Consider the following 288,358-nt stretch of genomic DNA (forward strand, 5'->3'; position numbering starts at 1 on the left):
CCAAACAGTACAATTTTGGTCCCCATGTGCAGTTGCAAACCGTAGTCTGGCTTTTTTATGGTGGTTTTGGAGCAGTGGCTTCTTCCTTGCTGATTGGCCTTTCAGGTTATGTTGATATAGGACGTTTTACTGTGGATATAGATACTTTTGTACCTGTTTCCTTCAGCATCTTCACAAGGTCCTTTGCTGTTGTTCTGGGATTGATTTGCACTTTTCGCACTAAAGTACATTCATCTCTAGGAGACAGAACACATCTCCTTCCTGAGTGGTATGACGGCTGCGTGGTCCCATGGTGTTCATACTTGTGTACTATTTTTTGTACAGATGAACGTGGTACCTTCAGGTGTTTGGAAATTGCTCCCAAGGATGAACCAGACTTGTGGAGGTCTACAATTTCTTGGAAATCTTGGCTGATTTCTTTTGATTTTCCCATGATGTCAAGCAAAGAGGCACTGAGTTTGAAGGTAGGTCTTGAAATACATCCACAGGTACACCTCCAATTGACTCAAATGATGTCAATTAGCCTATCAGAAGCTTCTAAAGCCATAACGTCTTTTTATGGAATTTTCCAAGCTGTTTAAAGGCACAGTCAACTTGATGTATGTAAACTTCTGACCTACTGGAATTGTGATACAGTGAATTATAAGTGAAATAATCTGTTTGTAAACAATTGTTGGAAAAATTACTTGTGTCATGCACAAAGTAGATGTTTTAACCGACTTGCCAAAACTATAGTTTGTTAACAAGACATTTGTGGAGAGGTTGAAAAATGAGTTATAATGAATCCAACCTAAGTGTATGTAAACTTCCAACTTCAACTGTAGCTAGTTGTCCAATGGTGCAATGGAAAAAATAATAACTTGCTTATAGAAGATGAGTGTAGAATGGATAGGGGGGTTTCCATTATCCCAGCCACACATCTTCCAAAAATGTAGAGGAGTCACTTAACGCTCAGTATTTTTAGCTAGGGCGAACGCATGTCAAATCTGGCCCCCATGTCTCTCTCTTTGTCTCTCTCTCTCTCTCTCTCTGAGCCCTGACTGGTGGCATCTGCCCTCTCATATCCCCCTGAGCTGCCCACACCCTAGAGAGGTGGAGCCTCCATGTCCTTTTGCATTTGACCTGGGTGAGGGACCAGTAGCACGGTGAGTCTCTTTGGCCGAGGTGTCTGCTGCCCTCCATGGCCCAATGATCCAGCAACCAAACCCTTCCTAACACCTGCTGGTCTGACAAGTATCAGGTCGAAGCTACCTAGAGGCCTGGTTACCCTTTCTGCGGTTTCTACTGACCACTAAGAAAAACAAAGATTTCTAACCTCAACCCTTTCCCTTTGGATCCGAGACGAGGCGGTTGACGACACCAACCATGGCTGATAAACTGGGTCTGGCTGTGGGGGATGACACGACGTCCATCATGGCGTTATTGGAGCGTGTGGCGGGCATCATTGACAACGTGCAGACGTGTCAGACACGTATGGAGGAGAGGCAGCTAGAATTGGAGAACAGCGTCAAGACCATCCAGGAGGACGTGGTGAAGCTGACGGTAAACCACGCTGCCACCAGCAGCACAGTGGACAAGCTGCTGGAGAAGACGCGGAAGGTCAGCTGCCACATCAAGGATGTCCGGGTACGGGTGGAGAATCAGAACATCCGTGTCAAGAAGGTGGAAATAACCCAGGAGGAACTGTTGGCCAAGAACAAGTTCCGGGTTGTTATCTACCAGGTAAGCCCATTCAGCCAATGTCATTGCTGTCAGAAGCAATGGGTACTCACCATTGTCATCTTCATCCTCTAACTGGTTATTTAAGGATCATACTCTCAAGAGTTCTAGAAGGATGTGGTAAATTGTTCAAACTCATGGACTTTAGTTGAGATTTTTCTGGCAGAAACAACATGGAGACAGGGGGCCTGAAAGCATCTGTTAAAATTGAGGGTGTTAAAAGTGAAATCAACGCATGGACTCTTTTAGATGGTTGAATGGTGCAGGCTTAATTTTACTTTGGCCTTCAAAGCTAACAGCTGCAAGCCTGCCGTTGACCTGATTATTTCAGGGCCTGAGTTGCCTTGACAGGACGTAAGATAGTGCAGTCTATTAAAAGGTTAGATGCTGCACTCAAGAATACGAATCTATGTGGCAGATTGCCAATGGCGATACAATCACGGACGGGGTGGAGTGGATCTTGGCTGCCATTTTATTTCAGACTCGAAAAGAAAGGGGGAGGTCAAATAACAAAGAACAAAATGCTTTTTCTATAAACAAACTGGATTCACTGGCAGCTGCATAATCAATGAAAAATATGCAGTTTGGCATGCAAGTGTGTGTGTGACATACAGTACTAATGTTAAATAAGAAACTACTGCTTTGAAGGCATCCAATGAGTTGATTTAATTCATACTCTCCCTTCTATGAAAATGGATGCTGTAATGAAAGATGACTCTAAAACCGGATCAATTTTCAAACTTTTTAACACCAGTTTTTACTCAAATGCATTACAGATAATGTTTTATTTTATATTAATATTACCACTGGTGTTTATCATTTTTGTATTGTGAAATTACTACAAACAGTAGTTTCTAGAAGTTACTTCAAATATTTTGGTAACAGTACGTACTTATGCTGTTTCCCTACAGTCTTGAAGTAAATACCAGGTAATAAGTGGGCTGTAAAGTGATACCAACTTAATTATACTAATTGCTCAGTACTCAATTTTGCAATACTTCAACTAACGTTTGCCTGGTCCAGAATGGGTCATACGGTTAAGACACTTCCATTCCATTTTTATGCTAAAGGGGAAGTGAAAATGAAACATGATAGGGAGGTTTAGGAATCAAACAAGAAGTGGGGACATCTGTGGCATGGTTACAGGAATGTTGGTTGATTCTCTTGGTATACTGGGATTGACTAATTCACCACACTGTCTGCCATTCTGCGGTTGTGCAATTTAGTGACCACTAGGTGCTCTTTTTATGTCATCATTTATATGAAAATTGGTAAATGCAAATTAGAATTCAAATGTAGCATTTTTTTTTTATAAACTGCACAAACCCAACATGTACATGGTTAGTGATGATTCACTTACATTTAGATCGGTATAAGGGGATTGAAAGAAAAAGATTATGGATGGAACTAATCTTCCTAAATTTCCCTTGTAGCCTAAACCTGCAGTGGCACAGATTTATCAAATCAAATCTTATTTGTCACATGCGCCGAATACAACAGGTGTAGACTTTACTGTAAAATGCTTACTTACGAGCCCTTTCCCAACAATACAGAGCTGAAAAGTATGAACGTTTGTAAAAAAAAATTTAAAAAAAAAATGAAAAGATGAAGGAAATACAGTGGTAACATAAAATAACAACAACAAGAGTACTGGTACCAAGTCAATGTGCCGAGGGTACGAGGTAGCTGAGGTGATTGAGGTAATATAATTGACAATGTTTCGTCTCAGCAAAAGAGATGGCTCTAATGTTGACAACACATTAAAGTATCTCCCAATTTCTTTAGAGAAATAAACTGTAAAACAAGTTACTTTCTTGACAGAAATCAGCTCGACGTACTGTAAGGCAGTTCATGAATATTAATAAAGAACACCCTCTTTGTTTTTCCAGCTAATGTTGGGCAAGAGAACATTAAAATGGCAAAAAAAAGACTTATTTTGAATTTAAGTCAGAATATAACACTAATAGAACAGTCTCGCTCTCTCTCTCTCTCTAATAATGAAGAGCACCTCCAGTCTTTGTAAAGGGGTCTGCTGTTATTTGCTGGGTCTAAATGACAGCTGACAACATTATTCAAAGTTATTATACAAGGTTATTCTGAGAGCCTGCTGTGCACAGGGTTCTCTTTCTGTTTTTATTCTGAGAGCCTTTTCCTGTCAAGGCCCTCACCTCCTAATAAAGTATTAGGTATGAGGCTGTGATTGTCAATAAACCTCTCTTAGAATTATATGAATGCAAGGGAATAAGTAAGACATATTATTAAGTAAGAGAAATTAGTAAGTAAGACCAATTAGTAAGTAAGTAGGTAAGTCAGTCAGACAGTATGTAAATAAGTAAGTAAATATATAACTATGTACAAAATTATATAGTTTATACAGAAAATGAGGGAGGACATTCTCAGAATGATGTCCTCGTGATAGGGCTGTTATATATTGAAATTGTATTTAATAGACTTAAAGTCATTTCTTTGGCTTCATTTCGTCGAGTTTTATTGGGCTTGGCCTATCATAAAGGTTTAGCATGTTAATCCTACGTGTGTGAGGCTGTAATTTTATGAAGTCAAAGGTTTGAACTTTTAGTGTAAGTGTTTAGATCAGGTGTTCTATAATACGTAAGAGGCATATTAATGATACAGTACATTAATAGTAGTAATATTTCATATAGCAAATGGTACATGCCTCGTTAGAGTATATTGGAACAGCACTGCAACTCTGAATTCAGCATTGGAAGAAAACGTCCTCACCCATAAATGGAACTTGAATAAGTGTAAGGCTTTGGCATGATACTTTGAAATTCAAAAGTTTTCAGACCACTTGACTTTTTCCACATTTTGTTACGTTACAGCCTTATTCTAAAATGGATTAAATTACTCTTTTCCCTCTTCAATCTACACACTATATCCCATAATGACAAAGTGAAAACAGGTTTATATACATTTTTGCTAATTTATATAAAAAAAAAGTAAGTTAATGCTTACAGCTGACCGCCCAGCCAAACTGAGCAATTGGGGGAGAAGGGCCTTGGTCAGGGAGGTGACCAAGAACCCAATGGTGACTCTGATAGAGTTCCAGAGTTCCTCTGTGGAGATGGGAGAACCTTCCAGAAGGACAACCATCTCTGCAGCACTCCACCAATCAGGCCTTTATGGTAGTGGCCAGACGGAAGCCACTCCTCTGTAAAAGGCACATGACAGCCCGCTTGGAGTTTGCCAAAAGGCACCTAAAGGACTCTCAGACCATGAGAAACAAGATTCTCTGGTCTGATGAAACTCTTTGATCGGAATGCCAAGCGTCACGTCTGGAGGAAACCTGGCACCATCCCTACGGTGAAGAATGGTGATGGCAGCATCATGCTGTGGGGATGTTTTTCAGTACCAGGGACTCGGAGGCTAGGATCGAGAGAAAGATGAACAGATCAAAGTACAGAGAGATCCTTGATGAAAACCTGCTCCATAGCGCTCAGTATCTCAGACTGGGGCGAAGGTTCACCTTCCAACAGGACAACGACCCTGAAAATAGCAGTGCAGCAACACTCCCCAACCAACCTGACAGAGCTTGAGAGGATCTGCAGAGAAGAAAGGGAGAAACTCCCCAAATACAGGTGTGCCAAGCTTGTAGCGTCATACCCAGGAAGACTCAAGGCTGTAATCGCTGTCAAAGGTGCTTCAACAAAGTAATGCGTAACGGGTCTGAATCCTTGTGTAAATGTGATATTTCCGTTTTTTATTTTTAATACACTTGCAAACATTTCTAAAAACCTGTTTTTGCTTTGTCATTATGGGGTATAGTGTGTAGATTGATGAGGGGAAAAAACTACTTAATCCAGTTTAGAATTGAGGCGGTAATGTAACAAAATGTAGAAAAAGTGAAGGGTTCTGAATACTTTCCGAATCTATGTAACTGCCATTCAAACACATGAAACAGTTGATGTATAATGTTAAGATATGTTGTTAAGACATGGTTTTTCTCTTGTGAACATTTCTTGAAAGGATGAATGAGCTGGAGGCCCATGGAAAACGTACTGAAGCATCTCCAATTCCCAAATAACTTCAAGCAGGAGAGGGAAACGAGAGACCCAAGTGAACCAGTACACATCTGATATATGCCAAAGACTATCAAACCAGTTCTCATTAAAAGCGTTATTTAATGAACACATCTAAATGAATGGTGCTAAACTCTCAGGTGACACAATGCTGTATCAAAACCTTAGTCTTTCTACCCAACTTTTGACATGTTGTGAAATACTGTAGGCCTTTATTCTATAAAGTGCATACATTTCGAATTATGTAATAAATTATTATTTTTGAAATATCATTAAAGTCTTGTGTTTTCATAGAATATTAGAGGCCAATAACTTAATTCTGAGATGCACGTAGAACATAATTAATTTACATTTTAGAATGGAGGGTGTTTTTTTTTAAATGCTGAAATCATACTGTTATTAAGTGATTGTAGGTGGGGAAAAAACAGCCAATTAGGGTCAATCTGTGAATTTTTGTTGACTTGTCTTATTAACCCTTTCAGTCCCGAGACCCCAGCAAAAATCTCCTTTTCATTGACTTTCATTTATCTGCATGTCCAGCCTTTATATTTAGCCTCACAGTTAAGTGTTTTACCATTTTCTTTTCAGGACAACCAGGGCTACAAGTACAACTCAAAACAATTTGACATAAACAGTTGCATTCATAAGTTTTATTGACAAATGTCAATAAGAAAAGGTCAGCCAAAGCAAAAACCTGATCATTTTGTATTTATTTATATGAATGCTGTAAGTACAGAAATTGTTTGCTAACTGGGAAATTAATATCCAACTAGTCAGAGACAACTGTGCAGAGTTTGGTGTTTAAGACAGCAACTATGTGAGCTTATTGCAGTATTATATACGCCATGTCCTGGGATTTCCTATGATCTTCTATGTAGAAGAACCCCTTACCTTCTAATGACTCTTGTGTAGCTTGTGAGCATCATAGAGCAGAACATGTTACATGTGCATGTTCGTGAGAGCCTTTCAATTATAGTTTTTAATAGCTTGTAGCTCAAGTCATTCAAAAGTCTGTAGCTCAAACATCACACTTGAAAGGGGTTAGAATTCCAATTCGCGCCGTCATCATGGTGGGACTCATTGGGTTAACAGATATACAGTCCCAAATAATGGTTTGAACCAAATTCACTGATTAACTGAAGCTCACAGTGTGGGCTGGATACAGTGTTGGGTTGCAGATACCAATTTAGCTGCCATCTATGGTAATTCATAAAATTATTTATGGTTCTTGGCAGTGTCTTTCTTCATGAGTGGCTTCTCTCATTTCAAACATTGACTTTAATGAGTGAAGTACTGTATGAAACCTGAACCCATTAAATAACTGAGTTATGGGGACACGCAGCATTAAGCGAGAGCAGTTGGTCTATGCTTCTCAGGATTGTCAAGAAGTCAGATTCTTCATTCAACAACTAAGGCAAAAAACGTCAATATTATGGCGGTCATTCTCCTCCCAACATCGATCAAGACTTTTAATTTCGGTCTTTATTTTCTATGTATTCAACCTCAATACTATTGCAATCCTTCTGTCAGAGCTCAGATGTCATTAAACCTGAAACAAAGTGCTACCACTTGATATTACAGATGTATACTAGCAGGCAGACAAAAAAAAGAAATGTTTTATTGTCACACACACTGGATAGGTGCAGTGAAATGTGAGGTTTTACAGGTTACAGATGTATACTAGCAAGCAGACACACAAGCGCTTTTGTGTATCCCTTTGGTTCTTTTGAGGTGGTTCTGAGACACTCAACCTGGTTTCTGATCTCATTACAGGGTGACAGTGAGGTGCCAGCTGTGGCAGCCGGAAAGGAACCCAAAGGACCCAGTCAACCCAAGGAACCCAAACCGTCGGCGGCCGAAGTGGAGCCAGACCACTTTGAGCTCCCCCCTGAGTCTGATGAGGAGTACATGGTGGTGGAGGAAGCCTCGTCCACGGCCGCCAAGATTAAGAAATCAGGCCTGAGCCGCATCGAGAGCTTCAAATCTACCTTCTCCCGCGCGAACATGACCAAGACGAAAGAGAACATGAACAGCAAGGTTGGCCAGATGGGTGAGCTCATCGTATCGACTGAGCGCCGGGAGAAGATCCGCCAGTCCGGCGAGAGGCTCAAGCAGTCCGGCTCGCGGCTCAAGGAATCTATTGCCAGCCATGTGCCAGCCAAACTGAAGAAGGAGAGGACTGTGGCGGAGGGCCGGGAGGGGGCCGAGGGGGTCACTGAGGATGCCGCACCCATCCCACCACCCAAGGGACGCAAATCCGCAAGCCCTGACCTCGCCTACACGGAGGTGACCAAGGAGGCTGAGGATGGAGAGGGTGAGGTACCGATAAATGATGTCAAGCAGCTCTCCTAAAACAGCGGTCAAGGAAACTGAAAAACAACATACATGTTATTTTTCCTTTTTTTTTTGGATTTGCCTGTGACCCATAGTCCCAGTAGTCCCGGTCCCAGAAACAGGCCAGTTAGGGTGTCAACACGATGAGTTTATATAATCCACACAATCCTGTAACATTTGGAAGTCATCTTTGTTTTGGGAATTCAAGGATTTATATAGAACAAGTATATATATATTTTTTTCTTAACTTTTTCCTGTTTACATTAGACATGGACATGGACATTCAAGTATGCAAAACAAATAAACTGAAAAGAATTATAGCAAGTTTGTGGGACTGGACATTTTCTACAGACTTTCAACATCTTCATAATCAACATACTTACAATATTAAGGGACATTCAATTGTCGTTAATTTGCATGTTGAAAGGCTGAATATGGGATGTTAAGGCTAAACCACTGAAATGATGGAAGTTGAAATTGAGTTTTGGTATGAATGGTTTAATTAAGGTTAATGTTACATATGCAAAAGAATAACTTGACAGAGAAATGTCTTGTGTGAAGGTATGTGAAGAGTGATGAGCTTTAGGACTGCATGATGTCAATTCATGCCCGCCGAACCAGAATTCAGTGAATAGATGAAATTTCTTGTGCAGTTTTTGCAGAGAAAAACTAAAATCAGCTGTTGTCTGAGGAGTAATGTTTATATAAACATATATAACAAGTATATATCATTTCATAGGAAAATGGGTTAATTTCTAAATTGGGCCTTGGTAGCTCAGTTGGTAGAGCATGGCACTTCTAACACCAGGGTTGTGGGTTCGATTCCCGGAACCAGACATACGTACAGTGTATGCACGTATGACTAAGATAAAAGCTTCTGCTAAATGGCATATATTATTATATTATATGAAAGGGTGGGTGAGGAAACTACTGTGCATTAAGTCAAATATCTATGGATATGACATTTAAAAATATATAAATAATTAGCTATACAAATGGCCAGTAGGAATAGACATTTTAAGTACATAATTTAACTCCCTATGGACATAAGCAGATTCCTGAATATTTGCATATTTTGCTCATTTAGTATTGTTTAATATATGAAGCCATTTCTAGATATTTTTTGCTGTTATAGTGTGAGTGATTTGGCATGACTATAGATATTATTTCATGAAGTTGAGAGGAATTCTCTTGAGTTTATGCCACTTAACATATATAGGATGAATTTTAAGCCTCTCTGCTGCTAAGGAGAGGTAACACATTGTGCATGTTATTATCTTATTCAATTGTCCAATACTCTTGTTAACTGTAGATTTTGTTTCTATTCAATGAACACAGTTTAAAAAGGTCTAAACTCGGTGCGGTACTACAGTAACTGTTGCTATGGTAATTATTTGTTACACGTCCAACATATGTTAAGATAGTAGACAAGATAGTAGTCGAAAGCTTTTGTAAATTCCCATAAAACGTGTCGTAACAGCTTATGGCAACCACACTCGTATTACAACACACATAACCCAGTCATAAGTTACAGAACTGTGAGAAAAAAATTACTGACTGGCATCCTTGTTTGCTATGCTATGATTTATTACATAATTATTAAAATGTTATAAAAGTGTTATTACTATAATGCTACATGATGCTATTCAAATGCTTTTTGACAGGGTAAAGTGTCAGAGGGGTTGATTTTAGTGGATAAATTGGAATAGGGGAAACAACTATCTTTTCTACAGCACTTCATCAAATAAAATACCAGGATATGATGAGTTATTCAAAAACAAGAATTTCTATACGACTTGTGCATTGTTTACATCTACTGGTATTCTTTGAAAATATGTTTAATAAAAATTCCAAATATAGTAATTTGGCTGCACAAAATACTAGCATTATTGATTAATCAATTAATTTGCACTACGTAGACAAATAGTAATTCTGAGAAATCACTTTGAATTAGATAAACACACACATTGTCGTCATTGTCATATTCAGTATGTGGTTGAGACACACACACACAGTCACTCATTCACACACTCACACATGCACCCCTACCTATCCACTGCCTCCCCCCACACAAACATGTTTTGCAAAACTAAAATGGCTACCACTTGAAATGAAATTTCCACTCATTTGCAGTCACAGAGCAGAGCCACTCCCCTCAGAGTCCAGTGGTCAGGGGACTGGAAGGTGCGCAGCAGCAGGGAGAAGATGAAGGTGAGGTCTGTGCGTCTGGGTTTCTTATACACGGGACAGGGGTACAGGCTTATCCCTTGCTGACGCTTGGCATCGGAAGCCAAAGTGCTGATAGCATAGACGTGGACCACAGGGAGGACTGTGAAAAGGACCTGGAAGTGAAAGACGGGGGTGAGACTCAATAGGCTGGTTTCTAACAACTTCAGACTCAATGGAAATTCATTACAGACCTGGGTCAAATACATTATGTCAAATACAATTAATCAAGGTGCACTTGAATTTAGAGTTTTCACTTTCGGGACTATTTCATTGGTATGATCGTATACATTTTGTTGTTGTTGACAGCACCCAGGTCTGGTTCATTCAAAGTTTTTACCATCGATCTTAGTGAAGCAAATAATAATGAGCATAAATATTCCCAGTGGAAAATGAGATAACACTACATGCTAACCTTTGGAGGTGACTCTGTGAGTTTGGCGTTTCTCTTGTCCCACCCTGCCCCGTCCAGGAAGAGTCCGTAGATGTAGACTCCCCCCATGTCGTCTGGCGGCGGCGCTGTGACGTCCTCCCTCATCATCCGAGTGACATCGTTGTGCAGGACGACAGTGTCCAGAGCCCAGCCTTTGGCCAGGTTCATCCTCGTGGTCTCCTGCCTCATGGCAGTCAGAAAGCCCTATAACAAACCACACACAGTTTATCATGGCATGACTTTGAAAACATTTTTGCTGGGTGCTTTAAAAGAACACTCTTCAAAATCATAACATTTATATCATAACGTAATATACATCATTCCCAGGTAATACATAAACAGTACAAGTTCCACACGAAGTACTGTAACCAGATATTCATTGGTGTGACTGCCATGTCTGCTCCACCTCTGAGCTTGTACATTTGCAGTACGTGACTCGTTTCAAGAAAGTAGGCATATGTCACGGGTCACTATTTCACAGGAGAGCCATTTGAACGTGAAGTCGTTTTCATTTTAAGTTAAAACGTGTACTGTTAGCTATCAAGCTAGCTAACGTTAGCTGGCTGGCTCACTAGCTAACATTACATGTATGATCTTATTATTTGTATCTCAGAGCCATTTGCTTTGCTAGTTATAGCCTAATGTTAGCTAGCTAACATTGAATCTGGTTGAATAGCTACCTGCAGATTCATGCAGGGTAGTAACATCATGAGTTGTGATTATGGTTAATTGTTTACCTAGCTAGCTAGCTAGCTAGCTACATGTCTTAACAAAAGACTCCACTATGCAAGTAACCATTTCAATAGAATGTCACAGCAACAACTGTTGATAGATGTAGCTGGTAAATTCACTCTGGCTAACTACTCCGATTTCAGAGCACTCTCGTCTGAGTATGCCAGAGCGCAGAATAACTGACAAATTTACAAACGCTCAACACCAGTTGAATATGTCTGGTGTCAGTAAACGTTGGCAAAAAAGCATAAATTGTTGCCAGCAGCACAGTTGCAGTCACCAACACTCTGGATAACATAAAAACAGCCTAACCAGCTCTGCTAGGGTGAGTAAAATAGTCAGTGAGCTGTTCTCTCATTTGTGTCTTGAAGTAGCTAGCCAACGTTCGCCAGTTAGCTTGGGTGCTTGACTGCCGTTGTTAGGACAGAACACTCAGATCAACCCTTAAAGAGTTGGGTGGGGCTAAAACTTAAGAGGGTGTGAACGATGCTGAAGGGGTGCAGACAAAGAAGAGCTCTCCAGTAGGTACCAAAACATTCAAAGGCCATTTTCTCAAAGTTTATCAACTTTCAAAGCAGAATTACTTTCCCATTGTTCCTCAAATGCAGTGTATGATATACCATTGTAGCTCTGTGTCTCTGCTTTTATCCAATGTAAAGAAACACAATTTCAAATATTGCTACATGAGACCGAATCAAGGCGGTCGGTCACGTATATCCTACCTGTGGGTTGAAGAAACCAGTGAGCCAGAACTGGTGGGGCCGTCCACTGGAGATCCAGGTATGAAACTGCTGGTTCCTCTCCAGTAGCTCCGTGAACCAGAAGCCCAGCGTCGCAGAGTCCCAGCTGATCTTCCGCCACAGCTTGGGGATGCGGGCGTCATACATGCTGTCCAGGGCATCCCTCAAATCCTCTGACATGATAATGGTCCCTAATGGTAGATAGTTTAGTTCAGGGACTTGAAACCTATAACCAGACACAAAAGTCTCACTTCGATTTTGGAGTAGAGAAAATTTTAGAGACTTACCATCAATGGCCAGTTTCAGATCAGTGAGGGTACTCCGTACACAGCCTATGATTCGCTGCATCCGGTCAAGCTCCTGCCGCAGAAAGATGTTCATGGGCTGGAAAAGGCCCATTTTCTGAAGATGAGTTCTCACCTGAAGCACAAAGTAGAGGGGACCTTATTATTGATGTAGTTGTTCAGTTGATCTGTGGTACATATGGTATCTTTACAGAGCCAAGATATAACAATTGTTGACCCCAACCCCTGAATGACACAATCAACCTTGTCCATGTCTGGTTGGTTACCTCATGTGGAACGTAGTCTGGTGGCAGCTTGTCCAGCATCTCGTTGGCCAGTTTCTGGACAGTGGCCTCTCTTGTCTCCCCTCCCCCTCCTCCACTGTCCTTGGGTTGGATATTGATGATGGTGCTTAGGATCTCATTGGCCATGTTTGTCTGGTACGTAATGTCAGCATTAGGATGAAGACCGAATACCTGTTGGTCACACAACTGTGATTAGTATATGTGTTGTATGTTTGAGTAGAGGAAAATATGTTTGTTGCTCCAGTGTGAATGTAGCCTATTCAAAAAGAACCAAAACCTGTCTAACATGAACTGTCTGCTAACTGCAAGCAGAAAATAACGATGTAGCACTAATGTCACACCAATAACATCTCTCCCCCCTCTTACCTCTGGCGAGTCGACCAGCGGCAGGGTCTCAATGTGGAGCAGGTAATCCGGCACATTCTTGGCTTTGGGTATAGTATAACCCTTGTAGAAACAGAACTTGTCGGCAAATGTGCTCTCGCTGAACCACACACGGGTGAAGGTGTTGAGAAGGTGTTTGTCCAGATCGTCTGTTACCCGGCCACCATATTGGACCTCGCCCAGCATATAGCGCAGGCAGCTCCAGTTGACGCCACGCTTCACGTCCAACTCATCCAGGTGGTTCTGGACAAACTGCATGCTGGAGGTGAAGTCTGCCTGGTTGAACTCGTACGGGATGTTCCAGCCCAGGGGGCCAAACTTACGCCTCTCCTGCATGGAGAAAAACCAACACACATGAGATTGATAGAGAGATTGATGGACATCATTGATTCATCCATTAATTCATTTATTGTCACTGGGTAAAATATCATTATAAGTAATAACTGTACAGAGGTACAGAGGCAGAGCACTAGTAAGAACAGAGAAATACTGAGGCAGAGCACTAGTAAGAACCAGAGAAATACAGAGGCAGAACACTAGTAAGAACCAGAGAAATACAGAGGCAGAGTACTAGTAAGAACAGAGAAATACAGAGGCAGACTACTAGTAAGAACAGAGAAATACAGAGGCGGAGTACTAGTAAGAAACAGAGAAATACAGAGGCAGAGCACTAGTAAGAACCAGAGAAATAAGAGGCATATCATTAGCAAGAACCAGCAAAATACAGAGGCAGAGCACTAGTAAGAACCAGAGAAATACAGAGGCAGAGCACTAGTAAGAACCAGAGAAATACAGAGGCAGAGCACTAGTAAGAACCAGAGAAATACAGAGGCAGAGCACTAGTAAGAACCAGAGAAATACAGAGGCAGAGCACTAGTAAGAACAGAGAAATACAGAGGCAGAGTACTAGTAAGAACAGAGAAATACAGAGTCAGAGTACTAGTATCTCCACCCGGCACAGCCAGAGGACTGGCCACCCCTCATAGCCTGGTTCCTCTCTAGGTTTCTTCCTAGGTTTGGGTCTTTCTAGGGAGTTTTTCCTAGCCACCGTGCTTCTACACCAGCATTACTTGCTGTTTGGGGTTTTAGGCTGGGTTTCTGTACAGCACTTTGATATATCAGCTAATGTAAGAAGGGCTATATAAATATATTTGATTTGAATTTGATTTAGTAAGAGCCAGAGAAATGCAGAGGGAGAGTACTAGTAAGAACCAGAGAAAAGGGAAGGAAAACATGGAACAGTAGATGGAAAGACTGTTATTGATGTGAACGCTGAAAATGTTAGAGAAACAACAGCCATTGGGGATATGGGTATTTAATATGATGGTATGATATGCGGATACAGATGATTATGATACGGGGTTGAATCGGGTTTGAAATGATGTTGTTTAGTCAGACCTGAACAGTAGTGTGGAGGAAGGCCACAGCGTATAACAGAGGTCTCCACTGGGGCAGGTTAGTGATATCCAGCATCTCCTGAGTCACACCGTTGTAGGTCCTTTTCAACCCTGCTTTCATACCTGGACACAACATAAGACCACAAATCTGGTATGACACAAATTAACAATACGAAGATACTGTATATGCCATGTTCATCAATCCAGATTATGAAAGTTAACACAGAAGAAGTGGTTTACATATACCTTGAGGAGGCTCATTGGTGAACTTGATGGAGGACTGCAGGAAGTTGATGGGGAACTTGGGGTGGACCTCGGTGGTCAGCCACACCCTACAACCGCTGTGGATGTTTTCGGAGTTGGTAACCGACTCCAGCAGCTCGTCCAGGAAGTCCAGGCCCAGGTGGCAGTTCTGGAGGAGGAGCCAACCTCCGTCAGCCATACTGTTGGCCAATAACCTGCGAGCGTGCACTTCCTGGCCCTGCCCCATGGAGATGGGTCTGCATGGTGCTCCCTACAGGTACACGCCGCACACAACATCAGCAAAACAGTCAAATAAATACAGTAGAAAACAGGAGTAGTCTAGGAGTAGGCTTAATCTAGGTCTGAGAAACTTGCCACTCAAGTTACCTTTGCTTTTGCAAGCCTCTCTATGTTCTCTGTGGGGTCGGACCCCATAGACAGGAAGCACACCATGGGAGTCCTCTTGTCACTCTCCGCCCACATGGACTCCATGTCCAGAATGACCCCCTCGGCGTACTTAGGCCCCAGCGACTCAGCGATGTAATGCCGTGCCTGGAACAAAAACCAAAGGGATTCACCAGCTAACGTGGCGAACACAGGCTATACCACTACAGCTGAGGATTTTCAACACGGAAATGTTTCATTAGCTTTGGATAATGCTTTAGATAAATCTATGGCTTTATTGGAGGTTTTCATTTTGTCGTTATTGAAGTGGCAACATTTGGTGGATCAAACTGGGTTCTAAGATGACAGAGAACTATGAAATAAAAACCTACATGTTTGAATCCACCTATTTTTATTTGTGAGAAGTTTATATTGCAGGGTGATAATTATATGGCCAATGGGGAAATGATTTTATTCTGATCACATAGCAATAACCTAAAGCAGAATCATTGACATGTTGCACAGAGGATCTGCAGCCTAGCAGCATAGACAGCAGTACTGTACAGTGGTTCTTCCTTTAAAAGTGAGTCGCATTCTATTAATAGAGATGATTAGAAACGCGTTGGCTGAAGAGACATAGACAGGTAGTATTCAACACCACACTGCCCAAAAGGAGAAGAAACATGTCTGGAGAACAAAACATTCGTTTTCAATTGAATGTGGAAAATGTTTGTTTACAGCACAATGTATAGTACATTGAGTGCATACATTTGTGTTCAGTGTATGTGATCCCTGCAGGACTTCAACCCACAACCTTGCCATTACTATCACCACAGCCACGGTCTTACCAACTATGTCACTCCACTTCCAGGAGCATGTAGGGTGATTCCACACCAGCGTAAGTCAAAAATATATGGTATCTGAAGAGGGCATTTTAGGTCTAAAAGGGCCTAAAATGGCCACTTTCATCATGATTTTCTCAAAAATGGTTTGTGATACAAATGTAAAAAACATGTCAAACATCCTTCCGCCCTATGAAGTTTCTATGTAAGAATTTCCAGAACAATCTGAGATACAAACAATATTTTGGGGCTACGCTGGCATGGAATCACCCTGTAGGTTTGTGGAATAGTCCTTGCCAGTTGTGGAAAAAGCACCAAATTGTCATACTTGAGTAAAAGGAAAGATATGTTAATACAAAATGACTCAAGTTAAAGTGAGTCACCCAGTAAAATACTACTTGAGTAAAAGTCTAAAAGTATTTGGTTTTAAATATACTTGTCACGATTCTCGTCGGTAGAAATGGACCAAAACGCAGCAGGCATGCGGTTGTTCATTTTGAACATTTATTCACTCCAAAATGAACACAAAAATAACAAACAGAGAACGAACGATAAACTGACAGTCCTGTAATGTTGACATACACTAACACGGAACAATCTCCCACAAATGACAAACACACCCTAATATATGGGACTCTCAATCAAAGGCAAATAGACAACACCTGCCTTCAACTGAGAGTCCCAACCCCAATTAACCAAACATAGAAACAGACACACTAGACTCAACATAGAATACCTGAAAACCAAACAGTGCCCAAAAACCCCGGAATACTTAAATCAAATGCCCCTTCAACAAACACACCACCCCGAACCACATAAAACGAATACCCTCTGCCACGTCCTGACCAAACTACAATACCAATTAACCTTATACTGGCCAGGACGTGACAATACTTAAGTATCAAAGGTAAATGTAACTGTTAAAATGTACGTAAGTAAGTATACAAATTAAAAGTATAAATCATTTCAAATTCCTTATATTAAGCAAACCAGATAGCACCATTTTCTTGTTTTCTAAATTACAGATAGCCAGGGGCACACTCCAACACTTTAGTGAGTCCACCAGATCAGAGGCAGTAGATGACTAGGAATGTTCTCTTGATAAGTGCGTGAATTGGACCATTTTCCTGTCCTGCTAAGCATTGAAATGTAAGGAGTACTTTTAGGTGTCAGGGAAAATGTATGGAGTAAATAGTACATTATTTTCTTTAGGAATGTAGTGAAGCAAAAGTTGTGAAAAAATAAAAATAGTAAAGTAAAGTACAGATCCCCCCCAAAACCTACTTAAGTAGTACTTGAAAGTATTTTTACTTTAGTACTTTACACCACTGGTCCTAGCTTAGTAGATATTTGGCAAAGGGCCTCAAACTCAGTTTCCACCTGTCATGCGTGTCAAAATGTAATCAGCTGCCTCCCCTTAGTACGTACATGTGGGTAGAATTTCTAAAATGGAGACCTCAGATCAGATTTGACATGGGAATTCAGTGCCTTAGCTCCTCCGGCTGTCCAAAAGTGGGGAGAAGTGTGACATTTCACAAAAGGTGGGAAAGTACCACAGCCTAACCCTACTTCTATGCCTATTCATTTTAATAGAGTTCCTGCATACTTTGTGCCAAATTCATTTAGAACTTGTTGAAATATTATCGAAGCCATTCAATTTCGCTGATATTAAATGATGATAAAATGTATTCACTTTGGTTTACTGATGTAAAACTAGACATTGTACCATCAACAGTTCTTTGTCTTGTTTCTTCAGACAAACATAACATTTACTCAGTGTTTGAAGGATTTGGACCCACCCTACACAGTCTGGTTTGTGTAACTTGGCAATGGTTTGGTCGAGAAGGAGAGATGGTGGATTTGGTCCGCTATGCGGACTGTCAGCTGTTCGCTCATTTCAGAGAGGCTTTTTATAGTTCCCTCCCAAGTCAGAACTGAAAGGGGAGACACTTGTCTGTAACGTACGCATTTGTAAATGATTACAGTACACCTGTGCTTTTCTCTCTCTCTCACCATCTTCCCCAGAGTTTCTACGGTTACTAAATAAATGAACTTGTGAAATTACATCACTCAGCAAGTCTTAATTTAGATTTGAAAAAAAAAGGTAATTTGCTCTTGAATGGTATGACAAGTTTGAGGCCAGCACGTTTATTTGACATTTTAGTCGTTTAGCAGATGCTCTTATCCAGAGCGACTTCAGAAGCAATTAGGATGAAGTGCCTTGCTCAAGGGAACATCGATAGATTTTTCACAGAGTCGGCTCTGGGATTTGAACCAGTGACGTTTCTGTCACTGGCTCAAAGCTCTTCACTGCTAGGTTACCTGCCACCTTTATTTCTGGAGCACTGTGCTTGCATACAAATATTAAAAGGTACCATCCAGACTCAAGGAAAGATTAATAACGTTTGGGTTGTTCTGGGTCAAAAGCTTTTGCTCTATGTGGGAAATTACATTTTATTGAAAGGGTAAATACAAACTAGTATCTTGAAAATACACGGATATGCATTTCTTCTGTTGAAACAAAAATATATTGTTGCCGATAACACAGGAAGTGTTGATTGAGCAGACACTGACCCAATTCGTACGTGAGGCCTAAATAACAACAGATAGGCACACCCACCTGTGCAATGGTCCGGTCAGGGCACCAGCTCCTGATCAACAATAACTTCCTGAATGTGTCCAGCATGCTGTCGTATCCGTCAGGCACCGGGGCCTCCTCGGGGGCAGGCTCGTCGAACCAGGCCCTCCAGGAGCGGTCGTTGTGGGTGACCTGGGTCAGCAGCTGGGTGAAGGGGTGTACGCTGGACAGCTGGACCAGGTTCAGCCACGTAATGTCCAGGATCCAGCGCCGCGGCTTGGGTTCCACAGAGTTCAGATCCAGGGCTGCACCTCCTAGGAGAGGAAGAGATATATTCCATATGTGTATAACTATACACTCATTTGAAGTTCTAAATATGTGTAAGATCTTCTGTAATGCATGGTGCACAGTTAATATCCTTACTACTCATGGTTTAATAATGATCGAATTGAATAACGGCAACAAATGTAAGAGAGAGATAGTGAGAATTATTAAGCTTCCCATATGACGACGCACTGCCGATTTGTAACAAATCTCACATCTCAATTTACACAAATCTAAGTGGGGTTGAGGGTGAAGAAGCACATTAAACTCAGAGGGTTTGCTTAGTGAATACTGGGTTCATTTTAAGATGGAAGCATGACGGATAACAATTCTCTTTACTGTAAAGGTTGAAAACTAGTCAATGTTGGAAATAAGAGGAACTGTATGCAAATACAATAAGAGCAGTACATTATACAAATACATTATAGCAGTCAAAGAAAGTCCTAATACCATTGGTGTGTGAGAGGGGGAACTCGAGGGGCTAAAATAGATCTGGATGCATGCAGTCAGCAGTGTGATGTAAGCTGAACTAGGGCTGGGGTATTCAGTTACCCCCCTTGTGGGTGGGCCAAGTCGCATGTGAGACACACTATGAGATACCCTACATGGGTGATAAGAGCAAAGTGATGGGTGTCACTCTTTTCGTTGTGAAAGACACATTGATATAGGTATGTGTGATTGGTAATGACAGATATAAATTGAAGGGTTATGTTGAAATTGTCTTTTTTAAATCGCAGATAGGTGACCAGGAAAATATAGGCTCTAGGGTACAGTTAGGACTCACAATTTATCCTGGCCAGGTCATGTGGTCAGTCTTACTATAACCCAATCATAAATCATACACGGTAGTAGTCAGGTAGGGATAAAACTAGTTTCCGTTATTGGAATGCTACTGTTTAAACTCATTGCTTCTATGACAGGTTCTGAAATCTTAATCTTACAGCAATAAAAATTGGATGCAAAAACAAAAAAAAGGTGTGCTCTATTTAGCTATCAATGTCATTTCCAAGTTGGATGTCTGGGAAGTTAAAAAAACATCAGCCACATTCATAAAAACATCAGCCACATTCATAACAAATCAGGAGGTACTGAAACAATTCAACGTTAATGTGATAAAGGTCTGAAAGTTGCAATGGAAAATATGAATGTAACTGGCTGAACCTTTGATGAAGGTTTGAAAGTCGCTGTGGGAGATGTCCCTGGCCTGCAGGTCGACCTTCAGGGCCAGCAGGAGGGTGAAGAGGAACTTGTGATCCTCATACAGGCCTCTAGCTGTATATCGAAACGCCTGGTAGGTCAGAAACTCAATGATGTTGAGGATCCTTTTAGAGGTGATCTGGGACTTGGTGGATTTCTCCATGGATGAGTCGAAGATGCCCAGGAACTGGCGGAGGGAGGTCTGGTACATGATGTTGACCAGGCTCATCTCCACTATGAGGAAGTACAGGATGCTGCCCCGTGTGGCCACCGGACGGTACTCCTCCCTGGCCAGATTGATCTTCACCTCGGTATCGGCTGCCACCTTTAGCTTCTCACTCACCTGTTGGGAACATTTTAAGCACAATGTTGGACTACTGTGTCACAAATCTGAGAACATTTAAATCAATACATATAGTGGAAATACATATAGGTATTTCTAAAAATGTATTTAAAAAAAATGATGCTCTTGCATGTATTCATTTCTTTCATACTTCATAATTGGAAAGAAATCATGCACATTTGGCCAATCCAAAACACACAGATACCTCCTCTGCTGTGGTCTTGGTGACTCTCAGGACCTCGATAAGGGACTCGTCCTCCACCAGAGAGCCCTCAGTACTGGTCAGTCTGTACAGGAGGTTATCCTCCAGCTCCTGCATCTTCCTCTTGTTGGAAGTCACTTCCTCCAAGAGCTTGACACGCTCCGACTCCAGCTCCTGAGAGAGAGAGAGCGAGAGAGACAGAAAACACACACACACACACACAGACAGAGAGAAATAAGCATGTCTTGTAAGAGCAAGGAGGTACTTGAATTTCTTTGAACTCTGAATAAACTCTGTGTGACTGACAGCTGTATTTGACTAGCTTTACTCAAACAATATGAATGGCAACCCCAGTTATGTACTCGATAAGTAGACTGCATAAATGGGATCCCTGTACCTGTTTCTCTATTTGGATGACCCGACCAAGCAGCTGGTCCTCCAGGCCTTTGAGAGTGACAGTGAAGTCCACCACAGCAGTCTTAGCACTGATCTCAGGAGTGTAGGCCGGGTTAGCCAGCTTAGTGGTGATATAGAGGGTGAACTCCTTCATCACATCCACCTCTTTGTCTCCTACCTTCACCTGGGGACAGGACAGGCAACAGAGGGCTGGAAGAGATACTCTATGAAATGGCAACAGAGAGCCGGAGGCTTGTTGTCATAGCACGGGCATCTTGGAGCCAATATGAAAAACGATTACGTTCATATCCCCATAGAGCTTAATAAAACAAAAGGGGGTCGAAACTAGAGCAAAAAATTACAGTTTTCCAGGCACTATTATAATTACCTATCAAATAGTATTTGCAAACTATCAGCTGTGCAAGCACAAACATGACTCCAAGATGTTTAACTCCAAGACAGCACAAACCCTATACATCTACATTGATGACAAAAAGCAGCATATTACTTTATACGTGGAGCCAGACTTGATGAAGTTCTTCTCCAAAATGTTGTCCAGGGCAGGGTCTAGCTCCTCTCCTACGTCCTCGATCAGTAGGGGGCGCCCCAGAGACATGCTGTCCTCCAGATGGGAGCGGAAGTACTTGTGGTTCAAAGACGTCACCTGAAACAGTCAGTAACAGACATGGTAATATAAACCTATGTTCACTTCATGGTTTATTTTTATTGTTTTATACAAAACAGGTAGGGTCAAGTTCATTTGGATTAAAGAAATGTTGTCTGTTTCTCCAGACGTTTATCTCATACAGACTGACTTTTTATGGGTGAGATAACTGTAGCTACTCAGTCCTCGTTACCTCTAGCTCCCTGTCCTTCTCACGGTTCTTGATCCAGATCTTTCCCTGGCCTTGTGGGTCGATGAGGAGGGGGTAGCGTGAGGCCTTGGTGACGATAATGCCGTTCTGGATGGACAGGTCGTCATTGGGTAGGCCCTGAAGGTTCCACTCCCCCACAGTGGCATTGTCCACCAGCATGCTGATCACATTCAGCTCCTACAGCGGTTATGGTCAATTCAAGGTCAATTCCAGTATGGTCTCAAACAGCACAACTAATCAGCTCAATGTGATCATTTTGTCCAATGATAATATCAAATGTAGTGACTATGTACTAACATCATTGTTACAAAGTTAAGACCTTGTATCTATATGGACAAATGGGACAAGAACAGTGAAGAGTGTAGCTGAGTCTTACATCACTGTAGGGGATGTGGTGGCTGCTCATCTCCTTTCTCCAGAGCTGCAGCAGTAGGTTGCGGTATTCCTGGTTAAAGGGACCAGCGTAGGACAGGAAGCCAGTAGCCAGCAACACGTCCCCAACCAGGTGTCTGATCTGAGTCTGGAACAGGGCGCTGCTCTCGGTCCAGCGGATCTGACAGACAAACACAACAAGATAGACGCATGGAGATGTCAACAACAATAAGGCATGACAGTTTGAGGAGTTGGCTAAAGCGCCTCACCTTCTCACCACCAAGCCCGTCGATTAGTGCGGTGGCGTTGGCCATCTTGCGTCGGCAGACCGTGGCGTCGTCCATTAAGGTCTGCTTCTCCCTCATGGCGGCGTCATAGAGCGCCTGCACCTCATCCAGCTCCCGCTGCTTAGCGTCTAGCTGCTCCTGGGCTCGGGACAACTCCCCCTGGGCCACACCAAGTCGGGCCTCCTGCAGGGTCAGGTTGGCCTGGGGACATATTTAAAATAATTGGTTAGGTGAGTAACCTTGTTTGAGAACTGAGGACTTGCGTTAGCTCCCTGAGCTAATGACTAGGCTGTATGTAACTCAGTGGGCTAACACAGACTTGCACAGTAGTGTGCAGAAGACCTGGGTTTGTACCCAGCCAGTCAAGGGGGGGTGAAGTGCAATGGAAGTGGTCGCGTTCAAAAGTGTGGTGTCACTTAGAAATGTCCTTGCTTTTGAAAGAAAAGCAATTTTTTTGGTCAATTTAAAATAACCACAAATTGATCAGAAATACAGTGTAGACATTGTTAATGTCGTAAATGACTATTGTTGCTGGAAACAGCTGATTTTAATGGAATATCGACATAGACGTACAGAGGCCCATTATCAGCAACCATCACTCCTGTGTTTCAATGTCACGTTGTGTTAGCTAATCCAAGTTTATAATTTTGAAAGGCTAATTGATCATTAGAAAACCATTTTGCAAAAATGTTAGCACAGATGAAAACTGTTTTTCTGATTAAAGAAGCAGTAAAACTGCTTTAGACTAGTTGAGTATCTGGAGCATCAGCATTTGTGGGTTCGATTACAGGCTCAAATTGACCAGAAACAAAGAACTTTCTTCTGAAACTCGTCTATTCTTGTTCTGAGAAATGAAGGCTATTCCATGCGAGAAATTGCCTAGAAAGTGAAGATCTCGTACAACGCTGTATACTACTCCCTTCACAGAACAGCACAAACTGTCTCTAACCAGAACAGAAAGAGGAGTGTGAGGCCCCGGTGCACAATTGAGCAAGAGGACAAGTACATTAGAGTGTCTAGTTTTAGAAACAGACCTCAACTGGGACATGTCCTCAACTGGCAGCTTCATTAAATAGTACCCGCAAAACACCAGTCTCAATGTCAACAGTGAAGAGGCCAGGGATGGGCCTTCTTGGCAGAGTTGCAAAGAAAGCCAAGTCTCAGACTGGCCAATAAAAGAAAAGATTAAGATGGGCAAAAGAACACAGACACTGACAGAGGAACTCTGCCTAGAAGGCCAGCAACCCGGAGATGCCTCTTCACTGTTGACATTGAGACTGGTGTTTTGCGGGTACTATTTAATGAAGCTGCCAGCTGCCAATACTCCTCTTGCTCAGTTGTGCATCGGGGCCTCCCACTCCTCTTTCTATTCTGGTTAGCGCCAGTTTGCGCTGTTCTGTGAAGGGAGCTGTACTCAGCGTTGTACGATATCTTCAGTTTCTTGACAATTTCTCACATGGAATAGCCTTCATTTCTCAGAACAAGAATAGACTGATGAGTTTCAGAAGAAAGTTCTTTGTTTCCTGTCCATTTTGAGCCTGTAATCGAACCCACAAATGCTGATGCTCCAGATACTCAACTAGTCTAAAGAAGGCCAGATTTACTGCTTCTTTAATCAGGACAACAGTTTTCAGCTGTGCTAACATAATTGCAAAATGGTTTTCTAATGATCAATTAGCCTTTTAAAATTATAAACTTGGATTAGCTAACACAACGTGCCATTGGAACACAGGAGTGATGGTTGCTGATAATGGGCCTCTGTACGCCTATGTAGACAGTCAATTGTTTTTAAATCTGCCGTTTACAGCTACAATAGTCATTTACAGCGTTAAAAATGTCTACACTGTATTTCTGATCAATTTGATGTTACTTTAATGGACAAAAAATCTGCTTTTCTTTCAAAAACAAGGACATTTCTAAGTGACCCCAAACTTCTGAACGGTAGTATATATAATTGTGTTAACTCCCTGAACTAATGCCTAGGCTTTGGGTCAATGGGCCAACACAGTGTTAAAGACCAGAGTAAAATCTTTCTCAACCTACTTTTGGTACATATCTATACAGTATATTCCCTTCAAAGAAGGGTCCATGGTTGTTGAGTAGTGTACCTTCAAAGGGAGGACCTCTTTGTTAATGGAAAAGAAGTCCTTCATAGCTTCAGTCCAGGAGCAGAGGCCAGCCACGTTACCACAGATCCTCTTGGCTGCCTCCAGGTTGTAGTCCTCCATGTCCAGGTATGGTGCCAACAGCTCCACTACCTCCTCAGTGATAGAATCCTGGTGACGTGAGAGTACAAGAGTAAACACATGCATTGGAAGTGATGTAGGGGCATAAGTCGTAATGGAAAGTACAGAAAACTGGAATCTGACATCCGTTATGTTGTAATTACATGTTCTATTACAGGGATATTCAACTTCAGGCAAGGAAGACAGAAAAACTGTAATTCTGATGTTCCGTCTCTTTTAAATTAGGGGCACCAGGTAAGTGGGCTATCTGGCCAATTAGTTCATTTGATAAACATCTATTAAAAGGCTCATGACAGATTGGACAGAGGAAGGTCAGTCAGTCATATCAGACGGCATGTTGTTTCACAATTCCAAAAACACCATGTTTCTCTGAGTGTTTATGGGACAAAGGGTTTGATATCAGGTTCCTTGACTTCACTGGCACCTCTGTTTCTATTTCACACTGCCACACAGTCACTATGCGGGGGCTATCCCCTGGCGTCCATATTTCACTGCCTGGACAGCTTTCCTAATCCCCTCATAAGTAAGTGATTGTGTGTGTGTGTGTGTGTGTGTGTGTGTGTGTGTGTGTGTGTGTGTGCAGACAGTTTGGGGAAAAAAAACTCTAGAGAGTGAATGAAAGTGCTGTATTGAAGCCACAAATACTGATAGACAGTGAATGACAGAGTTGTATTTATAACCTAGGCTAGTAATGATCTGAGAAGGGGCTTTACTTTGAAACCTGTTAGCTATACTGTAGGTGACACATTTTAGAAAGAGAGTCCCCATAGGGTTAACACGTCTCAGACTGACAGCTTTAATCAAGCTGCCCACTCAAGAAAAAGCTTCAAATTGTAAGCAGTGCCTGCAACCTGGTTCAGGTTATCAGCCAACCTACCAGGGTAGTTACAAACAGCACAGGAATGAAATCATCAACATGTATTGATGACATCTTTTCTAATGCTGCAGAAAGTTGCTTGAAAGCAGTATCCAGATCCATCGGATGTAGTGATCATAATATAGTAGCCATGTCTAGGAAAACCAAAGTTCCAAAGGCTGGGCCTATTATAGTGTATAAGAGGTCATACAAGAAGTTTTGTAATGATTCCTATGTTGTTGATGTAAGAATATCTGTTGGTCTGTGGTGTGTAATGACGAGCAAACAGAGACTGCACTTGACACATTTATGAAACTGCTTATTCCAGTTGCTAATAAGCATGCACCCATTAAGAAAATGACTGTAAAAACTGTTAAATCCCCATGTATAGTTTAGGAATTGAAAAATTGTATGGTTGAGAGGGATGAGGCAAAAGGAATGGCAAATAAGTCTGGCTGCACAAATGTGACTAAACTGAATAAAAAGAAGAAGAAACTACACTATGAAACCAAGATAAATGATATACAAAAATGATAGTAAAAAGCTTTGGACCACCTTAAACAGATGGCTCACTCATCACAAAACCAACTGATATTGCCAACTATTTTAATGATTTTTTGGCAAGATTAGCAAACTTAGGCATAGCATGCCAGCAACAAATGCTGACACTACACATCCAAGTATTTATGAACAAATTATGAAAGAGAAGCATTGTAATTTTAAATTCCATAAAGTTAGTGAGGAAGAGGTGAAAAAAGTATAGTTGTCTATCAACAAGACAAGCCACCGGGGTCTGACAACTTGGATGGAAAATTACTGAGGATGATAGCGGACGATATTGCCACGCCTATTTGCCACATCTTCAATTTAAGCCTACTAGAAAATATGTGCCCTCAGGATTGGAGGGAAGTAAAAGTCATTCCGCTACCTAAGAGTAGTATAGCCCCCTTTACTGGCTCAAATAGGCAACCAATCAGCCTGTTACCAACTCTTAGTAAACTTTTGGAAACAATTGTGTTTGACCAGATACAATGCTGTTTTACAATAAACAAATTGACAACAAACTTTCAGCATGCTTATAGAGAAGTACAGCACTTACGCAAATGACTGATGATTTGCTGAGAGAAATTGATAATACAAATATTGTGGAGGATGTTTTGTTAGACTTCAGTCTGGCCTTTGACATTATCAGTCATAGTCTGCTGCTGGCAAAACGTATGTGTTATGGCTTTACACCCCCTGCTATACTGTGGATAAAGAGTTACCTGTGTTACAGAACACAGAGGATGTTCTTTAATGGAAGCCTCTCCAACATAATCCAGGTAGAATCAGAAATTCCCCAAGGCATCTGTCTAGGCCCTTTACTTTTTTCAATCTTTACTAATGAATTGCCACTGGCTTTGAGGAAAGCCAGAGTGTCTATGTATGCGGATGACTCAACACTATACATGTCAGCTACTACATCAACTGAAATGACTACAACACTTAACAAAGAGATGCAGTTCGTTTCAGAGTGGGTGGCAAGGAATAGTTAGTCCTAAATGTTTTTAAAACTAAAAGCATTGTATTTGGGACAAATCATTCACTAAACCCTAAAACTCAACTAAAGCTTGTAATAAATCATGTGGAATTTAGCAAGTTGAGGTGACTAAACTGCTTGGAGTTACCCTGGATTGTAAACTGTCATGGTCAAAACATATTAATACAACAGTAGCTAAGATGAGGAGAAGTCTGTCCATAATAAAGCGCTACTCTGCCTTCTTAACAACACTATCAACAAGGCAGGTCCTACAGGCCCTAGTTTTGTCGGACCTGGACTACTGTTCAGTCGTGTGGTCAGGTGCCACAAAAAAGCACTTAGGAAAATTGCAATTAGTTCAGAACAGGGCAGCACGGCTGGCCCTTGGATGTACACAGAGAGCTAATATTAATAATATGCATGTCAGTCTCTCCTGGCTCAAAGTGGAGGAGAGATTGACTTCATCACTGCTTGTATTTATGAGAGGTATTGGGGTATGCATTGGACACCCATGCATACCCTACAAGACATGGCACAAGAGGTCTCTTCACAGTGTCCAAGTCCAGAACAGACTATGGAAGGTGCACAGTACTAAATAGAGCCATGACTAGATGGAAATCTATTCCACATTAAGTAACTCATTCAAACAGTAAAATTAGATTTGAAAAACAGATACAAAAACCCCTTATGAATCAGCAGGGACTGTGAAGCAACACAAACATAGGCACAGACACATGCATACACACACACATACACAAGATAGCTACGCACTATACACACACGTACACATGGATTTTGTACTGTATATATGTGGTAGTGGTGGAGTAGGGGCCTGAGGGCTCACAGTCTGAATGTATTGTAATGTTTTTAAAATTGTATAAACTGCCTTAGTTTTGCTGGACCCAAGAAAGAGTAGCTGCTGCCTTGGTAGCAGCTAATGGGGATTCATAATAAATACAAATACAAATGCCTAGGTCCATATTCAGATGTAGGATCTTAATTTTATTACCCTGTTGCAGTAGAACTTTCCTGCAATGCAGGAAATGTAAAACCTGTAGTGTATTTGAGGTTTAAAAAGGCTTCTGAAGTTTGTCATTTCCACTTTGACATTTCAAACTTTGTTTTCCCCTGACAAAAAATGTTTCGACCCCTACAAAAATGTCCATTAATTATAATCCAAATAATAATTCACAATTCCTGTTGCTGCAGGATTATTTTCCTGCTGTAGCAAACTGGCTCAAATTAAAATCCTCCATCTGTAGATACAGTACATATGACTCTGGCCATACTGTTCAAGGCAGACGTTAACCTGTTGGAGCTAGGGGGCAGTATTTGCACGGCCGGATAAAAAACGTACCCGATTTAAACTGGTTACTACTCTTGCGCAGAAACGAGAATATGCATATAATTAGTAGATAATTAGTGGCTCTCAGAAGGCGCCAGAAAGTGGAACGTCTCTCCTGCCTCTGGGCGAAAAACAGCAGGAGATTTTGTGAGTGGTCAGGCTGAGAACAGTGACACTGGAGACGCGCGTTCAGGAGAATTCTCCATTTTTTTCTTTCAGCCTTTGAATGAATACAACGTCGCCCGGTTGGAATATTATCGCTATTTTACGAGAAAAATAGCATAAAAATAGATTTTAAACAGCGTTTGACATGCTTCGAAGTACGGTAATGGAATATTTAGAATTTTTTTGTCACGAAATCCGCTCGCGCGTCACCCTTCGGAGGTATTTCAATATAACTATGGATTATTTGAAACTAAAACAAGATTTGTTGTTGAAGTAGAAGTCCTGGGAGTGCATTCTGACGAAGAACAGCAAAGGTAATCCAATTTTTCTTATAGTAAATCTGAGTTTTGTGAGGGCCAAACTTGGTGGGTGTCAAATTAGCTAGCCGTGATGGCTGAGCTATGTACTCAGAATATTGCAAAATGTGCTTTCACCGAAAAGCTATTTTAAAATCTGACACCACGTTTGCATAAAGGAGTTCTGTATCTATAATTCTTAAAATAATTGTTATGTATTTTGTGAACGTTAATCTTGAGTAATTTAGTAAATTCACCGGAAGTTTGCGGTGGGTATGCTAGTTCTGAACATCACATGCTAATGTAAAATGCTGTTTTTTGATATACAGTGGGGCAAAAAAGTATTTAGTCAGCCACCAATTTTGCAAGTTCTTCCACTTCAAAAGATGAGAGAGGCCTGTGATTTTCATCATAGGTACACGTCAACTATGACAGACAAAATGAGAATTTTTTTCCCCAGAAAATCACATTGTAGGATTTTTAATGAATTTATTTGCAAATTATGGTGTAAAATAAGTATTTGGTCACCTACAAACAAGCAAGATTTCTGGATCTCACAGACCTGTAACTTCTTATTTACGAGGCTCCTCTGTCCTCCACTCGTTACCTGTATTAATGGCACCTGTTTGAACTTGTTATCAGTATAAAAGACACCTGTCCACAACCTCAAACAGTCACACTCCAAACTCCACTATGGCCAAGACCAAAGAGCTGTCAAAGGACACCAGAAACAAAAATTGTAGACCTGCACCAGGCTGGGAAGACTGAATCTGCAATAGGTAAGCAGCTTGGTTTGAAGAAATCAACTGTGGGAGCAATTATTAGGAAATGGAAGACATACAAGACCACTGATAATCTCCCTCGATCTGGGGCTCCACGCAAGATCTCACACCGTGGGGTCAAAATGATCACAAGAACGGTGAGCAAAAATCCCAGAACCACACAGGGGGACCTAGTGAATGACTTGCAGAGAGCTGGGACCAAAGTAACAAAGCCTACCATCAGTAACACACTACACCGCCAGGGACTCAAATCCTGCAGTACCAGACGTGTCCCCCTGCTTAAGCCAGTACATGTCCAGGCCCGTCTGAAGTTTGCTAGAGAGCATTTGGATGATCCAGAAGAGGATTGGGAGAATGTCATATGGTCAGATGAAAACAAAATATAACTTTTTGGTAAAAACTCAACTCGTCGTGTTTGGAGGATAAAGAATGCTGAGTTGCATCCAAAGAACACCATACCTACTGTGAAGCATGGGGGTGGAAACATCATGCTTTGGGGCTGTTTTTCTGCAAAGGGACCAGGACGACTGATCCGTGTAAAGGAAAGAATGAATGGGACCATGTATCGTGAGATTTTGAGTGAAAACCTCCTTCCATCAGCAAGGGCATTGAAGATGAGACGTGGCTGGGTCTTTCAGCATGACAATGATCCCAAACACACCGCCCGGGCAACGAAGGAGTGGCTTCGTAAGAAGCATTTCAAGGTCCTGGAGTGGCCTAGCCAGTCTCCAGATCTCAACCCCATAGAAAATCTTTGGAGGGAGTTGAAAGTCCGTGTTGCCCAGCAACAGCCCCAAAACATCACTGCTCTAGAGGAGATCTGCATGGAGGAATGGGTCAAAATACCAGCAACAGTGTGTGAAAACCTTGTGAAGACTTACAGAAAACGTTTGACCTGTGTCATTGCCAACAAAGGGTATATAACAAAGTATTGAGATAAACTTTTGTTATTGACCAAATACTTATTTTCCACCATAATTTGCAAATACATTTTAAAAAAATCCTACAATGTGATTTTCTGGATTTTTTTTCTCATTTTGTCTGTCATATTTGAAGTGTACCTATGATGAAAATTACAGGCCTCTCTCATCTTTTTAAGTGGGAGAACTTGCACAGTTGGTGGCTGACTAAATACTTTTTTGCCCCACTGTAAATATGAACTTGATTGAACAAAACATGCATGTATTGTATAACATAATGTCCTAGGAGTGTCATCTGACGAAGATCAAAGGTTAGTGCTGCATTTAGCTGTGGTTTTGGTTTTTGTGACATATATGCTTGCTTTGAAAATGGCTGTGTTATTATTTTTGCCAGGGTACTCTCCTGACATAATCTAATGTTTTGCTTTCGCTGTAAAGCTTTTTTGAAATCGGACAATGTGGTTAAATTAACGAGAGTCTTATCTTTCAAATGGTGTAAAATAGTCCTATGTTTGAGAACTTTGAATTATGACATTTTGTGGTTTTAAATTTGGCGCTCTGATTTGTCACTGGCTGTTGAATAGTGTGGGACGATTTCGTCCCACGTACCCTAGAGAGGTTAAAGATTATGTCCTTGTGCCGCATGGCTGAAAATTCCCAGTTAAAGCCTTGCATGGAAAGGAAAATGGCTGGTTATATCGAGCCTATATAGTTGGTGTAAATCAATGGTTGCCAACCGGATCGATTGCGATCTACTGGTCGAGCTTCAAGGCATTCCTAGTCGATCACCAAATATTTCTGTAGAAAAGCCAACAAACAATAAAGGCTTGCGCTCCTTTTTTTAAATCGTGTTGAGCTGTAGGTGCACTTGATTCAAAAGCTCTGCGCACCGAATAAGCAAAGTGTTCCCATGAGACAAACGCCGGCTACCCAGCGGACCGGCAAATCTGTGACTGAATCGAGTGCACCAACTGCGCTGCCCAATTGGTTAGCTCACATCACCGTGGCTACAGAGCTTCCATGACCCTGGCCACAGCCAAGTTTAATAGGCTACTAGTCTACGTAAGATTTAATACCTTTTAAAACCATGACCACAGAGAGACTGTCAGTGAATTCAGCAAAGAGCTGGTGTTTTTATGAGTGAGTTCATGTTTAAGTTGATATTCAACACTGTCACAGTTTTTATTAAACACTATTACAAAACGTGCTTCTCCGTACTTCCGCTCGGGCTGCAGCTGCAATGAATGAGTAGCCAAGTATCGTTGTGTCGATTTTGATATGAAGGAATATTTAACTTTCTCTGGTCATAGGAACAACATGAATTTGTGCATGAAGCAGATTCGGTGCGACTCAAGTTTCGCCATCAGGTGGAAGACGGTGTCCCTTCTCTCTGGTCAGTCTCACCGGAGGAAAGGAAGGAGAGAGCAGGGACCATGAGAGGCGGTCATCCAACTCGGAACTCCAAGTCGGAAACTCTGGCATCTTTCTAGAGCTCCGACTTTTCGACCTGAAGATCATTGACGTTTTGATTTGACCTTGTTGACCATCAGATGCAGGTACCATCAGTCCAGTAAAATAAAAAAGCGAATTATTTCAATTCATGCTCACAGTGCCTCAACAGTGCTAAACCAACTGATCTATTTTGTTATCAAAGCTCGAATTTTTCAATATAATATGGTCTGATTAACAATATTGGCAGGCCAATCATATAGCCAATATGCTGTGATAATGTATTAGGCCTACTGCCCAAACCTCATTCCTACAAAACTGTTTGTGTGAGGTTAATGTAAAAAAAAATCAGAGCTGGAGATCTCAGCTGCTTTTTGACTGCAAAAGTGATCTTGAGGTTGGTGACCACTGGTGTAAGTCTATGTGACGTCTTAAGACTTTTATAACCACTCGAGAATGCACTTGGACAACTTGAATTTGATCATTTAAGACTGATTAAATATGCCCATACATCTTGGAACCTCTTCACCCTTTTGTATGGCTTACCTTACTAAAGTTGACCAGCATGCTGACGAAGCCAGACTGCTGCATTAGTTTGAGGGCCTCGCTCCACGAGGGCCGGGGGCAGGGTCTCTCTGGGTCCTGGGTGACAGGGTCCACCCTGCGCTGGAACAGCAGCAGCACGGCATCCATGATGCGCATGATCAGGTGTGGGGGCTTGCCCAGTTTCCTCACTGTGGCGATGTCCGCAGGCTTGATGGTCTGGGGAGAACAGGACATTGAAAAAATAATTCTGATTTCCCTTTTCAAATGGCTTTCATTTTAGTCACTTGAAACACTCAGTTAGCTTGGGGTTGGTGGCCCCATAATGGTGCGGGACCTTTACTGTACTAATGGTGCGGGATCAGTACTGTACTAATGGTGCAGGATCATTACTGTACTAATGGTGCAGGGACATTACTGTACTAATGGTGCGGGGACATTACTATACTAATGGTGCGGGATCACTACTGTACTAATGGTGCGGGATCATTACTGTACTAATGGTGCGGGATCATTACTGTACTAATGGTGCGAGATCATCACTGTACTAATGGTGCAGGGACATTACTATACTAATGGTGCGGGGACATTAGTATACTAATGGTGCGGGATCACTAATATACTAATGGTGCGGGATCACTACTGTACTAATGGTGCGGGATCATTACTGTACTAATGGTGCGGGATCATTACTGTACTAATGGTGCGGGATCATTACTGTACTAATGGTGCGGAATCACTACTGTACTAATGGTGCAGGATCACTACTGTACTAATGGTGCAGGATCACTAATGTACTAATGGTGCGGAATCATCACTGCAATAATGGTGCGGGATCATTACTGTACTAATGGTGCAGGATCACTAATGTACTAATGGTGCGGAATCATCACTGCAATAATGGTGCAGGATCACTACTGTACTAATGGTGCAGGATCACTACTGTACTAATGGTGCAGGATCACTACTGTACTAATGGTACGGAATCATCACTGCAATAATGGTGTGGGATCATTACTGTACTAATGGTGCGGGATCATTACTTTACTTCGACTGATAAGATGGACAGAAAAAGCAAACTCAACAATGTAACAAATCCTATTCTCACCTGCAATGCGGTCTCTGCGGCTGCTAATGCAGGCTTGGCTGCCTCTAGCTTCCTCTCGGCCACTTTCTTATCGGCTTCAATCTCGTCCACGATGGCCTGAGCCTTGTCCTTCACTTTCTGAACCTGCATCTTGACCTTCTCGGCCGCCTGGGCCTTGGCTGTTACTTCCTGTAAGACACCGTCAGCCTTCTTGGAGGCCACCTCCAGCTCCTGTTCCTTAACAGCCAGCTCCTTGGACAGCTGGCTCACAGACTGCTCTGCCTCCATCAGCTTGGCCAGGCCTGGGGAGAGTGAGATTATGTCAGGTGGTGAAAAAAAGCTTTAATGACGATAAACAAGGTGTTATAGCCATTCACTTATAATAAATTAATACTGTCTGTCAGTGCAAAAAGTGCAACAATGCACTTGCTACAATGTCTTCAGCTTTGCTCCAGTGGTGCCGTAGTACTATGGCTGACCCTGTAAAACAACACATTTCACTGCACCTATGTGACAATAAAACATATATTTGTTTTTGAATAGTTTTACCTTACCTGTTTTCATGCGCTCAGCAAGCATGCCCACTTGAGCGATCTTCTCTGAGTAGATGATCTTATAGCCATCGATGAAGGACAGGTAGGACCTGGGCGTGACGTAGGTCTGACGGCGGAACCGTTCAAAGTACTCTGTGCACTTCTCGGCCACCAGGTCCTGAAAGGTCCCCATGGTGTGGACTACACTCTGCTTAACTTCCTCAGAGCATTGGAACGTATACTGGGACAGAAAGTGATGTGCGACTGCCACTAGTGCGTCCCGTGGCCAACGCTGGAACCAGTCAATAGTACAGCCCGATATCAGACCTGGGAACTTGAGGGCTCTTGTTCGGAACTTCTCCCCCACCGGCGAGAAGCACAACACCACGTGCAGGTTGCTCCTCACACGCGACAGGAAGTAGTCGTAGAGGTTTTCGGCGGTAGGTGGGCGGCGAGGGTGCTCGCGTTTCATGGCTGGGATGAGGTCCTGGGTGATTTCATCGACTTCGTCACGGGCGAACAGGTTGGAGACTTCGCCCGAGGCCAGCACATTGTTCATGTACTCCAGGAAGGACTCCTCCTTGATGTCGTTGTCGGTGAAGATGAAGGTGACCCCTTTGCCCTGTTGTCCGGCGATGCGGTACAAAGACTTCAGGTCCTCCATGAGGTTGTTGGTGTTGTACGTCCTGTCGAATGAATGAGATAAACAGAATTTTCTTCACACCAACTCCAGTTAACAAGATTAAATCAAATGGTAATCCACTAATTCATCTTCTAAAATCTACTATGGTACTGTCATTAGCCTATCGAAAAAGGTACACGGTTTACCGCATGTTCCACTGATCTATTTAGATCTGTGATTATCAATTCATTTACCTGTGATTATCCATGAATTAGATCTGTGATGATCAATTATGTGATTAGTAACCCAATCTCTCTGTAACTGAATACAGAGTACAGAACACAGGATCCAGACCAGGGTTGGGAACCACTGGTTAGGATGTCTTTATGATGATGATTAGGGTTTGGGTGTCTTTATGATGATGATTAGGCTAGTATCTAGAAGGCCAACCTGGTCAGGATGATTTGAAAGCTCTGGTATCCAGCGATGAAGGAGGCCAGGCGGGTGAGGCTCTGCTTCCCTGAGCCACCCACCCCCACTAAGAGGGCGTTCCCTTGAGGGGTGCGGACGATACGACTGATCTTCATCAGGTGGATCATGGCATCCTGCAGGGCGATAAAGAGAAGGAGCATCAGCCAATAGGAATACAGAGCTACTGCAGAATACTACTACATGTTGTTGAGTGAAAACATGGTAGTGTATTTGTGTGTAATAACGTGTCAGTCAATAATGACAATGGCTGAAGCTACCGAAAGATAGGGGAGTATGCCAACTGGTAAATCCCATAATACGGGATACTTAAGCAATAAGGCGCCTCGGGGGTTTGTGGTAGATGGCCAATATACCACGGCTAAGAGCTTGTTTTATATACAACTCAAAGTGGAGTGCCTGGATACAGCCCTTAGCTGTGGTATATTGGCCACATACCACAAACCCTAGACGTGCCTTATTGCTATTATAACTGGTTACCAATGCAATTATAGCAGTAAAATAAATATTTTGTCATACCCGTGGTATACAGTCTGATATACCACGGCTGTCAGCCAATCAGCATTCAGTGCTCGAACCACCCAGTTTATAATTTAGAATAGAACGCTAAATTCACTGTTATCCTTTTCACACTGTCAAGCCAACCAGAACAGTACTGTACAGTGTCACTGACCAGGTTACTGATGGATTGCTTGGCTCGTTTCGGTAGTGTGAAAGGGTTAATACTGTAGTTTGTTTTTACCTTGAAGAAGACCAGGTCCATGGCACTGCCTCTGACTGCCTCGTTGTACTGCAGTTGGAACGTGGCGAGGCGCTCCGACAGGGCCTGCAAGGACGGGATGGGCTCATAGACCTTGGGGGCCTCCAGCTCCATGTCCTCCGGCTCCTCCCCTGTGGTCTCGGGGGCATCCTTCAGGAAGTCCACAAAGTAGGCCTCCCACTGGGGGTGCTCTATCATGGCTGTTCCATGCTCCTCCACTGTAACCTAAGGGAGACAGCTCTCTGTGGTTGGTAACCAGTTTGATAATGTGTTTAACAATGCGAGTAAGATTGATGTTTAAATATAAATATGTTTTCAGAAATATAGTGAGAAAGATGTAGTGTTATTAAAAGTAAAATATGAAATCAAAACACGTGTTATTCTATAATGAAACTAAGCCAATTTCAAAAAATATATAATTCTAAAATGTGATATTCAAATGCCTAAGTATATGTCCATCTTTTATAAAGTAACACCTGTTGAGAACAGGACACCAATTCAAACCGCATAGCAGAGGATATATGAACAGAATCCACACTCCATACCCACCTTCTCCAGCATGCTGTCAAAGCTCTGTCTGTCCTTGTGGTCAATGAAACGGTCAGCAATGACCCGGGTACACTCGTGGTGGAAGAGTGACGCCAGCACCTCTGGCCCCTGGCACACCTCGGTCCTCACCGTTAGAATACCCTGCCAGATACGACTGAGGTCCCGCAGGTTGAAGATGTAGTGGAACTTGGCTGGGGAGGGCAGCATCTGAGGATGTTACATAAATGGATGAATGAATTAATCATTCATTTTTTTGCAACACGGCCTACACCCCCGAAGCACAAGCAGCAGCACAGTGGCAAGGAAAAACTAATCTCAAGAGGAACCAGACTCCCTCCATCCTCCTCTGGCTGTGTTAGGTATGTCACAGTACTGCACCTTGGCTTTGACAGCTTGCCACACCCTCCTAGTTGTTGGCACCAGGGCGCTGGCCAGGGTGCACACCTCCTCAGGGAAGCCCCTCTCGGGGCAGAAGTAGCCCTGTGCTACAGTGCAGAAGATCTTGTCGATGGAGGAGTTGGAGGGCAGAGTGCAGTTGAAGGTGCTGAACTGCCTCTTGAGGCGCTGAGGCACGTCGTTGCGCCCGCCTCCGGGGTGGATCATGGCCGCCACCAGCTGAACATCCACCACGCTGGTGAACTCCCCTGGTCTCTCCAGGCTGTAGAAACCACCCTGCTCCATCAGCTGACGCACTATCTCATTGGTTATCTGTTGGATGGACACACAATCTCATTGGTTATCTGTTGGATGGACGCACAATCTCATTGGTTATCTGTTGGATGGATGCACAATCTCATTGGTTATCTGTTGGATGGGTGCACAATCTCATTGGTTATCTGTTGGATGGGTGCACAATCTCATTGGTTATCTGTGTGCAAGCGACAGGGAGATGAGATTACAATTTCTTAAGAGAAATAATACAATATTTTGGTAAAGTGTAAATAAAGCCAGGCTCATGTTGATAGCTACGATCAAAATTAACATCTGGATTCATGTTACAAAATGGCACTAACCTGGTCACCCCACTCGTTGATAACGGGCATGTTGATGTCATCCACAAACACAGTCATCTTCTTGCCTGCCGGCGGCCCGTAGGTGGAGCCCATCCTCTTGTCAATGTAGCTCTCTATGGTCCTCTGGAACATACTGGGCAGGGTTGCCGAGGAGAAGTTTAAGCTCTTGCTCAGCTGAGTTTCAGGATCAAACTTACTGGTATAGCCCTGCAATGGAACGACTAGGATTGAGATCCTATAAAGAGGTATTATGGTCATAGATAGTCATAAAACCCACATCTACATTCACAAATCTATATCTCAGACCTTGATCATGACGGTCTTAGCGGTCCCCTGTTCCCCGATGAGCAACACGGCTTTGCCTTGTTTCATGATGGTCTGCATCAGGAAGTCTGTCCTCACGTTGTCCACGTTGGGCACCAGGATAGATGAGTAGTCCGGGACAGAGTCTGTGGGATACTTGTACTCTGGCACCTGGAGGTGACGTCATCATGCAGGGAGAGAGTAAGGATTAGTGGAGTGATTGATTGATCAATTAACAGCAACAGCACAAGCCATACCTTCTTGGACCAGTGCTCCCACTGGCCACGTTCATTGACCATGAACTCAAAGATGGTCTGGTCTCCTTGGGTCTGGGGCAGGTCCAGAGTGGCAGGATGTGCCTCTAAGAAGGCCTCCATCTTGGATCTGTCCTCCAGCTCCAGCAGAGCCCCCACTGACCACATGACAGCAAACACAAAGAGCCGTGATACATCCCCCTGAGTCTGCTTTTCCTCCACTGCAGGAAGTAGACCCTGGAAAAAGGTTCCACATTGAGCTTTGGCTTTTAAATCAACACTTCAGCCATTGGGGTGGACATGTCTATTGAATTCAATGTTATTGTCATAATAGAGGTATTATGACTAGTTCAGTTTGATTAAAATTACATATATTTCTAAGAATAAATAGGTAAAATATTTGAATTTCAAGTGTGCCTTTTACAGGATTTCAGTGTGGCTATTCTGCTTACCTGCAGAAGGTCAATGGTCTGCTTGATGTACATACACTCCAGGATGGGCATTTTGGGAGACACAGCAGTCAAGACAAAGTTGATCAAATCCTGTACAGGGAATAAGGTAGAGAGACTCAGCAGATTCAGGAAGACCACAGAGGATTATTCTCATGGGAACAAATGTCAGCAAAGTGTGTGTATGCCTCCATACTGCATGTGTTTGTGTCTCTTTCTGGGTTTGACCTTACAGTAGGAAAAGAGAATGGAAGTACAGTATGATATTCAGACAGACCTGGAAAACACTATGGAAGCAGCCCAGGAGCACCTCTGCTTGCTGTGGTGGCACCCTCTGGAGCCAGGCCTGAAGGATAGGCTTCCAGTCCAGCACAGAGGAGCTCATGAACACCATGCCATTGCGGGACACTGTGGCCGGGGAGGCGTTGTCGATGTTGTGGGGCTCAAACACCACCTTACAGTTAGGCGCCATAGGGATGCGGTCACCATTAGCCAGGGTCAGGGTCTTGTTGTCGTCCAGGACTGAGTTGAGGTTTTCAATCCAGATGGCGTCCACAGGGCCGTCCAGCACGATCCAGATGTGCTCCCCCTTGGGGAGAGAAACAGTTAAATAGAATAAAAATGAGAACTAGTACGACAACCATCTGGCACAGATAGTCATAACTCATAACTAATTGTGAGGGGCATAATTGGAGGAGCCTAATGGGAGGGATATGTAACCTGAAAACTAGCTGTTTTTGGCAGAGGAGGGCGATCCAAAAACCCCACCCATGCAAACAAGCGGAAATTTCAAACCGCTCTTACAGTAAAATGGCATTATCATAATTTTCACAATTTCACAGTATTATTCCATACTCATAGTGTGGACATATATATAAAATACAGGAAAATCACATTTGACTGCACTGCCCCTTTAACTTCAGAGTACACCTAACTACAGTGAGCGCCAAAGGTATTCGGACAGTAACACTTTTGTGTGTCTAACTTTCTCACTCATCATTATTCACGATTCATTCAGGATTATCCATAATCATGGTACCATCCATATTTATGTAGAAGTGTTTAGAAACATATTCTATTCTTATTTACAATAAAAGTGACTCCTAAATGACACAATACATTATTTACCATTCATTTCTATTGGGCACAAAATAATCTGAAACACAACCAAAACAAAAAACAGTAAATGCATCCAACAATTTTGTAGAGTCACAAGCTTGATGTAGTCACTGTGTGCTATAAATATGGGATCAAATACTTCATTTTTTGACTAGTTTGATACACATAACTGAATTTGACCAAATACTTTTGGTCCCCTAAAATGGGGGGACTATGTACAAAAAGTTCTGTAATTTCTAAATGGTTCACCTGATATGGATGAAAATACCATCAAATTAAAGCTGACAGTGTGCACTTTAACTTCATAGTCCTCATTGTATCATTTCAAATCCAAAGTGCTGGAGTACAGAGCCAAAAACGACAAACAATGTGTCACTGTCCCAATACTTTTGGAGCACACTGTAACTAGTACAGCATACTGAAGGCACTACCTTCCATCCCAACTCTATTGACCTTGCTGACCTTCTTGGCTTTAAGCGTTTTCCTCCACAGGGTTGAGAAGACCCCATCAGTCCAGTCGTTGGTGGCTACATCCAGGGTACCAAACATCTGGGAGGCAGTAATGGCCTTGGGGTTCATCCTCATCTCTCGGTGAGGGGTGCCACAATCCAACATGGCCCTCATCAGTGTGTGGATGCACGTGGTTTTTCCAGCTCCGCTGGGGCCTAGTGTCATCATACCTACAGGCGAGAGAATGAGATCAACACAGAATGAGAGAAAGAGAAGGGGCTGTGGCCTGCAGAGGAATATCAGTGTGTAGAGCAAATGGTTCAACCTAGTTTGCACTACCTGTTACAACTGCTTATGGCACGTGTTATGACATGCATTAGTCTAATGCATGCTTTACAATAGAGGGCTGTGGTAAAGCAGGGATAGCCAGCTCCAAGACCATAAAATGCCAGGTTTTTATTATTTCCTCCTAATCAGAGACTGATTTAGACCTGGGACACCAGGTGAGTGCAATTAACTAACTGGTAGAAGAAAAAAAACAGAATGGTTTCGGCCCTCCAGGACAGGAGTTGCCAAACCCTGTAGTGAAGAGTCACTGACCATGGCAAACACCAAACTATCTCCATTACAGCTTTAAAACAGAAGGTTCCAGTGCACATTGACTGACTGACTGTGGCGAACACCAAACCATCTCCACTACAGCTGTAAAACAGGTTTCAGTGCACATTGACTGACCGTGCCCGAACACCAAACCATCTCCACTACAACTGTAAAACAGAAGGTTCCAGTGCACGTTGACTAACTGTGACGAACACCAAACCATCTCCACTACAACTGTAAAACAGAAGGTTCCAGTGCACGTTGACTGACCGTGGTGAACACCAAACCATCTCCACTACAACTGTAAAACAGAAGGTTCCAGTGCACGTTGACTAACTGTGACGAACACCAAACCATCTCCACTACAACTGTAAAACAGAAGGTTCCAGTGCACGTTGACTGACCGTGGTGAACACCAAACCATCTCCACTACAACTGTAAAACAGAAGGTTCCAGTGCACGTTGACTGACCGTGGTGAACACCAAACCATCTCCACTACAGCTTTAAAACAGGTTTCAGTGTACATTGACTAACCGTGACGAACACCAAACCATCTCCACTACAGCTTTAAAACAGAAGGTTCCAGTGCACGTTGACTGACCGTGGTGAACACCAAACCATCTCCACTACAGCTTTAAAACAGGTTTCAGTGCACATTGACTGACCGTGCCCGAACACCAAACCATTTCCACTACAGCTTTAAAACAGACGGTTCAAATGCACGTTGACTGACCGTGGCAAACACCAAACCATCTCCACTACAGCTTTAAAACAGAAGGTTCGAGTGCTCGTTGACTGACCGTGGCGAACCCGCTGGGTCTCGTAGAGCTGCACCAGTTTGAGGACCCAGGGCTGGTGAGGTATGAGGCCAGCCTGCTGAGTCTGGGTGTGGATGGCAGCCTCCAGGTCGGGGTAGCCTGCTTTGTCCAGAATGATCCCAGGGAACAGGTCGTTGATCAGACTCATGAACAGAGGCTCGTCCTCATCCACCTGGTCAGAGACACAGGGATTTTGTTCATTTTTTTACCATAACAAATGTAAATCATTCATGTGAATTCATAAAATCATTGAGGATGACACAAATTCAGATACTTCTAGTTTCAGTGTGAAGGATAAAGGTGAAGTACCACTTGGATTGTAGGGTAGAAGAAAACTTGACTGTACCAGTTTGGAGAGGTTCATGTCGCGCAGCACCCGCATCACTACCGTTTTCTCTGGCTCAGTGGGGTTGGACCTCTTCACTGAACCCAGTGTCCTCAACACTGACAAGATGTTCCTTAGCCCAAAGTCATAGTGGACCTTGAAGAGCATGTGAGAGGAGACATTTATAATCAATCTGACTGGTGACCAAAGTTTTTGATAAGGATTGATTACAAGTGTGTACTGTCTATGGTGCTACTGTGACATTTTGACCTTTTTTTATTTTATTTTATTTCACCTTTATTTGACCAGGTAGGATAGTTAAGAACAAGTTCTCAATTTACAACTGCGACCTGGCCAAGATAAAGTAAAACAACAACACAGAGTTACACATGGAATAAACAAGTCAATAATTCAATAGAAAAAGTCTATATACAGTGTGTGCAAATGAGGTAGGATAAGGGAGGTAAGGCAATAAATAGGCCATAGTGGCGAAATAATTACAATATAGCAATTAAACACTGGAGTAATAGATGTGCAGAAGATGAATGTGCAAGTAGAGATACTGGGGTGCAAAGGAACAAAATAAATAAATAAAAGTATGGGGATGGGATTGTTGGATGGGCTATTTACAGATGGGCTATGTACAGGTGAAGTGATCTGTGAGCTGCTCTGACAGCTGGTGCTTAAAGTTAATGAGGGAGATATGAGTCTCCAGCTTCAGTGATTTTTGCAGTTTGTTCCAGTCATAGGCAGCAGAGAACTGGAAGGAAAGGCGGCCAAAGTAGGAATTGGCTTTGGGGGTGACCAGTGAAATATACCTGCTGGAGTGCGTGCTATGGGTGGGTGCTGCTATGGTGACCAGTGAGCTGAGATAAGGCGGGGCTTTACCTAGCAAAGACTTATAGATGACCTGGAGCCAGTGGGTTTGGCGGCGAATATGAAGCGAGGGCCAGCCAACGAGAGCATACAGGTTGCAGTGGTAGGTAGATATGGGGCTTTGGTGACAAAACGGATGGCACTGTGATAGACTGCATCCAATTTGCTGAGTAGAGTGTTGGAGGCTATTTTGTAAATGACATCGCGAATCGGTAGGATAGTCAGTTTTACGAGGGTATGTTTGGCAGCATGAGTGAAGGATGCTTTTGTTGCGAAATAGGAAGCCGATTCTAGATTTAATTTTGGATTGGAGATGCTTAATGTGAGTCTGGAAGGAGAGTTTACAGTCTAACCAGACACCTAGGTATTTGTAGTTGTCCACATATTCTAAGTCAGAACCGTCCAGAGTAGTGAAGCTGGACGGGCGGGCTGATGCGGGCAGCGATCAGTTGAAGAGCATGCATTTAGTTTTACTAGCATTTAAGAGCAGTTGGAGGCCACGGAAGGAGAGATGTATGGCTTTGAAGCTCGTCTGGAGGTTAGTTAACACAGTGTCCAAAGAAGGGCCAGAAGTATACAGAATGGTGTCGTCTGCGTAGAGGTGGATCAGAGAATCACCAGCAGCAAGAGCGACATCATTGATGTATACAGAGAAGAGAGTCGGCCGAGAATTGAACCCTGTGGCACCCCCATAGGGACTACCAGAGGTCCGGACAACATGCCCTCCGATTTGACACGCTGAACTCTGTCTGAGAAGTAGTTGGTGAACCAGGCGAGGCAGTCATTTGAGAAACCAACCACCTTGATATTACCTGCTTGGAGAGCTGCTCTTCACACAGCTTGTACAGGGTGTAGAACTTGCGGCTGAGGACTTGGTTGTCACGGAAACCAGCGCTGGCTAGCTTCACCCTCATGATGATGGCTCTGTCTGGAACCATCATGGCCACCGTACGGAACTGGATCTTCAGGTTTTCTGGAAGCTCCTGGCGGCCAGCATATCCAGGGTTCTGCCATTTGAGAAGACCAGTAGAACAGAGATAATAGGAGACATAACATTGACAATTGACTCAAGAAGGGATTAAGTAAACCAAGGGGCCTCCCGAGTGGTGCAGCAGTCTAAGGCACTGCATTGAAGACCTGGGTTCGATCCCTGGCTGTATCACAACCGACTGTGATCGGAAGTCCCATAGGGCGCCTCACAATTGGTCCAGCGTCGCCCGGGTTAGGGGAGGGTTTGGCAGGGGGGGGCTTTACTTGGCTCATCGCGCTCTAGCAACTCCTTGTGGTGGGCCGGGGGCCTGCAGGCTGACCTCAGTCGTCAGGTGAACAGTGTTTTCTCCTACACATTGGTGCGGCTGGCTTCCGGGTTAAGCGGGCGGGTATTAGGAAGCGGGGTTTGGCGGGTCATGTTTCGGAGGATGCATGACTCAACCTTCACCTCCCGAGCACATTGGGGAGTTGCAGCGATGAGACAAGATCGAAATTGGGGTGAAAAATGTTATTTAAAAAAATAAGAGTGTACAAACCACACTAAATCATGTCTAGTAAATCTTCCTTTCACAGTTGGTATTTGAACCTTACATGCATGTAGCACAATGTTAGTGAAAATGTGAAATGTGATATTCTCTCACCATGGTTAAGAAGATGCCAAACTCTCTGTCCATTTCCACCAAGTCCCCATCCGTGAAGATAAACTGTGTCTTCTTGTTCTTTTTGCACTGCAACACTATATAGATCTGCTGGGCTGCTACTGACAGGACAGGGAGCTCGATGCGGTTGAACTCATCGAAGCAGCCCCACGCACCTGACTGAGCCAAACCTACAGATAACGTTTGCTCTCCGTTTATACCCTTTATGTACTCTGCATAATTCCATATGCTATGGTGGTTATTTTTAGGAAATGCTTCATTTAAAGGGGCCGTACAATACATATGTCTTTGTGACACATTTAGTAAAACCCTCATAACCTCTTCATGTGTGTCAGAGCAACATTCATAACAATGTTTTATGAGTATTGACAGATCATATTTAGCTTTGATTAATTGTCAAGTCAGAGACCTTTCCATGTTATCTCCCCATGGACAAGCTTTAGTACCTTTATAGATTCGTCCTAGCCCTCTATAGTCCATCTGGTCAGAGCAGTTGAAGACGACAACGTACTTCCCCAGGCAACGGCCCATGTCTTTGGTGGTCTCGGTCTTACCAGTGCCAGCCGGCCCTGCCGGGGCTCCGCCCATACTCATACCCAGGGCCTGGGACAGGGTGATGTAACACCTAGTGGAGTCCGAACATGTCAGTCATCATTGTGCTGATGGTCAAATCAAATCAAACTTCATTAGTCACATGCGCAGAATACAACAAGTGTAGACTACCGTGAAATGCTTACTTATAAGCCCTTAACCCAACAGTGCATTTCAAGAAGAGTTAAGAAAATATTTACCAAGTACACTAAAATAAAAAGTAATAATAAAAAGTAACACAATAAGAATAACAATAACGAGGCTATATACAGGGGGCACCGGTACCGAGTCAGTGTGTGAGGGCACAGGTTAGTTGAGGTAATTTGTACATGTAGGTGGGGGTGAAGTGACTATGCATAGATAATAAACAGCGAGTAGCAGCAATGTACAAAAGGGGGGGGGTCAATATAAATTGTCCGGTGGCGATTTTATTAATTGTTCAACAGTCTAATGGCTTGGGGGTAGAAGCTGTTGAGGAGCCTTTTGGTCTTAAACTTGGCACTCCAGTACCGCTTGCCGTGCGGTAGCAGAGAAAACAGTCTGGAGTCTCTGACAATTTTATGGGCTTTCCTCTGACACTGCCTATTGTATATGTCCTGGATGGCAGGAAGCTTGGCACCAGTGATGTAGTGGGCCGTACGCACTACCCTCTGTAGCGCCTTATGGTCAGATGCCGAGCTGTTGCCATACCAGGCGATGATGCAACCGGTCAGGGAGCTCTCAATGGTGCAGCTGTAGAACCTTTTGAGGATCTGGGGACCCATTCCAAATCTTTTCAGTCTCCTGAGGGGGAAAAAGTTTTGTCGTGCCCTCTTCACGACTGCTGTGGTATGTTTGGACCATGATTGATTGTTGGTGATGTGGACACCAAGGAACTTGAAACTCGACCTGCTCCACTACAGCCCGATCCAGATGTTAATGGGGGCCTGTTCGGCCCACCTTTTCCTGTAGTCCACGATCAACTCCTTTGTCTTGCTCACATTGAGGGAGAGGTTGTTGTCCTGGCACCACACTGCCAGTTCTCTGACCTCCTCCCTATAGGCTGTCTCATCGTTGTCAGTGATCAGGCCTACCACTGTTGTGTCGTCAGCAAACTTAATGACGGTGTTGGAGTCGTGTTTGGCTACGCAGTCGTGGGTGAACAGGGAATACAGGAGGGGACTAAGTACAGTGTTAAGAATCAGTGTGGCAGACGTGTTGTTACCTACTCTTACCACATGGGGGCGGCCCGTCAGGAAGTCCAGGATCCAGTTGCAGAGGAAGGTGTTTAGTCCCAGAGTCCTTAGCTTAGTGATGAGCTTCGTAGGCACTATAGTGTTGAACGCTGAGCTGTAGTCAATGAACAGCTTTCTCACATAGGTGTTCCTTTCGTCCAGGTGAGAAAGGGCAGTGTGGAGTGCAATTTAGATTGCGTCATCTGTGGATCTGTTGGGGTGGTATGCGAATTGGAGTGGGTCTAGGGTGTCCGGGAGGATGCTGTTGATGTGAGCCATGACCAGCCTTTCAAAGCACTTCATGGCTACCGACGCCTTGAAAGCGGCTGCTCTAGCCTTTAGCTCGATGCGGATGTTGCCTATAATCCATGGCTTCTGGTTGGGATATGTACGTACAGTCGCTGTAGGGACGATGTCGTCGATGCACTTATTGATGAACCCGATGACTGAGGTGGTGTCCTCCTCAATGCCATTGGATGAATCCCGGAACATATTCCAGTCTGTGCTAGCAAAACAGTCCTGTAGTGTAGCATCTGCGTCATCTTACCACTTCTGTATCAAGCGAGTCACTGGTACTTCCTGCTTTAGTTTTTGCTTGTAAGCAGGAATCAGGAGGATAGAATTATGGTCAGATTTGCCAAATGGAGGGCGAGGGAGAGCTTTGTATGCATCTCTGTGTGTGGAGTAAAGGTGGTCTAGGATTTTTTTTCTCTGGTTGCACATGTAACATACTGGTAAAAATGTGGTAAAACTGATTTAAGTTTGCTTAGTTGTTGCAACAAACCCATACTTGCAATGGGATAAGATCTTTTCAGCCGTATTGTCTGCGCCGGTATGCATTACAGTAGATATCTTAGATCTGGTTTCCCAGAGATTTCTCCTGAATCATCATTGAATATGCTTTTTTGACCAGACTCGGCTTAATCTGTGCTTTGGGAATCTGCCCATAATATGTCCCAGTAAGACAATAACACTATAATACAAGCAGGAGTTTCAGAGTAGATAGAATACCATTAGTGTAATTATTAAAGACCTGTCAGTGAGAGGGGTGATGACCAGTCTGTCGGTACAGCCCAGGTATTCATTGCAGTAGCTAAACTCCACGTCAGTGATCTGGATTATGCATCTGTCCTTGTCCTCGATGAAGTAGAAGCGGGATTGCTTCTGCCACTCAAAGTCTAATGTCGATCGGATGTTCATTCGCACCTGAGTGATATTGGGATGTGGATTTAGTCATGGATTACGTTTATATAGTATAACCAGAGGGAGACTCATGCAAAGCTTAATAAGATACCTTATGAAATGCCCAGTGAATATTCTAGAGGTTGTTCATGGAAAATGTGCCCCCTTTCTTACTGAAAAATAGGTTGTATAAATGTTGCATTGAAAAGAAAATATGGCATTCCAATATCTTACTATTGCGGGGCTTTTGCAAAAAACACTATAAGGCTTCTAAGATAATGAATACATCAACTTGTATGTGGTTGGGGATAAGTCTTATCAAAAATATGCAGGGTTCTTTGAAAAAATGGAAAAGGGACGCTCACCAGGTCGTCGAATATGTCTTTCTGATGCACATGGATGGTGATCAGAGTCTCATACTTGGTGCGTTCATTCCTGGTCAATTCTCGAGTGGTCATATCAATCAGCTCGTTCAGGATATCCCCAAACTTTTGATTGGTAGTTTGCATGATCTGTGCAATCAAGTCAAGAAGTAAGAAGAAGAGATTATTCAACAACGTATCCACACAATCAAATTTTAGAAATAAAGCTACTTCTTGTCTAGAGGTGAAGATTCTGGCTCCCGAGTGGTGCAATGGCCTAAGGCACTGCATCTCAGTGCTAGAGGCGTCACTACAGACCCTGGTTGGATTCCAGGCTGTATTACAACCGGCCTTGATTGGGAGTCCCATAGGGCGGCGCACAATTGGCCCAGCGTCGTTCGGGTTAAGGTTCGGCCAGGGTAGGCCGTCATTGTAAATAAGAATTTGTTCTTAACTGACTTGCCTAGTTAAATAAAGGTTAAAAATAATAATAATGCAATTCCCTTTCAGGTACGGTATAACCACATTCTACAATATATACTTTGCCCAGTATAATAGCACCAATGGAATGGTCCCAAAAGTGGATGCTCCAAGCTAAATCAAGCACACCTCAAATACTTGCAAGTATCTTACATGTACAGTAGTTGAATGCCCAGATTGTTACCTTTTTGTCTCCCTTGCTGAACCCCAGGGCTTCCTCTGCATCCCTGGTCCAGATCATCTGGATGCCCAGCAGACCCACTTGGGCTGGGAACACAGACTGGAACTCCACCAGCTTTAGTCCTGCGTCACTGATGGACATGTGAGCCTGACGGATAATGCCATGGATGGTCTTCCTCACTCTGTCCAGCAAGAGCCCCAGCCAGGCTTCCACATTTCCCTATCGGACACCATCAGAGGACAATGTTCAGTAATGGATCTGGGCCTCATGATTAGTCTACCAATGAACATATAAAATAGATGGATGATCAGGAATCAAAGCAGAATGGCTTTTTATTATGGGAATAAGAAACGTTCATTTTGTATTGAAACGTATCTGAACAGCAATGCCAAATGTGAGTCACGCATTGAGGAGCATTGCCTTCAACTCAGCAGTGTGTACAGTAGGTTAAGTGTACCTGAGCTAAAACAGGTTCAGACAAGTCTACTGTCTCTCCCTCCTGGGACTGGAAGCTTAGGATCTGGTCATAGTTCTTATCATGGAAAACCACACAGTTCACATTGTCGAAAAGACTCAGCAGATGAGCCTGTACCCAAAGGAGAAGACAAGTTACAGTTTGAGAGAGGTTTAATTTGTGATAATGACAAATGATAGAACTAGAACCTCACTACATTTGATTGATTTTGATTGATTTCATTTTATGCAGTCAAAAAACATCATGCAGACTGCACAGTTACACATTGAAACAATAGTTAAAACACCAAGCAATTAATACATGTGGACACCCCTTCAAATTAGTGGTTTCGGCTATAGCAGCCACACCCGTTGCTGCAGGTGCTTAAGCTTAACTTTCTGAACATTCGAGACGTGTAGTCCACTTGTCATTCCAATCTCCTTTGCAATCTCCTTTGCATTAGCGTAGCCTCTTCTGTAGCCTGTCAACTATGTGTCTGTCTATCCCTGTTCTCTCCCCTCTGCACAGGCCACACAAACGCTTCACACCGCGTGGCCGCTGCCACTCTAACCTGGTGGTCCCAGCGCGCACGACCCACGTGGAGTTCCAGGTCTCCGGCAGCCTCTGGAACTGCCGGCCTGCGGCCAACAAGGCAGAGTTCATCTCAGCCTATGCTACTCTCCAGTCCCTCGACTTCTTGGCACTGACAGAAACATGGATTACCACAGATAACACTGCTACTCCTACTGCTCTCTCCTCGTCTGCCCACGTGTTCTCGCATACCCCGAGAGCATCTAGCCAGCGGGGTGGTGGCACTGGAATCCTCATCTCTCCCAAGTGGACATTCTCTCTTTCTCCCCTGACCCATCTGTCTATCTCCTCATTTGAATTCCATGCTGTCACAGTTACCAGCCCTTTCAAGCTTAACATCCTTATCATTTATCGCCCTCCAGGTTCCCTTGGAGAGTTCATCAATGAGCTTGACGTCTTGATAAGTTCCTTTCCTGAGGATGGCTCACCTCTCACAGTTCTGGGTGACTTTAACCTCCCCACGTCTACCTTTGACTCATTCCTCTCTGCCTCCTTCTTTCCACTCCTCTCCTCTTTTGACCTCACCCTCTCACCTTCCCCCCTACTCACAAGGCAGGCAATACGCTTGACCTCATCTTTACTAGATTCTGTTCGTCCACTAATCTCATTGCAACTCCCCTCCAAGTCTCCGACCACTACCTTGTATCCTTTTCCCTCTCGCTCTCATCCAACACCTCTCACTCTGCCCCTACTCGGATGGTATTGTGCCGTCCCAACCTTCGCTCTCTCTCTCCCGCTACTCTCTCCTCTTCCATCCTATCATCTCTTCCCTCTGCTCAAACCTTCTCCAACCTATCCCCTGATTCTGCCTCCTCAACCCTCCTCTCCTCCCTTTCTGCATCCTTTGATTCTCTATGTCCCCTATCCTCCAGGCCGGCTCGGTCCTCCCCTCCTGCTCCGTGGCTCGACGACTCATTGCGAGCTCACAGAACATGTCTCCGGGCAGCCGAGCGGAAATGGAGGAAAACTCGCCTCCCTGCGGACCTGGCATCCTTTCACTCCCTCCTCTCTACATTTTCCTCTTCTGTCTCTGCTACCACTCTAAATTCCAAGCATCTGCCTCTAACCCTAGGAAGCTCTTTGCCACCTTCTCCTCCCTCCTGAATCCTCCTCCCCCTCCCCCCCCCTCCTCCCTCTCTGCTGATGACTTCGTCAACCATTTTGAAAAGAAGGTCGACGACATCCGATCCTCGTTAGCTAAGTCAAACGACACCGCTGGTCCTGCTCACACTGCCCTACCCTGTGCTTTGACCTCTTTCTCCCCTCTCTCTCCAGATGAAATCTCGCGTCTTGTGACGGCCGGCCGCCCAACAACCTGCCCGCTTGACCCTCCTCCTCCTCCTCCTCTCTTCTCCAGACCATTTCCGGAGACCTTCTCCCTTACCTCACCTCGCTCATCAACTCATCCTTGACCGCTGGCTACGTCCCTTCCGTCTTCAAGAGAGCGAGAGTTGCACCCCTTCTGAAAAAACCTACACTCGATCCCTCCGATGTCAACAACTACAGACCAGTATCCCTTCTTTCTTTTCTCTCCAAAACTCTTGAACGTGCCGTCCTTGGCCAGCTCTCCTGCTATCTCTCTCAGAATGACCTTCTTGATTCAAATCAGTCAGGTTTCAAGACTGGTCATTCAACTGAGACTGCTCTTCTCTGTGTCACGGAGGCTCTCCGCACTGCTAAAGCTAACTCTCTCTCCTCTGCTCTCATCCTCCTAGACCTATCTGCTGCCTTTGATACTGTGAACCATCAGATCCTCCTCTCCACCCTCTCCGAGTTGGGCATCTCCGGCGCGGCCCACGCTTGGATTGCGTCCTACCTGACAGGTCGCTCCTACCAGGTGGCGTGGCGAGAATCTGTCTCCACACCACGTGCTCTCACCACTGGTGTCCCCCAGGGCTCTGTTCTAGGCCCTCTCCTATTCTCGCTATACACCAAGTCACTTGGCTCTGTCATATTCTCACATGGTCTCTCCTATCATTGCTATGCAGATGACACACAATTAATCTTCTCCTTTCCCCCTTCTGATAACCAGGTGGCGAATCGCATCTCTGCATGTCTGGCAGACATATTAGTGTGGATGACGGATCACCACCTCAAGCTGAACCTCGGCAAGACGGAGCTGCTCTTCCTCCCGGGGAAGGACTGCCTGTTCCATGATCTCGCCATCACGGTTGACAACTCCATTGTGTCCTCCTCCCAGAGTGCTAAGAACCTTGGCGTGACCCTGGACAACACCCTGTCGTTCTCTACTAACATCAAGGCGGTGACCCGATCCTGTAGGTTCATGCTCTACAACATTCGCAGAGTACGACCCTGCCTCACACAGGAAGTGGCGCAGGTCCTAATCCAGGCACTTGTCATCTCCCGTCTGGATTACTGCAACTCGCTGTTGGCTGGGCTCCCTGCCTGTGCCATTAAACCCCTACAACTCATCCAGAACGCCGCAGCCCGTCTGGTGTTCAACCTTCCCAAGTTCTCTCACGTCACCCCGCTCCTCCGCTCTCTCCACTGGCTTCCAGTTGAAGCTCGCATCAGCTACAAGACCATGGTGCTTGCCTACGGAGCTGTGAGGGGAACGGCACCTCCGTACCTTCAGGCTCTGATCAGGCCCTACACCCAAACAAGGGCACTGCGTTCATCCACCTCTGGCCTGCTCGCCTCCCTACCTCTGAAGAAGCACAGTTCCCGCTCAGCCCAGTCAAAACTGTTCGCTGCTCTGGCACCCCAATGGTGGAACAAGCTCCCTCACGACGCCAGGACAGCGGAGTCAATCACCACCTTCCGGAGACACCTGAAACCCCACCTCTTTAAGGAATACCTAGGATAGGATAAAGTAATCCTTCTAACCCCCCCTCCCCTTAAAAGATTTAGATGCACTATTGTAAAGTGGTTGTTCCACTGGATATCATAAGGTGAATGCACCAATTTGTAAGTCACTCTGGATAAGAGCGTCTGCTAAATGACTTAAATGTAAAAATGTAAATGTTAATGTATAAAATCGAGCACACAGCCATGCAATCTCCATAGACAAACATTGACAGCAGAATGGCCTTACTGAAGAAGGAAAGGGATACCTAGTCAGTTATACAACTGAATGAATTCCACTGAAATGTGTCTTCCGCATTTAACCCAACCCGTCTGAATCAGAGAGGTGCGGGGGGCTGCCTTACTCAACATCCATGTCATCAGTGCCTGTGGAACAGTGGGTTAACTACACTGGGGTAGGAGGCAGATTCGGAATTTTGGATGAAATGCGTGCCCAAATTAAACTGCCTGCTACTCAGGCCCAGAAGCTAGGATATGCATATACTTGGTAGATTTGAAAAGAAAACACTCTACAGTTTCCAAAACTGTTAAAATAATGTCTGTGAGTATAACAGAACTGATATGGCAAGCGAAAACCTGAGGAAAATCCATCCAGGAAGTACTATTATTTTGAAAGGCTGTTTTTCCATTGAAAGCCTATCCACCATACAAAGACTTAGGACCCAGTTCACGATCTCTATGGCTTTTTCTACATGTGACCAGTCTTTAGGCATTGTTTCAGGCTTTTACTCTGAAAAATGAGGGAGATACAGCACTTTCAATGAGTGGACAGTGGAAATTTCCAGACACGAGTCCTGCGCGTGATTGGGAGCGCACCTTTCTTGTTTTTCCTTTTCTATTGACGAAGCTTTTGTCCGGTTTAAATATTATTGATTATTTATGACAAAAACAACCTGAGGATTGATTTTAAACATCGTTTGACATGTTTCTATGAACTTTTATTGTACTTTTTTGACTTTTTGTCTGGGTGTTGAGAGTGCGCTTTGTGCCTTTGGATTACTGAGGTTTTTGGACATAAAGAGGGACATTATTATGACCAGGTGTCCACATACTTTTGGCATGGTAGTGTATCTATGGTATCTATGGCCATACCAGACATGGAGAAACAGTAGAAGAAAATGTTGCCCTAACGTAACCCAGCCATAGAATGTTTTTAGTTTGTCCAGTCCAGTACCTGTATGGTGTGGGAGTCTGAGGCCTGTCCCAGGATCTCCAGTAGAGCAGGGTCGGAGACAAAGAAGAACCGAGGGAACACAAGCCTCTTCTTCTCCAGATAGCCGCTCAGAGACTTCTGACACACCTCCAGCTGCTCCAGAAGATGGGGCAACAGCTGGCTGAGGGTCTCATCCCCCACACAGCACTGCACCACACCTGTCACCTCGTGGGCTCGCTGCATGATCTTCTGCCAGGACTTGTCAATGTTCTGGAACCTCTTGGCTTCCTATATGGGACAGATTTAGTGGCCATATCCTTACTTGAGTAGCCTGGAATCCACACTAAGTTCCAATTGAATCCACATTCAAGTGAAACAATAGTGAATCAACAGGTAAACAGGGCATGGTTCAGCTTGTTCTGACCTGGGGCAGCTGCTTAGCGATATCCCCTCCGACAAATACGGCCTCCAGGTAGATCCACAGGTTCTGAACCGTCAACCATTTCTCTATGACCTCAGTGGTGTTAGACAGCTTCAGCACCCACTGCTGGATGGAAGGCTTGAATGGGGCATTATACCTGGGAAAGTATAATTTCACACATGTACAGTGGGTATTAATGCACGTGTGAATTGGAAATGTGTTTTTTGTTGCATATCCCTGAGACACCCTTGGAGAGTGGGGTCACGGCCAGAGTCTGCCATTATTAACAGTGACCTTGGAGCAATTAGGGTTAAATGCCTTGCTCAAGGGCACAGATAGATTTTTCACCTTGTCGGGTCAGGGATTCGAAATAGCAACCTTTCGGTTATTGGCCCAATTCTCAAACCGCTACGCTACCTGCCGCTCAACCGCTATGCTACCTGCCGCCATCGACAACTATCTGTATGGTCACCTAGAAGAGATACAGTAAACATTGAATTTAATTCTGAATTAATGTCTGATTACTAATAATATGGTACCTGGGTTCGAAACCCAGTTGATCAAATCAGACATGAGGGTGTGGTGGTACCTACCGGTTGCTCATGAGCGAGGCCAGCACCATCAGACTGTCCTCCATGAGGGCCACCTTCTCTGCAGTGTCAGTACCCTTCAGTAGCAGTTCCCCCCGGTTCCTGAAGGGGGCGAAGGTGAGCGTGTGACTGCTCCACTCTGCCACTACGTCTTTCAGTTTGGCCTCAATGTCCCTCTCCTTCACCGCGCTGATGCACACATCCTGTCCAGATAAACACAGTACGCCTAATTCTATTTTACAAGTATATTGTTTGCCCATTTTGGTGAGGTGATTTGGTGACATAGTACCTCAATATCCTCTTTGTATTTGAGCAGTGGTGCCTCCATGATGTTTCTGAGGGCAAAGCTCTCCGACTCCACCTCAAAGATATGACCTGTGAGGTCACTCAGGCGGCTCCAATGCCTGGACATCATCGCCTGAAAGGGAGAGGGGATTGAAAGGGACAAACTTCAGGAAAAGCAATATGAGTTGTAGATGATTAAATTAAAGGTATTGTTTCACCTTGTTAGCCATCATGTAAAGTAGGGGGCACGTCTCGTTGAAGTCATCGATTGTCTTCTTCAGGTCACTAAAGGCTTGCCACTCCTTCAACGCCTTGGGAAGTTTCCGGATTCTTATGGAAAGTGGAAAAATAGAGTAATCACAATGTTCACAAGGATTAGTCAGCAACTCAATTTGAACTGTTATCTATCGTTTAGATTATTTTCCAATACAGCATATTGACATGTACATATCACAGTCCATGGGATTCTACCTGTTCTGGAAATCCTGCAGTTCATTGTTGATCTTGTCTATGTTTAGGTCAGCCCATTGGATATCATAGTAACTAGTGACACTTTCAGTGACAGAGTTGTAGAGCGTGTAAAGTTTCGACAAAAGACCCAGCTCTCTTTTAATTCTCTGAAGATCGGGATATTCTGTTAATGAGAGATATTAGCCATATTAGCCTAGTCCTGAATCTCCATTGAATGTGTTTTGAAGTCCAAGGATATGTAAAATATGGGTCCAGGAAACAGTGTATTTCAATATGGATATGAATGTGAGAATAGTCACCGTTAACTGAGAGGCCGAATAGCTCCTCCCCTCCAGAGTAGGTAACATATTTTCTCCACAGCTCATTGAACTGGGCCTGGAAGCTCTGCAGTCTGTCGCTGGCTTCATCTGGGGTCAACCCCTCCACTCCAGGGCCACTTGATGAACATAAAACATGTGGATTACAGGAATCTATCAACTATTGAGCAAAATGTCTGAATGGAAAAGATAACTGTATTCTACCTTTTGTCATAATCTGAGTAGTAGATCTGGACAGAGTTCTGGAAGGTCTCCACCCCTGACAGTAGGTCTGCCTTCATGGCAGGTTGAATCTTCACCAGGGTGTTTTGGGTTTCCATCACCTTTTGATGGACAGTGAGTGAGACATCTCACTTGCTCCTTTTTTCTGATTAATTTACAGTTAATGAACTAAGCAGACCAGACCAAGCTGCTAAATCATTGGTGCCTATGGGAGAGCCAGCCCTTAAAGGTCCAATGCAGCCGTTATATATCTCAATATCAAATAAATTCTGGGTAACAATTAAATACCTTACTGTGATTGTTTTCAATTAAAATGGTCAAGCTGGCAGAGAGGTTTGGAACTCTTTATCTTTAGTCTAACTAATTTACTGCCTGGTGATGACACCAGGCAGGCCAAAAATCCATCCTACTTAAAGATGTGGACGTTTCAGGCGGTCTTATCAAACAGCTCTTACACTAAAGGGCATTATCATAATTCTCACCATTTCACAGTATTATTCCAACTGCATGGTGTGTAAATATATAAATATAAAACCAAGGAAAATCATGTTTTTGAATGCACTGGGCCTTACAGCAGACAGGAACTGTGACATAAATAAAAATGGTAAACGGCCTTCATTTATCCACCATCATTGACTCATACTCGAGAGAGAGAGAGCAAGAAGGGCATGTTCATCACATACTCAGTGGTTTGCTGCCCTCTACTGCCACATGTACAGAATATATATCTTGGTTGGCTGCAACAACTACCACAGTCGATGTATGTGAGTCTTAAACTTTGTCAAATTCCAAATTCCTTTTCTTATATTTTGCCTCAGTGGATTACAAGATGAATGACAAGCCATGCAGAAATCAAGAGAATGTTTGGCATCAGAAACCACACTCCACACAGGACAAGTGAATAGAGGAACAATAAAATGTCAGGTGAGAAAACGTGACATGTGAAATACATGACAGGTTTCATTTTCCACCCACCAGTGCATTGAGGTTCCTCCAGGCGTACGTCAGCCCGTCCACCTTCTCAGCATTCCCGTCGCTGAAGATCAACTCGTGGCGGTTGAGCAGGGCAAATGACTCCTCCACGGGGCCGATGGTGGCATCTATCCGGATCTCTGCCTCTCTGACCTCTCGGAGAGAGGCCATGGCTCCCCTAACGTCCTCCAGGTCTTCGACAGGCCTCTGGAGCCTCTTGGTCAGGCCGTCCACAAAGGAGTAGATGTCGGCCATGTCGGCTGAGGCCTGGCTGTTCAGCGCAGCTCCAAAGGCCCGTTTCCAGGCACGGCACTCCTGGGTCAGGGAGAGCTTAAGGTGGTCTGTGTGGAACAGGACTGAACCCACAGTGCAGGAGGCTGGCAAGTCTTCAATCTGAGCTTCCATTTTCTGCATGAGGTGAGCAAGTAACACATCAAACAGATCAAAATCTAATGACACCCATCCAATATGTAAAACAATGAGTGAATGTCACTAACAGAGTAGGAGGAAATCTGAGTGCTGAACGCTGGGAGGGATGGACTGGTCTCCAGGAAGGTTTTCACTTCCTCCTCTGGGTCCTGGGGAGAACAATACGAGTCATGTTATATAAATCCGAACGGTCGAATATGATCAAATCATATCAAATCATTGTATACAGTACATCAATTCATCGACATTGTGTCTCTCTCTTTCACTCTTGGCTTCGTACATCCTGGCTCTGGTAGAACTTGAATACTAACGGATCATTCAAAGATGATGCCACCAGCATTCTTTTATGTATCGCTAACATTTCCAGCCCAGCAGACCTGATTCCACAGGGTGGAGAAGTGATGGAACTCCTGCAGTACGTCCTCGGCCTCGGTCCTGAGGGAGGACACGATGGAACCCAGCTGGATGACGGCCTTGGTGACGTCCTTGTGCTCGGCCAGCTGCCGGTCCAGGGGCTTGAGGACCAGCTGCTTGGTCAGGGGGCCGTCGTCCCCAGCGTCCCTCACTGCAGCCTGCTCTGCCTGGGGAGGGGCACAGGGAAAGACCCCAATTTGGATCACTTCTTACATTCAATTTCTGAACAATATTTAAGGTAGGAATAATTATAAGAAAACAATATGATAGTAATACCATTCAGGAATCTTTAGTTGAATTATTTTATTTATTTATTCCACCTTTATTTAACCAGATAAGTCAATTGAGAACCAATTCTCATTTACAAGACGACCCGGCCAACAGTGAATATGACAACACACAATACCACTAAAAATAAATAAAACACACTATATGGAGAAAAGGTACAAATTCATCAAATATACAACAATAAGAAATATTCACAGTGGGTTAGAGCAGAAAAGTCCAAGGCAACACCGCAGACGTAATAAGCAGCAGATACATCGACCAGATAGCAAGCATACCTGAAGCTGCTTGTGATGTAGATGGGAAAATGTCCATAGTGGGATTTCTGTAGCCATTGACAGCACAATGCTCACAACTTTGTTGACAGTACTCTGTGAGACACAAGCAAGGGACAAAAACAGAGGACAATGCCACCATACTATGTGATTTATCAGTGGAAAATAATTGAATATTGAAGAGATAGCAATAAACACACTAATGTGTATATTCACAACATAAAATAGACTTAAATATATATATTTTCCATTAATCTTTTCTATCCAATTTGCCAACAAACTTTGATTGTGGACTATTTCTTTAAATGTGTCAAGGAGTACCTGGATATCCTCCAGACTGGGCTTGAGGACGATGTTGGGAATGGCCAGCTGAATAGAGGCCTTGAAGAGAGGAACCTGGACCTGTGGTCGACTCAGGTACGAGGATGACTGGTACTTGGAACTCGCCACATGAAGCCTTCGCCTCAGAGAATCAAGGGATGACCTTGTAGCTATGAAAATGTAAATGATTATAGGAAAACATACGTCAGTTTAGGGCAGTTTTGGTACTCAGTCAAAAGCAACTAACTATTATTACCAATGTGTATTGTTTTCATTAAATTGTTGCATTTGAATTAATGTCTTGGTTTGATTAAAACAGAGTTGATCCCAACCCCGACGACCTCACATAGGTAAAAGAACAATCGGAAATCTCACCTTTGACCAGGGCCTCTGTGTTCCTCTGGCACAGTTGAGCCATCAGGTTGTAAAAGCAACAGGCTAGACATGACTGACAGCGTGTCTTCTGTTTAGCATCCGGGTGTAGACACTGGAGAGACCCCTGGATCAGAGAACACTGAGGCGTTATACAAATGCTCTATCATTGTTGACAGGTGTAGTTGTGCGTTTACTGCTAATGTAACAGAGGTGGTTTCTTGAACCACACTTGTGTGAAAAGTAACTTTGTCCCGAGACCTGAAAACTTGCGCTGTTCCCCCGAGTCAGTCACACTAACCCACCTCTAGGTTGACTACTTCTGCTGGCGTCATCCTCTTTTTCAGCTCATCAGTCATCTCGTACATAGACATTTCCACTTGTTTACTTTGGCTGCAGTGAAACCAAGATAAACAGCTGAAGTGAAACTGAGCAAACGTTTCAAACAATGATACCCTGTTGATTTGATCAATGATGCTGTTGTTGGTAATGGTAATAGAGAGACGATTACTCTGAAAACACCAATCATTTATTTTCCTTTGTCTGTTGGTCACTTGTTGCAAGTCCATATCAAACCATGTAATGACACTAAGATTTCACATATTGGACTAACCCAACATCGGCATAATTGACCTTTCTGTATAATTTGTAGAGCTCAGTCAGCACTCACACGCTCAGTGCCTTCCCAGCAGACCTCACAGTGTCCTCAGCTTGGCTATGAAAGTTTTGGGATGAAACGGGCATATCCTCGGGCAGCACCAGCAGGGCAGTGGATGACATGGCCTGTAGGATTCTCTCAATGCGACACTCCAGTGTATCCATGGCAACCTTTGCAACTTGCTCCAGTTCTTGCAGTACTCCATATACATTCTCTATGACTACAAGAAAATGACAGTCTGTTTGGTTAAGTCTGAATATTACTGAAAGAACACAATCCCGAATTCAATGCTTCAATCCAGCCCTGCAGTAACACACCTGATTCAGATATTTAACCCAATCATAATCCTCCTTATGGGTTATGATTAGCTAAATCAGGTGTATTACCTCAGGGTTGGAACAAACGCCTGCACACATACTGTACAAACGTCCCCAGGACTGGAATAGGAGAACCCTGTCGAATTTTACCAGTAAACTACAGAGTGTTTCTCTCACATCTGTCAGTGTTGAGTGATGTCCAGGAGAGAGTAGTGAGCCCTGGGGAGAGAGAGTTCTCCACGTGTCTGATGAAGGGCTGCATCAGGGGGAGGAGGATGGGAGGGATCCTGGATAAGACTGCTTCAAAGTCCTGCAGCATTTCCTGTAGCCTGGGACAAAGGGATTTCACTATTAAAACATCCTCTGTGATACCAAGGGCATTTTTGCTTCAACTTTTTTGCTTCAACTTCAAATAGACATGTATTGTACATTAGACCCATAGTCAACACCTGATCACCAAACCTGGTCCTGGGAGATACAGAGTGTTTTGGTTAAGTTCAACACTTGATTACTGAAGCACTTGATTCAATCAGTAATATCTCACCTGTTTTGCTGGGCCTTCAGCTCGACTTCTTTGGCACACATATTCAGGATCACCGTTGGGACGGCGATGCCAAGCTTATGCATGCACTTAGCCTCATGCAGAACCTCCAGGACCAAGGAGTCAAGATTAACATATATTGTCTGGGCAGACAAGAATCACAATATTGAAGGGTGAGTTAACAGAGAGAAATTGGAGAGGGTAGGCATGGCGGTTAAGAACGTTGGGCCAATAACGTAAAGGTTGCGGGTTCGAATCCACGAGCCAACTATGTGAAAAATCTGCTGATGAGTCCTTGAGCAAGGCACTTAACCCTCATTGCTCCTGTAAGTTGCTAAGGATAAGAGCGTCTGCTAAATTACAAAAATGTTAATGTAAATCTCAAATTTACGCTTATATAATGTTGACATTATGAAAAATAATGCAAGGTGTTGCCTAGTTCTATAGCTTTGGCCTCTAAGTAAAAGGCCATTGTCTGAATATAATGTCGACATTAGTGGCACTTTGGAATGGGCAGAACCTTTGTTTCTGGGTCTCTGACGAGCAGCGATGCATTCAGGCCGTGACGGCCCATCTCCACGGCTTGGCTCCAGCCTCTGTGGTACAGGAGCTCGTACTCAAGGAGAACGGCGGCCATCTTGTTATAGCTTCTGATCACCTTCCTCATCTCAGGGGTCTGCCAGACAAAAAGAGAAGCATGAGTCTCTGTAACAATATCTACACTAGCATAATGCTCAAAATGAAGCAATGTACTGGGCATGCATTCTAAACATAATGAGAGTATAGATGAAACTGTCTTTTTCTTTGGGGACCATACAAATTAGGTACTGTAGATATCACATTTCATTGATGTCACATTACATTTAATTTCCTTTGATTTGCTTCCCACACAAAAGTATGAATCCAAAAGACAAAAAAAGTGTCAACCCAAAGTATCACCCAAAGTATCACATCTACCTAATTTAAGGTTACATATGAAACAAAACAATTGAGGAAATGTTATTGAAATTGGAAAACACTACCTTTAGAATGTCCATTTTGTTTTTCAGGATAGACATAGGTAACTCAATCTTTCGGAATAGTTGCTGCGACCACATAATCTTCCCTGCAACCTGCCAGAGAGAGAAGCATTTTAAAACCTATGAAGACCAAAAATACTCTTGACATTCTGCATGTGCTGTCCGTGTTCTTCACACTGTATTTGTTAAGTATGCCTTAAATGTCTGAAAAGGGATAAATGCATTAGATCAGGGCTCTCCAACCCTGTTCCTGGAGAGCGACCCTCCTGTAGGTTTTCACTCCATCCCGGATTGTATCTAACCGGATTCATCTCATCAACCAGCTAATTATTATAATCAGATGTGAAAAAAATACAGGAGGGTTGCTCTCCAGGAACATGGTTGTAGAGCCCTCCATTAGATCCTATTTCATACAGGCTTTGACATTAACACCATAGTCACCCCACATCAAATATAACTGAGGAAGTGCTGCATAGCTCTATGGGCAGCCAGCAAATGTGTGAAATGTATTTTGCAGTAGCCACAGAGGTCTGAGTACGTTATACTATAACAAAACAGTGAATGTGTAAGTTGAATGCTGGAAGAAAAACACATAATTCATCATGCTTTTATCATGAAATGCTACCAATTTGCTATGTGCAGCACATTTACGAAAAGTTGGACTACATGGACTCACAGGAGGCATGTTTCGAGGAATGGGAGGATTGTCCTTCTGCTTTTGATAGAGCTTCCTGACAAGCTCCAGGTCTCGGCTATAGCGCTGCAGTACTGCCATGTATTTGTCTGTGAGATCCAGCTGCTTACCGACGCCATTCTCAAACTTAGAGAGGAGGTCAAGCATTCGCTCAGTCTAATGGTAGAGAAAGAATTCAGCAAAGTGAAAGGTGACGAATCATCATAGAAACATGCTTTACATTTCGAGATTAGTTGGTACCCGTCGATGTCATAGAGACTTTTGGATCAGTGAGAACTCACGGTTAGTGACTGCTCAAACCAGGTCACTAGCAATGACTGGAGAGACTGGAAGAGGCCTTGGATCTGCAACTTGAACTCTGTGTAGTCACTGTCAAACTGAGCAAAGAGCAGGATCTGTAGCACTCGTACAATTCAGAGACAATTTAATACAATGCTTTTGATCAACTTAAAACCCTCACAGAAACCATTATATTACAATTTCATGGAGTTATGGCAGTTGTAATAGCCAGATTGATCAATTGGTATTATCGTCTGTTTTTACAACCAGCACTTCATCATACATTTGATATTAAGGACTCAATCATGGACACTCTCACTCTGTTTTCTGACTGGCTGCTTGCGCTGCTATTATTTGTTGCCTCTATCTGTCCATTTGGCTATTTAGTAGTGCTCTGCTACTTGTATTGTGGTCTGACACTTTGTCGTTTTCTCTTGTTCTGTTGTCTGCCCCTAACATTGTTTGTGCCATGGTGTTTGTTGCCATAGGACTCTCTTCATGTAGTGCGGCGATGCCTCTCTTGTCGTTATGTGCTTTGCTTCCATTGTCTGTCTGGTGATGTATCTGTACTGTTGCCAAGTGTCTTCCGTCTGTGTTTTATTTTTATCCCCGCCCCCTGCCCCACAGTAGGCGTTATGTCTCTTGCCAGGCAATCGTTGTAAATGCAATGTTTCTCTTAATTGACCTGCCTGGTAAAATATAGGTCAAATAAATAAATAAAATAAAATAGTACCTCCAACTTGCGGTGGTCAAGCACATTGTAGGTCTTGGACTTGGTGGTGGTCACAATGGTCTGATAGCGAACAAAGATCTTCTCGATCCCCTCCACTTTCATGTGTTGCAGAGATGCAAGGTCCTCCAAAATGGAGGCCATGTCTGCAATCTTCTCCAATCGCTTGCAGAATGTGTCAAATTTGCCAAAGATGTAATTCTCACTGCAGTGACACAGATGAAGTGTTTATTTGAGGTGCGCTCAATTAGTTTTTGAACTATTTTATTGGTAAAAAAAAAAAATGTTTTTACATGTCACTGAGAATAGGAAAAGATAAGCATAGGTAATTAACCCGGATCTAATTTCTCCAGCAAGCCTGCTTTTTAGTTTTGTTTACCTGAACTCAAACTGCTTGTCGCTGGGGTTGTCCCGAAGCTTCTCTCGCACCCTCTGGAAGCACAGCTGATACTCCTGGTTGAGCTGTGTGCATTCTCTGATCCTCCTCAACATCTCGTTTCTGAGAGGAGACATGCCGTAGACGTCCTTCAATAACACTGTTTCATATGCTAACAAATAAGGCATAGAAATCCTTCCAAAGTGTGAATAATATAATTATACTATAATGTTTATTTCGCAATAGTTGCTTGGCACAGTCGTAGGTTTACTTTACTTAAGCACAATGTTTTTAAACATACCCTCACGTGCATCACCATAATTGTTGATTAGTTGGAAGCTAAAATGTAAAATGAACTGCTTTCATTTGAATTTCCTCTAGAATAGACAAATGTACTTATGAATGAAGCAACATTTTTCAGAGTAGATTTGTCCTGAAATATGAGCATAGTACTGCAGTTTACAGAGTCTTGAGTTGGAAAGCAGGGCCACTTTCTGCAAGAAGTTATTGGGTGACTTGTAATATTGCTTGCATACCATGACTGTGCTGAAAAATTGCCTGCATCCCTAATTCAATCTCAGAGGCTTACTTACTTTACGGAAATAGGTCGAAACGGTTTTATAGCTGCAGTTTGTTAGATTGCAAAATAAATCAATATTTTTCATTCAGGGTTTAATTTGTCTCACATGGAGATCGATTAATATGGGGTATATTTATGTGTATAATGTGGTATAATTATGGCATACAGTATATATACAGTGGCAAGAAAAGATATGTGAACCCTTTGGAATTTCCTGGATTTCTGCATAAATTGGTCATAAAATTTGATCTGATCTTCATCTAAGTCACAACAATAGACAAACACAGTGTGCTTAAACTAATAACACACAAATTATTGTATTTTTCTTGTCTATATTGAATACATAATTTCAACTTTCACAGTGTAGGTTGGAAAAAGTATGTGAACCCTTGGATTTAATAACTGGTTGACCCTCCTTTTTGCAGCAATAACCTCAACCGAACATACAGTTTTCTTGCCACCGTGTGTGTGTGTGTGTGTGTATATATATATATACACAGTTGAAGTCGGAAGTTTACATACACCTTAGCCAAATACATTTAAACTCAGTTTCACAATTCCTGACATTTAATCCTAGTAAAGATTCCCTGTCTTAGGTCAGTTAGGATCACCACTTTATTTTAAGAATGTGAAACGTCAGAATAATAGTAGATGATTTATTTCAGCTTTAATCTCTTTCATCACATTCCCAGTGGTTCAGAAGTTTACATACACTCAATTAGTATTTGGTAGCATTGCCTTTAAATTGTTTAACTTGGGTCAAACGTTTTGGGTAGCCTTCCACAAGCTTCCCACAATAAGTTGGGTGAATTTTGGCCCATTCCTTCTGACAGGGCTTGTGTAACTGAATTAGGTTTGTAGGCCTCCTTGCTCGCATACACTTTCACTTCTGCCCACAAATGTTCTAACAGGATTGAGGTCAGGGCTTTGTGATGGCCACTTCAATACCTTGACTTTGTTGTCCTTAATCCATTTTGCCACAACTTTGGAAGTATGCTTGAGGTCATTGTTCATTTGGAAGACCCATTTGTGACCAAGCTTTACCTTCCTAACTGATGTCTTGAGATGTTGCTTCAATATATCAACATAATTTTCTTTCCTCATGATGCCATCTATTTTGTGAAGTGCACCAGTCCCTCCTGCAGCAAAGCACCCCCACAACATGATGCTGCCACCCCCATGCTTCACAGTTGGGATGGTGTTCTTTCGGCTTGCAAGCCTCCCCCTTTTTCCTCCAAAGATAACAATGGTCATTATTGCCAAACAGTTCTATTTTTGTTTCATCAGACCAGAGTACATTTCTCCAAAAAGTACGATCTTTGTCCCCATATGCAGTTGCAAACCGTAGTCTGGCTTTTTAATGGCGGTTTTGGAGCAGTGGCTTCTTCCTGTCACATGGGTCGTGAAATGGAGACCAAGACGCAGCGTGGATAGTGCTCATTTTCAATACTTTAATGACACTTGACAAAATAACAAAACGACCAACACAGTCCCGTCAGGTACACTTAGACTAAACGGAAAACAACTACCCACAACCCCAAAGGAAAAACAGGCTGCCTAAGTATGGCTTCCAATCAGAGACAACGAACGACACCTGCCTTTGATTGGAAACCATACCCAGCCAAACATGAAAACCAACACATAGAAATAGATAACTAGAACAAACCCACATCGAAACAGAAAACCCAAAATACATACAAAACAAACCCCCCCCTGCCACGCCCTGACCATCTACTATGGCAAATGACCTCTTTCACTGGTCAGGACATGACAGTACCCCCCCCCCCCCGAAGGTGCAGACCCCGACTGCACACCAACCAAAACCCCACAAAAACAACCCTAAACAAAAAGGGAGGGAAGGGAGGGTGGCCACCGTCCATGACGGTTCCTGTGCTATACCCAGACCCTCCGCCAATCCTCCAGCTACGGAGGTGGCTCCGGCTCCAGCCGTAGCCCCAGTTCTGCCCGCAGATCTCTCTGCTTCTGGAACCCTGACCTGTGGATCATTACCAGAGGTTCTGCGCTGCCGACCCCGCTGAAGGCTCTGGGTTGCAGACCACCGCTAAAGGCTCTGGGCTGCAGACCACCGCTGAAGGCTCTGGGCTGCAGACCACCGCTGAAGGCTCTGGGCTGCAGACCACCGCTGAAGGCTCTGGGCTGCAGACCACCGCTGAAGGCTCTGGGTTACAGACCACCGCTGAAGGCTCTGGGCTGCAGACCACCACTGAAGGCTCTGGGTTGCAGACCACCGCCGCAGGCTCCGGACTGAGAGGCGTCGCCGGAGGCTCCGGACTGGGAGGCGTTGCCGGAGGCTCCGGGCTGAGGAACGTCGCTGGAGGCTCCGGGCTGAGGAGCATAGCTGGAGGCTCCGGGCTGAGGAGCGTCGCTGGAGGCTCCGGGCTGAGGAGTGTCGCTGGAGGCTCCGGGCTGAGGAGCGTCGCTGGAGGCTCCGGGCTGAGGACCGTCGCTGGAGGCTCCGGGCTGAGGAGCGTCGCTGGAGGCTCCGGGCTGAGGAGAGGAGGGCGCACTGGGAGATGAGTGCGCGGAGCCGGCACCGGACGTGCTGGGCCATGGAGGCTTACTGGAGGTCTGGTGCTTGCGGCTAGCACAACCCGTCCTGGCTCAATGCTGACACTAGCCCGGCAAGGGCGGAGTGCCGGCACAGGACAAACTGGGCTGTGCTGGGGAATGTGAGGTACCGTGCGTGGAGCAGGCGTAGGATATACTGGGCCATGGATTTTCACTGGAGGTCTGACGCTTACAGCTTGCATAACCGGTCCTGGCTCGAGGCTGGCCTTAGCCCGGCCAGGGCAAAGCGCTGGCACAGGACGAACTGGGCTGTGCTGGAGAATGCGGGGTATCGTGCGTGGAGCAGGCGTAGGATATATTGGGCCGAGGAGCCACACTGGAGGCCAGATACGTTGAGCCAGCGCACTTTTCCCTGGCTGCTGGCTAACTGTCACACGACAACGTTGAGGAGCCTGTATCGACCGCACCGGGCTGTGAGTGCGTATGGGCGACATAGTGCGCATTACTCCATACTGCAGAGCTCTTCCCTCTGTGCGTCTGCTCCGTCGTGCCCTTTCCACCAGTCCCTCTCTCCGGAATCTAGCTTCGTAATCCGCTCTTGATTCCCCGACTGGCTCTGGTTTACTCCATGGCTCCCTCTGAAATGCCTGGGAAGTTAGGTCAGGGTTCCCCCCTGACCAAGCCAAACTCCCCTTATGCCCCCCCCCCAATGTTTTTGGGGGCTGCCTCTTCACCTCCTCAATTGGAGGATACAACGCCTCGTAATACCATCGTTCCCTCTTAGCTTCTTCCAGTTCCTCCTTCAGGCGCTGGTACTCACCAGCCTGGCTCCATGGTCCCTTTCCATCAAGGATCTCCTCCCATGTCCATGACTCCAGGTACCTCCTCTCACGCTGCTTGGTCCTTTTATGGTGGGTAGTTCTGTCACATGGGTCGTGAAATGGAGACCAAGATGCAGCGTGGATAGTGCTCATTTTCAATACTTTAATGAAGACACTTGACAAAATAACAAAACGACCAACCCCAAAGGAAAAACAGGCTGCCTAAGTATGGCTTCCAATCAGAGACAACGAAAGACACCTGCCTCTGATTGGAAACCATACCCAGCCAAACATGAAAACCAGCACATAGAAATAGATAACTAGAACAAACCCACATAGAAACAGAAAACCCAAAATACATACAAAACAAACCCCCCTGCCATGCCCTGACCATCTACTATGGCAAATGACCTCTTTCACTGGTCAGGACGTGACACTTCCTTGCTGAATGGCCTTTCGGGTTATGTCGATATAGGACTCATTTTACTGTGGATATAGATACTTTGTACCTGTTTCCTCCAGCATCTTCACAAGGTCCTTTGCTGTTGTTCTGGGATTGACTTGCACTTTCACACCAAAGTACATTCATCTCTAGGAGACAGAACGCGTCTCCTTCCTGAGCGGTATGACAGCTGCATGGTCCCATGGTGTTCATACTTGCGTACTATTGTTTGTACAGATGAATGTGGTACCTTCAGGTGTTTGGAAATTGCTCCCAAGGATGAACCAGACTTGTGGAGGTCTACAATTTTTTTCTGAGGTCTTGGCTGATTTCTTTTGATTTTCCTATGATGTCAAGCAAAGAGGCACTGAGTTTGAAGGTAGGCCTTGAAATACATCCACAGGTACACCTCCAATAGACTCAAATGATGTCAATTAGCCTATCAGAAGCTTCTAAAGCCATGACATCATTTTCTGGAATTGTCCAAGCTGTTTAAAGGCACAGTCAACAAAGTGTATGTAAACTTCTGACCCACTGGAATTGTGATACAGTGAGTTTTAAGCGAAATAATCGATCTGTAAACAATTGTTGGAAAAATTACTTGTGTCATGCACAAAGTAGATGTCCTAACCGACTTGCCAAAACTATAGTTTGTTAACAAGACATTTGTGGAGTGGTTGAAAAACGAGTTTTAATGACTCCAACCTAAGTGTATGTGAACTTCTGACTTTAACTGTGTATATATATATATATATATATATATAAATAACACACACACACACACACACACAGTACCAGTCAAAAGTTTGGACACACCTACTTATTCAGGGGTTTTTCTATATTTTTACTATTTTCTACATTGTAGAATAATAGTGAAGACATCAAAACTATGAAATAGCAAGTGACCTGTTTCACGGGTCACTACTAATGTAAACTTTTTTTTATAAAAATGCGTATTTTGGCAGAAATGCCTTCTCAAACATGTGAACTTTTATATGCCTTAATAACAAACTTGTGTGCCACCTGGAAATACGAATACAATTGTTAAATACAAGCCTAGTTGGTTTAGCCATGGAAAAAGTGAGCAACCTTCCCGCTAGCCATGATTGGTTGAGATAATGAGTTGGCTGGACATGCCGAGAGATGAGTTTGGATTGGTCTGCCATATAGAACGCTTCTGTCGATTTCAGCTGGTTAGTATGTCTAGGTAATCCTGTCTAACACTGCTTTTTTAAATGCATCTCTTTTTGGAGGACTGAGTTTTGAAATCAGTGGAATTCGAGTATGATAGCTAAGGAGATGGAGAAAACACCTGTCTCTGGATTACGTCTTCAAACTAAGGGCAACCATCGCATCCGACAGGAGACGTGTCCAACAATGAATGATGTATACGGGTAAGATAGTCTAGCTAGATACATTTTCAGATATTACACGTTTCTAATTTTGACAGAAAGAGCTATTTGCTTGGTTAGATATAGTTTATCAAGTTTATCAACTTCCAAAGCCAAATTTCTTTCCCATTGTTCCTCAACTGTAGTGTATGATATACCATTTTGTAGCGCTGCGTCTCTACTTTCATCCAATGTAAAAAACACAATTTCATATTTTGCTACATAAGACCAATTTGAAACCGTCAGTCACACACATATGGAATCATGTCGTAATCAAAGAAGAGTTAAACAAATCAGAATATATTTTAGATTTTATATTCTTCAAATTAGCCACCCTTTGCCTTGACGACAGCCTTGCACACTCTTGGCATTCTCTCAACCAGCTTCATGAGGAATGCTTTTCCAACAGTCTTCAAGGAGTTTCCACATATGCTGAGCACTTGATGGCTGCTTTTCCTTCACTCTGCAGTCCAACTCATCCCAAACCATCTCAATTGGGTTGAGGTCGGGTGATTGTGGAGGCAAGGTCATCTGGTGCAGCACTCAAATAGCCCTCAAAAAGACCTTGGTCAAATAGCCCTAACACAGACTGGAGGTGTGTTGGGTCATTGTCCTGTTGAAAACAAATTATAGTCCCACTAAGAGTAAACCACATGGGATGGTGTATCACTGCAGAATGCTGTGGTAGCCATGCTGGTTAAGTGTGCCTTGAATTCTAAATAAATCACTCACTGTGTCACCAGCAAAGCACTCCCACACCATCACACCTCCACCTCCAGGCTGTGTAAGGGCTATTTGAACAAGAAGGAGAGTGATGGAGTGCTGCATCAGATGACCTGGCCTCCACAATCACCTGACCTCAACCCAGTTGAGATGGTTTGGGATGAGTTGGACCGCAGAGTGAAGGAAAAGCAGCCAACAAGTGCTCAACATATGTGGGAACTCCTTCAAGATTGTTTGAAAAGCATTCCAGGTGAAGCTGGTTGAGAGAATGCCAAGAGTGTGGAAAGCTGTCATCAAGTCAAAGGGTGGCTACTTTGAAGAATATCAAATATATTTGGATTAATTAAAAACTTTTTTGGTTACAACATGATTCCATATGTGATATTTCATAGTTTTGATGTCTTCACTATTATTCTACAATGTAGAAAACAGTAAAAATAAAGAAAAAACCTTGAATGAGTAGATGTGTCCAAACTGTTGACTCGTACTGTATATATATATATATATATATATACAGTGAGGGAAAAAGGTATTTGATCCCCTGCTGATTTTGTACATTTGCCCACTGACAAAGAAATGATCAGTCTATATTTTTAATGGTAGGTTTATTTAAACAGTGAGAGACAGAATAACAACAAAAAATACCAGAAAAACGCATGGCAAAAATGTTATAAATTGATTTGCATTTTAATGAGGGAAATAAGTATTTGGCCCCCTCTCAATCAGAAAGATTTCTGGCTCCCAGGTGTCTTTTATACAGGTAACGAGCTGAGATTAGGAGCACACTCTTAAAGGGAGTGCTCCTAATCTCAGCTTGTTACCTGTATAAAGGACACCTGTCCACAGAAGCAATCAATCAATCAGATTCCAAACTCTCCACCATGGCCAAGACCAAAGAGCTCTCCAAGGATGTCAGGGACAAGATTGTAGACCTACACAAGGCTGGAATGGGCTACAAGACCATCGCCAAGCAGCTTGGTGAGAAGGTGACACCAGTTGGTGCAATTATTCGCAAATGGAAGAAACACAAAAGAACTGTCAATCTCCCTCGGCCTGGGGCTCCATGCAAGATCTCACCTCGTGGAGTTGCAATGATCATGAGAACAGTGAGGAATCAGCCCAGAACTACACGGGAGGATCTTGTCAATGATCTCAAGGCAGCTGGGACCATAGTCACCAAGAAAACAATTGGTAACACACTACGCCGTGAAGGACTGAAATCCTGCAGTGCCCGCAAGGTCCCCCTGCTCAAGAAAGGACATATACATGCCCGTCTGAAGTTTGCCAATGAACATCTGAATGATTCAGAGGACAACTGGGTGAAAGTGTTGTGGTCAGATGAGACCAAAATGGAGCTCTTTGGCATCAACTCAACTCGCCATGTTTGGAGGAGGAGGAATGCTGCCTATGACCCCAAGAACACCATCCCCACCGTCAAACATGGAGGTGGAAACATTATGCTTTGGGGGTATTTTTCTGCTAAGGGGACTGGACAACTTCACCGCATCAAAGGGACGATGGACGGGGCCATGTACCGTCAAATCTTGGGTGAGAACCTCCTTCCCTCAGCCAGGGCATTGAACATGGGTCGTGGATGGGTATTCCAGCTTGACAATGACCCAAAACACACGGCCAAGGCAACAAAGGAGTGGCTCAAGAAGAAGCACATTAAGGTCCTGGAGTGGCCTAGCCAGTCTCCAGACCTTAATCCCATAGAAAATCTGTGGAGGGAGCTGAAGGTTCGACTTGCCAAACGTCAGCCTCGAAACCTTAATGACTTGGAGAAGATCTGCAAAGAGGAGTGGGACAAAATCCCTCCTGAGATGTGTGCAAACCTGGTGGCCAGCTACAAGAAACGTCTGACCTCTGTGATTGACAACAAGGGTTTTGCCACCAAGTACTAAGTCATGTTTTGCAGAGGGGTCAAATACTTATTTCCCTCATTAAAATGCAAATCATTTTATAACATTTTTGACATGCGTTTTTCTGGATTTTGTTGTTGTCACGTCCTGACCAGTAAAGATATTATTTTGTTATTATAATATGGTCAGGGCGTAGCAGGGGGGTGTTTGTTTTGTGTGTTTTGGGATTTTGGGTTTGATCTATGTTAGCTATTTTAATTTTTTCCTTTCTAGTTCTTCTATTTCTATGTTGTGTATGTTTGGGTTGATCTCCAATTGGAGGCAGCTGATCCTCGTTGCCTCTGATTAGAGATCATGTTTAAGTAGGGGTTTTTCTTCATGGGTTTTGTGGGTAGTTGTTTCCTTGTATAGTCTGAGCACCTTACGGGACTGTTTTCGTCGTTTGTTTTGTGTAAGTGTTTTGTTTTTCCTTCGAATAAAAGAAGATGTTCAATATACCCGCTGCATATTGGTCCGATGATTTCTCCTCCTCAGACAACAAAGATTATGACAGAACTACCCACCAACCAGGGACCAAGCAGCGGAAGAGGGAGCAGCGAGAGAGGTATCTGGAGTCGTGGACATGGGAGGAAATACTAGATAGGAAAGGACCCCGGAGGCAGGCTGGGGTGTACCAGAGACCGAAGGTGGAACTGGAGGCAGCAAAAGCGGAGCGGCGACATTACGAGGCGTTATACATACCGATTGGCAAGTGCGAGAGGCAGCCCCCCAAAACATTTGGGGGGGGGGGGCACATGGGGAGTGTGGCTAAGTCAGGTCGGAGTCCTGAGCCAACTTCCCGTGCTTATTATGGGGAGCGACGGATCAAGAAAGCACCGAGCTATGCGGAAATGCGCACTGTATTGCCCAGACGCATTCAAAGCCCGGTGCGATCGGTGAAAGCTCCTCAGCGTTGCCAGGCTAGGTTGAGCACTCAGCCAAGAAGGGTTGTGCAGGCCGTATGCTCCAGACCTCCAGTGCATCTCCAGGACCCAGTGTACCCTGTTCCTGCTTCCCGCACTAGTCCTGAGGTGCGTGTTACTAGGCTGGCGCCTCCAAAACCAGCCCCACGCATCAGGCCTCTAGTACGCCTGCCCAGTCCAGTACGTCCTGTTCCTGCTCCTCGCACTAGCCCTGAGGTGCGTGTCACTAGTCTGGCACCCCCAAAGCCAGCCCCACGCATCAGGCCTCTAGTGTGCCTACCCAGTCCAGTACATCCTGTTCTTGCTCCTCGCACTAGCCCTGACGTGCATGCCACTAGTCTGGCGCCTCCAAAGCCAGCCCCACGCATCAGGCCTCTAGTGCACCTGCCCAGTCCAGTACGTGCTATTCCTGCTCCTCGCACTAGCCCTGTGGTGCGTGTTACGGTTCTGGCGCCTCCAAAGCCAGCCCCAGGCACCAGGCCTTTAGTGCGCCTGCCCAGTCTAGTACATCCTGTTCCTGCTCCTCGCACTAGCCCTGTGGTGTGTGTCACTAGTCTGGCGCCTCCAAAGCCAGTCCCACGCATCAGGCCCTCAGTGCGCAGTCCCCGTCCAGAGCTTCCGGCGACAGTTCCCCGTCCAGAGCTTCCGACGACAGTTCCCCGTCCAGAGCTTCCGGCGACAGTTTCCCGTCCAGAGCTTCCGGCGACAGTGCCCCGTCTAGAGCTTCCGGCGACAGTTCCCCGTCCAGTGCTTCCGGCGACGTCCTACAGTCCGGAGCCGACAGAGACGGCCCACAGTCCGGAGCTGCCAGAGTCGCCCTCCAGTCCGGAGCTGCCAGAGTCGCCCTCCAGTCCGGAGCTGCCAGAGTCGCCCTCCAGTCCGGAGCTGCCAGAGTCGCCTACTGTCCGGAGCTGCCAGAGTTGCCCTGCGACCCAGAGCCTACAGAAGTGCTATGCAACCCAGAGTCTTCTGCGGGGGTGGGCAGGTTAGTTTGGGGACTAAGCCCGGAGCCAGAGCCACCTCCATAGGGGGGAGTATTGGGAAGGGGGGGTGTAGCACAAGAACCGTCGGTGACAGTGGCCACCCTCCCTTCCCTCCCTTTATGTCTGGGTTTCTTTTTGTGGGTTGTTTTTGAGGTGCATTCGGGGTCTGCACCTTTGGGGGGGGGTACTGTCACATCTTGACCAGTAAAGAGGTAATTTTGTTATTATAGTATGGTCAGGGCGTGGCAGGGGGAGTGTTTGTTTTGTGTGTTTGATCTATGTTAGCTATTTTTATGTTTTCCTTTCTAGTTCTTCTATTTCTATGTTGTGTATATTTGGGTTGATCTCTAATTGGAGGCAGCTGATCCTCATTGCCTCTGATTAGAGATCATATTTAAGTAGGGGTATACTGAAGATGTTCAGTATACCCGCTGCAGTTTGGTCCACTCCATACGACGAATGTTACAGTTGTTGTTATTCTGTCTCTCACTGTTCAAATAAACCTACCATTAAAATGATAGACTGATCATTTCTTTGTCAGTGGGCAAACGTACAAAATCAGCAGGGGATCAAATACTTTTTTCCCTCACTTATATATATATATATATATATATATATATATATATATATATATATATATATATATATATATATTGAGCCTGTAATCGAACCCACAAGTGCTGATGCTCCAGATACTCAACTAGTCTAAAGAAGGACCGTTTTATTGCTTCTTTAATCACAACAGTTTGCAGCTGTGCAAACATAATTGGAAAAGTGTTATCTAATGATCAATTAGTCTTTTAAAATGATAAACTTGGATTAGCTAACACAGCGTGCCATTGGAACACAGGATTGATGGTTGCTGATAATGTGCCTATGTATGCCTACGTAGATATTCCATTAAAAAATCTGCCGTTTCCAGCTACAATAGTCATTTACAACAATAACAATGTTTACGCTGTATTTCTGACCAAAAATGTGCTTTTCTTTCAAAAACAAGGACATTTCTAAGTGACCCCAATATATATATACATACACACACAGTGCATTCGGGAAGTATTTCGGGGGGCATTTTCTTATGTTAAGAATGCAACAAGTCTGACAATACAGGTTTAAAACATTAATAATGTCCGCTCGTGTTTCTGTAGCAACCAGGCAGGAACACTGCTAAGGACATATAATACATGTTTACTTAAGCAGACCAGAAAAATTGCAGAGCATCATTGATTTTGTACCAGGGCGGATGAAAGCCAGCTGTGTGGCTCATTTGCTAAGACTGTGCTGCTAGCAATGCCTAGGTTGTGGCTTCAATTCCTTCAGTGATCACATATATTATTATATCTGGATAAATACCTGTCATGATCCCAGACCTTGGCCACATCCTGGCATAGGTAGGCCTTGCAGGTTGTAATCATCTGGTTGGTGACCTTGACAAAGAGAGAGGTCATTCTCTCTGAGGTGTTGTAGTACTGGGAGATGCTGTGGATCATACGGATGCTGTTCATCAGGCTGGGGATGTGTTCCAACATGGTTGTCTAGAAGAGGTAATAAACAGTGACATGTTTTGTCTAATTGGTCGTACACATACAGGTGCAGTGTTTTAATATTGTCGTCTTATATCTTATGTCTGTTTGTGGCATGCACAGTTCCAAGGATCTGCATATAAACATACATGAGCTAAGGCTGTGAGGACATTTTGCACTTTGCAAAAGCATTAATCCGAATGGCTAAAGTCATAAGCATTAGAATTTCTAGCCTTAGAAGCCCTCAGAATATACAGTCTTAGAATATTATTTGGCAGAATTTTCATCAATCTATTGCATATTTCCACCCACCCTGATATTACTGAAAAACTGATTTTATCTCAAAGCCATTAGACTGTTAAATAGCTATCACTAGCCAGCCTCCACACAGTACCCTGCCCTACTGAACTTAGTCACTGTCACTAGCCGGCTACTCTACCATGCATCTTAGAGGCTGTTGCCCTATGTACATAAACATGAAACACCGGTCACTTTAATAATGTTTACATACTGTTTTACCTATTTCACATGTATACTGTATTCTAGTCAAGGCCACCCTATTTAACTATTGCTGTACATATACTATTCCTCAGATATACTACACATTCTATCCACATACTGTCCATAATGTCTGTACATCCCATCACATACTGTCCATAATGTCTGTACATCCCATCACATACTGTCCATAATGTCTGTACATCCCATCACATACTGTCCATAATGTCTGTTTATCCCATCACACACTGTCCATAATGTCTGTGTATCCCATCACATACTGTCCATAATGTCTGTGCATCCCATCACATACTGTCCATAATGTCTGTTTATCCCATCACATACTGTCCATAATGTCTGTTTATCCCATCACATACTGTCCATAATGTCTGTGCATCCCATCACATACTGTCCATAATGTCTGTTTATCCCATCACATACTGTCCATAATGTCTGTACATCCCATCACATACTGTCCATAATGTCTGTCCATCCCATCACATACTGTCCATAATGTCTGTTTATCCCATCACATACTGTCCATAATGTCTGTACATCCCATCACATACTGTCTATATAATGTCTATATGTATGTATTAAAATGTAATACACACACAGTATATATATAATACACACACACACACACACACTCCGGACTCCGACATTGCTCGTCCTAATATTTCTATATTTATTAATTCCATTCTTTTACTTTTAGATTTGTGTGTGTTGTTGTGTATTGTTAGATATTACTGCACTGTTGGAGCTAGGAACACAAGCACTTCGCTGCACCTGCAATAACATCTGCTAAATATGTTTATGCAACCAATAAAATGTTGTTTGATGTCAACGTTCTTACCGGAGTGCACTTTCCAAGTGGGCCAAAGAACTTCTCCAATGTGTAGAGGTATTTCACATTGTCTTTTGCTTCATTTGCCACAACAGTGATGTTTCCATCCTACAGCAGATAAGATTTATGTTATGTTTCTACAGGGCTTGATTTTACTTCCACACAACCCCACTGAACTGTGTGAAATGCACAATAAAAATCACTGTACTCTGTAGCGGGATATCAAATCAAACTTCATTTGTCACGTGTGCCGAGAAATGCTTACTTACTGGCCCTTAACCAACGGTGCAGTTCAAGCATTATATGCATATATATTATAAGCATATATGAGCATTAGTCCGAAAGGTAACACTTGAATTCAAAATATCCATGATAAATTTGACTGAATGCAACTGATAATAAATGCCTGCCTTTACATATACAGTATATAGAAAATAGAGGCCTTTACATATACAGTATATAGAAAATAGAGGCCTTTACATATACAGTATATAGAAAATAGAGAGAGTGAAACTGACCAGCTCTCTCCAAGTCCTTAGTGTCTTTGACTTGGCTACCTGCAGCACTCCAATAACCTTCTTCACATGAGGTCGTTTGATCTCATCCATTAGGCTGAGAAAACATAGATCACATTCAATATAGACTAGTGTGCACTCAACCAACACACCAACCAAGACATGCAGCATTCAAAAAAAATATTGGCCAGCATAACAGAACAATTCATTGGAATAGGCAGGAAACCTAGCAGTTAAGAGCGTTACCTGTTAAAAGTGGTCATGCGGCTTTTCCAATGCTCCAGTTCAGCAGAGGGCCCTATATCATCGGCCTCCTTCCTCATTTGCTCGCCCTCTGTCAGCACCTGTTCGATCTGGTGGGCCCAGTGAAGAAGAACTCCCTCCAGCTCCTCCACCAGCTCGGAGTTATTGGCTGGAGGGAAGAGACAAACTGTCTATGCTACAGACTTTGAGCATTTCTTTTCTCATATGCAGTATGAGTTTAGCAGTACCGCTGACGTTGACGTTTCTCTATGATGCTTGTTCATGTCCAGTATCTGCCCTTGTAGGATGTACTCACAGGAGGTTGGTGGCATCTTTATTGAGGAGGACGGGCTTGTGGTAATGGCTGGAGCGGAATCAGGGGAACGGTATCAAATACATCAAACGCATGGTTTCCATGTGTTTGATGCCATTCCGTTTGTGCCATTCCAGCCATTATTTTGAGCCGTCCTCCCCTCAGCAGCCTCCTGTGGATGTGCTGTACTATACATCGTCTATTCTACTCAAATAGATTTTTCAGAGGGTCTTTGCACAGGACTACCAATTAAATTAAATTAAATCAACTGTATTAATCCCTAAGGGGGAATAATTGCTCGGCATAACAGTGACAGGCAAATAAGTAAGAATGAATAGAAATACCACAACATACAACAGAGTGGACAGTCGCTAATCACACACAAAAACCTAAACTTCAAAACCATAACTTAGGTAACTTCTATACCTGCAACTGTGTAGTCTGCTGGGCCTAGCAGGCTGCCTAGGCTCTGTCCAGTGTCCACTCTGTGGAGTTGGAACCTTCCCTCCATATTCAGTCTGGCAGAGGAGAGGTTGCTAATGAACTTGTCCACTGAACTCAGGAAGTCCTGAATCTGAGCATTCTGAAGTCCATCCTTAATGGAGCCCCAATTCTGGTGAGGATTGAACAAAACATTTACTGGGGTTGAAGTAGAGGAGATATAGGAGAGTTTAAATCAAATTGTATTTGTCACATGCGCTGAATACAACAGGTGTAGACCTTATCATACTAGCCCTTAACATACAAGCCCTTAACAAACAATGCAGTTTAAGAAACAGAGTTAAGAAAATATTTACTAAATAAAAAGTAACACAATAACATAACAATAACGAGGCTATATACAGGGGGTACTGGTACCGAGTAAATGTGCAGGGGTACAGGTTATTCGAGGTCATTTGTACATGTAGGTAGGGGTAAAGTGATTATGCATGGATAAACACAGAGTAGCAGTAGTGTAAAAACAAAGGGGTGTGGGTGGGGGGGTCAATGTAAATTGTCCCGTGCGGTAGCAGTGATAACAGCCTATGACTTGGGTGACTGGAGTCTGTGACAATTTTTGGAGTCTTCCTCTGACACCGCCAAGTATATAGGTCTTTGATGGCAGAAAGTTGCCATACCAGGTGGCCCCAGTTGCCATACCAGGTGGTGATGCAACCGGTCAAGATGCTCTCGATGGTGCAGCTGCAGAACTTTTTGAGGATCTGGGGACCCATACCAAATCTTTTCAGTCTCCTGAGGGGGAAACTGTGTTGTCGTGCCCTCTTCATGACTGACTTGGTGTGTTTGGACCATGATAGTTTGTTGGTGATGTGGACACCAAGGAACTTGAAACTCTTGACCCGCTCCACTACAGCGCCCTGTTATGTTGTGTTTGATTATTCTGTCTACTTTTGAACAACTTAGCATGCATGTTGATAGGGCATTATACTCAATAGGGAATTACCTCTTGAGACTTGAGTGCAGGCAGCATAATTTGTGAGAACAGTTTCTCCAAACTGTACAAAATGCTCCCATTAGTGCAGTCTAGCATTCCGAAATTCACTTCCTGGAAGAAACAAGCAGTACACGAGCAATAGCACAACAATGAAGCAATCCATAAACAGTGCCACTAAAGTGGTGGCCAGAAACGCTAGGCTTACTGACCTGAGAAACATTGGCAGTCGTTATGGCCTTGTCTGTCGTTCTCAAGAAAAACAAACACTTTTCAAGTAAGGCCTGAAACATAAGAGCCAACACAGCACATGGTCTGGTGATGAGACTGAATGAGAGAAACAAAGAAAGCGTCTTGTTTTTTACTGATACCATGGAAATCAACACTTAAGAAGTGGCAGAGGCTCTGTCTCCAATACCAACATAATACAAACATTACCAAACTAGTAATTATGAGGTAATTCTGATACGCTTGTTTGGAGAAGGATGGCTCTGGTATATTTCACGAAGAGTGTTCTTCCCCATTACTATGCCTGCAAGGTGTTGAGTGCAGGACTGTATACTTTAAAGAAAGAATGTGAAAGCCATGAAGCCTGTGTCTTGGAAAGCCATGATGGCATTCAAGTCCCCTTGTCACGTTCTGACCAGTAAAGGGGTTATTTGTTATTGTAGTTTGGTCAGGACGTGGCAGGAGGTGTTTGTTTTATGTGGTTCGGGGTTTGTTGGGATATGTGTTTATGTAGAGGGGTGTTTGTTTAGAGTGTTCCGGGGTTTTGGTTAATGTTCTGTTAGTATATTTCTCGGTTCTAGTCTAGTCTTTCTATTTCTATGTTTAGTTGATGGGGTTGACCTTCAGTTGGAAGCAGCTGCTCTTCATTGCTTCTAATTGAAGGTCTTATTTAAGAGGGGTGTTTTTGTCATGGGATTTGTGGGAAGTTGTTGTTGCACTGCTGTGTTAGCCTGCAATACTGTTCGTTTGTACGTTTTCTTGTTTTGTTAATTAAGTGTTCTAAATAAAAGATAAAATGAGCACTCAACCCGCTGCGCCTTGGTCCAGTATATACGACGACCGTTACAGAACTTCCCACCACAAACGGACCAAGCAGAGGGGGAAGGAGCAGCAAGAGGACTGGACATGGGAAGACACCCTGGACGGCAAGTGATCCTACAGTTGGGAAGAGATCCTGGCCGGAAGGGGTCGCCTCCCATGGGAACAGGTGGAGGCAGCCAGGAGAGCGGAGATAAGAGAGGCTAAAGAAGGCCGGGAACGCTACAGGGGAACACGGCTGGCAAGGAAGCCATAGAGGCAGCCCCAATAATTTTTGTTGGGGGGGCACACGGGTAGTTTGGCTAGGGCAGGCAGTAGACCTAAGCCAACTCCCCGTGCTTATTATGGGGAGTGTATGGAGTGGAGAGCGCCGGAGTATGCAGAAGTGCGCACGATCTCGCCCATGCGCACGCACAGTCCGATGCGAGCGATCCCAGCCCCTCGCAAGTGCCGTGCTAGAGTGGACATCCAGCCTGGAAGGAGGAGGCCTGCGCAGCGCATCTGGCCACCGGTGCGCCTCCTAGGCCCAGGCTACCCTACGCCTGCTCTACGCATGGCAACCATCAGGCCTCTGCACAGCCCAGTTCTCCCTGTGCCAGCACTCCGCTCATGCAGGGCTGCTATTACCATCCAGCCAGGACGGGTTGTGCAGGAGGTACGCTCCAGACCTCCAGTGCCTACTCATGGCCCGGTGTATCCAGTTCTCGCTCCTCGCACTAGCCCTGAGGTGCGTGTCTCCAGTCTGGCGTGTCCAAAGCCAACACCACGCACCAGGCCTCCAGTGCGTCAGCCCAGTCCAGCTCGTCCTGCTCCTGCTCCTCGCACTAGCCCTGTGGTGCGTGTCCCTAGTCTGGTGCGTCCTAAGCCAGCCCCACGCATCAGGCCTTCAGTGCGCAGTCCCCGTCCAGAGCTTCCGACAACAGTGCCTCGTCCAGAGCTTCCGACGACAGTGCCTCGTCCAGAGCTTCCGACGACAGTGCCTCGTCCAGAGCTTCCGGCAACAGTGCCTCATCCAGAGCTTCCGGCAACAGTGCCCCGTCCAGAGTGTTCGACGACAGTGCCCCGTCCAGAGTGTTCGACGACAGTGCCCCGTCCAGAGTGTTCGACGACAGTGCCCCGTCCAGAGCTTCCGGCGACAGTGCCCCGTAGAGAGACGGCCCACAGTCCGGAGCCGAGAGAGACGGCCCACAGTCCGGAGCCGAGAGAGACGGCCCACAGTCCGGAGCCGAGAGAGACGGTCCACAGTCAGGAACCGAGAGAGACGACCCACAGTCAGGAACCGAGAGAGACGACCCACAGTCAGGAACCGAGAGAGACGGCCCACAGTCAGGAACCGAGAGAGACGGCCCACAGTCAGGAGCCGAGAGAGATGGCCCACAGTCAGGAGCCGAGAGAGACGGCCCACAGTCAGGAGCGGAGAGAGACGGCCCACAGTCAGGAACCGAGACAGATGGCGCACAGTCAGGAGCCGAGAGAGACGGTCCACAGTCCGGAGCCGAGAGAGACGGCCTACAGTCCGGAGTCGGTGCAGCGAGAGTCGCCCTACAATCTGGAATCGGCGCAGCGAGAGTCGCCTTACAGTCCGGAACCAGCGCAGCGAGAGTCGCCCTACAGTCCAGAATCGGCGCAGCCAGAGTCGCCCTACAGCCCGAGGTCTCCAGCGACGCGCATCAGTCTGAGGTCTCCAGCAACGCACATCAGCCCGAGGTCTTCAGCGATGCGCCATAGCACAGAGACTTCGGGAAGGGTAACATTCAATAATTATTTAGCGGGGGTGGACAGGTTAGGTGGGGGAGTAAGGCCGGAACCTGAGCCACCTCCATAGTAGGTGGGTTGGGGAGGGGGGGTGTAGCACAACAACCGTCGGTGACGGTGGCCACCCTCCCTTCCCTCCCTTTAGTTTGGGCTAATTTTTTTTGGGGGGGGTTATTTTTTGTGTTTTTTTTTGTTGAGGTGCATCCAGGGTCTGCACCTTTGGGGGGGGGGGTACTGTCACGTTCTGACCAGTAAAGGGGTTATTTGTTATTGTAGTTTGGTCAGGACATGGCAGGGGGTGTTTGTTTTATGTGGTTCGGGGTTTGTTGGGATATGTGTTTATGTAGAGGGGTGTTTGTTTAGAGTGTTCCGGGGTTTTGGTTAATGTTCTGTTAGTATATTTCTCGGTTCTAGTCTAGTCTTTCTATTTCTATGTTTAGTTGATGGGGTTGACCTTCAATTGGAAGCAGCTGCTCTTCATTGCTTCTAATTGAAGGTCTTATTTAAGAGGGGTGTTTTTGTCATGGGATTTGTGGGAAGTTGTTGCACTGCTGTGTTAGCCTGCAATACTGTTTGTTCGTACGTTTTCTTGTTTTGTTAATTAAGTGTTCTAAATAAAAGATAAAATGAGCACTCAGCCCGCTGCGCCTTGGTCCAGTATATACGACGACCGTTACACCCCTTTTAGGGCTAGAAACTTTTGTCAGAGATAATTATCAAATGGAAGAAGTTCCGGATGAGGATTTCAAATAAAAGTAGAACCAACACAGACTTAAATCAGTTCTGCAGCAAAACGTTACCTCTGAAGTTCCAGTGGTGACAAAGAGCTTTTTCTGCCCGGGGGTAGAACTGACTGTGTCTGCCCAGGTTGGGTGGTTTGATGAAGGCTGAAAAAAGGGAGATGGGGAATGTACCATCATGTAATATTATAGGACTGATGTTCTTCACTCCATTTTTTTCATGATGACAATGAAGAGAAAGATCAGTTTACCACTTTTATGTCTTGATAGAAGAATATCAACCTCTTTGATCCATTAGGCGCAAAAAATTCCTCTATCAAATTGAACTAGAGCAGAGTTTATGACAGTTAGTATTATTGGAGTTTGGATGCATTTTGTGAATGTCTGACCAAACCCCCACCCCCCCCTTACCTTGTCATCCGATATAAAGGCCTCCTCCACCTCAGTCTCCCCCAGGCTCACACTGTCCACAAGCTTGGCTATGAGGTACTTGTGGCGGGCGTCTAGCATGGCCCGACGCTCATCCTTGGCAGCCCTGGCCTGCTTGGCCATCTCTTTCCTGGCTTCGTTGGAGAGTACCATCGTCCGTTTCCCTGAAACCTAATCACATCCAGACAGAATGAGAGTGAAAGAAAACACAACCTGGCGGAGCTACTGTGACATTCGTTTAGGGAGACAGGGTTTAGGGTTTTCCACATTAAGAAACTTCACCCATATTGTGAGATATGAGTAACTGATCAGTTGTTGCCCATCAAAAGTTAAAATGACTGAGGGGTTAACGCCCTTTGTACCCTTTCAGCTGTCTTGACTTCGTAAATACTCACAGTTGTACTGGCGGTTGAGGAAGGAAGAGCAGCCGATGCCGTGTGATTGGTGCTTTTAGGGTTGTGACCTCCTATTCGCCTGTGTCCACTCACACCCACGTCTGTTGATATGGCAAAACATGACTGTCTATTTTCATGGCCAATAAAATCAAAGCTTCACATCTATATGTACTGTATGGCATTGTCTGTGTTTGTACTTCCTGTATGTCTATAGTTCTACCCATATACAGTGCCTTGCAAAAGTATTCAACCCCATTGGCAGTTTTCCTATTTTGTTGCATTACAAGCTGTAATTTAAATGTATTTTTATTTGGATTTCATGTAATGGACATACACAAAATAGTCCAAATTGGTGAAGTGAAATGAAAAAAATTACTTGTTTCAAAAAATGTAAGAAATTGGAAAAGTGGTGCGTGCATATGTATTCACCCCCTTTGCTATGAAGCCCCTAAATAAGACCTGTTGCAACCAATTAACTTCAGAAGTCACATAATTAGATAAATAAAGTCCACCTGTGTGCAATCTAAGTGTCACATGATCTGTCACATGATCTCAGGATATATACATCTGTTCTGAAAGGCCCCCGAGTCTGCAACACCACTAAGCAAGGGGCACCATCAAGCATGCGGCACCTTGAAGACCAAGGAGCTATCCAAACAGGTCAGGGACAAAGTTGTGGAGAAGTACAGATCAGGGTTGGGTTATAAAAAAATATCCCAAACGTTGAACATCCCACGGAGCAACATTAAATCCATTATTTAAAAATGGAAAGAATATGGCAACACAATAAACCTGCCAAGATAGGGCCGCCCACCAAAACTCACAGACCAGGCAAGAAGGGCATTAATCAGAGAGGCAACAAAGAGACCATGGATAACCCTGAAGGAGCTGCAAAGCTCCACAGCAGAGATTGGAGTATCTGTCCATAGGACCACTTTAAGCTATACTCTCCACAGAGCTGGGCTTTACGGAAGTGTGGCCAGAAAAAAAGCCATTGCTTAAAGAAATAAATAATCAAACACGTTTGGTGTTCGACAAAAGGCATGTGGGAGACACCCCAAACATATGGAAGAAGGTACCCTGGCCAGATGAGACAAAAATTGAGCTTTTTGGCCATCAAGGAAAACGCTATGTCTGGTGCAAACCCAACACCTCTCATCACCCCGAGAACACCATACCCACAGTGAAGCATGGTGGTGGCAGCATCATGCTGTGGGGATGTTTTTCATCAGCAGGGACTGGGAAACTGGTCAGAATTGAAGGAATGATGGATGGCGCTAAATACAAGGAAATTCTTGAGGGAAACCTGTTTCAGTCTTCCAGAGATTTGAGACTGGGACGGAGGTTTACCTTCCAGCAGGACAATAACGCTAAGCATACTGCTAAAGCAACACTCAAGTGGTTTAAGGGGAAACATTTAAATGTCTTGGAATGGCCTAGTTAAGGCACAGACCTCAATCCAATTGAGAATCTGTGGTATGACTTAAATATTTTGTACACAGGAACCCATCCAACTTGAAGGAGCTGGAGCAGTTTTTCCTTGAAGAATGGGCAAAAATCCCAGTAGCTAGATGTGCCAAGCTTATAAAGGCATACCCCTAGAGACTTGCAGCTGTAATTGTGGCAAAAGGTGGCTCTGTAAGGTATTGACTTTGTGGGGGTGAATAGTTATGCACGCTCAAGTTTTCTGTTTTTTTTGTCTTATTTCTTGTTTGTTTCACAATCAAAAATATTTTGCATCTTCAAAGTGGTAGGCATGTTGTGTAAATCAAATGATACAACCCTCCCCCCAAAATCTATTTTAATACCAGGTTGTAAGACAACAAAATAGGAAAAATGCCAAGGGGGGTGAATACTTTTGCAAGCCACTGCACTTGCACTGTACCTTTTCGTATACTAACAAGTGGAGGTTTTAACTCATTTGAATGGTCGGGTGCAGTTGTCTGGCTTAGCTCTCCCTCGGCCTTGTTCTCTGGTTCCCTCTTTGCTTCCTCAGGGCTGTCCTGCATCGTCTCCCCAGCATCAAGGCTTTCCTCTGGGGGAGGATTGGACACTTCCTCCCCTGGATCCACCTTATCCACTGGGGGGATGCCGGACCCCTCATCCACCTCAGGGTCCACTACTTCAACTGGCTGGAGATTCTGAGTGTCACACATCTTAAAGCGCAGAGGAGTTAGTTAATAGTCACTTTTGGGTTTTAGACTATTAGACGACATGGTTAAAATCATATCACCATGTAGGCCTCCAACTTGGAGTCCTACAAGTGTAGGATCTTAAGTTGATCCAGATTGCTAAAATTATCTTACACCTTTACATGATCTACGCATAACTTTATTGCAGTATTGAACAACATAATCTTAACAAATAAACCCATTTGTCCATTGGAAATTATTATTATAATAACTTATATTGTGCAATTGTCTAATGCTCCATGCCAGGTATAGTGATAATATGAAATCAAACTATGCGCTGCACTGTCTATAGATACTGTAGTTCAAGTGTTTCCATAACATTCATTATGCGCATCCACACAAATGGAAAAGAACACAGGATAAATAATCCAACAATTTCTAAATTAAATGTTGAATATACCAGACCTTCCCCTCAGTTTCTTCCTGCTCTCCTGCCGGGATGTGTGGTAAAAGAGCCTCTAGGGTCAGCTCAGCTAGCTGACGCTAAAGGAACTCAATGGGTGAATTGCTCTGACAAAGTTTGACTGTTGTCATGGCAACCCTAAACACGTTAGCCCTGGCCAGGATGACTAATCCAGTGAAAACCAGCAGAGGAGTAAGTCAAACAAATGCATGCCCACATATGAGTACACCAGAGGTCCCTAAAGCCTGGCAATGCTAAAGATACTTGAATTATGTCTGTCGGTGTGTGTGTGTGTGTGTGTGTGTGTGTGTATTTTTTAGGTTTGGTGAGGCTTAATAGATGTATTGGAGCATGCCCTTTGGAAGAGAAACAAACATAGATATTGCAATAAGGTATTATTTCAAGTGGTAGATATCATCTTCTATTATGAGAAGTATGTTAAATCACAGTGTGTTTGTGTACTTAACGTGATTGATTAATCATTGTCTTGGTAACTTCCGTTATGACATCCATATCATATATCTACCCGGGGGTAGACTATTTCTAGATAGTAGCTACAGCTTAAACAAAGCCACAGAGAATTGAATGTACATCATTTAGCGGACACTCTTATCCAGAGTGATTTACAGGTGCAATTATGGCACAGACAGATTTTTCACCTAGTCTGCTCGGTGGTTCGAACCAGTGACCTTTCAGTTACTAGCCCATTGCTCTTAACCGCTAGGCTACCTGCCGCCAACGTCTCAATGTATTATTGTGCAGTATGGGATGATTGTAGGCAGCATTGTATGCAGGGGATACATTTCAGCAAGGTTTATTATTAAGCAATAAAGCCCGAGGGGGTGTTGTATATGGCCAATATAGCATGGCTAAGGGCTGTTATTAAGCATGGCACAACACGGAGTGCCTGGACACAGCCCTTAGCCGTGGTACAGTATCAGTCAAAAGTTTGGACACACCTACTCATTCAAGGGTTTTTCTTTATTTTGATCATTTTCTACATTGTACAATAATAGCGAAGACATCAAAACTATCAAATAACACATATGGAGTCATGTGCCAAAATGCACCAAAAGACTATCAGACCATGAGAAACAAGATTCTCTGGTCTATATAAAAGTCAGTGTGCGATTACGTAGCACACAAAAAGTATGTTCAATGTGTTTCCATTGATAGATTAGTCACAAAAAACGGTTTGCGTTAAATAGAATATGTGCCTACTGTAGTCTTGGCACGTGCACTCTAGCCAACAGCTCACAGATACAGTGGGGGTAGGCTGTGCGGGTAGACTAGTCTACATGGGATTATATTTTTATTTGTCAAATGGCAGTCAAGCATCAATCAACATGTCACCAGAAAAAGACCCTTCATATTTATTGGAAAGTAGCATCAAGATCACTGTGCACTTTCACCACCCTGTGAAGATCTTCATCATCATAATAATAATAATAATAATAATCTGTAGCCTAATAAACTTTCCGAGTCGTAGTGGGTGGACCACACGTGATCATCACATGACTCCAAGTTTACTTTGGATATGATGGTTATTATATCAATATTTGCGCATAAAGGCGTTTCCACCACCATTTATCGCATAATTAATTTTACCGACACAAAGATTTCCCACCATGTCAAACGAACAAATGATCTGTCGGCATTTATAATATTTTACCGAAACGACCTGTTTCCATCACAGCTGTGGTGATTATTTTTCAGATTACTAGCTTGTGTTGCTTTTCTGTATTTCCGGTTTAAAACCCTGCTTTACTTCAGGTTAAATTGGCTGTGAAGAGAAGATGTCAAGATCCTTTCTTTTATTCAGCTGGGGCTATGGATTTAAGGGGTGTCAGACAAACTATAATGACCCCACCACTATCTGGTGTAGGAGTCAGAACATTGTGAATGTGTCGGATGCTATACAGACCATCCCCAAAAATGCCACCAAGATCAATCTGTCCAAGAACAAAATTCAAAACAGTCCACCTGAGACATTTCTCAAGTTCCGTAATTTGGGTGTACTAACCCTGGACCAGAACAAACTCGCATCTCTAAGTGGAGGTGAATTCAAAGGACTACACATTCAGTCTTTTCTAAACATCTCCAGAAACAACTCAGTGATCAAGGTTGACGTATTCCACAACCTGAAACAGTTAAGGGTTCCCGATTTGTAAAAAAAAACGAATTAACAAAATTTCCTATGAAATTCTTTAGTTCCTTCCTAACATTGAATCGGCTGACATTTCTATGAATGAACTACAAAGTGTACAGAATCGGGTGTACAACACCACCTCTTTGTCCTGGCTTAGTCTTTAGGGCAACGAAATTGACCATTTGAACGTCAGTGGCTTTCCTGCTCTTGCCTACATAAACCTTTCAAACAACTCCTTATGGGGATAGAAACATAATTCCTGGCTGGAATTCCAATGGAGACAAAGAAAACTCTTTCAATGGTGGCATTATTATTTTTTGTTTGAAAGATCTAATTTCACTATTTGCGGCCTCCTGGATGTAACGGACAACATTTCAAGAGTAGAGATCAATCTTGGAAGATCCAAATTACCTCCAAATGTCTCTGTCCTGTTAGAATTCTCCACACCAAATATGGTAGTCTTCGAAAAAGTGAATCTTGGGGATTTGGGAGAATCCCAGCTCGTGAAGGATGGGAGCAAAATTAAAATACTTTATCTAGTTGACTGTGGTTTAAAGGAAATCTCTCACACCACCTTCCAAAGCCTTGAGGGTCTTGAAACTTTACAACTTAATGATAACTAGCTGAACATTCAAATGGATACGTTTGCTGGCCTCAGAAATTAGACGTTCCTAACATGCTGACCACAGCGCTCATGTCGCGTGTGCGAGCGATGCAAAATAAATGTACACATACATGTTATTCAATCATTGCACCCACACTGCTCGCGAGCATCTGCGTAGCCGGGCACTAAAAGCGCTGCAAGTCCTGCCTCTCAAATCTCTTTGGTTTTCAGGAGAAATTACCCACGTGCCATCTCCTCATTGGTTTTTAGGAGTATATACCCACAAGGGTGAACTGAGGTCCACACTCCAGTCGGTTGTAGTAATGCACCGTAAATTTGTTTGCCAACCGCCTTATCAAGTCCAAAGAAGAAAAAGAAGCCTGAAGGAAGGAGGAGAGATGACAAGAAACAAATTTGGTTTACCGTTTTGTCTGTGGATTAATTGTCGGAGTAGAGGACCTTGTTCATTTCATGTAAAATAACAACCCAATGTTTATATCCCAGGACAAATTAGCTAGCAACAGCATGCTAGCTAGCTAAGTTGCTATAAATGTTTAATGATTTTCGACCTGTCCCCAAATTAATATAATTGGTTCAGAGTTTGTTTTGATATTTCAACCTGCATGTCCTGATCGCGTCTGGTGTGGAGGAACAAAATCAACATGCGTACAATGGTGATCGCACACGCGCCTGCTGTCTGGTCAGCATGTAAGTCTAGATAGAAGCAAGATTCGAGAACTCAATCCTCGCTGGTTCCTCTAAGGAACCTTAGATGCTTGTCCATTATCGAAATGAAATCATTGAGATCATAAAAAATACTTTCAGTGACCTACAGATCCTTGAAGAGTTTTACATGCTATACAGTGTCATTAGATACATCCCCATTCAACCTTTCAGCAAACTCAGCAGACTTGTGAAGCTGGACCTTCCAAGACCTGGAAAATCTTGATTACCTGGACCTGGGAAGCATATCAAAAGATTAACTCCTGCCATCTTACAAGGTCTTGTGAAACTGAAACAGCCAGTGTTGTATAACAACTGCCTTTATTTTGATAAGGACAACACTCTGCCCTAGAGTATGTGGAGTTACGCTACCAAGGCCCTTGTGGAGATGGAGTTGAACATCTTGGACCGGGCTTCTTTAAGGAGTAAGTGTGCATAAGAAGTTTATCCATAGGAAGCACAATTTTGAGCACTTTCCATCCAAATACCTTTGTCCCCCTTGTCAACTTTAGACAGAATTTTGGGGCCGGCATCATTTTCAGTAACACCAATCTGAGTACTGTCCTTCATCCACTTAAAACACTGGAAATACTGACCTTTTACAAAACAGACCTGGATACTCTACCCGACAACTTACTGCCTCCAGGGAATTCCTTGAAGGTTTCACTAATTCAGTCCAACCATTTACACGTTTTGGAGAAATCTTTGTTCGATAACCTCCCTATGTTGCGATTCCTTGATATCAGCGACAACCCACTGTACTGTACCCGCCCAAATGCCTGGTTCAAAAGCTTTAAATGATCCTACTGTGCACATAGCCCATATCTATGACCGCCACTGTGACAATATGGGGACAGCTCACTACATGCGGGAATTAGATGACAAAGCATGCTCTTATGACCAGTTCAACCCACAGCCTTTTCTTGTCCACCTTCCTCCAGGACTTGGTGACTGTGACCATGTGCCTAATCTGGCACAATCAGAAATTTGCCATCCATTACCTACTCCGCCTTCGAAGGCATAAGGCAGTGGGGAAAGGTTGCTACAGCTCCAGAGATGAGCCGTGAGTGAGCTGGTAGCCCTTCTAGAAAGGACTAGGATTAGGATCAGCTCCGTTCCGACTGTGCTTGCAACACCGTGACTTCCGTCAGGGCACGGAAGTTGCTAGAGAACATTGAAACAGCCATCTACAATGCCAGACGCACACTCTGCGTGGTGACCCGTGACTTTCTTCGCAGTGAGTGGTGTGCCCTGGAGTTCCAGGTGGCCAGTCAGACTTCTGTGTGAGGGAAGTGATGTTCTTCTGATGGTGTTTCTCGAAGAGATCCCACACTACTGTCTCTCTCCTTACATTCGGTTATGAAAGATGGTGCATCGGAAAAAATACTTGTTGTGGCCCACAGACAAGCGTGACCAGGAGGTGATCTGGATCAGACTTGAGAATGCCTTGAGGGAAAGCACATAGGAGGAAGATGATGTTGATGAGCTTGCCATCTTGTTAACAAACTATAGTTTGGGCAAGTCGGTTAGGACATCTACTTTGTGCATGACACAAGTAATTTTTCCAACAATTGTTTACAGACAGATTATTTCACTTATAATTCACTGTATCACAATTCCAGTGGGTCAGAAGTTTACATACACTAAGTTGACTGTGCCTTTAAACAGCTTGGAAAATTCCATAAAATGGTGTCATGGCTTTTGAAGCTTCTGATAGGCTAATTGACATCATTTGAGTCAATTGGAGGTGTACCTGTGGATGTATTTCAAGGCCTACCTTCAAACTCACTGCCTCTTTGCTTGACATCAGGTGAAAATCAAAAGAAATCAGCCAAGACCTCAGAAAATAAATTGTAGACCTCCACAAGTCTGGTTCATCCTTGGGAGCAATTTCCAAATGCCTGAACGTACCACGTTCATCTGTATAAACAATAGTACACAAGTATAAACACCATGGGACCACGCAGCCGTCATACCGCTCAGGAAGGAGACGCGTTCTGTGTCCTAGAGATGAATGTACTTTAGTGCAAAAAGTGAGTCAGTCAGGAAATTAAAGCTTGGTCGCAAATGGGTCTTCCAAATGGACAATGACCCCAAGCATACTTCCAAAGTTGTGGCAAAATGGCTTAAGGACAACAAAGTCAAGGTATTGGAGTGGCCATCACAAAGCCATGACCTCAATCCTATAGAAAATGTGCGTGTGCGAGCAAGGAGGCCTACAAACCTGACTCTGTTACACCAGCTCTGTCAGGAGGAATGGGCCAAAATTCACCCAACTTATTGTGGGAAGCTTGTGGAAGGCCACACAACGTTTGACCCAAGTTAAACAATTTAAAGGCAATGCTACCAAATACTAATTGAGTGTATGTAAACTTCTGAGCCACTGGGAATGTGACGAAATAAATAAAAGCTGAAATAAATCATTCTCTCTACTATTTTTCTGACATTTCACATTCTTAAAATAAAGTGGTGATCCTAACCGACCTAAGACAGGGAATTTTTACTAGGATTAAATGTCAGGAATTGTGAAAAATTGAGTTTAAATGTATTTGGCTAAGGTGTATGTAAACTTCCGACTTCAACTGTATGTGGTTGTATAATGCAATTGTATATGTTGTAAGACTTGAAAAATTACAGCATCGAAAAACAATATAATATAAAGCTTAACGCTGTTATAAATGTTTATACTGCTTATACATGCTTATTACAAGTAATCATACAGTATACATGTTGGCTCTAAGTTAATCTTTCACTCAAACAATAAATGGGGACGTGTCCAGCAAACATGACCAAGAATTGTTGTTGACTGGCAGCAAATAGCCAGCAGATGGAGACAGAGCCTAATCTTTGTTAAACAGTTCAATATTCATTCAACATCCACTCAAGGCTCAGTGAAAAGTTTTGGTGCAGTCACCCTATGTCACCTCACAAAAACGATTTTGTTATGTCAATAAATACTTTGCTCAGAGTTAGAATGCTGTTGTGTTTGATTCAATTCATGTAACAGTTAGAATCACTCATCAAGGGAGACCAAATACACAAATAGTCTGAATCATTGAGACCATAACAAAAGCAGTCTTAGATTTGAGGCAGTCTTTTTTTTTATTTAACTAGGCAAGTCAGTTAAGAACAAATTATTATTTACAATGACAGCCTTGGAACAGTGGGTTAACTGCCTTGTTCAGGGGCAGAACAACAGATTTTTACCTTGTCGATTTATGGATTCGATCAGAGGCCCAACACTCTAACCACTGGGCTACCTGCCTCCCACTTTTGATCTTGTGGCATATAAAGCTTTATACGAAGTTAACCTGTTTTATCTCACATACACTAATTCAATTCTGTCCCCACTAACACAATTTAAATGTGATGAGAAGTATAAGGAAAATGGCATTTCTGGAGCAAACCGAAAAATGCACAATAGTACATGGGTTACCTTCCTGCTATTTCCTCAGTCTCTCTCTTTCTCTGCCAAATCCACTGATTTTTCAATGCAGTGTTTTGATTATATCTTTCTTTGGAGTTCTCTCCAGACACAGCCACTAGTTGACCTGACTTATTCATTGCCATTCAGACATGAAACAACATGTATATCTTTATCAGTATAAAGACTTGTTATTCAGTTCATTCATGATGTCTGGGGTTTAGGGCAGATATAGCAACAAGTGCACCTTGTTGTGTTTGTGGACACGTTCATTTTAAACACAGTGAGAAAGAGGAACACACACATTTGAAAGAAAACTGTAAAAATGCAACTGAAATTGTGAGGTAAGTGTGAAACAAATTCAAGTAATGTTTCAACAGTCAAACTGAAGAAAAAAACAACGGAACCCTTAAAGCTGGAATCTTTAATGGTGAAACAGACATGTCAGTTTGCAATATTACACCAACTAAGATGTTACTGCAAACAATAAACAGAGTTCTCCGCCACAGACATCATTGCACGAGCAATAGAAGAGCACAATAATGTATTTCTTCTTTTGTTTTGCTGGGCGAGCAGCGCGACGCTCCTCAGCTCTGCTACAAAAAACATTAACGTAGTGGGGCACAGTGGCACTGTTTCCCTGTACTGCGGATTCCATCTTTAAGTTGATGTTCTCTCCGCATAGCATTCACAAGCACTACATATGACAACAACAAATGTAGGTTTACATTGTTTATCAAAATCATGTTTACAGTAGAAAATACTAAAACGTTTATGACTAACTTCACCTATAAATGACCCAATTTCCAATCAAGCGGTTTGCTCTACTGTCTGTTCTGTTAAGTTAAAACATGAACACAGAGAACACGCTACCAGTATTCCAAGAGAACAGCTGTGGTGCTGTCGTGTGTTTTGTGGCAGTGCTTTTATACATTGTTAATGCAATGTTTTTCTGTAGAGAATAATTATACATAATGGGTGATTGAATGTGACCTTGGTATGCCCTCAGCTATGCCTCATGTGGCGCTCAACTCCAGCAGATTTCCCCCCGGGTTAAACCTGGCCAGCTGTTGCCATTTGTTTGCCTGGCTCTGCAGGGACAGGGAGGGCATGATAGTCCAAAAACCCTCTCCGTTTCCACTGCCGCTTGTTCAAACCCTACACAACTCTACACAATCTCAAAACGTTTCCTGATTTCCGTTTCCTGACTTTGTGCAGACGACACGCAACGCATTCATCTGCGGATTATTAATTTAAGTTTAAGCGTCAACTTACCTTGGCAATGTGTCTGCCTGTCAAAATGGTGAAATGCCAGAGTGATTGTCTGCTATGCCTCTTACTTGGAAGATGTTTTAACTCAGATTTTTTTCTCTCCATCTGGCCACAATTTAGGTGGACATCATTCATAAAGGGAATTACTTCTGTGTTGATCAAATGAAATGGGCTATGTTACTATTGAAAACATGTCATAGAGATGCTACCATGATATGAATTAGCAGCCTCATCCTTTTCATTGTGAGTCATTGATGAGGTAATTTGTGTGTGAACTGAAACAACCAATACTTACTTACTCTACCCTCTTCATCCCCTATGGGACATGACCACAATGTGCTCCCATGTCCTTCAGTCCTTGGCAACATAGTGTGGCTCGCTCCAAGAGAGGTTGATCTCAGAGCAGTTTTTTAGCATTCTGCCATTCTGAGTACAAATGATGCTACCCGGAGTACAAGGAATAGGAGCAGAGACTGAAATACAAAGGAATATTTTTTTTTTTTTATTGTTGAATAGAAGATCCAATCTGCATGAAGAACAGAAATACTCACAGTAATAATACAATATGGGTAAAACCGACCGGAGACTTTGTTTACAAATGTCCTACATCACTCAATTCTCACTCACTCAGTCTTGTTTAACTAACCTTGTGGGGACACACAAACACACATAAAATCTTATTTTCCCTAACCCTAAACTTAACCCTTTTCCCTAATCTTAACCGTAACTCGTAACCGTAAACTTTAACCCCTAATTTGAATCTTAACCCCCTAGAAATATCCCTTTTTCTTGTGGGGACTAACAAAATGTCCCCAGTTGGTCAAAATGTTGTTTGTTTACTATTCTTGTGGGGACTTCTGGTCCCCACAAGTATAGTTAAACATGTCCAACACACACACACACACACACACACACACACACACACACACACACACACACACACACACACACAATTTGTAACCAATCCTCCCCAAAACGATCTTTCCCAAATAAGATAAAAAATACTTTGCATCAGCGAAATCTTCTGGAACCCATTGTTGACCGCTCCGGAGAGGGTCAAATCAAATCAAATGTTATTTTGTCACATGCACCGAATACAACTGGTGTAGACTTTACCGTGAAATGGTTGCTTATGAGCCCTGGGACACAAGTATAAGTCACTCAAACAAACATTCTGCTATTGAGACAAGACTATGAGTCATTTGCAGGATCTGCACACACTGGTCCACATTTCCTTAATAATAATAATCATTCCTTAGCATCTTAACACTCCCAAAACATTCAGATGTGGACCTGTTTTTAGCACTGGCCATGCCTGTGAGATCACAGTATTTGCAGTTGGATTGGAGACTTTATGAGCAGAATTATAAATAGGACAAATATGGAGGTTCCATATACAGCAGTATTTAATGATAATGGTTATATCATGTCCATACCCATTGTGTTTGAATTTTAATTAAACACACCGTTCTCCAGGGGATCATTCTATTTTAAAAAATGTTTAAGATTATTAACAAAAAGAGTTTGTGGTTGGCAAGAGGCTGTCCATTCTTCAACTTTAATATTTTACCTGTTGCACTTTTAGACATTTAAATATGCATTATTAAAAATAAAACATCTTGTGGAGCATGGCAACCTCGACTAATAATCCATCCATTACACATGTTCATTGTATTCTGGTTTTAAATGACACACTTGATCCCAAACAGAGAAGGGAAATGTATTGAGCATGAAAGCACAGAAACAAAAGCGCGGCGCGCACACACACACACACAACTTTGTACAAGTAATAAGAACGACAGTGTTTCCTGTTTTTAGTGTCTCCCTTCAGTATGAGACCCTCGGTCCGTCTCCTGTTGAGCATGTATGTAGATTATGTGGTCGAAAATGTTCCTAGACAATCACATGACAAACCTTCATGTCAATCATTTACCTTCTCATTCATGTACATCTCCTTTAGTGTACAGATCACAATCCAACGGGTGAATTAAAATACATTGGAACCAAAGAGACTGGCCTCTTCATAGACATTCAGACAAAATGGTAAAAACATACAAGTGTAAAAAAAAAAAAATCTGTTTATCCGTCATTTATATTAAGATATAGCTCTAAACTTTGATACATGTTAGTAAACTTTCAGCAAATTGATGAGTATGTTATGACAATCATGACTTTATATCACTTACAAGTGCCATACTGTATATCGAGGTGGGCCAAATAGTCTCTCACATTGGAAAAATATCTATTTCAAATGATCAGAAAGCAATTGAATAAATAAAAAGATAGCTTGTCGGAAATGTCCTTTGCTTAGACACTATTGAAATAATTTTGGCCCAAAGTACAGGTAATTTCTCATCTCACTGCTTTGAAACTCCTCAAACAACTTATTAAGCACATAGGTTATTCTTGTGGGCTAAGACATAGAACGGCAAGTAAAACAAGTTTGTTTACTTTGTAAAGGAAAATCTGAGGAGTGTAGAGACAGTTGCTGCTTCTAGAACTCCAGAGGGTCACTCAGGTTTATCATCGGCTTCCAATAACAAATATCTGACCTCACCACATAGTCTAAGAAGACCAAAACGTCTATGTCATCCAGGAGCTAGAAGGGATATCGTCTGGTCTGAAACCCACAGCTTGGCTCATGCAAAGTCCATAGGTAAGTCACCCAATCCTCTGCAACTGTCTCCTTCCCAAACCACAAGTGCCAAATTTCAACTGTCCTAAACATTCACTCTGATGCAACCTCACCATACCAGACAATGGGGAGGTCAGGAAAGTGGGTGTCTAGGTGGGTGGCTGGGATGGGGGCTACCACCTGTTGATGATGTGGTTCATGTAGTCCTCTGTGGGCAGCCTGGCTGTCCCTTCGCCCCCCATACCGCCCTCATCTCTGAGAAAATCCCGGGGGTCGAGACCGCGACCCCGAAGCGCCAAGCGGTGCGCGCGTCTCTCCAGCTGCCGAGTGTACTGATAGCGCTGCTGGAAGAGGTCGCGAGCGTAGTCATACAGCTGCATGTCCAGGTCGTTGAGCTCCTCGATGCGCGCCACCGTGTCATTGTCCAGGTCCACGCCGGCCGCCCGCGTGCTGTTGTACTGCACAAAGGGGCGGATGAAGCGCAGACGGAAGGTGCGCTCGAACAGGAACTGCGTCTTGCGCTGATACTCAGTCAGACCGAAGAAGGCCATGTCGCGCAGGTTCTTCTTGGCCGACTCGAGGAGAAGTTGCGAGCGCCGCTTATCGGGCACGGTGGAGAGGTTGTAGCAGCCCACCAGGCTGAGGTCGGCGAGCATGCGCACCTGCCGATTGTTGGCCAGGTTGTAGGGGCAGTCCATGAACTGCTGCAGGGTGCAGCCGGACCAGTCCGTACCCTCATAGCAGGGCGGCAGCTCCTCGGGCGTGGGCGTGCGCCCGTCACACATGTGAAGGGACGTCTTCCAGGTGGCGCCGCGCTGCACATGGCGCCACTCACTCAGGTAGCGCGACACAGGGTCCCTCAGCAGGGTGATGTAGTAGAACTTCCTGCAAAACACAACAGAGGAAAACACACTTACTGACTGAAAACAAAATCGACACAGTGATATTTCAAGAAAAAACGAACGAGTGACGACTGACTCAGTGACGACTGAAGTCAGCAGGATCAAATCTGGTTTCGCTATGACCTTCTCAACACGCCTTCCCTGTGGCTCAGTTGGTAGAGCATGGTGTTTGCAACGCCAGCATGGTGTGTGCAACGCCAGGGTTGTGGGTTTGATTCCCACGGGGGGCCAGTACAAAAAAATAAAAATAAATAATGCATGAAATGAAAATGAAATGTATGTATTCACTACTGTAAGTCACTCTGGATAAGAGTGTCTGCTAAATGACTAAAATGAGATGAACTACGGAAGCCTTCAAGGATCAACAGTGACCATGTAAAGATTTCCATGCACATTCTACTTGAAGATTTGTCAAAAACTGAAGTGAATTATGAAGAGCACACCTGTGAAATGTATAAATGTACTCAAATGGGGGGGGGAGGCAGTCTGAAGAATCAGGGGTGCTTCGTGTCATCACAAATCACTGCAGCGAATGTTGACATTGACTTCGGTTTTGATATATTGGGGAAGTTATCGTTGGCGCTTAACCAGATAGCAAAAATTCCAGACCTCAAGGGCTACGGGGTCCAACCCAGAGACCTGGAGTGACGCACATCTTGAAACAATCATCTCCAGAGGATAAAAGATGGGGAGAGCGAGAGAGAAAAAACAGGGGCGGAACATTCCTCTGCATCTGTGTAATCAGAAATACCTGTCGTGCAATGGCGAGAGGCCTGACCTTGGTGTGGTATTCTACTGCTCTGCAGCGGGAGCCAGACATTCACAGACACAGAGACAACAGTAAATACATTCCAACTCCGGGGGGCAGTGTGTGTGTGTGTGTGGATTGTGTGTGTGTGTGTGGATTGTGGTTGACCAACCCTGACCCCAACATCCATAGCCCCCGCCTACACAACCCTGTTCTCCTTTACACGCCAGATGAACAAACTGTTCGCTATTCCTCCCATTAAACTCCACTGTCTGGCCTGCACTTATGTCATAACAACATTAAGATTCAATCTGACTGTAGAGAAACAGCCAAGGGTCACTGCCTTAGCAAAACAGACAGACCATGGTAATAGGATTTGGGTTAGAAAGCTGGAGACGGGGTCTGATAATGATTCAGAGTGATCCCTATACTCTTATCTACATTTGCCGGGTCATAACACAACCTTTAAAACAGAGACAGTGGGCACAGTAATGCCAAGTTCAATTCAATCAACAATAGAGCCAACTGCTACTTAGTTTACACCCCTGGCTGGAAAAGAGAGACAGCGACGCAACAAGGCGGCCATTTTGTGCCAGGTAACAGAGGGGCAGGTGCAGGTGAAAAGGTCAGACTTTCAGGTCTTCGAATGGGTACACAGGGGTTGACAACTACTCTTCTTATCGTCTCTCATTCCGTGTCCAATCACGACCACCTCTGTCTAGTACCAGTGTAGTAGTCATGGTTCAATACTTTTTGAGTTTGGAATTCTAGGCCTTTGGGGTTTTCGCAATTCTCAGGAAAATTCTAGGGGACTTGACCGCATTAGCGAGTTATTGTATAATTGGAGAGAATTGGGTGTGGAAAAGACGACACATTCTCACGTTGAGAAACAAAACAACTGTTCACTTTTTTAAAAGTAGTTTTTCCCCTTTAGCATACAGATGCAAAAAACAAAAGTAGAATAGAGTATCACACCTCAACTCCCTGCCATGCCCCCTGGTATGACTAGAGAAGATAAGAGGGGGAACTAATGCGAGAGAGGGGAAAAAAATGAGCATTTCTTGATGAATGGCTGAGCTGGATTGGGGAGACCTGGAGTCTGGAGGTGGGTTACAAGTGGGAGTTCTGATCTCATTACAAATTAGCGCTCTGCTCAGTCAACATTGCGAGCGAATCAGAGTGTACGACACGGCAGGATCCCCCCCCCCGGCGGCCTTCACTACACCAGAACACCTGGTAGAATGAGATATGATGGGATTGGAATTGGAGGGTAGAGGGGGAGAGATAAAGACAGAAAGAGACAAAGAGAAAGAGAGAGACACAGAGAGCGAGTGAGAGAGAGAGACAGACAGACACAGAGAGAGAGGGAGAGACACACAGACAGACACAGAGAGAGAGGGAGAGACACACAAAGAAAGAGACAGAGAGAGAAGACACAGAGAGAGAAGACACAGAGAGAGAAGACACAGAGAGAGAAGACACAGAGAGAGAGAAACAGAGACAGAGAGAGAGAGATATTGTTATTCTTCAATGGTTATTTTGACCCTTGATTATTGTTGTTACTGTTGTCCTGTTGACAATTTTGATTATTCTTATTTTAATATTGTAAAGATCCAAAGTAAGCTTTGGAAATATGTACTTTGTTACATCATGCCAATAAAGCAAACTGAATTGAAAAAAAACAAACAATTGAGAGACAGATACACAGAGAGAGAGACGCACAGAAAGAGAGAAACGCACAGAGAGAGAGAGAGAGAGAGAGAGAGAGAGAGAGAGAGAGACTGTGTGTCTGCTCTCTCTCTGCGTTTTTGCTAGACACCATGCTGTTGTATTTGAGTGTGCATGTGTCTTTCTCTTGCATACACACACAGACCATCTAGTTCACACTCACATTCACGCACAAGCAACCACACAGCAGGCGATGAAGTCGCACTCCTGCAGCCACCCACAGCGGAGCAACTCTGCACCACTGTTGATGGATGGGCCCAATACTGGTAGTATCTATCAGCCAAAACTGCTGACTGCGCTATTCTAATGGGATAGCAATAATGATACAATTTGCCACAAGATAGGTATTTCAGAAACATGACAGCGTCTCACAAGATGGATAGAGTGTTATAACACACACATGTTATTTGTGTAGTAGACCAGCCATGACTGATGTTGGATTTGATTAGGATCCCCATTAGCCAACGCCAACATTGACAGCTAGTCTTACTGGGGTCTGACACATAAAGAAAAAGACATTACACACAAAATACTTTACAATTTACATACATTTAAAAACAGACACTTGGATGCAGCACAGTATTAGGTAGGATGTAATTCACAACAATGCCACTTGATGGCAGTATGCACAAAATATTCCTTGAATCACTGAGAACATGTTGATTTACAATTACTGTATAGTAAATTAAGTCACACGCATTAAGGCGGCACAATTAATTGAATTCACATCAATTCACATGTCCAATATCCATATCGCAAGAGATATCCATAGAACAATATTTTGAAACGCCACTCAGCCGCGTGACGTCCGTTTTTAAGTGTTCTCTAAACAGATAAGTGAGGCCATGTTTTCTTATGTTCACAACATTGAGTGAGATAGATGGACAGAGTAGTGTTTCTCAAACAATTAGGTAACACTAAACGCAATAGAGTCTCAAGTGGTAGTTTAAAAACCAACCAGTTCTCTAATTAACAACCTAAAGACGATAGGTCGGCCGCCTTTGGTTGAAAAGATGAAAGACAAACCGAGATTAAGAGAAGTAGAACAAGCAATGTTGATGTTAAGATATGCACAGTAGGAGGCAACAGCTACACGAAGAGGAAGTTAAAGAGAAAGAGTGGGAAGAGAACCGAGAGAGAGCGGGAAAGGGGGTGGGGGGGTAAATAGAGGACAGCTTCAAAAAAGGAAGAAAGAGAAAACGTTAAATATAACCATGACAAAAGAGACAGAGGAGAATGAGAGAATGAAAAGGGAAATTAAACAGCACGAGGTGAAATGAGAAAGATTGAAAATGGCAAAGAGGAGGAAGGAGAGTGACCGGGGCCGGTGCTGCTGCTGCTGTGCAAGCCTCTGAATAATGCTAGCATAGGCACCCTTTTACAATGGTGCCTGTTCCTCACACGGCGTGACACCACATTACACAGAGCCATTACGATGACATATCCTCCCATTCACCTGCCATCCGCGCAGGCACACACACGCCACCGCCCCCGGCCATATCTGGACCAGAACCAAAGGCACTTCAGCCAAAGTCCCAATGCAGGGAGGGCGGGAGAGGTGCACTGCAGTGATACAGAGGAGAGAAGAGGGAGAATTAGGAGTATTTTCCTTCTAACCCGTCTCACTTCCAAAATATCTCTCTCTTTCTTCTTCTCTTTTTTTGTCTGTCGCCCAAATGTTTTCTTCACCTTCCCCCAAATCATTCACACTCCTCTCTTTCCCCTTTGTCCACTTACCACCAATCTTCCCTTTCTCTTTCTCTCATTCTTTTCTAATCTCACTCTGTCACCCCTCTTTCTCCATCTCCTGCTTATCTTCCCATCTCTCTTGCTGCCAAGGGGAGAGGCCTTGTTCCATTCCTCTCTCCTATGAGGTCATTATGGTGTTGCAGGCCCCTGGAGCCCATTGGTGCGAGGCCGAGTCCTGACTACTGATAGACCCCCCCCCTTTTTAATCACCCAACTCCCCCTGTTTCCACAGTGATTAAACTGGGCAGCCGTGTGCATGCCCCGACAGCATTAGAGGATGGCTGCATGAGCCAATAACCTGGTAATTACCTACCTGCCCGCTTTACGCGCGGCCAGTCAATACTAATACTGGCCAAGGCTTTAGCCTTATTACTGAGGCGTAGCAGGCTGGTCATACGGCTCAGGATTTAGCTCTGTTGACTGACACTTTGCTGAAGTAGTGCTGCTTCATTATCTCTCTAGAAGTCACCATTTTGCTTTCTCGAGCACTTTGGCGCGTGGCTCAAATGGGTGAAAAGTATAAGATACTGCAGGTAAACATGGGGTTAGGAGAGAGGGCTGGGGGAAAGTCGAGATTCAGTGGCATCCTGTTAGCATTAGCTTTGAGGATGTGTGTCCCTTCTATGGCCATGTGACTTTTTTTAGGCTAGTGGCAAGGCCTCCAAAAAATGTGATACCCCTACCCGAGGTAGAACAAAACACAACCATGTCTCCTCACCTCTAATGTCTCCCCTTTATGAAATGGATGGTTGTGTAAAAATATTTTACTGCAAAAGTGGGTAAATGTGATAGATATATTTTTAGAAGGGTTTCATACGTCTCTTGGTATAAGAAGTGTGAGTGGCACTGCCATGCCTCCGCTGTGTATGGAAAGCTGAAGCCAACTAGATGGTGTTCATGTTTTTCACAACACAGGTACATAGTAGCATAACCAAGTAACAGGAAAGCAACCTGTAATACAACAGTCAGTCACTCTAGTAGCGTATATGTACAGCTGGAACATGTCCCCTCTTTTCCCCTCTGAAACTAAGTGTGCAAGGTGGATTCAACGTCTTTGAGGTTACAGGACACGAGTGTGTCCTAACAGGGTGAGTAGACAAAGTAGCCAGTAGTGGTTGTAGTTCTGGGGCCTGACCAGCTTGCACAGCTAACTGGTCATTCTGGGCAAGCTGCAGCGACAAGGTTAGTATCCTTCCTGTATGGCTGGCAGGGTATTCAGGGCTGCGAGGTGATCAGTTTCCATTTCTACAACAGTTGGATTCAGGCAGATGCCGCTTCAATGCCAACGAGACCCATGAACTAACTGGAATGTTATCTCAGCCTGAATGTATAACAGTAATGCATGTATAAGGGAAGCAGGTAGCCTAGTGGTTAGTGTTGGACTAGTAACTGAAAGGTTGCTAGATCGAATCCCCGAGCTGACAAGGTAAAAATCTGTCATTCTGCCCCTGAACAAGGCAGTTAACCCACTGTTCCTAGGCCGTCATTGTAAATAAGAACTTGTTCTTAACTGACTTGCCTAGTTAAATTTAAAAAAAATAACTATAACGTGTAAGTCTTACTATACGTGTAAGTCTTTGATAATGTTTTTAAAATGTAAATTGTAAAGTATTTTTTTCTGCATTGTCTTTTTCGTTATGTGTCGGACCCCAGGAAAACTAGATGTAGTCATTGGCGTTGGCTAATGGGGGTCCCAGTAACATCTAAATCTACTCCAGTAGCGGAATGGTTGGTTGTCCACTTGTTTAAGAGAGAGTCTGTGAAAGAGCTGTCAGAATCAGATCTTCCCTTAGATCTTTCCAACACCTAATTGACGTGTGGTTGGAGTTTTGGTAACAGGTTATTTGGTTAGTCCATCTGTAGATGCTCTACAGACTAATCAGAAACATTTAAACTAACCATCCACTAACCCTAGCTCTAACCTTAACCTTATTCTGAACCTAACACTAACCGTAACTTTTGCAAGCAGTTGCAGATAGTATGAACATCTGTAGAGCAGATGGACTATCCAAATAAAGAGTGACCAGAGTTTGTTATGTTGAATGTGGCAAAAGTCCTGGAGGTAAAGTCCTACATTTTCCTTTATATTCCTTTGGAAGTCATGTAGGATGATTATTTGGCCAATATTTACTATGAGTAGTTGGCTGTGATTAGGGTCTGGGGTCAGGACCGTAGGACATGAGGAGAGTGACAGAACCTGAGGGTGACCTCAGGTTTCCTAGAGGTTACTTAGAGTGTAGGTCATAGACTATGAAGCGTTGGTTATGAGCACAGTTCCAGCCACATATATATTTGAAAATGATTCCTTTGATGAAAATTAAAAAGGGGTTGCAGAGGTGGTAGAGCTGATCAAGCACGGGGCATAAAGACCACTATCCCCCAGTCAATCCCCAGCCACCATACACAATGACATACAGCATCTTTCTATAAGTCCCACCATCCTAAGTGGCCTCTTGTTTGCCAAAGATGACATTATGTCCTTATAGGGGTGTTGGGATTAGTGCACAGTTTCCCAGATCAATGCATGAGTCACCCCGGCATGAGAACTCATTCTTCAGGAGTCACATGTGCTGGCCAGCCATGGGTGGTAACAAAATAGGTGCATATAAGGGCAATGCACAGCAGCACTTTCCAGATGGCATCTTGGCTGGTGAATGGCCTTCTGACATGTCTCTGTCTCTAGTAACTGCCAGAGGGGAGGACTGATGGTGGCACGGGCCTATCGAGGACAGGGCAGACAGCTCAACCAAAACAGCATAAGAGTGCACGACAATGTCCCAATGCGCATCACAAATGCAGCGAGCCAGTGGAAGGTCATGTTGGATTCAGGCAGCCTTTTTCCGGACTAGCAATGAATCAAAGCTCACTTCTAAATAATAACGAGGTGACTTAAGAGCCCAATCCTGGAGGTACAGGTTATAACACAGATGGTGCCCAGGGTTCTCCTTCCTTCCGTTGGAGCCTCCCAGTTGCCTCATTGATCTTCGAATAGACTCGTGACTTGGAATACTTGGTGTTGCCATGCCAAGCAGTCAGCTGCCTTTTCTATATCCAGACAATGGTGTTTGAGTGTCATTATGGTCAGGCCTACTGGATACCCAACATAGCTGTATTGGACAAAAATATTATTGAGTACAGGTCATAAGTAGAGTACACAAATTTGAAAGATGTCTCATTTAAAACATGTAAATACAGGTGATTAAACCACCATTTAATGGTATTGTGGCAGTCAAATCTAGGGGGGCCTCCTAACGTAATTGCAAGAAGCTTAACATAACATCTACAGAGGAACCTTTGACTGAAAATAAATGACAGTTTTCGCTGTCACAGCCCACTTGTTTTCCTTAAAGCCCATTAGATTACAATAACTACATCATCAAAAAACATGGAACTAAATGTATTTTTGTCTAGCAGGCCCAACAAGCACTGAATGTCAGCACATTTGACTTGGAAAGTTGTCTATTTATCAGCTACCCAAAAGTAAAGCTTACATTCATCATAAATCATTTGTAGTTGATATTTCCACCTATTGCATCTCTGTGTTTACAGGTCTATATTTCCAAGAAGCATTAAGATCTCCTAATGCGGTTTGTTTGTGTATGTAGGGCAGACAACTGACTACTTGTATTCCAATTTCTGCAATACTAGAGCTTGCAATATTAGGTTACATGAGTTTATGTTGCCCACCCCCATCCAGCCAGACATGTCACAATATCTATCAATTTAACCACTTTTGCAGTAAAATATTTTCCCCACAACCATCCATTTCATAAAATGGGAGACATTAAAGATGTGAAATTGTTGTGTTTTGTTATCAAAAACTAAATGCAAAAACTAGGGGTATCAAAAACTAAAGGCCTTTTTGAGGATTGGCCACTAGCCTATTTGATGTGTAGTCTATATGTGTGACTACGGTTTCAGTATGTTGTTTAACGCGTCTGTGTGTGTAAATCTGTGGATATAAATGTATGTGTGTGTTTCTCAAAGAGTAGGTCATTGACAGACTATATTACGGAGTGTGTGCGAGGCGAAGTGGGATGTCTCTTAAGCCTCCCATCTGATATTTAGTAGTCACTCCTCACTTCTGTAGTCACTCCTCACTTCTGTAGTCACTCCTCACTTCTGTAGTCACTCCTCACTTCTTTTCTTTCTCTGCAGAAAAACAAGCTCTCTCTGGGTAAGGAGGATTACCCATTCTCCACTCCGGTTCCATAGGGACTAGATTTTAAACTAATTATTTTCTACACGACAAACAGGAAACAGGGGAAGCACTACATTTCTAAGCGGGACGTCAGCGCCAAAAGGGACAGCAAGAAAGTAATGAAGTCCTTGGTTGTCCACCTTGAATTGCCTTGATGTCGTCTTCAATTGGCATGACGTCAACACCTGAATATATTGTTCCGAGGTAAAGAGTTTGGCGGATACAACGGCAAGGGAACAAAATAAATGCACCTACTACAACATCCTAATGAAGTTGGTTACTATTAAGTGTGACACCTTTGACTAACCTCAGCATCACCCAGCTGCAGTCTCATCCCCAGTTCATTTCTCCAGGCCACATGCAAAGGCCTCTGTGGCAACATCCAGGGCCTCTGACACCAACAGTGCAATCCTTTAGGTGGGGGGCAAGAGATCTAGCAGGGGAGCTCGCCCTGCCTATACAATGGCAGGGGAAACACTGTCCAGCTGGTAATATTCTCAGAAGGATGGGCAGATGAGAGGTCTGTGGGGCTGTGGCTAGTAAAGTCCTAGAGCAAGTGTGTATTTCAATAGTCTAAATTAGCTTCTTCTCCTCTATTTTCTTTCATCTGCAGTGATCTGGAAACTGTCACTGAGTCGACAAAACATTAGGAACACCTGCTCTTTCCATGACATAGACTGAACAGATGAAAGCTATGATCCCTGATGTTAAATCTACTTCAATCAGTGTAAAGGAAGGGGAGGAGACAGGTTAAATAAGGATTTTTAAGCCTTGAGACAATTGAGACATGGATTGTGTATGAGTGTCATGTCCTTTCCCCTGTCAGGTTCTTCCACATCAGTGCAAATGGAAGAGAGGAGATGAGCCAGCTTAGATTATTGCGATGCACCCGCAGAGAGAGAGAGAGAGAGAGAGAGAGAGAGAGAGAGAGAGAGAGAGAGAGAGAGAGAGAGAGAGAGAGAGAGAGAGAGAGAGAGAGAAAGAGAGGCCCTGTCGTACTGATAGGAGAGATGACAGTCTAAGGGATTTGAGTGGGGCTTCAGTGCTGAAGAGGACTCTGGGGGCCCGGGGCCAGATGTTAAAGGCACTCAACACACATTTCAGATTGAAGAAGGAAAGAAAGAAAGGAGAAAGGAAAAACACAGATGGAGAGATGAGAGATAGTCGAAACAGACAGGAGGTAGACTAGATTCGGACTGGTTCTGGACACGTAGCATCGTCCAATCCACACGTGCACTTTCCTTGTATTTGCTGGGTCTTCATGGTATTTCAATTAGTATGCAGCCTGGTGTCGCCAGACAGGGACTTAGTGGTGAAGAAGGCCACCTCATAGGCACATATGCAGGCAGTGAGGCACACCCACACACAATTCTCCATCTCTATTCGTCTTCCACTAAGAACACCCCGCTGGCATTTTGAAACTGTGAAAATAGAGCAGCGCTGAATAATTCAACACTGGGGGAAGAGACACTTCGTGGAGCACCACTGGGTTAGTTACACCTAAACCTGCCACCGCCGCAACCGTGAGGCGTCTAATTCCAACCTCACATTAAAACCCATTAAAAGACCCTTTGAAGATTCCCGGGAACACAGGATTTCAAAGGAAAACACATCAATAACACTGGTAGTGGGATACACGGCAAGTAACACCGTGGTTTTTAGGCTACAGCGAGAGGCTGCACAGACTGGCTTCAGGGCGTCTAACCAAGCATTCAGCCGCAACAGCAAACAACTCAAAACGCAGTCTCTTTTCAGCTTTTCGGGGGCCAGAAGTACTTGACTTGAACGTGGGGGATATAGAGCAAGGATTTACATAGCCTTTCAGAGGCCTTGTCGAACACAACAGCGTTGTTGACTCTCAACGGAAAGTTTCTCTCAAAGAAAGCGCTTTAGATTTTCGGGAGTGCATTAAGTAAGTGAGAGGGAGTGAAGTGTCTGTATCCCGAGGCCATTTGAATTACTATTGCTTCATCAGTGTCCATTTTGAGAAAGAGATAAAAAGGCATCTATAGGAATCGAAGACAAATGGTATTGGATGTGCATTTTAAGTAGATCCTTAAAAGATGGCTCATTTTGTGCTTCTCTGGGATTATCAGTGTGAACTGCGGAACTTGACTCGTCTTGAACATTGCGATTCTTTTTATTCTGTGTTTATCAATGATAATACCATTGTGAGGTATTTGGACAGCAACCTCTCAACACAGAAATACGATACCAAAGAATCTCCATTAGAACATCAATAGGCCCATAGCCTAAATAATGGGTTGGGTGATATTGATATCACGGAGAGCATTAATACATTTACCACAACTTGCCTGTGCACTTCACCAAGATGGCCGCATATCATTAACACAGTAACATCTTCCAGGTTGCTGTTCTTTCTACTCTGCGTTCCAGTGGAACATGTCATCTTAGATTAGGCTCAAATGAGCCTCCTCTACAGCCATAATATAATACTGTAGATATGGAGATGCAGAGGGGCACAATGACAGATAGGGAGGGGAGTATTTCCGTTAAATAGTCTTTCCTGATCATAGATACTAAATAGAGAATGAACATTAACATTCAAAGATAAATACAAAATAGAAATGATGATCCTTCTCTACAGCCTTAATACTGTAGATATGAAGGGGGGAGTACTTCCTTTAAATAGACAGTCTTGATCTTAGATTCTAAATAGACAAGAGATTGAACATGTAGCCTGGGGTTTGGTATTACACTTTTACTTAGAAACTATATTGAGTCATTGACTTTATTACAAAAGATGCAGTTATGTTCAGTGCCTTTCTCTTTTTGCATGAGTGTTGTGACATGCTAGTTATTATTTAAAAAAAATAATCATGTACTGTTTACAATTCAGTTTGTTGAGCAAACTGTTAATTCTATGGTATACAGCCTAAGCAAATTATAATTATATTTAAGTGCCTGAAACGGGGGACATTTATTCTGCGGCAGGAGACGACTGTAGCCTACGTTTTTGTAATTATACTTTAATTCTAAAACTACACTGAACAAAAATATAAAAAAACGCAACGAGCAATAATTTCAAAGATCTTACTGAGTTACAGTTCATATAAGGAAATCAGTCAATTGAAATAAATTCATTAGGCCCTAATCTATGGATTTCACATGACTGGGAATACAGATATGCATCGGTTGGTCACAGATACCTTACAAAAAAAAGGTAGAGGCATGGATCAGAAAACCACTGTGCCTCGTGCAGCATGACACCTCCTTCACATAGAGTTGAACAGGGAGTGAATTGTGGCCTGTGGAATGCTGTCCCACTCCTCTTCAATGGCTGTGCGAAGTTCCTGGATATTGGAGGGAACTGGAAGGCGGAGTCGTACATGTTGATCCAGAGCATCCCAAGCATGCTCAATGGGTGACATGTCTGGTGAGTGTGCAAGCCATGGAAGAACTGGGATATTTTCAGCTCCCAGAAATTGTGTAGAGTTCCTTGCGACATCGGGCCGTGCATTATCATGCTGAAACAGGAGGTGATGGCGACGGATGACTGGCACGACAATGGGCCTCAAGATCTCGACACGGTATCTATGTGCATTCAAATTCTCATCGATAAAATGCAATTGTGTTCATTGTCCGTAGCTTATGCCTGCCCATACCATAACCCCACCTCCACCATTGGGCACTATTGTTCACAACGTTGACATCAGCAAACCACTTGCCCACACGACGCCATACACGCTGTCTGCCATATGCCCGGCACAGTTAAACAGGAATTAATCCATGAAGAGCACACTTCTCCAGTGTGCCAGTGGCCATCAAAGGTGAGCATTTTCCCATTGAAGTCGGTTACGATGCCGAACTGCAGTCAGGTCAAGACCCTGGTGAGGACGAGGAGCACGCAGATGAGGTTCTCTGAGACGGTTTCTGACAGTTTGGGCAAACTAGGCTTGTGTGGTATACCTTATATACCGTATACTGGGGTATTTGGAAAAAGCCACAGGATGGTTTTTCAATACTGTTGAAAGTCTTAATAAATGTGAATATTTAAATGCTACTTTTTAAGTAGATACCTGCAGTCAAATTGAGCAATACGTTAGGAGATCAAGAACATTGCATTCTTCATTTCACCTGTCACATTGTTATGTAGCTTACGGTAGTCCCCCAGTCACGTGACACGTGGTGATTATTTACAAGCACACAATGACGGCACCGGATTCTTGTGTCACTTACTGTCATGCAGCATACGCCGGGTGATATAATTACAGTATGGAATTCACAACTAAATGTTTGCCAGCTAGATATCTTATAAGCTAACAGTCTAATGTGGTAAATGTTCTTCAGTTGTGCATTTGGTTTGCCAATTTAGTAGCTAGTTAGCTATCTAGCTAAGTGGTTAGCTTCTTCCAAAATCAAGCATTTGCTTGGTAACCGCAGAGAATCCCCTCCTGGATCAAGAGCCTTGCTGGCTAATATTTGTTTTGTGCGGGCAGCAAACTGTGTAGCATTTTTTAGTTACTTGTATACTTTAGGTCACAAAATGTTCGCAATGCGCTCATCAGCATTTAGTTAGCAGTTCTCTGAGGATTCTTAAGTACTTGTTAAAAAGTTGTTACCATTCTGGTAAGTGCCATTTTTGGGGATTTGAATACTAGTACTTTTTAAATAAATACCTCCAGTCAACTTGTGCACTAGGTAATAGATAAAGCAGATCGCGTTCATTTCGCCCATTAGATAATTTTTCATTATGAAGCTTTCCGGTACTAGTTTCCCAAAACAGCGGTTTGAGACAGTCACGTGTGTTTGTTTACAAAGAAGTACAACAAGCAAAATGTGAGCTTCATGAGGTGAGTTACTCCTGCAGCGCAACTTAAGTGAGGTGATCAAGTTACACTTGTATGACATTCACTACTTATGCTTGTAAGGTATATATCTAAGATGTGCCAAATAAATTCTCTTCAGCTGGGTTTTGCTAATTGCTAACATTTGCTTGCAAGATCAAGCTACTTGGTAACAATCCCCTCCTGGATTAAGATCCCTGCTGCCTAATATTTGTTTTGTGCATGCTGCAAACTGCAGTTTGAGATACTTGCATAATTTTATGAGCTGGGTTGTCTGTCCTAGTAGTAAAAGTTTGCACGCACTCGTTAGCATTTACCTAGCATCCACTATGAGAATTCCGTAGTACTTGTTAGCATTCTGGTAAATTATGTTTTTTGGCCTTTTTTAGCCCCTTGTGTGCACTACCAGTAATACCATATATATCCCGGGATGCCACAGGTACGAAGGTATGGAAATCTGCATACTGCCCAACCCTAGTGTAAACCCACAGTTTCATCAGCTGCCCAGGTGGCTGGTCTCAGACAATCCCGCAGGTGAAGAACCCGGATGTGGAGGTCCTGGGCTGGAGTGGTTACACGTAGTCTGAGGTTCTAAGGCCGGTTGGACGTACTGTCAAATTCTCTAAAACGATGTTTATGATAGAAAAATTTACATTCAATTCTCTGGCAACAGCTCTGGTGGACATTCCTGCAGTCAGCATGCCATTTGCATTTTCCCTCAAAACTGTGTCATTGTGTTGTGTGACAAAACTGCACATTTTAGAGTGGCCTTTTATTGTCCCCGGCGCAAGGTGCACCTGTGTAATGAGTTTTGCTGTTTAATCAGCTTCTTGATATGCCACACCTGTCAGGTGGATGGATTATCTAGGCAAAGGAGAAATGCTCACTAACAGGGATGTAAAGATATTTGTGCACAAAATTTGAGAGAAATAAGCTTTTTGTGCATATGGGAAATTTCTAGGATATTTTATTTTAGCTCATGGGAAACATGGGACCAACACCTTGCATGTTGTGTTTTATATTTTTGTTCAGTGTACACTACCGTTCAAAAGTTTGGGGTCACTTAGAAATGTCCTTGTTTTTGAAAGAAAAGCAAATTTTTTGTCCATTAAAATAACATCAAATTGATCAGAAATACAGTGTAGACATTGTTCATGTTGTAAATTACTATTGTAGCTGGAAACACACAGAACAGCGCAAACTGCCTATAACCAGAATAGAAAGAGGAGTGGGAGGCCCCGGTGCACAACTTCTAGGCAGAGTTGCAAAGAAAAAGCCATATCTCAGACTGGCCATTAAAAAAAAAGATTAAGACAGGCAATAGAACACAGACACTGAACAGAGGAACTCTGCCTAGAAGGCCAGCATCCTGGAGTCGCCTCTTCACTGTTGATGTTGAGACTGGTGTTTGCGGGTACTATTTAATGAAGCTGCCAGTTGAGGACTTGTGAGGCATCTGTTTCTCAAACTAGACACTAACGTACTTGTACTCTTGCTCAATTGTGCACCGGGGCTTCCCACTCCTCTTTCTATTCTGGTTAGAGCCAGTTTGCGCTGTTCTGTGAAGGGAGAAGTACACAGCGTTGTACGAGATCTTCAGTTTCTTGGCAATTTCTCACATGGAATCGCCTTCATTTCTCAGAACAAGAATAGACTGACGAGTTTCAGACGAAAGTTATTTGTTTCTGGCCATTTTGAGCCTGTAATCGAATCCACAAATGCTGATGCTCCAAATAATCAACTAGGCTAAAGAAGGCCAGTTTTATTGCTTCTTTAATAACAACAGTTTTCAGCTGTGCTGACATAATTGCAAAAGGGTTTTCTAATGATCAATTAGCCTTTTAAAATGATAAACTGGATTAGCTAACACAACGTGCCATTGGAACACAGGAGTGATGGTTGCTGATAATGGGCCTCTGTAGATATTCCATAAAAAAATCTGCCGTTTCCAGCTACAATAGTAATTTACAACGTTAACAATGTCTACACTGTATTTCTGATCCATTTGATGTTATTTTAAATGGACAAAAAAGTGTTTTTCTTTAAAAAACAAGGACATTTCTAAGTGACCCAAACTGAACGGTAGTGTATATTGAGTCATTATTACTGACAGTTCACCTTTTATTGTGAAGCACTTAATTATTCTCAGAAGGCACCTGTGCGTGTCCACAGGGAAAGAAAATAGCTTTTGATGTTGATGTGATTCCTACTTGGCTGTGTTATTGTGTTTGGAGAACGAATACAAGATATTAGTTGTAACCGTGAGTTATTTATTCTAAGACCCACAAGTCCTCCGGAGATTGAATATAATAACCATAATCAAGAAATGAAAGTTACAAACATACATTCATAGAGATAAATATAAAACAGAAATCGCCCAGGATCATAACATCCATTTCTATATTAAATAGAAACAACTGGATGGTTGTGCAGGTGGGTATTTCACTTCGATGAGAAAAGTACAGAGTGATAAAGACACAGTGGCATTTTAGGACAAGCTGTAATCCCCCCACGCGGTTACATGGATAGCGGATGGTGTGCTCTGCTCTCCCACTGAACCGCTCAAAGAGCGGTGTGGGTGCAGAGTTGGTAGCGGCGGCAGCAGTAGGCGGAAATTTCACAGTGTCAGCAGCGAGGCAGTAAAGTGGGTAAAATAAAAAGAGGGAGAGGCGAGAGAGAAAGAAAGGCAGGGAGCAGAATTTCAATTAGGTTTCCCTCTACTATCAAAGAAGCTCAGAACCTTTTCTTTTTTGGGAGCCAGAATAATTTATCAGTTCAGGCTTTTCTTGGAAATGTGAACATGTCCAGGGTTTTTTCTGGTTTAAAAAACGGCTTAGGTGGTGGGTGTGGAAGGGGCGTGGCAATGGGCGCTATTGGCGTGGCTGAATTTTAGAGACCATTTTAGAAGCCCCCAACTTGTTGGGTTTTTGTGAAATGTTTGCATTTTTAAGCCACATTTCCTGTAATTCTCTGAATTTGTCCATAAAGCTAAGATTTTTTTGTTACAATTTTAGATTACATTTCCTGCAATAAGAAATAAGGTTTTTCCGACATGTTTAATACGGCCAGGGTCTCCAGTACTGGGACCATTGGTAGATAAATAACCTTTGGGTGGAAAAAAAGGAATGGCTTCTACTGTCACACCGGGGTCTCATAAACACCAGCCATATCCGATACTGGCAGATGCTCCCTTGATGCCAGAGGACCCAGTGTGGTGAAAAGAGTATACATTTTTTTGTGCAGATAGGTGTGCCGAATAGAACTGCATGGTAAATCCGGACACTGGTGGAATTCAAGATCGTCTCCCTGTCACTCGAGGGGGGGGGGGGGGTCGTTAAATGGTCAACTATGCTCGACAGTGGCAGGTGTTCTGCAAGAGAGAGTAGGTCATAAATAACGAGGCAAAAAAAACAAATCAGGTCCCAGTCTTCCAGCTCGAAATTGTGTCGAACAACAATTGTCGTAAAATCAGTGCATGACTTTGGTTGTATTGATCATCTTAGTCTATCCAATATACAGGGAAACCAGCCCCAAAACATCCAGTATGATATGCTAGACACCTTTGATAATGGCCGGTTTACAAAAGCTCTGACTGCAGTACAGAAGGACCAGAGTACCTTTTTTTTTAATGAACGTAACCAAATACCCAACCCAGCAGTCGCCATCTTGACAACAGCATAATGACTGGCTATTAGCATTAGCAATTAAGGCTTACACTTAGCTAGCTACAGCCTTCAGGGTGAGTGCAAAAGTACAAACAAGGACAGATAAAGGCTATTGCACTTGGTATGAGCATTAGGTCTACCATAATTTACATTACACCATTGCCAATATACAAGGCCAGGGGAGAGAAGACATTTTAGTCATTTAGCAGACGCTCTTATCCAGAGCGACTTACAGTAGTGAATGCATACATTTCTTGTTTTCGTACTGGTCCCCCGTGGGAATCGAACCCACAACGCTGGCGTTGCAAACACCATGCTCTACCAACTGAGCCACACGGGACTAGAAGAGCCATAACTAAACTGCATTACACAGCCTAGTATCTTACTTAGAGTAACTGTCCAGTGTTTCCAGATTTCTATGAAATATGACCTATAATTAATTACAATATGAGTGAAACAGTTTTCCTTCCATAATGTTTTAATTAAGTATGTTAAAAAGCAGCTTTTCTGTGTTTGAATGGTGTGGCGGTGGAGGATGACATGTTCAATTAGGAAATAGCAAACATTTCTGAAACTGTCTGAGGTACAAGTTTGAGGTGGGTTTTTGAAGTGTTTTTTTTTCTCCAATGTATGCTTTGGCCACAAGTATGAGTATAGGACGAGTCAACATTATTTGTGTATGCATTAATAGAATATGAACGTTTAAAAGTGAGATTTTAACTTGACAGTTTGTTTAAAATGTATCGTCTTTCCTTCCTTTCTTCTTTTGATCTTTGCACTTACAAAAGCTACCTATCCGTAGTAATACCAGTGATTATCTAGAGTTCACAGCAAAGTATAGGTCATATCTAACCTTTCTAGCAGTTTCTGAAAGCTAAGGGCAACAAATCAGGCAACAGTTGCCGTTTAACTCTCCTTTTTGGCCACTTATTGGAGATTGCCATTTTAACTGGGTACAGTTGGGGATCCATGTGAGATTGCCATTTCAACTGGGGGAAGCTGGTGGAGGGTCTCTGTAGGAGCTAGGGAAAGTGCCGAGCTTGAGTCAAGCAGAGATATAAACGTGCACTAAACTGAACCATTTTGTCGAGATGACGTGAGTAGGTGTCATGGCGGTGAATCATGTCCAGAGCCCCGCTGAATAATATCTCCGAACTAATGAACAGGAACGCAGTAGGGAATGTGCATAGGAGAGAAAGAGAAGACATGGGGGGGAGAAGAGAACAGAGGGAGGGGGCTTGGAATTACAGTCAGACTTGATATACTGCAGAGGTATGGCTACTTAATAAAGACATTTGTTATTCTTCAAACTCGACAGACCCTGAGTGATATACAGAGAGCTTCATGGTTAGCTTTATGGTTATTTATGACTAACTCCTGCCAGGTGGAGCCTCGCGGAATAATAAAGGATAGGAAAACGAAACACTTCCATAAATCCAGGAGATAATAAGAGCGGTGGTGGGACACCTCTCGGCGACCTTTGACCCGCAATCCATGAACTTCAAGGTTTTTCATTTCGGAGATCCTGCTTGTCATGCAGGGAGAGGTGTGTGTTCTAAACAAGCTTGCAGGAAGAGACACGAGAGGAAAAGAGAAAGAGGGAAAGCCTTGGATCTCAATCGTCATATTTTACACGCATATTACCTCAGAGGTTTCTTGCAGAAGTAAAGGGATTTTGGCTTTGTACATTTTTTAAGATTACACGCTTTAGAGGCGCGCTGGCTAGCCGGCTGTGTGGAACTTTTCAGAGCCAGAATGCGTGTGCTTGTGTGTACAGCAAGTGTGTGTCTGTGTTTTAAGAGGGAAAGTGAATGAATGAATGCAAGTTAAGCATAATAGTTTAAGTATTGATGCTGTGTTACTTTGCTTGAGATCTGTAGAAATAAGAAGCTATTGCCTGAAGAGCACAGTGAGTGTCTTCGTGGGTATGAACTGCTGTGGTTTGCTGGTTCAAATTCAGGGGGGGCTGATTCACAATACATAGAGACAGCAATACAGTTGAGAAAAACTGCAAATATTTCCTGAATTTCTACATGAAGAGGTCGGGAGATGTACCTAACACGATTATATCTATCTACAGATGTAGGACTTACATTTGAGTCCCTTTGCTACAGCAGGAAAATAATCCTGCAGCAAAATAAAATGTCAATTATTATGTGGATTATAATTAATGGACATTTATGTAGGGGTTGATGCATTTGTCGTAAGGGAAAATCAAGTCAAGTGATGAAGTGGAAATGACAAGCCTTTTTAAACCTCAAATACAGTTCAAGTTTTCAATGGAAAGTTATCCTGCAACAGGGTGATCAAATTGGCTTTCCACCCTCCTTTCTCTGTAATAACCTCCTCCGTACCCTGGCCTATACCATCTGTCACAGTCAACCATCTTTGCCCCAGCATTTGGCATTCCCCTTTCACCCTTAGGTCCCTTTCTATTGGCTTTCTAATAGGGTTGCCATGGAAATGTACCTCCATGTGAGGTAGCAGGCAGTTTGATAGCAGCCGTGCTGCTCCCCTTCCATCTGAAAGTAACGTGGCTCCTTTTCCCCTCTTTTTTTGAGAATCGATGAAGCGAGAAGCAGATGCCTTTCCCCCGCTTCTCTCCCCCCCTCCTCTCGCCGTCCTCCATTCTCCTTACTAGCTCTCCTTATTCTTGCCTTCTTTGGAGAACTGCCAATTTCTTTTCTCCCTCTCCTTTTCCTGGCTTGCTCGGTCGCTTAGCTCCTGTCTTGTCAGCCTAAACAATATGGAGAGAGTGGGTGGGCTGCACATGAAGAGAAGTGTGGGAGTAAAAAGGGGAAGGGGGAAAAAATTGCTGTCAAAATGCTGTCATTTTCTTGGGGGCCAGGGCTTTCAAGCTTTAGGGTTGGTTGGGTGGTTTTGGCAGAGCTCAGCCGTGAGGGTGAGCGACAGGCACAACGGGGATCCCGCCATAGCTTTTACCGCGCCTAAGGTTTCTCTCAGACAGCCTCTCTTCCTCTCTCTGTCCATTTCGCTTTCTCCATCTCGGAGTCCCTCTTTATCAGTCGTCTATTCTTTCTCCCTCTCCCCGTCTCCCCCTCTCTGTCTGGCTGACAACAGCGTACTCTTGATGAATGACACTAATATCTCATAAGCTTCTGAGCCAAATTAGATTCTCAAACTCCGCAATAACAACAAAATGAGGAAAAATGATTATTCTAACAGTCGACCACAGTTCCTGCATATCCATGTGTATTATGGGACTAGCTAGCTCTGTGCAACGCTCGGAATGACTCCCAAGTGGAGTCAGGTTAAAGCAGCCGCCTGCCGCACAGGCGAGTTATCACATAAGATGAATGTATGGTGGGTTATGTGCTTATGAGCGAATAAACTCTGTTAGGACAAGGAGCATCAAATGCACACTGCCTCTTTGACACCTCAGAGACAAATGCTGAGGCACATACTGTACACATGTGTAAACAAACACTCAGGAGGAGCGCTGAGATCCCAGCCCGCGGGGAGCCTGTCACAGTAACACAGTGATAATTGGAAGCACCAAGTTTTGCTGGGGAAAACATAATTTTTTTTCTCCCCGAGCTCATTATGCGGCAGGTTTGTTTATTGTTTCGCTCCTTGGGTAAGGTGAGAAATCTGCTAACAGAATCATTGGAGTGCTCACGTCCAGAAATAAAGGAGATTTGCATACACAGCCAATAGATATAGCCTCCAAAATCCTCCTTACTTTCACGTGTGCACACACGCACACACACACACACACATATATCAAACGCACACACACACACCATGAGGGGCATGGTGTGTGTAAATAAAAAAAGCTGTTAAAAGGCTTTTGAGTTTGATCAATGAGCGGCCTGGGGCATGTTATGGTGTGGAGGGCCAGGTGAGATGAGCAGCGAGGCCTTACCGACTGGCCTAATGATACGTGACATGGCAAAGTAAACAGTTGGAGCTCTGCCCTCCGACATCGTCATACTTCACATCCCTTAAACATCGCCACTGGCCTTCATTGACGAGGGAGTCCAGAAGAGCAGGCCTTTTGACATTTTAATACCATACGGCTCAAATCTCACAGAGTGAGAGGGAGGGGGGGCAAGGTAAGGAGGGATGGAGCAATGGAGTGATAGATGGATGGACAGGGAAAAGGAAGAGGGTGAAAAGGAGAATGGGGGAGCAATAATGACATTGGTGGTGTATTATTTAGTGACTACTGACTGAATTGGCAACACTATCATCCTAAAAAATAAAATAAGGGTGATACGAGAATGGGTAGGTAGTAAAAAAATGACTTGAGAATGACAGTAATCTTGTTGTGTGTACATCCTTCAGTAACATTTGGCTCCTACCTTGGCTCCTACATTGCCTCACATCTTGGCTCATACATTGTCGTCCCACATACTGCGGGTGGATGAATGACGGTATTTTAGTGCTGTACGCAGCACAGCTGTTGAGCTCACTCTCCCACTAGCTGTACTCTGGCTTTGAGATGATTATCAGTTAATCTGCACATTAACTTGGGTCTTCGCATTTTGTCAGCCCTCCCTCCTCCCTAAAATCGACTTTGTTCTGCCCATTTCCAACTGGGCGTCAGGCTTGGCTGAGCACGTCTCCCACTATCACACGGTCAGATGCAAGGGGGGGGGGGACAGACAGATTTGGGCTTTGGATCGATAAGAGACTGTCCCTTTCAAAGAGAGGTAGTTTGTGGCTGAGTATAATAGCAATGCCTGCATTGAGAGAGAGAGAGGCCATTATGGGCCGAGCCAAGCACTAATGTTGACATTAATTACGCTGATAAGGCAGACACCACCATCACATAGATGCAGAGTGTGTGTGTGTGTGTGTGTGTAGAACAGTTTTCCATTTTCCCCTATAACACACTACCAACATGCCTTTTCACCAAATGTTCCCGTAAACGCTCCTTCAGACCGGGAAGAAGCCAGGGGCATTTTCTCAGAAAGATGGAGCTTCCGGAGATGTGTTCCCTTTCGACTCCGGAATTACGCAAGTGTCTGAGTCAGAGCCAGGAAATGAACAGCTGTCACTTCCCCGCAGTGGGAGCCAGCATGGGGCCAAACATGTGTAATTAGAAACGTAATTAAGCCAAATATATTATTATTAATGTCTAAATACAGGGGGTAAACACATTAGATACACACACAAGACAGTCACACAGACGCACGTAACACTGTACTACACAGAAATCAACACTCACGAGGCCGCAGGGCCAGACGGATTACCAGGACGTGCACTGCGAGCATGCGCTGACCAACTAGCAAGCGTCTTCACTGACATTTTCAACCTGTCCCTGTCCGAGTCTGTAACACCAACATGTTTTAAGCAGACCACCATAGTGCCTGTGCCCAAGAACACTAAGGTAACCTGCCTAAATGACTACCGACCCGTAGCACTCACATCTGTAGCCATGAAGTGCTTTGAAAGGCTGGTCATGGCTCACATCAACACCATTATCCCAGAAACCCTAGACCCACTCCAATTTGCATACCGCCCCAACAGATCCACAGATGATGCAATCTCTATTGCACTCCACACTGCCCTTTCCCACCTGGACAAAAGGAACACCTATGTGAGAATGCTGTTCATTGACTACAGCTCAGCATTCAACACCATAGTGCCCTCAAAGCTAAGGACCTTGGGACTAAACACCTCCCTCTGCAACTGGATCCTGGACTTCCTGACGGGCCGTCCCCAGGTGGTAAGGGTAGGTAACAACACATCCGCCACGCTGATCCTCAACACAGGGGCCCCTCAGGGGTGCGTGCACAGCCCCCTCCTGTACTCCCTGTTCACTCATGACTGAACGGCCAGGCACAACTCCAACAACATCATTACATTTGCCAATGACACAACAGTGGTAGGCCTGATCACTGACAACAACGAGACAGCCTATAGGGAGGTGGTCAGAGACCTGGCCATGTGGTGCCAGGACAACAACAACCTCTCCCTCAATGTGATCAAGACAAAGGAGATGATTGTGGACTACAGGAAACTGCACTGTAGGTTAGGGGCTCGTAAGTAAGCATTTCATTGTAAGGTCTACACCTGTTGTATTCGGCGCATGTGACTAATACATTTGATATGTGGACACACACACAGACGTACGTATGGACAGACACACACACACCATTACGTTACTCAATCATGCCCTCTCCCATACCTTTGTGGCCGGTGGGTATAAAGCTGCCTATTTATTTGACAGAAGCCAGAGATAAGTCAATCCCAGAGAAACCTATTTGCACACATGTGATAAGATCAACTAGCACAGGGACCTCTGGTGGCGCTGCCCAGCCTGTACCACGGCTCTCATGGCTGTTTTCATAGATTCATATCGGGGAACATGCTGTGCGTTTGGGAAAGGGAGATAACTAGTCAGTTGTACAACTTACAACTGAATGCCTTCAACTGAAATGTGTCTTCCGCATTTAGTTTAAGAGTGTGTGCGTGTGTGTGCGTACATGAGTGTGTTGCCCAATACCGTGAAGGATTCCCATCAAGCGGCCTTGCACTTAGAAACGACTGCCTTGTTTTAGGGAACTCTCACTACCTCTCTGCTCGCTCATCTGTGGCAATAGATGACATCCTGACTTCTCTAAAAAACTCATTCCATTCATTCAACACTGCTTATTCAACATTTCCATTCCCCTCATATTTCGGAGCATGTGAAGTTTAAAGTACAGCGTAGGGCCCCAGCTGCACTATGTGCCAACACATACCATCGTTGGGAAAAAGGTTGCTTGGCCCGGGGCATTGTCAGTCTCGTTCCTACAATACAGGGCATGTCTTGGGACATGAGGGAGTCAGTGCACGACCCTTACTTTAGATATCCACAGTGAGGTTGTCTCCGTAGCAATTATACTGAATATGAAATTATACTGAATATGACCACAAACACATTTTCAAACGACTTTTGACCCCAGGTCTGTACAGGTTTGATATATCCCGTGGCCGTGCTGCGTGGTGCGCTTGTAGAGGTGTTGGAATATGGCCCCGGGAAGGAGTGTAGAGGTGGTGAGTCATCACTTCCTGAATGGCGGTCATACACACACACATACACGCACAAAGGCTAGAATGGCATTAACAGAGGTGTCAAAGAGAATGTCAGCAGGACAAATGAGAAATTCACAGTTCCTTGACGTATTGCATTAGCCTTGTCTCAGAGCTCTACATAGCAAACTCCTATGGTCGTTGTCATGCCAACGCAATGACCATGGCAAGACAGCACAAACAGAACTGGGAAGACTTTCAGACTAGTACTGTACGGGGCAACTCTGTCAAAAGGGACTGCCGTGGACAAAGTGATGCAAGACACATGCAATGGTACACCTACTTCACACAGGTCTCAGAAAAGGTTGTCACAACTCACAGTTCAGACCTCACTGAGGAAATAAACATAGAAACTGAACGGAATTCCTTTCACCCAGCATCGTATCTCTCACACAACTGTTGTAGGAGCCACTCGTTCTAGATGGGCTCCAACACCGTCAATAGCCGGACTTTCCCTGACAGCTGATAGCCCCCACAGTCCACCAACCCTTTGCTTATTTTTCATAATACAGTCACCTTGGAAACGCCTGATGGCTGCGGCAGGCAGGTATAGTATATCATGCCTTTCTATTCCACGGAAGATTCCCGATTCCCATTGTTGTTATCCATCAAAACAAGAGACAGCGTTACTAACAATTGTCAAGCCGAGGAAAATATAGCGAGGTGGCAAGACATTTTTCTCTCCTCTTAAAACAGTCAGTAAGTTATAAACATCCCCCCTATTGGAAAGCCTGGAGTGGGTACCTGCCAAGTGTGACAGCCCCTTTCTGTTTTCATTTACACACACACTGGCTGTGGATTAACAAGTAATTATTTTGTCCTTGGGCAGCATTGACTTACTGCAGTACACTTCTCTGTGATGTTAGCAAACACACCAAGCCTATATGAACTCTTATGGGAATGATATAGCGCCTGTCACTTTCACACACCCGCCAGACGTAGTAACTGTGGCGGTATAACGTCCCTGTGCACGGTCATAACTGTTCTATGCTTTATAACAAGGTTATAACAGGGTTACGTCATGTGACTTTAGTGCTAGGTTTCGTTAACAAGAGTAATGACCTGTCTAAGCAGACATTGTCTTACGGCAGTATACAGTCTACCGCAGGTACCCCTTGACATAACTCTAATCAGAACTTCTCACTAAAAAAAAACATTATTACCTTTACATTTATAAGAGCACGCATACCAATAAAATATCATTATAAGCAACTCCCAATATAGCCTATAGCTACCAACGCCCTGGGGCAAAATGCCTTGCGCACACCAACCCATACAAAAAAAAAAAACTATTTTTACACAAGTCTTCTTAAAATGACAGCAATACAAATTGACGCTATTAGATGAATCTGCATTATTGCTACCCGGGTTCCTTTTCTTAAGAGCAGCCCGGCAATTAAACACCTTTTAGTGGTGGCGGATTAAACTTAATGAAATTCGTCTGAAAATAAATCATCAGGCATTTGATGTCGCTTAATGCACTAAATGCCAGTTAGCGCTGGCAAAATGAGCTGTTGGCTATTTATTTACGCACCGCCGCGATGGGGTACACCATCTGGTAGTCATGTGTTGGTCTGTTTTGTTCTCTTTTGTTGTGTGTCATTAGACACATGTGAACAGGATGCTATATGCCTTGTTGATAGAAATATTCTGCCATTACTGTAGCAGCCTTGTTGATAGCAATATTCTGCCATTACTGTAGCTGCCTTGTTGATAGCAATATTCTGCCATTACTTTATCAGCCTTGTTGATATAAATATTCTGCCATTACTGTAGCAGCCTTGTTGATAGAAATATTCTGCCATTACTGTAGCTGCCTTGATGATAGCAATATTCTGCCATTACTGTAGCTGCCTTGTTGATAGAAATATTCTGCCATTACTTTAGCAGCCTTGTTGATAACACTATTCTGTCATTACTTTAGCAGCTGTTTGCTAAAGCAATTCAGTATAGACTATGCAGGTCTGTTTCAAATCAAACTTTTACAATTAGAAAACAAGTTAGGTGGAAATAAAAAATAAAAAATAAAAATATCCAGAATTCTTTTGATGGGATTTTAGATATTTTCAGTAGCGCCAAATGCCAACTGCTAAAGGAGTCTAGATTTGACACACACACACACACACACACACACGCACACGCACACACACACACACACACGCACACAGACCTGTATATAATGGTAGTATGCAAGAAAAACCTCTTTCTCCTATTTTAATTAAAGGAACAATCATCTTTCTGTTCAATGGTCATTTCAATGAATGATATAGCTTATGAATGATATACCCATTGTTTTTACAATTCACCAGCCCCATCCCTCAGCTTCCTGAACAAAGTGGCAGGGTTAGGATGTTGAACTTACAATGAACATCTATTGCCAGTAGTGGCCACTGTTTCAACGACAGGACGAAAACGAGTGGCATATTCGTCACAGTAGCTGGCTTTATGAGAGGCAGGAGATTAACAACTGACTTACGTACAGCAAACCAGGGCCAAGGACAAGGCCAGCGAGGGTGTGACAACATCCAGCAGAAAGCACACAGAGAAACAACAAACAATTATAAAATATTACAATTGTGTTAATTGCTGCAGTGCAAATGATACTAGGGCTAGGAATTGCCAGCGACCTCAGGATACAATATGATCACGTTACTTAGGTGTCGATATGCATTGCGATTCTCACAATTCTATACTGAACCATAACATATAAAGAAACATGTAAAGTGTTGGTCCCATGTTTCATGAGCTGAAATAAAAGATCTCAGAAAGGTTCCACACTCTCAAAAAGCTTATTTCTCTCAAATTTGGGGCAAAAAATGTGTCTTGACCTGACTGCTCACCTTTGATGGCCACTGGCACGCTGTAAAATTGTGCTCTTCACAGATTAATCTCGGTTTGAACTGTACTGGGCAGATGCCAGACAGCATGTATGGCGTCATGTGGGCGAGCAGGTTACTGATGTCAATGTTGTGAACAGAGTGCCCCATGGTGGCGGAGGGTAGGCATAAGCTACAGACAACGAACACAGTCACATTTTATCGATGGCAATTTGAATGCATAGAGATACCGTGACCAGATTCTGAGTCCCATTGTCGTGCCATTCATCAGCCGACATCACCTCATGTTTCAGCATGATAAGGCACAACCTCATGGCCCAAGGATCTGTACACAATTCCTGGAAGCTGAAAATGGTCCACTTCTTCCATGGCCTGCATACTCACCACTCGTCACCCATTGCGCATGCATTTACATTTTTGTTCAGTGTATATGTATTGTGATTTGATACTGCGATTTGACAATATAAACATATTGCTCTCTATACGTATTCTGCAGATAGACAAAAGCGAGCATGAGAAAACAAGTTTTGATCAGCCAGGGAAATAAAAGTGCTGAAAACACGTTGGCTCACTATTTCTTTTAAAAGAAGATGGAGAACAAGCTGTATTGTAGGATGAAAAATACTAACATTTTGGGGAAGGTACAGCCAACTAGCACAAGCTAACGCTACCTACAGTAGCAAAAACACACACACACACACACACACACACACACACACACACACCCAAAAATAATATTGCAATATGTTACTATCGATTTTTTTCCCCCCACAAATCAACAAAAGCTGCATGAATTTAAGGACTAAAATCATGAAGCAGCCTTGCTATAGAAATTCATTTTCTTTCTTTCACTACCACTGATAAAAGAGGGAGAGTGAACTAGATACATAGGTATTTAGAGAGAAAAGGCCTGGGTATTGCGGTCTCCTGTCAAGTGCAATCAAATCAGTGGTTGTGTAGGACAGGAAGCTAAGAGATGCTCTTTACAACCCAGTGGGAGAGAAGAGGCACAGACCTGTATGAGTTCTGGAGTGAGAGGCCAGCACCTCAGAGAGACCAAGATGAGTGGATTACCATTACACAATTACAGTGCGGCACTGAACACTGCACCAAACAAGAGGCCGGTCGTGACGTGTGTGTGTGTGTGTCAGAGAAGTGACAATCAGCCATGGGGTAATTAAGTGCTAGTTAATGGGGCTAATGATGAAACAGATGGTGCAGTCAGAGCTCCAAACGACCGTCACTCTCAAGGCCTTGTGCTGGGGATTATGGGAAAAGACAGTCTTTTGATTGGTGGGCGTGCGGTATGAAAGCGGCCTGCTCCGACGAGGCTTCCTAAGACCCGCTAAAACAACCCAGAGATTTAGTCAGCTCTTCCAGACCAGCCGAGGCAGATCCAGAGACAGAAGCCTGGGCATAAACATATCATGGCCGGACTGAAAAACAAAACGCCCCTGCCAAGTACACTGTACGCCTCGAGCGCCGACAAGACTCTTACGACGACTGAAAAAAACCTTTACATTTGTTCCTTCAATTTCCAATCCCATTCAGCGTTCTCTTTTATTTCCCTAAGAGATTGCAGCTGTGTTTCTAATCTTGAGTACCCGGTGGATTAAAAACATCTCGAACAACTCATAATCTACAAACATCTCAGAAACATCCAAATAACACCACCAAAAGCGTGTTTGAACTTGAGCGATGTATAAAAAGCTCAGACTACGTCATCATATGCTGCTCCCACTGTAATCAAACTATTGTCCTTCACTTGTCATCTACATGCTTATCTGTTTATCATTTGCCCAGCGTTCACCTATCGCCCTGCCTAGGGAAACACCGGCTGATCAAAGATCCTGAGGGCTGTTGGGGGGAACATGATTTGATCTGAGAAACCCTCGAAGATTCTCCGACCCAAACTCGACATGCCACCTCAGCTAAAGAGAGTTAATGAGACGATGGTGAGGCGTGCTCTTTGAAATTCTCCAGAAATCCTCCAGCTCTCGCTGGCTCTTCTCCCCAACCCTCCATCTCTCCTTCCCTCCATCTCCCCTGCTCAGTATGCTAATGGGTCTCATTTTTCAGTTTTACCTCCCTGTGAAGCTTTGACACAATTACCTTCCATAGCTTATGTTTAATTCAAATGTGTGTGTGTGTGTGTGTGTGTGTGTGTGTGTGTGTGTGTGTGTGTGTGTAAGTGAGAGCGTGCGACTGTTTGTGCATGTGAGGATTAAATCCCATCTCATGACACACAAAAATACATGTTTTTCCCCAACGTTTTGTTGCAGGATGCTACTGCACACTGTAAGCCAGTCAAGATGAGGTAGGGGGTAGAGAGCGAAGAGGGTTGGGGGGGGGAGAAAGACACAGCAGGAGCACTGGGGCCCAACCAGCAGCCGGGCCCCCAGGATATTGAGGTTCCTTACTGAGGCAACGCCGGATGGGTTTATGGGAGAAGATGTGTACCTAATGAGAGAATGAATCTGACAAATCTCCCTGGAAAACTCCTGGGATGAATCCACTATAGGAATGGAAAAGAAAAAAGCGCTAAAACTAAAAACTAGAATGCACACAGAAGAGATTGGGGGGAGGTTAGGTGTCTGAGCAAGAAAACCCCTAGTCTCACGGAGGCATCCGTGAAAGATTGGATGACTCAACCACACAGCCCTGTATCGATCGAGATGGATGCCGGCGTTCATTTGCAGGGGAGTACTCTCCCAAATTGCAATAGCAATCCTATAAATGACCGTTTTGGCCTTTAACGACTCAATTATGTTGCAACGGTCTTGTGTTTTGATTTATGAGCATATCGAAGAGGAGAAAAGATCACCCCCCGAAAAAAGATACAAGAAATATCACTATTCCTGGGGGAAGAGAGAGAGAGACAGACATACAGAGAATATAGTCTCTATCCTTTCTTTGCTTATTGTTGAGTCTCATGGGGCGACTTCAGCGGGGGCCATATTAACATGCAAATCAAAGTGTTGTGATATTGAACAAGATGCAGTCGAGCGTGCACGGCAAAAATCCCCCGACGTGGCCCTATTCTCATGGTAAATCTGCAAAGCCCTGTAAACATAGACTTGAGGCGCGATAGGATAAGCCGTGAAAACGCCAGAATAAAGGAATGTTGTGGCAGGTTAAAGATCCCCTGCCCTCTGCATCGCCCCTCTTTAGGGGAAGAATGGGCCCAGCAGAATGGAAATACTGTTGAATGTAAGATGGCTGACTGTGGAGAGTTTTCCTCTGAGCTCATTCAGACTGTGGCCCTGACACAACCACCCATTTCCTGGTTGGTTCTTATTCAAGGAAGTATAAAACCTTATAATGCTGTGCTAAGAAAATCAGCTCTAAGATGTATTCTTCAACAAAGGAAATCGCAATCATCTCTAAATTGTTAGGTGTTAGTACCCTTCATTATGGAATGGCCTTGCAAATAAGAGAAAACAACACTAAAATCAATTGACAACCTAAAGTGCTTTTAAGTAGGCTATTTCCCCACAGCAGAAAGCGTTCCAAAAAGTAAATAGTTTCAGTAGGTTCAAATAAATGATAAAAAAAACACTGCTTCAAGGCACTCAGTCGGTCTCATCCTTTGGGTATTATTAGGGAGCGATTTGTGTGTTTACTCGCTCTAAACAGCTTCAACATTTCTCTAACAGATCATTAGTGTAAAGTAGTGGGCCATAAACATGGAAATGTATTATCAATTCCATACTAAAATCCTTTCGATCCTCAAGGATATTCGGAAGTGTCAATGTATTAAAAAGATTATAATAAATTATTCTGTCATAAGAAGGAGAGAGTGTGGGGATGCGTAGGAAAGTGCAGTTGGATAGAAATGGGCTGAGGCCTTGGGTAAGGTCCAAGGCCATTGTTACAATATGCAGTGCACGCTGCAATGGAGACCTTGCACCATCTAGCCTACTTCTGCACACAGACACTACGTAGCAGCAGAGGATACAGGTGGAGAAAATCACTGAGGGGAGGCTTTACTCAAAACACATTTCCAAGAGAATCTGGAACTGTATCCATAAGGAATGATCACCTTGATACAGCAAACATTCCCAGACAGAAGAGAGTACGCTTCCCATACCAGCATTAAAATAACAGCTGTGTGCTACTGTAGTACAGCCAGCTCACTTTTCTTAGAATGCCGATATGGAAAGAGGTTTTCGTCACAGGGGAATGTGCATGTCGGTCTTTCTCACTTACGGAGAAAATAATTACGGGGAAAGAGCGGGGCGTAATAGATCTAGTTCCATTCCGTTGCCACTCTGTTGGCTGTGTCGTTATTCGCGGTATCCGGGGAATGCCACCGTGCCTGTCTGGCGCAGTGGATGACAGCTGGGAATGAGGGTGGAGCAGCAGGTGGAGCAACCTGCTGGGGCTGACCCTGCTCCCGTCATGTCAGTCTGTCACCTCCGCTAATGGGCAACACTTACAATGGCCAGAAGATATCTCCAGGATGCCAAAACAGCTTAGACTACTCCCACCTACCAGGCTAGTAAATCATCTCACAGAACCACTCACCATACAGAACAAAGTTATTTCAAGGAGGCCTAACAACTGAAAATAAAACCCCTAAAAAGCAGTTAATTGAAATTACTATGTGAAAGTTAAACTAATTGACTAATACTAGCCTACCAAATAACAGGCTTGGAACCTCTAACCCTAGCAATTTGACTAGTAAACTCATGGGTGCCTGGTATTGTGATGCAATAATTTCCATGGTAATGTAGACTGTTAATTGAAATGATGTTAACTGATGTGTGCTCATGCAATGGAATGTATTTCTTGTAATGTCAGTTGAGTTGAATCATTATTGGGCTTCGGAATTAGTGAAATAAGGCCCCGGGGACGGATTCACAAAACATTACTTACGAAAAAACTTAAGAAGCTGCTTAAGACAAAAAATAAGAAGTTCATAAGATAGGTCGTAAATTCAATTCCTCAAAATGTTCTTAGGAATTCGTAGTTTTCTTAGGAACTTCGTAAATATCTTCTTATGTGGCATTGACATTAGTGACATGCTTGAAACTAATAAATAAGCCTATGTGACAGGGATGATAGGATTTGGCCCACTATAATAAAGTGTTATTTACATTTTTTTACATGTATTTTTTTGCTTTATGTCTTGAGAATAGAAATGTTGTAGTTGGCTTGCAAACCCTTTATTCACACACACAAAAACCGTTATTTTTCACACATTAGAGCCAGACTAACGTTAGCTACTGTACATCAAAATCAAAAATAGATAACCAAGGAAAGCGCAATTAAAACTTCAGCAAATAAGTGCTTTAAGTGATGGTGGAGGAAATAGCAGCCAGGAAAAGGTTGCTGTTGGGCAGACTTGATAACTGCGGGGTCACTGCAGACACCAAAAAGAGAAGATGGGCGAGAGTGGCCGAGACTCTCTGCCATCGGGGGTACGCCGTAAAAAAGAAGTGGTCCGACATCAAGTCGGCTGCTAAGAAGGGAGCCGAGAGACCATTAATGTGGACCAGCTGGAGGAGAACGTGTCGTCCACGATAGGAGAGATGGTGGTAGAGGACCTGCGCAACCGGTAAGTTAGGTAGCTACCTTAGCTAGCCAACGCGTCCCGACATTATAGCTAACGACATTAACGTTAGCCAAGTTCTTCTTTGCAAATTGACGAGCTAACGCTAGCTATTTAACACTTCTCAAATATTGTTAATTACCAGCTAGCTAGATAATGCATGTTTAATTTGTTTTCTTGCTGTATTTAAATATCCGGTAGCCAACTGTGTCTGTGGTGCAAGAAACTGTTAATGTTTCCAAAAGTATCCATTCTCCCAAGACAAAGGTTTAGCTGTTCTAAAGTTATGTACATTTCAAAGAAGAAATCCTAAAGCATTATTTTCAAGAATCCCATTTCTTTTTCATTCCAACTTTTTTCTTAGGAAGAAAACGGAGGAAAAACCTTAAGAACATTTCCAACAACTTTATTGAGGAATAGCAACTTTGCTTAACTTTCTTAAGTCTATAGTTAAGGAAAAAAATGGCAGTTAAGAAGAAATTTTGTCTTAAGAAGGTTTGGTGAATCTGGCCCCAGTTTCATAGTGGAGACCATTTCCCCATTTTTAATGCAATCTTGAAACATTAAAAATAGGGTCTTCTAGTAACTCCCAAAACTGTCTATAGAATTTCATTGAATTCTCTAATTTCTTCAATTGACACAGGTGAATCGCAAACTGAGTGGAAATCATCCTCAATTACAGGGACATAATTCTGAATGTGGCAAATGTAGCTTTCACAACCATCTTCCTGAAACTGTGAATTGTAAAGGTTTTCATAAAAGGAATTGACAAATGTTGATATTGTAATGGGTTCTTTGCCTAACACATCATTAATTTTGAGTGCAGTCTTTTGTAGTTTCTCTTCTCAAGCGAAAAAAAGTAACTAGTGTTTCTTCCCCCTCTTCAGTCCATTTTGCTCTTGATCTTTGCCAGATCTGTGTAAAGCTGTTCTAATTCTAGTTGTAAAGATTTAAATACAGACTTGAGATAGTTTTCTAAAGAAAAGATAATCTGTCAAGCTTTCACATCAACTATTTTTCTTTAAGGTTCTTTAAGTGTATCAGTTCTTTGGCACATTTAATGGGTACAACTCTGACTTTATATTTTGAAAAATTCCCATCTACTGCAAAAATATCTTTGGCTAACGATTTGATGTTTCAGTTTTGCCATTTTTATTCATTTTGGTTGTGGAACTTCTATCTCTAGATATTGTAAATAATGCAGATCTGCATGGCTTAACCATTTTAACAAAGAAATAAAAATTTCCCAACTGGCTGATGATATTACTCTTTTTTTAAGAGACAAAGACCAGGTTGCCCATGCCTTTAAAGCGATCACTGCATTCTCTATTGTATCAGGATTAAAACTGAATGTTTCTAAATGTGAAATCTTATGTTTATATGATTGATGATAAAGAAATAGAAAATATTCCTGTAAAGGACTGTTAAATATTTAGGAATACATCTGTGAAAAAACCACTTAGTCAAACAACATATGAATTTCTCTCCTAAAATTAAGAAAACCAAGAATATATTCCATAATTGGCTACAAAGGGAACTTTCTATACTTGGGAGAGTGCTTCTGTCCAAGGCTGTCTCGCTTTGTGTACCCCTCATTATCTTTATTTGTAAATCCCTCTACTTGTAAAGAGATCATCAAGACCTTCATCTGGAAAAATAAGTCACAAACTAAAAAAGTCAGTCCTCTCTAATAAAAGAACTGAAGGAGGTCTGGAAGTGTTGGATTTTGTTGACATGAATAACATTTTTAAGAAGATGAATACTGAATCAATATGGTATTTCATTCCAAATAATGTGTTTAATAAGTTGGGAGGTCTTCAATTTTTACTGAAATGTAATTATATTCCTGAAAGATTACCTGCTAAATTGGCTAGGTTTCACCAACAAGCTTTAATGGCCTGGAAAATGTGTTTCCTTCCCAATTTTTCCCCACATAAAGCTCTTTTGTGGAATAATTCAGACATAACTGTAAGGAATACAGTGGGGCAAAAAAGTATTTAGTCAGCCACCAATTGTGCAAGTTCTCCCACTTAAAAATATGAGAGAGGCCTGTAATTTATCATAGGTACACTTCAACTATGGCAGACAAAATGAGAAAAAAAATCCAGAAAATCACATTGTAGGATTTTTAATGAGTTTATTTGCAAATTATGGTGGAAAATAAGTATTTGGTCAATAACAAAAGTTTCTCAATACTTTGTTATATACCCTTTGTTGGCAATGACACAGGTCAAAAGTTTTCTGTAAGTCTTCACAAGGTTTTCACACACTGTTGCTGGTATTTTGGCACATTCCTCCATGCAGATCTCCTCTAGAGCATTGTTGTTTTGGGGCTGTCGCTGGGCAACACGGACTTTCAACTCCCTCCAAAGATTTTCTATGGGGTTGAGATCTGGAGACTGCCTAGGCCACTCCAGGACCTTACGAAGCCACTCCTTCGTTGCCCGGGCGGTGTGTTTGGGATCATTGTCATGCTGAAAGACCCAGTCACGTTTCATCTTCAATGCCCTTGCTGATGGAAGGAGGTTTTCACTCAAAATCTCACGATACATGGCCCCATTCATTCTTTCCTTTACACGAATCAGTCGTCCTGGTCCCTTTGCAGAAAAACAGCCCCAAAGCATGCTTTTCCAACCCCATGCTTCACAGTAGGTATGGTGTTCTTTGGATGCAACTCAGAATTCTTTGTCCTCCAAACACGACGAGTTGAGTTTTTTCCAAAAAGTTATATTTTGTTTTCATCTGACCATATGACATTCTCCCAATCCTCTTCTGGATCATCCAAATGCTCTCTAGCAAACTTCAGACGGGCCTGGACATGTACTGGCTTAAGCAGGGGGACACGTCTGGCACTGCAGGATTTGAGTCCCTGGCGGCGTAGTGTGTTACTGATGGTAGGCTTTGTTACTTTGGTCCCAGCTCTCTGCAGGTCATTCACTAGGTCCCGCCGTGTGGTTCTGGGATTTTTGCTCACCGTTCTTGTGATCATTTGGACCACACGGGGTGAGATCTTGCGTGGAGCCCCAGATCGAGGGAGATTATCAGAGGTCTTGTATGTCTTCCATTTCCTAATAATTGCTCCCACAGTTGATTTCTTCAAACCAAGCTGCTTACCTATTGCAGATTGTCTTCCCAGCCTGGTGCAGGTCTACAATTTTGTTTCTGGTGTCCTTTGACAGCTCTTTGGTCTTGGCCATAGTGGAGTTTGGAGTATGACTGTTTGAGGTTGTGGACAGGTGTCTTTTATACTGATAACAAGTTCAAACAGGTGCCATTAATACAGGTAACGAGTGGAGGACAGAGGAGCCTCTTAAAGAAGAAGTTACAGGTCTGTGAGAGCCAGAAATCTTGCTTGTTTGTAGGTGACCAAATACTTATTTTCCACCATCATTTGCAAATAAATTCATAAAAAATCCTACAATGTGATTTTCTGGATTTTTTTTCTCATTTTGTCTGTCATAGTTGACGTGTACCTATGATGAAAAGTACAGGCCTCTCTCGTCTTTTTAAGTGGGAGAACTTGCACAATTGGTGGCTGACTAAATACTTTTTTGCCCCACTGTAAGTCATTGTTCTACCCAAGCTGGCATGAGAGGAATATTGACTTTGTTCTTGATGTTTTTGACAACAGGGGTAATATTCTTACATATGAACAACTTATAACATTGAATGAGTTTCCAATAGCTTTCAGATCATTTATTTCTGTGATCAAAGCCATCCCCACTAGTCTAACTACACTAATAAACTCATCTTAGCTTTGGTAATGATGACAAAGTGTATCCAGAACTCAGTTTGGAAGGCGTGGGCTTACTTGAGAAATCTTGTTGTAATAAATATATATGACAAATTCTCCATTCACAGAACCAACTTACGCCTAGAGGAAAAATGTTCTGGAACATGGTTATTTCTGACATTGTCTGGAAAAAAGCTTGGTTAAGTCCTTACAGATATTGTATACAAAACTAATTTAAGAAAGTGCACTTTAAAATTCTACGTAAGATATATCCATGTAATTCTACATTGTCCAAATTTGTGGCTATTGATATGAGTTTTCTGTGAAAAAGGTGAGAATCTGACTCACTTGTTCTTTAAATGTAAATTTGTCAGAATTTTGTGAAAACCTTGCAGAATACTTATTTACCATTATGAACACTACCCATGTTTTTGACATGAAGGATATAATATGTTACTATTGCAATGATAACAAGACCATTGAAATGATTGTGATGTTTTTTAATTCTTGTTGCCAAATACTTTATACAAAAAACAAATTCTAGAATTCTATACCAAAATTACACATTTTTGATTGAATTTAGTTATCTGGTTAAGACATTATCCCTAGTGAATAACAAGAATAACATCTTCCTGAATCATTATAACAAGATTTTTTCAGAGTGAATACAATTGCACTAGAAATGTTTATTCTTATTTGTATTGATATTTTTTGTACATTTTAGTTTTTTCTTGTTAATACCTTTGTTTTGTTAGACATGTTTGATGTAGCAATGTAAGTTGTTTTTTGTATTATGAATTAAAAAATATATATAAAAACAAAAAAACAGTTGCGTTGAATCAACAAATCACAGCACATATTTTATTTCCTGCTTTGCTTCTATTGATACACTCGCCTAAGTCGAAAATATACAGGTTAAGACAACATCGTCACAAATCTGGGAACAGCACCGTGGAGAACTTTTATTGAATTATTTCACCTTTATTTAACCAGGTAGGTCAGTTGAGAACAAGTTCTCATTTACAACTGCGACCTGGCCAAGATAAAGCAAAGCAGTGCAACAAAAAACACAGAGCCACATACGGGATAAACAAAAAGGTACAGTCAATAACACAATATAAAAATCTATATACAGTGTGTGCAAATAGAGTAAGGAAGTAAAGCAATAAATAGGCCATAGTGGCGAAGTAATTACAATTTAGAAAATGAACACTGGAGTGATAGATGTGCAGATAATGATGTGCAAGTAGAAATACTGGTGTGCAAAAGAGCAAAAAAGTCAATAAAAACAATATGGGGATGAGGTAGGTAGTTGGATGGGCTACTTACAGATGGGCTGTGTACAGCTGCAGCAATCGGTAAATTGCTCAGATAGCTGATGCTTAAAGTTAGTGAAGGAGATATGAGTCTCCAACTTCAGCAATTTTTAAAATTCGTTCCAGTCATTGGCAGCAGAGAACTGGAAGGAAAGGTGGCTAAAGGTCTGTTGGCTTTGGGGATGACCAGTGAGATATACCTGCTGGAGTGCGTGCTACAGGTGGGTGTTGTTATCGTAACCAGTGAGCTGAGATAAGGCGGAGCTTTACCTAGCAAAGACTTATAGGTGACCTGGAGCCAGTGGGTTCGGCGACGAATATGTAGCGAGGGCCAGCAGACGAGAGCATACAGGTCGCAGTGGTGGGTGGTATATGGGGCTTTGGTGTTGGAGGCTATTTTGTAAATGACATCGCTGAAGTCGAGGCTCAGTAGGATAGTCAGTTTTACGAGGGTCTGTTTGGCAGCGTGAGTGAAGGAGGCTTTGTTGCGAAATAGGAAGCCGATTCTAGATTTAATTTTGGATTGGAGATGCTTAATATGAGTCTGGAAGGAGAGTTTATAGTCTAGCCAGACACCTAGGTATGTGTAGTTGTCCACATATTCTAAGTCAGAACCATCGAGAGTAGTGATGCTAGTCGGGCGGACAGCGATCGGTTGAAGAGCACGCATTTAGTTTTACTAGCGTTTAAGAGCAATTGGAGGCCACGGAAGAAGTGTTGTATGGCATTGAAACTCGTTTGGACGTTTGTTAACACAGTGTCCAAAGAAGGGCCAAATGTATACAGAATGGTGTCGTCTGCATAGAGGTGGATCAAGGAATCACCCGCAGCAAGAGCGACATCATTGATATATATACAGAGAAAAGAGTCGGCCCGAGAATTGAACCCTGTGGTACCCCATAGAGACTGCCAGAGGTTCGGACAACAGGCCCTCCGATTTGACACACTGAACTCTATCTGAGAAGTAGTTGGTGAACCAGGCGAGGCAGTCATTTGAGAAACCAAGGCTGTTGAGTCTGCCGATAAGAATACGGTGATTGACAGAGTTGAAAGCCTTGGCCAGGTCGATGAAGACGCCTGCACAGTACTGTCTTTTACCGATGGTGGTTATGATATCGTTTAGTACCTTGAGCGTGGCTGAGGTGCACCCGTGACCAGCTCGGAAACCGGATTGCACAGCAGAGAAGGTACGTGGGATTCGAAATGGTCAGTGATCTGTTTGTTAACTTGGCTTTCGAAGACTTTAGAAAGGCACGGCAGGATGGATATAGGTCTGTAACAGTTTGGGTCTAGAGTGTCACCCCCTTTGAAGAGGGGGATGACCGTGGCAGCTTTCTAATCTTTAGGAATCTCGGACGATACGAAAGATAGGTTGAACAGACTAGTAACAGGGGTTGCAACAATGGCAGCGGATACTTTTAGAGAAAGAGAGGGTCCAGATTGTCTAGCCCAGCTGATTTGTACAGGTCCAGGTTTTGCAGCTCTTTCAGAACATCTGCTATCTGGATTTGGGTGAAGGAGAAGCTGGGGAGGCTTGGGAAAGTAGCTGCGGGGGCGGGATGTTGGCCGGGATTGGGGTAGCCAGGAGGAGAGCATGGCCAGCCGTAGAGAAATGCTTATTGAAATCCTCGGTTATCTTGGATTTATCAGTGGTGAGTGTTCCCTAGCCTCAGTGTAGTGAGCAGCTGGGAGGAGGTGCTCTTATACTCCATGGACTTTAGTGTCTCAGAACTTTTTGGAGTTAGAGCTACAGGATGCAAATTTCTGTTTGAAAAAGCTAGCCTTTGCTTTCCTAACTGACTGTGTGTATTGGTTCCTGACTTCCCTGAAAAGTTGTATATCGCGCAGACTATTCGATGCTAGTGCAGTACGCCACAGGATGTTTTTTTGCTGGTCGAGGGCAGTCAGGTCTGGAGTGAACCAAGGGCTATATCAGTGAGGTCAATATCCTTCCAGGATACCTGGGCCAGGTCGATTAGAAAGGCCTGCTCGCTGAAGTGTTTTAGGGAGCGTTTGACAGTGATGAGGGGTGGTCGTTTGACCGCGGACCCATAACGGATGCAGGCAACGAGGCAGTGATCGCTGAGATCCTGATTGAAAACAGCAGTGGTGTATTTAGAGGGCAAGTTGGTCAGGATAATATCTATGAGGGTGCCCATGTTTACAGATTTAGGGTTGTACCTGGTGGGTTCCTTGATGATTTGTGTGAGATTGAGGGCATCTAGCTTAGATTGTAGGACGGCCGGGGTGTTAAGCATATCCCAGTTTAGGTCACCTAACAGAATGAACTCTGAAGATAGATGGGGGGCAATCAATTCACATATGGTGTCCAGGGCACAGCTGGGAGCTGAGGGGGGTCTATAACAGGCGGCAACAGTGACAGACTTATTTCCAGCGCCATTGCGAACTAGCATAGCTGGTCCCATTGTTGCAAAGAGTTATGGGATATTAGAATCCTGTTGTCTTAAAGATGCACTATGCAGAGATCGCACTGCCATTTCCTGTTTGCCAAAATGATAGTTTACCTCATTTCAGTTTATGTAACAAAACAGGCAAGTATAGAGAATCATTGTACCATCTAAACTGCTGTAAAATATCTTCTCCATAACCAAAAATATTGTATTTTCAGCAGTTTGAAGCTGGTGTACAAAACCTACAGTAAAATACACAAAAACAAAACTTAGAAACGGGAAGCATAGAAATAGCACACATAGCACACATCTACAACTTTTTAGACTTGCTTTCAGTGAGAATGGCAGATCTATAACTCATATTTCTATGTGAATTTGGTCGAGTCATCTTTGTCATCTATAACCTAGACACTCGCAATGGCTGCCAGTACAACCATTATGCTATCATTGACTTGAATGGGGACGCATGTTCAACTTATATGGCAGCACGTAGTCAGGACCGGTGAGAGAACATTTTCATTAAAAAAAAGAACGCTTTATTTTTATTTTGAACGGTTATTACGGTGACCGCGGTCATTTGGCTGGCCAAAATACTGTCATCCCAAATTCCATGACTGTCACAGCCCTGCTACATTACTATGAACGCCAGCCGCCGCCTCCCCCTCTCTTATACATCTCCCAAGTAGAATCACCTAGCAAAAAAAGAAAGAGACAATCCCCAGTGGGGCTGTATTTCACTACAGGTGCTGATATGATTCAATAGTTGGTTACAGTGTGTTATTACGTGAGAAAAGGGTGGGCCTAACTGTCACGCTTCAGAGTGAATACCCTCAGAAGATAAAGTCTCTTTATTCCCCATGCACAGCTCATCCCTCAGGGACAGGGACAATTCCGGTTTAATTCCGCATGCCGATAATTAATATGCCAAAGGAGTACATTATTTTCCTGTCCCTGTATGAACTGGAATGGAGAGAGATAGGAGATATCCAAAGAAGCATACATTGATTAGGAATGCTCCTTTAGAGAAGGAAAGAGGCCCGTATTGATATTGGGCATAGCTGCATGAGGGTTTGTGCCTGGCAATTGTTTGTGTAAGTTGATACAAATAGCACTCTGTATTTCTGGGGTGAGGTGAGTGTGGGGGTGATACGGTTGCTCGGACTCAAGCAACCGAGGCTGCTCGGACATACAGTACCAGTCAAAAGTTTGGACACAACTACTCATTCAAGGGTTTTTCTTTATTTTTACTATTTTCTATAATATAACAGTGAAGATATCAAAACTATGAAATGACACATATGGAATCATGTAGTAACCAAAAAAGTGTTAAACAAATCTAAATATATGTTATATTCTTCAAAGTAGCCACCCTTTACCTTGATGACAGCTTTGCACACTCTTGCCATTCTCTCAACCAGATTCACCTGGAAAGCTTTTCCAACAGTCTTGGAGTTCCCACATATGCTAAGCACTTGTTGGCTGCTTTTCCTTCACTCTGCGTTCAAACTCATCCCAAACCATCTCAATTGGGTTGAGGTCAGGTGATTGTGGAGGCCAGGTCATCTGATGCAGCACTCCATCACTCTCCTTGGTCAAATAGCCTTACCCAGCCTGGAGGTCTATTGGGTCATTGTCCTGTTGAAAACCAGATGATAGTCCCACTAAGTGCAAAAAAGATGGGAGGGCGTATCGCTGCAGAATGCTGTGCTAGCCATGCCGGTTAAGTGTGCAATGAATTCTAAATAAATCACTGACAGTGTCACCAGCAAAGCACCCCCACACCATCACCCTCCATCATGCTTCACGGTGGGAACCACACATGCGGAGATCATCGGTTCACCTACTCTGCATCTCACAAAGACACAGCGGTTGGAACCAAAAATCTCAAATTTGGCCTCATCAGACCAAAGTACAGATTTTCACCAGTCTAATGTCCATTGCTTGTGTTTCTTGGCCCAAGCAAGTCTCTTCTTCTTATTGGTGTCCTTTAGTAGTGGTTTCTATGCAGCAATTCAACCATGAAGGTCTCCTCTGAAGAGTTGATGTTGAGATGTGTCTGTTACTTGAACTCTGAAGCATTTATTTGCGGGGCTGTTAACTCTAATGAACTTATCCTCTGCAGCAGAGGTTACTCTGGGTCTTCCTTTCCTGTGGCGGTCCTCATGAGAGCCAGTTTCATCACAGCACTTGATGGTTTTTGCAACTGCACTTGAAGAAACTTTCTAAGTTCTTGAAATGTTCTGGATTGATTGACCTTCATGTCTTAAAGTAATGATGGACTGTCGTTTCTCTTTGCTTATTTTAGCTGTTCTTGCCATAATATGGACTTAGGCTATCTTCTGTATACCTTGTCACAACCCAAGTCATTGGCTCAAACGCATTAAGAAGAAAAGAAATCCCACAAATTAACGTTAAACCACACATACCTGTTAATTGAAATGCATTCCAAGTGACTACCTCATGAAGCTGGTTGAGAGAATGCCAAAAGTGTGCAAAGCTTTCAAGGTAAAGGGTGGCTACTTTGAATAATCTCAAATATAACATATATTTTGATTTGTTGAACACTTTCTTGTTTACTACATGATTCCATGTTATTTCATAGTTTTGATGTCTTCACTATTATTCTACAATGTGGAAAATAGTAAAAAAAAAGAAAAACCCTGGAATGAGTAGGTGTGTCCAAACTTTTGGCTTATACTGTATTTCAGGAGGCTTAAGGCGGTTGAAACATTTATGAACAATTTACGCCTTGGGTGAGTTGCTAGACACCCTCGTTGACAAGTGCTTACTCGCACATTGTGGTCAGGGAGTCGGATGGAGGAGAGTCAGGGTTGGTTATACTCCGGCAGGAGCGGCATGGAGCTTCAAAGCAAAGCCTGCAGCCTGTTGTCTCGTTTACAGAACGAGGTGCCACATTCCCCGGGGTTAGACAGCCCTTGCCGTTCCTGAACGGGGGACGGGGTAAAAGCGGGTATGCCAGGGCCTGACAGGCTGTGACCGCCCCCCAATTAGAGTGACGGATAGCCCAGCTAATTAAATGACAGATTAGTGCTCAGGGGCCCCCTAGATTGAAAGGCTTTCACTCTGTAGACACACCCACCCTAATCAAAAGGAACCCAACATCACATTGCACCTACGTCTAATCTGCCAGTGCCAACAATGCAACAGTGCCAAATCGTTGGCACTGGCCCAAGATCTGACCTGTGGCCACTCGGAGCCTTTTGCCATGTAAACAGACAACCTACTGTATCAGCATCTGCCAACCAGGCATCACAGGCCTATAATGGCAGAAGTGGTCACATCACTGAGGCAAAACAACCAACCAGCCATGGAGAAACCAGGGAGTTTATGAAGTGGCTAAAACTTCTTCCGAGCTTTGTCTAAGAACACCCTGAGGGCATTCATCTCCACAAATTCTATTTATAGCAGCAAAACAGTGGGGGGAAGAAACGTTGGCAAAAACAACAAGGGCCCTTATGAGACTTCGCTTTGAACTGCCCGCTCAGACTCAGACAGAATGGGCTGTGTGAGCAAACGTTGTTTCAGCAGACACACACTTATAGGCGGGTAGTAAACTCTCTCCAGAATCAATATTGGCCTCCCACGAGACCATTCCGCTGGCGCGAGATGAATCAGAAACCTATAAGCTCTAGGTGTTGTGCACTGATAACTTAAAGGTCTGTACTGTAACAGAACAATTAAAACCCGTGTAGGAACACAACTGCATTCAAGTCTGAGTCTAAGTTTAGACTGCGCCTTTGAGTTTTGTGAGTCATCGGCTTGGGCGATATACCGTTTATACCAAATACTGGGGTATTTCGAAATACCTACTAGAGGTCGACCGATTATGATCTTTCAACGCCGATACCGATACTGATTATTGGAGGACCAAAAAAAGCCGATACCGATTAATCGGACGATCTATCTATCTATATCTATACCTACCTACCTACCTACCTACCTACCTACCTACCTACCTACCTACATACATACGTATGTGTAATAATGACAATTACAACAATACTGAATGAACACTTATTTTAACTTAATATAATACATCAATAAAATCAATTTACTCTCAAATAAATAATGAAACATGTTCAATTTGGTTTAAATAATGCAAAAACAAAGTGTTGGAGAAGAAAGTAAAAGTGCAATATGTGCCATGTAAAAAAGCTAACGTTTAAGTTCCTTGCTCAGAACATGAGAACATATGAAAGCTGGTGGTTCCTTTTAACATGAGTCTTCAATATTCCCAGGTAAGAAGTTTTAGGTTGTAGTTATTATAGGAATTATAGTACTATTTCTCTCTATACCATTTGTATTTCAAATACCTTGGACTATTGGATGTTCTAATAGGTACTTTAGTATTGCCAGCCTAATCTCGGGAGTTGATAGGCTTGAAGTCATAAACAGCGCAATGCTTGAAGCACTGCGAAGAGCTGCTGGCAAACGCAGGAAAGTCCTGTTTGAAAGAATGCTTACGAGCCTGCTGCTGCCTAACACCGCTCAGCCAGACTGCGCTATCAAATCATAGACTTAATTATAACATACTAACACACAGAAATACGAGCCTTACTTCATTAATATGGTCAAATCCGTAAACTATCATTTCAAAAACAAAGTTTATTCTTTCAGTGAAATACGGAACCGTTCCGTATTTTATCTAACGGGTGGCATCCATAAGTCTAAATATTCCTGTTACATTGCACAACCTTCAATGTTATGTCATAATTATGTATAAATCGGGCAAATTAGTTTGCAAAAAAACAGGCGGCCCAAACTGTTGCATATACCCTGACTCTGCGTGCAATAAACGCAAGAGAAGTGACACAATTTGCCTAGTTAATATTGCCTGCTAACATGAATTTCTTTTAACTAAATATGCAGGTTTAAAAAATATACTTCTGTGTATTGATTGTAAGAAAGGCATTGATGTTTATGGTTAGGTACATTCGTGCAACGATTGTGCTTTTATCGCAAATGCGCTTTTGTTAAATCATCCCCCATTTGGCGAAGTTGGCTGTCTTTGTTAGGAAGAAATGGTCTTCACACAGTTCGAAATGAGCCAGGCGGCCCAAACTGCTGCATATACCCTGACTCTGTTGCACAGAACGCAAGAGAAGTGACACAGTTTCCCTAGTTAAAAGAAATACATGCAGGCAATATTAACTAAATATGGAGGTTTTAAAATATATACTTGTGTATTGATTCTAAGAAAGGCGTTGATGTTTATGGTTAGGTACACATTGGTGCAACGACAGTGCTTTTTTCGCGAATGCGCTTGTTAGATAAACTAGTAATATCATCAACCATGTGTAGTTAACTAGTGATTATATTAAGATTGATTGTTTTTTATAAGATAAGTTTAATGGGACGGCAGCGTAGCCTAGTGGTTAGAGCGTTGGACTAGTAACCGAAAGGTTGCAAGTTCGAATCCCCGAGCTGACATGGTACAAATCTGTCGTTTTGAACAAGGCAGTTAACCCACTGTTCCTAGCCCGTCATTGAAAATAAGAATTTGTTCTGAAAAAATATGCTAGCTAGCACCTTACCTTGGCTCCTTGCTGCACTCACAATACAGGTAGTCAGCCTGCCACGCAGTCTCCTCGTGGAGTGCAATATAATTGGTGTCCAAAAATGCCGATAACCGATTGTTATGAAATCGGCCATTCCGATTAATCGGTCGACCTCTAATACCTACAGTATGATTTTCAATACCATTGGGGGCACACCCACATCGCAGGGGTTGCGTTCTACGCCACTGCTTATAACTATAAGAAATCTAAGATGTCAAATAAATTATATCCATTTGCTTGTATAAAATAATACCGAATGTATATTTTGATTTAGAAATAGCGCCCCTTGTGTGCACTTCTGGTAATACTGTATAACCCTGTATGAAAATCTGGATACCGCCCAACACTGTACCTCACATATCACATTCAGTGCATGCTAATTGGCCTCAAGTTGATGCATAGTGATTATTATTTTTATTTTTTTTAAGAGGGTAGATCAGCTTTAGTAGTGCAGATAGATTGTGGCTTCCATCAATGTACTTGTCCGCATCATTTCCAATCCCCCATTTATCTTTCTTTGTAAATATATAGTACCAGTCAAAAGTTTGGAGACACCTATTCATTCCAGGGTTTTTCTTTATTTGTACTATTTTCTACCTTGTAGAATAATAGTGAAGACAAACTATGAAATCACACATATGGAATCATGTATTAAGCAAAAAAAGTGTTAAACAAATCAAAATATATTTTATATTTGAGATTCTTCGAAGTTGCCACCTTTTGCCTTAATGTCAGCTTTGCACACTCTTGGTATTTTCTCAACCAGCTTCACCTGCAATGATTTTCCAACAGCCAAGACAACGCATGAGTGGTTTCCGGACAAGTCTCAATGGCCTACAGTGGCCCAGCCAGAGCCCAGACTTGAACCCGATCGAACATCTCTGGAGACCTGAAAATAGCTGTGATACGACGCTCCCCAACCAACCTGACAGAGCTTGAGAGGATCTGCAGAGAAGAATGGGAGAAACTCCCCAAATACAAGTGTGCCAAGCTTGTAGCGTGATACCCAAGAAGATTTGAGGCTGTAATCGCTGCCTAAGGTGCTTCAACAAAGTACTGAGTAAAGGGTCTGAATACCTTTTAAAATGTATTTTACAATATATTACACTTGATCTTTCTTGAATAAGTTCCTCCATTTATTTTTGTTTTTCTTCTAACGTATTCTGTGCCTCTATGGTACAGTTTTTATTGCCATCTGTACTGTTAGTCCCTCTATTTCCTTTGTTAATATGAATTATTTTGACCTAAAAATTGCTTTTGCTTTAAAGACGAGTATTGAATTGCATGGCCTCTAAAGGCACATTTAAAATGCATTCGGACACCGCATTAACAAGATTATTCTTCATTCTGATTCCAAATGCATAGAATTGAGAATGTTCTGCGAAAATTGAGTCCCGAGTCCTAAAGTTCAATATCAGTCGTTCAGTCTTTTATTCTAATCTTTGGTCAGGGTTGCACAACGTCGTCCCTCAATGGATGCAGTGTCTTCTGGTGTTGTGTGGTATACCAAAACTCCTGTACTTCTGACTAAAATAAAATAAAATGTTTGTTACGTTCGGTACTTCTGTCAAATGAGTCATGTGATTGAGGATCAAGTCTGTATCAGCGCAGCCCCCTTATAGTGTGGATGCCGAGCCGTTGCCATACCAAGCGGTGATGGAACCATTCATGATACTCTCGATGGTGCAGCTGTAGAACTTTTTGAAGATGTGAGGACCCATGTTAGCTCCCCACTCATGCTGCACAGCAGTTAACACACTTGAATAATGCAACATGGCATGTAGAAATGTTGAAACTGTTCATTACTGTTAGCAAAACAATGTCCTTACAGGCTAGAACACTTCACAATGCAAGATGATATGTGTAGCTTCCAGCTTTAATTGTAGGCCAAGTTTCCTTGCTAGCTTACAGTGGAATTCACTACCCTGGTACTTTGTGGTTAAATGCAAACCATAACACAAAATGTTGATTTCAAAGCTGATTGTCACCAAAAACTTTATTAATTCACTTTGTCTCCCTCATTTTTTTGTCTCCTGTCTGGTTTCACTAGATTCCATAGCCACATTCTGCCTTGAAAACTACATCATTTGCTTTCTTAAAGAGAGAACACACTTTTATAAAAGAAGAGATTGCTTCTTCCAAAGAAAATGCTGTTGATCAGTACAATAAAATGTTATCCTAGCAGTTGTCAATAAAATAAGTCCTAAATGGAAGGGATTGTTTAATCTGTAGCGCCATGAAATCAGCTAAAACAAGCTCAATAACGCAATGCATGCACACACTCTTAGTGAATAATATGCGTTCACCTGAATTGTGATTAGACCTAGGCTAGCTACATCTTGATTTACCCAGCTTATCAATATAGATTTACCTTTCAAATAAATTATTACCATTTTGTTGTTTTGTATTTAGATTGGTAAAAACAAAGTCAAATTGATTGTATTTGTATAATTGGACGCAGACCCTGGTTCGATCCCGGGCTGTATCACAACCGGTCGTAATCTGGAGTTCCATAGGGAGGCGCACAATTGGCCCAGCGTCGTCCGGGTTAAGGGAGGGTTTGGCCGGTGTAGGCCGTCATTGTAAAACAAGAATTTGTTCTTAACTGACTTGCCAATGCATACATGGCTGTCTCTAAAAAAATATTCAATTAAAATATTCAAATGTAATGACATTGAACTCAAAAGATGCCCAACGACTGAACTGAGCAGTAGCTGAATTTATCTGTGGATCAAGTGCCATTCTGTGACTTTGGTTAATATGCCTTCTTTTTTTGTTATGGTATCATTTTGGAATCGAGTATTGGGATAGTATCGAGTATCGGGACACTAAACCTGGTACCGAAGTCAAAGTTCTGGTATGGTGACAACACTAATGTCTTTGGGTCTGTTTTCATCTCTCCCCGGCACATATTAAGCCCATACATTTCTAGGTCTAAACCAGTTAATCAAATAAACTACATTTGAAGATCACATTTTTGTAGATAGTAGTAGCCTACTGTTGCCCCTTTAAGATCGGGAGTTATGTCTGGCATCCGTAACCGACCATTTAAAAAAAGAAGGACAGAGAGAGAGAGTGAAAAGGACAGGTTGAGCGAACGTCAAATCAAATTATACCTCCATAATCATTAGGAGACATCCAGCCTGCCATGTATCTTTTGTCCTGGACATGACACCCGCGTTTGTAACCTATGCTTTGTTTGGATTTCCCTAAACCTGGTACTTGTGTGTCTTTCTCATCAATTTTCCTGTTCAATTTAGCCACGATGGCCATCATTTAGATTTCTCCCTGTGTCCACCTTTGTCTGCGAAAGAACAAGTGTTTACCCGTCCCGTGTGGCTTAGTTGGTAGAGCATGGTGTTTGCAACACCAGGGTTGTGGGTTCGATTCCCACGGGGGACCAGTAAGGAGAAAAAGATTTATGCATTCACTACTGTAAGTCGCTCTGGATAAGAGCGTCTGCTAAATGACTAAAATGTTAATGTAAAATGTCTCGTGTCTGTATTGGCTCCATCTGTTAGTCAGCCTTTAGTTCTGTGGTAATATATTCACCTATTCATGTACCGTTTTCATGTAAGGCATGTTCAAGGCCATAGCCTTTTCTAGCACTATCCTTCTGCTACGCTCCTTCAGTGAAGCCCCCAAAAAAAACAGCTGACGTCTCAAGCGCTCCTGCTTCACCTTTTATATTGGAGAGGTCTCAAAGTGCGAAGGAATAAACAAATGAGTGCATGCAGAAAGATATTAGCCGAGACCCGGCGGAACCGTAGCGAAGAGCTAATCTCCATTATTGTAAATACAGGGCAGAGAAGCGCACCGCTCCGCTGAGATTAACCTCTGAGACGAAGAGGGCCTGAACCGAGCTCTAATAGCCGCTCCCCGATGACCCCTTCTCCTGTTCTCCTTTAACTTGCGAAGAGACATAAGCTAAATCCCACTAGCTAATAAGGGCCTTTACAAGCATAACCACCCTCCTCGGTAGCCTCAGCCTCTCAATCTCCATCTCGCTATCATTCCTCAGCGCCTTCTGCCTGACTTGGCCACTACACTAATAGACAAGGTTTACCGTCAAGGCCATATGCACCTTGAATAATTTTGCTTAAACATAATTGGTGCATAATAATTCTGCCGTGAATCACTGATGAAGGAATCAAAGCACCATGGAATGGATCCCCGTTGGATGCAGGTGGATCTTGGTCCAAGAGACGCAACTGCCCACAAAAACCACAAAATACTTGTAAAAAAACATGCTTATTCAGGGTTGGCTTAGGCAGGTGCAGGCTGGGAACTGTGCCTAACGCTTGCACCTGCAAGGAGGGGTTATTAGATTATGGGGCATGCCGATATCTGTGAAATGTATTCACATTCCCTCTCGTCATAGCCTTCTTGCCAACCCCCACGCACACATAAGAGAGAGTCTGATTCAGACAAGTTTCACTTTCATAAGACTGTAGAGACGGAGCATTGTCCTGCAAGATGGCGCGGCTTCTTTTATCATTATTCATGTTGTTGATTTTGGCAGACTATAACGCGGGAGCTTACGCAGTGGGTTTAGTTGATAACGGCTCACAGTACAAGGTAAAAAGTAGAACACAAATCAGTGTGATCCTAGCTGGTGTCTGTCTGCTACGCTGGGGAAGCGCACAACAATATCACAGCTGGTTTGAACCGGGAACAAAGAAGTCAATTTCAGGACAACAGACCAAACAAAATGGAATGAAAAAGAAATTACAAATCAGTTCCATCCAGGTGTTCTCCAGTCCATCGAGAGAAAAGGGGGTCAGGAAGTAATCTTTTCAAACTGGTTGTAAACAACAGAAATGTTGCTGGCCTCCATTCCCGGTTATAGGGCATTCTCTCTTATCTAGGCTACAAAGTGGGAGAAGGAGCTGACTAGTTTGAAATTAGTGGGATTCCTTCCAACTCGGCTCATCATTTTTTCATCCCCTGAAACCGCTGAATATTTCATCCATTCTGGAGGTGCTGGGGACATGTATTATGCACAGACAGCTCTTACTCAAAGAGTTCTTGCTCTGCTCTCCACATTATGTCTCAAGACATGCCCACAAGGGAGTGATGGGACCATGGGGAACGGTGGGATGAACTAAGGAGTGGGTGGGATTGTGGGGCAGGGGGTCTATTCTAAGGTTTGGGGATGTGTCGACTGACTAAGCATGTCTAAAGAATAAGTGCTTAATACATGCCAGACCTTATACTGAAAGTTGGCTTTTCTACTCATCTCAAGATATCTTTGTTTAAATGTAGACCCATCTCTGTTTTAAAGGGCAGGGTGTCAAGTTGGAAACAGGATCAGTAGCTTCTCTTACCTCTCATCAACACTCCTACACACTGTGACTCATCCTGTGGAGTTAAAGTGATGCATGATGGTCATTAAAACGGTGGCAAAATGTTCTCTCTTTATCTCAATTTACATAAAGGAGAGAGGGGCAATGGATTTTCCATGCAATACATACACCTTTGTATGAAGTTAAGCATCTATAACACCCAGGTCTGATCACCCACCTTTCATGGGCTGAGCAGTGAGCTTAGAGATGTGTCACTCGACAATAAAGCTGGGACGATAAACCGAACATGATCGACACGACCATACCGATCACTAACAGCAGGAATTTCGCTGATATCCTTCATTACGATAAATAGCCTATACTAGAGAAATGAAATAAGTTTGCTAATATAGGTGATTGTTAATGGGACAATTAATAGCTACAACCATCACACTAGTAGTAGTAGTAGTAGTATAAAAGATAATACATAAAAACATGTGGTGCACATTAATGTTAAACTTAACCTACCATTTATCATTGTCGCATCAATTCATTGCAATATGGATTTTTGTCCATATAGCCAAGCTCTACCTGACACTGCAAAAAACTGGCTTGCAAAACGTACCACCATAATTCTGCTTGTATGGCGATAGCTGGTGTTGATTTCCACTGTCAGGACCCATCCTCCTAATCACAACGCATTCAAGAGTCTGTGGGAAGGTCACTGCTGAGAGAATTCACACGTAAATGTTCAGGCGAAACACAAACGCTCAGAGCCAGCTAGGTTCTGGCCTCAGTGACGCGTCACAACACAAATGCCAGAGGGTCGCAAACTTCCTCCGGGGGTCACCGAAAGGGCACGACCTTTCAACATGTCTCTGTAAACAAAACCCTTGAGTCAAAGCTGGAGCTAAAGGAAAACTCAGAAGTAAAAACAAAACACAAAGGAGAGACAACACAAAACACACAATACTCACACATAAACCCCTTAATATTATCAAATTTGGTTTTTCCTTTCCCCCTCACATTTCCTCTATATTGAACAATTCGTTCAAAGGGTTATTACCCGTTGGCTCATGACAAGAGTATAGGCCTAATCTCACATATGGATAAGGGTGGTTTTCCAATAGATACATGCTCCTTATGACATGTAAAACAGCTTAAAAAGGCATCAGCAGTCCCGAGAGATTGGAGAAAGGTGAATTTACCATACAGAATGTTACCACAGTGGTCACGACATCTATTCCTTATGATATCTGGGAGCAGCAATGGTTGTCCATAATACCATGTTCCCAATGCTAGAACAGCCATAGGGTCAGTGGCATGAATCTCTCACTGGCAAAAATAAGCATGTCTAAAAAGAAACATGGTATAGGCCAACTACAGCTTGACACCACTGAGGTACGGACCAAGAGGAAACACTAATATATACATATAAATAAAAGTATGTGGACACCCCTTCAAATTAGTGGATTCGGCTATAGCAGCCACACCCGTTGCTGACAGGTGTATAAAATCGAGCACACAACCATGCAATCTCCATAGACAAACAATGGCAGTAGAATGGCCTTACTGAAGAGTGTTCTAGACTGTTATAGCAACAAAGGGGGACCAACTCCATATTAATGCCCATGATTTTGGAATGAGATGTTTGAGAGATGACGAGCAGGTGTCCACATACTTTTGGTCATGTAGTGTATTTCTTATCAGCACACCAAAGATCTATTAAACACATGAAAGCGACACTTCAGTCTCAAATTAAAAAAATTACTGTCCCATCCACTTCTTGACATTTCATCCCTTTCAACTGCTTTGATACATTTAACAGTGAGGTAACTTTTTATGAGAGAAGACACACTGATGGGTGATTAACCTTTAAATGTGTTTTCCCTGATAAGACAACGTGGCAGTGTTTTCAGATCCATTCCTTGAGGCACAACTTCGATAAATAGTTTCAACCTTATTTAGCTTGTATTTTTTAACCAAGAGTTTTAAAAAAAGGATGTTATCCTGAAATATAGAATATCTATTTAGAAATACCTGGCCATGAAGGCAACTCAAAAACCTCAGAGAGATGCTAGGATAAGTATAAAAGAGGACACTGACCGGAAGATATGAAGAATAGCTTGGCTTTGCCAATATGCTTTCATCTTTGTCACGAAAACAAATTGAAATTGAAAAGTAAAATTGAGCAATGCCGTTGTCATCCTGCTTCTACATCTTTGTGCTTATTCCCTGTCCACTTCACCATTTCCTCAGCCTACACTTTCTTCTCCTGTTGTCAGCCCTGGTTTCTTTCTGATTGTGCCTCCTTCCCTCCACACAAGTAATTTGTCTTCTTCCAGTGTCCCCTTCTCCACATCAAAGAGCACCAGTTCATTCAAGGCCTCGGTGGTGCTTGCTGTCACATGTTCGCCTTATTTGGGGCCCATATGGTCAAAAGGCAGTGCCACCGAAGTGGAATGGGACACTGTTTCCCGTGGGGCATTCCTATTGGCATCCACATGAGAAAATGTTTCAAACACTGTTTCAATCAAATTGACACATCCACACCGAACTGCTGTTTAATGAAATGAGGGACGAAGGACAAGAGACAGTGATGTGGAAGTATTAGAAAAAAAGACTTGTTCTCTCTTACCTTGACCCGAGGTAGTAGGTGTTACACCACAAGGCAGGAAGCAGCCAGCGAGCAAACCAAATAGGAGAGAAAGTCAGAAAAAAAAGGGTTAGTGTCAGAGAATATGAATACAGTCACCAAAAGATGTTTACGCTTCATCAAAACATGTATTTTGAAGTCAGGGTTGCGCCAACGGATTAACTACAGAACGCATTTAAAAAAGGAACTTCGGTGTGTGTGTGTGTGTGTGTGTGTGTGTGTGTGTGTGTGTGTGTGTGTGTGTGTGTGTGCACATGCGCGTATGAAACTTCATTTTAGAGCGTGAAACAATGGCGCATTAAAGATTTAGTAAGTGCCAGACCACATTAAGCGATTCTATTCTTAGGATGTGTACAATACATCTCATTCCCATGTTCATCTGTATTCCCTCTGTACAATTCTAAGGGATTCTGAGAGAAAGGAGTCTATGCAATATGCATGGCTCGCTGTAACACAGGGCAAGCGGAGTGGTATTCTCCTGTTCTCCCGAGTGCGAGAGAGACCTTTGTCAGCTGCCCTTTGTCAGCTGCCGGTAAGAGCTGCTGTTCTGACCAGAAGGAGAGCAACATGAGGAAGGGAAAGCTGCCGTTGTAGAGAAACGGATCACATATTTTCCTGCCAAATGCACGTTTTTATTATTTTCTACCTTCCTGGCAGGAAGTGTTCACAAATGACGTCATGTTTTGGTTAGTGTTGAAAGAGGCTGCAAATCAAGCTGTACTACTGCATGTTGTAATTGGACAGAGGGGAACTGACACTGTGTTGGGGGAAGAGGGGAGAAAGGGATCAGTGAAATAGCTTATTTGAGAAATAAGCTCAGGGCAGCTTTTTTTGTGCTAATGGCAGCTTGAACTGCATTTAAAAAAATATTTCATTCATAATCCATCCGATTCCTGTTGACTAATTCCAGACCAGGTAGCAAGAGAGGGGGGAATGATGCTGGATGTTGGAGAAGTTGAAGGATAGATAGCCTATTTTAGCCTCAATCTTTACCTTTATGTGTGCTAGTGAACCCCCATTGGAGCAGTCTGTGTGCAGTACAGTATATCATCGCTTTATAGGGCCCCTAAATGCCACACAATATGCTGTGGGGGACAAATTAGTAGTGTTTACAATGTGCAACGGGGATCTCGCCGAGGGATAATCTTAACCACCAGGGACTGACAATCCACAGAAGCCCTCCTGAACTCTGGGTGTGGATTTACAAAGAGATACCCACTGAGTGGGATATCCACCCCGTCATTTGATCTAACAAATGAGCCACAATCATAATCACCATCATCATTATAGTAATATAAAACACTGTCAGTACCACAGCTGTTGTTGGCATTAACTGTCAGGAGTGGATGCACCAAACCTTGTCCTAACGATGCTAGGCACTGCTATCTGACAGGACTCTATTTGGGCTCATGGTTGATTGCATCATCACTCCCTTTGGTACCCCCACAACCACTATGATTCCTCCACTATTACGAGGTAGAGGACCAGTGGATGGGTACTTTGATCTCAAGGTCTTGCGACATTTATGACGACTGGGCACTTGACCCCTTTCTGACCCCTTTGGCTGAGTATAAAACAGGGTGATGGGGACCAGTGGGGGTCAGGCTCATGCAATGACACCCCCCTCCCTAAGAGCCAAGACACCAACCATCAATCAAGATGATTACCATAACTGTCTTTTAGTTAGATTGTCCCATCCGGATTGGATTTGTGATAACATGGACATAGTACTATGAACTGATTCAACAAGGCTACTGGTTTTTATCAAGATCCGAAGAGAGTGGTCATATACGATAAACATCAGAGGAAGGAAAAGAGCGATAAATCCCAGGCATCCTGGGACCGTGCTGGGACCGTGCTAGGCCCCTTGCCTTGTCCGGCTGGACAGTAACTCACCACCAAGGTCTTGAATAACGGCAGCGTTTGACACGAGATGCCTCCCCCTCCTGAGCGGTAATCTAATCACACCAATAAAGGAGCGCCCCTCAGAAACGTGTCCCCATGCTGACCTTTGACCTTTCTCCTTCTGTTGTCTGGCGGCAACCACTCAGGCAACCATGCTAAATGAACTGTGACCTTCTGGATAGTGTGGGGGGGGGGGGGGCTACAGAAAGGGTCTGGCTTGATGAGTCAGTGAGTAAGTTCACACTGTACAGAACCCAAAACAAGGCTTATCCAAGACAAATAACAGCCTAACTAAATGGTAACCTGAACGACGTAGCTACGCTAACCAGGTTTTCAGCCTTCTTTGAAACAAAGAGGGAGGGCATAGTGTGTCTTGTGTGAGTAAACGCTTTAATTTAATCACTCCATGAGCTCTCTACCATAGCTATCCCATGCGCCGCAAACCTCAAACAGATGCTGGCCGAAAAAACTTCAGAGCAGACTTTCTGCCTTTTGGCAAAGACTCAACCACCAGGCGTATGATTACGAAACTTTAAGAAAAACCAGAGCAAGAGTTCAGCTGTCCTCCCTATGACATAACGTCATACAATCCCCTCTTAGCTTATTGTGGAAACAGTCACAGTGTAAAATAGCTCTATTGACGAGACAGTGGCAACGAGGCAGATATTCTCTGCACGCCAGTGTGTAAGACTTGGTGAAGTGTACATCGCAGACAGTGAGTGATAATGTCTGCTATACGTCAGATGCCTAGAAGTCAACCATACACCCGACATACAGTACATTTGGAAAGTATTCAGACCCCATGACTTTTTCCGCATTTCGTTACAGCGTTATTCTAAAATGGATTAAATCGTTTTTCCCCCTCATCAATCTGAATACAATACCCCATAATGACAAAGCAAAAACAGATTTACATTTTTTTGTTGCAAATGTATTAAAATGAGAAAATTCAATATTACGTTTGCATAAGTATTCAGACCCTTTACTCAGTACTTTGTTGAAGCACCTTTGGCAGCGATTACAGCCTCGAGTCTTATTGGGTGTGACGCTACAAGCTTAACACACCTGTGTTGGAGGAGTTTCTCCCATTCCCTGCAGATCCTCTCAAGCTCTGTCAGGTTGGATGGGGAGAGTCACTGCACAGCTATTTTCAGGTCTCTCCAGAAATGTTAGATCGGGTTCAAGTCTGGGCTCTGGCTGGGCCACATAAGGATATTGAGACTTGTCCTGAAGCCACTCCTGCGTTGTCTTGGCTGTGTGCTTAGGGTCGTTGTCCTGTTGGAAGGTGAACCTTCACTCCAGTCTGATGTTCTGAGTGCTCTGGAGCAGGTTTTCATCAAGGATCTCTTCACTTTGCTCCGTTCATCTTTCCCTTGATCATGAGTAGTCTCCCAGTCCCTGTCGCTGAAACACATCCCCACTATGATGCTGCCACCACCATGCTTCCCCGTAGGGATGGTGCCAGGTTCTCTCCAGACGTGATGCTTGGAATTCAGGCCAAAGAGTTCAATCTTGGTTCCATCAGACCAGAGAATCTTGTTTCTCATGGTCTGAGAGTCCTTTAGGTGCCTTTTGGCAAATTCCAAGCAGGTTGTCATGTGCTTTTTACTGAGGAGGGGCTTCCGTCTGGCCACTCTACCATAAAGGCCTGATTGCTGCAGAGATGGTTGTCCTTCTGGAAGGTTCTCCCTTCTCCACAGAGGAACTCTGGAGCTCTGTCAGAGTGACCATCGGGTTCTCAGTCACCTCCCTGACCAAGTCCCTTCTCCCCTAATTGCTCAGTTTGGCCAGGCAGCCAGCTCTAGGAAGAGTCTTGGTGGTTCCAAACTTCTTCCATTTAAGAATGATGGAGGCCACTGTGTTCTTCGGGACAATTAATGCTGCAGAAATGTTTGGTACCCTTCCCCAGATCTGTGCCTTGACACAATACTGTCTCGGCGCTCTAAGGACAATTCCTTCAACATCATGCATCATGGTTTCTGCTCTGACATGCAATATCAACTGGGGGACCTCATATAAACAGGTGTGGGCCTTTCCAAATCATGTCAAACAAAAGGAATTTACCACCGGTGGACTCCAAGTTGTAGAAACATCAAGAATGATCAATGGAAACAGGATGCACCCGAGCTCAATTTCAAGTCTCATAGCAAAGGGTCTGAATACTTATGTAAATAAGTTCTGTTTTTTAGTTTGAACAAAATTAGCTAAAATTTCAACAAAAAAAACTGTTTACACTTTGTCATTATGGGGTATTGTGTGTAGATTGATGAGGGAAAATATTCAAACCATTATAGAAAAAGGCTGTAACATAGCAAAATGTGGAAAAAGGAAAAGGTCTGAACACTTTCCGAATACACTGTATATGCTAAGGTACCAGAAGATTGGACTACTTAGCATGGAGAAGCAGCTTTGGCATGTTAGAGAGAGTGATCTTCCAGGAAAATAGAAAAGTCTGAGCCGTAGAATAACAAGTGTCGGTCTGTTGTGTCTCACAGACCAGCCAAGCAGTTTCTCCGAGTTGTAATTATATTGCTTTTTTACACAGGGTCAAATTAGATCAGTGAATTCAATCACTGGGCCTCATTCTTTCCCAAATGTTCTACTTGAATTTTTCCAAGTGCCATGTTACTTTAGGGATGATAAAGGTTAAGTGCAGCTGAAAGTTATGTTTTATGTCAATTGTTCCCATTGACTACACTTAAAAAATATATTTAAATCATAAACTCGGTCTTCTCTGAAAATGTATGATTATGAAAACACAATATTCAATTGAGCCAGAACAATTTTTACAATAAAAACCCAAAAGAAGGCAGAGTGATGTCGAAACGTTGGTGGTTTACCCAATAAATTACTGGGAGTTTATACATTTATATAGTGTGCGACTATTTGTTTTTATGGCTTACAGTTTATTCACCGTTAGTCAGCACCTCTACACTAAATATTTTTCTCTGGGTGTGCGGCAGCTCATGCTTTTTATTACAATAAAAACTCAAACAAAAAAAAGGGACTTAACACAATCCAAAATTGATTTCAGATGGGAGGCTATCATTAACCAATGAAAGGCTTAAACACTCTTCATAGTAGTTACTGATTACCCCAAACAGTGACCCTACTCCCTTTTCAAACAGTGTGGTCTCACCTCGTAGACCACGGACAATAATCATTGACCAAACAAGAACACACAGTATATCATTAAGTGCCCCCAAAAAAATAACAATCTGACACCATCCGGAGAAAAAAAAAATAAAAATCAACAAACGTAAGATTGATTTCTAATAGCCCTCGTGTTCCACTTAATATATATATATTTTTTATGTATTCCTGCCCACAGGAGCCCTGGCCAGGCCTCATGTAGGCTATACAGTGGTCTAAACCTTCAATACCCCAGATGTGTCTATACACAGTAGAGCAGACCATTAGCAATCAATACACTGTCCCCCAAGGCTTTGTGTTGGAAATAGCACAGCAGAATGAGCCGTTAGTATTTCTAGGAAATACATAAGCATGAATACGGTAGTAGTCAGGGTAAGGCGCAATCTCTACTGATGCATGAGCTTGTAAGTAGCCATACTGTTATCAACATGGCATTTGTCTTCTAATAAGACTCCAGGCAGCTATCCATTTGATGAAGACTACACAACCTGTGCATAGGAGATTAAAATGTCTCATAGTATCAAGGAAAACGTTTGGAAGAGAAACTCCTGAGTCAACAATCCAACACGTCTGAGCGTAAACACTACAGTCAAGATATAGCAGGTCCTCCTTCTCCTTCTACATTGTCCATATTAGGTCATAATACGTTGTCCATATTAGGACAGAATATGGACACCATAGTCCTCTTTTTCTATTTCAGAAGCCAACCTCAGGTGTATTCAGACAGAGATGGGCAGTTTTATCCATTTAAACCTTTTCAAGGAAACCGGTGCTCGTTAAAAGGTCCCATAAATTTCATGCCTATGTTAAAAGCTTTAAATTGACCTCTCACCCCCTAATTCGTTTTAAAGGCTTGAGCTGCTGTTTGTTTTTAAATGGACACATGGCAGCACGTTGAAGATTCTGGCCTTTTTGTGGTAGTGTCCAGGGTCTTACATTAACCACCCGTTGGCGCAGGGTTAACAGCTGTCATTGAAAGGCTACCTGGGTACTGTGACCCCAGTAAATGATAATGAGGTACAGCTGCGACCTTTTTGATAAGCGGAAGCGTCCATCCCCTCTGTGCGGCAACTACCCTCAGCTACCAAACATGTAATTAGCGCTTTCTAATAACGTGCCCATTTGGGAAGGGGAGCTGGTACAGAGAGTGATTGCTGCCACAATGAACCAGTGGTCGTTTCCTGTATTTAATGGCCATGGGGGTGGCAGGGGTCCTTGACCACAGTCTATAATGTCAATGTGTGTCTGTGTACCCCAAGCACACACAGACATTCATACACTGACACATGCAAACACATGCAAATGCGTTTGGTCAATATTGTAACGAACACAGAAGCTAGTGTTAAACTGCTAAGAGAGCTTCATGACATTGTGTGGGGGGGTGGGGGTTTTAAAGAAAAAGGTTTTGCACCGAGGGGGATATGCTACACAGCTACACGAGCGCCATACATATTTGAACTGAGCTTTTAAGTTCACAAAACGGAGAGGATACGAAGGAATGTGGAGAGAAAAAAAATGACAGACAACCAAAGGAGATGAAGGAAAACAGAGGTTGAGAGAGAGAGAGAGAGAGAGAGAGAAAGAGGTGGATGAAATGGGACAAAAGCAAGAAGTTGTGAAGCCGGCCGACACGTGTGGTGGTAGGAGGAGAGCGGTCTGCACTACCCACTACTACGGTCCATACGGTGACCTCAGAATAACTTGAGGTCCAGTAAATCACGAAGAGAGGGATTCCCCCCTCTCTCTTTATCCTGTCCATATCCTGTTTCCTTCCCGCGCTCCTTTTCCGTGTCTCTGGCTGAATGAGGGATGAGCCTGGTGGCCCTTTGAAGTGCACGGCCTGGAACATACCAAATCCACATGGAGAGAGAGGGGGCAAGAGCGAAAGAGTAAGCAGGGGATGGTGTGGTGTTGGGGGGGATGCTGAATTGGAGAGACATACTGCATGTTGGGGATGGAGAGAGACCCGTAGGAATCTGTATGCAGTTTGGGTATGCAGGCCTGCAGAATGGCGGTGTTTCACAAATGGCAGATCAGGAGGAACGACCGGTGGAACATGGCTAATTCTTCCCAGGTTCTACTGTATATATGGACTTGAACATGGCTCCCTGGAGGCTTTTGCTTTGTTTATTGTGTGGTGCCGTGATCACTTGCACAGCTTTGGGTGGGTAATGGCCTCAACCCCAACCATTTTGGGAACCACATTATCAGGGTTTAACTGCCATTTCAACAAGTTGAAACCAATGGCGCAAATCCTGACTCAAGGAGGAAAACGTTTAACTACGATATCTATAGTCATGAAGGTATACTTCCGCATACATTACAAAGACTGAATGTGCATGTGTACTGTACCTCAAATGTGGATTTTAGCTCATGTCGCTGTAGTCTGTAATGACAGGCTCTTGCCATGGCCAGGTTCTGGCCCTGAGACTGTAAAACGCCTTTGTCCTTGAGATGAAAAATGAGTGTTCAGCACTGCAGTCTTCCTCTGACATAAAACATTTGAGGTGGGAACAAAAGCTTAAAAGATGTGCTGAAATTCACACTGCAGTAGAGATGCATCCCGCAGATAAGAGCGGGGGTAGTGAAATAGATATCCCATTTTCTTTCTCTGCCCGCATTCAACTACTGGCACATGACTTTGTCTGGTGCATGTCCACACCCTGTGCGGGTTTGCAGCATGATAAATAAATAATTTCAAGAAAAACATGCCCTGCAAACGTTTTACCCCGCCCCTCTGTTAATTACAAATGCAGACAAGACTCTGGGGGAATAAGGCATTTTTTTCCCTTCCATGGGAGACACATTTCACACCCCCGCCCCCGGGGCATTCCATTCAGGCCATGCACTGTGCATGCTCTGAGAGCGGAAGGTTCCAAGAGAGAGACATGGGGTGGGGGGTGTATTGTCTGGGTTCTATACCTCCCTATGAACTTCCTGTGCACTGTTCTTACTCGATCTGCTGAAATTTCTGTTCACTCAGTGTTTGTGTGAGAGCAACGGCAATCTGACTGGGCTTCCGCCTCACGCCTGTCCTCTCAACTCCCGCTGTAAACCGGAAACAGTGTTGAGACGGGGTTCTTGTCTCTTCCAAAGTTGAATTCATAACCTGCTGAGATGGAGAGGGAGCGAGAATACGAGACAGCAAGAGAAACAGAGCTCAGAGGAAGAGAGAAAGGGAGAGCGGGATGGGGTGGGGGAAGGCCTAAGATGTATCCCTCTTCCCCTCAGGTTCTCAAGGGTTCCCATTACCGTGGGGTTATGTTGTGTGACCTGCAAATATCATCCACTAGTTATTGCTGTCACACTTCCACAGAGAATACATTTTGCAGAACCATGCCACAATAAATAGCATTATGCAGTAGGCCTACATTGCGTACAAAAGCATGTAAGGGAGTATGGGTAAGCAATGCATAAGGCTAGAATGAAGTGGTTAACAGCAGTCACAAATTTGTCAATTTCCCAGTTTTACAAATTGAAGCTCCTATTGCAATACAGAGGGGTTGGGTTCAACTCCATTACAATTCCAGCCAATTACAGGGCTAACATTGGCCACAGGAATTCAAGTATAAAAATGCCCTTCGGTAAACAGTATATAATGAATTCAAAGACCAGAACTGAATCGTCAAGCCCCATAGCTGTGTATTCAAGACATAGCTGCAGGGGAGAGTGAAACGCCTGAAATCGACTTCTCCACGACGCCACCTGCCTAGCAAGTTTGCGTGCAGCTGCTGTTGTCTGTGGTCAGTTGAAGAGAGAAAAATAATGAATGAATCAATGGGAAGGCAGTGCATCACGGTTTAAGAGCGAACCCAATACGTCCCTCGGTTTGGCATTTGCATTTTCCCACAATTCAATTAGCACGGTTGTCAGACGCCTGGGCCTGTTCACATGCCGTCCAACTAAGACTGGCACCCCGCGACTCACACTGACCCTTCTAAGCTTTTTGGGGAAATGAATGCGGCCCCTCCCACCCCTTCCAGCTTTCTCCCCACCCTAACACTCAAGTTCGCCCAACACAACACTCCGTGGGTTGCTTTGAATCCAACTTGAAACATTGACCTCTGAAGGGGCTATTTAAAAGGTGTTACCTTGTTGTGACACAAAAGAGCGTACAAAGGAGGGCACAGAATGAAAAACGCACCTCAAACACCCTCTGCAAGTACTCTTTCTTTGAATCTCTTTCAAGGAACCAGCTCTGGTAGCTGCTCAGTAGTGCACTAACAGAGGATTATGCCGGTCTCTGTTCTGTGTTCTCAAAAACATCTGTTTGGAAGGCCGCCAAGATGGCAGCTTAAAGAATTCCCTCCAACAGGGCTCCATAGGGCTAATAATTACAACGCAGTGAGAGGGAGAGGAGGTAGAGGAGTGGACTGAAGCCACTAGTCGAGTGCATGGGAGAAGAAAAAAAAGTCCCATCACATTCTTAAACGTTTTTTTTTTTTATAGGAGTCTTTTAATCTTCTATTTTAATGTTGGTCTGCCCTGAGGCAATCAATCAGACAAATCCCTCAACTTCCTATCAGACAGTTTTAATATCTTAATCTTCATATGCATTTTTTGGGGCATGGTGAAGTCTTCTCCAAAAAACATAAACAATCTGTTTTGTTGATGTTCCCTGGGAATGTTGCCGGTGAAATATTCCAGGCCAGAGCAGAACTAAGCGAAACAATGGAACCAAACGCAAGGCAATCGAGTATGGGCAATCTCAAAATCAAATTAGCTTCTCCGGCTGCAGTTTCATGTCTTTTTATACAGCCCCTACTACATCTTTTATCTCATTAATACAAAAAATGTAATCTCCTCCGAGTACGGTGGTGAGAGAGAGGGGAGTCCACCATATGGTGGTTTAAAAAAAAATGAAAGAAAAACACTGAATCACATTTCAACTCTGGAGAGATGCTGGACCAGCGCCAAAGTTTGGTATTGAAAGTAATTCAAAGCAAAATGTTTGAATATTGCAGGACATGGAGCTGCAGTATTTCGCAGATAGCGCCAACTGGACTAAAATGAAGTCGCCTGAAACCCTTGTGTCATCTTTCAGGTTCTTAAAAGCATGACATAAGATTGTTGAGTTGGAATCTCCTGATGTTATTTGCTACCTTGCTAACACATTAGCCAGCCTGTTCCATTTCCAATGAAACTCAATAGTATTACTGCTACAGCTGTAGTCCTGTGTGACCAATGTTCCCTCTAAGCTACACGCATGCAGTACCCAGAGACTGCCGCGCAGCTTCCCGGGACTGCCCCACTGAGAGAAGCACAAGATTGAATTTCACTCAACTTTCTAGAGCAGTGGTCACCAACCGATCGACTGGTCAATCTCCAAGGCATTCCTAGTCGATTGCCAAACATTTCTGGAAAAAAACCCAACAAAACAACGATAAAGCCTTGTCTTCATATTTCATTTGTCTCAGGCTGTTAACCTCTTATGGCTAGGGGGCAGTATTTTCACGGCTGGATAAAAAACGTACCCGATTTAATCTGGTTACTAATCCTACCCAGTAACTAGAATATGCATATACTTATTATATATGGATAGAAAACACCCTAAAGTTTCTATAACTGTTTGAATGGTGTCTGTGAGTATAACAGAACTCAAATGGCAGGTCAAAACCTGAGAGATTCCTTTACAGGAAGTGGCCTGTCTGACCATTTCTGGAACTTCTTTGCCATCTCTATCTTTTACTAAGGATCTCTGCTCTAACGTGACACTTCCTACGTCGTCCATAGGCGCTCAGAGCCCGGGAAAAACCTGAATGTCGTCATCCCAGCCCCAGGCTGAAACACATTATCGCCTTTCTCAAGTGGCCGATCAAGGGACTCTGGGCTTAGGCGCGTGACCTGGCCGCCCCCGTCTTTGTGATTTTTTCCTCTGTTTGCCGAAAAGGAGATTCCCGGTCGGAATATTATCGCTTTTCTACGAGAAAAATGGCATAAAAATGGATTTTAAACAGCGGTTGACATGCTTCGAAGTACGGTAATGGAATATTTCGCGCAACCCTTCTTTACCATTTCGGATAGTGTCTGGAACGGACGAACAAAATGCCGCTATTCGGATATAACGATGGATTATTTTGGACCAAACCAACATTTGTTAATGAAGTAGCAGTCCTGGGAGTGCATTCTGATGAAGACAACAAAGGTAATGAAACTTTTGTAATAGTAAATCGGAGTTTGATCAGGGCTAAACTTGGTCGGTGTCTAAATGGCTAGCCGTGATGGCTGGGCTATCTACTGAGAATATTGCAAAATGTGCTTTCACCGAAAAGCTATTTTAAAATCGGACATATCGAGTGCATAGAGGAGTTCTGTATCTATAATTCTTAAAATAATTGTTATGCTTTTTGTGAACGTTTATCTTGAGTAATTTAGTAAATTCACCGGATGTTTGCGGGGGGTATGCTAGTTCTGAACGTCACATGCTAATGTAAAAAGCTGGTTTTTGATATAAATATGAACTTGATTGAACAAAACATGCATGCATTGTATAACATAATGTCCTAGGGTTGTCATCTGATGAAGATCATCAAAGGTTAGTGCTGCATTTAGCTGTGGTTTTGTTTTTTGTGACATTATATGCTAGCTTGAAAAATGGGTGTCTGATTATTTCTGGCTTGGTACTCTGCTGACATAATCTAATGTTTTGCTTTTGCTGTAAAGCCTTTTTGAAATCGGACAGTGTGGTTAGATAAAGGAGAGTAGAGTCTTGTCTTTAAAATGCTGTGAAATAGTCATATGTTTGAAAAATTGAAGTTTTTGTATTTTTGAGGAATTTGTAATTCGCGCCACGCCTATCATTGGATATTGGAGCAAGTGTTCCGCTAGCGGAACGTCTAGATGTAAGAGGTTAACGGTAGGTGCACCCGATTCAGCTGCCCTGCACGCCGGCTAGGCGAGTGGTTGCCATTTTGAACCATTTGCCCAGAGAGCAAATCAAGTGCACTATATAGGCCTACCGCTGGCCAATCGGATTGCTCAGATTAACGAGTCTGCAGTAACGTAGCAGGCATAAAAGAAAGCTACAGCAAAATTGATACTGTGAGATTTCAAAACGTTTAAAACCATGACCAGAGAGACACTTTGTCAACACTTTGTATTCAACACTTTTATAAGCCAGTCTGCTGCTCTCTCCCTCTGCTGATACTGACCATCAGATGCAGGCACCATCAGCCCAGTAAAATAAAAAGCTAATTATTTAACCTGTTATGGCTAGGGGGCAGTATTTTCACAGCCGGATAAAAAAACGTACCCGATTTAATCTGATTATTACTCCTGCCCAGAAACTAGAATATGCATATAATTATTAGCTTTGGATAGAAAACACTCCAAAGTTTCTAAAACTGTTTGAATGGTGTCTGTGAGTATAACAGAACTCATTTGGCAGGCCAAAACCTGAGAAGATTCCATGCAGGAAGTGGCCTGTCTGACAATTTCTTGCCATTCTTGATTATCTCTATCCATTACAGAGGATCTCTGCTGTTACGTGACACTTCCTACGGCTCCCATGGGCTCTCAGAAGGCGGCAAAAAGCTGAATCGTGGCTTTGCAGGCTCGGGTTGAAAAAAAGTAGCGCGTTTGGGTAGTGGCTGGTTACAGTACCGTGAGACTCAGGCTCGTGCCCGCGTCGACAGAATGCTTTGTTTTCTTTTGTCTGTTTACCTAAACGCAGATTCCCGGTCGGAATATTATCGCTTTTCTACGAGAAAAATGGCATAAAAATTGATTTTAAACAGCGGTTGACATGCTTCGAAGTACGGTAATGGAATATTTAGAAATCTTTTGTCACGAAATGCGCCATGCTCGTGACCCTTATTTACACTTCGGATAATGTCTTGAACGCACGAACAAAACGGCGCTATTTGGATATAACGATGGATTATTTTGTACCAAACCAACATTTGTTATTGAAGTAGCAGTCCTGGGAGTGCATTCTGACGAAGACAACAAAGGTAATCAAACTTTTGTAATAGTAAATCGGATTTTGGTCAGGGCTAAACTTGGTCGGTGTCTAAATGGCTAGCCGTGATGGCTGGGCTATCTACTGAGAATATTGCAAAATGTGCTTTCACCGAAAAGCCATTTTAAAAGTGGACATATCGAGTGCATAGAGGAGTTCTGTATCTATAATTCTTAAAATAATTGTTATTTTTTTTGTGAACGTTTATCGTGAGTAATTTAGTAAATTCACCGGATGTTTGCGGGGGGGTATGCTAGTTCTGAACGTCACATGCTAATGTAAAAAAGCTGTTTTTTGATATAAATATGAACTTGATTGAACAAAACATGCATGCATTGTATAACATAATGTCCTAGGGTTGTCATCTGATGAAGATCATCAAAGGTTAGTGCTGCATTTAGCTGTGGTTTTGTTTTTTGTGACATTATATGCTAGCTTGAAAAATGGGTGTCTGATTATTTCTGGCTGGGTACTCTGCTGACATAATCTAATGTTTTGCTTTCGCTGTAAAGCCTTTTTGAAATCGGACAGTGTGGTTAGATTAACGAGAGTCTTGTCTTTAAAATGCTGTAAAATAGTCATATGTTTGAAAAATGGAAGTTTTCGGATTTTAGAGGAGTTTGTATTTCGCGCCATGCCCATCATTGGATATTGGAGCAGGTGTTCCGCTAGCGGAACGTCTAGATGTAAGAGGTTAAAATGCATGCTCACTCAGCTGTATCTCACAAGTAATAAAATGGATCTATTACCGGTGTGATCATATAGCCTACCTCAAATGTGGATTTCTTTAACGGCCCAAAACAACAATGCATTGGCAGGGCAATTCAAGCAAAGTTGATATGCGGTGACAATGTATTGGGCCTATAGCTTACTGCACAAACCTCATTGCTACAGAACTGTTTTTAATTGGCTAATGTTGCACAGGCTTACACGGTAGATCTCGGCTTTCATCTTGACTCAGAAAAGGTTGGTGACCACTGTTCTCAAGTTTTCCCTGTTAACACCATCAACATTTCCCTTTACTGGGACAATTGTGATCGAATCAACGCAATATTAGCCGCTTTCAATGCAACATACCGAAACAAAACGATCTATGCAAGAGATTTTGTTGTCGGCAGAACGCATCGGAGTAGGATTCTATTGCATTGACACGCACTACTCAGCCCCTACTCTACACAGACCTGTGCGGCATAAACAATCAGAGCTGCTGTAGGTCTATATGCAGATAGACCATTGCCATATACGGATCTGTGCCATTTACTTTGAACTGGATTGTGTTTACAGCATGAGTGATCGTGAGTAGATGGGTTTGTTTTGAGATTAAAGTAAGAGCTGCATGTAGCCGTGTGCATTTTTTCCCCTATCCTTTGCTAGTTAGGTAGTTATTAGCACAGTTATAGATCATTTGTTGTCCGCAATAGGGGAGTGATTGCTTCCTACAAGAGAACAAAACATGTAGTCAGGTAACTAGCTTTTTTTTGTCCGAAAGGGGCAGGGTTGTATTTTGAGCCAGGCTTGAATAAGCTAAGTAGCCCATAGGCAGAGGGAAGCATAATTTGCCTGATTCTCTGTAATAACGGTATGAGAATAATAATGCATTTTATTTTGTAAAGTGGTTTCTTTCATCAAACACAACAGCATTTTCAGTCACCTTATCTGAAGGTCAAGTGGTTAAACAGGCTAATGTTAAGTCCTGCATGTTTTTTCAAAAGTCTCATGGAATGTTGGCCTACATTGGACACCACATATTGGCTGCTACTGTAGGCTGAATGATAGAACAGCTATTTCCATGTTAAAATGTTATGGGATGCATTTTCTCTATTGTTTTTGATGGTAGGCCACCCTGGTAGACCTACATTATGTTCAAATAGCCACAGTAGCCTACATGACCACTAACTTAAAGGGGTACAGACTCAGTGTTTACAGTAAAACACACACTGGAAGTCACGTAAAATTTTCACAACTATCAAGTATGTGCTCAGCAGACCTGAAATTTTCTCTATGCCGGAAAATTGTATGTGACTATCAAAATGGAATTAAGAGAGTAGTTAAAAATGAGCAATAACTTGTCAGATTTCTGCAGGTTTGAACAAAAAAGGTGACTTGATTTATGCCAGAGTTGACACGGATATCTAGCGTAGGGGAAAACACATCGGTTTTGATGGACAGCTCATTCACGGCGAGCTATAAAGTGAAGCAGGGTGGGGGTATGGGGGAAACACACGGACTGGATTGAAGACATGATTTCCTGGAAGGCTGACGCCGACACTATCGGCCCGGCAGACAGAGTGAATAAGCTCCCCTCGGGAAGCTGGGGTATAGACGACTACGAAAGGCGGCAAGTTATTTTCCGGAGCGACGCCTTTGTGTACCCTGATGAAGAGGAGGAGATAAACGATTGTTCCCTTTTGTCATCAATTACTCTTCGGCAACAGTTTTGGAGGTCAACGTGGAGCCTACAGGACTGTACATTCGGTCTCTCTCTCCCTCTCTCACCCCCTCCCTCATTTCACCTCGTCTTCCTACTTTTTTTTTTTTCTTGATCCATGATTTCTTCTAGCCTAATGTTTGGATTTTTTTTCTGCACCGATGGGCACATTTGCGAGTCATCCAATAGAACAGCTGTGGGGAGTGGAGGCTGGGTCCAAGAATAACTGCAAATAATATCGGCGGGAGGGAGGGAGGGAAATAGGATAAATGCTGCACAATTTCTGGCTTCATGCTGACTGAGTCACAAATGGGGTCCACAGATGAGCGAATGCATTCTCCGTTCGAGGGCCTACACAAAGAATACCACCACCTAGAGCACTGCATTGTTGGTAAATCGCAGTAGGTATCATGCAGAGTTCCCACCCTGACCAAGGTATATGCATTTCCAAAACACTCCATCATCACATAACTTAGCAGTGAGCAACCTTTACTGTGCTCTTCTGCAGTTATCTGCCATGAGGTTCTGACCCTTGGTCACCAGTAATATACACTCTCCAGACAGATTATTATGTACACCACCCCATTCACAAAAATGGATTGCTCCTACAGATAGTGAATCACTTTGCCGTGGCTTGCTATATAAAGCAGGCAGACAGGTATCAAGGCATTCAGTTACTGTTCGATTGAACGTTAGAATGGGAAACACGAGTGACCTAAGTGACTGAGCGTGGTAGGATCGTCGGTGCCAGGCTCAACGTATCCAGTACGCATGGCAGTGTCTAGGGTTTCCCGAGAATGGTGCGTCAAACAAAAAATATCCAGTCCAGTGGCAGTCCTGTGGGCGAAAACAGCTCGTTGATGAGAGAGGTCGAAGGGCCATGGCAAGAATCGTGCCTGCTAACATGGAGGCCACAAACAGAGAAATAACGGCGCAGTACAACAGTGGCATGCAGAAAGACATCTCGGAACGCACAACTCGCCGAACCTTGTCACGGATGGGCTATTGCAGCAGACAACCACACCGGGTTCCAGCTAAAACAAGAAGGGTCTCTAGTGGCTACACGCTCACAAACACTGGACAATTGAGAAGTGGAAGAAAAAAAAAACATTGCCTGGTCTGATGAATCCTGGTTCCTGGCTGGATTTGGTGTAGGAAGCATGAGTCCATGGACCCATCCAGCCTGGTGTCAATGGTACAGGCTGGTGGCGGTGGTGTACCGCCGTTCAATCTGCAGCAACTGTGTGATGCCATCGCGTCAGCATGGAACACGCCTGTGGATCATTTCTGACTTGTAGAATACATGCCCCGATGAATTCAGTCTGTTCTGGAAGCAACGAGGGGGTCCGACACAGTACTAGATGGGTGTACCTAATAAACTGTCCGGTGAGTGTATATCATGCTTGGTAGAGTAATTCACCCTCTGGCAATCCCCACATATCTGCCCTTGGATCCCCCTTGTATAGCGCAATAGCACTGATATAAATAGTGGCCCACATAGATATTAATATCTTTGCTGTGGAATGCGCATCAATCTTTTCTCTAGTCCCATCTCCCACTCGTGTCACATTTCTCTGCGTCCCGGGTAGGAGATCTCTCGCCTACTTGTCAGACGCTCGCTTCCCTCAGATTTCTCTCCTGGCTTTGGGTTTCTCCTTTACCATAGCATCAATGCTCTTGACAGTAAGCTGGAATTGAGTATGTAGCTTGGTGAGACAGACTTGTATCCCAAGTCAGCCATCGCACAAGGCATGAGTGAGGCATAGAACGTAACCAAAATTGCTTCCGAGTCGAGGTTGCTTGTCAAATGCTATAACCCCAGTGGTATGTGCAGTATGAGCAATGCCTCTCTAAGGACAAATTGGTTAAACTCATACAAAATCGGCCAAATCAAAATGGCTGACACTTTCTGTAGAAGTTACATGATGGATGGCTTTCATTTCCCCACATGTATGATTTAAATGGGAACCCTTGCTGTCAGAACCCACATCATTTGTTTTACTAGCCTGGGGTGGTCCCATTGAATGATGCACACTCTGAGAGGAGTGGATCTCAATATGTAACCAATGGATACACACAATTTCCTCCGTTTATTTCCATGCCACAGGTTTTAAAATGGGAGCACCTTCTTACAGAACCCACCATAGGTCTCCTCCAACCCACAGGGATTCTGTTGATGGCTGCGCTCGGTGAGGAGTGGTAGGCTAAGTCGTGGGCGTCATAAGCGGCGGTAGCAGCAGCAGCACGCAGAACTGAAGGGTAATCTCGCTCAGCTCTGAATGGGAGGCATTAGGATACATGTCAGAAGAGGGAATAGGCAACCAGGCCTCTCCTGTAGGTTTAGACCCTAGGAAACTAGAAGCCACTGCACTGACTTATACTCACACACTGAAGTGGGGGGAAGGAACACACAAATGGGGTGAATACAGTCAAGATGCAGCCACATTTGGAAACAATTGTGTGAATGGAGTACCATTACAAACTAAATGTGAAACCCTCTAACAACCATGCTGTAACACTGCAGCAACTGTCCCTGGCTTCACTCTCCCTCTCTTCTTCTCCCTCCCTCTCTCCTTGTCCCTCCCTCACTCTCCCTTTCCCTCTGCAGCAGATCATCTTGAGTTGTCTAACACTGCAGGGGCAATACATCACTACAGGCATTTTCTCCTTGCCTCTCCCCGTCCCCTTCTCATTCACATTGTGTAGTATTGCACGACCATCACATTACTAGAACTACAGCGGTGATATGATGAGAAGTCCATCATATCAGTGAGATGGATCAAAATAGTATTCATGCAATGTTATATATAAAGGCCAATAGGCAGTGTGCATTCATGGGTTCCAAGGGAAGCCAGGCGTCCCCCAAAAATGTAAAAAAATAAATATAAAATAATTTTTATTTAGTCTCTCTCTGTGTTTGTCCTTCATTCCACAAGTGGCTTGAGCGAAACAGCGCCCCGCTCCGATTGAGAGAAACAGCGCCCCTCTGTCTCAGTATGTGTAGCCCATCTATCTGATGCGGTCTGGCCAAAAACAGTATGACATGGTTGCCGCCAGTAGCATTGAATTCAATAGCAAGGGAAGCAAGCAAGCATTTGGCCTCCCTTTATATATTTTTATTATAAAAAAAATAGCCAATCAGCGTTGAGTTAAGCTGAGTGAGCCCAACTGTGAATGGTCCTGGCGCACCAAGAAAATAAATTGTTAAGGGAAGCCAGATTGAATTTGGCTTCACACCATTCACATCACAGGCAAAATGTCAATGACAGAAAAAACATGAATTGTTGCATCTTGTTGTGTCGTCGTCCTCTCAGGCAACCATGAATAGAGATAGGGATTTGGACTTGGTGTACCGGCCAATGTTTATAATGCTGATTCAACCATAAATTCATATATTGTGCCCCTGGCCTGAGAGAATGGAAGTTCAATATGTAGCTAGATGTAGTAGGCTAATGTTAACTAGCTGGCTCATTGTTGCCAATTAAAAGATAGGCTACTAAAAAGCCTTTTAGACAGGTAGCCTTTTCTAGGACGACAAACAAAAACACATGTGCACGCACACACACACACACACACAGAGAAATCAGTACCATGGACAGCCACATGATATTTAGCTTACGTTGATTGTACTACAATGTTTTTGGTATGTAAGTTGTCACTGTGTTAGCCTAAGCATAGGTGATTTAAGGATGTTGAAATGTTGCAGAAATGACGTTAGCAGAGGCAGCTCCCGTTTTTTGGCGACTTGCAGCAACTCTGTGGTTCTACAGTAAATCAATAGTTGTTTAGCAGTCTTAAAATGTCAGAAACATTAACTTGATTGACCATGCAGTAGGTCATTAGTGATGGGGGGGAAAATCGATACAGTTACATAGTCGGGATATTATTTGACGGTATATCAATGTTGCAATATTATTTTTGCGCTAGTTTGCTGTACCTGCACCAAAACTCCAATTTGTTTTTAGCTCTTCTTTCCATCACTGATCAAAACTCGTTTTCTCATGGCTCCCTCTTGTCCCTCCGCAGGAGACATATGGTGAGCAATATGTTTGGAACATCGAATCGCAATACATATAGAATCGTTAGCAACGCAATGCATATCGGCACCTAAGTATTGTTATAATATCGTACTGTGAGATCCCTGGCAAATATCAGCCCTATGGGTCATGTACAGTGCCTTCAGAAAGTATTCACACCCCTTGACTTTTTCCACATTTGGTTGTGACAGCCTGAATTTAAAAAGGATTACATTGAGATTTGTGTCACTGGCCTACACACAACAACCCATCATGTCAAAGTGGAATTATATGTTTTAAAGAAAAGTTTTAAATTAATTCAAAATGAAAAGCTGAAATGTCTTGAGTCAATAAGTATCCAACCCCTTTTATGTCAAGCCTAAATAAGTCCAGGAGTAAAAATGTGCTTAAAAAGCCACATAAGAAGTTGCATTGACTCACTCTGCAATAATAGTGTAACATGATTTTTGAATGACCTGAACCCTAAACATACAATTATCTGTAAGGTCCTGCCGGCGAGCAGTTAATTTCAAACACAGATTCAACCAAAGACCAGGAAGGTTTTCCACTGCCTAGCAAAGAACGGCACCAAAGGAAGGACACCACTCAGGGATTTCACCATGAGGCCAATTAAAACCGTCACAGTGTTTCATGGCTGTGATAGGAGGACACAGAAGATGGATCGACAACATTGTAGTTTACTCCACAATACCAACCTAAATGACAGATTGAAAATAAGGAAGCCTGTACAGAATATGCCAAAAACATGTACCCTGTTTGCAATAAGGCACTAAAAGTAAAACTGCAAAAAATGGGTCAAAGAAATTAACTTTATGTCCTAAATTTAATGCGTTATGTTTTGGGCAAATCCAATAACACATTACTGAGTACCACTTCATATTTTTCAAGCATGGTGGTGGCTGCATCATGTTATGGGTATGCTTGTCATTGGCAAGGATTAAAAGAAACAGAATATAGCTAAGCACAGGCAAAATCAGAGGAAAACCTGGTTCAAATCTGCTTTCCAACAGACACTGGGAGACTAATTCATTTTTCAGCAGGACAATAACCTAAAACACAGGGCCAAATCTACACTGGAGTTGCTTACCAAGAAGACAGTATATGTTCCTGAGTTGCTGAGTTACAGTTGACTTATATCTGCTTGAAAATCTATGGAAACACTTGAAAAAGGCTGTCTAGCAATGATCAACAACCAACTTGACAGAGCTTGAAGAATTTTAATAAGAATCATGTGCAAATATTGTACAATCCGGGTGAGCAAAGCTCTTAGAGACTTACCGAGAAAGATTCACAGTCGTAATCGCTGCCAAAGGTGATTCTAACATGTATTGACTCAGGGGTATGAACACTTAAAGCAGCAATAGGTCACTTTTTGGGCGACCGGACCAAATTCACATAGAAATGTGTGTCACATAGAAATGTGTGTTAAAGATATGTCATTCTCATTAAAAGCAAGTCTAAGAAGCAGTAGCTCTGTTCTATGTGCACTTTTTCTATGCTTCCCATTCTTAAGTTTTGTTTTTGCGTCTTTTACTTTCGGTTTTGTACACCAGCTTCAAACAGCTGAAAATACAATATTTGTAGTTATGAAAAATATACTGCTCAAAAAAATAAAGGGAACACTTAAACAACACAATGTAACTCCAAGTCAATCACGCTTCTGTGAAATCAAACTGTCCACTTAGGAAGCAACATTGATTGACAATAAATTTCACATGCTGTTGTGCAAATGGAATAGACAGCAGGTGGAAATTATAGGCAACTAGCAAGACACCCCCAATAAAGGAGTGGTTCTGCAGGTGGGGACCACAGACCACTTCTCAGTTCCTATGCTTCCTGGCTGATGTTTTGGTCAGTTTTGAATGCTGGCGGTGCTTTCACTCTAGTGGTAGCATGAGACGGAGTCTACAACCCACACAAGTGGCTCAGGTAGTGCAGCTCATCCAGGATGGCACATCAATGCGAGCTGTGGTAAGAAGGTTTGCTGTGTCTGTCAGCGTAGTGTCCAGAGCATGGAGGCGCTACCAGGAGACAGGCCAGTACATCAGGAGATGTGGAGGAGGCCGTAGGAGGGCAACAACCCAGCAGCAGGACCGCTACCTCCGCCTTTGTGCAAGGAGGAGCAGGAGGAGCACTACCAGAGCCCTGCAAAATGACCTCCAGCAGGCCACAAATGTGCATCTGTCTACTCAAACGGTCAGAAACAGACTCCATGAGGGTGGTATGAGGGCCCGACGTCCACAGGTGGGGGTTGTGCTTACAGCCCAACACCATGCAGGACGTTTGGCATTTGCCAGAGAACATCAAGATTGGCAAATTCGCCACTGGCGCCCTGTGCTCTTCACAGACGAAAGCAGGTTCACACTGAGCACATGTGACAGACGTGACAGTCTGGAGACGCTGTGGAGAACGTTCTGCTGCCTGCAACATCCTCCAGCATGACCGGTTTGGCGGTGGGTCAGTCATGGTGTGGGGTGGCATTTCTTTGGGGGGCCGCACAGCCCTCCATGTGCTCGCCAGAGGTAGCCTGACTGCCATTAGGTACCGAGATGAGATCCTCAGACCCCTTGTGAGACCATATGCTGGTGCGGTTGGCCCTGGGTTCCTCCTAATGCAAGACAATGCTAGACCTCATGTGGCTGGAGTGTGTCAGCAGTTCCTGCAAGAGGAAGGCATTGATGCTATGGACTGGCCCGCCCGTTTCCCAGACCTGAATCCAATTGAGCACATCTGGGACATCATGTCTCGCTCCATCCACCAACGCCACGTTGCACCACAGACTGTCCAGGAGTTGGCGGATGCTTTCGTCCAGGTCTGGGAGGAGATCCCTCAGGAGATCATCCGCCACCTCATCAGGAGCATGCACAGGCATTGTAGGGAGGTCATACAGGCACGTGGAGGCCACACACACTACTGAGCCTCATTTTGACTTGTTTTAAGGACATTACATCAAAGTTGGATCAGCCTGTAGTGTGGTTTTCCACTTTAATTTTGAGTGTGACTCCAAATCCAGACCTCCATGGGTTGATAAATTGGATTTCCATTGATTATTTTTGTGTGATTTTGTTGTCAGCACATTCAACTGTGTAAAGAAAAAAGTAGATCTAGGATTCAGATCTAGGATGTGTTGTTTAAGTGTTCCCTTTATTCTTTTGAGCAGTGTATAATTCTATAGCGGTTAGATAGTACAATGACTCTCTACCTGTTTTGTCACAAACTGAAATTAAGCGAACTATTAGACATCCTGCTGGCATGTGCTCAATTCCCGTCAGTGTTTCCTTGACACAGCGGTGGCCTCTGAGGACCTTACCCTTCCAGAGGAGTTGGAGGAGACACATTACCTCAGATTGATGTGATAGGCCTCTTATCTTTTATTAGACTGAACCATTTGAGGAGTCTATTCAAGTTCGGGTCACAGAAAAAAAAAGATGGGGAAGAGAGTAGAGAAAAAGCTACAAAATCAGTTGTTATTTCACTGTCAACTCATGAACACAGCCAAACCATGCGATGATCGCTCCAATGCTGTCCTTCAAACTCATACGTTAAGGCCACAAACTCCTAATTAAAGAACCCTTTTCCGGCTAATCAGTCATCTCATTGCAATTTGTCCCTTGTCGGGAGAATCAATTTAGTGCACACAAAAGATGTCCCATTTACCATGTCTTTGTGCTATAAATGACTACCGGGTGCCATTTTTCAACACAAGTTAGCCAGCGTGTGATAGAAGACAGAACGTCACTCCATCAAGGCCTGGTTCAAACATTTTCTTTTGAGAAAGACACCCCACCACCAAGGTCATGTTTATTTAGCAAAAAAAGCCAATGGGAATGACATTTTCCAAAGGCTTGCTGACATGTTGCTCTGATAAGATAGGCAATCCTATATGATATCTACTGTAATCGATGGCAGCGTTGACAGTGGAGATATCATGAGGAGGCAACATTTTCCATGAGCTGTCAATCATAGGCACATAGAGCCTATAAGGAGGCTAGAATTACTCAAGGAGATTCAATTGGGTTGAATCAGTCAATGGCTGACAGAAAATGATAACCCTCAACAGAGCTCTTAAGCCTTGTTTCTTCAAATTGCTCCAGTAGCGTCAGGTATATCTTCAATTGATAGATCTAAAAGAGGTAAAAGCGGCTTGTTTGTGCAATGGCCTGGGGAAAGTCAATGCTGCTTGCTTTTCTTCTGTCTAACTCAGCGAACAGATAAGGCAGGGATTAATTGAATGTTTCTGTTTAGCGACGTGTGTCGTCGTGTGTTTAGCGACCGAGGTCGATATCTAGCTGCATTTTCTGGGGCATTTCATGGTAACGCTATATTACAGAAGAGCTTTAACAGTAGCGCTCAGGAATGATTGCTTGGTCCATTGAAAATAGAATCAATTTCTATGGCTGGGTCATTCACGCGTCGGCATGCTCTTTCTAGATCGTTACAGATCTCTGTGGGTTAACCACACAGCGCATTTGGTAAGTATTCAGACCCCTTGACTTTCCATATTTCGTTACGTTACAGGCTTATTCTAAAATTGATTAAATCGTTTTTTTTCCCTCTTCTAATCAATCTACACACAATACCCTATGAAAACCAAGCACAAACTGTTTATTTTATTTTTGCGAGTGTATTAAAAAGAAAAAGAAACTGGGTGCATCCCAGTGCTTGAGGCATCATTACAGACCCGGTTCGATCCCAGGCTGTGTCACAGCCGGCCGTGACCGGGAGACCCATGAGGTGGCGCACAATTGGATATCACGAAACTGGAGAGAAAAGGGGTAAAGGTACAATAAAAAATGTAAAATAAAAAATATCACATGTACTTAAGTATTCAGACCCTTTACCTCAGTACTTTCCTGAAGAACATACAGCAGCGATTACAGCCTTGAGTCTTCTTGGGTATGACGCTACAAGATTGGCACACCTGTATTTGGGGAGTTTCTCCCATTCTTCTCTGCAGATCCTCTCAAGCTCTGTCAGATTGGATGGGGAGCGTCGCTGCACAGATATTTTCAGGTCTCTCAAGAGATGTTCGATCAGGTTCAAGTCCGGGCTCTGGCGGGGCCACTCAAGGACATTCAGAGACTTGTCCCGAAGCCACTCCTATGTTGTCTTGGCTGTGTGCTTAGGGTTGTTCACTTCTTGGAAGGTGAACCTTCATCCCAGTCTGAGGTTCTGAGTACACTGGAGCAGGTTTTCATCAAGGATCTTTCTGTACTTTGCTCCGTTCATCTTTCCTTCGATCCTGACTAGTCTCCCAGTCACTGCCACTGAAAAACATCCCCACAGCATGATGCTGCCACCACCATGCTTCACCGTAGGGATGGTGCCAAGTTTCCTCCAGACATGACACTTGGCATTCAGGCCAAAGAGTTCAATCTTGATTCTCAATGTCTGAGTCCTTTAGGTGCCTTTTGGCTGTCATGTGCCTTTTACTGAGGAGTGGCTTCCGTCTGGCCACTCTACCATAAAAGCCTGATTGGTGGAGTGCTGCAGAGATGGTTGTCCTTCTGGAAAGTTCTCCCATCTCAGAGGAACTCTGGAGCTCTGTCAGAGTGACCATCGGGTTCTTGGTCACCTCCCTGGCCAAGGCCCTTCTACCAAGATTGCTCAGTTTGGCCAGGCAGCCAACTCTAGGAAGTGTCTTGGTGGTTCCAATCTTCTTCCATTTAAGAATGATGGAGGCCACTGTGTTCTTCGGGACCTTAAATGCTGCAGACATTTTTTTGGTACCCTTCCCCAGATCTGTGCCTCGACACAATCCTGTTGTCTTGGAGCTCTACAGACAATTCCTTTGACTTGATGGCTTGGTTTTTGCTCTGAAAACTGTGGGACCTTTTGGCAGGTGTGTGCCTTTCCAAATCATGTCGAAGCAATTCAATTTACCACAGGTGGACTCCAATCAAGTTGTAGAAACATCTCAAGGATGATCAATGGAAACAGGATGCACTTGAGCTCAATTTCGAGTCTAATAGCAAAGGGTCTGAATACTGGTGTAAATAATGTTTATTTTTATTTTTAATACATTTCCAACAATTTCTGAAAACCTGTTTTTGCTTTGTCATTATGGGTTATGGTGTGTAGATTGATAAGATAAAAAAAATATTTTATCCATTTTAGAATAAGACACTAACATAACACAAGGTTCTGAATACTTTCCGAATGCCCTGTACTCCTCAGGCACATTTGTTGTCCTTGTCCTCCTAGTGAGTTTATGATGAACCATGTTAAAGAAAGCCTAGAATCTGTTTGCTGAGCAACATAAGACATTATAGCCTGCCTTGAGATAAGCTAACACCAGTAAAATGTTTCTCAATCAGATCATAGCAAGCATCAATGATTTGTTTAGAGGATCAAGTTCAAACAGGTGGATGTAAGCCCAGTGTCTTCTCATGTTATTATTAGTGTATCGCTTATGCTGTAATATTCCCCAACTCTATGATCAAAAGAAATCCTCCTCCTTAGGCATGTACTGGATTTACTGCCTAAAAAATAAAATACTAACTTGTCTTGTATACAGTATAGGCCTACATGTACACAGCAACAGAGCATTGAACACTGTACAATCCTTGCCCAGCCAAACACAGCTGAAGGATTTGCAAAGCCGCAGAGCCTTCTTTGGTGCCGACGGCCTTTAATCCCCACTGATCTGATAGGATTAACACGAGGACTATGCTGGCGCTGGCTCAGAAAGCCATGGCTTTGCTCCGGTGCCTTGGGCTCGCCTAAAAGTCAGGTCAGACGGATTCGACGGGGAGAAATTATTTAGGCGAAACTCGGGTGACCTAAAGACTGTCAACTGGTATCCAATTCGCAGGTTATCGTGAGGTAGGCTAATACTGGCCTTTGGTTAGCAGGTTATCGTAAGACGAGAAAAACCATTGCAGACAGATTGACCGCACACAAATAGGGCACAAAGGGCGCTATCTGATATGAAATCCCATTATGCATTCCATTTCCATCTGCACTTCCATTTTGAAGCCAAACCCTCAGTTGCGCCAATAACCGTATTCGCTTGCCCCTGACTGACTAACTCACTAACTGAAGGTTTGGCAACAGATGCACGGCAAGAAGACCCGCACTCTCCAATACATAACGACAGAAATCAAATATAATCTTGAAATAGATTGTCAAGATGCCGTGGCACAGACCCCTCTCTCCACTCTGCTCAGAGACAGAGCAAAACAAGGTTCAGAGGAGAAGCTAAATTAAATCCAGAGGAGTCAGACCTAAAATAGTTTGGGTCTAACCTTCTTCTGCTTATTGGCAGTGGCGAAGTGGGCTTCTTCAATAATTTAGTTCAATTAAGCCATCCTCCCTCTCCTAACTTCTCCCCTTTTTAGCCACTTTAAGCAGTTTCTCCTCAAAGCTAATGGTGTTATAGCAGGCAGGCCATACTTGACTGAACAGTTCATGCACAGTTGCCAAAGGGGATTGGGTGGGAGTGAGAGTGACTAAGACTCCCAATTACTTGGAATGTGTGGCTGGGGTGGCCGTCCTCATGGATGGAGGCTAATGCGGATAGCCCACTGGATTTATTTTTTCAGCAGAGGTGGCAAATTCAGCGCAGATTGTGCTGCGAAGAGACAGAATAATTAGATCATTTGTTTTGGTCCTGTCCATATGTAGCTTGTTTTTTGGTTCCAGCAGGTTCAGGAATGGCTGAAGAATTTGAACTTTTGCCTGGAGCTAATTCTGCAAATAGCACTGCTGGGTGATTTGAAAAGTCAGTCAATCGATCAATAATATAATACTTTTAGCAAAAAATAAAATAATTTACAATCTGTAGAAACTATGAGAATAGAAAGGTTCAGAAATTGTAAACATCACTGCACAGTTGAAAAATATTTTGCAAATAGAAACCAAGAGATATATGGGAGAGGTTGAGGGTAGCTGAAGGACGGGATTGAAAACAAACAAAAGATAACTACCGTAAAATATACTGTGTCCATAAAAAGTATATAGTATGTACACGCTGGAAGTAGCAGCCTAAGTGTTGGTGTCCATTAGTTTACTCCAATTAGGGGAGGTGTGGTAGGATTAGGGGAAAATAGTAGTGGGCAAGATAAATTGTTGTCTACACGTAGCACAGGGTTAGGATAACACACTCTGGGTCAAGTTCCCAGAGTAAAGAAATTACTCATAAAATATGGTTGGGTTCAAACCAGTCGCTCGCACGCTCGCACGCACGCACGCACACACTTTCCACTAGGATTTGTGCGGTTTTAGAGGCCCTCCTCTTGGCGGCAGAGCCAAAATATTGCTGTTTTAAAGCACATTTTCCACATTTCTACTCATTTTGCAATGGGGCAGATGTAACATATATTTTACTGTTTTAATACAGTTTGTATGCTTAATCTGGTGTACAGTGCATTCGGAAAGTATTAAGTCCCCTTCACTTTTTCCACATTACAGTCTTATCCTAATATTCATAAAATAAATGCTTTTCCTCAATCTACACACAATACCACAAAGTGAAAACACGTTTTTAGAAATTTGTGAAAATGTATGAAAAAACAGAAATATCTTATTTACATAAATATTAAAACCCTTTGCTACGAGACTTGAAATTGAGCCCAGGTGCATCCTGTTTACATTGATCATCCTTGAGATGTTTCTACAACTTCACTGGAGTCCACCTGTGGTAAAGTCATGGCTTGGTTTTTGCTCAGACATGCAGCACTGTCAACTGTGGGACCTTATATAGACGGGTGTGTACCTTTTTTCCAAATCATGTCCAATTAATTGACTTTACCACAGGTGGACTCCATCGTCATTAAAATGGAAGAAATTTCCTAGCGCTGGCCGCCTGGCCAACCTAAGCAATCGGGGTAGAAGGACCTTGGTCAGGGAGGTGACCAATAACCTGATGGTCACTCTGACAGAGCTCTAGAGTTCCTCTGAGGAGATGGGAGAACCTTCCAGAAGGACAACCATCTCTGCAGCACTCCACCAATCAGGCGTTTATGGTAGAGTGACCAGACGGAAGCCACTCCTCAGTAAAAGGCACATGATCAAACCAAGATTGAACTCTTTGGCCTGAATGCCAAACTGCATGGTGGTGGCAGCATCATGCTGTAGACATGTTTTTCAGCGGCAGGGAATGGGAGATTAGTCAGGATCGGGGGAAAGATGAACAGAGAAAAGTACAAAGAGATCCTTGATGAAAACCTGCTCCAGAGCACTCAGCAACTCACACTGGGGTGAAGGTTCACCTTCCAACAGGAAACTGACACTAAGCACACAGCCAAGACAACGCAGGAGTGGCTTCGAGACAAGTCTCTGAATGTCCTTAAGTGGCCCAGCCAGAGCCCGGACTTGAACCTGATCAAACATCTCTGGAGAGACCTGAACATTGCTGTGCAGTGTCGCTCCCCATCCAACCTGACAGAGCTTGAAAGGATCTGCAGAGAAGAATGGGAGAAGCTTCCCAAATACAGGTGTGCCAACCTTGTAGCGTCATACCAAAGAAGATTTGAGGCTGTAATCGCTGCCAAAGGTGCTTCAACAAAGTGCTGAGTAAAGGGTCTGAATAGTTATGTAAATGTGATATTTCAGTTTTTATACATTTTCAAAAATGTCTAAAAGCCTATTTTTGATTAGTCATTATGGGGTATTGTGTGTAGATTGATGAGGGAAAAAAAATAATTGAATCCATTTTAGAATAATGCTGCAACGTAACAAAATGTGGAATCTGAGGGGTCTGAATACTTTCCGAATGTACTGTAAACTAATGTATAGAAGTTATTTTACAAGAGACAAAATTCACAAATTCTACAGCAAAACGGAGTCATGTCTCAAGTGTAAAACTAATAATGACTCACTAAATGCTTTTTGGTAACACTACAAAGTTCTTAAGTTGTAGGCGGAGCTAGAAAGTTGGCTGTCAGAACAATTACAGTATAAACTTACTTTTAATCCATCTGTCTGCATATTTCAAGACATGACATATAGGTGTGTAGTGAGATACTCAATGGGCTGGACGATTCTTTTTTGTCATCGCTCATTTTGAAAACAAAGTAAAGTCAATCAATCCACCATCATTGACACAATGGAAATATCAAATTATTTATTATTGAAATAGCACGGGCGACTGAGAAAAACTAAATTGGTACAATTTAAGACCAGGTGGCAAACAATAACGCAGGCACTAGGGATGGGGGGGGGTGAGCAGGCGGGGCTGAGGAGATCAGATATAGTCGTTGTTTTTATGTGTCTATAAGTTGTCGTTGAAATGTATAAAAGTTTGTTTTCAAATGTAAAAAAATAAATAAAAAATATAAGAAAAGGAAAAATACCATTATATACAGTTGAAGTGGGAAGTTTACATACACGGGTTGGAGTCATCACAACTCATTTTTCAACCACTCCACAAATTTCTTGTTAACAAACTATAGTTTTGGCAAGTCGGTTAGGACATCTACTTTGTGCATGACACAAGTAATTTTCCAACAATTGTTTACAAACAAATTATTTCACTTATCATTCACTGTATCACAATTCCAGTGGGTCAGAAGTTTACATACACTAAGTTGACTGTGCCTTTAAACAGCTTGGAAAATTCCAGAAAATTATGTCATGGCTTTAGAAGCTTATGATAGGCTAATTGACATCATTTGAGTCAATTGGAGGTGTAGCTGTGGATGTATTTCAAGGCCTACTTTCAAACTCAGTGCCTCTTTGCTTGACATCATGGGAAAATCAAAAGTAATCAGCCAAGGCCTCAGAATTTTTTTTTTTAGGCGTCAACAAGTCTGGTTCATCCTTGGGAGCAATTTCCAAACGCCTGAAGGTACCACGTTCATCTGTACAGTACAAAAGTAAGTATAAACACCATGAGACCACACAGCCGTCATACCGAACAGGCAGGAGACGCGTTCTGTCTCCTAGAGATGAACATACGTTGGTGCGAAAAGTGCAAATCAATCCCAGAACAACAGCAAAGGACCTTGTGAAGATGCTGGAGGAAACAGGTATAAAAGTATCTATATCCACAGTAAAACGAGTCATATATCGACATAACCTGAAAGGCCGTTCAGCAAGAAAGAAGCCACTGCTCCAAAACCGCCATAAAAAAGCCAGACTACGGTTTGCAACTGCACATGGGACAAAGATTGTACTTTTTGGAGAAATGTCCTCTGGTCTGATGAAACAAAAATAAAACTGTTTGGTCATAATGACCATCATTATGTTTGGAAGAAAAATGGGGAGGCTTGCAAGCCGAAGAACACCATCCCAACTGTGAAGCACAGGGGTGGCAGCATCATATTGTGGGAGTGTTTTGCTGCAGGAGGGACTGGTGCACTTCACAAAATAGATAGTCTCATGAGGAAAGAAAATTATGTGAATATATTGAAGCAACATCTCAAGACATCAGTCAGGAGGTTAAAGCTTGGTCGCAAATCGGTCTTCCAAATGGACAATGACCCCAAGCATACTTCCAAAGTTGTGGCAAAATGGCCTAAGGACAACAAAGTCAAGGTATTGGAGTTGCCATCACAAAGCCCTGACCTCAATCCCATAGAAAATGTGTGTGCGAGCAAGGAGGCCTACAAACCTGACTCGGTTACACCAGCTCTGTCAGGAGGAATGGGCCAAGATTCACCCAACTTATTGTGGGAAGGTTGTGGAAGGCTACCCGAAGCATTTGACCCAAGTTAAACAATTTAAAGGCAATGCAACCAAATACTAATTGAGTGTATGTAAACTTCTGACCCTCTGGGAATGTGATGAAAGAAACAAAAGCTGAAATAAATCCTTCTCTCTACTATTATTCTGACATTTCACATTCTTAAAATATAGTGGTGATCATAAATGACCTAAAACAGGGAATTTTTACTAGGATTAAATGTCAGGAATTGTGAAAAACTGAGTTTAAGTGTATTTGGATAAGGTGTATGTAAAACTTCCAACTTCAACTGTGTGTGTGTGTGTGTGTGTGTGTGTGTGTGTATAGGTGATATATATATATATATATATATAACACACACATATTTAAATAAAGCTATTCTACACATTTTGTCATGGGGCTGAGAGAAAAATGTCAGTTTCAAAGCTAATTTCCTTCAATTATACACATTTTTGACATAGCATAAGAACAAGGCATAAGCCATCGAAATGGAATTTCACATTTTTGGAATTTTATATTCTCCCGGACAGTGAATGTTAGTTCTCAAAGATAATGTTATTAAAAAATATAATACTCCATCATCTTTTTACATGCTTTATATCTCGTTTTAGTCATTTTAGTTTACACTGAAAACCTGTTTACTATTTATATTTGACAACTTTTACTCCCTTACATTCCTAAATAAATGTACTTTTTAAACCCTATACATTTTTCATGACACCCAAAAGTACTCGTTACATTTTGAATGCTTAGCAGGACAGGAAAATAGTCCCATTCACGTACCTATCAAGAGAACATCCCTGGTCATCCCTACTTCCTCTGATATGGGAGACTCACAAATCATTTACAATGATGCATTTGTGATCTCTAAGTGTTGGAGTGTGCTACTGGCAATCTGTAAATTCTTAATATTTGGAATTTTTAATGATTTATACTTTTGATACTTAAGTAGATTTTTGCAATAACATTTATTTTTGATACTTAAGTATATTTAAAACCAAATAATTTGACTTTTACTCAAGTAGTATTTTTACTGGGTGACTTTCACTTGAGTCCTTTTCTATTAAAGGCATCTTTATTTTTACTCAAGTATGACAATTGGGTACTTTTTCCACCATTGCTGAAAACCTTTTACCATCCCGAAAATTATTATTTGCGCCGCTGCTAAATGCATATAGGGGAAACACTGCACACAGAGGGAAAGCAAGCCAGAGAGGCTTTGGCGTTTCATTTGTCTCCACAGACAGCCAGTTAGTAGCTTAGCCATGGCCCCCATACCCTGGCCGGGCCCTGTCCCACAGCCATGCACTAAATCACATTCGTAAACCACCGGTGCTATTATTACCTCTAAGGAACACCTTTCAACAGGATTACATGGGTAGGAGGATTCCCCAATTGACAGGTTATTTATATCTGCTCATCCCCCGTGCCCTCCTGACCCCGTTTGAAAAATCAGCCCAAGTCCATTGCTCAAGCTAGCCTATATTTTAATACACCAAGCACGTCATCCCACCGAGCCTCTATAGGTGATATTGAGTAGTTACTAGCTCACCACATTGTCCTTCATCTAGAATAGGCTACTGAATTTATTTTCTATTAAGAGGATTGTAGAATATTCTATTCAAAATATCTAGGGTCTCTCTTTATATTTGCATCAATTAAGCATCTGTCACCTAATGATAATAAATACAAGATGATTAGTCAGTTTGATTATTATTAATTATTATTGTTACCAGCATTCAAATCTGAGGTGGTAAGTGTGGTACATCCAATAAAATGTCCAACCTCCCAAATGGGCATCCCCACAACCACTTACTAATAATCAGATCTGGGGGATATACAGTGTCCTTTACTAGATGAAATAGACCACCTTCAGTTCCAAGAAAAGCTACAGTGGCAAATCTGGAACAATGCCATCACTTGTGCAAATGGCAAGCTGCTATTGTGGCAGTAGTTACACTGAACACCAATGTTGTTGCGCAGTCTGGGCTGCTGGACTAGTAGACGACATTTTCCTTTGCAGGAATACCAGCGCATTAGCGAATTGTTGTTCATACAAGACATTCTTAGGGACATTACATTGTTCTATGCATTATAATTAGGCCTAATTTGTAAATGCACGCGGCAGACAAAGTTATGCAGAAATGTTTCAGCAAACTGATCCTCTTCAGTGTGCAGGTTGAGTAGGTAAACTCCACAAACTGTAAGTCTTCACTTCAATTTCTAGGGGGAAGAATTGTTGATGTCTGTCTAAATGACAAAGCAAGAGACTAGACTGACAATTTTAAAAACAGCCACACCAGTAGAAAGCTTAAAGATGATGGCCAGATCTTATCCATGATGTTGCTCAACGATTTACGTCAATAAATCATAGTTTTATTCAAAGTATGATATATTTCGGCTTGAAGTGACAAATCGGAACTGCCCACTTTGTGAAAATCTGTGTAAATGCAGTGTCTTTTCCTATATGACATTCAAATTATTTTCAGCCTACATTTAGTTTCAGAGATCGGTTTTATTTGAATGTTACCACCCACTAGCCTGGCATTGTATATTAATCAGAAACAGATGCAACATCAGTCCTCTTCGCAACTGAGATGAGCCAAACAGCCTTGTGTCCACTTGGCCACCTGAACAATGGAGCACATTAAAATGGGGGGTGCAAATTGTGTTTTTGCACCTCTGCTTTTTTTTTACGTGAAAATTACCATAATCCATTGGATAATTTGTAAATTTTCCCTTATTTTTTAGCTAGTCTGTATTAAAAATTCATATACAGTATCTGACCATTTTGCAAAATTGTATAATTGCATGATATGATAGCATTTTTCAAACATGCTCTCCCAGTCCCCCCAAGATTAATGGTTTTTGACCACTAAAGATTTGCTTCACTAAATGCTCCACTGCTTTCGTTGGTGTATTGTTAGCTAGAAACCAGATAATGAAAAGGCACCCACAAAATAAAATTCAAAGGTCATTGTAGCCTATCATTTCACTTCCCCTGTGAGAACCATGAGCATGGATTGACTTGGCTTTTCTGTGCCACAGCCGGCAAACGTTGCACAGTGTCCATTACAATGTAGAAAAACGCATATCAGACTTCAAAGATAGGCCAGTGGTTTCTATCGGTGGCAAAGATTTCCGTAAATCAATGCGTTTGACAAATCCAGCTCCAGAATCAGCCAGAGCCAGCTGGCTAATCTTTTGAATACGGTGTAGTAAAAAGAAGACAAAAAAATGCAACAGATAACATTAGCTCGCTAGATAAAAATGTGCAAAATAGCGAGATTAGGTTAGCATGCTTGCTAGCTACACCGAAAGCCGTCAGTGCCCTATTTGTTGATGTTTATCAACTCCACCTGGAAATTCCCACACCCAATTTGTATAAGTAGCCTTTGTCATTCTTCGGAGCTGGAACCTAAACGTGCATTTTCTCTCTAGGACGGGGAATTAAGTTGAAATAGAGTCGGCAACATCCTCGGGGAGAGTCCTTTAAAACCCAAAGGCTATAGGGTAATTGTACCTATTTTCTAAATATTATGTTTTCTGTTGTTGGCAGACAAAGGACAAGACAGTCAGTCCCACAGGGAATCCAAATAGTCTGTTGCGGGACACTTAAGAGATTAGTGCTCAAATAATAAACCATTGAAGTGAATCTGGTTGAGTAGAGACACAAACTTGTTTCTAGGTCAGGAATGTTTTCCAGGAACTAATCTTTTGTGCTGTGGGGGGAGAAAATGTTTTTGAATGCATTTTGAAGGACATACTTCACATATTAGACAATATACTGTAAAATTGATATAACAACTGTCCTGACCCAGTCCCACGCAAATACAGACACAGCCGTTCTAGAAAAAACATATTGCAGAATCTGAGAGAATGTGAAAGAAACTCGGTCTGCCAAAGTTCACATACCCATGCAAGCAAAAGCGTTGACACACCTGGGCAAATCTGTCTTCATTCTTGAGGGACTCTATAATTAATCATGCAAGCTGATTAGAAAATGGGCCCATTTCTGCTTAAGGCAGCAAGGAGGTTAGGAAAACATGAGGGTTGTTCCATATAATTTAAGCAAGCCATGACACCCACCATCTCAGATTGTTCTGAAATCGTTTCTGTAGTTAGAAACAGATAAGATAAATGCAACATTATTTTGTTGAAATATGATTTGATCTCTGAGAAATTAAGCTAATTGGGTGGCTTTTGACCATTTCTTTGGATGCCTACTTACTGTTAGAAAAAAGTCTAAATCGGATGTTAGGTACTATATATTTTTTGAATATTATATGAATCCTATAAATAAAAAATTGCCAATTTGCATACAATCAATTAGCTTAATTTCTCAAGAGCTCAAAATAAATTTCAACAAAATAATGTTCCAGGAATGCTAATCCAATCGGTTTCTAACTGAAACATTTTCAGAACAATCCGAGATGGTGGGTGTCAAAATCCTCTTTCTTGTGGTTTGAGGTGGAATGACCCATGACATATGGAAGAGATTAACATGGGTGATATGAGCATACTTGTGACGAGATAGGGTGATGGTCCATGCCTCAGTTAGTTTGAGGTACTTGTTGGCTGGCAAGACCTCATTCACTGCAGCTGTTATTGCCACGACGGTGATGAAGCTTGACTTCGGGAAAAAGACACCAGTACTTGAGGGAAGCACATTTGATATTTCATGAGTACCCTGAGAATCCTACTCCCCAGAGAGGTTTTGCTGTGAGAACACTCAGGGATATTTTTTCATGTTTTCATTCCAAGCCTTCAAGACCTTAATGCAACAGACTGTTCTTTCATCAAGGGAGATTAACTCCAAAGCACCCATTCATCACCTTCTTCCCCCCTGCCACGTGTGTGTACAGTACACGTGTTTATGTAATATATGCATGAGTGAGTGTGATAACATATAGGCCAGGGGTCCCCAATTACATTCAACTGATTTTTCCTTGAGCGGATGGTCGGGGGGCCGGAACATAGTTCTAAATCATTTGTACACTGCAAATTGACCACTAGAATCCCAAACAGACATAGCATTTGACAAAACCAGAAAAATGGCAAACATTGATTACATTACAATCACATATGCCTCTCTATTTATGCGTGGGAATACTTGGGAACAGATTTCCTAATTTACTTCGAGGTGATGCCCTGGTGACTTTACATTCTTATGACCAACAACAACGAGGTTTGCTTTTGCACAGACAACGTGGGGGTGGGGGGGCCCCCCGCCGGCCACCTATTGGGGAACCCGTGGGTCGATAATGAGCCTTTACTGTGGACTTTATGATGGCCATAATGAGTTACTGCCCCCTCCATGAAATCCATTAAAGGCGGATATTAAAAAAAGTCTGAGCTCTGCACTGAATTACACCAGTATCATATGACCACATTACCCGCATATAACTAACAAGGAGGACTAATCAGAGACATACACACAGTCTACTGGAGCCACTTTCAAAACTGCAAAAAAGGGTCATTATAGTGATCAAAACAACAGACAGGTTTCAAATGCCCCGAATGATGTGATTTCTTTCCTTTCAAATACACAATTTAAATGGCATTGATGTCATCACTCTTATCAGCTATTTGATTGAAGTACTTGCATTACTTTTCTAGAGGTTCTGAATTGGATGTGCAAACAAACACATGAACATCACGCCCTGGCTGTGACCAGTCCCTCAAACCCAGCAATGATGAGGTTGAGGTACCTAAACATCATGCTCATGTTTACTTCACATTACCACACAGATAATCATGTGTCTATTTTGAACCGAAATGTAATGTGCATCTAGCATATTCACTATCAGACAGATGCCATGCCATGCTGTGTAGAATATAATACAAAATATGAGCTGCTGGAGGGGACCGTAATCAGGTTTCTAAAACGTGGTGCATTCATTAAGTCAAATGGTAAGCCAACTCACTCACACAATCCATGTTGTTCAAAACAGAGGTGGGTGGGAGGGATACTTGTTGATGTGGATCATTCGGTCAGAGCTGCAGGTTGTGATGCACATCTGTAATAACTATGAGGCTTTGCTGGCAGCAGAACCAGATTAGACCCGCGCTTCAGGACATAATTGATGCGCTCAGCCAGCAGTGTGCAGCAATAGACCACTTGAGCTTGTATTTTTACCCCCTTCTCAGCCAGTGATTGGACATAATCATCCATGAAATGCCCAATTTCCATCAGTATAGCCTGTGGTGGACCATCCGTGATGGTCGGCCATTGTGCCGCATTCTAAAAAGGCCCCTTTTCGTGTGTTTTGGGGCGCTCACAATCCAGGGCTTTGTTTTTCACAGTGGTTGGGAATGGAGGGATATAGTCGTTATTAAAATGCTTCCGTGATACAGGCACATCAGGGACTAGAACGACAACAGCCAGTGGTATCCAGAGCTCATATAAGGGAAAGAGGCAAATCACTCACAATGAATGGTCAACGGTAGAGATGAAAACACCCCCAGGAAATAGAGCTCCAAAAAATGTTGCCATACACATATAATAAGCACTTCTAAGATATGAATGTCACAATATACAAGGAAATGTACATAGAAAAAAAACAGTAAACCAATATAAACCTCATAAAACCAATCTCAGATGTTGGCTCCGTCTACCACGACAAAATAAAACTAACCAAATGTATTACTGTTCACCACCATGCATATTTGACAGCATGTCAGGAGACCTTGAATCAGGGCAACTAACACTGGCCATGGAAACACGGGTATGCAACATGCATGCGGCATGCTTTTTGAATAATTACCCCAGGCACAATTCTATGTTCCAAACCACTGCTCTCCTAAAACTGTGGCTCAACTTTCATAATATTGCATGAGGGCAATTTCACGGTAACATAGTGATGCCGAGACTCAAGATTTTTCACTTTAAAATGTAGGTATGCCAAACAAAAACCAATGATTGCAAAGATAAAGTGGCACTGCAGTCTGCTTTCACCTCATTTACTTAACACAAGGCACATCTCAATAGGTGGTCCAGATAAGTCATGACATAGCACAAGTGGGAGGGAGGGCTTTCCTCTTTTGTTCTCTATTGTTCCTCAAGGATGGGGAAAGCCGATGACATCAAGCATTACCATCAGACAAACTCCTTCAATTCCCTACTCCTAGAAGTTTGCAGTTATGTCTAAAAAACAACACTATTTTGTTAAAAACTAACTTGTTTTACCCTTTAGTGTGTGTACTTTACTGTATTTATACTTGGGATATCGCTTTTCAATACTAAAAGTTCAAAAATCGCTGTGCATACAACTTTAAATTGAACAAAAACACATTTACTTAAAGAACAGCGCAGATGTCAAGTTTCGCTACAGAATGACCGTTTGTGCCATCATTCTGTTACCAAACTTTGTATGATGATTTGATAGTAGCATAACGGACAGGTGGGTTAAAAAAAAACAACCTTTATTTAACTAGGTTATTAGTGGTTGTTAAGCCCCAATGTGGAACTTGGTTTTCCCCAGGCTAAAAGAAACCAGCATTGGGATTCTCTGGCCATTAAAACTACATAGGGAATGAATAAAACAAAGATGACCCTGGAAGCATAGTGATAGGTGAAACTACACCCATAATAGTGTGGTCCACAGCTAGGGAGCATGCTGATTATTGAAAACGTCAAGTGTGAAGCGCCTGGTTTACTGTGGTACCATGTGCCAGGAGTGCCGGACTCAAAGAGGGAAACCCTCGCACCACCCAAATGAATGGGAAGAATTCTGCAGAGGGTCTTGTTGTCTAGGTTGTCAAAATAGCATTGGAAGTTGCTAGAGTGTAACGAAGCCTAAAAAAAAAACTGCAAAGTTTGCACTGCAGCCAGGCCTGTACCACACATCTCATCAACACTTTGAGGTGAAAACTGGCATTTATGAAGCATAGGGTGGGCCCCATCTGATCCAAACCCAGAATGTGTGAATTAATGGTATGCGTGTGCTTTTTTGCAGCACTCCATGAACAACAAAGGTTTGAAGTCAAGTGAATTCATGAGGTAGGCTACAGCAATGTGATAAAACAGAGAATCATTATATTGTTCAGTGTGATAAATAATGTAGTCATAGAAATAGACACATTTAAGTAGCCTATAATGTCATGATAAAAAGGTGGCAAAAGTGTACTTTCTACTCCAGAGGACACCAATGTGAACATGTACCCTGGTGTGATATTGCAACCACTTAAAACAGAACAGGAATCCCATCGGTGTTTACAAGAGCTGTTGATAACACAGTAATTTTCCACTTTCACTTCACAGTTAGGAGCAGATTGCCAGTGTTTACACCGCCCGCCTGGGTTGAGTGGGGCATAGGGTCAACAGCATAGGCTGTAGTTCTGTGGCTCTTTATTCTAATATAGCCTACGGCACAACTGATGAGATGGCAAACGGAATGTCAAAACAACATACCTCAGTTTTTTCGATTTGTTTTCCTTCTTGTTGAGCACTCCAGGAACGCAGTTTGTGAGCTCCGTCCAATCTGCATGTAACCCGCAACTCCAGCCAGTGGAGAACCTCGAAAACAGCCAGGTTTCCTTTCTGTTGGGACGGTAGCATGTACACTTTTTCTGCCCTGGTCTGCAATCACAGGGGACTTCTAGTCTAACATTTTGCACCAGATGCCTGCCAAAAGTGGTTCCGCCAGTTTTCTGTATGTGAAGAAACACTATCACGTCTTCACCCTTGATCTCGAAATCAACGGTGCGTTCCAAGTCTCTGACAGGGAAGTAGTACTTTTTTACATAATGGGGATCCGGAGTAGGGAAAATATCCATATTGTCCTCGGCGAGGTACCCCTGTGGAGACCCGAAGTTCATCACCCCAGGAGCCACGTACTGATATAAAATCATCATGAAGAAGACGGATCCGACGACGATCAACAAAAATTTGCTGGTCCTCTCAACCATGTTCCCTCCAGTGCCGTTCATTTGTTACCATCTCCCAGATAACCGAAATGGGGGTACTTGGTACCTGAGCGTTGCGCTCTTCGTTTGTCCCTCCATAGACAGTGGGGTTTTAGCTCGTCAGAGGACCACGGAGCAATAAGAGAGCAGGCTTGGATACATTGTATCTCTCCCGCTTTCACAGAGCAACCTCAATCCGAGTTGGCAAAAATCCAAAGCTGCGGATCAGAAGCAATTTTGAACCCTGCTACGCCGACAGTCACAGCACTCTCAGCTCCTGAAGAAGAACTGTTCGCTTCTTACCAAAGTAAGCAGCATTCGAATCGTCTTCCCCCTCTACACTGTTGTTCGGTCGTCATTAGTTACCACAGCCACAAAGTCCTAAATCCCGCCCATTTCTACAATTTATCTTCTTAAAATCTGATTTTCAAATCTTAACCTAACCCCAATCCTAACTTTAAACACACTGCTAACTTTATGCCTAACCTCAAATTAAGACCAACATTTTTTTTAAATAATATAACCAATTATCACTTTGTGGCTGTGGTAACCAGTGAAAACCCGGTTGTTCTGTTGCTCTAGGACCAGCATGCACAGCGACACCCACTTCTCAACACACATTTACGTTCATCTCACACACGCAAGAAAATAAAACCTACCTATAGGCCTACACGTGTAATTTGTTTGCAATACAACGCCCACAGTGGAATTCCTTGTCTCTAAAACCATATTAAATTACTATTATAAACTGAATTAACAACATATTCTATAGCATATATGGTATCTACAATGTGTTTTATAATTAGTGTCTAATTTATCCTAAGGAATGAATACAATGAGTGTGATTACATCCACACAATAATACGATGTGAATAGTAATAGTTCGATTTAAACGTTTACATGCTTTGCAAGAAGAATGATTGCCCTAATAATCCTGTTTGCATCGACACATCTCAAATCAGGCCACTTGATGCAGAAAATTGCCAATCAGAATAAACGTGCCACAGCAACCATGTTATTTTTGTGATGCCTATTTGGTGCGGAGTTCAGACATTTATGGTTTGTATGTGAAAACTATTTCTTAAATGCATACTTTCAGTTTCTCCGAACTAATTTCACTCGCGCAAAAGAAGGAAACTCGCGCTGTTCGTGCGCAGATTAAATGTATCGCTCTAACTCTGATTAAGGTGTTTACATGTCCTAATAATTCAAAAGATTGCTCAGAAAACCAGGTGTTTTAAGAAGCGTATTCGATTATGAGTTTACACGGATTAAGATAAGAAGAGTAAGGTGTTTACATGACTAATGCCATACTCGGACTACTGCCATAATCAGTTTATTAATATCAAATTATTAGTGTTCATGTGAACGTACTCAATGAAAGGCACTGTGACAAAATATGTAATTATCATCATCAAACAACAAGCATTTGTAGGTCTAATGTCAGTGAAACACTTCACAGTGAAAAACAGTGGTATCATGCACCACAACATTTTGAGGGTGCATTTATGGCCAAATCCCCGGATTTGCATAATTTCAGTGTATTGTATAATTGTATCCCAAAAATTGTCCCCTCAGTTTCAACGGGCATGGTGAAATTTGTTTTAACAAGGTATAATGTTTACCTCGATACACTGCAATAATCTCTCTGAAATTACAGTATCAGGCAACAAAAATGTAACCAAAATGAGAGTAATGATTATCAATACAGTAGGAGAATGTTAACCAGAAGATCAAACCTGTAGAAAACCTTGGAAACTTCAGGTATGTAAAAGGTAGGTGTTTTACATGGCATCAGTAGGGGGCGATACTTCTTTTACCTCGACACACAAAACAGTGTGCTATATTACTCCCAGGGCTATGTATAGGGTTGCACAATTCCTGGAATGTTCAATAAATTCCCTGGTTTTCCTGAAATCCTGGTTGGATTATTCCCGGAGTCAGGAGTGACTAAGCATTAAATCCGCAATCCTCCGAACAGTATTTCGGGTAAACCAAGTAATTTATTGAAAGTTCCAGGAATTTTAACACCATTTAAATAGTCCTTGCCGTCATAATCATGCAGTTCCTATGTATCAAGAATGTAACACATCCATAGATTGTCCAGAATAGGCCTATAGTATTCTTACTTCTTCTAATTCAAATGCAAATTGCTACACATTCTTGATGTGATACGGATTACATTGGTTAAATGTACTCTACTTATGATTATGGTATGGGCATGTAGCTTATCATAGAGAAGAAATATACACACTTTTGGCCCAGATATATTGATACCTGTACCTTACCCTGGTGGTTTGTGTTTAGGCTACACCACTTGAAATGGCTATACATCACACACTAAAGCTGCAACTGTTTGTATTTTTTAAATATTCAAAAGCTCCAATAAGTCGCTAGTGGTCATCCAATGTGATGCAACAGGCTGCTGAGTGGCGCAGCGGTCTAAGGCACTGCATCTCAGTGCTAGAGGCGTCACTATAGACCCTGGTTCGATTGTATCACAACCGGCCGTGATTGGGAGTCCCATAGGGCAGCGCACAATTGGCCCAGCGTTGTCCGGGTTTGGCCTGGGTAAGCCATCATTGTAAATAAGAATTTGTTCTTAACTGACTTGCCTGGATAGTTCTTAACTGACTTGCCTAGTTAAATAAATGTTAAATAAAACAGCTACCTCATTTGCAACTGTGACCTGGCCAAGATAAAGCAAAGCAGTTCGACACATACAACAACACAGAGTTACACATGAAATAAACAAACATACAGTCAATAATACAGTTTAAGAAAATCTATATACAGCATGTGCAAATGAGGTAGGATAAGAGAGGTAAGGCAATAAATAGGCCGTGGTGCCGAAGTAATTACAATATAGCAATTAAACACTGGAATGATAGAATGTGCAGAAGATGAATGTGCAAGTAGAGATACTGGGGTGCAAAGGAGCCAGATAAATAAATAAATACAGTATGGGGATGAGGTAGATTGGATGGGCTATTTACAAATGAGCTATGTACAGGTGCAGTGATCTGTGAGCTGCTCTGACAGCTGGTGCTTAAAGCTAGTGAGGGAGGTAAGAGTCTCCAGCTTCAGAGATTTTTGCAGTTTGTTCCAGTCATTGGCAGCAGAGAACTGGAAGGAGAGGCGGCCAAAGGAAGAATTGGCTTTGGGGGTGACCAGTGAGATATACCTGCTGGAGCGCGTGCTTCAGGTGGGTGCTGCTATGGTGACCAGTGAGCTGAGATAAGGCGGGGCTTTACCTAGCAGAGACTTGTAGATGACCTGGAGCCAGTGGGTTTGGCGACGAGTATAAAGCGAGGGCCAGCCAACGAGAGCATACAGGTCGCAGTGGTGGGTAGTATATGGGGCTTTGGTGACAAAACGGATGGTACTGTGATAGACTGCATCCAATTTGCTGAGTAGAGTGTTGGAGGCTATTTTGCAAATGACATCGCCGAAGTCGAAGATCAGTAGGATGGTCAGTTTTACGAGGGTATGTTTGGCAGCATGAGTGAAGGATGCTTTGTTGTGAATTAGGAAGCCGATTCTAGATTTAATTTTGGATTGGACATGTTTAATGTGAGTCTGGAAGGAAAGTTTACAATCTAACCAGACACCTAGGTATTTGTAGTTGTCCACATATTCACAAGTCAGAACCGTCCAGAGTTGTGATGCTGGACGGGCGGGCAGGTGCGGGCAGCGATCGGTTGAAGAGCATGCATTTAGTTTTACTAGCATTTAAGAGCAGTTGGAGGCCACGGAAGGAGAGTTGTATGGCATTGAAGCTCATTTCGAGGTTATTTAACACAGTGTCAAAAGAAGGGCCAGAGGTATACAGAATGGTAGCTGACATTATTAACGTCAGCTACCTTTCTGGCTGACAACGTAAATATAACATGTATAACTTTTTTAGTATCGGTTCTGACGACATTGTTGCTCAAATTGAATCGGGTTATCTTCAATCTTGTATGTAACTGTTATGCATGTCTTTGTCCTGTCGTGTCCCTTGTATATATCGTTTTACATCTTTTTCTTCGCATATCTTTTACAAATATTTTCCTAAACCTCAACTTCTAAATTCTCTACTGCCACCCGCCTCACCCAATGTGGCGTGGATCTGGTTTTTTTTCTGAAGTATTTCTATTTACTTCGGATCTGGAATCCCTTAAATGAAGCTAGCCAGGCACGGAACCCCGCCGATCCTCTACGACTGGAATACCGACATAATCTGCCCGAGGAGTCCAACAGGCCCCTCAGGCGCGACATCCGCTGAAGGCCCATTCTGCTAACCGCGGCCTGCTAGCTACCTAGAGCTACTTGGAACCCTACTAATCCACGACTGGTTTATCGACGTCACCGCACGAAGAGGCAAAAACAGACTTACCTCCATCACGATGTCCCCCAAAGGCCCTTCTGCTAACTTGCTAGCCCCGGTCTGCTAACTGCTAGCTTGCTTGCCCCGGTCTGCTAACTGCTAGCTTGCTTGCCCCGGTCTGCTAACTGCTAGCTTGCGTGCCCCGGTCTGTTAACTGCTTGCTTGCTAACCCGGTCTGCTAACTGCTAGCTTGCTAGCCCCGGTCTGCTAACTGCTAGCTTGTTTAGCCCCGGTCTGCTAACTGCTAGCTTGTTTAGCCCCGGCCTGCTAACTGCTAGCTTGTTTAGCCCCGGCCTACTAACTGCTAGCTTGTTAGCCCCGGCCTGCTAACTGTCTGAATCGCCATGTCCCCAGCCAGCCCAACCACTCACTGGACCCATATGTTCACTTGGCTATGCATGCCTCTCTCTAATATCAATATGCCTCGTCCATTACTGTCCTGGTTAGTGATTACTGTCTAATTTCACTGTAGAGCCTCTAGCCCTGCTCAATATGCCTTAACCAACCATGTTGTTCCACCTCCTACATATGCGATGACATCACCTGGTTTAAACGTCTCTAGAGACTATATCTCTCTCATCATTACTCAATGCCTAGGTTTACCTTCAATGTACTCACATCCTACCTTACCTTTGTCTGTACACTATGCCTTGAATCTATCGTGCCAAGAAACCTGCTCCTTTTACTCTCTGTTCCGAACATGCTAGATGGCCAGTTCGTATAGCCTTTAGCTGTACCCTTATCCTACTTCTCCTCGGTTCCTCTGGTGATGTAGAGGCTAATCCAGGTCCTGCCGTGCCGAGGTCCACTCCCACTCCCCAGGTGCTCTCATTTGTTGACTTCTGTAACTGTAAAATCCTTGGCTTCATGCATGTCAACATTAGAAGCCTACTCCCTAAGTTTGTTTTACTCACTGCTTTAGCACACTCTACCAACCCGGATGTCTTAGCTGTGTCTGAATCCTGGCTTAGGAAAACCACCCAAATCCCTGAAATCTCCATCCCTAACTATAACATTTTCCGCCAAGATAGAACTGCCAAAGGGGGCGGTGTTGCAATCTACTGCAAAGATAGCCTGCAGAGTTCTGTATTACTATCCAAGTCTACCCAAACAATTCGAGATTCTACTCCTAAAAATTCACCTTTCCCGGAAACAAGTCTCTCACTGTTGCCACTTGCTATGGACCACCCTCTCCCCCCAGCTGTGCCCTCGACACCATATGTGAATTGATTGCCCCATCTATCTTCTGAGCTAGTGCTACTAGGTGACCTAAACTGGGACATGCTTAACACCCCGGCCATCCCACAATCTAAACTTGATGCCCTCAATCTCACACAAATTATCAATGAACCTACCAGGTACAACCACAAATCCATAAACACGGGCACCCTCATAGATATCATCCTAACTAACTCACCCTCCAAATACACCTCTGCTGTTTTCAATCAAGATCTCAGCGATCACTGCCTCATTGCCTGCATCCGTAATGGGTCTGCGACCAAACGACCACCCCTCATCACTGTCAAACGCTCCCTAAAACACTTCTGCGAGCAGGCCTTTCTAATCGAGCTGGCCGGGGTGTCCTGGAATGACATTGACCTCATCCCGTCAGTAGATGATGCCTGGTTATTCTTTAAAAGTGCCTTCCTCACCATCATAAATAAGTATGCCCCATTCAAAAAATGTAGAACTAGGAATAGATATAGTCCTTGGTTCACTCCAGACCTGTCTGCCCTTGACCAGCACAAAAACATCCTGTGGCGTTCTGCATTAGCATCGAATAGCCCCCGTGATATGCAACTTTTTAGGGAAGTTAGGAACAAATATACACCGGCAGTTAGGAAAGCTAAGGCTAGCTTTTTCAAACAGAAATTTGCATCCTGTAGTACAAACTGGGACATCGTTCTGGGACACTGTAAAATCCATGGAGAATAAGAGCACCTCCTCCCAGCTGCCCACTGCTCTGAGGCTAGGAAACACTGTTACCACCGATAAATCCACTATAATTGAGAATTTCAATAAGCATTTCTCTACGGCTGGCCATGCTTTCCACCTGGCTACCCCTACACTGGTCAACTGCACGGCACCCTCACAGCAACCCGCCCAAGCCCCCACCATTTCTCCTTCACCCAAATCCAGATAGCTGATGTTCTGAATGAGCTGCAAAATCTGGACCCCTACAAATCAGCCTGGCTAGACAATCTGGACCCTCTCTTTCTAAAATTATCTGCTGAAATTGTTGCATCCCCTATCACTAGCCTGTTCAACCTCTCTTTCGTATCGTCTGAGATTCCCAAAGATTGGAAAGCTGCTGCAGTCATCCCCCTCTTCAAAGGGGGTGACACTCTAGACCCAAACTGCTACAGACCTATATCTATCCTACCCTGTCTTTCTAAGGTCTTCGAAAGCCAAGTTAACAAACAGATTACCGACCATTTCGAATCCCACTGTACCTTCTCCGCTATGCAATCCGTTTTCAGAGCTGGTCATGGGTGCACCTCAGCCACGCTCAAGGTCCTAAACGTCATCATAACCGCCATCGATAAGAGACAATACTGTGCAGCCGTATTCATCGACCTGGCCAAGGCTTTCGACTCTGTCAATCACCACAGACTCGATGGCCTTGGTTTCTCAAATGATTGCCTCGCCTGGTTTACCAACTACTTCTCTGATAGAGTTCAGTGTGTCAAATCGGAGGGCCTGTTGTCCGGACCTCTGGCAGTGTCTATGGGGGTGCCACAGGGTTCAATTCTCGGGCCGACTCTCTTCTCTCTGTACATCAATGATGTCGCTCTTGTTGCTGGTGATTCTCTGATCCACCTCTACGCAGACGACACCATTCTGTATACTTCTGGCCCCTCTTTGGACACTGTGTTAACTAACCTCCAGACGATCTTCAATGCCATACAACTCTCCTTCCATGGCCCCCAACTGCTCTTAAATGCAAGTAAAACTAAATGCATGCTATTCAATTGATCACTGCCCGCACCTGCCCGCCCGTCCAGCATCACTACTCTGGACGGCTCTGACTTAGAATACGTGGACAACTACAAATACCTAGGTGTCTGGTTAGACTGTAAACTCTCCTTCCAGACTCACATTAAGCATCTCCAATCCAACCGATCCTTGACTTTGGCGATGTCATCTATTAAATAGCCTCCAACACTCTACTCAACAAATTGGATGCAGTCTATCACAGTACCATCCGTTTTGTCACCAAAGCCCCATATACTACCCACCACTGCGACATGTACGCTCTTGTTGGTTGGCCCTCGCTTCATACTCGTTGCCAAACCCACTGGCTACAGGTCATCTACAAGTCTCTGCTAGGTAAAGCCCTGCCTTATTTCAGCTCACTGGTCACCATAGCAGCACCCACTCGTAGCACACACTTGTCAGGGAAATTGCAAGATTATGTTATAATGCTTGTATTGCATTATAATGGTTGTGTTATTCGATAGAATCGAGTATTCTGTTAACTATTGTGTGTGTGTGTTCTACTGAGGATGGGCCTCTATGAGAACACTGACAGAGGAGATTTACGATGTCTTTGGGTGATAAAACCTAAAGATCATTCCAGAGAACATGAGTTAATGTTTCTGTTCTGTTTAGATCTTTAAATCTAGTTCTAAAAGTGTGCAAGCCTTCATTGAAAACAGAGAGAGACAGTCCCAATTTGTAAGTCGCTCTGGATAAGAGCGTCTGCTAAATGACGTAAATGTAAATGTATACCGTACCAGGGAGAGATGGTTCCAGTTTGGAGTAGGAGGACCAGACACTGGTCTGTACTATGAAAACTGTTGACACAGCAGTTGCTGTCTGCTATGTATTATAGATATCTTTCATACAAATCTTAACCTTGTGACCATTTTATGTATCTGTTGTTCGTCATGTAGGTTGAAAGGGGTGTATCTTGGCTATAAAAGACCTTTGTACTTTTGTTTTAACACTCTCAACGGTTCATTAGAAAGTGGTGAATCGTTGACAAGTCAATGCTATTGCAAAGCTCTTATTATTAAAGATTTAGTTTAAGTATAACTCTGACTTGTGTGATAAGTTTGTCTCTCCTTATTTGATAGTAAAGAAATTAACCACCACATGCTCCAGCAGGTATATCTCACTAGTCACCCCCAAAGCCAATTCCTCCTTTGGTCGCCTCTCCTTCCAGTTCTCTGCTGCCAATGACTGGAACGAACTGCAAAAATCACTGAAGCTGGAGACTCATATCTCCCTCACTAGCTTTAAGCACCAGCTGTCAGAGCAGCTCACAGATCACTGCACCTGAACATAGCCCATCTGTAAACAGCCCATCTATCTACCTCATCCCCATACTGTATTTATTTATTTATCTTGCTCCTTTGCACCTCAGTATCTCTACTTGCACATTCATCTTCTACACATCTATCATTCCCGTGTTTAATTGCTATATTGTAATTACTTCGCCACCATGGCCTATTTATTGCCTTAACTCCCTTATCTTACCTCATTTGCACTCACTGTATATAGACTTTTGTTTTGTTTTTTTCTACTTTCTTTGTTTATTCCATGTGTAACTCTGTGTTGTTGTATGTGTCGAATTGCTATGCTTTATCTTGGCCAGGTCGCAGTTGCAAATGAGAACTTGTTCTCAACTAGCCTACCTGGTTAAATAAAGGTGAAATAAAAAAATAAGAAATGTCCAGACTCTGTTGAGTTGTCACTAGTTACCTCAGCCACAAAGTAAAAATGGTCTACACTGAGTTTCAGTTAGATAACACAGCAACAAAGTCTCAGAACAGATGTTGATGCTACATCATCCCAGCAGCGACTACCAATGAAAGATGGGGTTTCTGGCATATCGTGTTCAAATATAGAAAAAATACTATATTCTTGCCAGAAGGGTCTCCAAAAACAGCTGTACAAACGTAGTTACACAGTGCAGGTTTAATCAAACCATGAACATTTTTCTTCTATGTATGTTTTTGTTTAATCATATGCTAAACGCTGGCCAGTCTACAGACCATGAACCATAGAAACGGCTGGTGGCAGACCGTGTGTAGCATGATCACAGCAGTGCCATGACAAAATGCAACACACTTATCAGGGAAATCAACTGAAATCTGCAACATAATCTCTGATTGAGTGCTGGTGCTCTATTAGGAACATGCTCTCTTCTGTGCCGGCACTGTAAGAGTACTTGTGTGCAGTCATTTATTCATGCTTTAACCCCATTTGTTTAGCAGTCACTAGTGGGAGGCTTGACTCTGCTCCCTTTTAGCACACACAATGATGGTTATTTTGCAGCTTGAAACGTACTAAGAGGCGGCATTATAGCTCTTTTAACGTTTAAGAATGCAAATAAATTATGTTTATGCAATGATGCCTTCAAATGTCGTGCCTGAACCTTGTGCCTATTTGTTCCCAAAATGGCAGCCCACGCATTTACACTCATTATTTATGATCAGATTGTGTTCCGCAACATGTCTAATTGAACTATGCAAATCTATTGGTGCGTATCTGGATTGCATTATTAGGATGCTATGTGCCTCACAGTGCTGCAGTATTACAATGCATCCAGAGCTGTACATGAACTCCTATCTGCCTCCTATCTTTTATGCAAATATTAACTATTTGGTGCAGAGAGGGCATCAAGTTCAGTTTTTGATAATTTTATGTTTAGTAGTTCAATGTCACAGGTCAATATCAAACCTCATTTGGCACGATCTCTGACTGTTCGGATAATTTGGGTACTTTTCTTACAATCTATGGCTGTTTAAGTGATCATAATAATAATAGCCTGCTGAAAATACATGTTTTACCTCAAGTAGCCTAGGGAAACTGTCATTGCACTGTATCCATGCATAAATGTAAGAATAATAAACATGAAATTGACCATATTCAAGGAGAAAAATATGAATGAAAAAATAACAAATACCATTAACGTTATGTGATGTTCAGAGCAGATTCCTACAGGTTCATATCTTCCCAAGATAATGAGTTATATCGATTTTGTACACCATATGGTTTTCTAATCTGGAGAAAGGAAATAGCTGTTAATTGAAAGACCAGGCCCAGTGTGAAACTGGACTGACTTATATCCTGGGATAATTTCCCTATCTCCAATGTGCAAATTATGTTTCCTGACTGCTGGGAAACTTTTATTTTTATACTGTGATATGGCATTTTCTTTAAAGGGCATCGAGAGGACAGACCGAAAAGAAGCCTAGGCTATCATAGCCCTTTCATTAGAATGGGATCAATTCAAAACACCATTGTATTATAACGCAGTGAGCCTAGCATATAAAGCATTTGCGTGTGTTGGTCTGTGAGATAGGCTGCCACAGTGAATATACTGTTGCAGTAAGGAGGCACAAAAGGATAGTATTGTTTTTCTGCCCAAGGTGAGGTCTTTTATTTTGCAAAGTGCAAATAAACTAGCACCAAATACTTACAATATTTACAAAATAATAAACAGAACAAAGAGCAACATACTGTAAGTCAGAGCACTAGCCTGACCCAGGCCTCAATAAGGCCTGATAGCACTTAGCACAAGCAATGATAGAGATACAGTTTGACTTCCCCCTCACAGTCAGATAGATCATTCAGTTGTCAGGATAGATTAGGCCTATGTGTATTTTGCAGTTTCGTAAACAGACATTTTACTTGTTTGCTTTAATTGAAGCTATGTCAAACAGAGCTAACTGACTTTCTATCAAAAAACATGTTAATTGTACTCAGCAAATGTATAGAAGTAAAAGCCACTATTTGACTTACTAAACATGTCATTCAATGATAATTCGCTAGGCCAGTCATTCTCTATGGAGGGTTGATTAATAAATACTCCACATGCACATGGGGCTTTATTGCTAATGAATGACCATTGGTGCAAATGACCTCGTCGCACAGAACTGTCCTCAGTTTTGTGCATTGGTGGACTGTTTTGACATTAACCTTAGCTATTTGCCTGTAGGGATTGAAGGCAGCGGAGCATGTTAGCTAGTACCTTAAGTTCCTATAATGTGCTAGGACAGAGCACCCAGCCTGCTCCAACCCCTCCGTAATTGCATTTAATTAGTTATCTTGTTGACCAAAGATCTGTAGTCAGCTTCCTCGATGGAGAGGAGACATACAATAAATCAACATACAATAAATCAACGACAGGGGTAAAAAAAGTATCCTAAAGTTCACTGGAAGGGCATGGAGCAATACCAACACACACACACACACACACACACACACACACACACACACACACACACACACACAGGCACGCGTGCTCTCTCTCTCTCTCTCTCTCTCTCTCTCTCTCTCTCTCGCTCATTAACCATATTATACTTTGTGAATTTCATTCACATTCTATTAACATCTTTCACTGTATTTAAGATGCAGTCCGGGATCTTAAGCACCACAAATTCTTAACATATTGACAATACTATGTCAAGAGTGCTCTTGTGAAATCCGGATGGTCCGGTGCTGATGTGTTAAAGTGCCGTTATTGTATGTTTGCCGTGTAACTGTAGCCTAGTGGTTAAAAGCGTTGGGCCAGTATGCAAAAGGTTGCTGGTTCGTTTCCCCCGAGACGACTAGGTGAAAAATCTGTCGATGTGATCTTGAGCAAGGCACTAAACCCTTGTTGCTCTGGACAAGTGTCTTCTAAATTACGTAAATGTAATATAATTTTTGGGGCATTTTGGTGCCACTTGTTTACAGCCTACACAGAATGAAACTGAAAAATGTCCTAAAAGCGAAGTCAACAGGGTAACAGGGTAGAGGTGCCTATATTAGAGTAAAATGTGTATGCTTTTGTATTGGCCTGTTTGAATTCATTTATTGTGTGGTCTGATTGGTTGCAGGACTGACTGGAGAATGCATCGCCACCTGTTTACGCCAAAATTGTGGTCTCCGTGTCCAACATCTGCTTTTCCTGTTTGAACCAAAATTCAGCCATGGTTGACAATCTTCTGGATTGGAAAGAGCAAATACTTCATTGTGTTATACACATCTGATTCATGAACATTTACCTAATAGGAACTACTTAGCATTTTTCCTATCCAAATCCCTTCCTCCAGTATTCGGAAGGCTTGAAGCCACATCACACGGCTAGGGTGAGAAATGACTCATCAGATTTTGGCAGTATTGAAGCATGATGGACAAGGGACTGCTGAGGGCATTTTTAATCGGTATGTTAAGCCACTCAGTGAAGGCCTTATTTCAACATAATTCCATCGGTTTCCACTGTGGCAGGCAGGTATAGCCCCAAATCCCCACAGAGCACATTCCTCTCTAGTTCATCCCATTTTTCTAAATAGACACAGATCCCTATACCCCAGACATACTCGTTAGCCTTGTATCTGTCTCTTTCTTTCTTTCTTTCTTTCCTTCCTTCCTTCCTTCCTTCCTTCCTTCCTTCCTTCCTTCCTTCCTTCCTTCCTTCCTTCCTTCCTTCCTTCCTTCCTTCCTTCCTTCCTTCCTTCCTTCCTTCCTTCCTTCCTTCCTTCCTTCCTTCCTTCCTTCCTTCCTTCCTTCCTTCCTTCCTTCCTTCCTTCCTTCCTTCCTTCCTTCCTTCCTTTTTTATTTTTATTTCACCTTTATTTAACCAGGTAGGCCAGTTGAGAACAAGTTCTCATTTACAACTGCGACCTGGCCAAGATAAAGCAAAGTGCAACAAAAACAACAACATAGAGTTACACATGGGATACACAATAGAGCAATCTGTATACAGTGTGTGCAAATGTAGTAAGATTAGGGAGGTAAGGCAATAAATAGGACATAGTGGCAAAATAATTACAATTTAGCATTAACACTGGAGTAATAGATGTGCAGATGCACCTCTACCCCTCCTTCCTTCCTTCCTTCACTTCCTTCCTTCCTGTCATTTGAGATAGTTTACTGACATTCATTTTTAGATTTTTAAATCTAGTTCTAAAAGTGTGCAAGCCTTCATTGAAAACAGAGAGAGACAGTCCCTTATGAAATGAACCTAGTGGTGGATAGGTGTGTTTACTAGGACATGCATTTTCTTTCCTCCCCTGAATGATTTCAGTTGTCCAGAGCCGATGTGCTAATTGAATTAGCAGTATGGGACGCACCACCCAAACCAATGCCTTTTCCCCCCCTAAATCACTCTTTGAATTTTGTCCTAGCCACATTGCATGTTATTTGGCAGGAAAGCCGCTTGGGAACACATTCAATTGATTGTGTGATTTTATTTTTGGCACAGCATGTTATGTCGTGGAGCACATCTGGGCCAGACAAATGCTGTATTGAACATTAACGTGTCTCTATCCCCTCTGGGAGATGTGAAACGCCGGAATATGACATCACTATGGTGCCTGGAAACTGATCTAGGCTGAGCTATGTTCAAATACTGTAGTTAAATTAGTTAATAGAGCAATAAGAAATTTAGTTCCAAACCGCTCTTCCAATAACAGCTAGTTTTCAGTTTTCCCCTCCCCACTACCAGACAGTCGTAGCTAAATTCTTATTTGGAAAATTGCTATTTGCTAAGAAGCTCTTTTTGACCATTTTAATTTAAAACAATCACAGTAAGGTACTTAATTGTTACCCAGAAATGATTTGATATTGAGATAAGAACAGCTGCACTGGACCTTTAAGTATTTCCATTTATTTCACTCCTTCCTTGTTCCGTCTCCTCAACCTCCTATTGGAGAATTGAAGGTGCCACATAAGGTGCACTTTAGGTCTTAAAACCATAGTCAATAGGCTGCATGAGGTCATAATGGAAAGGGTTTTGAGCTGTGATACATTTGTTTCCAAAAAGCTTCTCGGAAATACACAGCGCTTCTCAGGGTGGCGTTCATCTCTTACTAATTACATTTTCTGTGCAGCTGCTCCAGTCACTGACGTAATCTGCCCTTTAAAGTGACGTAAACTTTTGCAAGAAAAACAAGTATCTGAATCTCTGCCGCAAAGAAAAAAACATGGGCCAAATGGGAAAATCTCGTTTTTCAGATGTGTATGTGTCGGTATTTCTGGGTTTACTTTCCCCCATGTAGATGGTTATTCTTGCTGTCACTTTTGTCAGTATGAGACGAGAGGAAACCAATCATGTGATATCCCGCTAGGCAAAAACTGGTTGAATCAACGATGTTTCCACGTAATTTCAACCCAAAAAAATCTATGCGATGACATTGAATCAATGTGGAAAACTGATTGGATTTGCAAAAGTCATCAAAGTAAGGGCATTTCATATTATTTCCACCCAACTTTTAACATTAATCCAATGACATGGTGACATTTGTTGTTGATTTCACATTATTTGACAATTCCACCCTCAATCAATGATACTGTGATTTTTCCCTTTCAAGTTCTGTCACCTTGTTATGCTCCAAGGTGGGAAAGGGGATACCTAGTCAGTTCCACAACTGAATGCATTCAACCAAAATGTGACTGCCGCATTTAACCGAATCAGAGAGGTGAGGCTACCTTAATCTACGTCCACATCATCCGTGCCCCTGTAGCAGTTGTTGTTGGGAGTTAACGGCCGTGCTCAAGGGCAGTACAGCTGATTTTTCCACCTTGCTGGCTCAGGGATTCGAACCAGAGACCTTTCGGTTGCTTGCCCAACGTTCTTAACTGCTAGGCTACCTGCCGCACCGTACAACAACGTATAACATGACAATATAACAATAGCGAGTATCACTTTTGCTGGTGTTGTCATATTTCTCAGCTAACAATGAATATTAGTGAAGCTGAAGAATATGCTGTATAGGGTCCTCTGCTGATTAGCAAAGGGAAGGAATTATGAAACATAAAAGGTATTCTAGCTTAAACTGTTGCTATGTTTTCTGTCTTTTACTCTCCTCTGAAAAAAATAAACATGTAGTAAATGTGGCCATATAATTGCTTGTTCCCGAGATAATTTCAAATTCACTCTTAACTGAAGAGTTTACACAATTAACTTCCAGTCCACACAAATGGACTAACACCTGCACAAAGAGACACACATCTGAGGGTAAATACCCCTCTGTTCTACGAGCGGCTTACTGAGGCGAACACATGGGTCATTGGATTTTAGCTAATGAGCAGATAAGTTCAACCAATCTAAGGCTGTAAAATTTCACCAATCTCCGGCCATAAAACACACAGCATGATGGGCTGTCCAATTAAAACTGAAGTGTTGCAACAGTAATGCCTCAATCATTGACTTGTTAAACCTAATGGTTATGGCCTTTGACCTGTATAGGTTTTGTTAGACTTAGTCTAGGAGGTTATTTGACCTGTTTCAACGATATTACTTGAATGGGTATCTGTGTGTCTTGTTGAGGATGTCAAGTGAAAAGGTATAGAATATGATCGATTTAGAGTCAAGTGTTTTCTGGGTAAATATTATGACACTAAATCCAATCACCACTGAAAATGATTAATATGTTGAAAAGAAAAAGTTTGTCAACGAGAGACGAATAGATCTGTAACATTAAAATACAACTGAAATTGTACACATCAATTCCATTCAAGTGTGACACTTTTCACAAATCATCGGAAAAATGTATTTATAGAAGCTCTAGAACAGAAATTTTCAAGAAATCACTCACTATCTTCATTCTTCTCAAAGCCCATTGTAAACAGTTATGTTAACCACTAGACTTCTATCCTTAAAAACAACATTTCACTTCAGATGTTTTGTATATACACTGAACAGAACTATAAACGCAACAAGTAGATGAATAGCTGCCATAGCTCAATTATTTATCAAATATGATTGCGTAGTACAGATCTTGATTGCATCGAACCGGGAGAAGCTAGTAAAGCTAGCGAGCTAGGCCAATTGTGGCTGCAGTGCTTGCGCTTTCTCATCCTATACTTACAAATAACCATTCATATAGTCGTGGTCGTTGTAGCCTATCCTTCTCCTTTAACTTTTAATTCCATTAATTAGATATCTGCTAACTTTTGCTACACACTGAGGCTCTATGACTAGCCTACTGCGGCTTTGATAACTTATGATTGGCCAACAACAACAAGCGTCACTCTCCGCTCTCGTGAAATGCAAGAGCAGCAGCATAAATTGTTAAATTTCTCTCTATTGTAGCAGTCGCGTTCGGATCTGTAGGGGTTCTTTCGGACATGTAAGTTAAAATTACATATAGTGGGCCCATGTTTCATGAGCTGAGATTAAAGATCCCAGAAATTGTCCATATGCACAAAAAGCTTACTTCTCTCAAATCAAATAACATTTATTTATATAGCCCTTCTTACATCAGCTGATATATCAAAGTTCTGTACAGAAACCCAGCCTAAAACCCCAAACAGCAAGCAATGCAGGTGTAGAAGCACAGTGGTTAGGAAAAACTCCCTAGAAAGGCCAAAACCTAGGAAGAAACCTAGAGAGGAACCAGGCTATGAGGGGTGGCCAGTCCTCTTCTGGCTGTGCTGGGTGGAGATTATAACAGAACATGGCCAAGATGTTCAAATGTTCATAAATGACCAGCAGGGTAAATTAATAATAACCCAGTGGTTGTAGAGGGTGCAACAGGTCAGCACCTCAGGAGTAAATGTCAGTTGGCTTTTCATAGCCGATCATTGAGAGTATCTCTACCGCTCCTGCTGTCTCTAGAGAGTTGAAAACAGCAGGTCTGGGACAGGTAGCACATCCGGTGAACAGGTCAGGGTTCCATAGCCGCAGGCAGAACAGTTGAAACCGGAGCAGCAGCACGGCCAAGTGGACTGGGGACAGCAAGGAGTCATCATGCCAGGTAGTCCTGAGGCATGATCCTAGGGCTCAGGTCCTCCAAGAGAGAGAAAGAAAGAAAGAAAGAAAGAAAGAAAGAAAGAAAGAAAGAAAGAAAGAAAGAAAGAAAGAAAGAAAGAAAGAAAGAAAGAAAGAAAGAAAGAGAGAATTAGAGAGAGCATACTTAAGTTCACATAGGACACCGGATAAGACAGGAGAAATACTCCAGATATAACAGACTGACCCTAGCCCCCCCGACACATAAACTACTGCAGCATAAATACTGGAGGCTGAGACAGGAGGGGTCAGGAGACACTGTGGCCCCATCCGATGACACCCCCGGACTGGGCCAAACAGGCAAGATATAACCCCACCCACTTTGCCAAAGCACAGCCCCCACACCACTAGAGGGATATCTTCAAACACCAACTTACCATCCTGAGACAAGGCCGAGTATAGCCCACAAAGATCTCCGCCACGGCACAACCCAAGGGGGGGCGCCAACCCAGACAAGAAGACCACGTCAGCGACTCAACCCACTCAAGTGACGCACCCCTCCTCTCCTAGGGACGGCATGGAAGAGCACCAGTAAGCCAGTGACTCAGCCCCTGTAATAGGGTTAGAGGCAGAGAATCCCAGTGGAGAGAGAGGAACAGGCCAGGCAGAGACAGCAAGGACGGTTCGTTGCTCCAGAGCCTTTCCGTTCACCTTCACACTCCTGGGCCAGACTACACTCAATCATATGACCTACTGAAGAGATGAGTCTTCAGTAAAGACTTAAAGGTTGAGACCGAGTCTGCGTCTCTCACATGGGTAGGCAGACCATTCCATAAAAATGGAGCTCTATAGGAGAAAGCCCTGCCTCCAGCTGTTGGCTTAGAAATTCTAGGGTCAATTAGGAGGCCTGTGTCTTGTGACCGTAGCGTACGTGTAGGTATGTACGGCAGGACCAAATCGGAAAGATAGGTAGGAGCAAGCCCATGTAATGCTTTGTAGGTTAGCAGTAAAACCTTGAAATCAGCCCTTGCCTTAACAGGAAGCCAGTGTAGGGATGCTAGCACTGGAGTAATATGATCACATTTTTTGGTTCTAGTCAGGATTCTAGCAGCCGTATTTAGCACCAACTGAAGTTTATTTAGTGCTTTATCCGGGTAGCCGGAAAGTAGAGCATTGCAGTAGTCTAACCTAGAAGTAACAAAAGCATGGATGAATTTTTCTGCATAATTTTTGGACAGAAAGTTTCTGATTTTTGCAATGTTATGTAGATGGAAAAAAGCTGTCCTTGAAACAGTCTTGATATGTTCGTCAAAAGAGAGATCAGGGTCCAGAGTAACGCCGAGGACCTTCACAGTTTTATTTGAGACGACTGTACAACCATCAAGATTAATTGTCAGATTCAACAGAAGATCTCTTTGTTTCTTGGGACCTAGAACAAGGATCTCTGTTTTGTCCGAGTTTAAAAGTAGAAAGTTTGCGGCCATCCTTTTCCTTATGTCTGAAACATAAGCTTCTAGCGAGGGCAATTTTGGGGCTTCGCCATATTTCATTGAAATGTACAGCTGTATGTCATCCGCATAGCGGTGAAAGTTAACATTATGATTTTGAATGACATCCCCAAGAGGTAAAATATATAGTGAAAACAATAGTGGTCCTAAAACGGAACCTTGAGGAACACCGAAATGTACAGTTGATTTGTCAGAGGACAAACCATTCACAGAGACAAACTGTTATCTTTCCGACAGCTAAGAGCTAAACCAGGCCAGAACTTGTCCGTGTAGACTAATTTGGGTTTCCAATCTCTCCAAAAGAATGTGGTGATCGATGGTATCAAAAGCAGCACTAAGGTCTAGGAGCACGAGGACAGATGCAGAGCCTCGGTCTGACGCCATTAAAAGGTCATTCACCACCTTCACAAGTGCAGTCTCAGTGCTATGATGGGGTCTAAAACCAGACTGAAGCATTTCGTATACATTGTTTGTCTTCAGGAAGGCAGTGAGTTGCTGCGCAACAGATTTTTCTACAATTTTAGAGAGGAATGGAAGATTAGATATAGGCCGATAGTTTTTTATATTTTCTGGGTCAAGGTTTGGCTTTTTCAAGAGAGGCTTTATTACTGCCACTTTTAGTGAGTTTGGTACACATCCGGTGGATAGAGAGCCGTTTATTATATTCAACATAGGAGGGCCAAGCACAGGAAGCAGCTCTTTCAGTAGTTTAGTTGGAATAGGGTCCAGTATGCAGCTTGAAGGTTTAGAGGCCATGATTATTTTCATCATTGTGTCAAGAGATATAGTACTAAAACACTTGTGTCTCCCTTGATCCTAGGTCCTGGCAGAGTTGTGCAGACTCAGGACAACTGAGCTTTGGGGGAATACGCAGATTTAAAGAGGAGTCCGTAATTTGCTTTCTAATGATCATGATCTAATGATCATGATGAGTATAAATTGTTCTTATTTTCCTCAATTAAGTTGGAAAAATAGGATGATCGAGCAGCAGTGAGGGCTCTTCGATAATGCACGGTACTGTCTTTCCAAGCTAGTCGGAAGACTTCCAGTTTGGTGTGGCGCCATTTCCATTCCAATTTTCTGGAAGCTTGCTTCGGAGCTCGGGTATTTTCTGTATACCAGGGAGCTAGTTTCTTATGACAAATGTTTTTAGTTTTTAGGGGTGCAACTGCATCTAGGGTATTGCACAAGATTAAATTGAGTTCCTCAGTTAGGTGGTTAACTGATTTTTGTCCTTTGACGTCCTTGGGTAGACAGAGGGAGTCTGGAAGGGCGTCAAGGAATCTTTGGGTTTTCTGAGAATTTATAGCACGACTTTTGATACTCCTTGGTTGGGGTCTGAGCAGATTATTTGTTGCGATTGCAAATGTAATAAAATGGTGGTCCGATAGTCCAGGATTATGAGGAAAAACATTAAGATCCACAACATTTATTCCATGGGACAAAACTAGGTCCAAAGTATGACTGTGGCAGTGAGTAGGTCCAGAGACATGTTGGACAAAACCCACTGAGTCGATGATGGCTCCGAAAGCCTGTGGACTTTTCCATGTGAATATTAAAGTCACCAAAAATTTGAATATTATCTGCTATGACTACAATGTCTGACAGGAATTCAGGGAACTCAGTGAGGAACACTGTATTTGGCCCAGGAGGCCTGTAAACAGTAGCTATAAAAAGTGATTGGGTAGGCTGCATAGATTTCCTGACTAGAAGCTCAAAAGATGAAAACGTATTTTTTTTTGTAAATTGAAATTTGGTATCGTAAATGTTAGCAACACCTTCGCTTTTGCAGGATGCACGGGGGATATGGTCACTAGTGTAACCAGGAGGTGAGGCCTCATTTAACACAGTAAATTCATCAGGCTTAAGCCATGTTTCAGTCAGGCCAATCACATCAAGATTATGATCAGTGATTAGTTCATTGACTATAACTGCCTTTGAAGTGAGGGTTCTTACATTAAGTAGCCCAATTTTGAGATGTGAGGTATCACAATCTCTTTCAATAATGGCAGGAATGGAGGAGGTCTTTATTCTAGTGAGATTGCTAAGGCGAACACCGCCATGTTTAGTTTTGCCCAACCTAGGTTGAGGCACAGACACGGTCTCAATGGGGATAGCTGAGCTGACTACACTGACTGTGCTACTGGCAGACTCCACTAAGCTGGCAGGCTGGCTAACAACCTGCTGCCTGGCCTGCACCCTATTTCATTGTGGAGCTAGGGGAGTTAGAGCCCTGTCTATGTTTGTAGATAAGATGAGAGCACCCCTCCAGCTAGGATGGAGTCCGTTTCTCCTCAACAGGCCAGGCTTGGTCCTGTTTGTGGGTGAGTCCCAGAAAGAGGGCCAATTATCTACAAATTCTATCTTTTGGGAGGGGCAGAAAACAGTTTTCAACCAGCGATTGAGTTGTGAGACTCTGCTGTAGAGCTCATCACTCCCCCTAACTGGGAGGGGGCCAGAGACAATTACTCGATGCCGACACATCTTTCTAGCTGATTTACACCCTGAAGCTATGTTGCGCTTGGTGACCTCTGACTGTTTCATCCTAACATCGTTGGTGCCGACGTGGATAACAATATCTCTATACTCTCTACACTCACCAGTTTTAGCTTTAGCCAGCACCATTTTCAGATTAGCCTTAACGTCGGTAGCCCTGCCCCCTGGTAAACAGTGTATGATCGCTGGATGATTCGTTTTAAGTCAAATATTGCGGGTAATGGAGTCGCCAATGACTAGGGTTTTCAATTTGTCAGAGCTAATGGTGGGAGCCTTCGGCGTCTCAGACCCCGTAACGGGAGGAGTAGAGACCAGAGAAGGCTCGGCCTCTGAGTCCGACTCGCTGCTTAATGGCGAGAACCGGTTGAAAGTTTCTGTCGGCTGAATGAGCGACATTGGTTGAGCATTCCTACAGCATTTCCCTCCAGAAGCCATGAGAAAGTTGTCCGGCTGCGGGGACCGTGCGAGGGGATTTATACTAACATCACTATCTGTTCTTACTGGTGGCATAGATGCTGTTTCCTCCTTTCCTACACTGAAAATACCCTCGCCTAATGATTGCGTCTGAAGCTGGGCTTGCAGCACAGCTATCCTCGCCGTAAGGCGATCGTTCTCCTGTATATTATGAGTACAGCGACTGCAATTAGAAGGCATCATGTTAATGTTACTACTTAGCTTCGGCTGTTGGAGGTCTTGACGAACCATGTCCAGATAAAACGTCCGGAGTGGAAAAAGTTGAATGAAAAAAAGTTGAGTGAGGGAAAAACTAAAAATATAAACGGTAATTAAAAAGTAAAAACTGTAAAGTTGTCAAGTAGCAAAGTAAGGTTGGCAACAAAATGCACAGCAGCACGTAAACTGTTGTGGACAAATTTGTTTACAACACTGTTAGTGAGCATTTCTCCTTTGCCAAGATAATCCATCCACCTGACAGGTGTGGCATATCAAGAAGCTGATTAAACAGCATAATAAATACACAGGTGCACCTTGTGCTGGGGACAATAAAAGGCCACTCTAAAATGTGCACACAACACAATGCCACAGATGTCTCAAGTTGAGGGAGTGTGCAATTGACATGCTGACTGCGGGAATGTCCAAAATGTTCATTTCTCTACCATAAGCCGCTTCCAATGTCATTTTAGAGAATTGGCAGTATGTGCCTCACGACCGCAGACCACATGTAACCATGCCAGCCCAGGACCTCTACATCCAGCTTTTTCACCAGTGGGATCGTCTGAGACCAGTCATCCGGACAGCTGATGAAACTGTGGGTTTGCACAACCGAAGAATTTCTGCACAAACTGTCAGAAACCGTCTCAGGCAAGCTCATCTGCGTGCTCGTCGTCCTCACCAGGGTCTTGACCTGACTACAGTTTGGCGTCGTAATTGACTTCAGTGTGCTAATGCACAAACTTCAATGGCCACTGGCAAGCTGGAGAAGTGTGCTCTTCATGGATTAGTTCCTGTTTCAACTGTACCGGGAAGATGGCAGTCAGCGTGTATGGCGTTGTGTGGGCGAGCGGTTTGCTGATGTCAACATTGTGAACAGAGTGCCACATGGTGGCAGTGGGGTTATGGTATGGGCAGGCATAAGCTACGGACAACGAAAACAATTGCATTTTATCAATGGAAATTTGAATGCACAGAGATACCGTGACGAGATCTTGAGGCTCATTATTGTGCCATTCATCCGCCGTCATCTCATGTTTCAGCATGGAAAAATGTCCCAGTTCTTCTGTGGCCTGCATACTTACCAGATATGTCCATTGAGCATGTTTGAGCATGTTTGGGATACTCTGGATCGACGTGTACGATAGCTAGTTCCAGTTCCCGCCAATATCCAGAAACTTCGCACAGCCATTGAAGAGGAGTGGGACAACATTCCACAGGCCACAATCAACAGCCGGATCAACTCTATGCGAAGGAGATGTGCCTCGCTGCATGAGTCAAAGGGTGGTCACACCAGATACTGACTGGTTTTCTGATCCACGCCCTACTTTTTTTTTAAGGTATCTGTGACCAACAGATGCATATCGGTATTCCCAGTCATGTGAAATCTATAGATTTAGGGCGTCATTTATTTATTTCAAGTACTGATTTCCTTATATGAACTGTAACTTGTGTTTATATTTTTGTACATTGTATAAAACAATGGAAAATCACGTTTTTGACTAAACCGGGCCTTTTAAGATAGTCAAAAACAAAAAATGCATATGGTTAATCTAAATATTTTTTGTAAATAATATGCTTCCTAAGAGAGTACATTGAAACACCATGGTTGAAGAAATTCATCGACATCCTGAAAAAACCTTGTATCTCAGGTGTTGAGTCATTAGGCCCACATGCCAATAGATTTTCAATTCCTGAATGTTTTGGAGATACTAGGTTTATCTAGGACACAGACAAAATGCTGCTTGCATCTCAACCGTGTGTAGGCCTACACTGTTACGTATTAGGCTTAACACATCCAGTTACCCTTTCACGCACAGTCTGCTCTTGGTGAGTGGGAGGTGGAGGTTACAGACAGAGATTGTTTGCATCCGTTGAAATAGATTCAGTCTTCCTAGAAGAATACTAACATTCTATTGATTTTCAGTTACTTTTCTCCTGAGGAATGAAACTGTAATGACAGAGATATTTTCTATTGTCAAGGGTACTACTCACAGGCCCGTTCTATAGGCGAGCGCTCCCATAAGGCTCCCAAAAGGCTTGCTCTATCTGTGGCGCCACCTGCCCACTTTACACTTTTGTCAGTAAACATTGCTTCAACATTACATCAATGGTTTTTATAACGAAGTGTATAATGACAGCAGGGTACTCTGTCTATTATTCGTAAACCCCATAACCTTGAATAACTTTGACCCTGTGGTCTATTCTGTGACTAAGGAATGGGTGATGAATAGCGCCTACTGTATTCTCCCGTTGCAGCTCCCCCTCAAACTGTACAGTCAATGGTGCACTGAAACGGTTTTAATCATCTTCATTGTACTGAGTGAGGTCATACACACACCAATGTCCCGAGAGCCATGAGAAATAATGCACCACTTCTAAAGTGAGGGTGCTAATTTTCACTTCTATTTACCATGAGGTTGGGTTTTGATTTGTGTAATAAATCATGATGTGTTGGGCACCGTAACATGCATGCCTTCCTGTCGCTCTTTCTTTGCATCCACACATACAGGCTGTAAGAGGAATTGATTCACGCTCAAAGGTCACAATCAGTATATCTGGGTTGTGTTCAGTAGGCATCAAACGAATGAAAGTTGACAGAAATGGAGAAGGACTACCTGGGTCGTATTCATTAGTGCACACCGCTACGGAAAATGAAATAAGATTTTCTTATTGGACAAGTTTAGGTAGTCCCTCCCCCTTTCAGTCTGTTTTCTGCCATTTGTTGGCTAGTGTATATGACACTGGACTTGACCAATAAGAAACGCTCATTTTTGTTTTCCATTGTATAACATTTTAAACCAGTTTCCACCATGTCCCCTAATGAACACGACCCCGCTGCCTGCGTCACATATCAGCTGGCTATACCATTCAAGATGGCACAGTCGAATGATATCATCCTTTACAATTCCAAGGTTAAAGTGGAACCGTCTGGACTGTGTGCCTGAAGTCCATGTCCGTGCCAGCCTCCAGGTTGAAGTGCATGGACGCTTTGACAAGAAACCTCATTACTCGAATGATGTTTTTCCATTTCATGCGGCCAGCAACATATGCTCTGCAACGTTGGGGCATATGGTACTTTGTGCAAGTACTCTTTGTCTCTTTGAGATGGGGAGGCAATCATGCCAGTAGAAAATGCATAACCACAGCCATCTGCTCTTTACCTGGTTGGGCGTAGAGAAACACAGCCATCTGCTCTTTACCGGGTTGGGCTGCTCTTTACCGGGTTGGGCTGCTCTTTACCGGGTTGGGCTGCTCTTTACCGGGTTGGGCTGCTCTTTACCGGGTTGGGCTGTTCTTTACCGGGTTGGGCTGCTCTTTACCGGGTTGGGCTGCTCTTTACCGGGTTGGGCTGTTCTTTACCGGGTTGGGCTGCTCTTTACCGGGTTGGGCTGCTCTTTACCGGGTTGAGGTGGTCTTTACTGGGTTGGGCTGCTCTTTACTGGGTTGGGCTGCTCTTTACTGGGTTGGGCTGCTCTTTACTGGGTTGGGCTGCTCTTTACTGGGTTGGGCTGCTCTTTACCGGGTTGAGGTGGTCTTTACTGGGTTGGGCTGCTCTTTACTGGGTTGGGCTGCTCTTTACTGGGTTGGGCTGCTCTTTACCGGGTTGGGCTGCTCTTTACCGGGTTGGGCTGCTCTTTACCGGGTTGGGCTGCTCTTTACATGGTTGGGCGTAGAGAAACATTACACATAAGATACTAATCTTGTGTTGTTGTGATTGGTGAACAGTTATTATGAGGTTCTCATTTAGAATGCATTGATCTCTGTCTGTTGTTTGTCTGACTCAACAGATGGTCATTACAACTGGTGCAGTCCTCTGTACTGGCAAAAGCAGTAACTGGATTGGTCTTTAGGATTGATAAGATATTCAAAAGAGAAGCAACAAAGCTAGAAGTATAGTATAGGATCACCTTGATGTAGTAAGGCTCCTGTTCTAATTGCAGGCATTCTGTAGATTTGTGGTCAGCAAAAACCGTCCCGCAAGTAATTTTTTTTATATACATTCACCGGACAGTTTATTAGGTACACACATCTAGTGCCGGGTTAGATCTCCAGAACAGCCTGAAATCTTCTGGGCATTCTAGAAAGTGTCAGAAATTTTCCACAGGGAGGTTGGTCCATGCTGACGCGATGGCATCAAGCTGTTGCTGCAGATTGAATGGCGGTATGCTGCGAACAGCCTGTTCCATCTCATCCCGAAGATACTCTATTGGGCTGAGGTCTGGGGACTGCGCAGGCCACTCAGGAACTCGCTGTCATGTTCCAGGCAATGTTTTTCCACTCCTCAATTGTCCAGTGTTAGTTATCACGTGCCCACTAGAGACGCTTCTTCTTGTTTTTAGCTGATAAGAGTGGAACCCAGTGTGGCCGTCTGCTGCAATAGCCCATCCGTGAAAGGATTGACGAGTTGTGCAGTCCGAGATGTCATTCTGCCCCCCCGCTGTTGTACTGTGCCGTTATTTGTCTGTTTGTGGCTCGCCTGTTAGCTTGCACGACTCTTGCCATTCTCCTTCAACCTCTCTCATCAATGAGCTATTTTCGCCCACAGGACTGCAGCTGACTGCAGCTGACTGACTCACTGTTTGTAGAATTGATCCATACCTAATAGACTGTCCAGTGAATGTATATTTAGGAAATCTATTCCCAAGTATTTCCATGAATAAAAAAATTGACGCGATGGTGTCTCAATGTAATCAAAGCATAACTTTTTGGGGCTTAGTTGTGCTCAATTTGCAGTGTTCCGGCCCCACAACATCGCTTTCGACGGAAATTGGCCCGCGGTGGAATCTAGTTGCCAATCCCTGCTGTAGATCCTGACCATAGCCACCAAGAGCAGTTGTTGGTCTTGTCAGAGGAATGAAGGGTTCTTTGAGTGCACAAGTTGATCATGAGGGTATGCCGGTGATGGAAAATGGCCGGTCTTCTGGCTTTCCACCCTGTTCAAGAGGGCTCTTTTCTCTGTGATTGCCATTCACAAAGCCATTCACATCCAAATTGCATGAGCAGAGGTGCATTGAGATTGCTCGTCGTATTCAACTCATGTGATTGCGCCATCGCCATAATTTCAACTGTGTTATCACAACACCTCTATAGTATTGCTGGTCCCTGATAATATGCCTATGGGGCACACTGAGTGCAGTGTGATATTATTACAATCAGTTGCGACATGAAAAAGCCCAGAGTGACATCCTCATTGGTTTGCATCCATTAGGTGTACGGATGGGGCTGTCACTTCAAAGTTTATTACCGGTGAGACGGCGGACCAATGACAGGCTTCAGAAGCCTGATAAGGCAGATCACAGGCGTTTCTGACAGGGCAAAGACAGAGACGAACCCGGACGCACGACGAGAACGAACAAACAATGCATGGAACATGTCTCCACACCAGGCAGTTCAATGTAATTATCTGCCTGACATCAAACAGTCCGAATGTAATCAACAGTTCAAACAGCGAGAGAGAGAGAGAGAGAGAGAGAGAGAGAGAGAGAGAGAGAGAGAGAGAGAGAGAGAGAGAGAGAGAGAGAGAGAGAGAGAGAGAGAGAGAGAGAGAGAGAGAGAGAGAGAGAGAGAGAGAGAGAGAGAGGAATCAAAGAGCAATGCATGTCAGACAAAACTGCATGTCAGACAAAACACGTTGATTAGGTACTGTATATACGACATAAGAGAGGTTATGGGTGTAAATGTGAGTCAGTCACACAACCACCATTGCCAACCTGGTCTCAGAACATTTTGTATTATTCTGTATGTAAATCCGAGACACTCCATTTAATATGATATTTTGTGTTTCGAATGGCTCGATTAATTTCTGGATGTCCTTCATCAATTTAGTATGATATGTTACAAATTACAATTCATTGATATGTTACGAATTTGAAAAACGTACAATGTTACGATTTTGCAAAACGTACAATATGTTATGATTTTGCTAAACATATCATATGTTACGAATTCTAATTTGTTTTGTCTAATGTTGCCTAGGTGGGTAAACACTAACATTAGCTAGCTGGTTAACATTAGCTAGGCTAGAGGTTAGGGTTAGCAGTTAGGATTAATCTTAGGATTTAGGTTAAAGGTCTAAAGTTTAGGGTTAGCTAGCATGCAGTTTCAAAGTAGCTAACAAGTTGTAAATAGTTGAAAAGTTGCTAATTAGCTAAAGTGCTAAAGTTTCCGTGATGAGATTCAAACACACAAACTTTGGCTGCTAGTCGTTTGCGTTATGTGCCTACCATCCACCCCGACCAACAACCCTTGTTTTTGCCTTAAATAACCTTCTGTCTTACGTAACCATACTAAACATAACATATAATACTAATTTGAGTGTCCCGGATTTACGTTTACTTTGTTACAGCTAGTCTATGAGACCAGGCTGCCATTCTGCACACCTCCACTATCTCATATTTCATTGGAAATGAATTTGCATTATTAGCCTGTGTAACTACAATCATACCCACAGAGGAATAAAATATCACATCCAAATATATATATACCTACTCATTCATGTTTTTTTTTCTTCTTTTTACTATTTTACTATTTTATACATTGTAGAATAATAGTGAAGACATCAAACTATGACATAACACATATGGAATCATGTAGTAACCAAAAAAGTGTCAAACAAATCCAAATATATTTCATATTTGAGATTCTTCAAAGTAGCCACCCTTTGCCTTGATGACAGCTTTGTACACTCCTGGCATTCTCTCAACCAGCTTCATGAGGTAGTCACCTAGAATGCATTTCAATTAACAGGTGTGCATTGTTTAAAGCTAATTTGTGGAATTTCTTTCCTTCTTAATGCGTTTGAGCCAATCAGTTGTGTTGTGACAAGGTAGGGGTGGTATACAGAAGATAGCCCTATTTGGTAAAAGACCAAGTCCATATTATGGCAACAACAGCTTAAATAAGCAAATAGAAATGACAGTCCACCATTACTTTAAGACATGAAGGTCAGTCAATGCAGAAAATGTCAAGAACTTTCAAAGTTTCTTCAAGTGCAGTTGCAAAAAGCATCAAACGCTATGATGAAACTAGCTGTCATCAGGACCGCCACAGGAAAGGAAGACCCAGAGTCACCTCTGCTGCAGAGGATACGTTCATTAGAGTTACCAGCCTCAGAAATCGGCAATTAACTGTACCTCAGATTGCAGCCCAAATAAATTCTTCACAGAGTTCAAGTAACAGACACATCTCAACATCAACTGTTCAGAGGAGACTGCATGAATCTGGCCTTCATGGTCGAATTTCTGCAAAGAAAACCACTACTAAAGGACACCAATGATAAGAAGAGACTTGCTTGGGCCAAGAAACACAAGCAATGGACATTAGACTGGTGGAAATATGTACTTTGGTCTGATGAGTCCAAATTTGAGATTTTGGTTCCAATCGCCGTGTCTTTGTGTGACGCAGAGTAGGTGAATGGATGATCTCCGCCTGTGTGGTTTCCACCGTAAACATGGAGGAGGAGGTGTGATGGTGTGGGGGTGCTTTGCAGGTGACACTGTCTGTGATTTATTTAGAATTCAAGGCACACTTAACCAGCATGACTACCGCAGCATTCTGCAGCGATACACCATCCCATCTGGTTTGCGCTTAGAGGGACTATCATTTGTTTTTCAACAGGACAATGACCCAACACACCTCCAGGCTGTGTAAGGGCTATTTGACCAAGAAGGAGAGTGATGGAGTGCTGCATCAGATGACTGGCCTTCACAATCACCCGATCTCAACCCAATTAAGATGGCTTGGAATGAGTTGCTCAGCATATGTGGGAACTCCTTCAAGACTGTTGGAAAAGCGTTCCAGGTGACTACCTCATTGTCACGTCCTGACCCTAGTAAGATGTCATTTTCTATAGTAGAGTAGGTCAGGGCGTGACAGGGGGTGTTTTGTGTTTTTCTATGTTTTCTATTTCTATGTTTGTGTTCTAGGTTTTCTATTTCTATGTTGTTTTTTTTGGTTGATCTCCAATTGGAGGCAGCTGGTCCTCGTTGCCTCTGATTGGAGATCATATTTAAGTAGGGGTTTTTCTTCCTGGGTTTTTGTGGGTAGTTGTTTTCCGTTTTGTCAAAGTGTACCTTACGGAACTGTTGTCGGTCGTTTTGTTGTTTTGTTCAAGTGTCTTCATTAAAAGTCAAATATGAGCACTATACATGCTGCGCCTTGGTCTCCTTTAGACGACCCACGTTACACTCATGAAGCTGGTTGAGAGAATGCCAAGAGTGTGCAAATCTCTCATCAAGGAAAAGGGTGGCTACTTTGAAGAATCTCATATATAAAATATATTTTGATTTGTTGAACACTTTGTTGGTTACTACACGACTCCATATGTGTTATTTCATAGTTTTGATGTTTTTGCTATTATTCTACAATGTACAAAATAGTGAAAATACAGAAAAACCCTTGAATGAGTAAGTGTGTCAAAACGTTTGACGTGTACTATATATATATATATATATATATATATATATATATATATATATATATATATATATATATATATATATATATATTAGATACATAGAAGAAAATCACACTTTTTAAAGATGCATTCTGACACAAGCTTTTGCAATGACACAGGTGATAGTGCTGGGCCTAAAATGACATTTCCCTCATTCCCCTGCAGCTATGTGCTAATTCGTTCCAGATGCTGTGATTACAGGGCTAATTAAATGCTGAATTCCGAGTCTCCTGTCACAGAACGGGATTTCCTGATTACTGCAGCAGAAATTAGCAAATGAACGCCTCTTTTGCATCCAACCATCAAGCTTTAAGAAACCCCAGAAGATGGCAACAACCAAAGAAAAGAAAAGGGCATAAAAAAGAAACAATAGGTTTTAGTGAGCAAAGCAGCGTGGGATGTGGATGGTCCTCCAGCCAGCCACATCTGTGTGTCTGGGCCCACGTCCAGCCCTCTCGGGGGGGTCAGAGGTGACCGTGTGCATTTTGCTGGGGCTATATTTGGACGCGGCCAGGCTGCGTCTGGTCGACAGAAGCCAACTGCACGAGTGGCTTTACAAACATCAGCCTAAACACACTGACCATCTGTGTGTATTTATAGGCAGCATATCTCTTGCATGTCAATGCATCTGTATTTTGATGGTGTCTTTATAATAAACGTAGTGATTGTTCAGGACTCAGAAGCAGTCACCAGTAGGACTATGAGTCCTCAGAAAGAGAGACATTTCTATGAGAGTTACTGTAGATTTCACTAATGTGATTTGAGAGCCTTCCCTTTGTTCAGGTTTAGAACACATCTACATGTTATAGGCAACACATGCATTTTAACTGGCTGTTGGCGTTTTGATCATTTCCACTCTTATTAAGGAATGATAACATTTGGGCCTCGGAAATTGGTGGTTGTCAGGATGGCAAGATGCATCATGTGAAATGATTCATGGAATGGTTAACTGCTTTTGTCCCAATTCAAGTACTGACATCATTCAATTACCAACCATTCCATTCCACACAATTCAAATTACTTTCTAGAATGAGTCATATTTGTATATGTATCATAAAATACCTCAGGGTGAATAATAGACACAATTTTGGATACTGGGATCAGCAGTAGTGACAAAGTAACAACACACACAGCCTGTTAATAAGATGCTATTAACAACTTTGAGACTCCCCATCAACCATCAGTGACACCTCACCACTTTCTATGTGTACTAAAGTGTACCTGTTCTGTGTGTATGTTTGCAGCAATGATTCTGTAAATATGTGTAGATGGGTAGTATAGACTCTGTAAGTGGACGTTCAAATCAAATAAAAGTTTATTGGTATATTTATTGATTTATTGAATGTCAACATCTCTTCAAGCCCCGTCCAAAACTCTCACTCCCTATGACACTGTAGTACTCACAGCTCCGGGGGCTGTATACTGTAGCATGTTGACGTTAATAAATCCTCTTAAATGTAAAGTCCCCATATTTGGGGACCCTATTTGATTTTTCTTATTCAATTCAGTCTGATATGAGCACGGTAGCCCCTATCTGCAAAAGCAGGAAGTCTGCGGAAAGCTGAGTATCTTGGCTATTGATCAGTGCCTTCAAATCTTTGGTATGGCTTACTACCATATATGGGCATACACATTTGAATGGGCAGTCCAAGCTGATGACCTCATTTCAAGATGGCTGCTACCTACATTACGGTTAGCGTTGTGAAGCGTAAACTAAATAAACACGGGGTACTTTGATACACACCGAAAGCCGTGTCTCCACAGATCATGAGGATATCTTATTTGTCTGTCTGTGACCTACCATTATTGATCACCAGCCCCGAGAGTCAACATTTTTATTTTACGCAACGTTTTCACCAAACATCTTACAAGGTAAGCTTTGATTTGGTCTGTGTTTGAGCTATAGCTACATGGGGGGTATCAAATTCATCCTTAGGTAGGTAGGAACCACTCTGCCAATGTTATCTGATGATGTACTGTATGACGTAACATCAAATGTCCACCGATTGCGCATCAAAAATATGATGTTGCCTGCTTACGCGCTGTAGGCATCCATATCCCCTGTATGTCCCCCGACACAACCACAATGTCTGAGAGAGGTTGGTGTTGTAGAAATTTAGTTTTTATAGTTTTTATAATAACTTTTAGGCACATCCAGTGTGCAAAAACAGTGCAATTACCACATTCGGATACTTTGGAGAGATTGAAAGGACACTTGAATGTACCCTAGATAGCCCATAACACCACCACAATGTTTGAGCGAGGTTGAGATGGTAGAAATTGTGTTTCTATACTGAACAAATAGCTTTTAGGGATTGCACATACAGTATGTAATAGCACTGGAACTATCTAATTTACAGACATATGCCGCTTTGGAGAGGTTTAGGGACACTTGGAAACGTTCAGGAAACACATGACACCACTTACTAAAACATCTGTCCATTTCTAGTTGTTAGGTCTGTCATGACGTTGGCCTCTTTGAGTACAGGGAGGACAGTTGACCCCCTCCCCCTTGCACCATCCCCCAACCTACCTCCCCCCACCCAGGCCCTGTGTGAAGGGGTGGTAAAATTCCAGAGGAGAATCTCTTGCCACATGGCCCATAGAGAGACACAGGAAATTCTTCCAACTCACAGAATTGGGGAGCCAAGCGACATTTGTGTTCTGGAGAAGGTATGGAAGACTGGTGAAGAATCCAGCTACGAACTGGTCCGCTTGGTACAATTTTGTGATACTCAGAAGAGACAATATAGCCATATTACCATAAAACTGTTTATATAATAGCCTCAGCGATGGGACTTGCATCCAAATGGTTGTATAGAATGTATTAATAAGGATAAAGCTATTTGTAATACATTGAGATGCTATGTACTGATGTTAATGTGATAGAATTGTATTTCTGTACCAAGCTTAACTCAGTCATCGGCACGCCCCCAGGGACACAGACAGGACCAGGCGTCATGTGACAAGCCTGTTCTAAGTTCACTATAAAACCCCACCCTGATTTACTTTCTTCAGACCAGGCCTCCACTCCATTGCGAGCTGGCTAATAGGTTGGACCATCCAATTCCTATACTGAAAGTGAACTATACCACGTGGTTAACTTTTAGACTATTGATATCGACAGAATAAGAACAAGTCTTTGATATTAATTAATAGTCTGCGAAGACCGACGAAACATCCATTCTATGACGACATTAATGAATGTCGCTTTGAAAGATCCATTCTAACCGAGAGAGAGAGAGAGAGAACGCGGACAAAACTCTCCAACAGAACGACGCTCCAACAAGGATCCCGACGACACACTGAGCGTAAATATATATTGATTGCAGTTGTTCCCGAATGAGTGAGCGTTCATGTGCAAAGGATTAGCATATCAATTGTTAATATTAATGAACTCTGTGTGCCTCCTCAGCTGAACTTTTTATGACCCTTTGTCTAACAGACCAGCCATGCCTGTTTAGCCCACTAGGGCACATTACTCTACCAATTCTTTGTGATGATAATTACTGTTGTATACTTTCTGTGAATTACTTAGTTTAGTAAATAAATGATTTTAAGACAATTGATGTATGGATGACTCTTAGTAAAGACTGGGTTCGTGCAGATACAACAATTTACGACGTTTGGAATGAGACTGGACGCGAGGTAAAACACACCATTTAAACCAGAAGATAATCGGCCTATACTATAATAGAATATAATATATAATGTTATAATATAGGAAAGTTATATTAGGAAAATTATAACTTTGTAATCTGAATATTTTCCTTGGTGCCCCGATCTCCTAGTTAATTACAATTAAACGATTAATCAGTTTGATCGCGTGATAATAATTACAGGGAGTTAATTGATAAACATGTCTTCAGTTTAATGGTACCCCAAAGACACGACAGGTCTATCAATCAAATTTTTTTCTGATATTGTTCACGTTGTGGATGCCGTCTGATGTGTTTTCAGCTCTAGTCATCAATAATTCACTTATAGCTTGTCAATGAAAGATGACTTTCTAAATAAAAAAAATAACTTTTTTTTTGGTGTGTGTGCTTGATCTTGTGTATTCTGAACTATGTAACTCCTATCTATCTTCTGATTATTTCCTCATCATCTCCCAGGTGTCTTCTGTTTAAATATACCACGTTTTTGCATGTCAGAATCATGTAATTACACATGAATAATTGTTACTTTTGGGTATATCTATTTAGGCGGAAATCTACAATTTGCCAGTACATTTAAGAGGTCATGAATCTTGCACTGGAGGCAGAACTGAGTGATTTTTGCTAGATGGGCCAGCTGCAAAGTCCAAATTAGTATATATGGTAACAATTCATGGAAACAAAAATGTGCTTTTTGGTTTTAATTTCAGGTTAGGTTTAGGCATCAGGGTTAGCAGCGTGGTTACGGTTAGGGTCAAGGTTAGAGGTTTTAAATCAGGTTTTATGACTTTGTGGCTGTGCCAACACAGGCACATCAGAATTGTTAATACATTTCAGCAGGAATCCATGAATACACGTGATGCAGTCTGTGAGAGCTGTAAACATAACCAGTAACCCCCTGAAGAGTATTCCCCATGTGTAAAGAGACCTGTTGAATGCAGTCTTCACTGCATTGCATGTTAAAACTAACCAAGTGGGCAAAATTGGTTGTAAAGATTTTCAGGCTCTTTTGTGGCATCGTAGTCCAGTTGTGTACTGTTTGAAAAGTAATGTTATTATTAGATGCTGACATCTTTCTCAGACATCTTGATGTAGTCATCAAAATATGTCTTCACCTGATTTGACCTGATGTGCTTAGGAAATATCACCTTAACCAGAAAACCAGTTACCAACCAGATAATTACGTCACTATGACGTCGCATGCCAAATGTGACGGTGATCATAACGTGGACCTGTTCCGTGGTTAGGTTCCGTGGTTCCCATGGTGCTGTGAGGTCGCCAAGGCAGAGAGCTCCTGTACATTTTGTAAATATTTAATAATTTGTAAGTGTTTTTTTGTAAAAATATTTTTGTTGATAAATCTCAGTTTAGATCACATAGATAGATAGGGTGGTCTTCAATGTCAAAGTCAACCGCAAGGCTCTCCAGAGGGTGGTGCGGTCTGCACAACGCATCACTGGGGGCAAACTACCTACCCTCCGTGACACCAATAGCACCCGATGTCACAGGAAGGCCAAAAAGATCATCAAGGACAACAACCACCTGAGCCACTGCCTGTTCACCCCGCTATCATCCAGAAGGCGAGGTCAGTACAGGTGCATCAAAGCTGGGACCGAGAGACTGAAAAACCGCTTCTATCTCAAGGCCATCAGATTGTTAAATAGCAATCACTAACTCAGAGGCTGCTGCCTACACTGAGACCCAATCACTGGACACTTTAATAAATGGATCACTAGTCACTTTAAACAATGCCACTTTAAATAATGTCACTTTAATAATGTTTACATATCTTACATTACTCATATCACATGTATATACTGTATTTTATACCATCTACTGCACCTTGCCTATGCCGCTTTGCCATCGCTCATCCATATATTTATTTACATATTCTCATTCACCCCTTTTAGATTTGTGTGTATTAGGTAGCTGTTGGGGAATTGTTATATTACTTGTTAGATATTACTGCACTTTCGGAACTAGAAGCACAAGCATTTCGCTACACTCGCATTAACATGTCCTAACCATGTGTGTGTGACCGATTTGATTTACAAGACTGCTGATGAATCCATTTATTTGCACTGGCTAGCTAGCTAGCTGGATGGCTCGTTTAAATAATCTAGCAGTAGCTCCGGCTTTTCAGTTTTACCTGCCGGTTGAAAGGTGGAGACTGCTGTGTCTGAGATGTCAGAGAGGCAGAGGGACTGTTCCTGACCACTGCTGATGTGTGGTTGAATTTCTGGCACTTTACTGCAGCCGATGCATCACCCAGTTGGTACACTGTCGTCAATGGAGGATCAGCTACCTACGTAGGAGGAGCAGCTGCTATGGAGGAACTGGCAACGTCGGACAAAGCGAGGGCCCCGATGAAGAGCTCCTGGCTTGTCTGACAGACTGACTTTCTCCCTGGCTGTACTGTACCATCGATGCGCCCTCCGCTCAAGCCATACTGACTTTTCCAAACTGCCACAACTCCATTTGTTTTCCATATTCAATTTGTTATTCATTGATGAATAATGCATTTTGTTAACAATAGGACCACAATGGAAATACGTTTCTAAACTTTTTTGTGTTATCCTCTATGATTTCTAAATGCATCGTATCCACGTGTGGTTGTTTTTTTTTCTTTCTTCAAATACATCATGTCATATGACCTCCCATCAAAAGTGAGACACGTTGTTTGAGGTATACATAAATCAGTAGAGTCCATCTCATGTAGAGAGGGACACAACAAAAGGATGAAAAAGGTTCAACTGGCAGCACTAATTAAAACGAGGGTAAATAGGCATGCTTACCACGTCTTGTTGCCGGTGAAGTTTTAATTAACACTGACCTGATTGAAACAGAATTGCATTAGTGGAAACATTCCTTGATTGACATGCAAAAAAAATATATAACCCTGTGTTCAAATAAAAGCTGCCAAAAATATTTACTAGATATTTACCACTGCATTTTTGTTATTTCGCAGTTACTCCTGTCCCAAGCTACCTACAATTACTTCAAAGGAGTTAGCACAGTTTATAAGCAGACAAATGAATATCTACCAAAACATTTTTAAAGGCACATCATTACATGTTTGATATGCTATACTCTTGCCTTGTCTGGTATTGTTTTAACTGAGTCTTTTCAGCCTCTTGTGCTATCTTTGGAAATGAGATCAGGTTCTCAATTGACTTGCCTGCTTAAATGAATAAATTAATAATCACTTACTATCTAACGCTATGTATAAACATTCCATCTAAGGGGATTCTAAGATGTCTATTAACAATCAACCTCTGTTAGCCCAAGGCTTTAATGGCTGCAATCGCAAGAGAGGCTCTAAATTTCTCATCTGGTATATATTGCACAGGGAATCAACTGATCACATAGGTTTACCTGCGAGTTATTTTGTGTTGCAATAACATGCAACTGAGTGAGAGTTATCTACTGCAAATAATGTATATTGGCAAGCGCATGACTATATCATGACTGAAGAGGCAGATCTGTTATCAGGCAGACAAATCCAAGACACAGAGCATTTATTATGCCATTACTTAAAAATGTTTTAAAAAAATCTCAACAAACGGGAAGCCATTGTATGAGGGAAGAGTGATTCTGTTCTTGTGCATTTGTCATAATAACACTCAATCTGTGTAGTCTGAAGCCCCCACAGGCCAGCTTGATTACCTCTGCTGAACCAACACAAACACAAGCACCACCACTGAGCTGCTGTTGAAGGGCTTTTTTCTCCTTCGTCTTTGGGAAACCGCCGAAGACTGATACTGAATTGGAGGTTATTATTTTCTATCATACATGTTTTATGTAACACTTAATTTTTTTTTCTCGAATTTCTCGAATTTTCTACAATTTACCCAGAAATTGCATGATAATTACCTTATGTATGTATATATTTTTCATTCACTGACATACTGTAAGTACCACTATGTGCCATTTGCTACCTAGTTTTCAACCGTGTTGAATGCTGTGTATTATGTACTAGAAAGTGCCCATTTTCTTAACTATTACCAGGTAAGATCCCATTGAAACAGGACTGTAAGACAATTAAGTGTTACAGAGTTGAGGCTGCCATTCATGATATCTAATCACAATATAATAACTTTGGTACAGCATCACAGACAGCATAAGTTGGAAAGGCAGACCTATTCACATAGTGGACACAATGTTAAGGTAACCGCTTGGAATTATTAAGTCCGTCTATATATCACACAGAGTGTGTGAAGAATGAGTCAAAACATGTTTGTTGCTCCTCAATGGAGCTGGAGCTTAGTTTCCTATAAAAATAAGTGATCACCTCAATGGGAGATTCTCAATTGGGCCAAAATATGTCTTCACCTCAACTCCTCCGTCCTCCTCTCCTCCGTGACCAAGTGGTCGCCATAAGGAGAGTGTAATTTTGTTAGTAGGTGAATGTAGGATTTTACCCTCCTCCTGTGTAGGATGCTCAAGTGTATCCTACACGAGAGATTTAAAATCTGCCACACCTCTTTTGAATCAGCTGTTGTTTTCTCGGAGGACAAAAACATGCAGACATTTAAAAACCATGTGCTACGTTTCCTTTAAACAATAAATAGTCTAGCACAACTAGCAAATATTTTGACCACTTTACACATGTATTTTGGGATTCCGCCTCTGTAAACGTAACTTGCCTGATGAGACGCATTTGTTTCCACGTTTTCTCTTCTCACCTTCCCTCTCCTCGCTTACCTTTTGACCTTTTTCAAAAGGATGTGAGGGGAGGACAGAGGAGAGGATGCAAGGAATCAAGCTAACTCAATTGAGATTCTCCCAATGTCCTTGTCTCTATAGTGACAATGGCAGGATTAAGGTACCACGTCTTATAGGCAGAACAACCTTCCTCTCTCTCTCTTAACAATTCCATTCAATCATTTTTCTTGGTGCATAATGTAGTCCTATCAGGTGACTCCCATAATGCTGATGTTCGTCTTTTAAAGATGGAAGTGGTGTGCTCTTTTTTTACCAGCGTCATAGGCGGCACAAAGTTGGAACTACTGAGATGAGGTGGGCACACATTGAACACACAGACACACACACTCATGTATGCATACACACACCTAACATACACACAAACCTTCCCAGCTCATTAAATTGTCACTGCAGCACATGTGCTTTCTCTGCATTTTAAAGGTCACTCTTATAGCCCCCCCCCGCCTTTGCCCTCAATTTGTTGAGTGGAAAGTGTTCCACAGGGATGCTGGCCCATGCTTATTCCAATGCTTCCCACAGTTGTGTCAAGTTGGCTGGATGTCCTGGGTGGTGGACCATTCTTGATCCACACGGGAAACTGATCTTGACACAAACCGGTACGCCTGGTTTGCCCATTCACCCTCTGAATGGCACACATACACAATCCATGTCTCAAATGTCTCAAGGCTTAAAAATCCTGATTTAACCTGTCTCCTCCCCTTCATCTACATTGATTGAAGTGGATTTAACAAGTGACATCAGTAAGGGATCATAGCTTTCACCTGGATTCACCTGGTCAGTCTATGTCATGGAAAGAGCAGGTGTTCTTAATGTTTTGTACACTCAGTGTATATACTTTATTTGTTATATGCAATACCACTTTTATTAATTTACAAGTGTATAGTGGATGAGTTACAGTATATCGTATCAGTGGCTAAATTAATAGATGAAAAATGGAATATTATGCCAAAAAAATGTCCCAGGCAAGGGTGAAAGATGTCTGTGGTTGGGAAAGAGGTCAATGGAGCTACAGCAGCGGTCCCTGGTCTACTTCCAATCATCGCCTCACTGCCATCGTGAAGCCAATACCCTGGGGAGGGGTGCCCAAATTAGACGGCCCCGGTCAGATCAAACTATGGGCAGGGTTATTGCCCTGTTATGGTGGTTTTACAGAGGCTAGATATGTGTGTTGTGAACGGAGGCTGTCACAGTGTGAGAGGTGTCACTATGTTGTGAATGCTGAGGAATAAAGCTGCTTAATTAAGCAGGGGACAAATGGCTTGTGACAGCCACAGGGAGCCTGGAGGTAGAGACGCAGAGGGGTCTCACAAATTAAGTCCGCTGCTCTGATCCTCGTTTCAGGTTAGTTGGACTCCCCAGCTAGTGAGGAAGAACTGCTAATTACAATTTGTAAACTGTATATTATGGAAATGTGTTTAGTATGCAGAAGAGGTGTTAGGGAGGGAGGGAAGGAAAGAAGGAAGGAACGAGGAAGGAAGGGAAAGAGAGAAATAGAGAGAGAGGGTTGTTACGATTATGATTTTTTTCAGTTGTTACATACTAGATGGTAGATGAAGATAGAGTACTAGTACACAAATATAATCAGTATACCAATGTCAATGATTGACATTGCAGATAGAAGATTACTGTAGAAGGTCAGTAACAGTTTGTTTGAAGGGGGGTATGTATACTAATTCATAACACCTTAGGTAAATACTTCATGACACCTCTATGAGTGTTGAAATATCCTTCAAAACACCCTTCTTAGTACATTTTCCCAACATTTCTGACATAGCGCCTAGAGATAGAATGTCATAATAACACTTGAACTTCCATTACAGTACTCAATGTCATTTTTCATCAAATTATGAATACATATTTATTTAGATATAATGACAGAAAATGAGTTATCAAATTTGTTATAAAGGATACTACAGCACTCAGAACTTTTTTAGTTTGTACAATTATGTCAGCTGTTTTGAATGCCAATGTACACCCCCTTCAAGTAGTGTTACCAGAAAATAGTGGTGGTGATAGTCAAGCAGGACAAATGTTGTAGTAAGTCCCCAGACTCATGTATACACATGTATCCACATTCTGACCCCTAATATCAAAGCTATGCTTATGAAATATATCTATATATTTTTTATTTATTTAACCTTTATTTAACTAGGCAAGTCAGTTAACAACACATTCTTATTTACAATGAGGGCCTACCAAAAGGCAAAAGGCCTCTTGTGGGGACAGGGGCCTAGGATTAAAATAAATAAATAAATATTGACAGAGAATCTGTGGAACGTGAACTATAGTTCCACTATTCACAAGCATAGAAAAAAGGCTGATAGACTAAATTGAACAGCCATCTTTGTGAAATTCCAAAAGTATGGTTATTGCACTCTTTTTTTTCTCTTTCACACGAAATGGCAATTTAATAACCAAGGTGTACACACACACACACACACACACACACACACACACACACACACACACACACACACACACACACACACACACACACACACACACACACACACACACACACACACACACACACACACACAACACTGTGCCGTTAAAAGTAAAAGGTGGATGTGTTCACGTTCAGAATAGCTGTGACTTGCGGAGAAATAGAGAAAACAGATCAAAGGTCAAATGTGAGATGTCTTTATTACCCAGTCTACTGAAGCTCTTGATATTCAGTTCCCCACTCGCTCACCCAACAATTAAACTGCCGCAGTAGTTTAGGCATGCAAATAACAAAACAAATACAGGCAAAGGGAGGGAGTGATGAATTTTGAAGGATTGCGGTGATTTCCATCGACTCACATAGTCTTGATTATAGTTTTTCCCAATTGTTAACACACATTTGCTGAAACTACATCTCAGGTACTCAAAACTCTGAACACAAAACACAAAACAGTTAGCCAATTTCCCCAAACCCCACAGACATCTTGCAAATTAAAACACATTAATCAAAATCATGTACTCCCTGCTCAAAATTAAACTCTGCACACAAATGAGACACACACACACACACATCAAATGAATCTAACTTAGTGACAACCGAGATCACACTAATGTGACATATTCAAAACACTACTATCAGAACCTATTTCAATGTAAAGATTAAGATGTGTTGTTATACTGTATATTGTTTGTGTGTACTCAAACAAGAACGGAACACAAATGCAAAAATGTATGTTTTATATTTCAACATGACTCAATACATGTCAAACAGCAAACTGTAAGCGCACATACAGTAAAAATGCAAACATTCAGTAAATATATTTTGCATATGCAAAGGAAGAAAAATAGTCCTATTTGTACTACTGTACTGTATGTTAGATCAATCGTACGGAATAGATAAAGAAACTGTCCAATCTAAACCATCTAAACCATAAAATACAAAATCCGTCATGTCTGTTGTTTTGGTCCGTCCACAGATTTTCATCAACATCACAGGTGATATTCTCCTTGGCCAGACAGCGGGGGAAATATCTTCTGGCATGACGCATTCCACCCCTGACAGGATTCTGCTGGAATGTCACCACAGGCCTCGTCCATTGCCTGGAGAAGGGCCATACGTTCATGGGGTTTGAGATCATACGCCTACCATCGCCATGCTGAAAATAACTCCTCAATGGGGTTGAGAAATGGGGAATATGGTGGGAGATAGAGAATTGTAAACCTAGGATGGTCATGGAACCAGTTGCGGACCTGAGCAGCCCAATAGAAACTCACGTTGTCCCAAATTCTGGCTGAAAAAGATTGTTGTGTAAGATGTTCAGGAAATTAGGGAGATGGTGTTGTAGGATCCCAAGGGTGGCATGGCGATGGAGGACTCTATTGTGGCTCATAGCTGCACATATGGTGACATTTAACCCGCGCTGACCAGGTACCTCAATGATGGCGTGTTGACCAATGATGTTCCTTCCTCTACTCCTCGTCTTCACTAAATTGAATCCAGCCTCATCTATGAATATGATTTCCTGGGGCATGGGTCTTCAAGTCAAATAAAACAAAATACAACAACACAGAGTTACACGTGGGATAAACAAAAGTACAGTCAATAACACAATAGAAAAATCTATATACAGTGTGTGCAAATGGCGTAAGGAGGTAAGGCAATAAATAGGCCATAGTAGCGAAGCAATTACAATTTAGCAAATTAACACTGGAGTGATAGATGTGCAGATGATGATGTGCAAGTAGAAATACTGGTGTGCAAAAGAGCAAAACAAATAAAAACAATATGGGGATGAGGTAGGTAGTTGGATGAGCTATTTACAGATGGGCTGTGTACAGCTGCAGCGATCGGTTTGCTGCTCAGATAGTTGATGCTTAAAGTTAGTGAAGGAGATATAAGTCTCCAACTCCAATTTTTGCAATTCTTTCCAGTCATTGACAGCAGAGAACTGGAAGGAAAGGGGGCCAAAGGAAGTGTTGGCATGTGGTACAGGTGGGTGTTGTTATGGTGACCAGTGAGCTGAGATAAGGCAGAGCTTTACCTAGCAAAGACATAGATGACCTGGAGCCAGTGGGTCTGGTGACGAATATGTAGCGAGGGCCAGCCGACGAGAGCATACAGGTCGCAGTGGTGGTGGCTTGGGGCTTTGGTAACAAAACGGTGGCACTGTGATAGACTGCATCCAGTTTGCTGAGTAGAGTGTTGAAGGCTATTTTGTAAATGACATCGCCAAAGTCGAGGATCGGTAGGATAGTCAGTTTTGCAAGGGTATGTTTGGCAGCGTGAGTGAAGGAGGCTTTGTTGTGAAATAGGAAGCCGATTCTAGATTTAATTTTGGATTGGAAATGCTTAATATGAGTCTGGAAGGAGAGTTTACAGACTAGCCAGACACCTAGGTATTTGTAGTTGTCCACATATTCTAAGTCAGAACTGTCCAGAGTAGTGATGCTGGACAGGCGGATGTGTGCGGGCAGCGATCGGTTGAAAAGCAAGCATTTAGTTTTACTAGTGTTTAAGAGCAGTTAGAGGCCACATAAGGAGTGTTGTATGGCATTGAAGCTGGTTTGGAGGTTTGTTAACACAGTGTCCAAAGAAGGGCCAGATGTATACAGAATGGTGTTGTCTGCGTAGAGGTGGATCAAGGAATCACCAGCAGCAAGAGTGACATCGTTGATATATACAGAGAAAAGAGTCAGCCCGAACAATGAACCCTGTGGCACCCCCATAGAGACTTACAGGGGTCCGAACAACAGGCCCTCCAATTTGACACACTGAACTCTATCTGAGAAGTAGTTGGTGAACCAGGCGAGGCAGTCATTTGAAAAACCAAGGCTGTTGAGTCTGCCGATAAGAATACGGTGATTGACAGAGTTGAAAGCCTTGGCCAGGTCGATGAAGACGGCTACACAGTACTGTCTTTTATCGATTTTATCGTTTAGTACCTTGAGCGTGGCTGAGGTGCACCCGTGACCTGCTCGGAAACCAGATTGCACAGCGGAGAAGGTACGGTGGGATTCGAAATGGTCAGTGATCTGTTTGTTAACTTGGCTTTCGAATACTTTGGATAGGCAGGGCAGGATGGAAATAGGTCTGTAACAGTTTGGGTCTAGGGTGTCACCCCCTTTGAAGAGGGGGATGACCGCGGCAGCTTTCCAATCTTTAGGAATCTCGGACGATACAAAAGAGAGGTTAAACAGACTAGTAATGGGGTTGCAACAATGGCGGTGGATAATTTTAGAAAGAGAAGGTCCAGATTGTCATTCCCAGCTGATTTGTACGTGTCCAGGTTTTGCAGCTCTTTCAGAACATCTTCTATCTGGATTTGGGTGAAAGAGAAGCTGGGGAGGCTTGGGCAAGTAGCTGCGGGGGGTATGGAGCTGTTGGCTGGGGTTGGGGTAGCCATGAGGAAAGCATGGCCAGCCGTGGAGAAATGCTTCTTGAAATTCTCGATTATCGTAGATTTATCGGTAGTGACAATTTTTGTCTGATTGCTTAAGCACTATCTTTGAAACTATAGGCTATTTTTGCAAAACTCTACACACTAACCACAAAACCATACACTAAACCAGCAAAACATTATGTATCTCTTGCAAAAGCAAACAATTCTTGCAAAAATCTTCAAACTTTTAAAAGAATTGTGTTTTTGCGTCAATACAGTACAGACAAACCATTATTTGAATAAGCACACGAAGCACCAACTACACACTGATAGTATGAATGAAAAACACTTTTTCTGGGAGCAGGGCATAACAGTTTGGAATAAAGTTTTGTCATACATGTAGTAAACACACATACACACAGGTATCCAAATGTGTAAAGTATGGATGTGTATTCTGAACATAACACACTATCAATACAAATAAGGGGAAAGAGTTATATTTTTATTCTAAAAATGTTCTAACACTCCTCAAACAACAAAAGCACAGTAGAAGAAAACCAAAACATTTGTGCTAGAAAAAAAAGAACAGAAAAAAATAAGACTTCATCCACATCACATGCCATGTTGTCTTGAGCTAGGCAGTGTGGAAAGTATCGCCTGGAGTGCCGTATCCAGGTCTGGCCTGACCCCTGATCGATGTCTCCACAAGCCTCCTCCATTGCCTGTAGAAGGGGTATGTGTTGGTGGGGCTGGCGATCATACACCTTCCAACGCCATGCAGAGAAGAATTCTTCAGTAGGATTCAAGAACGGAGAGTATGGGGGGAGATTGAGTGCGATGAAAAGTGGGTGACCTGTGAACCAATTGCGGACCACAGCAGCCCTGTGGAAACTAACATTGTCCCAGATGATAACGTACCTGGGCTGCTCTGGCCCCTGGTCATTAGGGATTAGTCTGTTGTGGAGGGTGTCCATATATGTGATAATGTGTGCAGTGTTGTATGGGCCTAGGATTGCATGATGGTGAAGGACGCTGTTTTGACTAATAGCCGCACACATTGTTATGTTGCCACCACGTTGTCCTGGGATGTTGATGATGGCCTGGTGTCCGATGATATTTCTGCCGCGGCCCCTTGTTTTTGCAAGGTTGAAACCTGCCTCGTCCACATAAATTAGCTCTTGATGCACTGCATCTGTTTCTAGCTCCATGACTCTCTGAAAGAGACAAGACCAAAAAAAAATTGCACATCACAAAAGACAGGGATCAGTCAATATGATGTAGCACCATACACTTCCAGATCCAGTATCAATGATAGGATAGTATAGCTTACCTGCACATATTCATATCGCAGTTGTTTTACACGGTCTGAGTTTCTTTCGAAAGGGACTCTGTACAGCTGCTTCATCCTAATTCTATTGTGTTTCAGTAGACGAGACAGTGCAGAGAGACTCACTCTGTTGATGTTTTGGAATATGGTGTTATCTGCCATTATGTGGTCCTGCAGTTCTGAGTCTGATGGAGTTATTTGCAATGATCATATTTACAATGTGGGTCTCCCGCTCTGGGGTGAACAGTCGACCTCTTCCACCAGATGCTGGATTTCTTGCAGTTCTATAAAAACATTTGAATGGTTTTAGTGATATATCCTTCTCATTATGAAAGTACAGTACATATTACTGTACCAGTAAGACTACAGCACTTACAGTTACTTGCCGGTTCTCATTTCGAAATATCCGGATGATACCTGCAACAGTATAGCGGCTCAGATTTGGTTGAACCTGTTGCCCAGCCTCCCTCATGCTCATCCCATGGTTGACAACATGGTCAACCACAGTCGCTCTGATTTCATCAGTTATTGTGTTCCTGACTCCCCTTCCTCTTCCTCTTCCCCGTCTTCTCCTTCTCCCTGTCCTACTTCACCTCTTCCTTCTCCTCCTTCTCCTTCTCCTCCTCTTATTTCTTCACCTACTCGTCCTCCTCTTCATCCTCCTCATCGTCCTCTAGTTCTCACCCCTCTTACTCTCTGTCCAATATTGGCCTCCATTGTTGTCCAAACCAAATGTTTACCTGTGGCCTATTTATAGTTCTCAAGCTCTGATTTGTAAGTGAACTCATTATCTAAAAGTGTTTTCACATGTGTCAATGTGGAAAGGCAATTGGAGAAATAGTGTAGCAATGTAGAGACCAATGTTTATAGTTTTGCTAGAAGTGTGTTCTTAAATTGCAAACTGAATGTAAAGCAGTGAATTTTGTTTACAGGTTCACAAATAGTGTGTTATAAAATTACAAACTGAGTGTAAAGCTGAGAACGTGCATTCAGTTTGGCACACTTGGTAAATGCATTGGCTACAAGTGTTAATGGTTTCAGAAATAGTGCATCAAGAATCACTGTTAGTGTTTAAGCATTCATAAAAAAACTGTAACAAACACCATCCCCGAATGAAGCAAATCTACAGAGTCCGATTTGAAAGGAATTCCCAAAGAGTGAAGAATAAGCGGTACAAATATGTACAAGTAAGTAATGTGCTAGTATTACACACTTTAAACATTGATGTTGCCAGTGAACTTTACTAAACAGCAATTAAAGTATTTACTGTCATTTCAGAGAATCATGGATTTGGATGTAAGTCCACCTGGACTAAAGGAACACCTAAAGTTGAAGTCGGAAGTTTACATACACTTAGGTTGGAGTCATTAAAACTGTAGAATGTTCATCTGTACAAACAATAGTACGCAAGTAGAAACACCATGGGACCACGCAGCCGTCATACTGCTCACTTTTTGGACAAATGTCCTCTGGTCTGATGAAACAAAAATATAACTGTTTGGCCATAATGACCATCGTTATGTTTGGAGGAAAAAGGGGGATGCTTGCAAGCCAAAGAACACCATCCCAACTGTGAAGCACAGGGGTGGCAGCATCATGTTGTGGGGGTGCTTTGCTGCAGAAGGTACTGGTGCACTTCACAAAATAGATGGCATCATGAGGTGGGAAAATTATGTGGATATAGGAAAGCAACATCTCAAGACATCAGTCAGGAAGTTAAAGCTTGGTCGCAAATGGGTCTTCCAAATGGACAATGACCCCAAGCATGATTCTCTTCCAAAGTTGTGGCAAAATGGCTTAAGGACAACAAAGTCAAGGTATTGGAGTGGCCATCACAAAGCCCTGACCTCAATCCTATAGAACATTTGTGGGCAGAACTGAAAAAGTGTGTGCGATCAAGGAGGCCTACAAACCTGACTCAGTTACACCAGCTCTGTCAGGAGGAATGGACCAAAATTCACCCAACTTATTGTGGGAAGCTTGTGGAAGGCTACCCGAAACATTTGACCCAAGTTATACCATTTAAAGGCAATGCTACCAAATACTAATTGAGTGTATGTAAACTTCTGACCCACTGGGAATGTGATAAAATAAATAAAAGCTGAAATATATCATTCTCTCTACTATTATTCTGACATTTCACATTCTTAAAATAAAGTGGTGATCCTAACTGACCTAAGACATGACGTTTTTACTAGGATTAAATGTCAAGAATTGTGAAAAACTGAGTTTAAATGTATTTGGCTAAGGTGTATGTAAACTTCCAACTTCAACTGTATATATACTGTAGATATATTTTTTAAACCTTTTTTAACTAGGCAAGTCAGTTGAGAACAAATTCTTATTTACAATGACGACCTAGGAACGAGCAGTGGGTTAACTGCCTTGTTCAGGGGCAGAACGACAAATGTTTACCTCGGGGATTCGATCTAGCCACCTTTCGGTTACTTACATTTACGTCATTTAGCAGACGCTCTTATCCAGAGCGACTTACTTGCCCAATACTCTAACCACTAGGCTACCTGCCGCCCCGTGCGGGTGGCTACCTGCCGCCCACATTTGCACAATGGCAGCCTCCTGTTAGTCTGTAAATAAACACGTTCGACCTCCAAATGGTGGTCGTCTTTCATTTCTACAAAAACAAACTAGCATACAGTACAGTGAACACTACAGTAATACAGTATAAAATATAAATATGTTACAAAGTAGTATAGCTCCCAATTTCAGACATACAGTAATACATGAAACCTTTACTTTGTTTCGCCTTACAGTACGTATTGAAATCTACAGTCTTTACTGTGCTTTACATTGTTCTACTGTCAAGTAGTAAAGTAGTAGATAGGTCCAATGTCTGCAGTACATACCTATTATCATTTTGGAATGTCCAGATGATGGACGCTACGCTGAAGCGGCTCAGATTGGGCTGCACTCTCTGCCCAACCTCTCTCAATGTCAAACCATGGTTGATCACATGGTCCACCACAGTTGCCCCAATTTCATCAGAGATTACTCTCCTTGTTCTTGGTCTACCTCTACCTTCACCCCCACCCCCACCCCCACCTTCACCTCCAGCTCGATCTCTTTCTGCCAAGTTTCCTTCCATTCTTCTCGAAACACAGAAGGACTTACCTGTGGCCTTTTTGTCCATACCAAAGGTCTGATTGCAAAGTGAACACTTACGCAATTAGTGTTTGCACGTGTTAAGAGTGAACGTGATCAATTGTTAATTGAGCTTAGCTTGTTGAAGAGTGTTGCTTTTCATTTGCACACAATTGATTTTAGTTGTGAAGGTTGTGCCAAAAGTTGAGAATTGTGTGTTGTGTTTTGACAAATGTTTGTTATAGAATTGCAATCTGAGTGTAAAGCAAAACATGTGCCAGTAGTATTGCAGATTTGGTTTATGGTTCTGCTAAATGAGTTACTGGTTTGGGTCATTGTGCCTCATGGGCCAGCTTTAGTGTAAATAATTGGGAAAAACTGTTATTCCACTGTTGATTACCTGAGTGATCAAATAAATTGTGCTTGAATGTTACATGTTTTGTTTTACACATTCATTGATATATTTACTGGGGATGTAATGACACGTTGCCCTCAATGTGAGGGAGAAGAGGGTTCCTTTTAATAATACATGTGGAATAAGGTTTGCTGTACAGTATGTTAATACAGTGCTCATTAAACTGTGTGAATTGAAGAATTACAACTTAGGGAAGGGTAAAGAACTTCAGTAATATTGTGTGTAAGCTTCGAGGGCAGAAAACCAGATAGGTGCAGTGAAATGTGTTGTTTTGCAGGGTCTGCCATAGTAGTACAAGGCCCCAGGAGAAAATTTGGGTAAATGCCTTGCTCAAGGGCACATCAACATATTTTTCAGCTTATCGGCTCAGGTATACAAACAAGCAACTTTTCAGTTACTGGCCTAACGCTCTAACCGCTAGGCTACCTGCCGCCCTTGGCTATTTCTCTTCTTTTCTTTTGATGACTCATTTGAAAGCATTAAGTATTTTGAGGTTACTCAAGGAACTAGATATCTGTTTGTTCAAATGAGGCACGATCAGTTTTCAGTTTATCAAAGGGAAGAGATACAGCAATCTAATGACAACGTAATCTGAAGACACTTTATGTGAAGGGTAACTCGATAAGAACTTTACGTTACATTAGCCTTTCATAACTTGCAATATACCTGACATATCAACTTGCGAATGTTGACAATAATTTATGAAGCTCTGCTTATTTATTTATTTATATTTTTTATTTTACCTTTATTTAACTAGGCAAGTCAGTTAAGAACAAATGATTATTTACAATGACGGCCTACTTTATGTATGGTTACGAATTTGTTATGAAGTCCTTATGTAGGCAGCCTTTAAATAAAGTCTTAGTAATACGCTGTTTGTCCATGTGGGAACTGTACATGTTTATCACCATAGTACAGTCACGCAGTTGATAGCATTAATGTCAATCACCCCATGTGCCGGTCCCTCTGTGCAAAAATGACACATGGCTTGTCGCCTTAAATAGGGCTACCAGCTGGAATGATTTGTCGTATTGAGATAGTTGACAGCTCCAGCTTGAGGCGAAAGTGAATTTCATCAATCTCTGACTCACTTGGAATATTGAGAAATAACCCAAAGCATGTCGACAAATAGGCGGCGGTTCACCCTTTAGTTCATTACGTTGGCAGCGTTTCATATGTTGGGACAGTATATAAGACCAGGGTTGTGATTTCTGTAATAAATATTTGTTTCCTTAAGCAATCTCTGTGATCTCGAAAGGAAATGTATATTGAACTTTAAATCAGTCATGAATCGAGGTAATCGAAACCAGGGTCAATTCCGTATGACCCTTAGTAAATTATTCCGTATGACCCTTAGTAAATTATTCCGTATGACCCTTAGTAAATTATTCCGTATGACCCTTAGTAAATTATTCCGTATGACCCTTAGTAAATTGAAAAACCCCTCATTGAAAATGGGTAAATTAAGTTCTAACTTGTGAGTTTCTACTTTGTGAGACTCCAATCCTTTTGGTGGTAGTGTGGATGAGAGGCTGTGTGACCTTTGACCTAATTTCTGAGAATGGGCCTGGGTCGTGTTCATTAGGCACTAAACATATGAAAATGCACTGAACCTGGAATAATAGCAAATAGCAAACATTCATTTTCATATTCTGTTGTGAAACAGTGTAAAATATTTTCTGTTGCGTGCCCTGATAAACAGGATCCTGATGTAAGCAGACAGAAAGTACAAGGTACATGTGATCTGCTGCTCCAGCTACCTACACCAGTGAGTCACCATCTCCCCAGGCCAATACCTCTGTCCCCTGTTCAACTTTTTGCTAAAACAACCAAGCTACAATTTTAGCTAAACGTAAATTCGTGAAGCATGAACGCAATGTGGACAAGAGGCAATTTGTTTTGACATATTCAATCACAGAATGACATGCAACTTGATGTTTATTGCCAAAATAGTGGATGCCAGAATGACATGAATGTGTTCACCTGGGTTGCAGTTTAGAATTTTGGCAAAGACCTCTTTTCTCAGGTTTAACATGTGATCTGTATCACAGACTAATGGTATTACGCTAAGATAAACACATCGATCATGTTACCAAAGTTGCTGTGTACCTGGCTAACAAATATGTAATGTCAACATTCCCAGGCAGGCAAACCTGTTTACAGTGTGGGAAAAAAGTATTTGATCCCCTGCTGATTTTGTACGTTTGCCCACTGATAAAGAAAGGATCAGTCTATAATTTTAATGGTAGGTTTATTTGAACCGTAAGAGACAGAATAACAACAAAAATATCCAGAAAAACACATGTCAAAAATGTTAGAAATTGATTTGCATTTTAATGAGGGAAATAAGTATTTCACCCCCTGTCAGTCAGAAAGATTTCTGGCTCCCAGGTGTCTTTTATACAGGTAACGAGCTGAGATTAGGAGCACATTCATAAAGGGAGTGCTCCTAACCGCAGCTTGTTACCTGTAAAAAAGACATCTGTCCACAGAAGCAATCAATCAGATTCCAAACTCTCCACCATGGCCAAGACCAAAGAGCTGTCCATGGATGTCAGGGACAAGATTGTAGACCTACACAAGGCTGGAATGGGCTACAAGACCATCGCCAAGCAGCTTGGTGAGAAGGTGACAATAGTTGGTGCGATTATTCGCAAATGGAAGAAACACAAAAGAACTGTCAATATCCCTCGGCCTGGGGCTCCATGCAAGATCTCACCTCGTGGGGTTGCAATGATCATAAGAACGGTGAGGAATCAGCCCAGAACTACACGGGAGGATCTTGTCAATGATCTCAAGGCAGCTGGGACCATAGTCACCAAGAAAACAATTGGTAACACACTACGCCGTGAAGGACTGAAATCCTGCAGCGCCGCAAGGTCCCCCTGCTCAAGAATACATATACATGCCCGTCTGAAGTTTGCCAATGAACATCTGAATGATTCAGAGGACAACTGGTGAAAGTGTTGTGGTCAGATGAGACCAAAATGGAGCTCTTTGGCATCAACTCAACTCGCCGTGTTTGGAGGAGGAGGAATGTTGCCTAAGAACACCCTCTCCACCGTCAAACATGGAGGTGGAAACATTATGCTTTGGAGGTGTTTTTCTGCTAAGGGGACAGGACAACTTCACCGCATCAAAGGGACGATGGACGGGGCCATGTACCGTCAAATCTTGGGTGAGAACATCCTTCCCTCAGCCAGGGCATTGAAAATGGGTCGTGGATGGGTATTCCAGCATGACAATGACCCAAAACACACAGCCAAGGCAACAAAGGAGTGGCTCAAGAAGAAGCACATTAAGGTCCTGAAGTGGCCTAGCCAGTCTCCAGACCTTAATCCCATAGAAAATCTGTGGAGGGAGCTGAAGGTTCGAGTTGCCAAACGTCAGCCTCGAAACCTTGGAGAAACTGACTTGGAGAAAATCTGCAAAGAGGAGTGGGACAAAATCCCTCCTGAGATGTGTGCAAACCTGGTGGCCAACTACAAGAAACGTCTGACCTCTGTGATTGCCAACAAGGGTTTTGCCACCAAGTACTAAGTCATGTTTTGCAGAGGGGTCAAATACTTATTTCCCCTCATTAAAATGCAAATCATTTTATAACATTTTTGACATGCGTTTTTCAGGATTTTTGTTGTTGTTATTCTGTCTCTCACTGTTCAAATAAACCTACCATTAAAATGATAGACTCATCATTTCTTTGTAAGTGGGCAAACGTACAAAATCAGCAGGGGATCAAATACTTTTTTCCCCCACTGTATATGCACTCAGATAATATATATATATATATATATATATATATATATATATATATATACTGCTCAAAAAAATAAAGGGAACACTTAAACAACACATCCTAGATCTGAATGAAAGAAATAATCTTATTAAATACTTTTTTCTTTACATAGTTGAATGTGCTGACAACAAAATCACACAAAAATAATCAATGGAAATCCAATTTATCAACCCATGGAGGTCTGGATTTGGAGTCACACTCAAAATGAAAGTGGAAAACCACACTACAGGCTGATCCAACTTTGATGTAATGTCCTTAAAACAAGTCAAAATGAGGCTCAGTAGTGTGTGTGGCCTCCACGTGCCTGTATGACCTCCCTACAATGCCTGGGCATGCTCCTGATGAGTTGGCGGATGGTCTCCTGAGGGATCTCCTCCCAAACCTGGACTAAAGCATCCGCCAACTCCTGGACAATCTGTGGTGCAACGTGGCGTTGGTGGATGGAGCGAGACATGATGTCCCAGATGTGCTCAATTGGATTCAGGTCTGGGGAACGGGCGGGCCAGTCCATAGCATCAATGCCTTCCTCTTGCAGGAACTGCTGACACACTTCAGCCACATGAGGTCTAGCATTGTCTTGCATTAGGAGGAACCCAGGGCCAACCGCACCAGCATATGGTCTCACAAGGGGTCTGAGGATCTCATCTCGGTACCTAATGGCAGTCAGGCTACCTCTGGCGAGCACAAAAGAAATGCCACCCCACACCATGACTGACCCACCGCCAAACCGGTCATGCTGGAGGATGTTGCAGGCAGCAGAACGTTCTCCACGGCATCTCCAGACTCTGTCACGTCTGTCACGTGCTCAGTGTGAACCTGCTTTCATCTGTGAAGAACACAGGGCGCCAGTGGCGAATTTGACAATCTTGGTGTTCTCTGGCAAATGCCAAACGTCCTGCATGGTGTTGGGCTGTAAGCACAACCCCCACATGTGGACGTCGGGCCCTCATACCACCCTCATGGAGTCTGTTTCTGACCGTTTGAGCAGACACATGCACATTTGTGGCCTGCTGGAGGTCATTTTGCAGGGCTCTGGCAGTGCTTCTCCTGCTCCTTCTGGCACAAAGGCAGAGGTAGCGGTCCTGCTGCTGGGTTGTTGCCCTCCTACGGCCTCCTCCACGTCTCCTGATGTACTGGCCTGTCTCCTGGTAGCGCCTCCATGCTCTGGACACTACGCTGACAGACACAGCAAACCTTCTTGCCACAGCTCGCATTGATGTGCCATCCTGGATGAGCTGCACTACCTGAGCCACTTGTGTGGGTTGTAGACTCCGTCTCATGCTACCACTAGAGTGAAAGCACCGCCAGCATTCAAAACTGACCAAAACATCAGCCAGGAAGCATAGGAACTGAGAAGTGGTCTGTGGTCCCCACCTGCAGAACCACTCCTTTATTGGGGGTGTCTTGCTAATTGCCTATAATTACCACCTGTTGTCTATTCCATTTGCACAACAGCATGTGAAATGTATTGTCAATCAGTGTTGCTTCCTAAGTGGACAGTTTGATTTCACAGAAGTGTGATTGACTTGGAGTTACATTGTGTTGTTTGAGTGTTCCCTTTATTTTTTGGAATAGTATATATATATATATATATATATGAAGAGCAGGCAGGCAGGCAGGCAGGCAAGCAGACAGACAGACAGACAGAACTAAGCAACAGTCTTAACAGAAATAACCAAAATAGAACCAAAACAGGAAGATGTGTCATGCATGTCAGAGGCTGTGTTGTGTTGACGTGGCCTGTTTGTCATATTTGTTGAAAGGAGAGAAAAAAATCAGTTGTTTTACCACAGGCAAAACCTAAACATTTATAATATTTATGGCAGTCTTTACCATATGCTATGAATTTGATATGGACGATCCACAGATTCTGTTTTCCCTCCAACTTCCTCTTCCTCGCTATGGCCTCAAAGCAACATTCAATGTGTTTATTATTACGATCATCTGTATTTTGTTCTACAATTACAACCACGGGTTGTTCTTGGAAACTCGTCGATTGAAGCCAACAGTGCCATGAATGTATTTACATGGAATTCAATGTATACGCCGTGTGCCTTCAATGCTTGGTGCACACCTAGGAAGTCTGTCGTAATTTTTAATTTGCAAAAACACATATGGATACAATTTCATCAAGATGTGGTATCAATTGTTTTCGTTACGGTTTACTTAAGGGGTTATTCAAGGTCAAAGGTTGACTAAGGTGATTATACTCACTCCAGAGCTCAGAATAAAAACAGTATTCCATTATTGTGTAGTCAGGGAGATGCCTGGCAACAACTTAAATGTACTTTTGAAAACAAAAGTCAAGTTGAAAACATTATTGGCATTTTTTCATTCGATTTTTATCATTTGTATTTGTATTTATTAAGGATCCCCATTAGCTGCTGCCAAGGCAGCAGATACTCTTCCTGGGGCCCAGATAGCAAGCTAGGACTGATGCTTTGTTTAGCTAAACTAGCGAGTCTGTTTGTTTGGTTACCAAGGCAACTACTGTAGCTATCTAGTAAACTTGCAAGCTACTTCAGTGGATGTTGAACACATTTCTACCTGCATTTCTACCACATTTCTACCACATTTCTAGCGGCGAATGTGTTAAAATACTGTATATCCATGGTATAAAAGGGATCATAAACTCCGGGCTCTATGCATTCACTGGAAAGTAATGCAACTCCATGGAAGGTCAGTTCCACTCCTCTAGCGCGTCGTGGAACACAACTTCCATGTCGTTCATTATTTTCCAAAGAATCACAGCCCCTCGTTGATTATCCCTTACGTAAATAATAAAATATTTATTCCAGAGAGCAAACACATAAATCCAAAGTGTGCATAGTAAATAGCTGATTCGTGTGTGACAAACCCATCCAAGAAATTAGAGTTTGTACATTTTTGGCTTATTGCATTTGCATTAAGTATAACAAAGGGAAAATGCTGTAATTTTCACGCTGTGTAGTCCAAAATATGGCTCCTAACATTCTGTCTCTTTATTTACACTCTCCAATTTCCCACAAAAGAACAATCAAAACAAACAACATTTACCACGGCATGGAACATTTGTATAGGATTTGTTCATCCACTACGTAGCGACGGTGGATTACGTTATGGTTGGATTCAGGGTTTGTCGTTTCAAAATAGTAGTCTGGGCCTAATCTATTTCGTACATCCAAGGCACTGGGACCAGAAATCGTCCCTGGAATTTCTAACATACCAGCCCATTTTTTTCCTTGAGGCCCCCAGTAGCCAGATAATGATCATTTTTAGCAAAAAAATCTAACTTAGTCAGGCCCATGGGGCTGTAAATGGACCAGCCCATCTGTCATTTGCTCGAAATGCCAGATGGCCAGTCCACACATGCTTTCATCACTGACCTGGACCAGACAAGGCATACAATGGTATGTACTTGTGTTATAATGTATTATTTTGCATAATCAATCAAATAAATATTAAGCTGATGACGCTGATAAATACATGTATTCTCTAAAAATCATTATAACCAGCTTATGTGAAGACATTTGGGAGATGTTTAGCTTTCAGTGGGGTCTGAGAGGTCTAGGAAAAAGTCAATGTTCTCATTGACTAAAATGTGTCACTTTACTATAGTTCCCTCTAACTGCGCAAGTAAAAGTATTTCCCACTGCCTTGTTTTAGAATGGCTTACAGTGCACATCAGGTAACTAACTGCCTGTTTGGAGCACAGCCCAAACCTCCAAGAGAATTCCTTTGACATTCTCCTGTCTCCGTAAAGACCAATGTACATGTCAATCAATATCGCTTTACCACGGGTACAAACAATACAGACAATAACAGACAATACAAACAAACCAAAAACAACAGATCTCATTATCTTCGCTTTGCTTCTTCATCCTTGACAAGCGGAGCGTTACTAATTCACTCAAAGGAGAGAAGAGCAAAAAACAAGTTTAAAAAAGAAAGAGGCAGCAATCTCATCAGCCTTTAATGTTGAATAAGAGAGATGTGAGCTTTCGACAATGCAATTACTGTAGTCCATAGATCCAGGGTACCTCGTCCATATAGTGCACCAGGCAACAAGATAACACTAGCTTTGTGAAGGAGTATACAAAGAGAGTGGCGCTGTAATCACTCCAGAGGCTACAGACCATATATTTTAGTATCAGGGTGACTGACAACATACAGAGGTGTATTTGTTCAATTAATATCTTGGCAGGTACACATTGTATTGGCACTAAGACTATGAGAACAAACATGAGAGGATGTTTAAAATGTTTTACATTTGGGTAACTGAGGTGTTGTTGTGTGCTTTAGGGGTGTTAGGTCACAGCATATTGCTGAGCCATTTTATGCTTGAGAGGATCTGCAGTATTGACACTTGTGACAATACGATATTAGCTGGCTCCGACTCATCGACAATTGCTAGTATTCTCAGAGTCAATGGGCCAACTTGGAATCTCCATAGATAATCGACGCATACGGCTAAAACTAATGTGTAAAGGAGCTCCTACTCACCGTAAGACTGTGTTAGCCCACTGAGCAATAGGCATTAGTTTTGGGAGCTAACACAAGTCTTCAGGTCTCAGGCATGGTTACTCGTCGCGTAATGGTTCACCAAACCATCTCCGTTATTTTCCTGGTTAAATAAAGATTAAATAAATAAAAAATATTAAGGTTACATACAGGTATACAACGTAGTATGTTTACACCATTAGGGCCTTCAACTAATAGTAATACATACTTTAGCTTGGTGGAGTTTCACCATCCATTCATTTTTAGTTAGATGCTCTCAGAGAAGAAAGAGATTTTGAATCTATGGCATGTAGCAAAAGACAGATGTGGTAACACCTCGCCAACAGCCAGATTTCACACATTTTCTTGTGTGTGACCTTTTTTTTGCCTGTTGAGATACATTGGAAAACATTCTACCAGAGAACCTATTTAAAGAGTGTAGAAAAGTTAAGCTGTATATTATTTAACTGCTAATTGGCACAGATGTTTTATTTGGATTTGATGAGATTCTCAGAGCTGCACTATTAGGTCAATGTTGTTTTAAGAAGCAGACCATACAAAATAGAACCATTACGCTCTCCCAAAAGTTTGGTTGGTGTGTTAAACCCCGTAAATTCAGACAAGCAAAAAAGTGTGATGGGTCCACAATGAAAAATATGTTGCATAAATAAAGTTTACTTCAGAAGCAGGCTAAAACAAATTTACCAAATGTATCTGAATACTCTACATATTGTTTTGCAGCATCAGTGTGGAAATTATTATTCTTTGTAATTTCTTGGGAGAATAGATTCCAAAGACTCATGTGACGTTGAAGAGGCAGGATGGTTGAAGTCCTTTATATTGTTGTAATAACACCTGACAGCATTGGAGTAAGTCAAATGAAAAATGTTCAGTTCGTCTTGGAAGATATCCGCTCGACAATTAGGAAATAACACGTCTTCGAGAAGCTATGTGTTCACAGAGAAGAGATGGCATTCCATGCAGCAAATCACATTTAATTAAACAAACCACAATAAAACTGTTTGGATAGAGAAGCAAATAGCGGAATTACAAAACCCAACACTTCTATAATTTGCTCCTGTTTGCTTTTGTGTTTTATCAGTATGACACAATGTTCCCAATTTATCAGGCCTCAGAGGTTTTTCCCCTTCAACTGCGTTCACATTTAGCTGTGTTTTCAGCCCTAAATGGCATGGAACAAATTCAATTGAAGTTTTGAAACTTTGAATAAAGCAATTAAAGCCTCTTGAAGCATGAAGATGAATGCACATCTGAGGATGAAGTGGAAGAAGTCTTCCTGGGACTTCGAGCAGGAATATAATAGCCTGCTTCCAGATCTGTTTAAGTTATTATTGCCAACATGACAAACGGCACAAACCAATCTGGAACCAGGCTAGGAATATAATACAAATACTCAGCCGTGCACAAAAACATAGCCCTGCTTCCTTTGTCATAGCTCCTTGTCAATCTGAAAGGAATGGGTAAGGGAAATTGTTTCCACCAGCTTTCACCTATCCATGTCTTACAAATCTAGGAAGAGTAAGCCACTGAAAGTATTAGATCCAGTGATGTATTGGAGGGTAAACGCACGTAAACATGTTTACACAACTTTTTTATTTTGCAGAAGCGTTGACCCACCTATTGCACATTTTTTCATCTAAAGTATAGGCAGCGTTAATTTATTCACTGGGATTTGCGATCAGCATTAACCCACTTATTTTTATCCCTACAACACCGGACGTGCTTGTTGCACCCTCGACAACTACTATGATTATTATTATTTGACCATGCTGGTCATTTATGAACATTTTAACATCTTGACCATGTTCTGTTATAATATCCACCCTGCACAGCCAGAAGAGGACTGGCCACCCCTCATAGCCTGGTTCCTCTCTAGGTTTCTTCCTAGGTTTTTGGCCTTTCTAGGGAATTTTTCCTAGGGAGTTTTTCCTAGCCACCGTGCTTCTTTCACATGCATTGCTTGCTGTTTGGGGTTTTAGGCTGGGTTTCTGTACAGCACTTTGAGATATCAGCTGATGTACGAAGGGCTATATAAATACATTTGATTTGATTTGATTTGATTAGCTCATTGCATATTGTAGCCCTGTGTCACGTCCTGACCAGTGAAAGAGGTCATTTGTCATAGTAGTATGGTCAGGGCGTGGCAGGGGGGTTTGTTTTGTATGTATTTGGGGTTTTCTGTTTCTATGTGGGTTTGTTCTAGTTGTCTATTTCTATGTGTTGGTTTTCATGTTTGGCCGGGTATGGTTTCCAATCAGAGGCAGGTGTCTTTCGTTGTCTCTGATTGGAAGCCATACTTAGGCAGCCTGTTTTTCCTTTGAGGTTGTGGGTAGTTGTTTTCCGTTTTGTCAGTGTACCTTACGGAACTGTTGGCTGTCGTTTTGTTATTTTGTTTAAGTGTTCTCATAAAATAAAGGAAATATGAGCACTATCCACGCTGCGTCTTGGTTTCCATTTCACGACCCCTGTGACAGAACTACCCACCACCAACGGACCAAGCAGCGTGCATTCTCCAGGAGGAAGAGCAGGACCAAGCAGTATGGTTCAGAGGAGTGGACCTGGGAGGAGATCCTGGATGGCAAAGGATCCTGGTCGTGGGAGGAGATCCAGGCCGGAAGGGATCGCCTCCCATGGGAACAGGTATAGGCGGCGAGGGGGGAACGGTGATACTGGGAGGAATGGCTTGGCAAGCAACTGGAGGTCGAGATGCAGCGGCAAAATTATATTTTGGGGGGGCACATGGGTAGATTGGCGAAGGCGAGGTTAAGACCTGAGCAAACTCCCTGTGCTTACCGTGGGGAGCGAGTGACGGTAGAAGCACCGTGTTATGCGGTGGTGCACACGGTGTCGCCCATGCGCACTCACAGCCCGGTGCGCTCGGTGCAAGCTCCTCACCGTTGCCGTGCTAGAGTTGGCCGGCAGCCAGGGAGAAGTGCACCGGTTCAACGTACCTGGTCTCCAGTGTGTCTCTTCGGTCCAGGTTATCCTGCACCTGCTCTACGCACGGTACCCCCATTCACCAGCACGGCCCAGTTCATCCTGTACCAGCGCTCCGCCCTTGCCGGGCTATAATCAACATCGAGCCAGGACGGGTTGTGCCAGCCCTAAGCGCCAGACCTCCAGTGCGTCTCCAAGGCCCAGTGTACCCTGTGCCTGCTCCGCGCACTCTCCCTCCAGTACGCCACCATAGCCCAGTACGTCCTGTGCCTGCTCCTCGCACTCTCCCTCCAGTGCGCCACCATAGCCCAGTGCGTCCTGTGCCTGCTTCTTGCACTCTTCCTCCAGTACACCTCCATAGCCCAGTACGGCCGGTGCCTGCTTTGAGCATGCAGTCCTCAGTGCGTCTCCCCAGTCTGGTGAGACCAGTTCCAGCTCCCCGTAGGAAGCCTCCTGTGATGATCAATGGCCCGAAGCCTCCAGCGATAATCCATGGCACGAAGCCTCCAGTGATGATCCATGGCCCGGAGCCTGTAGTGTTAATCCATGGCACGAAGCCTCCAGTGATGATCCATGGCCCGGAGCCTGTAGGGATGATCCATGGCACGAAGCCTCCAGTGATGATCCATGGCTCGGAGCCTTTAGGGATGATCCATGGCACGAAGCCTCCAGTGATAATCCATGGCCCGGAGCCTCCAGTGATGATCCATGGCACAAAGCCTCCAGTGATGATCCATGGCGCGGAACCAGTAGTGATGATCCATGGCACAAAGCCTGCAGCGAAGGACCCCGGTCCGGAACCTACAGAGACGCTCTCCAGTCCGGAGCCTCCAGCGACGCTCTCCAGTCCGGAGCCTCCAGCGACGCTCCCCAGTCCGGAGCCTCCAGCGACGCTCCTCAGCCCGGAGCCTCCAGCGACGCTCCTCAGCCCGGAGCCTCCAGCGACGCTCTTCAGCCCGGAGCCGCCAGCGACGCTCCTCAGCCCGGAGCCTCCAGCGACGCCTCCCAGTCCGGAGCCTCCAGCGGTGGTCTGCAGCCCAGAGCCTGCAGCGGTGGTCTGCAACTCAAAGCCTGCAGCGGTGGTCTGCAACCCAGAGCCTTCAGCGGTGGTCTGCAGCCCAGAGCCTTCAGCGGTGGTCTGCAACCCAGAGCCTTCAGTGGTGGTCTGCAACCCAGAGCCTTCAGCGGTGGTCTGCAACCCAGAGGCTTCAGCGGTGGTCGGCAGCACAGAACCTCTGGTAATGATCCACAGGTCAGGGTTCCAGAAGCAGAGGGATCTGCGGGCAGAACGGGGGCTACGCCCGGAGCCGGAGCCACCTCCAGAGCTGGAGGATTGGCGGAAGGTCTGGGTGTAGCGCAGGAGCCGTCATTGACGGTGGCCACCCTCCCTTCCCTCCCTTTTTGTTTAGGGTTGTTTTTGTGGGTTTTTGGTTTGGTGTGCAGTCGGGGTCTGCACCTTCGGGGGGGGTACTGTCATGTCCTGACCAGTGAAAGAGGTCATTTGCCATAGTAGTATGGTCAGGGCATGGCAGGGGGGGTTGTTTTGTATGTATTTTGGGTTTTCTGTTTCTATGTGGGTTTGTTCTAGTTGTCTATTTCTATGTGTTGGTTTTCATGTTTGGCCGGGCATGGTTTCCAATCAGAGGCAGGTGTCTTTCGTTGTCTCTGATTGGAAGCCATACTTAGGCAGCCTGTTTTTCCTTTGGGGTTGTGGGTAGTTGTTTTCCGTTTTGTCAGTGTACCTTACGGAACTGTTGGCTGTCGTTTTGTTATTTTGTTTGTGTTCTCATAGAATAAAGGAAATATGAGCACTATCCACACTGCGTCTTGGTCTCCATTTCACGACCCCTGTGACACCCTGATATGCCTGCTAGCTTATATCAGCCTGCGCAGTATGACCACAATCAAATTACCCCTGTTTTATATACTCACTTTTCTATGACGGAATCCATACACAGTAAAATTGCAAAAGTCAAATTCAACACTATTTTGGGGTTTACAGTAAATGGTCCCACCCCAAATTTTGAGTTGAAACTACTCTGGTCATGGTCTGTATATTGCCAATCCATATTTTTGTTAAAACGACACTAAACGAAGTTAACATCTAACGCTCAGACTTGATTAAATGTGCGTAACTCCAATGACCATTTTACTCTTTTCAGTGTTGTTTTAATCAACTCCCTTTTCAGGGAAGACCCAGATGCAGACAGTGTCGAGCAACAAAGTTTATTACTAGAACAGGGGGCAGGCAAAACGACAGGTCAGAGGTTGGTAATCCAGATCAGAGTCCAAAATGTACAGAACGGCAGGCAGTCTCGGGGTCAAGGCAGGCAGAGGTCAGTAATCCAGTGTGGTGTAACAAGGTACAGAAAGACAGGCAGGCTCAGGGTCAGGGCAGGCAGAATGGTCAAAACCGGGAAAACTACAAAACAGGAACTATAGCAAAGACAAGTGCAAGGGGAAAACCGCTGGTAGGCTTGACGAACAAAACAATCTGGCCACAGACAAACAGAGAACACAGGTATAAATACGCTGGGGATAATGGGGAAGATGGGCAACACCTGGAGCAGGGTGGAGACAAGCACAAAGACAGGTGAAACAGATCAGGGTGTGACAATGTAACTTTCTTCAGTGTCTTTTTAATCAACTCCCTTGCCGTTTTACACTTTTCTGTTGTTTTGAATTAACAATCAACTCCTTCGGTACATTTTACCTTATTGGTGCACTACCTTTGAAGTGTAAGGGGGTTAAGCTTTATTTAGATGTTTCTTAATGTTTCACATTATGGTTGCTTGCAAAAACACAGATATTCAAATACAACATTTCATAAAATCAACCAGTAACAGAGCATGCTGGGAAATATCACAATGAGACCTCTCCCACATCTATGGATACTCCATGTCCCCGTCTCTGTTTACTCTTAATGGAGTTAAAAGTACTCAGTCCTAATTAACTCCAGTTATCAACAGGAAGCGTATCACTCTGTTGAGGGTTAAGATAACTCCAGTAGTCAATTTAATCCAAACATTTTTTAACACTGTGATTTCAACTCTCCTTGATTTATTGTGTAGCATGGAACATAGCCTGCTGAGGTCTTTGTCTCACACATCATATCATTTTGGATTGAAGGGAAAGCTTGAGAGAGGAGAGGTAGAACAAGGACAAGAGAGAGTGACAGAGAGAGAAGCGAGTACCAATTAGTTGGATTCTAGAGCCATGAGGGTGAGGAAAGAGTGTTATAGCTCAGGTAAAAAGCAGAACTTGTCTAGTCAGGTCATGCTTTGCCAGGGTGGGATAGTATTATTTTCTGAGAGAGTATGGTGCTATGAAATATTAATTAGAATTCTATAAAATTAAGATTAGAACACAAAATCCCATTGGTAGAGACATCCAAGATAGCATGCAATGTGCCATCTGTGTGGAGGAAAAAATAGAACAGAAGTAGTCTGTTCCATTTTTTCAGTTTTGTCTCACAACATGAGACAGGCCGAGAGCGAGGGAGAGAGCGAGAGAGAGAGAGACAAAGAGAGAGAGAAGGGGAGAGCAATATAGAGAGAGGAAGAGAACAACACATAGCAATAGAGAGAGTGGTTTTGTGCCTGCAGCTATTCTTCAGTCAGAAATATTTACTGTGACATGTATCCACAAATTAATTAGTGATGTGAAAGGCACATTTCTGAGGATCTTGTTTATACTTCTTCCCTAACAACAACATATGTGCTTTATCAAGAGAAACAACTGGAAAAAATAAACCACTGAAAACAACGGGAGCAGGTCTTAAGAAACAGCTTTCAACGCCATCATTATTTGTGCATTAAAATTACCTCGTCAGAACTACAACAAAATATGTATTCCGATTTCTCCCTAAAGACCAAAACTGAGAACCCCCCCCCCTTTATGCAAGAAATGCTTCCTGACAAGATCAAGCAGAATAAAAGCCATTACTTTTTCATTTGACCACAGTTAAATATTCTCCAAAACATAATGTTAACTCATGCAAATACAACGGGAAAACAGCAGCTGTACACTTTCCTAATCTCTTCCTGATTTGGAAACCGCATTAGTATTAATCGTTCAATGAATGTTCATTGAGTATCTGTTTGTTAAGCACGTTCTATGACCATGTCAACAAGAACGCAAATACGCAATGATGAATAATTAAAGATTGTCCACACAGCATGGGTCAGTTCATTACCAACTTCAACTGGGGGAGAAGAAGAAGGAGAAACAAAATATTGGCCTGGGTTTGTTGTTTACTACCCAACTGTATATATTATTCGTTTTAAACCGGGCCTTTTCCAGGTACCGCAAATATAGCATTTTTGACCTCCTGATTGCATTTCCCCGATCTCCGTCAAGCACTGGCTTTTTTCATAATTTGCGCTCATGATATCCCTCTGTAGCGGAGGAGTTAAGGTCACAGCAGACCTGGGTTCAAATAGTATTTCTTTACTTTCAAATGCCTTGAGCATTTGATTAAGCTTGTCTGGAGTGCCAGATGGGTGGGCTTTACACTTTCGGGACTATTCCATTGGTACCATTTCGCCAGACAAGATTAATCAAGAACAGATAAAGTATTTGAAAGGAAACAAATACTGTTTGATCCCAGATCTGCATCACACAAATACATCTCTCTACCAAGTATGCATGGAGAAGTCAGTCCATATATCCATAAATCTATACATACATCAGTGCAGAATGTATCCGTAGAAGCCAGAAAAGCAACACCATCTCAATACCTCTCATTGATTGTATTGGTAGGGAATGGTCTGTGAAAAAAAACTACTTTAAATAATATATGAAAGTTGAAAATGTCATCTGCGCCTAGAAATCCCCAGGTGTCAAGAAATTGTTTCAGTCCGGGTTTTGTCAGAATTGAATAGAATATACAGGTTGCAAAATAGTTAGGAAGAGATGTTCCATGTGCCGATTCAGTGGCACATGGTTTATTAAATGATACGCAAAACAATGATTGATTCAAAACTTAAAGTTTTTCAATTTGAATTATTATTTAAAATTCTTGCCACAAACAGAATGTTAGGTACATGGGACATGCAAGCATCTCAGCTCTGCAGATTTTGCTACGATAAGACAGAATCATGAGATCACTTATTTTGGAATTGCCCCTACATACTGGAGCTTGTTTCTGGTCAGAGATTCAGGAATGGCTGGAAAATCACAACATTAATCTCAAATTAACCCTACAAATAGCACTGTTGGGAGATTTGGAAAACCATAGTCATTCAATCAACAAAATAATAATCATTTTAGTAAAGATATTTATCTTTAACTTACAATCTGTAGATTTTTATTTTATTTTATTTATTTAATCTTTATTTTAACTAGGCAAGTCAGTTAAGAACAAATTCTTATTTACAATGATGTGTTAACTGCCTTGAACAGTGGGTTAACTGCCTTGTTCAGGGGCAGAATGACAGATCTTTACCTTGTCAGCTCGGGGATTCGATCCAGCAACCTTTCGGTTAACTGGACCAACGCTCTAACCACTAGGCTACCTGCCGCCCCAAAATAGATACTATGCATTTAGACAGGTTCAGAAGTTATGTGAAACATTACAGCACAGTTGAAAAATATATGGCACATGGAAATCGTAAGAGGGCGGTTTACGGAGATAGGTGAGATGGGACTGAGAGTAGCTGAGGGGTGGGTTTAAAAGCTCACGTTCTATCATATTTATGACTTGAAAACATGATGTATAATGTATAAGTACTATCCATCTAGATGTAATGTATAGCCAAACATCAAGTTACTTTGTTCTTATGATGTAACTACAAAATATGTAAAATGTGTGTAGAATATACATGTAACAAAAGAAAAAGCTGTATTTTATATTGTTATTTTGTCCGCCGAAGGGTGGGGGTGGGGGATGGGCCAAAAAAATAAAAAATAATAATAATATAAACTCAGCAAAAAAAGAAACATCCCTTTTTCAGGACCCTGTCTTTCAAAGATAATTAGAAAAAATCCAAATAACTTCAGAAATCTTCATTGTAAAGGGTTAAAAAAATGTTTCCCATGCCAATGAGCCATAAACAATTAATGAACATGCACCTGTGGAACGGTCGTTAAGACACTAACAGCTTACAGACGGTAGGCAATTAAGGTCACAGATATGAAACTTAGGACACTAAAGAGGCCTTTCTACTGACTCTGAAAAACACCAAAAGAAAGATGCCCAGGGTCCCTGCTCATCTGAGTGAATGTGCCTTAGGCATGCTGCAAGGAGGAATGAGGACTGCAGATGTGGCCAGGCAATAAATTGCAATGTCCGTACTGTGAGACGCCTAAGACAGCGCTACAGGGAGACAGGACGGACAGCTGATCGTCCTCGCAGTGGCAGACCACGTGTAACAACACCTACACAGGATCGGTACAGCCGAACATCGCACCTGCGGGACAGGTACAGGATGGCAACAACAACTGCCCGAGTTACACCAGGAATGCACAATCCCTCCGTCAGTGCTCAGACTGTCCGCAATAGGCTGACAGAGGCTGGACTGAGGGCTTGTAGGCCTGTTATAAGGCTGGTCCTCACCAGACATCACCGGCAACAGCGTTGCCTATGGGCACAAACCCACCGTCACTGGACCAGACAGGACTGGCAAAAACTGCTCTTCACTGACGAGTCGTGGTTTTGTCTCACCAGGGGTGATGGTCGGATTCGCGCTTATCATCGAATGAGCATTACACCGAGGCCTGTACTCTGGAGCTGGATCGATTTGGAGGTGGAGGGTCCGTCATGGTCTGGGGCGGTGTGTCACAGCATCATCGGACTGAGCTTGTTGTCATTGCAGACATTCTCAATGCTGTGCGTTACAGAGAAGACATCCTCCTCCCTCATGTTGTACCCGTCCTGCAGGCTCATCTTGACATGACCCTCCAGCATGACAATGCCACCAGCCATACTGCTCGTTCTGTGTGTGATTTCCTGCAAGACAGGAATGTCAGTGTTCTGCCATGGCCAGCGAAGAGCCCGGATCTCAATCCCATTGAGCACGTCTGGGACCTGTTGGATCGGAAGGGTGAGGGCTAGGGCCATTCCCCCCAGAAATGTCTGGGAACTTGCAGGTGCCTTGATGGAAGAGTGGGGTAACATCTCACAGCAAGAACTGTCAAATCTGGTGCAGTCCGTGAGGAGGAGATGCACTGCAGTACTTAATGCAGCTGGTGGCCACACCAGATACTGACTGTTACTTTAGATTTTGACCCCTCTTTTGTTCAGGGACACATTATTCCATTTCTGTTAGTCACATGTCTGTGGAACTTGTTCAGTTTATGTCTCAGTTGTTGAATCTTGTTATGTTCATACAAATATTTGCACATGTTAAGTTTGCTGAAAATAAATGCAGTTGACAGTGAGAGGACATTTCTTTTTATGCTGAGTTTACATTTTGAAGTAATTTAGATGGGATACATGTTTTTATTCAAGGCCTTCCACCATGGATGTCAATCTCCAGTGTTTTTGAGAATACGGTGCAATTTATAGACAAGGTCAGAGACCTACTGTAATGGCCTCTGCTGCAGCCTCAGAGTGCACTGCTATTTCTGAGACTGGGTGACCCATTGGAAATTTTGTAATACAGAAAAAACATAAATACCCCTTACATAAATGATGTGAAAACATGTTTTTAGAACACTTCACATGTTGCTTTACATGTTGTCACATGTTATCCCATTAACTTCACATACGATCATATGTGATCACATGAAAATTGTTTTTTGGAACACTTCATGTGTTCAGATGTGAAATTCATGTGGTTTTTCCGTAAGGGACAATCTTCTAGGGAGGTTCATATCAGCCAGTTGCTTTGGTAAACAATGCCTTCATGGTAACATTGTGCAGCTTAGATGCTCCATTTATATATGATAATTTAATTGGAAATAACTGTGTGATTCTCTTGACCTTGTTGCACTCACTATTTGTTTGAGAAGCCTATCGAAGAAGTGGTGGGTGGTTTATCAGACAACTTTTTGCTTATAGCTTCTATTTCACTCAAGCAACTTGCCCAAGCTTACGTGAACAAAATAACTTTGCTCATTAGTATTTAGCATGCTGCAAATTATCATAGCTCCTGATTTAATTGTGCTTCAAATAGTGTTTGGCGTGACTCAATTACAAATATATGACACTTTGATCCCTACCATCTGCTTGATGTAAATCAATCTTTCTTGTAAATACTACACAGCATGATATTTTTACCGTCACAGATGAGATTCATTATAAGTATTCATCAATACAATACACAATCGAGAAGTTTGATGTGCATCTAGATGTTGTGTGCAGGTGTGAGGTATGAAATGAGTGAAGCCTACTTTTCCAGGGCGTCGAGATTTCACAATGACAGAATCGGTATTTTTTTTTTTCTTCTTCTCAATCTTCTCACCTCATGTTCACAGATTCGCCCGGACCTCTGTCTAATCCCAAAGGGAAGTAGAAACTGCCACTCTCTTCCTCCCATGCCGGGGACATTTTGAAGAATGAAACAGATAGATAGTGATGGTTGAAGATGTGGCCGGCCTCAGGAATGACTAAACACGTGCAGGATTTGACAGTCGGCCAGAGGGGGATCATTGGGATTCTGTCACACAACGCTTTCATCAGAAAGTAAATGTCACACAGTGGAGCAATAAGTACTAGGCCATCCTTTATATAGTCTCCCCACAGTCAGCCACACCTAGCTCTACTGTATGTCATGTACTGCCTAGTAAGTCTAGCTTAAAGTGACGCTCCATAACGTTTGTATAATTTCAGCCAGTAGTTTTGAAAGTAGTGATCACAAGCCAAAATGGGTCCCGGCTTTTTGTGTACTACGTCATCCATTTCAGCCCAGTGGGACTGGGCTGACTGACTAACTATGGGGAATTTCACATAATTTATCTTTAAAAAGATACTTTTTTAATACAAATATTTGGTTCATAAATATTTGGTTCACAAACTGAGATTCAGTTTGGCTCATAAAGCTTGAATTCTAGGCAGTATTTGATTGGTCCTCTTAGCCTATTTTGCACATAGTACTTAAACATCGTTGGGCCACCCTGAAGGTCTGGTGCTTGGCCTCTGTATTTGCCCATGCTTGAGCAATTGAGAGTTCTTGCAGGTCTGGGCTTGTGTGGATGTTTGCTGGTGCCCAGGGACCAAACTAAGCATCGGTCCGGAGCTGTCCCTTAATGACTATGACTAGGAGCTTAATCATTCTGATGCTAATTGCATTTGCATCTCGTCCAAGTTCCATGTAGTGAGAAAACTCTAGCGTCCTCCCCCCTCCCTCCCAGCCTTCAGGACCTGAACAGAGAGGGGGAGAGAGAGAACAGAATGAGACGAAAATGAGAGCATCTTAACCGCGAGGCAGCAGAGACTAAACCCCAGGAGTTTGGGAAAACCAAAACAGAACAAACAAGACTAAAACATTTATGGGTCTTATGCCCCAAACACGGCAGCGTGCAGCGAAGCAGTGGTTTCCAAGCCGCTCAGCCCCATACACACCCAGCGTGATTGCATTCTTTTGTTCCACTCTCACGGTTGGAGAGTGCTCCACTCCGCTTCTCTGCTCATCATCTGTCACTCAGGCCACAGCAGTCCAGGGGGATATTTTGGCGGTATGGAGAAAATTTAGAAAAGTGCAACATTCCTCCCATGCAGTAGTCTGTCTGATTCACTGAGCACCTGAATAAAAAAAAGACAAGCAAAGCTCCCTGGGAAACAATCGCTCGGCGGAGCGCTGGCGGCTGCAGGTCAGCACCATGCAGCTGACCTTTGACCTCTGTGAGTCGTCCACAGCAACGAGGTCGTCTGCTGACCCCTATAACTCTGCAGGCGAGGGCAGACTCCAGATTAATCTACCACTCCCACCAAAACCCTCATCCCGCCGTTTCCCTATAGCAGAACAGAGTAAATAGCTGACTACTCAGTTTTGATGCCCGAATGAGACCCAATGCCCTTCCAATCCCCCTTAACCTCTCCTCCCTCTGCCCATTCTGAAAGTGACATTCCATCAGACAACTGACCCCTGCCTTTCTTCTAGGCACAGCTTTTGCCTGTTAATTAGAAGGCATGCAAATACAAGTCAGAGAGAGAGAGAGAGAGAGAGAGAGAGAGAGAGAGAGAGAGAGAGAGAGAGAGAGAGAGAGAGAGAGAGAGAGACTACTATTAGCACTGATATAGCAAATGTCACATTCAGTCAAACACAAAATGGACATAGATGCTATATAACCAACTGATGGCTTGAAAAGTATGGTTTGATGTTCATCTGACAAGAAGGGTCATAGTGGCCAGGTCACCCGTAGCCGCAACAGTATAGCAAGTAGCATGAATCAGCCTTTGTGCCTAGCGGTGGCACTGCAAACTGGCTAACTCATATGGTTGGCCTGCCTGCCTGGGTCATTTCTTCTACCCAATGGCTTGTGACTAATCTGTTTATACAGTTGAGTCGTAGCCATCAGTGGAGCAGTGGCCATGCCAGGGCAATGAGGTGATGCCAGACTTACAGTATGCAGCAGCAGACTGTTACTCAGGTAGCTAGTACTCTATGGCGCACCGCACGGTTGGAATTTGCTTACACACACACACACACACACACTAACACACACACGCATGTACACACTCACAAACACACACACACGCAGCCATTGGTGTAGGCTCCAGTGCTATGTTTTCCCGCAGAAGTCATTACGACTTTCTATACAACATACACACTGGAAAGCATTCAAAAACTCTCTCCCTCTCCTACGTCAAACAATGTCACAGAGACATTTCAAAGATTTCTTTCTGGCTCTGATAAATTTAAAACAGTGGGGTCAAACAGGGGCAGGTGACAGGCATATATTTGTGTATTTTATATAATCTCACAGACAGGATGACGTGATCCCCACCCTGTACAGTGGCACATAATGAAAGATGAAATCATACCTACATCAAATTGATGAATCACTCAGAGCCATTTCAATGAGGTGGGAATAAAGCAGTGTAAACCTGAGACGCCATTGTTAACAGATGTAAAGCCTGTCGCACTAATTCATTGTGAAAACCCATTTAAACCATGACAGATTAAGCCCTAATTGAAGCTGATGTATGCATGGCTTCAGAAGCATGTGGACACCACTTGCCCTTCCATTCACAGTTTATGATCTCCAGAGAGGAGAAATGGAAGTGAAAAGATGTGACTTCCAGGAAGGTTTGTCTGCGTTGTTGACACAGCCAACGCTACTTCTCTCGTCTAATTACGAGGCGACGAAGGCAAAGTCAATGTTGCAGAGTGCATTTTAGCATCTGTTGTGGTTTTACCCGATGTACTTATGGCTCCTGGTGATTTTAATTGGGTTGAAGACCCAGCATTTTGTTGTATGACATGACCTGCTCAGCATGCATCCAGTTATCATGTTAATTAAACCTTATTTTGCCTAAAATTCTAAAATATTTTTCAGGAACAGAATGTGGGCTGTCCAATATTTCTTCCTCTAATTAATTCCAACAGTAAATTAGACAGAACGGCAAAGAGTAAGACTAAGTATTAGTCATCCTGTCAGATCAAACTCTTAAGCTGCACTATACTGAGCTTATATAGCGCAACGGAACCAATGGAATAGTCCCAAAGGTGCAAACTCCACCCCCCACCCATTTGGCATTCCAGGCCGTCTCAATAAAATTCTCAAAGTGAGAGAAAACAGGAGACAAAGGCCTGTGAAACATGGGTTTAACTCTGGCCACATGAATGGTGGGATGTATACGAAGGGTACGGGGCAATAGAAGACGAACAGCAGAGGGGATAATCATTTTGGAGATGGGAAACGGGCCAATAAACTGGGGGGAGAGTTTGCGGGATTCCACCCGGAGGGGCAGATCCCGGGGGATTGCCATACCTTCTGCCCGAGACGATGGCGATCCACTTGTCATTGATACCTGGAGGTGGTCTTGAGGAGGACCGACCGGGCTCTCCTCTAGGTACGACGACAGTGGTGGACAAACATCTGGGCAGAAGGTATGCCGACCTCTTCTTCTTGCTCGGGGAAGAGCGGGGGCTGATACCACAGGGAACACTCAAATGGCGATAGGCCCGTGGCAGAGCAGAGAAGGGTGTTGCGGGCGTATTACACCCACACAAGCTGCTGGCTCCAGGTGGTGGGGTTGGCGGAGACCAGGTAGTGCAGAGTAGTCTCAAGGTCCTGGTTGGCTCGCTCCGACTGGCCATTGGACTGGGGGTGGAACCCAGAGGACAGGCTGGCCGACGACCCAATGAGGGTGCAGAACGCCTTCCAGAACCGGGACGAGAACTGAGGACCCCGGTCGGAGACCAGGTCCACGGGCAGTCCATGGATCTGGAAGACGTGCTGCACCATGAGCTGGGTTGTCTCCTTGGCCGAGGGTAGTTTAGGGAGAGGAATGAAGTGGGCGGCTTTGGAAAACCGGTCGGCCACAGTCAGGATGGCAGTGTTGCCCTCAGACGGGGAGAGACCTGTAACGAAATCCAAGGATATGTGGGACCAGGGATGGTGAGGGACAGGTAGTGGTTGCAGAAGACCAGCCGAAACTTGCCGAGGACTCTTGTTCTGAGCACAGACCGTGCAGTTGGCAACAAATGCGGTGACATCCGGAACCATAGTAGGCCACCAAAAACGTTGTTAGATGAAGGCTAGGGTCAGACGGGAGCCCCGGCGGCAGGCAAGCCTGGAGGAATGGGCCCACTCCAGGACCATGGAGCGGAGAGCGTCAGGCAAAAACATCCGGTTATCTGCCCCCACCCTCCAGGGTTGGACTGGGACCGCTGCGCCTCCCGGACCCGTTTCCCTATACCCCAGCTGAGTGCCGTCACCAGGCACGAGGTGGAAAGGATGGTCTCGGGCTCCGGGGTGGTAACCATGGGGCTATAGCGGCGAGACAGGGCATCTGACTTGATGTTCTTAGACCCCGGCCGGAAAGAGAGAGAAAAGTTGAACTGGGTAAACAGCAGGGCCCAGCTCGCTTGCCTGGAGTTGAGGCGCTTGGTGGTCCGGAGATACTCCAGGTTTTTGTGGTCGGTCCACACAAAGAATGGTTGTCCCGCCCATTCTAGTCAGTGCCTCCATTCCTCCAACGCCATCTTCACCGCGAGAAGCTCTTGATTCCCCACATCATAGTTCCTCTCTGTGGCATTGAGGTGGTGGGAGAAGAAGGTGCAGGGATGCAGCTTAAGGTCCAGGTCAGAATGTTGGGACAGGACAGCCCCGACTCCGACATCCGAAGCATCGGCCTCCACCATGAACTGACAGGAAGGGTCAGGATGAACCAAGATAGGAGCAGTGGTGAAGCGGTGTTTGAGGTCCCGGTACGCCCGGTCAGTGGCAGAAGACCACATGAATGGAACCTTGGTAAAGGTGAGTGTAGACGGGGGAAGTTGGCAAAAGTTGGCAAACCCCAGGAAACATTGCAGCTGCACCCTGGATGTAGGCTGAGGCCAATCCACCACCACTCTCACCTTCCCGGGATCCATCTGGACACTCCCAGCAGAGATGCTGTAACCCAGAAAGGGGATGGTGGAGCAATGGAACTTGCACTTCTCCGCCTTCACAAACAGCTGATTCTCCAGAAAACATTGAAGAACCTGCCAGACATGGAGCACGTGTTCTTGGGGAAAGCAGGAGAAGACGAGGATGTCATCAATGTAGATGAAGACGAACCGGTTCAACATGTCACGGAGAACATCATTTACCAGAGCCTGGAACACAGCAGGGGCGTTGGTAAGGACAAAAAGCATGATCAGTTACTCGTAGTGGCCGCTGGTCATGCTGAAGGTGGTCTTCCACTCGTCCACCCTCTCGTATCCGCACCAGGTGGTAGGCGTTCCATAGATACAGCTTGGAAAACACAGTGACCCCTGGGAGCGGCTCGAAGGCCGAGGAAATTAGTGGTAGCGGGTAACTTTTCTTAACAGTAATGTCATTGAGTCCCCGGTAGTTAATGCACGGGCAGGATTTATCCGTCCCTCTTACTCTCCCGCTGGCGCAGGGTACTTCTTCGTGGAGAAAAAGGACAAGACCCTGCGCCGGCGGGAGAGGAAGAGGGATGGATAAATCCTGTAGCTAGGGAGTCCCATAATGAGAGTACAGATGTCCCCGGGGCGGCGTGGTGCTAGGGAGAAGGTCAATCGGTGCAGCGGAAGCGAAGTGGCCCGAGCCTTGCTGAACACCTCCCGGAGGTCCTAGTACCCCGCGGGGATGACGGAGAGGGCAGGTTGCGCTGACTTCAGACAATGGGCATGGCAGAACGGACTCCAGCCCATGATGGCGCCCGTAGACCAGTTGATGAGGGGATTGTGTCGCTTGAGCCAGGAGAATCCCAAAACCACAAGAATCTGAGGAGACTTGACGAGCAGAAATGGAATAGTCTCGCTGTGATTCCCTGACACCAGTAGGTTGATGGGAGTGGTATTATAAGTGACCCGGCCTATAGCGTGCCTGTCCAGTGCTCTAACATAAATGGGAATGGAGAGGGGCTGAGTGGGGATGTTCAGCCTGGAAGCCAGGGTAGCGTCCAAAAAGCTCTCATCGGCCCCTGAGTCAATGAGGACCCGGAGAGATTTAGACTGGTTTCCCCACAGCAGAATGGCATGAAAAGGGGTGCAAGCAAGGGAAGCAGAACAGTTTTCCATATGGCCCACCAGAGTACTCACTCCTACCGGTGAGCCTGGTCTTTTTAAAGGACAAGAGGACACAAAATGACCAAGAGTCCTGCAATACAGACAACTCTTCGTGTTGATCCTGTATTGCCATTCCGCTGGCGACAGCCCAGCTCTGCTTAGTGGTATAGGCTCTGGAAGCGGTGACTCGGCCGTCTTCGGCGACTCACGGGGGAGGTCAGGAAGCCTCGGGTTCTCTCGGCAATGGGACCGTCGGGGACTTCTGGGATGACTCGGAGGCAAGGTGGAATTCCTGGACGTGCCAACGAAATTGAATTTCCTCTCCCTCTGTCGTTGAGGGTATCAAGCAGCAAGCTCGTCCTTGACCTCCTCTGAGACGCTGCACAGGAACATATCGAACTGCGCTTCCTGGTTCCAACCACTCTCTGCTGCCAACGTGCGGAAATCCAACGCATAGTCTGCCACACTGCGGGAGTCCTGGCGAAGCTGGATTAGCTTCCGGGCAGCTTCTCTCCCAGAGAACGGGGCATCAAAAACCTTCTTCACCTCTCCTACAACGCCCCTCCAGACCAATGCATATGTTGTTCCCATACAGCAGTAGCCCAGGTGAGAGCCCTCCCGGACATCAGCGAGATGAGGTAGGCTATCTTGGAGCGATCCGAGGGGAAGGAGGAGGGCTGAAGCTCGAAGACGAGGGCACACTGAGCTAGAACTACCCGACAGGTGCTCGGCTCTCCATTGAAGCGTTTCGGGGGAGGTAAGCGGGGCTCCCAAGAAGGTGGAGTGACCCGTGAGACAGCGCTGCTAACTGCTGAGTTACTGAGGGGCTGTGGGTTTACCACCGTGGTAGGCTGCCTCCCAGACAACCCGCGGAATTGCTCCAGCAAAATGTCCAACGCCCGGTCATGGCGTTCAGCCAACATTTGCACCCCCTCCATAAGGCCCACGAATCAATTCCTCGTGCCTACCGATAGTGGTTTCTTTGGACGAGATTGCATTGCGCAGCTGGCCCGGGTCTGCTGGGTCAGTCATGGCCAGTTCATACTATCACGTTTCAGGTAAGACCCAGTTGCAGACAACTTCGAATTAACAACAGTTTATTAATCCAACAGGGGCAGGCAAAAGACCAGTCAAGACAGACAGGGGTCAGTAATCCAGATAGGTGGGGCAAAGGTACAGGACGGCAGGCAGGCAGGCTCAGGGTCAGGGCAAGCAGAAAAGGTCAAAACCGGGAAAACTGGAAAACAGGAACAATGAGAGACAGGAACAGAAGGAAAAACACTGGTAGTCTTGACGAAACAAACGAACTGGCAGCAGACAAACAGAGAACACAGGTTTAAATACACAGGGGATAGTGGGGAAGGTGGGCAACACCTGGAGGGGGGTGGAGACAATCACAAAGACAGGTGAAACAGATCAAGGTGCGACAGAAAACAAATACTATTTGACCCTGGATCTGAAAAAATACAATAGTCATGCTATACATTTCACCAAGAACAACAGATTTATGCCAATATACTGTTTATTTAACCGTATATACTGTGTATTTAACCCTCTATGGTTTGTATTTAACCCCCTATACTGTGTATTTAACCCTCTATACTGTGTATTTAACCCTCTGTTCAGTTGTGTTTAACCCTATATTCTGTGTATTTAACCATCTATACTGTGTATTTAACCATGTATTCTGTGTATTTAACCCTCTGCATTGTGTATTTAACCCTCTATGTTGTGTATTTAGCGCTTTATTCTGTGTATTTAACTCTCTATTGTGTGTATTTAACCCTCTATTCTGTGTATTTAACCCTATAGTCTGTATATTTAACACTCTACATGGTGTATTTAACGCTATATTCTGTGTATGTACAGTGAGGGAAAAAAGTATTTGATCCCCTGCTGATTTTGTACGTTTGTCAACTGACAAAGAAATGATCAGTCTATAATTTTAATGGTAGGGTTATTTGAACAGTGAGAGACAGAATAACAACCAAAAAATCCAGAAAAACGCATGTCAAAAATGTTATAAAATGATTTGCATTTTAATGAGGGAAATAAATATTTGACCCCCTCTGCAAAACATGACTTAGTACTTGGTGGCAAACCCCTTGTTGGCAATCACAGAGGTCAGATGTTTCTTGTAGTTGGCCACCAGATTTGCACACATCTCAGGAGGGATTTTGTCCCACTCCTCTTTGCAGATCTTCTCCAAGTCATTAAGGTTTCGAGGCTGACGTTTGGCAACTCGAACCTTCAGCTCCCTCCACAGATTTTCTATGGGATTAAGGTCTGGAGACTGGCTAGGCCACTCCAGGACCTTAATGTGCTTCTTCTTGAGCCACTCCTTTGTTGCCTTCGCCATGTGTTTTGGGTCATTGTCATGCTTGAATACCCATCCACGACCCATTTTCAATGCCCTGGCTGAGTGAAGGAGGTTCTCACCCAAGATTTGACGGTACATGGCCCCGTCCATCGTCCCTTTGATGCAGTGAAGTTGTCCTGTCCCCTTAGCAGAAAAACACCTCCAAAGCATAATGTTTCCACCTCCATGTTTGATGGTGGGGATGGTGTTCTTGGGGTCATAGGCAGCATTCCTCCTCCTCCAAACACGGCGAGTTGAGTTGATGCCAAAAAGCTCAATTTTGGTCTCATCTGACCACAACACTTTCACCCAGTTGTCCTCTGAATCATTCAGATGTTCATTGGCAAACTTCAGACGGGCATGTATATGTGCTTTCTTGAGCAGGGGGACCTTGCGGGCGCTGCAGGATTTCAGTCCTTCACGGCGTAGTGTGTTACCAATTGTTTTCTTGGTGACTATGGTCCCAGCTGCCTTGAGATCATTGACAAGATCCTCCTCATGATCATTGCAACTCCACGAGGTGAGATCTTTTTTTAATTTTTTATTTCACCTTTATTTAGCCAGGTAGGCAAGTTGAGAACAAGTTCTCATTTACAATTGCGACCTGGCCAAGATAAAGCAAAGCAGTTCGACACATACAACAACACAGAGTTACACATGGAGTAAAACAAACATACAGTCAATAATACAGAGCGCATGCTACAGGTAGGTGCTGCTATGGTGACCAGTGAGCAGAGATAAGGGGGGACTTTACCTAGCAGGGTCTTGTAGATGACCTGGAGACAGTGGATTTGGTGACGAGTATGAAGCGAGGGCCAGCCAATGAAAGCGTACAGGTCGCAGTGGATTTACTAAATTACTGAATTTACTAAATTACTCATGATAAACGTTGACAAAATACACAACAATTATTTTAAGAATTATAGATACAGAACTCCTTTATGCAATCGCTATGTCCGATTTTAAAATAGCTTTTCGAAGAAAGCACATTTTGCAATATTCTGAGTACATAGCTTGGCCATCACGGCTAGCTATTTTGACATCCGCCAACTTCGGGTTCACCTAAACTCAGAATTACTATTACAAAAATTGGATTACCTTTGCTGTTCTTCGTTAGAATGCACTCCCAGGACTTCTACTTCAACAACAAATGTTGTTTTGGTTCCAAATAATCCATAGTTATATCCAAATACCTCCGTTTTGTTCGTGCGTTCAGATCACTATCCGAAAGGTAACGCCCGAGTGCATTTCGTGACAAAAAAATTCAAAATATTCCATTACCATACTTAGAAGCATGTCAAACGCTGTTTAAAATCAATTTTTATGCTATTTTTCTTGTAAAATAGCAATAATATTCCAACCGGGCAACGTTGTATTCATTCAAAGACTGAAAGAAAAAAATTGAGAAGTCTCGTGAATGCGCATCTCCAGTCTCACTGTCCCCAGGCTGACCACTTACAAACTCTGCTCCTATACTTTGCCCAGAGACAGCAGACACCCCATTCCACTTTCTGGCGGCTTTAGAGAGCCAATGGAAGCCTTAGAAAGTGTCACGTTACAGCACAGATGCTGTAATTTCGATAGAGATGCAACAGAAGGACAACAAATTGTCAGACAGGGCACTGTCCTGCATGGAATCTTCTCAGGTTTTGGCCTGCCATATGAGTTCTGTTATACTCACAGACACCATTCAAACAGTTTTAGAAACTTTAGAGTGTTTTCTATCCAAATCGACTAATTATATGCATATTCTAGTAACCAGATTAAATCGGGTACGTTTTTTATCCGGCCGTGAAAATACTGCCCCCTATCCCAAAGAAGTTAAGAGTGTCCTCCTAATCTCAGCTCGTTACCTGTATAAAATGTCAAGGTTTTACTGCTAACCTACAAAGCATTACATCGGCTTGCTCCTACCTATCTTTCCGATTTGGTCCTACCGTACATACCTACACGTACGCTACGGTCACAAGACGCAGGCCTCCTAATTGTCCCTAGAATTTCTAAGCAAACAGCTGGAGGCAGGGCTTTCTCCTATAGAGCTCCATTTTTATGGAATAGTCTGCCTACCCATGTGAGAGATGCAGACTCGGTCTCAACCTTTAAGTCTTTACTGAAGACTCATCTCTTCAGTGGGTCCTATGATTGAGTGTAGTCTGGCCCAGGAGTGTGAAGGTGAACGGAAAGGCTCTGGAGCAACGAACCGCCCTTGCTGTCTCTGCCTGGCCGGTACCCCTCTCTCCACTGGGATTCTCTGCCTCTAACCCTATTACAGGGGCTGAGTCACTGGCTTATTGGTGTTCTTCCATGCCGTCCCTAGGTGGGGTGCGTCACTTGAGTGGGTTGAGTCACTGACGTGGTCTTCCTGTCTGGGTTGGCGCCCCCCTTTGGGTTGTGCCGTGGCGGAGATCTTTGTGGGCTATACTCGGCCTTGTCTCAGGATGGTAAGTTGGTGTTTGAAGATATCCCTCTAGTGGTGTGGGGGCTGTGCTTTGGCAAAGTGGGTGGGGTTATATCCTTCCTGTTTGGTACCGTCGGATGGGGCCACAGTGTCTCCTGACCCCTCCTGTCTCAGCCTCCAGTATCTATGCTGCAGTAGTTTATATGTCGGGGGGCTAGGGTCAGTCTGTTATATCTGGAGTATTTCTCCTGTCTTATCCGGTGTCCTGGGTGAATTTAATTATGCTCTCTCTAATTCTCTCTTTCTCTCTTTCTCTCTCTCGGAGGACCTGAGCCCTAGGATCATGCCTCAGGACTACCTGACATGAATCCTTGCTGTCATCAGTCCACCTGGTTGTGCTGCTGCTCCAGTTTCATCTGTTCTGCCTGCAGCTATGGAACCCTGACCTGTTCACCGGATGTGCTACCTGTCCCAGACCTGCTGTTTTCAACTCCCTAGAGACAGCAGGAGCGGTAGAGATACTCTCAATGATCGGCTATGAAAAGCCAACTGACATTTACTCCTGAGGTGCTGACTTGTTGCACCCTCGACAACTGTGATTATTATTAATTGACCATGCTGGTCATTTATGAACATTTGAACATCTTGGCCATGTTCTGTTATAATCTCCACCCGGCACAGCCAGAAGAGGACTGGCCACCCCTCATAGCCTGGTTCCTCTCTAGGTTTCTTCCTAGGTTTTGGCCTTTCTAGGGAGTTTTTCCTAGCCACCGTGCTTCTACACCTGCATTGCTTGCTGTTTGGGGTTTTAGGCTGGGTTTCTGTACAGCACTTCGAGGTATCAGCTGATGTAAGAAGGGCTATATAAATACATTTGATTTGATTTGATTAAAGACACCTGGGAGCCAGAAATCTTTCTGATTGAGAGGGGGTCAAATACTTATTTCCCTCATTAAAATGCAAATCAATTTATAACATTTTTGACATGCGTTTTTCTGGAATTTATTGTTGTTATTCTCTCTCTCACTGTTCAAATAAACCTACCATTAAAATTATAGACTGATCATTTCTTTGTCAGTGGGCAAACGTACAAAATCAGCAGGGGATCAAATACTTTTTTCCCTCACTGTAACTCTTTACTGTGTGTATTTAACCCTCTATTTTGTGTATTTATTCTTCTATAATGTGTATTTAACACTCTATGGTGTGGTTTTAACCCTCTATTCCGTGTATTTAACCCTCTACACTGTGTATTTAACCCTCTGTCCTGTCTATTTAACCCTCTACGGTGTGCATTTCACCCTATATTCTGTTTATTTAACCCTCTATGCTGTGTATATAACCCTCTACACTGTGTATTTAACCCTCTATGGTGTGTATTTAACCCTCTATGGTGTGTATTTAACACTCTGTGGTGTGTATTTAACTCTCTCTGGTGTGTATTTAACCCTCTATTCTGTGTATTTAACCCTCTATGGTGTGTATTTATCCCTCTATTATGTGTATTTAACCCTCTATGTTACATTTGTAGATGTTAGTTGTATATTTCTTAATTGATGATGAGATACGTCAGGAAAACCATTAGAGGCAGATCAGTTGGACAGCTCACAGACTGAAAATAGATATGATTACGCAGCCGCCCTCCCCCTTAATTGCTGGACGAAGCCAAGCTCTCACATATCAGAAGTAACACAACACAAACCAGGAACAATTTCATGCCTGAGGGATTTAGAATACGTTAGGACAAGAGAATGAACATCTCTAGTACAAAGATGTCCGGCCAAATACAATGAGAGACGAAAATACTCAGGAATTAATATTAATATGCCATAATCCTTTTTCTCTCCCAAGGGAATGGTCACCATGTACTGCAAGCTGGGAGGATTGGAAAAAGCATTTTCTTAAAACACAAATCCTTTCAGTTCAAATAGTCAGCGACAATTTGTCATCTTTATCCATGCACAATTTTGTTTATGATCCTCAACTAATTACAGGACTGATGCATCTTGAAAGTAAGTTCAAACACAATGATAAGCGACAAAAATGCGACAAAAATGCGACAAAAATGTATGTCTGAGTATATTACATAAGAAAACAAAACAAGCTTGTGTTCTCTCTTTACTATACATATGCACTGAGTATACAAAACATTAAGAAAATTAAGAACACCTGCTCTTTCCATGACATGGACTAACCAGCTGAATCCAGGTGAAAGATATGATGATGATGATGATAATGTTTATTATACTCAGTGTACTTCTTATTATAAACTGTTATGGATATCAAGTTGTGCTTGTTGGGTAGGTTACTTTCTAAATGTAATCCATTACATTACCTGTCCAAAATTGTAATTATCATGTGATTTTGGATTACCCAAACTCTGCAATGTAATCTGATTACTTTCAGTTAAAGGAGCCATCAAATACATTTCATGTGTTATCATAGTGGTCACTGACTCGTCCTCAGACTTGCTCAGACTTAAAGTTGTGCCTTTTTTCAATGCTGAATTGAATGTCATTGAGAAAACAGATATCCTTTCTGAATTTAAAAGTAATCCAGGAAGTAATCATCTAGTTTTTCAAAAGTATTTGTAATGTAATTACAATGTTTTAGCTGGTAACGTAACTGATTACATATAATCAGTTACTTCCCAACCCTGCTTGTGATAATAGACCAAAATATGTGTTCAGAATACATGACATTGACACAGTATCCAACTTAGCAACTTTATATCCTACTCTATATGTACATACTTTGTCATTTCATGCCATATATGCGCAATAAAGGTTAAATAAAATACAAAAATTAAATAGGACCACATATACTATCAATCCACTGTGTGACTTCTCCCCGTCAGATAGAAAGGCCTTGACACTCTCTGTGTCCTGTGATATTTGAACACAAAAGGTATTTATTTTTTTACATTTCACATTTTCATTTGCGTCATTTAGCAGACCCTCTTATACAGAGCGACTTAAAATGTGTGCATTCATCTTAAGATAGCTAGGTGAGACAACAACACAACCGTATCGTGTACATTTTCAACAAAGTACTTGTCAGCAAAGTCAGTGCTAGTGGGAAAAGAGAAGTGGCATGAGAGTTATTTAAGATACTCTTCAAAGAGGTAGCGTTTCAGACGTTTTCGAAAGATGGGTTGTCGTGACTTTAGGGGGAAGCTTCTTCCACCATTGGGGTGCCAGGACAGAGAAGAGCTTTGACTGGGCTAAGCGGGAGCTGCCTTCCCGTAGAGGTGGAGTGATCGGGTTGGGACGTAGGGTTTGAGCATAGCCTGAAAGTAAGGAGAGGCTGTTCCCCATGCTGTTCCTTAGGCAAGCACCAGAGTCTTGAATAGGGCAATGGCGGTCATGACATTTTATCAGCCGGTTCTTGTCATGCAAAAGACTGCCGGTCTCATGGTAACTGACCATTAATTAACATAAACACATTTAGTATCTCCAGGCATCCATACATACAAGCTGCATTCAAGCCACTGATTCGTGCATTTGTAACATTACATTTTAAAAAGTCTAATAATTCAATTTAATATACACCATCACAATAAATCCATTATTTATTTTAGGTAGGTCTAAAGAAACATTATGATATGAAGAAAATGTATTTCAGATTAACAGAATATGAGTTGTCCTACTGCATGTTATCTGGCAATACGGCATGCCATAGGCTGTAGACTAGTTCATTTAGCAGACAAGACATGATTACAGTGCATTCCGAAAGTATTCAGTCCCCTTGACTTTTTCCACATTTTGTTACGTTACAGTCTTATTCTAAAATGTATTAGATTACATTTTTTCCTCATCAATCTACACACAAAACCCCATAAGGACAAAGTGAAAACAGGTTTTTAGAAATGTAGCACATTTATAAAAAATGTAAATCAGAAATACCTTATTTACATAAGTATTCAGACCCTTTGCTATGAGACCTGAAATTTAGCCCAGGTGCATTCTGTTTCCATCGATCATCCTTGAGATGTTTCTACAACTTGATTGGAGTCCACCTGTGGTAAATTCTGTTAATTGGACATGATTTGGAAAGGCACACACCTGTCTATATTAAAAAAAACAAGCCATGATTTCGAAAGAATTGTCTGTAGAGCGGAATTGTCCGTAGAAAGGATTGTGTCGAGGCACAGATCTGGAGAAAGGTGTCAAAAAAATTCTGCAGCATTGAAGGTCCCCAAGAACACAGTGGCCTCCATCATTCTTAAATGGAAGAAGTTTGGAACCACTGTCGTGAAATTATTGTAATCAAAAGGAGAGACTTTTAGATTTATTCCAAACAATTTAATTACTGCAGTAATGGCGCTTGTCAACAACCCCCCCTCCCCCCAGGTGATTCGTGAGAGCCCAACGACAAAAGATACCATGGCCTTTTATAGCAAAGACACACCCCCTTCAGTCTACATGACAAACAAAAGATGTATGGAATGGGTCACAAGGTTACTAATAATTCACAGCAAACAGTCTCTGCTGTAAATACTGTTCTCATTGTGTAGAGACCAGGATCTGGCCCCGAGCCATCTCTCCTTGGTACCTTCCAGTCAGGCACACAGACACTAATCATGCTATGGAATGCGGTCTTATTCACCAATCCATTGTAAATCAACTGTCAGTACTAAATCTCCCAGAGGCCCACTTTCAGTAGAACACACACAGATGAGTGTTCTAACAACCCCTTATTCTGTTGCATAAAACAACCATTTGATGCAATTACAGTATTATAACATAATGTTGCAATTTTGCTCTCACACCACCAAGACTCTTCCTAGACCTAGCCGCCTGGCCAAATTGAGCAATTGGGGGAGAAGGGTCTTGGTCAGGGAGGTGAACAAGTACCCAATGGTCACACTAACAGAGCTCCAAAGTTCCTCTGTGGAGAAGGGAGAACCTTCCAGAAGCACAACCATCTCGGCAGCACTCCAACAATTAGGCCTTTATGGTAGTGGCCAGATGGAAGACACTCCTCAGTAAAGGGCACATGACAACCCGCTTGGAGTTTGCCAAAATGTACCCAAAGGACTTTCAGACCATGAGAAACAAGATTCTCTGGTCTGAAGAAAACCAAGATTGAACTCTTTGGCCTGAATGCCATGCGTCATGTCTGGAGGAAACCTGGCACCAGCCCTACGGTGAAGCATGGTGGTGGCAGCATCATGCTGCAGGGATGTTTTTCAGTGGCAGGGATTGGGAGACTACTCAGGATCGAGGGAATAATGAATGGAGCAAAGTACAGAGAGATCCTTGATGAAAACCTGCTCCAGAGCGCTCAGGACCTCTGAGGCGAAGGTTCACCTTCCAACAGGACAATGACCCTAAGCACACAGCCAAGACAACGCAGGCGTGGCTTCGGGATAAGTCTCTGAATGTCCTTGAGTTGCCCAGCCAGAGCCCGGACTTGAACCCGATCTAACATGTCTGGAGAGACCTGAAAATAGCTGTGCTGCGCCGCTCCCCATATAACCTGACAGAGCTTGAGAGGATCTGCAGAGAAGAATGGGAGAAACTCCCCAAATACAGAGGTGTGCCAAGCTTGTAGCGTCATACCCAAGAAGATTTGAGGCTGTAATCGCTGCCAAAGGTGCTTCAACAAAGTGCTGAATAAAGGGTCTGAATACTTATGTAAATGTGATATTTCTGTTGTTTTTTTTTATATACATTTGCTAAATGTTGCTTTTTCATTATGGGATATTGTGTCTAGATTGATGATGGGGAAAAAATGATTTAATCCCTTTTAGAATAAGGCTGTAACGTAACAAGACGTGGAAAAAGTGAAGGGGGCTGAATACTTTCTGAATCCACTGTAAAAGTCCTGTGTCATTATTTTAAATGTTATGATTTTATATTAAGAAGAATATAATTGAACTTGAGCTGAATAAAATAAAAATTATGTGATGTGGTTATGTTGAGAGTAAAAGTGATCATTTGAAACAGGTCCTATACACTAGATTTTGAGTTATTTGGCAACTTTAGTTGTTAATGATACAAACCTTAGAATGTCTTAGAAATCGAAACACAAATGGGCTGCATGATGTGACTTAAGACTATTGATGATTTGAGAAAGTCACAAAAAAAGCTTGCGCTCTGTTGCCTCAGGCTGCATTCAATGTTCTCTCATCAAGTGATCATATTTTCACCCATCTGGCTATTCTCAATTTAATATTTTCTTTAATATTATGTTAAATTAATTTTGATTTAGAATAGCCCATTATCAAATGGGCAGGAACAGGGTCAGGGGGAAAAAGACATGTCATCCGCCTATGCACTTGATTAGCGAATGGAGGCCGCTATCCCGCCTGTTCTTCAGATATTGAATTGAATTGAATTTATTTTGGGCAACAGACATATACAACAAAATGCACAATGTGGACCCAGAGGATATCACTTGAAAGTATTAATTAAAATGCTTATTTCCAAAGTGATCCTTGATGGTAAAAACAATAACACATAATGATTAAAAGACAAGACAAAATTACAAACAACCATAAATACATTTATTTATATTGACATCCTAAAGAGTGGCACTATTCACTGCACTTCTCCCTAACCTTAAAAATCAACCATATTCATTTTACATTAAAACAATCTATTAATTGCACATCATACCGATCCTTCGAATAAATACACCTGACCAGCAGTTGGGGCCACAAGGGGCAGTGGAGTGGTTTCTCTTACTTAGACAACCTTGTCAAAACGAAAAACTTTGCCTGCTTTTTAAAGCTATTTTTACTTTTTATTTGCTTGATCTCGAAGGGAAAGCTATTCCATAGATAAATGACTGTATGGAAAAATGTGCTCCTCGCAGTACTGTTTACTCTTGGGATTTTACAAGACATAACACTAGCTCTGGTATTGTGACTGTGTTGGTTATAGACCATATTAATGTGGTTTTTAATGTAACCTGGGGCACGATCATTTAAGATGTCAAACATATGATTAAGTTTAAGTTGGTCCACTCTGGACTCCAAAGGCAACAAACCCACCTCCCAACTCCTGTACCCTTATGTGGGTCCTAGGGGGGACATTCAGCATATACCTGATAACATTATTTTGCTTGACCTGCATTCTCTTTTTCAGCTTTTTTGATAGCCCACTATACCATGCAGCCATAATCAAAATTACACTTAATCAAGGTTGAGACAACCCGTTTCTTAACTTTAATGTTAAAATATCTAGTGTTACGATATAAACATTTCAATTTGTTTGCCATTTTAGAAATAATTTTAGCAGCAATCAGGTCTCCAGAAAGGGATTGATCTAGGGACACACCAAGATAAGATACACTTGTTATAGATTCAATCTCCTTGCCTGCACAGTTTACCGTTATCTTGTCAGCCCTAAGCAATCTACGTTTTGTTCCAAACAAAATCAATTCAGTTTTTCCCAAATGTTGTAACAATTTGTTGCCAGACAACCAATCTCTAACAAAATGCAATACTCAGGGTCTCCTCTATTTAAATTGTATCCTTACCTGATACCAGTATGGCTGAATAATCAGCATAAAGCAAGAGTTTGCACTTTACTGCATCTGGCATATCATTAACGTATATAAGAAATAAGAGCAGCCCTAAAATTGATCCCTGTGGTACTCCACGGGATATATCTTTGGCCTCTGACAGAACATCACCAACATTACATACTTGTGTTCTGTTGGTCAGATAAGACCTAAACCAATTCACTGCTACATAATTTAGACCCATGCATTTCAGTTTCATCAGGAGAATATCAATGTCCACAGTGTCAAAAGCTTTCTGCAAGTCTAACATGACCATACCTGTATAGTTCCCCTTCTCACTTTCCTGCTTAATGTGGTAAAAAAGGTGGACAAGGCAAGTATCAGTGGAATGAGCTGTTCTAATGCCAGATTGGAGTTCATAAAAAAGTTGGTGCTCAGTAAGGTATCCCTCCTCATAGGTAGGCTATCCCGGTTATTTCACTCCATGCATCAATCACTGTTAGAGGAGCATGCATCCTTTCACTGCATTACTCTGTATGCCATGGGCTCCCCAACCCTGTTCCTGCAGCTACCAAGTGCTTAATTTGGGAAACCAAGTGAAAATCTGTTCTGGAACATCGATAGTAACATGTTTTCTCAACTAAACATATTTCATTAAACTGTTGACAGCTCCTCTCTCTGCGGGCTTGAGAAAGGAATGAAGGAGAGAGGGGAGGAGATGGAAATGCATGGTGGTGAGATATTCTGTAGCTAAAGGTAATGTGTCAGCCTATTAATGATGAAAATATAAATATTCCCTATTACTAGAATATTCAAAATCAAATATAAATTCACTATAATTGTAGGCTAACTGTACAACTGAATGCATTCAACTGAAATGTGTATTCCGTATTTAACCCAACCCCTCTGAATCAGAGAGGTGCGAGGGGCTGCCATAATCAACATCCACGTCTTTGGTGCCCGGGGAACAGTGGGTTAACTGCTTTGCTCAGGGGCAGAACGACAGATTTTTACCTTGTCAGCTCAGGGATTCGATCCAGCAACCTTTTGGTTACTGGTGCAATTTCTGTTAGACCAATTAAAGACATCTTAAAACTTTTTAAAATGTTTTTCTACGGCAGGTAATATGCGGTAGGCTATGTATTGTATAACGAACAGCTCAATCACTATTTTAATTCAGTTTTTTTCAGGCTTGGGCTCATATATAGACCTATGTATATGCAGCAGCTCCAATATGCATATGGGTGTTTTGAATGAATCATGCACTATCCATTTAGTTGTTAGTCTTTGAAACAACATCCACAATAACCATGTTTTCCACTCAGTTTCAACCTGTTGTTGAACTTCCTTCTTCAAATTGATTGATCAAATGAGGTGAGTTTTAAAGCACACTACTGTTTTGATGATAAGTGTTTGATGTTATTTTCATTTGCATTGATGTCAGAGTGGTTAAAAGGACAGTAGAGCCCTGAATACCAGGCCATTAGGACCTGAAGGTCCTTAGCAAGTTGGGTTCTACCAACGCATGTCCTGGGTGCATAAGAGGAGATTACCGTGGAATTTTACTACAGCCATGACTCATGTGGCATTTATACAGTCACTGCAACAGCCCTAGTCTTGAAGATGATGTGAGCTTCAACTGGAAGCCAGTGGAGTGTGCGGAGTAGCGGGATGACATGGGAGAATTTAGGAAGGTTGAACACCAGGCGGGCTGTGGCATTCTGGATAAATTGCAGGGATTTGATGGCACAAGTGGGGATCCCAGCCAACAGAGAGTTGCAGTAGTGTAGACGGGAGATGACAAGTGCCTGGATTAAGACCTGCTCCGCTTCCTGCGTTAGGAAAGGTCGTACTCTACAGATGTTGTACAGATTTTCATTTTTCTGCCTTGGAATGAGGAGAAGAGGGAAGAAAAATGACTTCCCCATGTAAGAATCTAATATTTATAACGACATGCGTTTCCAGAGCTCAAGCATGCTTATGCCGTATCATTATATCATCCCGGTCATGTCTTCACAGGCCATTTATCTTGTGCTAACTGTATAAAAATCACCTTCTCAGCTCACTGACACAACCTCCCGTATTCATCATTTATAAAAGCAACATTACTGCCCCTTTGCCCACACTCCATTATTGGATTTTGGACTGTAGTCTCATCGTAGGAGACCAAATGCATGTTGAGAACAGGCTGTTGTATTGAGGGAATTAGTTACACTACCGGTCGAAAGTTTTAGAACACCTTCTCATTCAAGGGTTTTTCTTTATTTTTACTATTTTCTACATTGTAGAATAATAGTGAAGACAACAAAGCTATGAAATTACACATATGGAATCATGTAGTAGACAAAAAAGTGAAAACAAATCAAAATATATTTGATATTTCAGATTCTTCAAATAGCCACCCTTTGCCTTGATGACAGCTTCACACACTCTTGGCATTCTCTCAACCAGCTTCATGCAGAAGGTAGCCCTATTTGGTCAAAACCAAGTCCATATTATGGCAAGAACAGCTCAAATAAGCAAACAGAAATGGCAGTCCATCATTACTTTAAGACATGAAGGTCAGTCAATACGGAAAATGTCAAGAACTTTGAAAGTTTCTTCAAGTGCAGTCGCAGAAACCATCAAGCGCTATGATGAAACTGGCTCTCATGAGGACCGCCACAGGAATGGAAGACCAAGAGTTACCTCTGCTGCAGAGGATAAGTTCATTAGAGTTACCAGCCACAGAAATTGCAGCCCAAATAAATGCTTCACAGAGTTCAAGTAACAGGCACATCGCAACATCAACTGTTCAGAGGAGACTGTGAATCAGGCCTTCATGGTTGAATTGCTGCAAATAAACCACTACTAAAGGACACCAATAATAAGAAGAGACTTGCTTGGGCCAAGAAGCACGAGCAATGGACATTAGACGGGTAAAAATGTGTCCTTTGGTCTGGAGTCCAAATTTGAGTTTTTTGGTTCCAACCACCGTGTCTTTGTGAGATGCGGTGTGGGTGAATGGATGATCTCTGCATGTGTATTTCCCAACAGAAAGCATGGAGGAGGAGGTGTTATGGTGTGGGGGTGCTTTGCTGGTGACACTGTCACAAGTGTGATTTATTTAGAATTCAAGGCACACTTAACCAGCATTTTCTACCACAGCATTCTGCAATGATACGCCATCCCATCTGGTTTGGGCTTAGTGGGACTATCATTTGTTTTTCAACAGGACAATGACACAACACACCTTCAGGCTGTGTAAGGGCTATTTTACCAAGAAGGAGAGTGATGGAGTGCTGCATCAGATGACCTGGCCTCCACATCCCCCGACCTCAACCAAATTGAGATGGTTTGGGATGAGTCGAACCGCAGAGTGAAGGAAAAACAGCCAACAAGTGCTCAGCGTATGTGGGAACTCCTTCAAGACTATTGGAAAAGCATTCCAGGTGAAGCTGGTTGAGAGAATGCCAACAGTGTGCAAAGCTCTCATCAAAGCAAAGGGTTGCTATTTAAAAAATCTCAAATATGAAATATATTTTGATTTGTTTAACACTTTTTTGGTTACTACATGATTCCATATGTGTTATTTCATAGTTCTGATGTCTTCCCTATTTTTCTAAAATATAGAAAATAGTACAAATAAAGAAAAACCCTTGAATGAGAAGGTGTTCTAAAACTTCTTACCGGTAGTGTATATTGGGAGGATGAAGTTGTATTGGGAGGAGGGAGTTAGTTGTATTGGGAGGAGGTAGTTAGCTGTGTAAGGGAGCAAGTTCAGTTGTCTAATGCTTAAGGCCAGTCTTTTCAGAGTTACCTTGGCTGCCTTATGGTCAATACTAGAGACCATGTTGAAGGGATCAGATCCATTTTGCTGCTTTCTGTCTCCCCTCAGAATGACGATGGGGGGTGAGGAGAGCTGGACCGTGGACGGGAATCAGATTTGTCCTCATTAGCACTGATTGGCCATCATTGTTCAGACTGACCTTTTATGACAATTTCACTTCTTCTGAATGTTGGCTGCAGTATTATTTATCTTTCTCTTGTTCTCTGTCTCTCTCATTCTCTCTCTCTCTCTCCCTCTGTCCGGTGGGGCTGTCAGTCCCTGTCATGCTCACTTACAGTAGATCACACATTTCCTGTGTGATAAGATTTCTGCATCTCTATCCGCATCCTTGATCCAGCAGAAGGGGACAGGGGAGTATCAAATTCTCAGCCTCTTTGACAGGCACCAGTCTTAGTTCATCATTAATTCACTAGACTTGTCTGATGGTCTCCCTCAATATAAATGTTCCGACGTGTCGTGTTGCTAAAGTATTGTTGAGGCTTACCAGCCTCGAGGGCTCAGGACCGATTAGGAAACAACCAGGTTTTAGAATTAATAAGCAATGATGGACTCCCGGTAGTAGCCAGCAGCAAGCTACACACCCCTGTAGTGGCTAAAAGAGGAAGAGATTTGTGTAGCAGCATTCTGCTAGATTCTGTATTGTAGCTAGGTGTTCTATCTGGCCATATATTTTTTTCTAATTTTATATGAACTGTATACTGTACAATACATATTATAGAGCTGCTTATATATGTAGAATAATACTGATGTATTTGTGTTATTGCGAAAAATCGGCTTATCTAAACTACTGTATGATGTCTTACTACATTGATATGCTAATGAGGTTGTCCTAGATTGCTATGAATGTACTTTATGCTTCAATGAATTGGTACAGTTTCATGCTGTGTGTTGTTGCATTGTATTGATGTGTAAAAGATTCGGAGCACTCCAAACACAAGAAGCAAGGCCTATACCCACAATGTGACTTGGCATGGTGTGATATTGGGACTGCAATCACAGACTTGATTACTGATGTGCTTTATGTTATTCATATGAAATCATCCAACTATGTAGAGTTGTATTATCTGGACTGTGCACTTGTTATACACATGGACACGCATGCACACACACACACACACACACACACACACACACACACACACACACACACACACACACACACACACACACACACACACACACACACACACACACACACACACACACACACACACACACACACACACACACACACACACACACTGGCTGTTAGACTACAGATTAAAGATTGAATTCAACCTGAGCCTCTTTCTCCGCCTTAAAATATGTTAAACCCCACTTGGGAATCTGTTCCAGCAGTAGACAGTGATGGGTAATTTAGATAGTGGTAAATATTCTATCCGCCTCAGACAGACAAGACAGACAGTTCACACTGTGACCCTACTGTCTCAGTCCTTATCACAAGCTTCCCAGAGCCTCTGATGTTTGTATACAGTAAGATGGTTCCACAGGGAGGTGTGACATCCTTAGTGAGAGGGGGGTTATGGGTAGATACTGTAGATCCTGATGCCCGAGGTCACAGAGACGGAGTTTCGTCCCCTCTGTCAGAATGCTGTCACAAATCGTCTTCTCGGGCTCAGGGCTCAACTTGTGACGTTTTTATCCAGCAGCATTTAGGGCCAATGGCTTCTCAACATCCTCATCTGCATCCTCTGTGCTGCAAAGTTTTTAGGTGAGACAGTGTAAGTGGTACACACTATTAATCTGCGGAATTCATCACAATGATTACATTTCTGTAAATTCGAGTGTAATGCAGGAATCTGTAAAGCTATCTTTGATCCCAAAGGGTATTTTTTACAGGCTGACAGTATTTATTCACTCTGTAGCTACATGGGTGATCCCAATGTAGTTTTCTGACCTTATATGGACAACAAGGTTCAGGCTATACTTCATCCATAATCCATCACATTGGAACACCAAGTATAAACATTTCACATTCCAAGTCCTTCCTTGAACCCTAATGGCCTGCTTTGGGGCTGAAAGAGGAGCAAAATGCTCACCATGCAGAAGGACTGGTTCTGCAAGGACGGTCTGTGGAGAAGGAAGGGAACTCTCAATCACAGGTGTGGAACGATAATGAGGACTTCTGGGGAAAGATAGCCAGTTGAACAGGGCCATGTGTGAGCTATCTTGATGTGTGTGTGTGTGTGTGTGTGTGTGTGTGTGTGTGTGTGTGTGTGTGTGTGTGTGTGTGTGTGTGTGTGTGTGTGTGTGTGTGTGTGTGTGTGTGTGCACAGGGTGTGTGTGTTCTCTTTCTCATATCATCACCAAAGAGAATTTACTGTTTTTTCCCAGTGATGCATGACACATCCTTGAGTTGGAGGTGGTGCACCTTCTCCCCATTAAAGTAAGCAAAGCATTATGGGAGCTCCTCAAGTGTGACACACACACACACACACACACACACACACACACACACACACACACACACACACACACACACACACACACACACACACACACACACACACACACACACACACACACACACACACACACACACACACTGCATTATGTAAACTGCCCTGTCCCACTTGCACAACAACAGAGTGCCCCCTGGAACACCTCACCCCAATTACAGCCAGCTGGCTAGGAAAGAAGTATGACAGCACTTGGTCATTCATATACTCACTCAGATGAAAGCCGCAGCTAGTCCACAGTGGAAACAGCATTCCTAGTATGATGTGAACAGCAGGGATGCACTTTGAATGCCTAGAATGGTCAAAAGTCCACCCACACAGGGAGTGGGTGTCAACGTTCTGGATAGCTTCCCTTAGCACCAATTCAAAAAGGTAGAAATTGTCAAAATGGACAAAGAATAAATATATATGGCAGGAAGAAAGATGAGAGAATAAAGGAGGAAATATATGTTTTCTGGCCACCAGAGAGCTGCTCCATCTACAATATGAAAGCTAGCTCTTTGTGTTCTCCATAGAGGCGGTGATAGATTTGGGCTAACCGTGGGAAATTCCATTTCTTCATTAACCATTTCTGAGTTCACCAATTGGCATGATGATCTCATTCCTTTTTGATGATTCCATTACAGAGAAAAGGTTACGGGTATAAAACATTTCCTGTTACATAAAGAAGCTTACAGTAACCAGCCATATCAATCGTCCCCATGGCAGATAGCTACTTAGCCTTATCAAGAGTCATTAGCCGTTAGCATCCAAACAAAGCCAAGTCTTCATTTGCTTTAGTGGTTCCTGCTGTTAGAGTACTGTATGTGAAAGGCACATGAGACTCAAATCTGGACAACATAACGTTGGTCCTGTGCCACATAAATTCACGATCAGTTGATTTTACTATTATTTTCAGCCAGTTACATTGTAGTTATTACTAAGATGTACATTTTTCATATGTGCTTTGACACATTTGTTTGTTGTTGATTTCTGATCATTAGTTTTATTGAGAATGTGAAGAAAGACACCTACCTCTCTATTTCTACCTTTCTTTAGAATGTGTCAGTGTGTGACAGACACCATCCCTATACGGTTGACACGGAATTCAATCTCACGTCAACAACAACACGTTCTCCTGAAGCTAGGATGCTAACTATTACCCTATACCAAAACCATGGTCTTGGTTGGGCGAGGGTGATGCTACTTTAGGTCTCAAAGTGACATCGCTGCACGACAGCTACTTATTTCTTATTTTTATTTCTCCTGTGTTTTTGTTCTACCTTTTGTTTTTTTGTGCTACATTGATATTGATAACTGCATTGTTGGGTTTGGAGTTTGCAAGAAAGGCATTTCACTGTACTTGTGCACGTGACATTAAAACCTTGAAACTTGAAACTAAATCTGCTACTCATTGCATTTGATGTCATTCAGTTTGCCTTGTTAAGTCTCACAATTTGCTTTAAAAAACAAACCTCTTGGTAGACGGTAAAAATATCAAGGAATGTCTTTATAAATGCTAAAGCAATCTGCAGCAATCCGCCAAGTCATTTCAAATGTCAACATTAAAATGAAAGCCATTTTCCTTTCTCTTTCATTTTCAGTTGGAGTAATTCTATTTTAGCCGTTGGTCAGAGGAACAAAGCACGAGCTGTCGAAATGATTACTAAGCTGTCTCCTGGGTGGAGAAGCTCCTTTTATAGCAAACAGCGGTGACATTCTAATTTGTTATACTAAAACGCCAAGTCAATTTTAGCTCTTTTCTTTTTTCCCCACATTTCCAAAGATTACTAGTAAAGAATCCAATACCCATCCCCATAATTAGCAAGCAATGGCTCTGTCTATTTGATATCCTAATGAAAGAGGGTTGGCCTACATACATTCTCACGACTCAGTGACTTTGTTCACAATGCAGCAGAACAATATCAATTACAGGATTGTGGCCAATTACTTTGTGTGAGGCTTCCTCTCTCTCTTTTTCATTTCACATATGATTAGAACAAGGTGATTAGCTATGAGGAACATCCTAACCAAAGGAAAGGTGGCTCTATTATATCATATTAGCCATCAGAAGACAGTCTACCATAGAATGGGTTTAGTTTGTTTCCTAATATCCAAGGCTGACCGGTGTCTTATGGTTGCCTGGTGTTCTGTTGAGCTATTGTGTAAGTTAATAACTATGGTACTAAAGACTGATGATACGTGCTTTCAAGGTAGACTGCGAGATGACGAATACATGCACAATGTCAACATATAGTGGGTCAATTTCCGCCACAAATAAGTTGAAGCGCAATGATACAATTCTCCACTGTTTTGGTCCCGTAGCTGCCACGTCGTAGTGGAGTGAAGCGCACTCGTGCACATGCGCAGATACTCTGGGTGTCCTGAATCGTGATCATCTTAATATCTGCTATGCTGTTCGGTGCAACATCATCTCGCTGAGTCTACCTTTAAATATGGCGTTGTTGAATTTGAACACTTACTTTTGGTTATGTCACTCTGAATAAGAAGCACATTAGAATTAGAACGCCATTAGACAAAACTTCGCCTGAAAAGTAAAGACCCAATCATCAGAATCATTAGCCTGATCCAAACCTACGTCAAAGAGAGGTGACCAGCAGAGAAGACATTTGCGCACAGAGGGTTGTCATCGCTCTGTCTGGGATCGAACCAAACCCCCCATTAGAATCTGTCCTCACAAAAGCATCTAGATCAATGGGGACAGGAAAAGGGACAGCTCGTCGACATTAAAAGAGCCCCAGATCAAAAGAGCTGATAGCTGTATGTGCGAAGGCTGAGATGCAGTGACCACATTGATGTATGTTTGACTGCTAAAGCGGTCATCAAGGTGTCTGCAATGGTCTGAATTAAACTTTTATGCAACGTTTGGGCATTGTCAGTCATGCTTATCCTACATGGGTTCAAATAGTATTACATTTTCAATCAAATACTTAACTGTGCTTGATTGATCTTGCCTGGCACAGTGAAACCTATGTAATAATTCCATAATTGCAGATATGTTAGCACCATTATATAGTTGTACAGTATAAACTCCACTCACAAACACTATCATTACTTCAGCTAACAACTTATCACTATGTAAACTAACAACCGCTTATAATTTAGCCTCTGTTTTCCTAACCAATGTTTTAGGAAACAGATGAATTAGCACTGTTGGAGTTTACGTCTGTGGGAAATTTAGGGGTGTTTTTTTGCACCGTCACATTATTTCGCTCTTCTTCTTCCCAGAAGCCCCTGCTCTCCGTTGTGATCTGCTGCCAAGTTCGTTAGCCCGCGTTAACCTTGCCATTGTGGTGCTGGCTGACACATTTTCATATCAGGCAGGTAATTAATTTCCTTACCTGCTCCTCTTTTGTTTTGGGGGAAAAGCCTAACGAATCGAGAGTGACAATGCTCAATTCCAGCGTTGTTTCCTCAAGTGT

General features: G+C 43.0%; 3 protein-coding genes, 1 long non-coding RNA gene and 1 pseudogene across 4 annotated transcripts; 2 read left to right on the top strand and 3 right to left on the bottom strand.

Annotated features, from left to right (window-relative positions):
- Positions 1 to 1,062: 1,062 nt before the first annotated feature.
- Positions 1,063 to 9,956, top strand: LOC106590360 (caveolae-associated protein 4a). Its single transcript, XM_014181299.2, has 2 exons — positions 1,063 to 1,722; positions 7,533 to 9,956. Exons 1-2 carry the CDS (start codon positions 1,366 to 1,368, stop codon positions 8,109 to 8,111), a joined length of 936 nt encoding a protein of 311 aa, XP_014036774.1. The 5' UTR covers positions 1,063 to 1,365; the 3' UTR covers positions 8,112 to 9,956.
- On the bottom strand, positions 9,659 to 86,392 carry dnah5l (dynein, axonemal, heavy chain 5 like). The gene is made up of 77 exons (XM_014181296.2): positions 86,305 to 86,392; positions 85,593 to 85,863; positions 83,708 to 83,808; positions 83,295 to 83,483; positions 83,135 to 83,209; positions 82,944 to 83,030; positions 79,554 to 79,625; positions 79,354 to 79,455; positions 78,336 to 78,522; positions 77,600 to 77,765; positions 77,357 to 77,450; positions 76,848 to 76,946; positions 75,324 to 75,505; positions 63,681 to 63,800; positions 63,305 to 63,506; positions 62,574 to 62,669; positions 62,275 to 62,448; positions 61,602 to 61,691; positions 61,100 to 61,255; positions 60,583 to 60,722; positions 60,216 to 60,367; positions 59,734 to 59,941; positions 59,369 to 59,456; positions 59,067 to 59,190; positions 58,692 to 58,861; positions 58,374 to 58,466; positions 57,774 to 57,977; positions 57,465 to 57,545; positions 56,971 to 57,375; positions 55,978 to 56,096; positions 55,756 to 55,892; positions 55,457 to 55,619; positions 55,204 to 55,315; positions 54,990 to 55,118; positions 54,704 to 54,903; positions 54,114 to 54,267; positions 53,711 to 53,977; positions 49,123 to 49,251; positions 48,669 to 48,884; positions 48,008 to 48,154; positions 47,494 to 47,666; positions 45,102 to 45,280; positions 44,638 to 44,825; positions 43,819 to 44,013; positions 42,152 to 42,286; positions 41,788 to 41,977; positions 40,399 to 40,616; positions 39,095 to 39,406; positions 38,821 to 38,910; positions 38,372 to 38,605; positions 38,118 to 38,285; positions 37,812 to 38,018; positions 37,177 to 37,506; positions 36,799 to 37,005; positions 36,232 to 36,474; positions 35,451 to 35,605; positions 34,400 to 35,064; positions 33,867 to 34,147; positions 32,762 to 32,977; positions 24,746 to 24,913; positions 22,620 to 22,838; positions 22,355 to 22,531; positions 21,961 to 22,155; positions 21,612 to 21,767; positions 21,105 to 21,287; positions 20,711 to 20,881; positions 20,127 to 20,505; positions 18,684 to 18,955; positions 15,225 to 15,389; positions 14,841 to 15,108; positions 14,596 to 14,717; positions 13,180 to 13,527; positions 12,796 to 12,984; positions 12,512 to 12,644; positions 12,207 to 12,415; positions 10,735 to 10,956; positions 9,659 to 10,435 (listed from the first exon to the last, which is right to left on the bottom strand). The coding sequence occupies exons 2-77, from the start codon at positions 85,861 to 85,863 to the stop codon at positions 10,217 to 10,219; spliced, it is 14,082 nt and encodes a 4,693-aa protein (XP_014036771.2). The 5' UTR covers positions 86,305 to 86,392; the 3' UTR covers positions 9,659 to 10,216.
- A 3,435-nt stretch (positions 86,393 to 89,827) lies between these two features.
- LOC123731528 (toll-like receptor 13) lies at positions 89,828 to 94,869 on the top strand (annotated as a pseudogene).
- Positions 94,870 to 94,953: 84 nt separating this feature from the next.
- Positions 94,954 to 191,703, bottom strand: LOC106590359 (heparan-sulfate 6-O-sulfotransferase 1-B). The gene is made up of 2 exons (XM_014181297.2): positions 190,848 to 191,703; positions 94,954 to 97,994 (listed from the first exon to the last, which is right to left on the bottom strand). Exons 1-2 carry the CDS (start codon positions 191,363 to 191,365, stop codon positions 97,283 to 97,285), a joined length of 1,230 nt encoding a protein of 409 aa, XP_014036772.1. The 5' UTR covers positions 191,366 to 191,703; the 3' UTR covers positions 94,954 to 97,282.
- Positions 145,366 to 154,105, bottom strand: LOC123731561 (uncharacterized). The gene is made up of 2 exons (XR_006762741.1): positions 151,308 to 154,105; positions 145,366 to 151,159 (listed from the first exon to the last, which is right to left on the bottom strand). It is a non-coding gene; the product is annotated as an uncharacterized lncRNA (long non-coding RNA).
- Positions 191,704 to 288,358: the final 96,655 nt, after the last annotated feature.

This window comes from Salmo salar, chromosome ssa29 (assembly GCF_905237065.1).
Source record: "Salmo salar chromosome ssa29, Ssal_v3.1, whole genome shotgun sequence".
In the NCBI taxonomy this organism is placed as follows: Eukaryota; Metazoa; Chordata; class Actinopteri; order Salmoniformes; family Salmonidae; genus Salmo; species Salmo salar.

Excerpts from the sequence above, each read along its gene's own strand:
- LOC106590360 (XM_014181299.2), top strand. The coding sequence starts at position 1,366 with ATGGCTGATAAACTGGGTCTGGCTGTGGGGGATGACACGACGTCCATC. Across the intron at positions 1,723-7,532 it reads TCCGGGTTGTTATCTACCAG|GGTGACAGTGAGGTGCCAGC; the intron begins GTAAGCCCATTC and ends ATCTCATTACAG.
- dnah5l (XM_014181296.2), bottom strand. The coding sequence starts at position 85,863 with ATGTGTGACACTCAGAATCTCCAGCCAGTTGAAGTAGTGGACCCTGAG. Across the intron at positions 59,191-59,368 it reads CAGAAGTAGTCAACCTAGAG|GGGTCTCTCCAGTGTCTACA; the intron begins GTGGGTTAGTGT and ends TCTCTGATCCAG. Across the intron at positions 21,768-21,960 it reads AGAAGGACAGGGAGCTAGAG|GTGACGTCTTTGAACCACAA; the intron begins GTAACGAGGACT and ends TGACTGTTTCAG.
- LOC106590359 (XM_014181297.2), bottom strand. The coding sequence starts at position 191,365 with ATGAACGGCACTGGAGGGAACATGGTTGAGAGGACCAGCAAATTTTTG. Across the intron at positions 97,995-190,847 it reads AACAAATCGAAAAAACTGAG|GAAGTTCTACTACATCACCC; the intron begins GTATGTTGTTTT and ends TGTGTTTTGCAG.